The 288358-nt window shown below is 43.7% G+C and overlaps 8 protein-coding genes and 1 long non-coding RNA gene across 17 annotated transcripts in view; 4 read left to right on the forward strand and 5 right to left on the reverse strand.

Moving 5' to 3' along the window:
• Positions 1-899: 899 nt before the first annotated feature.
• On the reverse strand, positions 900-6200 carry LOC121535251 (G2/M phase-specific E3 ubiquitin-protein ligase-like). 2 transcript variants are annotated; one of them, XM_045224551.1, is made up of 12 exons: positions 5826-6200; positions 5344-5550; positions 4911-5149; positions 4708-4808; positions 4409-4584; positions 3857-4051; positions 3460-3546; positions 2540-2793; positions 2335-2460; positions 1965-2105; positions 1690-1798; positions 900-1584 (listed from the first exon to the last, which is right to left on the reverse strand). In XM_045224551.1, the coding sequence occupies exons 1-12, from the start codon at positions 5974-5976 to the stop codon at positions 1373-1375; spliced, it is 1998 nt and encodes a 665-aa protein (XP_045080486.1). In that variant the 5' UTR covers positions 5977-6200; the 3' UTR covers positions 900-1372. The 2 variants fall into 2 exon arrangements, with proteins under 2 accessions (XP_045080486.1, XP_045080487.1); XM_045224552.1 differs by lacking the exons at positions 4911-5149; positions 5826-6200 and having other exon boundaries at positions 5344-5430.
• A 1139-nt stretch (positions 6201-7339) lies between these two features.
• On the forward strand, positions 7340-34812 carry cul5b (cullin 5b). 7 transcript variants are annotated; one of them, XM_045224167.1, is made up of 19 exons: positions 7340-7409; positions 10888-10997; positions 11393-11492; positions 12328-12504; positions 17756-17897; positions 18347-18492; positions 19150-19230; positions 21846-21987; positions 23737-23867; positions 26192-26299; positions 26517-26581; positions 27243-27387; positions 28001-28132; positions 28279-28417; positions 28941-29116; positions 29308-29469; positions 31875-31993; positions 32229-32352; positions 32579-34812. In XM_045224167.1, exons 1-19 carry the CDS (start codon positions 7386-7388, stop codon positions 32771-32773), a joined length of 2418 nt encoding a protein of 805 aa, XP_045080102.1. In that variant the 5' UTR covers positions 7340-7385; the 3' UTR covers positions 32774-34812. The 7 variants fall into 7 exon arrangements, with proteins under 7 accessions (XP_045080102.1, XP_045080103.1, XP_045080107.1 ...); XM_045224168.1 differs by having other exon boundaries at positions 28279-28411; XM_045224172.1 differs by having other exon boundaries at positions 21846-21939.
• Positions 34813-37580: 2768 nt separating this feature from the next.
• On the forward strand, positions 37581-107308 carry capn5b (calpain 5b). The gene is made up of 13 exons (XM_045224177.1): positions 37581-37766; positions 56292-56464; positions 74083-74214; positions 89804-90012; positions 92374-92566; positions 101742-101935; positions 103287-103364; positions 103635-103830; positions 104032-104154; positions 104581-104777; positions 105245-105366; positions 106535-106671; positions 106876-107308. Exons 2-13 carry the CDS (start codon positions 56300-56302, stop codon positions 107056-107058), a joined length of 1929 nt encoding a protein of 642 aa, XP_045080112.1. The 5' UTR covers positions 37581-37766; positions 56292-56299; the 3' UTR covers positions 107059-107308.
• A 9743-nt stretch (positions 107309-117051) lies between these two features.
• LOC123492152 (unconventional myosin-VIIa-like) lies at positions 117052-193070 on the forward strand. The gene is made up of 50 exons (XM_045224174.1): positions 117052-117379; positions 125070-125138; positions 137613-137726; positions 138108-138260; positions 139700-139717; positions 140554-140738; positions 140941-141062; positions 141906-142048; positions 142318-142431; positions 143337-143490; positions 146323-146399; positions 146523-146642; positions 147024-147166; positions 147633-147843; positions 148428-148563; positions 155181-155287; positions 156232-156369; positions 156591-156749; positions 157004-157096; positions 157316-157410; positions 157861-157945; positions 158180-158398; positions 158873-159070; positions 159409-159528; positions 160135-160341; positions 165716-165895; positions 166673-166771; positions 167095-167222; positions 167549-167675; positions 167967-168086; positions 168423-168596; positions 170302-170529; positions 170852-171022; positions 171419-171536; positions 171691-171817; positions 173824-173993; positions 175332-175525; positions 175933-176057; positions 176206-176363; positions 176782-176935; positions 177123-177278; positions 177758-177863; positions 180779-180892; positions 184912-184999; positions 185596-185702; positions 185833-186018; positions 189523-189639; positions 190076-190159; positions 190288-190407; positions 191465-193070. The coding sequence occupies exons 2-50, from the start codon at positions 125121-125123 to the stop codon at positions 191555-191557; spliced, it is 6573 nt and encodes a 2190-aa protein (XP_045080109.1). The 5' UTR covers positions 117052-117379; positions 125070-125120; the 3' UTR covers positions 191558-193070.
• On the reverse strand, positions 120849-132193 carry LOC123492166. The gene is made up of 3 exons (XR_006661648.1): positions 132047-132193; positions 121250-121360; positions 120849-121169 (listed from the first exon to the last, which is right to left on the reverse strand). It is a non-coding gene; the product is annotated as an uncharacterized LOC123492166 (long non-coding RNA).
• Positions 193071-196958: 3888 nt separating the features above from the next.
• On the reverse strand, positions 196959-228965 carry LOC123492232 (glycerophosphodiester phosphodiesterase domain-containing protein 5-like). Its single transcript, XM_045224600.1, has 15 exons — positions 228777-228965; positions 227546-227649; positions 212812-212905; positions 210746-210805; positions 210274-210372; positions 210084-210177; positions 209416-209561; positions 208872-208954; positions 203819-203969; positions 203231-203455; positions 200806-200997; positions 200544-200720; positions 200020-200102; positions 199744-199823; positions 196959-197915 (listed from the first exon to the last, which is right to left on the reverse strand). The coding sequence occupies exons 1-15, from the start codon at positions 228942-228944 to the stop codon at positions 197812-197814; spliced, it is 1860 nt and encodes a 619-aa protein (XP_045080535.1). The 5' UTR covers positions 228945-228965; the 3' UTR covers positions 196959-197811.
• A 28451-nt stretch (positions 228966-257416) lies between these two features.
• On the forward strand, positions 257417-259765 carry LOC123492159 (aquaporin-11-like). Its single transcript, XM_045224184.1, has 3 exons — positions 257417-258163; positions 258516-258632; positions 259402-259765. Exons 1-3 carry the CDS (start codon positions 257476-257478, stop codon positions 259506-259508), a joined length of 912 nt encoding a protein of 303 aa, XP_045080119.1. The 5' UTR covers positions 257417-257475; the 3' UTR covers positions 259509-259765.
• Positions 259766-265342: 5577 nt separating this feature from the next.
• Positions 265343-283535, reverse strand: LOC123492160 (methylosome subunit pICln-like). Of its 2 annotated transcripts, XM_045224186.1 has the most exons (8): positions 283361-283535; positions 283123-283268; positions 282838-282974; positions 273279-273401; positions 272920-273018; positions 272182-272361; positions 266401-266455; positions 265343-265705 (listed from the first exon to the last, which is right to left on the reverse strand). In XM_045224186.1, coding segments are annotated over exons 2-8 (714 nt in total). In that variant the 5' UTR covers positions 283242-283268; positions 283361-283535; the 3' UTR covers positions 265343-265704. The 2 variants fall into 2 exon arrangements, with proteins under 2 accessions (XP_045080121.1, XP_045080120.1); XM_045224185.1 differs by having other exon boundaries at positions 283123-283535.
• A 566-nt stretch (positions 283536-284101) lies between these two features.
• LOC123492153 (remodeling and spacing factor 1-like) overlaps positions 284102-288358 on the reverse strand; it is a 17520-nt gene continuing 13263 nt past the window's right edge. The window contains exon 16 of the mRNA XM_045224175.1: positions 284102-288295. Coding sequence (XP_045080110.1) covers positions 287784-288295 — 512 coding nt within the window. The 3' untranslated portion in view covers positions 284102-287783. The remainder of the gene's footprint in view (positions 288296-288358) is intronic.

The following is a 288358-nucleotide window of genomic DNA, read 5'->3' on the forward strand; positions in this document are numbered from 1 at the left end:
TCAGCTGTGAATGATGAGGAGTTAGACCGTATTGTAAGTGAAATTCACAAAGTCATCCAAACACCGGCTACAAGCTAATGCGTGGTCACCTGAATGCAAGAGGTGTGCATGTTCCAAGTGAGTAGATAATAATATGGGCATTATTTAAATGTATTTTTAATTTGGAGCTCTGCCCCTTTGAAAGGTGAAGGAAGCCCGCTTATGGAAAGACATCAACCTGTGAGCTGTAGTTTCTACAGTGCATACTATGCAAAGCTGTATTATTTTAAAAAACTGAATAAGTAACATTTCATTTCTCACTGCCTTGGTGACCAAAAATAACAATCTTGTGTAAGGACATGTCAAACTAGTTTTAAGTACAAGACTGATTATGCTTGTCATCCATTCAGGTTCCTGAAGAATATGGGATCGATTGGAACGGACCTCACTGCCTTCATCGAGGCACTGTGTCAGTCCCCGAGGTTCAGCTGGTCCGTGAGCTCTCAGATGAAGAGGTTGCAATTTTGCCAGCTCCAGGAGTTTCTGTTACTGATGCACTTAGACTATATGTAGAGACTGTGGAAGTGTTATCAAGAATCTTAGACTGATGTCCAACCCATGTTTTTATTTGTTGTGTTAGAACAAGCAAGGAAAAACTGAACGTTTACTTTCCTTTTAAAAGAAAGGAAAAAAAGCTGTTTCTTTGAAGCTTCCTGTCTCATTATGGTCCACAGAATGACTAACATGAATGCTGTACTGTTAGCACTGAAGGTGCAGAACAGTTTGATTTTAGTAAATGGAAGAAAAAAAGTCAACTACTGCACAGTGTGTTAATGTTTTCAAAGACACTGAACTTGTGTCAATTCATCTGAACTGTGTATGCATTGACATTAGGGCTGGGCAATATGGAGAAAATCAAATATCACATTTTTGACCTAACACCTTGATGTCGATATTGCAACGATATTGTAAGGTTGACAATTGGTGCATTCACAAAATATCTTCCACATTTAGATTTCGGATAAATAACTATCATATTGTGGATATAATGACTAAGTGGTAAAAGGCAAATAATAGAACAGCTAGAACAGTCTGGTAAGTTCAGAAAATGACATCACTTTACTGTAATGCAGCCTTTGAAACCAGGAAAAGACTAAACTTACCATGTAACGATATTACACTTCTTCAAAATCTAATGGTGCTTTTCCATTACATGGTACCTACTCGCCTCGTCCTAAAATCTGCAATGGGAAACGGACGCACAGCGAGTCGAGGCGAGCGAGTCAAGTAGGTACTGGTAATGGAAAAGCACCTTAAGACGATATCTAGTCTTATATCACGATAGATATAATATTAAAATATTGCCCAGCCCTAATTGACGTCTGAAAAAAACTTAAACAAGCCCAAATCCAGTACTTTTTATGGCAGCGACAAGTGCTTTCTCAAAGTCCATGTAGAGTTTGAAATGAGCTGGCAGCTTTAGGGTTTCAAAGCATGTGGAGGACGTAGGAAGGGTTCCCCCAGAAATCTCCACTCTCAGTTCAGGAGGAAGCATCTCCCAGCCAACCCAGAATGTCAGCAGCTGGGCCAGGGTACCTGATGAAGCTAAAAGTCATAAAATGGATTAAAGACATTTAGTTCAACTGTAATTGATCATATCTATCCATGAGACATAGAAGCATTTGTAAAGAGAGAAAATAAGGTTTATACCTGTTTCAATGAACATCCTTAGAAAGCCAGTGATGCGGCAGGTGGTGTCTAAGTCAAAGTCTTCATCATCACTGTCCTCAACTGGCCATGTGATTTTTTCTAGGAGCATCTTAAAGAAAACAAAAATTGTAATTTAAAAAAAAGGGAGAACTTATTTTGGTGAAGGACTATGCAGATCAAATTCTTAGAAAATGGAAAAATATCCATCTCAGTCATTGAAAATACACGTAAATTCATCAAGTTAAGTCACAAATATAACTAAATTACTGACTTACCTGGGGTGTGAACTGCATTTCAGCCATTTTGGGGAAAAGAAGTGGTACAACATCCGGCCTAGATGTCAGCAGGGGCCATACCATCACATCTTTCAGTCCCTTTCTCAACTGTTTAATTTGGCGCATGGTCCTCCCAACGACCTAAGAGACAGACCGACCCATATTACAGCCCAAATCCTTAACCCAAATTTGACAAAAGTTGGCACAGTAGGAAAAATGTTAATAAACACAATAAAGTGCTTTATAAAAATCCATTAAAACTCTAGTACTTAAACTCTCGTGTTAACATAACAAGCCAGGGTTCACAACACATTCTATAATTTCAACAAGTACAGCGATGAATTCTGTCACTTAACCAGCAGGAACTCACTGCATGGAGTAGAAGTTTGTTATGTAGCCATCTCCGATTTGTTTTGGTGACTGCCGGAAGATCCCAAGACATGGAAAGATCTGAAACTGTGTCCTTCTGTTCCGGTGTAAGATCTTCATGTTCAAGCTAGAATTAAGACCATACAAGTTATTATATCTGCCCAAGCAATATTTTTACATGGCAAAGTTTCTTTTAGGTTACATACCAGTTCTATGATGCTCCTGATGTGCAGATCAGGACACTCTTCTGTAACAACAGTAGCCATTTCAGGGTCCCCATTGAACAGTACATGAATTACAGCAGGACTTAGTCCTGTGACATGGGGACCATCATGCAGAAAGGTGTGGCCCAACATCCTTCCTGCAACCCGGAAGAGGTTGCTTTCAATAAGTGCCTCTGATGCTGCTGGAACAAGATGGTCAGGTTCACCCTCAAATAGCAGTGTTCGGCCCATTCCTCCTGTAAAGTACCAAGAGAGCAGGGAATAAAGTCACAACAATTAACCTCTTAAATACATTAAATAAAAATGTATGATAGATAGATAGATAGATAGATAGATAGATATATTACATCATACTAGTGGCGATTACTTGGCCTGTGGTATTGCTGCTTGTAGAATTCACTTAAACCAAATTGTAGCCTACTCCAAAATGACTTACAGAAGGACCCCAAACCACTTCAAATTCAATTCCCCTGTATACCCTACTACAGACTTACCTGACACAAAACATTGCCCACCGGCCCTCCGCTAAACAGCACATATCCGCGTTCATCAACCACCAGAACGTACGTGTACGCGTGTGTGTGTGTGCGCGCGCATAGAGAGAGGCGGTGTAGAGTGAGTCACGACACAAACAGGTGCTCAGTCAGCGTTGCATGCAGTGTGAGAATGGCAAGCAGCAAGAGCGGCAAAAGCCAATGTGTGCTTCTTTTACCTATATATGTAACGCTATCTTTTGCGTTTATCCAAACGTCGTCAAACTTGGCACTGCACTTACTCGTGACCAGAGCAAGACACCTGTCAAGTTTGAAATCCATCGGACTAACTGAGAGACATGCGCTACAGACAGACATTTCTGCAATTTATAGATGGATTAACCTTCAAAAAATTAGTAAGATACTTACCAAGATCTAGACTGAATCCAAACTGGAGTTTGGATATGATTGTTGTCATAAAGTACCGCATCACTCCCTCTCCGATAGCAACATCACCTGAAATAAAATACTGATAATAACACTGGAAAAAAAGTGGCGGCCTAATACAGGTAACTGGATTTGGTAACATTTAACAAGAAAGGGAGAAAAACTTCTATTGGCTGTAATTCTAGAATAGCATCCTTAATATTGATTATTCCAGATAACAAGAGTATATTGTGCACAATATTCACATACATACATATAACATTTTTATCAATTATATAATTTTGTGCATTCCATTCTCCCATTTAACAATTACATATAAGCTACTTGAGTGGTATAAACTGTACTGATGTATTTATATTATAAATGTTATATTACTTACCAACCAGAGTACAATGAAGTGGACATGCCCATTCTTGCTGCTGTTTATAGAATAAGAGAAGCTCCCGTTCCCTGTCCTCTTCAGAGTCCCTTACATCCATCTTCATTCTAAGTGGTTTCCCAGTTGCATGTTCCCTTAGCAGATTCTCTTTGAAAACTTTGGCAGCTTGAGTGGGTTCTTTAATAAGCTTCCATTCTAAACAAACAACAACAATAAAGTTATCTATTACAGAGAGACATATTGTGAGTTGGCATGTTACCTGCATATACAGATATCCTCTCACTCTACAGAACAGGAGGAAAATTCTGTTCATTTCACTGACAAAACGTGAGACCCAACATCTTCAGAACCTGTCACAACGCTGAGTTGACATAAAAACAGCACTACTAAACAACTACAACTAAATATTAGAAAAATAGAAAAACCCAGTTGCATGTTATTAATTGTCTGTAACTGTATTATCTTATCTAATTATATCCTACAGGTGTTATCTTTCTATTAACTTTTCAGTTACACACAATCTTATAGCAACACTATTGTGATGACACAAACCACTGTCTGTTTCTTTGCGATCCAACTCCTCGTTGACAATCACTGCCGGTACTACTGCACTCTCAGCTGATGTTTCAGGCCTCACTGGAACACTGTCACTGACTAGGGCTGTCTCACTATCATTTTCTTCACTTTGGCCTCCCTCTTGTTCTCTTTCTGATTCCTGCATGGGTGTCCTTGAAGTTAACACAATTGAAATGATGGTCATACTCGCTTATTTGTGTGCACAACAATAAGAGAGACATATTCCCAAAGAAAATAAATTATGCTACCCTTGCATTGCTTTAAGAAGTACATACCCATTGCAGCTCAATCTGTGCAGCTTCATCTCTGAAAAGGGAACTTCCTTCTGACAAGTGATGCAGGGGATGACTGGACCAGAGGCAGGACGTGAGCTCTCCTAACAACAACAACAACAAATGGCTTTTAATTAATGATTAAAAGTCACCAGTAATCTTTGTTTTGATTATGTATTAAACTAAGTCTCTGTAAATGTATGTACACAATCTAAGGGTAGATCCTGTTGAAGTGGACGTATGTAGATTGTAGCCTGTCCAATCATCGTCGATGGATCTTTCAGATAGGCAAGGGTGTATCCAGTGCTGGGACACTGAAGCAACGCAAGATTTAGACTGCGAGTAGATCCTACAAGTTTTAGAAATTCAAAGCCTCCCCCTTGTTGGAGCTTCGGAAACACTTCCATCAGTTTATTTGTTATAACCATGGGATCGTGGTCATTCCCTGGAGAAAAAAACAAAACAAAATCATAACTCACCTCACCTTAAATTAAGCAAATAAGCCTGTGATAACTATTATTGACACTATGAACACCAATTAAGTTTGAGTCACTATAAAAAGAAATGCAAATAATTTCAACAAGCCACAGACAGTACAAACTTTTTTTACTTTTGGTAAATGCCTAGTTTCGCACTGACCTGAAAATGTTACTTTTTGCTCTCCAAGTCCTGAAGTAAGAAGTTCAGCTTTAAACAGTACGCTTGGAATTTTATCCGCATTGTGGTCAGCCAAACAACAGACAGTGTGTGTGTAGCTTCTTCGGCTAACTTGGACTTGTGCTGGTCGTCTCGTCATATTCCTTCTGGCTCCAATGTTATATGGCGCAAAGAGCCTTGCTACCTCCGCTGCAACACAGAAAAACGTAACAGCTCAATGGTCACCAGTCAGCTAAAACAGCCTCTACTTCTATCTTGGGATGCTCAAGCCAGCTAACACCATTTAGCCGATTAGCGAACTAGCTAGGTTTATGCTTCCCCCCATTAACAATAAACGTGTCACGCACGAAGCATCATAATACCGCATGCAAATACATGTTCGAGTCGATCTAATTTAACCTACACGTGTGTCCCGAATCATTAAATAGTAGCACACCTGGCTAACATGAAATTACTTAGCTTACCTTGGACAGGTGTACGTGATTGAGCGGCCGGTATCTGCTGTGACTGAGCTGCCGGAGTCACCGGTGCCGCGGGAGCCGTTGGACTTCTGCTCAGAGCTTCCTCAATCAAATTCGCTGCTTCTCTCAGCAGCTCCGGGCAACTTTTAGACATTTTGTCCTGCACCTCACACAGCGTCTCAACATTGGGGCTAGCAGGACCGAGTCTTCTCTTGATTTTTAGCCGTTGCAATGAAAGTACTGTTTAACCGTGTAACTAAACCAACGTAGAGGTGAATAGCGCCACCCAGTGTATTGGAATGTGTTCAGTAGCTCTGCATCAATCCATTATCCGGAATTGATTTGTTTTGGCTTGATGCAGAGGGTAACCAATCAGGCGTTAGGTTCCGCCTACCAACTTTTGATGGGTCAGTTTGACAGTTTTAAGTAATTCATGAATCACTCCAACGCAGGACCATGAAATGTAAATGTAAATAGTGAAATAATTATATATGTATTTTACATAAAATGAATCGGTATTTGAATTAATTAATGATACATTTAATTACACATTTATGTATTTAATTCTAATTTTAATTAATTAATGACACATTTAATTAATTAATGACACATTTAAGTAATTATTTAATGGTGTATTTATTTATTTAATTGTGGCACTTTTAGTCCTCCATATGGAAACGCCTTTATGCGCAAATATTGATATAATAACCTTCATATCGAAGTAAACTTGGGAGTCACGCGATGATATGTTGTGTGGTCCTCGCACTACGACTCGGGAAAGCATGCAGTTTATTAGGCTACAGATTAAATAAATCATGATGGAATTCACAGGGTGGTGAATGTGCATGGTGATGAGCTTGATGCTCTTTTCCAATAAATATCGAGGGTCTTATTCTGGTGACATGATGTTCGATGCTTGCCTGCCAATTGACAAATACAAACAATATCGGTCTTATCCATAATAATCTCATAATGTAGTTAGCCTACCCGTATTGGATCTGTGAGCTGTTGGCTAGAGCGCATGCGCTAAATAACGCAACAGTTTTTGTGACGGTGCACCACCAAACCATCAGTAGAGTTGAAAATGCAATGGAAACCTATTTAACTTATATTTTTCATTTGCTACATCAGAATTTAACAGTATAAGTTATTTTTATGTGCGCTATGTCATCACGCACAGCCTTTTATCTGCAAAAAGTCCGTTTTGGAAACCCATCTCTGGTGGGAAAATGCGTAAATTGTTTCATGCAGATTTTAGAATATTCGCATGAAAATCTGTCACAAGATGGATGGAAACCTAGCTACTGAAAACAATAGTTTATTAATTATTTTCCAGTGTTTCACAGTTTTTCAGTGAGTGACAGATTTTTCATAAGTAGACCTAAACCATGGGTAGGCTATTTCAAAATTAATTTTAATTGCATATGGCTTTTGTTTTGTCTAAATAATACGAAATCAGGAATATGATCATGATAACAGTTTCTCTAGATTTGTTAAAACCCCATTAGCAACTACAACCCCGGAAATCTCGCGAGATTGTTCGAGGGACTAAATTCAGGGAACATGGCGACGTCTAATTTGCTAAAGGTAAGATGCACCTCAATTCAATAATTTTGATTACATTTAATCAGTGTTTGTTGCATAGTCAAGGCTATATTACTGTACATTGTTAAGCGCACATACCTGAAGATGGTCTTGCAATATAGGAAGGTGATATGACGTCCTGTTGTTTGTCTTGCAAGCATTGAAAGGACTGTGCTATTTACTCCTCTCAGTCAATAGCGTTAGCCTGGTGCTAGCTAGCTGTGTCAGGCAGTAGCTAGTACACACAGACATAAGTTAGCTAGTTTAGCCAGTTAGCTAACTAACTAACTGGCTAAGCTAGCACTGTCATTTGACTTGGCATGACTATCGTTGACTGAGTTGCTAGCTAACCTCAAGCACGATCGATTGTCTTTTCCATTAAAACACACGAACTAGCTTGCTAACATTAGTTAGGCAGCCGGTATAACAATAGCTACATAACGTTAGATGGTTGGTTAGAAGATGCCCCAGTATCTGTGCTTTATGCCGCGTTCAAGACAACTGGGAACTCGGAAAAAACGAGCTCCGACTGGGAAAAAGTTATTTGAAAGGTCATCCAACTCAGAATTCCAAGTCAGAAACTCTGAAGATCACTGACGTCTTGATTTGACCTTGTTTTTTCCCTAGTTCCCAGTCTTCTTGAAAACACCACAAGAGATGTCCACGATGAGTACGCCTATGATGTGTCTCCTCTCTAATGCCCAGGAAGCTCAGATTCAAACTCCCATTAGGGAAAGGGGGATACCTAGTCAGTTGCACAACTGAATGTATTCAACCGAAATGTGTCTTCCGCATTTAACCCAAACCCTTTGAATCAGATAGGTGCGAGGGGCTGCCTTAATCCAGGGCTTCCCAAACTTTTTCACTCAGGCTCCTGTTCCAGCATTGGGGAACACTCAAATTTGCAGTTTTAAAGCGGATTTTCTTGCAATTGTATACATTTAGCCTTGTCTAATGTTTATTAATGTGCTATTTGAGTGACTCGAACATTACTACAAAATCTGTGGGCTAAAAAACATTAGCTGACATGGGCTAGTTGACCTGAACATGTTTTTAAAAAGGTGTCTGTATGCAAGTACTGACATGACAAGAGAAAAACTGATGATGCACTGCCCAATTTCGAAATTGCACCTTGTGCATTCTACTATTACAACTTTCAAGAGTAAGTTGAAAGCCGGACAGAGTTCCCTAGGGGGCGCGCCCCACAGTTTGGGAACCACTGCCTTAATCGACGTCTACGTCATAGGCGCCCAGGGAGCAGTTGTTGGTGGAGGTTAACTGCCTTGCTCAAGGGCAGAAAGGCAGATATTTCCCCCTTGCCGGCTCAGGGATTTGAACCAGCGACCTTTTGGTTACTAGTCCAACGCTCTTAACCGCTATGCTACCTGCCACCCCAGACAGCTCTGCAAGCGTTATAATGTCAAAATAAGTTTGTTACTCACCAAATATGGGGTTTCGCTGAGCAACTATCTTCATTTACTCCTGTTACGGATGGTATGTACTTCCAAAAAATGGTCTAAATAAATTGTTTAAAGCAACCGAAAAAATGCTTCTTCGGCACCTCCAATGTATTGAGCTTTTGTAGACTTCCGACCTGTGCGCGGTAGTTAGGTTAGTGCTATTCGGACTCCTTGGAACGTCACTGACATTGGAGGTGCCGAATAGGCATTTTTTCAGTTGCTTGTAAAAAAACATTTATATCTTCTTATTTTTTTTAACATACCAGCCGTAATGTTAGCTCTACTGTCTGATAAAACACAAACTGCCTGGACTGGATTTTTTTTACACTAAAGGTAGGCTAAAGCTAGTAGTTGCCAGCCACATGCAGATAGCCATCTAAGTTATTTAGTTAGTTAGCTAGCTAGCTAAAGTTGGCTATTTATCACAATCAGGACACACTGGTTAAATCTCCTATTTCAGATTACATCCACATGCTCAACACTTTTTATTGGGCTGGCTAGCTATCTATGATGTGTGATACAATATGTTTGCATATAGGGTTGTTCCATTTGATTTACATAACTTTTTGATACACCATCCAAAGTGTAATTAATACCTTCACCATGCTCAAAGGGATATTCCATTTTGTTATTATTACCCATCTACAAATAGGTGATCTTCTTTGCAAGGCATTGGAAAATCTCCCTGGTCTTTGTGGTTGAATCTGTGTTTGAAATTCACCGCTCGACTGAGGGACCTTACAGATCATTAATTGTATGTGTGGGGTACAGCGATGAGGTAGTCATTCAAAAATCATGAGTCCATGCAACTTATTATGTGACTTGTAAAGCACATTTTTACTCCTGAATTTATTTAGGCTTGCCATAACAAAGGGGTTGAATACTTATTGACTCAAGACATTTCAGCTTTTCATTTAAAATTAATTTGTACAAATTTCAAAAACATAAATACACTTTGACATTATGGGGTATTGTGTGTAGGTGACACAATCTCAATTTAATCAATTTTAAACTAAGGCTGTAACATAACAACATTTGAAAGTCAAGGGGTGTGAATACTTTCTGAAGGCACTGTATGTGAAAATAAGAGTTTACGCATTTTAAGATAAAAAACAAAAAAAAACATTGTAAAGTGGTGATCCCACTGGCTATAAGGTGAATGCACCTATTTGTAAGTCGCTCTGGATAAGAGCGTCTGCTAAATGACGTAAATGTAAATTATAATTTACATTAAAGGTAAAAAAAAAATAAAAATATATATATATATAAAATAAGAAATCATAAAATAGTTTGAAGGATTTCAAACTAAACCATTATTATTTTCCAGTGATAAAGATGTGGATGTCTCATGGTATGGTGGAGTATGCAAAATGGGTCAACTTTGAGCACCTCTATCTCCTGAATGTTTTGGCATTCAGGTCCATGGGCAAATATGTATGGAAAGTTTTGTTCAAATCAAAAGGGGTGTGACCAGAAAGTGATTGAAATCAATTGGAAAAACCCTATAGCTAGTCATGTCTGTATACTCACTGCATTGTTATTGTATCACTACACATTACACTCCCTCACAGGTAAGCTAACTGGCTATAGTTATGGGTCTAAAAACAGATGCTACAGAATGGAGCACCTGGGTTGTTGTCATGGTCAGAAACTCTCCAGCATAAGCAAGTCTGTTAGCCACTAATGGGCCTCAAATTAACCACCACCAGGCTTGTTTACTGCTCTTGTGTTCCTGCTAATGTTCAAATAGGCCTACTGCCTAGTTCCTAAACATTCAGCAATCACTGGGATGAATCTCAATTGTATATCCTTGATTTCTCATGTCCTCCCTTCTCGTCTCCTTCTCAAAGCACATTGGAGCAGAAGATCTGAGGTTCCTCCCCTCTCCTAAAATGTGTTTTGAGAAGGCAGCAAAGGAGAGGATGCGAGGAATCAAGTGAATACAATTGAGGTTCACCCCTGGTGTTGTCATAACTGCTATAGCCAGAGGTGACACTTCTACCCTTCCCATTCTCACCCAGAACAAAGGCTCCCTCCAGTTCGAGGACAAGTGGGACTTGATGCGTCCCATCGTCCTGAAGCTGCTCCGCCAAGAGTCAGTCACCAAACAGCAGTGGTTCGACCTCTTCTCGTGAGTATGGCCACTCGTCCATGTGCTCTCAGTCATACCAAGGTTTTATTCATTAGTGCACACAAATTGAAAACAAGTGTTTCTTATTAGACAAGTCAAGGCAGTCCCTCCCTGTTTCGGCCTGTTCCGTTTGGTTCTTAGTGAATACGATCTAAGAGCCTGTTGCAGAACGTTCAGATATAAATGTATGGTGTAGAACAGATTTCCTGACTGTCATATAGATTAGGGAATCATGGTGTCTGCAACATTCAGAACATTTTGCATGACTTGAAAAGGCTGTCATTCTGTTTCACAGACATTTCACATTAACTCCTGTCTGAGCTGTTAAAGACCAACAAATGGATTAATTGATTGATCTCCTCCAATCCCCTCATCTGATGTCTTGGTTTCCATAGAGACGTCCATGCAGTATGCCTATGGGATGACAAGGGGCCGGCCAAGATCCACCAGGCCCTGAAAGAGGACATCCTAGACTTCATCAAGCAAGCACAAGCGGTATGTAGGCCTGCTAAGTCTCGCTAGCATTGAAATGACTGTGCCATTTATTCCCTCACTGAGTACCACTAAAGGCATCCGCACTCTTCCCAGCCGAAACAGTTCGGTAGAGTTCGTACATATATTATGACAACATTTTGTGACGTTTTGGACTTCGGTGAGGGTTTTTTCGGCTGTTCAAGCACGCAACATTTTTCCTGGAGGCAAGCCGAAGTTCGGAGCCGAAGGCTACGCCCCTTCGTCGGTGATTGGTCAACAGTAGGGATTCTTCAATAAAGTCTTTGTCATCGAACAAGAGACGACTCGTTTTCAGGCAAATTTTTTCATTTAAAAATACTGCACCAAACATCTTAGTTAGATGTAAAATTGCGTGACTAAGATCTCCTTGGCGAAAACGTCAAAATTAATGACAGATTTATTGAGTTATCTTAGATTCATTCTATTTTGAGGAAGCATATACTGGCAACGTCGTCTCAAAATGGACAAACGGTACTATTGCGCTTTTTTCTCATTTTTCAAGGGAAGGTCTTTTTAAGGGAGTATGCGAGCACACTTTTTTGGGTTGCCTAGCCAACTTCGGCTAGCCGCCAGCCGAACTGAAGCATGCTGACACCTTAACGTTAGCTTGGAAGCAAGCTAGCTGTGCCAGTAGGCAACTGAGGAACCAAGCACTCTACTAGCCTATCCCTGACAACCAATATTTTCAACACCATAATGTCCATAACACCGCACTCAGCTGTTCTCTCCCCCTGCAACATGTTGAGTAACCAAGCAGACTGTCTATTACCCTCAACCCCATAAAGTCCATGACAGTGCCTTGCTCTCTCCCCCACAGCGGGTGTTGAGCCACCAGGATGACACGGCGCTGCTGAAGGCCTACATCGTGGAGTGGAGGAAGTTCTTCACGCAGTGCGACATCCTGCCCAAACCCTTCTGCCAGCTGGAGATCACACTCATGGGCAAACAGGGCAGCAACAAGAAGTCTAACGTAGAGGACAGCATCGTACGGAAGGTGAGGAGAGAAGAAAGGAGGAGGGGGGGTGTTGAGAGGTGCAGCAGCAGTATTTGTTTGTATTTGCATTGATATAAGAGAATTTCCGGTTGACATGAGGAAATTATGCCGCCTGTAAATTCAGTCTGTCCCTGCTCATGTATCCATGTATCTACTTTCATTGTCCCTTCTGCTACCTTGTGGCTGTGGGCTGGCAAGGGGCATAGAAGGTAGCATCCGGAGGGTTGTCAGTTAAAATCCCGAGATTGAGAGGGACAATATGTCGGGGTGTCAGCTGGCAACCGGAGGGTTGCTGTTGTGAAATCCATGCCATCTCCTGTCGTTGTGCCCTTGTGCAAGGCACTAGATATAGCAAAAATACAAATGGAAACGCAACATGTAAAGTGTTGATCCAATGTTTCATGAGCTGAAATAAAATATCCCAATGTAGAAAATAGTAAAAATAAAGAAAAACCCTTGAATGAGTAGGTGTGTCCAAAGTTTTTGGTACTGTGTGTACATACAGTTGAAGTCAGAAGTTTACATACACTTAGGTTGGGGTCATTAAAACTCGTTTTTCTACCACTCCACAAATGTCTTGTTAACAAACTATAGTTTTGGCAAGTCGGTTAGGACATCTACTTTGTGCATGACACAATTCATTTTTACAATTGTTTACAGACAGATTATTTCACTTATAATTCACTGTATCACAATTCCAGTGGGTCAGAAGTTTACATACACTAAGTTGACTGTGCCTTTAAATAGCTTGGAAAATTCCAGAAAATGTCATGGCTTTAGAAGCTTCTGATAGGCTAATTGACATCATTTGAGTCAATTGGAGGTGTACCTGTGGATGTATTTCAAGGCCTACTTTCAAACTCAGTGCCTCTTTGCTTGACATCATGGGAAAATCAAAATAAATCAGCCAAAACCTCAGAAGAAAAATTGTAGACCTCCACAAGTCTGGTTCATCCTTGAGAGCAATTTCCAAACGCCTGAAGGTACCACGTTCATCTGTACAAACAATAGTACGCAAGTATAAACACCATGGGACCACGCAGCCGTCATACCGCTCAGGAAGGAGACGCATTCTTTCTCCTAGAGATGAACGTACTTTGGTGCGAAAAGTGCAAATCAATCCCAGAACAACAGCAAAGGACCTTGTGAAGATGCTGGAGGAAACAGGTACAAAAGTATCTATATCCACAGTAAAATGAGTCCTATATCGACATAACCTGAAAGGCCGCTCAGCAAGGAAGAAGCCACTGCTCCAAAACAGCCATAAAAAAGCCAGACTACAGTTTGCAACTGCACATGGGGACAAAGATCGTACTTTTTGGAGAAATGTCCTCTGGTCTGATGAAACAAAAATATAACTGTTTGGCCATAATGACCGTGATTATGTTTAGATTATTAAGGGGGTTGCTTGCAAGCCGAAGAACACCATCCCAACCGTGAAGCACGGGGGTGGCAGCATCATGCAGTGGGGGTGCTTTGCTGCAGGAGGGACTGGTGCACTTCACAAAATAGATTGCATCATGAGGAAGGAAAATTATGTGGATATATATATATCTCAAGACATCAGTCAGGAAGTTGAAGCTTGGTCGCAAATGGGTCTTCCAAATGGACAATGACCCCAAGCATACTTCCAAAGTTGTGGCAAAATGGCTTAAGGACAACAAAGTCAAGGTATTGGAGTGGCCATCACAAAGCCCTGAACTCAATCCTATAGAAAATTTGTGGACAGAACTGAAAAAGCATGTGCGAGCAAGGAGGCCTACAAACCTGACTCAGTTACACCAGCTCTGTCAGGAGGAATGGGCCAAAATTCACCCAACTTATTGTGGGAAGCTTGTGGAAGGCTACCCGAAACGTTTGACCCAAGTTAGACAATTTAAAGGCAATGCTACCAAATACTAATTGAGTGTATGTAAACTTCTGACCCACTGGGAATGTGATGAAAGAAATTAAAGCTGAAATAAATAGTTCTCTCTACAATTATTCTGACATTTCACATTCTTAAAATAAAGTGGTGATCCTAACTGACCTAAGACAGGGAATATTTACTTAAATGTCAGGAATTGTGAAAAAACTGAGTTTAAATGTATTTGGCTAAGGTGTATGTAAACTTCCGACTTCAACTGTACATAAACTCAGCAAAAAAAGAAACGTCCTCTCACTGTCAACTGCGTTTATTTTCAGCAAACTTAACATGTGTAAATATTTGTATGAACATAGCAAGATTCAACAACTGAGACATAAACTGAACAAGTTCCACAGACATGTGACTAACAGAAATGGAAAAATGTGTCCCTGAACAAAGGGGGGGGGGGGTCAAAATCAAAAGTAACAGTCAATATCTGGTGTGGCCACCAGCTGCATTAAGTACTGCAGTGCGTCTCCTCCTCATGGACTGCACCAGATTTGCCTGTTCTTGCTGTGAGATGTTACCCCACTTTTCCACCAAGGCACCTGCAAGTTCCCGGACATTTCTAGGGGGAATGGCCCTAGCCCTCACCCTCCGATCCAACAGGTCCCAGACGTGCTCAATGGGATTGAGATCCAGGCTCTTCGCTGGCCATGGCAGAACACTGACATTCCTGTCTTGCAGGAAATCACGCACAGAACGAGCAATATGGCTGGTGGCATTGTCATGCTGGAGGGTCATGTCAGGATGAGCCTGCAGGAAGGGTACCACATGAGGGTGGAGGATGTCTTCCCTGTAACGCATAGCGTTGAGATTGCCTGCGATGACAACAAGCTCAGTCCGATGATGCTGTGACACACCGCACCAGACCATGACAGACCCTCCACCTCCAAATCGATCCCACTCCAGAGTACAGGCTCGGTGTAACGCTCATTCCTTCGACGATAAACGCAAATCCGACCTTCATCCCATGTGAGACAAAACCGCGACTCGTCAGTGAATAGCACTTTTTGCCAGTCCTGTCTGGTCCAGCGACAGTGGGTTTGTGCCCATAGGCGAAGTTGTTGTCGGTGATGTCTGGTGAGAACCTGCCTTACAACAGGCCTACAAGCCCTTAGTCCAGCCTCTCTCAGCCTATTGCGGACAGTCTGAGCACTGGTGGAGGGATTGTGCGTTCCTGGTGTAACTCGGGCAGTTGTTGTAGCCATCCTGTACCTGTCCCGCAGGTGTGATGTTCGGATGTACCGATCCTGTGCAGGTGTTGTTACACGTGGTCTGCCACTGCGAGGACAATCAGCTGTCCATCCTGTCTCTCTGTAGCGCTGACTTAGGCGTCTCACGGTACGGACATTGCAATTTATTGCCCTGGCCACATCCTTGCAGCATGCCTAAGGCACGTTCACGCAGATGAGCAGGGACCCTGGGCATCTTTCTTTTGGAGTCAGTAGAAAGGCCTCTTTTAGTGTCCTAAGTTTTCATAACTGTGACCTTAATTGCCTACCGTCTGTAAGCTCGTTCGTTCCACAGGTGCATGTTCATTAATTGTTTATGGTTCATTGAACAAGCATGGGAAACAGTGTTTAAAGCCTTTACAATGAAGGATTTTTGATTTTTGATGACAATTTGGATTTTTACGAAATGTTATTTTTTTGCTGAGTTTATACATACATACATACATACATACATACATACATACATACATACATACATACATACATACATACATACATACAGTGTATTCAGACCCATTGACTTTTTCCACAAAAAAAATTACATTACAGCCTTATTCTAAAATCGATTAAAATGTTTTTTTCCCCTCAATCTACACACAATACCCCATAATGACAAAGCATAAACAGGTTTTTAGACATTAAAACCCCCCTGAAATAACATTTACACAAGTATTCAGACCCTTTACTCAGTACTTTGTTGAAGCACTTTGGCAGTGATTACAGCCTTGAGTATTCTTGCGTATGACAAGCTTGGCAAACCTGTATTTGGAGTTTCTCCCATTCTTCTCTGCAGACCCTCTTAAGCTCTGTCAGGTTGGATGGGGAGCGTCACTGCACAGCTATTTTCAGATCTCTCCAGAGATGTTCGATCGGGTTCAAGTCCGGGCTCTGGCTGGGCCACTTAAGGACAATTAGAGACTTGTCCCTAAGCCACTCCTGCGTTGTCTTGGCTGTGTGCTTATGGTCGTTGTCCTGTAGGAAGATGAACCTTCACCCCAGTCTTAGGTACTGAGCACTCTGGAGCAGGTTTTCATCAAGGATGTCTCTGTAGTTTGCTCCGTTCATCTTTCCCTCGATCCTGAGTAGTCTCCCAGTCCCTTCCGCTGAAAACATCCCCACAGCATGCTGCCACCACCGTGCTTCACCGTAGGGATGGTGCCAGGTTTCCTCCAGACGTGACGCTTGGTATTCAGGCCAAAGAGTTCAATCTTGGTTTTATCAGACCACAGAATCTTGTTTCTGATGGTCTGAAAGTCCTTTAGGTGCCTTTTGGCAAACTCCAAGCAGGCTGTCATGTGCCTTCTACTGAGGAGTGGCTTCCGTCTGGCCACTCTACCATAGATGCCTGTTTGGTGGAGTGCTTCAGAGATGGTTGTCCTTCTGGAAGGTTCTCCCATCTCCACAGAGGAGCTCTCTGAGTGACCACCAGGTTCTCGGTCACCTCCCTGACCAAGGCCCTTCTCCCCGATTGCTCAGTTTGGCCGGGCGGCTAGCTCTAGGAAGAGTCTTGGTGGTTCCTAACTTCTTCCATTTAAGAATGATGGAGGCCACTGTGTTCTTGTGAACCTTCAATGCAGCAGATATTTTTTGGTACCCTCCCCCAGATCTGTGCCTCGACATAATCCTGTCTCGGAGCTCTACGGACAATTCCTTCGACCTCATAGCCTGGTTTTTGCTTTGACATGCACTGTCAACTGTGGGACCTTATATAGACAGGTGTGTGCCTCTCCAAATCATGTCCAATCGATTGAATTTACCACAGGTGAACCCCAATCAAGTTGTAGAAACATCTCAAGGATGATCAATGGAAACAGGATGCACCAGAGCTCAATTTAGAGTCTCATAAATATCTAAACCTGTTTTCACTGTGTCATTATGGGGTATTTTGTGTAGATTGATGAGGAAATATTTTATTTAATCCATTTTAGAATAAGGCTGTAACAACAACATTTGGAAAAAGTCAAGGGGTCTGAATACTTTCGAATGCACTGTACATGCACACATCTACGCTGAACAAAAATATAAACACAACATACAACTATTTCTACGATTTTATCAGGCAATTGAAATAATAAAGCCATGGTCTAATTGTCATCTTCTGTGTCTTCAGCTCATGCTGGACACGTGGAACGAGTCCATCTTCTCCAACATCAAGAATAGGCTGCAGGACAGCGCCATGAAGCTAGTGCACGCCGAGCGCCTGGGGGAGGCCTTCGACTCTCAGCTGGTCATTGGCGTCAGGGAGTCCTACGGTGAGCAAAACAATACTGTCTCCTTAAGCTGGGAGAGAATGGTGCCTAATGAACACGACTGTGGTGTATGCAGACAATACCATTGGATGATTCACCGAATCGCTGTGCCAAATTGGGAAGATACTTAATGTAGATTTTGGTGTGAAGCCCCCAATGACATTGATGCAGGATGTACGTGAAAATGTTAGCTACTACGAGTTAGGATTTAGCTATGTAGTGTGAACGAGAGAAATTAACTCTTAACCCCACACCACAAAGATGCCTATAATCCTCCTGGGAAGTGTTCATAACACACCAAATGGAAGAAAACGTACTGAAACCGTAAAGGACTAATTGGACTCATCCAATAAGAAATGCACATTTCCGTTTCCTGTTGCAAAACGTTATAAAACGTTGCGTGCTAATATACTTGGCCCCTGGGGACCTCCCTCCCTGTCTTCCCTCTGCAGTGAACCTGTGCTCAAACCCGGACGACAAGTTGCAGATTTACAGAGATAACTTTGAGAAGGCCTACATGGACTCCACCGAGAGGTTCTACAGAACACAGGCCCCCTCCTACCTGCAGCAGAATGGAGTCCAGAACTACATGAAATACGTGAGTAGTACCAGGATTAGGGTTGTACAACTCCTGTAACTTTTCCAACCTTCTCAGATGTTTTTCCAGAAATTCTGGTCCCTAAAAAAGGACCCTCTGTCTCCATGACAGCCACTCTCCTCTGTTATCATACATCACATGACGAGTTATAAGTTGAATTCCAAATGGACGAACCTAGTCCATACCCCTCAGGTGCTCATGCAGATTTGAAATGATTGCATAGGTGTAAGCCATATGGCGCAAATCCCGAACAGCCAATTGGAAGGCAATTTGAAGCAATGACTACACTGCTTAAACCTATCCACTCCTTTCAGATCTACAGGAGTGCCTCAGGTTTGTTTTGGAATTCAGTGATGACAGCGGTCAAAACAAATAAAAAATGATCTGAATGAGACATACTGTTTCTTTGTGATTTCTCAGTATGCTGTAAAATTCTGGTAACATTCCCTAAATCCCAGGTTTTCCAGAAATCCCGGATGGAAAAATAAGCAGGGAATCCTCCTCCTGGGATTTCTGGAAAACCTGAGAATTTGGGGAAAGTTACCAGAATTTTGCAAACCTATTTCTCAGAAACTTGCTCCAGGGCCTAGACTGTGTCTGTCTGTAAGCTAGGCTATCCATCTGAGGTGAAACCAACTTGTGTGTGTGTTCTAACAGGCAGATGCCAAGTTGAGAGAGGAGGAGAAACGGGCGCTGCGCTACTTGGAGACGAGACGGGAATGTAACTCTGTACAAGCAGTGAGTATATTATATCCCCACCACTTCTGTGTGACTACTATGGGCTGTAGTATTGTCTGTATATAAAGTGGGGGAGCCATCGCATTCAGAGCAGGGCCATGTTCATTAGAACACAACACTTTTGAAACGAAGGAGGTGCTACTGTAACAATTTCACTGTTTCTGTTTCAAACGTTTTTACTGATTTTTATAACAAAACAAAAATACCTCAACCACCAAGGCGCACGGTCAGCAAGACACGCTGTCAAATGAAAACGTCAGTAGTCTAAACATTACTATAAGCGCCAAGTGTGCTTCATAAATTGTGAAAATTTGCACAAAAGCAATAATGGCATTAAAATGAATGTGTCGATATGACAGCAGTCCAAAATAGTAAATTATTGTCAGCTCGTGCTTACATGGTGTGTGTCTTCACGCAATGGCATCAGTTGGTCCATGTCACATAAACAACGAAAGCTGGTAAGTGTGTTGCTGCTGATGTTTTTTGCTTGAGATGTAGGGTCTGCTTTCTGTGATGACATTTTGTGCTGATAATCGGCCTGTAGCATTGTCACCGGCTTGTTCTATCCAACGGTGCCTCCTTTCCTGTCTCACCATTTTCATTTGGTGGTGGCGCAGGCACCTGCTCAGGGCGCACATTTCTGTGGGGTTTTGCGCTTAGGCCTCAGAGGTGTAGGTTCAATAATCTACACACAATACCCCATAATGACAAAGTGAAAACAGGTTTTTAGAAATTGTTGCAAATTTATACAAATAAACCTTGAAATATCACATTTATATAAGTATTCAGACCCTTTGCTATGAGACTCGAAATTGAGCTCAGGTGCATTCTGTTTCCATTGATCATCCTTGAGATGTTTCTACAACTTGATTGGAGTCCACCTGTGGTAAATTCAATCGATTGGACATGATTTGGAAAGGCACACACCTGCCTATATAAGGTCCCACAGTTGACAGTGCATGTCAGAACAAAAACCAAGCCATGAGGTCGATGGAATTGTCCGTAGAGCTCTGAGACAGGATTGTGTCGAGGCACAGATCTGGGGAAGGGTACCAAAACATATCTGCAGCATTGAAGGTCCCCAAGAACACAGTGGCCTTCATCATTCTTAAATGGAAGATGTTTGGAACCACCAAGACTCTTCCTAGAGCTGGCCGTCCGGCCAAACTGAGCAATCGGGGGAGAAGGGCCTTGGTCACTCTGACAGAGCTCCAGAGTTCCTCTGTGGAGATGTGTGAATCTTCCAGAAGGACAACCATCTCTGCAGCACTCCACCAATCAGGTCTTTATGGTAGAGGTGCCAGATGGAAGCCACTCCTCAGTAAAAGGCACTTGACAGCCCGCTTGGTGTTTGCTAAAAGGCACCTAAAGGACTCAGACCATGAGAAACAAGATTCTCTGGTCTGAAGAAACCAATATTGAACACTTTGGCCTGAATGGCAAGCATCACGTCTGGAGGAAACATGGCACCATCAATTTTTCAGCGGCAGGGACTGGGAGACTAGTCAGGATCGAGGGAAAGATGAATGGAGCAAACTACAGAGATGTCCTTGATGGAAACCTGCTCCAGAGCGCTCACCTTCCACACAGACAAGACAACGCAAGTGTGGCTTCAAGGCAAGTCTCTGAATGTCCTTGAATGGCCCAGCCAGAGCCCGGACTTGTACCCGATCGAACATCTCTGGAGAGACCTGAAAATAGCTGTTTAGCGATGCTCCCCATCCAACCTGGCAGAGCTTGAGAGGATCTGCAGAGAAGAATGGGAGGACCTCCCCAAATACAGGTGTGCCAAGCTTGTAGCGTCATACCCAAGAAGAATCGAGGCTGTAATCGCTTTTGAAGGTTCTTCAACAAAGTACTGTAAAGGGTCTGAATACTTATGTAAATGTATTATTTTTAATAAATGTGCAAAAATGTCTAAACCTGTTTTTTCTTTTGTCATCATTGGGTATTGTGTGTAGATTGAGATTGTAAAATGTTTTTCATTTTAGAATAAGGCAACAAAATGTTGAAAAAGTCAAGGCGTCTGAATACTTTCCGAATGCACTGTATATCTTCCCCACCACAAGTCGTTTTCATTCAGATTTTGTAGCAACGCTAACGCAGCATGTGCATCCATTCGTCTTAGTCTTCTTGTCATTGTAAATTACGCACTCTCACTATGTACTCCAAGTAGGCTAGAGTAGACTGATAAGACTGCTTGGATTCGGTGGACTGATGAAAGGTACATACCATTTTGAGATTATAATTAGAATATACCAATACAATAGAATGGCCCGCCCTGTTCTTCATTCGAAATTGGCAATTTATATATTCATGCATCGTTCGCTTCCCCTCTCTCATCAACTCACTTTTACACATTGACATTCCTTCCTAAAACTTGTTATAATTCCAGTTCTGTTTGTAATATTAAGATTCTAACAACGACAATGTTATTTAGGAAAAGTCAAGAAGGGAGGAGGGCATGGCTTTAAAAATGGCGGAGTAATTTTTTATTCCTTGTGTTAACCCACTCTGTGACAAATGCTGATATAAAAAGTTAGTTATAATATATTTGATTAGTTTATTTATTATTGGTGATATGAGCGACCCACGGTTTTCTGTTCCCCCCTCAGCTGATGGAGTGTTGCGTGAACGCCCTGGTGACGTCCTTCAAGGAGACCATCTTGGCCGAGTGTCCAGGCATGATCAAGCGAAATGAGACAGAGAGTGAGTACGGACGGAGCGCTCCTGGCACCAAAGGCTCGGCCAGCTCAGGTTTGCAAACCAGGAAATGACCTTGCCGTCCTCCACTCCACTTCCTGTTTAAATTTGTCCACGTCAACCAACCAACCGCTGTCTTTGCCCATTCCGTGTGTGTCAGTCAACATGTTGTCAACAACATTACCCCCCCAAACATCAGTGTCTGACCACAAACCCACCTTGTATTGTGTGTGTCCTTATAGTTTTAACCGGTAGTCTACCTGCGTGTGTGTCAGTATTAACCAATGTGTCTTTGTAGAGCGTCTCAGTTTATGGTGTGTAGCAGTAAGATCTAAAAATTGCTTCCTAACCCTGGCAGTATACCACCACAGTGATGTTTAGAACTTCTAGGGCTGATTTCCAGGACACTGATTTAAGCCTAGTCCTAGACTAAAAAGCATTTTCAATGGAGAATCAATCAATGGAAACCAACCCCTAAAGATGGGGTATTTAAATCCGGGCCCCAAACACTGCTGCATACCCCTTGTTCTATCTATACTATAATCTACAAGTAGAAAATGACACTGAAAAAAAATATAAATGCAACATCAACAATTTCAAAGATTGTACTGAGTTACAGTTCATACAAGGAATTCAGTCAATTGACATAAATCCATTAGGCCCTAATCTATGGATTCCATATGACTGGGAATACAGATATGCAGGGGTGTGGATTAGAAAACCAGTCAGTATCTGGTGTGACCACCATTTGCCTCATGCAGCTCCTTCGCATAGAATTGATCTGGCTGTTGATTGTGGCCTGTGGAATGTTGTCTCCTCTTCAATGGCTGTGCGAAGTTGCTGGATATTGGCGGGAACTGGAACACGCTGTCATTCACGTCGATCCAGAGGATCACAAACATGCTCAATGGGTGACATGTCTGGTGAGTTTGCAGGCCGTGGAAGAACTGGGCCATTTTCAGCTTCCAGGAATTGTGTACAGATCCTTGCGACATGGGGCCGTACATTATCATGCTGAAACGAGGTGATGGCAGCGGATAAATGGTACGACAATGGGCCTCAGGATCTCGTCACCATATCTCTGTGCATTCAAATTGCCATCGGTAAAGTGCAATTGTGTTAATTGTCCGTAGCTTATGCCTGTCCATACCATAACTCCACAGCCACCGTGGGGCACTCTGTTCACAATGTTGACATCAGCAAACCGATCGCCCACACGACGCCATCTGCCCGGTACAGTTGAAACTGGGATTCATCCGTGAAGAGCACACTGCTCTAGCGTGCCAGTGGCCATCGAAGGTGAGCATTTGCCCACTGAAGTCGGTTACAACGCCGAACTGCAGTCCTGTCAAGACCCTAGTGAGGACGACGAGCACGCAGATGAGCTTACCTGAGACGTTTGCTGACAGTTTGTGCAGAAATTCTTCGATTGTGCAAATGCACAGTTTCATCAGCTGTCCGGGTGGCTGGTCCTTTTATTGTCCCCAGCACAAGGTGCACCTGTGTAATGATCATGCTGTTTAATCAGATTATTTATATGCCACACCTCTCAGGTGGATAGATTATCTTGGCAAAGGAGCAATGTTCAGTAACAGGGATGTAAACAAATGTGTGCACAAAATTTGAGAGAAATACGCTTTTTGTGTGGATGGAAAATTTCGGGGATCTTTTCTTTCAGCTCATGAAACATGGGACCAACACTTTACATGTTGCGTTTATATTTTTGTTCAGTGTAGAATCTATAGACTATAGCCTTAGTAACTTACTATGGACAGTGTTTGACTGTGGTTCTCCCCCTCCTAGAGCTCCACCTCATGTTCTCTCTGATGGACAAGGTGCCCAGTGGCATCGAACCCATGCTGAAGGACCTAGAGAACCACATAATGTCTGCTGGGCTGGCCGACATGATGGCCTCCGCCGAGACCATCACCTCGGTGAGTGCTACACAAACACACACACACACACACACACACACATATATACATACATACGTTTCTCACACACGTACACTCATGCTCACACACACATATACTGTCATGCTCACACACACACTTGCAACTTCCCCACATACAGTGCATTCGGAAAGTATTCAGACCCCTTGACTTTTCCACATTTTGTTACGTTACAGCCTTATTCTAAAATGGATGAAATTGTTTTCCCCCCTCATCAATCTACACACAATACCCCATAATGACAAAGCGAAAACAGGTTTTTTGAACTTTTTGCTAATTTATTAAAAATACAAAACTGAAATATCACATTTACATAAGTATTCAGACCCTTTACTCAGTACTTTGTTGAAGAAACTTTGGCAGTGATTACAGCCTCGAGTCTTCTTGGGTATGACGCTACAAGCTTGGCACACCTGTTTTTAGGGAGTTTCTCCCATTCTTCTCTGCAGATCCTGTCAAGCTCTGTCAGGTTGGATGGAGAGCGTCGCTGCACAGCTATTTTCAGGTCTCTCCAGAAATGTTCGATCGGGTTCAAGTCCGGGCTCTGGCTGGGCCACTCAAGGACATTCAGAGACTTGTCCCGAAGCCACTCATGCGTTGTCTTTGCTGTGTGCTTAGGGTCGTTGTCCTGTTGGAAGGTGAACCTTCGCCCCAGTCTGAGGTCCTGAGCGCTCTGGAGCAGGTTTTCATCAATGAATTCTCTGTAGTTTGCTCCGTTCATCTTTCCCTCGATCCTGACTAGTCTCCCAGTCCCTGCCGCTCAAAAACATCCCCACAGCATGATGCTGCCACCACCATGCTTCACTGTAGGGATGGTGCCAGGTTTCATCCAGAAGTGACGCATGGCATTCAGGCCAAATAGTTAAATCTTGGTTTCATCAAACCAGAAAATCTTGTTTCTCATGGTCTTAGAGTCCTTTAGGTGCCTTTTGGCAAGCGACCTGTCATGTGCCTTTTACTGAGGAGTGGCTTCCGTCTGGCCACTCTACCATAAAGCCCTGATTGGTGGAGTGCTGCAGAGATGGTTGTCCTTCTGGAAGGTTCTCCCATCTCCAGAGAGGAACTCTGGAGCTCTGTCAGCTTGACCATCGGGTTCTTGATCACTTCCCTGACCAAGGCCCTTCTCCACCGATTGCTCAGTTTGGCCAGGCGGCCAGCTCTAGAAAGAGTCTTGGTGGTTCCAAACTTCTTCCATTTAAGAATGATGGAGGCAACTGTGTTCTTGGACATTGAATGCTGCAGACATTTTTGCATTTGCAAACATTTCTAAAAACCTGTTTTCGCTTTGTCGTTATGGGGTATTGTGTGTAGATTAAAAAATATATATATATTGAATCCATTTTAGAATAAGGCTGTAACATAACAAAATGAGGAAAAAGTCAAGGGGTCTGAATATTTTCCGAATGCACTGTATGAAGCACACACACACATTTGCACACACACAGACACGTTACACTAACAGAAATGTAAAATACATACATATGACCAGAGATGGGCAGTATTTCTATTGCATGTATTTGAGATACGTTTTTCAATTACCTTTGAGTACTATGTCATTTGTATTTCACTGGCCTGAACTACAGTCCAATATACACTGAGTATACAAAACATTAAGAACACCTGCTCTTTCTGTGACAGACTGACCAGGTGAAAGCTATGATCCCTTATTGATGTCACTTGTTAAATCCACTTCAATCAGTGTTGATGAAGGGGAGGAGACATGTTAAATAAGGATTTTTAAGCCTTGAGATAATTGAGACATTGATTGTGTATGTGTGCTATTCATAGGGTGAATGGACAAGACAAAATATTTAAGTGCCTTTGAACGGATTATGGTAGTAGGTGCCAGGCACACCGGTTTATGTCAAGAACTGCAACACTGCTGGGTTTTTCCCATTCAACAGTTTCCCTTGTGTATCAAGAATGGTCCACCACCCAAAGGACATCCGTGGGGGGGACGCAAGTCAATATTAGGAAGGTGTTATTTTCAACAGTCATTTGCATTTTGGTCATTTAGCGTCCAGAGCGACTTAGTCAGTGCATTCTAACTAAAGTAGATAAACAACCACATATTAAAGTCATAGCAAATAAAACGTTTTTGTTACCAAGAATGTTGTTGAGGTTAAGGGGGTACTTGCAAAAGTATTTAGTATTTTATTTTGATACATTGGTCTTTAGGATATTTTTAATTATATTTTGTCATTTTTGCCCATCTCTGTATATGACGTTTGTATTGTAGTTACTGAAAGAAGGTGAAAGAAAAACATTCCACTGATTTTTATTTTTCTCTGTGTGTGTGAGAGCAGGACTCTGAGAAGTATGTGGAGCAGCTCCTCACCCTGTTCAACCGCTTCAGTAAACTGGTGAAGGATGCCTTTCAGGACGACCCTCGCTTCCTCACAGCTAGGGACAAGGTCAGCACAACGTTTGGAAACATTTGTCCAACATTGCCAATAAGCCCAATGTTCCTTCAATGTTGGTCCAACGTTGGTTCAACATTACCAATGACTATAAGCCCTACGTTCCTTCAACGTTTGTTAAACATTGACACAACATTGTCAATGAATATGTGCACAGTATTTGCACTTGATGGTTGTCACTGCATAACCTAATCAATGTTATTTTTCTCAGGCTTACAAAGCAGTTGTGAACGATGCTACCATTTTTAAATTGGAACTGCCGCTGAAGCAGAAAGGGTAAGAGACGCTCTGTATGCCTTAATTTCTTCACTGAATTAAAGATGGATTCCTGCACACTGTTAAATGCTCCCACAGTTTTATTGACGTTGCACTTGGTAAAACTGCGGGTGGGTGGCCTCCCGAGTGGCGCAGTGGTCTAAGGCACTTCATTGCAGTGCTAGAGGTGTCACTACAGACCTGGGTTCGATCCCGGGCTGTATCACAACCGGCCGTGATCGGGAGTCCGGGTTAGGGGAGGGCGGCGCACAATTGGCCCAGCGTCATCCGAGTTAGGGGAGGGTTTAGCCGTGGGGGCTTTACTTGGCTCTAGCGACTCCTTGTGGCGGGCTGGGCGCCTGCAGGCTGACCTCGGTCGTCAGGTGAACAGTGTTTCCTCCGACACATTGGTGCGGCTGGCTTCCGGGTTAAGCGGGCGGGTGTTAAGAAGCGCGGTTTGGTGGGTCATGTTTCGGAGGATGCGTGACTCGACCTTCGCCTCCCGAGCCCGTTGGGGAGTTGCAGCGATGACTCAAGATTGATATTGGGGAGAAAAAGGGGTGATCTTTTGTTTTTTCACAACTTAAACACATTTCTTTATACTACTTCTGAACTGTTAATTGCTTAATTAGTTAATTGTGAACGTGTGTGTTTACGACACTGCTCTACTTCCTCTGTGCTGTCTGTCTGTCAGGGTGGGTCTGAAGACCCAGCCGGAGTCCAAGTGTCCAGAACTGCTGGCCAACTACTGTGACATGCTGCTGAGGAAAACCCCGCTCAGCAAGAAACTCACCTCTGAGGAGATCGAGGCCAAGCTCAAGGAAGTGGTATGTGGATGGGAGGAGTATGTGAGGGTTGGGGGTGTGTGTGTGTAATGATATGGTGATGACTCCAGCAAGCTTTCCATATGGCTACGGCCACACTCCCATGCATTAACACGGATGAAATTCTATATGACGTACATCATTGTCCGAAAGTACATCTCAAGTAAACTGTTTTTCGGACGAGTTTATCCATGAGAAAACTGATTGTTCAAGTGTGTTTTTTGTCGGACAAACATCATCCCTTATCATTCATCCAGCAACAGATGACTCCCATTAAAAAAGCATTGGCTCCATCACACATTTTCGGACACAAAATCAGAGTGTATAGGTGGCCTTATGTTGAGCAGAGCGTCTACCATGTTACTTCCGCCTATCCAATTATTTTCAGATCTGCAAACACTTAACCGTTTCTTCTTTGGACAGGACAATCTTAGCTGGGTCGTGTTCATTAGACACCAAACAGAAGAAAATGGACTGAAACAGGGAGGGACTACCTGAACTTGTCCAATAAGAAACACTTGTTTTCATTTTCCGTTGCAAAACATTTTGCTACGGTGTGCAGTAAAAAACACCCTGATTGCACAGTGGTGTTCTATGTGTGTGTGTTCTCCTGCAGTTGCTGGTGTTGAAGTACGTGCAGAACAAAGACGTGTTCATGCGCTACCACAAAGCCCATCTGACCCGACGCCTCATCCTGGACATCTCCGCCGACAGCGAAATCGAGGAGAACATGGTGGAGTGGCTCAGGGTATGACCTGTGTGTGTGAGTGACTTGAGAAGAAAAATGGGAGGAGATGGAAAAGACTGTGTGTGTGTGTGTGTGTGTGTGTGCACATCCACCTCACGTAGCCACAATTACACCACTTCTCCAATTACCTCTACCCTTGCTTACAGGAGGTAGGCATGCCTGCAGACTATGTGAATAAGCTGGCCCGGATGTTCCAGGACATCAAGGTGTCTGAGGATCTCAACCAGAACTTCAAAGAGTGTCACAAACACAACAAGCTAGCCCTATCAGGTACACCAGGTAGCTGTATGTACCTAATATAATATATATGATATATGCCATTTAGCAGATACTTTTATCCAAAGCGACTTACAACAGTGAATGCATAAATGTTCGTATTGCTGGCCCTAGCGGGAATCGAACCTGTGTACCTGTACGTTTTGGTGTATAATGCTTGGTGTACTTGGCTGGATGAGACCTAGTGAAAAGTAATACGAATGCTATTGATACAGTCCTTAATGTTTGGGTTTGGGATTTCGCTTTGAGTTTGCACTTTTGGGACTATTCCATTGGCTCCGTTGTACCGTTACCAGAAAAAAGCACAACTCAAGTACTTGAAAGTGTATATTATAGAATGAAATAGAAAACTAGAATGGACTTAGGCATTTTAGCAACTTGCCAAAAAATGAGGGAATCTGTCATTCTAGAAACAAATATATAGTATAAAACAATAAGTAGTTATACTAGTATATTATGCATCTCTATAGTGTATATATTAGACATAATGGATTTGAACTCGGGTGTATTCCTTTCTTCCCCTCTTGTGCAGCGGACTCTGTCAACATCAAGATCCTGAATGCCGGGGCGTGGTCTCGGAGCTCAGAGAAGGTGTTTGTGTCACTGCCCACCGAGCTGGAGGATCTGATCCCAGAGGTGGAGGACTTCTACAAAAAGAACCACAGCGGCAGGAAACTACACTGGCACCACCTCATGTCCAATGGCATTGTGAGTGTAGAGCATGTAGCAGGAAGGCATACAAACACTCACACGTTTATGCATTTATCTACACACCCGCACCCCACACACACTTTCTATTTCATCGCCATTCACCACTAATCTCTCACACCACCCTCCTCTCTGTCCAGACCCTAGAGATCCTATAATTCATTCTATGTTCTCTATGTAATTCTATCCAGATCACCTTTAAGAACGAGGTGGGCCAGTACGACCTGGAGGTGACCACCTTCCAGCTGGCCGTGTTGTTTGCCTGGAACCAGAGGCCCCGGGAGAGGATCAGCTTTGAGAACCTCAAGCTGGCCACGGAGCTGCCTGACGCCGAGCTCCGACGCACACTCTGGGTAAGGCACGGTGTCAAAGGATAGATAGAGATCAAAGGGTTAGTTACCGCAAGAATTAGGGATGCAAGATTCCTATAACATTAACAAAATTACCAGGATTTCCCGAAATTCTAGTTGAAGGAATTCCATATATGTTGCATATTCCTGCAATCTTCCAACTGGGTTTTCTGGAAAACCTTGGAAAGTTACCAGAATTTTGTTTTCCGCTAACCACAGCGTTTTATTGATTTGATATGCAACAAACACTAAAATGAAAAGGAATCTCCGCACACTCAGGATCAATGCACAATTTAAAATGTACACTATATATACAAAAGTATGTGGACACCCCTTCAAATTAGGGCATTTTGCTATTTCAGCCACACCAGTTGCTGACAAGTGTATAAAATTGAGCACACAGCCATGCAATCTCCATAGACAAATATTGGCAGTAGAATGGCCTTACTGTGAAGAGCTCAGTGACTTGCAACGTGGCACCGTCATAGGATGTCACCTTTCCAACAAGTCAGTTTGTAAAATGTCTGCCCTGCCAGAGCTGCCCCGGTCAACTGTAAATGCTGTTATTGTGAAGTGGGAACGCCTAGGAGCAACAATGGCTCAGCCGCGAAGTGGTAGGCCACACAAGCCCACAGAACGGGACCGCCGAGTGCTGAAGCGCATATCGTCTGTCCTCGGTTGCAACACTCACTACTGAGTTCCAAACTGCCTCTGGAAGCAACGTCGGCACAATAACTGTTTGTCGGGAGCTTCATGAAATGGGTTTCCATGGCCGAGCAGCCGCACACAAGCCTAAGATCACCATGCGCAATGCTAAGCATCGGCTGGAGTGGTGTGAAGCTCGCCGCCATTGGACTATGGAGCAGTGAAAACGTGTTCTCTGGCGTGATGAATCACGCTTCACCATCTGGCAGTCCGACGGACTAATCTGTGTTTGGCGGATGCCAGGAGAACACTACTTGCCCCAATGCATAGTGCCTACTGTAAAGTTTGGTGGAGGAGGAATAATGGTCTGGGGCTGTTTTTCATGGTTCGGGCTAGGCCCCTTAGTTCTAGTGAAGGGAAATCTTAATGCTACAGCATACAATTACATTCTAGACGATTCTGGGCTTCCCACTTTGGCAACAGTTTGGGGAAGGCCCTTTCCTGTTTCAGCAGGACAATGCCCCCGTGCACAAAGTGAGGTCCATACAGAAATGGTTTGTCGAGATCGGTGATGAAGAACTTGACTGGCCTGCACAGAGCCCTGATCTCAACCCCATCGAACACCTTTGGGATGAATTGGAACGCCGACTGCGAGCCAGGCCTAATCGCCCGACCTCACTAATACTCTTGTGGCTGAATGGAAGCAAGTCCCAGCAGAAATGTTCGAACATCTAGTGGAAAGCCTTCCCAGAAGAGTGGAGGCTGTTCTAGCAGCAAAGGGGGGACCAACTCCCTATTATTGCCCATGATTTTGGAATGAGATGTTCGACGAGCAGGTGTCCACATACTTTTGGTCATGTAGTGTATTGAGCTTTCGGTCGTCAGACCATCAGCGCAGAAATAAACACAATGACAGAGGCCACATATAGGCAACGTGCGTCAATGCAATCAGACATGATGAGCAACACCTGTGTACAAAAACAAACGCCAGGAGGCATGTAATCAATTATCTCAGAAAAAGTGACTTCATCGAGACAGTTGTTTTAGCATATTTTTTACATTCTTTTTTATTATTTTCTTTTTTTTTTATATAAATGTTGACATAATGCATAAACACTTAAAAAAGAAGCAGGTGTTAAGACCAGGAGAAGCCTCAAACAAAACATATTAAAGCATGACCCTCATGTCTAAATCATCATTAAGGGCTGATGGAGGTAAAGTGCCAAGTGTATAAATCCAAAAGAGTTCCCTTTGGCACAGCTTTTTCTCAGTGTTCCCTCCTCTGGGTGAAGGTTCAACTTTTTCAATAGGCTGAAAACGTAAAGAGACTGTGAACATGTATTAAAGTGGCAGGCAACAGGGTGCTTTTCATCATTATGCCTTATTTATTTGATTAGATTTTTTATTTTACCTTTATTTAACTAGGCAAGTCAGTTAAGAACAAATTCTTATTTACAATGACGGCCTACACCGGCCAAACCCGGACGACGGGTTATGCAAACTAATTCTTTGCTTAAGGCACCTAGAGGTTTTCCCATATGCAACAAACACACCCTAAAGCCCCCCTGCCGATTCTATATGACCATAACGATTAGTACTTTTTAAAAACGTTTTTGATCGACTGTTAACTGTTGTCTCAACCTCTTAACCTATAAATCCTCCTCACCTCTCTTTTTTTCCTGTTTCTCTTGCTTGCGCTTTTCTCTCTTTTCTTCTCTCTTCTTTCTCCCCTTTTCTTCTCTCCCTCTCTCCTTTTCCTCCAGTCCCTGGTAGCGTTCCCCAAGCTAAAGCGGCAGGTGTTGTCCTACGACCCCGTGGTGGGCTCGCCCAAAGACTTTACAGAGGGCACACTTTTCTACGTCAACCAGGAGTTCTCACTAATGTAAGTGTTCTGTAATGTAAGTGTTCTGTATTGTAAGTGTTCTGTAATCTGTGTGTGACTGGCTGGGGTTTGCAACCAGGCTTTCCACTGCCACGCCACGGAGTTAACTCTCTGGGCTGGCTTTATTTATCTTACAGGTTGAATTTGAAGTTGGAGGTTGTAATGTATCTTGTACGTGGCACAAAAATGACGCACTAGTACCACATCTAAATAGTGTGTGTGTTTGTGTGTCCAGAAAAAACTCCAAGGTCCAAAAGAGGGGGAAGATCAACCTGATTGGCCGGCTTCAGCTCACCACAGAGCGAATGAGGGAGGAGGAGAACGAGGGAATTGTCCAGCTCAGGATATTGAGAACACAGGTACTGTACTATATAAGGGCTTCCCATTGACAGGTCATCATTGCAAATAAGAATTTTGGGATTTCTCACGTCCTCCCTCCTCGTCTCTTTATCAAAGCACATTGGGGCAGAAGATCTGAGGTTTCGCCCCTTACTCTTCTCCTCCAATGCATTTAGAGGCGGCAAGGAGGGTGAAATACAATTGAGTCACCCTCTCTCTCTCTTATCCTTGTCACTCCCTTTCCAGGAGGCCATCATCCAGATCATGAAGATGAGGAAGAGGATCACCAATGCCCAGCTGCAGACGGAGCTGGTTGAGATCCTCAAAAACATGTTCCTGCCCCAGAAGAAGATGATCAAGGAGCAGATGGAGTGGCTCATCGAGCACAAGTACATCAAGCGCGACGAGACTGATCTCAACACCTTCCTCTACATGGCGTAGCAGTGTTGACGACGTTTAACAGTGGTGACGACGTGTAACGGTGGTGACTTTGGGAGTTCTTCATCAGGCCTGATGGACAATAGAATGTCTTCGGAGAAAGAAAAAAAATTGGTTCATGGGGGTTCAAGCCTGATGGACAATAGAATATTTCCAGGCTGACCTCCCTTTGATAAACAAATGATCTGTTGCGTGGGGAAATGCAGACTTGATTTATGACAGTGTTACAGAAATGTATAAAAGGAGGAGTTTGTGTGGGGAAATTAAAGGGTAAGAAAGAAAAGGGGTTTGAGCTTCTCAGCGGGAGTCAACCCCCACCGAGTTTTCAGTTGTCGTTTTTGGCTAGAAGGCGTTTCCTCGTCTGTAGACGGGACATGGTTGGTGGTTGTGAAAGGTCTCTGTTGCTAGGCGTCCTCCTCCCTGTCGACCAATCACCACGCAGACCACACCCCCTCTCCCACCCTGTCCATGAACACCCCACCACCATTGGAGTGACAACGGTTGGTGTTGGGTATCTCTAACGACATGGCAAGAAAAAGGAAGAGCGTTAGAAGAAGCTCAGTTTCCCTCCATATCTACAGTCCAAGTTTTGAGCCAGGCCAACACTATTCTCCGGACCTCTTCAACAGAACAAGCTGTGTCCCCAGGCAGCTGTCTGAGCCAAGCTGTCGGCCATGTTTTTTGTGGCCACTGGTGGTGACAAACGAAGAACTAAACACAATGACTCTCTCTGCTGTCACATATGTGTGACGCCGTTCTTGGACATTCATGGCTGGTTTCCCGGACCCAGACTAAGACTAGTCCTGGATTTTTAAAATCATTCTCAATGGAGTATCTCCATTGAAAGTGCACTTTAGTCCAGAACGAGGCTTAACTTGGGTCGAGGAAACCTTCTCAACAGTATGTTATATTTCAGAAACTGTTTTCACAAAAGAGACGGACTGTGGACTATTAGTTCCCAGTTCCAAATCGACCCCAAGCATCCTACCCCTGGGCACTTGTCTTGCATATTTTGACAGGATCTGATAAGTGGACACGATAGGCTTGATGGAGCTCTTTTCCTATCAGAAGACAAGGTGGAGTAATCACCATATTGGTGGTCGCTCATATTCAATCTCTTCAGATCTACAGGAAGGGTTTAAGCATAGGTGTTAGGGGTCGGTTTAGAATTGGGCCAATGTCTCACTTTCCGTATCTTTACCCCTCATCTCTGCAGGCTGCCTGAGCTAAGCCCCTGGGGGAAGAGGGGTCGGGGTGTATTATTATATCGTAAAAACTAGCTCTGGTCCAGAGCATTTAAGTACGGCTTGCTGATGCTGAACTTGCTCGGCATTAGCAAGTCACACGTAAACACCCTGGGCCAGAGCTAGGTAATAGCCAGAACCATATATAAAGATGTGTGTATATATATAACCGTATATCTCTATACATGGCTCTGATGGTAACTACTACAATACAGATCTAAAGGAGTGAAGATGTTAATAATGAGATGAGGAAATAAACAGCACCTTATTATAAAACGTTGTATGAACTTTGTCATTCAACCCTGGGCTACTTCACAAGCAGGATAAACCTTCAGATAACTGTTCATTTTCTGGCATATGCCAATCGCTGTCCATTCTTGCTGTGTGGCACTGACCTTCATAATTCTGATTCCACAGCTGTCCACTTGAGTGGTGCTGAATCTCTGATTTGCGGAGGTTACAGCTGGTTTGTAAAGAAAGCTGATGTTGAGTACTAGCACGGCAGGGTGGGTGAGAGAATCAAGTAAATTGTGCCATGCTCATTTCAAGTTTTTCTATATTTAGGCATTTGGCAAATGGAGTCCTTTGAAAAGATTGAGGAAAGTTATGGGTAACTCATTTACCTTGCTTTTGTGAACTGAAATACCCCCCTACTGCAGGTTCAAATCTTATGTGTGTGCAACATGGTGTACCCTAAACCTGGACAAGAATCCTACAGGTAACATGACTATATATGGTCGGGGATACGTCCTAATAATCACTTTCCTTCTGAAGTGTGCACTAATTCACTACTCCCCACACATTTAAAAGCATTTGATTGGCTCTAGAGCAGTGGCGGCTGGTGAAAAATATTCTCGGTGGGGCTGTGCCATACTTTTTTTTTCCTGTAACCATCGCGATATATTTTATTTGGTTCCTGCATTATTATCAACGTCTGATTGTGTCTTCTCTTTCCTTTTAAAATACTAAAACAAATATAATTGTGACGGCTCTATGATAATCACTCACTTTGATGACCAGACACATTTAGGCTTTTAAACTGTTGTAAGTGAACTATTCATCTTTCTAACAACATCTTTATCAGCCAATAGTAAATATAGTTATTTACCTGATTGTTAGCATGCTGTCTGTGAACCTCTGGACAAGTGCTTTAATGAAGACAGGGTCGATGTTCCTCTTCTGCAGCTGGCTGAAAAGCATGTCCACATTTGGCATGATCTTGTGGAACAGTGCCAGGAAAAAACAGAAAGCCTCGTCTTCGAGCATCCTCACAAAGCCCCCCGCCTCTCTGACAGTCGGGGCATCAAAGTTCCCAGAGTCTCTGATGGTCTGGAAACACGTTAGGTCATCCCTGTACTCGTACACAGTGTTTACAGCGCGACTGTGGAAATTCCACCGTGTTGTAGAGGCTCTGGGGAGTCTATGCGCAACCACTTCGTCAAGCACGGTGGTTCGCTTGGGAGACCTGGAGAAGAAAGCAGAAAATCCTGCAAGGTCGGAAAAGAAAGTGCCGATCCTGGGGATGCGTGAAGTAGCCTGCTGCTTGATGAGGTTCAGCTGATGTGCATAGCAGTGGACGTAGTGCGCATTTTCGTACACATCCACTATTTTACGCTGCACTCCGCCGGTGGCTCCCCTCATCACACTTGCTCCGTCGTAAGCCTGGGCAATAAGTTTGGCCTTTTGTCCATGTGAGAGTATGGTGCTGAGCCTCTCCAGCAGCGCTGTAGCGATGGTGTCGGCGGTTGCGTTCTCGATCAAAATGAACTCGAAAAAACGCTCTTGGACGTTACTTTTAGCATCGATGTAGCGTATCACAAGCACCAACTGGCAGTGGGTGGAAACGTCAGTCGTCTCGTCAGCTTGAATGGCGATAAAATCAGCACTCTTTACTTCCTCCAGGATGTAATCCTTAAGCACTGACAGCATACAGTCCAACAGCTCGTTCTGTATCGTCTTTGACGTGCCCTTAAAAATGGTAGCTGTCTTCAGGTGCTCCTCCAGCACACTGTCGAGGGAGGCAACAAAATCCACTAAGCCCGGAAAATGCCGGGGTTGTCCGAGAGTCAGTCTCCTCGTGCCCACGCAAGGCCAACTCAAAAGCCCCACAGAACTTCACACAATCGATAATTTTGGATAGAATGTGCCTGTTTTTATCCACCTCCTCATTGTGTTTCCTCACCGCAATCCTGTGGCCGTCATCCAGCTGCGTAGCAATGTTCACCCTTCCTAATACAGCTAGCTTTACAGAGTTGTCCATGTGTGCCCTGGTGTTCTCATGTTTCTTTACCTTCTCTGACAGGTGCTTCATATCCCTCACTCCGGTACCTGTCCATGCTGAATCTGACCCCGTCGTTTTAAAAAGCAAGCACGGAAAGCAAAATAAAGCATTAGCATCAGTGCACCCAGCTAGCCAAGCCTTCCTGGTGTACCAGCTACGGGAGAAGCCGCGCATATGCTGCTTCCCTTTCTCGCTAGCCTGCTGTCTGATTGAGAGGTCAGGTTGATCTGGGCCCAGCTCTTTCACCCGAACTTTCTCTGACAAAGTTCTCCTCTCAAACGGATCTTGGAGGAGAGATTTCACCGAGTTAGGGTTGGGTCTTGGAGGAGTAACGTTTGCGCTCGCCATTGTCGTCTAGTAAAAATGGCGCCACTGGAGCCCGGTCCTTATTTTATCAGGGGGCGAGCTTGGGGCGATAAAATAATCGCCCTCCTTGGATTCGATTTAAGATCGCTGATTGGCTACATTTTATGTCATACATTCATATCTTAAATTAGCAATTGGCTTAACTGCTACGTAGACCCGCCTCCTCGGGGCACTTTCTGTATCGCCCAGAGCTGACGAGGCGTTTGACAAGCAGAGGAAAAGTTGCGAATATGATTTTCTATCATATCTTACACATATTACTGTGTGCATTCCATATTTCAAACACACAAATATTGACATACTGATGTTTTTATTATTATTATTATTTTTTTTTTTATTATTATTTTTTTTTAAATTATTTTATTTAAGGGGGCGGCGCCCTAGCGCCCTCTATCGGCCAGCCGCCACTGCTCTAGAGGGAGTTTCCATAGACCAGTAATGTCCTTTCAAATCCATGACGGGAAGTGAACAAGTGCACACTTCGGGAGAAAGGAGCGCTAATTGGGACGCCGCCGTAGTCCCTCGCTCCATTGGTTTATTCCAGTCTATTTCTTCTTATTCATCATTCGTATCTGTTGCACATCGTAGTCACGCGTGTGGGACAGAGTGCAACCAACAATTTTCAATTCAGGGATTTGATTTCTTACCAATTCTCATCCATTGCATATATCCGACATGACCAATACCCTATTGAAGACATTTCCCACATAATGTTTTCAGACTGAGGCCACCTCGTAGGCAAATAAGCCTGCATAATAAGATTTGCACTTGGATGTTGGGTTCAAAGGATCTCAGCTTTGTTTCCCACGGCGAAATTGCATACTCATCGCACGTGAAATAATGTACAGTAGCGTATTTAAGTGTGTGTGGGGGAGACACCGACGCCGCGCATGCTCAGCCTCCTGCTCCTCGTAGGCTCCTCCCTGGCGTGCGCGTGAGGAGAGAGGAGACAGTGAACCGCAAGCGGTTCAGAGGGGGGGTGCGTCGCACAGGCAGGACCGAGGAGGAATCACAACAGCCCCGGCCGGGACTGCCAGACCCGACTCGCTGGATCCCCGGAGGAACGGAGAGAACACGTCGCCCAAGGGAGAGGAGCTCTGTTCAGGTAACAGTGGAAAACAACACAGCCTCAATCGCATTAGGGACCTCAGGTGCCGCTGTTGTAATCCGCGCAATACGCGTTGATGGCTGTGTGGAAAAGTGGGGATGGGGAGACCGCGACTGTGGTTTGAAGGAAAATACAGTATGCTAGGCATGCGAGCTGCTGTCGCGGCTTGTGTTGTCCTCAAAGCACGGGAGATAAGCGAGACATGATCCCAATTATGCCTCGCTGTTCCACATTCCGTGCATGAAGCGTTCAGCTCGAGGGGGTGATTTGACCGGTCGCGTGCTGTGGGCTTCCGCGCGCGATGTGGTTACCAGCCAGGGTTTGCTCTGTCCACAATAGGCGACAGAATAACAACATATTATCCCACCAGAGAATAGCCTACCACTGTAGTTGAAGTAGCCTACTGCAACCGTGATTTCTAGCTACAATTAGCTATTGCTGCTATAAAACCCTATTTTCTTATTTATGCCATCCAGCAGGGCTCGCACCGGAGTGGCGCTTATTTGATAATCGAGTTATTTCAGAAGAATGCATTGCTAGTTTGCTCCTCCTGAGATGCGCTGAGCAAGTTGGGAATTGTCGAGTTTTGAGACCAACACCCACGCGCATCCCGTCGTCTCCCATAGCTACCAGAAGCAGCTACTCCCAAATAATACACTTATTGTTATCATTTTAACGGTCTACACCTAAAATCTTTAACCTGAACAGTTACATACATACTTGAGTAAATGCCCTACTGTTATAGGCAGATTTATATCAATGTCCAGATAGATCTAGTGCAAAACACCAACAGTCCATTGAAGAGTAAGACATATCTACTATAGGCCTGACTGCCTTAAATTGTCAAATGCTAGCCATTTGTCAAACCATATGTTATCTGACAGATGTTGAATAACATACAACTCTTGTTGCTGATTCTTAAATGTAGGTCTATGTGAAACCATATACTGGATGATAATTCTCTAAGTAGCTGATCTTTCCAATAATGCACTCTTTTACTGATGAATCATAGGCAAGCCTTTTAGTTATAGCCAATTATGATGCCTTAGTTACAAGGTAAGCCTATGGCTGGTGGTTTAGGAGTGACTGTTGAGGATGATGAAACAGAATGTTCAGATATACATGTATTGTGTAGAGCAGAAATTATTGTCTTTCAGATAGAAATGGGGAACCATGTCGGCCCGATTCATTCTTTTACTATCTGCAACCTTCAGAACATTTAACATCACTGAATACACCCCTGGTGTCAGATGCATGGATTGGCCAGCTACTGGCTGGCTAAAGGATACTGCAGAGAGGAAGAATGGATGGCATGATGCTGCTGGCTGGGATAGCCCTCCTCATAACACATTCAGGGAGAGGGAGGGGGCGAGGGGGAAGGCCCTGCCTGCCTGTGGTGCACCCCTCCATCAGCCAACCAGTGCAGATATCCTCTTTTTCTGTTTTTTTTTTATTTCTCTCTGCGCTACCACACAGTCAGAGAGATGAAGTGAGGGGAATCGCTCTGTCTTTCTTTCGCTACCACACCAACAAAGAAAGAGGAGGATCTGTCTCTCTCTCTCTCTCTCGCCTTTTTGTCTTTCTCTGCCCTACCACACCAACAAAGAAAGAGGAGGATCTGTCTCTCTCTCTCTCTCTCGCCTTTTTGTCTTTCTCTGCCCTACCACACCAACAAAGAAAGAGGAGGATCTATCTCTCTGTCTCTTCTTATTGTCCTTCTATGCACTACCACATCACCAGACAGATGGAAAGAGAGATGTCCCTCTTTCTATCTCTCTGTACATTACTACACCACCAAAGAGAAAAAGGGGATCTCCGCTCCCATTTCTCTCTCTCTATGTCCCACCCCTCTGTCTCTGTGTGTGTGTGCGTATTACTGTTCCTCCAGATCCATTGGTGTAATCAGTCTGTCATCAAAGCAAACTCAATCAGTCCTCATCCCCCAGACAATCACTCTCTCCTTGTCCTATCAGTATGTGTCCCAAATGGCACCCTATTATGTAGGGAATAGGGTGCCATTTGGGACACAGTCTGCTGCAGCTAGACGTCTGAATTGCGTTAGGATATTATTTGATGTTCTAGTAGTTACTGATTTTGTATTTACATTTTAGTAATCTAGCAGACGCTCTTATCCAGAGCGACTTACAGTTAGTGAGTGCATACATTTTCGTACTAGCCCCCCGTGGGGAACGAACCCACAACCCTGGCGTTGCAAGCGCCATGCTCTACCAACTGAGCTACAGGGGACTAAAGAAGTTTATTGTAAAATCCAGATTTCCAAACTGACATGGAAATGTATTGTATGTCAGTTTATAGTCAGCATTTAATATCAAAATTCTGAATGATTGACTATACAACTAGAAATATCAAGCGCATGGGACTATCTGCAAAAAGATGAATCTGAGATAATTGGCTTTAAAGTTCAGAGCCCTCATGGGTTTAAATGGTGTCAGCAATTGTTTTATTCTTGTATTCTCTTTAATTTAACAACATGATTTGGAGTATTTAGACTACTATGGAAGAGAACATTGAAAAGGACAAGGCTATGTCAATAACTACATTTTGACAAAAATGCAGATAGAACCTTATAGTCCCAAGCACTCGATATGTCATCATCAACATTTCCAAAACTGAGATAGAACTATATGGTTCTTCGTTTGCAAAAACAAGATGTGTTTCTGTATGAAGAGTATTATAGTATAGGCCTAGTCCAGTTTGGAGTGATTATGCTTTTTTTTTTTTCATGTAGTTCTAAATCTGTTCTAAAGTTGTTGAAACTGGTGATGTATATTCTGGTACAGAGAATACGCTTGTGGGCTAGCAGACTAAAGGGGTTCATTGTAGCTCGGCTATGTAAGGGACATCGCTGCATGGTCTGTATCTTTATTACAAGGATATGATTCCATAATATTACTGGGAAACCAGTAACTTACCTCTTATAATCTCATTTCATTCTCATAATAGTCTCACCATGCAGGTGGTCATCACTGAGGGGAGAGGAAGTAGTAGGGATGGCACTCTCTGACCTTAGAGATGTTGACCAGTTCTCCAGTACTGCTGGTATGCATTTGATTTCAGCCAACAGATAAGTGTGATGGATTTGAATAATAATGCATGTAGAGGAGCTTCCAGTCTTGACCAAAATATCACAGATGATATGTTGTGGTGTTGGAGACTATCTTGCTCTTGAAGTAAGCCTAGACGTGGAGAGGGACGAGTGTGAAGGAGAGAGGGATTTGATGTCTCTCGACTCTTTGCACTATAGGTGACTGTGCCAATATTGTCCGATATACAGTACCAGTCAAAAGTTTGGACACACCTACTCATTCAAGGGTTTTCCTTTATTTTTACTATTTTCTACATTGGAGAATAATAGTGAAGACATCAAAACTATGAAAAAACACATATGGAATCATGTAGTAACCAAAAAAGTGTTAAACAAATATATTTTAGATTCTTCAAAGTAGCCACCCTTTGCCTTGATGACAGCTTTGCACACTCTTGGCATTCTCTCAACCAGCTTCATGAGGAATGCTTATCCAACAGTCTTGAAGGAGTTCCCACATATGCTGAGCACTTGTTGGCTGCTTTTCCTTCACTCTGCAGTCCAACTCATCCCAAACCATCTCAATTGGGTTGAGGTCGGGTGATTGTGGAGGCCAGGTCATCTGATGCAGCACTCCATCACTCTCCTTGGTCAAATAGCCCTTACACAGCCTGGAGGTATGTTTTGGGTCATTGTCCTGTTGAAAAACAAATGATAGTCCCACTAAGCGCAAACCAGATGGGATGGCGTATCGCTGCAGAATGCTGTGGTAGCCATGCTGGTTAACTGTGCCTTGAATTCTAAATAAATCACTGACAGTGTCACCAGCAAAGCACCATCACACCTCCTCCTCCGTGCTTCATGGTGGGAACCACACATGCGGAGATCATCCGTTCACCTACTCTGCGTCTCACAAAGACATGGCGGTTGGAACCAAAAATCTCACATTTGGACTCCAAATGTCCATTGCTTGTGTTTCTTGGCCCAAGCAAGTTGGCCCAGTTTCATCATAGCGCTTGATGGTTTTTGCGACTGCACTTGAAGAAACTTTCAAAGTTCTTGACATTTTCCGTATTGACTGACCTTCATGTCTTAAAGTAATGATGGACTGTCATGTCTCTTTGCTTATTTTAGCTGGTCTTGCCATAATATGGACTTGGTCTTTTACCAAATAGGGCTATCTTCTGTATACTTCTGTAAAGTATCATCCAACCCATCAGGTATCTTACTCCACCATGCCATGTCTTGAAATATGCAGACAGACGGATTCAAAGTACATTGACATTGTAATACTTCTGACAGCCAACTTTCTAACTCCACCCATAACTTTTGGACTTTATAACATTCCCAGAAGGCATGGATTATTGAGTCATTGTTAGTTTTACACTTAAGACATGACTCTGCTGTTGTGCTGTAGAATTTGTGAATTTTGTCTCTTGTACAGTTGGGGAAAAAAGTATTTAGTCAGCCACCAATTGTGCAAGTTCTCCCACTTAAAAAGATGAGAGAGGCCTGTAATTTTCATCATAGGTACACGTCAACTATGACAGACAAAATGAGGAAAAAAAATCCAGAAAATCACATTGTAGGGTTTTTAATGAATTTATTTGCAAATTATGGTGGAAAATAAGTATTTGGTCAATAACAAAAGTTTCTCAATACTTTGTTATATACCCTTTGTTGGCAATGACACAGGTCAAATGTTTTCTGTAAGTCTTCACAAGGTTTTCACACACTGTTGCTGGTATTTTGGCCCATTCCTCCATGCAGATCTCCTCTAGAGCAGTGATGTTTTGGGGCTGTCGCTGGGCAACACAGACTTTCAACTCCCTCCAAAGATTTTCTATGGGGTTGAGATCTGGAGACTGGCTAGGCCACTCCAGGACCTTGAAATGCTTCTTACGAAGCCACTCCTTCGTTGCCCGGGCGGTGTGTTTGGGATCATTGTCATGCTGAAAGACCCAGCCACGTTTCATCTTCAATGCCCTTGCTGATGGAAGGAGGTTTTCACTCAAAATCTCACGATACATGGCCCCATTCATTCTTTCCTTTACACGGATCAGTCGTCCTGGTCCCTTTGCAGGAAAAACTGCCCCAAAGCATGATGTTTCCACCCCCATGCTTCACAGTAGGTATGGTGTTCTTTGGATGCAACTCAGCATTCTTTGTCCTCCAAACACGACGAGTTGAGTTTTTACCAAAAAGTTATATTTTGGTTTCATCTGACCATATGACATTAATCCTCTTCTGGATCATCCAAATGCACTCTAGCAAACTTCAGATGGGCCTGGACATGTACTGGCTTAAGCAGGGGGACACGTCTGGCAATGCAGGATTTGAGTCCCTGGCGGCGTAGTGTGTTACTGATGGTAGGCTTTGTTACTTTGGTCCCAGCTCTCTGCAGGTCATTCACTAGGTCCCCCCGTGTGGTTCTGGGATTTTTGCTCACCGTTCTTGTGATCATTTTGACCCCACGGGGTGATATCTTGCGTGGAGCCCCAGATCGAGGGAGATTATCAGTGGTGTTGTATGTCTTCCATTTCCTAATAATTGCTCCCACAGTTGATTTCTTCAAACCAAGCTGCTTACCTATTGCAGATTCAGTCTTCCCAGCCTGGTGCAGGTCTACAATTTTGTTTCTGGTGTCCTTTGACAGCTCTTTGGTCTTGGCCATAGTGGAGTTTGGAGTGTGACTGTTTGAGGTTGTGGACAGGTGTCTTTTATACTGATAACAAGTTCAAACAGGTGCCATTAATACAGGTAACGAGTGGAGGACAGAGGAGCCTCTTAAAGAAGAAGTTACAGGTCTGTGAGAGCCAGAAATCTTGCTTGTTTGTAGTTGACCAAATACTTATTTTCCACCATAATTTGCAAATAAATTCATTAAAAATCCTACAATGTGATTTTCTGGAGAGAAAAAAATCTCAATTTGTCTGTCATAGTTGACATGTACCTATGATGAAAATTACAGGCCTCTCTCATCTTTTTAAGTGGGAGAACTTGCACAATTGGTGGCTGACTAAATACTTTTTCCCCCCACTGTATAATACAATCTATACATTCGTTTATACTGGGTTAAGCGTACATTTTAGTGAACTGTAATTTCATTAGTTATGTTCCAACATTCCCTCCGTCTTGTGCCAATATGCGTTCTTTTTAAGTCTTGGTTCCAATAGTTTATATTTTGTTCAAAGAGGTTGTCAGTTGGATAAGCTCTCTGCAAGGGTTCGTATAGCTTACCTATCATATGAATATCCTTTTCTGACTGAAATAGGATTCTGTCAAGATTGCTCTGATGTCCAAAAGATTTCAAATCAAAATTGTGATATAAAACTTTTCAGTTGCATGTATTTGAAAATAAGATTAAAACCACCCTCAGACATAAGAATATGTAAAACGTTCCTTTTTATTCTAGGAGTTTTGTTTGCCCATATCTGCCCTGTTATGACTGAGTATACTTTTTTTAAAGAATGTCTTCGGTGGGGTAATTGGTCTTACCTAGAATAAGTATTAAAACTTTGGGAGCCATGCCATTCTGAAGAGATTTATTCTACCTGTTAGATTTATGGGAAGATTTGTTCCATCGGTCTGCTGTCATATTGTTGTGTAATGGGATAGTGTTATCTTCATATATTTGTTGTCACTTATTAAGCATCCTAAATATTTGATATTTTTTGTGCTCCACTTAAAGAATTGCTGTAGATCAGGAGTTATTCTGTTTCTTATTCTTATTGCCATTATTTTGTTTTTTTTCCACGTTAATTATATGTCCTGAGATTTTAGAGTATTCTGAAAAATATTTTTAGCAATATTGTTTCAATATTGGTCAGGTATATCAGGAGATTGTCTGCAAATAAGTTTAGTTTATATTCATGTTCACCAATACTGATACCTGTTACGTTTGGGCCCTGTCTAATTCTTTCTGCAAGCGGTTCAATTGCACCTGAACATTTCCAATTATGACATTTATATAAAACCTGTCGATTAATTAATTGATTAAGTTGCAATGTTTAATGCAATTGAAAGGTAAGCTAACTTGAAAATGCTTCAGATGACGGTGTCACTCAGAACGCAGACAGGCAGGTGTCTGGGACATGTTCCTATAGGATCAGAAGAGACTGATCTGAGCATTCATAATAGCAGGATCTAACCCTACTTGAATCATTTTATAGTCTCATTTAAGGAATAAATAAATGTCCACAAGTAATTGGGGATTCAAATATATTTGTTAAGGTGACTAGACCTCTAATTCACACACAGAACTAGAAAATATTTCCTGAAGAAAATGTGTGTGCTTGCTTTAGTTGTCTAAAAGTATTTTATGGTAGTGGAAGAACTAAGCAAATTAATGACCTGCTCCATTAGAAGTGTCTGCCAAGACTTTGTAGGCTATCCAGTAAGACAAACACTTGTTACAATAGTTTACAAAGTAAATATAATGGTAATTATGTTAATATTGTTAAATAGAAACATGTTTCGTATGTCTAACATTAGCCTATAGACCTCTTATTCAGATTCATCAACTTCTCTCCAATCAATTACATTTAGGCATTAGGCCTATTAGCTGTTGATTGCAGCTGAACCATATACATGACCGTGTAAGTTCTTGAACCTTATATCCGAGCTCCAGCCATCTACCCATTTGTGCTCGTGTAGTGTGGGAGAGAGTGGGCGTGTGTGCCAGCATGGTTTTTTTTCCGCTGCAGTCACGATGGAGACTCCTCTGCACCATCTGTGTCACATTACGCCTCCAACTGCAACCTCATCATTTCACCAGGTATTCAGCTGATAAATGTAATCAGTGAGTTTGAATTTAATCAGTTGCCTTATCAATATTTGGGGTAGGCTATTTATTTCATTATGTCAATATCAAATGTCGGGTTTATCCATCAGGTGAATAGGCTGTTGATGGTGATGGTCTCCATGTGAAGTAGATTTTTACCGGATGAGAACACCTCTGAGGAACACCTACGTGAGAATGCTATTCATCGACTACAGCTCAGCATTCAACACCATAGTGCCCTCAAAGCTCATCACTAAGCTAAGGATCCTGGGACTAAACACCTCCCTCTGCAACTGGATCCTGGACTTCCTGACGGGTCGCCCCCAGGTGGTAAGGGTAGGTAACAACACATCTGCCACACTGATCCTCAACACGGGGGCCCCTCAGGGGTGCGTGCTCAGTCCCCTCCTGTACTCCCTGTTCACCCATGACTGCATGGCCAGGCACGACTCCAACACCATCATTAAGTTTGCAGACGACACAACAGTCGTAGGCCTGATCACCGACAACGATGAGACAGCCTATAGGGAGGAGGTCAGAGACCTGGCCGTGTGGTGCCAGGATAACAACCTCTCCCTCAACGTGACCAAGACCAAGGAGATGATTGTGGACTACAGGGAAAAAAAAGAGGACTGAGCACGGGGCTGTAGTGGAACAGGTTGAGAGCTTCAAGTTCCTTGGTGTCCACATCACCAACAAACTATCATGGTCCAAACACACCAAGACAGTCGTGAAGAGGGCACGACAAAGCCTATTCCCCCTCAGGAGACTGAAAAGATTTGGCATGGGTCCTCAGATCCTCAAAGAATTCTACAGCTGCACCATCGAGAGCATCCTGACTCGTTGCATCACCGCCTGGTATGGCAACTGCTCGGCCTCCGACCGCAAGGCACTACAGAGGGTAGTGCATACGGCCCAGTACATCACTGGGGCCAAGCTTCCTGCCATCCAGGACCTCTATACCAGGCGGTGTCAGAGGAAGGCCCTCAAAATTGTCAAAGACTTCAGCCACCCTAGTCATAGACTGTTCTCTCTGCTACCGCACGGCAAGTGGTACCGGAGTGCCAAGTCTAGGTCCAAAATACTTCTCAACAGCTTCTAACCAAGACATAAGACTACTGAACAGCTAATCATGGCTACCCGGACTATTTGCATTTCCATCTTTTTACGCTGCTACTACTCTGTTAATTATCTATGCATAGTCACTTTAACTCTACCCACATGTACATATTACTTCAACTACCTCAACTAGCCGGTGCCCCCGCACATTGACTCTGCACCGGTACCCCCCTGTATATATAGCCTCCCTACTGTTATTTTATTTTACTTCTGCTCTTTTTTTCTCAACACTTTTTTGTTGTTGTTTTATTTAACTTTTTTATTAAAAAATAAATGCACTGTTGGTTAAGGGCTGTAAGTAAGCATTTCACTGTAATGTCTGCACCTGTTGTATTCGGCGCATGTGGCCAATGACATTTGATTTGATTTGTGAAAAAAAGCAAAGTTCATAAAAACATAATTGTGAGTAAGCCTAGACAAGTGTTTTCCAAAGGTCTGTATACTGTAGATCAGGATCCATATTTATCAGGCGTCTCAGAGTAGGAGTGCTGATCTAGGATCAGGTTCCCCCTGTGCATGTGGTCTTAATTATTGTGATATAAAAGCCAAAACTGACCCTGAATCAGCACTCTCACTCTGAGACGCTTGATGAATATGGCTATTAGAAAGGTTCACAGCTCTGAGAGCGTAAGCCCTATGAGTCCGAAGGCTGTGGGTGCATCCCAAATGGCTCCCTGTTCCCTATATAGTGTACTTCTCTTAACCAGAGCCCATAGGGACTCTATAGAGATGCACTCTGTGAGTCCATATCAATAAATGGAGGGAAGCAGAGTGTGGACATGAATCATTCACTGGTTTAACGGTCGGATCTTGGAGTTGGGAGCTTTGATTGACAGCTCAGGTGTTGTGCAGCTTATTCAGCAATGTAGGCCCTATTCCTTTTACTGCCTTCAGTTATTACCTAGGCTGGGTTACTACTACATACACTGCCTTCAGTTATTACCTAGGCTGGGTTACTACTACATAAACTGCCTTCGGTTATTACCTAGGCTGGGTTACTACTACATACTGCCTTCAGTTATTACCTAGGCTGGGTTACTACTACATACACTGCCTTCAGTTATTACCTAGGCTGGGTTACTAGTACATACACTGCCTTCAGTTATTACCTAGGCTGGGTTACTACTACATACACTGCCTTCAGTTATTACCTAGGCTGGGTTACTACTACATACACTGCCTTCAGTTATTACCTAGGCTGGGTTACTACTACATACACTGCCTTCGGTTATTACCTAGGCTGGGTTACTACTACATACACTGCCTTCAGTTATTACCTAGGCTGGGTTACTACTACATACACTGCCTTCAGTTATTACCTAGGCTGGGTTACTACTACATACACTGCCTTCGGTTATTACCTAGGCTGGGTTACTACTACATAAACAGCCTTCAGTTATTACCTAGGCTGGGTTACTAGTACATACACTGCCTTCAGTTATTACCTAGGCTGGGTTACTAGTACATACACTGCCTTCAGTTCTTACCTAGGCTGGGTTACTACTACATACACTGCCTTCGGTTATTACCTAGGCTGGGTTACTACTACATAAACTGCCTTCGGTTATTACCTAGGCTGGGTTACTACTACATAAACAGCCTTCAGTTATTACCTAGGCTGGGTTACTACTACATACACTGCCTTCAGTTATTACCTAGGCTGGGTTACAAGTACATACACTGCCTTCGGTTATTACCTAGGCTGGGTTACTACTACATACACTGCCTTCAAAAATTATTCATTCGCCCTGACTTATTCCACATTTAGAACAGCCTGAATTAAAAATGGATTACATATATTTTTTTTCACCAATATATACACAATACCCCATAATGACAAAGTGAAGACATGATTTTAGTCATTTTTGCAAATGTATTGAAAATGAAATGCATCAATATCTAATTTACGTAAGAATTCACACCCCTGAGTCAATACTTTGTAGAAGCACCTTTGGCAGCGATTACAGCTGTGAGTCTTTCTGGGTAAGTCTCTTAGAGCTTTGCATTTGTATTTATTTAATGACCCCCATTAGCTGCTGCTACATTTCCACATTTTGTTACGTCACATCCTTATTCTAAAATCTACACACAATACCCCATAATGACCAAGCAAAAACAGGTTTTTAGAAAATTCTGCAAAAAAATTAAATGAATAATAACTGAAATATCACATTTACATAAGTATTCAGACCCTTTCCTCAGTACTTTGTTGAAGTACCTTTTGGCAGTGATTACAGCCTCAAGTCTTTTTGGGTCTGACGCTAAAAGCTTGGTACACCTGTATTTGGGGAGTTTCTCCCATTCTTCTCTGCAGATCCTCTCAAGCTCTGTCAGGTTGGATGGGGAGCGTCGCTGCACAGCTATTTTCAGGTCTCTCCAGAGATGTTCGATTGGGTTCAAGTCCAGGCTCTGGCTGGGCCACTCAAGGACATTCAGAAGCCACTCCTGCGTTGTATTGGCTGTGTGCTTAGGGTCGTTGTCCTGTTGGAAGGTGAACCTTCGCCCCAGTCTGAGGTCATGAGCGCTCTGGAGCAGGTTTTAATCAAGGATCTCTGTACTTTGCTCTGTTCATCTTTGCCTCGATCCTGACTAGTCTCCTAGTCCCTGCCGCTGAAAAACATCCTCACAGCATGATGCTGACACCACCATGCTTCACCGTAGGGATGGTGCCAGGTTTCCTCCAGATGTGACGCTTGGTATTCAGGCCAAAGAGTTCAATCCTGGTTTCATCAGACCAGAGAATCTTGATTTTCATTATCTGAGAGATTTGCCTTTTGGCAAACTCCAAGCGGGCTGTCATGTGCCTTTTTACTGAGGAGTGGCTTCCGTCTTGCCACTCTACCATAAAGGCCTGATTGGTGGAGTGCTGCAGAGATGGTTGTCCTTCTGGAAGGTTCTCCCATCTCCACAGGAAATCTGGAGCTCTGTCAGAGTGACCATCGGGTTCTTGGTCACCTCCCTGACCAAGGCCCTTCTCCCCCGATTGCTCAGTTTGGCCGGGCGGCCAGCTCTAGGAAGAGCCTTGGTGGTTCCAAACTTCTTCCATTTAAGAATGATGGAGGCCACTGTGTTCTTGGGGACCTTCAATGTTGCAGAAATTCTTTGGTATCCTTCCCCAGATCAGTACCTCAACACAATCCTTTCTCTGAGCTCTACGGACAATTCCTTCGACCTCATGGCTTGGTTTTTGCTCTGACATGCACTGTCAACTGTATGTACAATTTTAAATATTACATGACATTACATTTCATAACACTTTACCAAATACATTTAGTGCGTTCCCTCAGGCCATTACACCACTATCACATATTTACAATACAACATCCATGTGTACGTGTGTAGAGTGCATGTCTTATCGTGTCTGTGTGTGTGTCTCTACACAGTCCTCGCTGTTCCGTAAGGTGTATTTATATCTGATTCTATTGCTTGCATCAGTTTCCTGATGTGGAATAGAGTTCCATGTAGTCATGGCTCTATGTAGTACTGTGTGCCTCCCATAGTCTGTTCTTGACATGGGGATTGTGAAGATACCTTTTGTGGCATGTCTTTTGGGGTATGCATGGGTGTTTGAGCTGTGTGCTAGTAGTTTAAACAGACACCTCGGTGCATTCAGCATGTCAACACTTCTTACAAAACAAGTAGTGATGAAGTCAATCTCTCCTCCACTTTGAGCCATGAGAGATTTACATGCATATTATTAATGTTAACTCTCCGTGTACATTTAAGGGCCAGCCGTGCTGCCCTGTTCTGAACCAATTGTAATTTTCTCTTTGTGGCACCTGACCACACGACTGAACAGTAGTCCAGGTGCGACAAAACTAGAGCCTGTAGGATCTGAGTTGTTGATAATGTTGTTAAAAAGGCAGAGCAGCACTTTATTATGGACAGACTTCTCCCCATATTAGCTACTGTTGTATCAACATGTTTTGACCATGACAGTTTACAATCCACGGTTACTCCAAGCAGTTTAGTCACGTTATTTATTACAAGATGTAGTTGAGGTTTCGGGTTTAGTGAATGATTTGTCCCAAATACAATGCTTTTAGTTTTTGAAATATTTAGCTTATTCCTTGCCACACATTTTGAAACTAACTGCAGCTCTTTGTTAAGTGTTGCAGTGATTCACTCGCTGTAGTAGCTGACATGTATAGTGTTGAGTCATCTGCATACGTACAGTAGACACACTGGCTTTACTCAAGGCCAGTGGCATGTCATTAGTAAAGATTGAAAAAAGTAAAGGGTCTAGACAGCTGCCCTGGGTAATTCCTGATTCTACCTGGATTATGTTGGATAGGCTTCCATTAAAGAACACCCTCTGTGTTCTGTTAGACAGTTAACTCTTTATCCACAATATAGCAGGTGGTGTAAAGTCATAACACATACGTTTTTCCATCAGCAGACTATGATCGATAATGTCAAAAGCCGCACTGAAGTCTAATAAATCTAAGTCAAAATTGTAACTCAACCATTCAGGAACATTCACTGTCTTCTTGGTAAGCAACTCCAGTATAGATTTGACCTTGTGTTTTAGGTTATTGTCCTGCTGAAAGGGGAATTTATCTCCCAGTGTCTGGTGAAAAGCAGACTGAACCAGGTTTTCCTCTAGGATTTTGCCTGTACTTAGCTCCATTCCGTTTCTTTTTTTATCCTGAAAAATGTCCCTGTCCTTAATGATTACAAGCATAACCATAACATGATGCAGCCACTACCATGCTTGCAAATACGGAGAGTGGTACTCCGTAATATGTTTGAGGCAAATCCAATACAACACAACACTTTGTATTCAGGACAAAAGGTTAATTGCTTTGCCACATTGTTTGCAGTATTACTTTAGTGCATTGCTGCTAACAGGATGCATGTTTTGAAATATTTGTATTCTGTACAGGCTTCCTTCTTTTCACTCTGTCAATTAAGTTAGTATTGTGGAGTAACTACAATGTTGTTGATCCATCCTCAGTTTTCTTCTGTCGTAGCCATTAAACTCTAACTGTTTTAAAGTCGCCGTTGGCCTCATGGTTAAATCCCTGAGCGGTTTCCCTCCTCTCCGGCAACTGAATTAGGAAGGATGCCTGTATCTTTGTAGTGACTTGATGTATCGATACACCATCCAAAATGTAATGAATAACTTCACCATGCTCAAAGGGATATTCAATGTCTGACTTTTTCTTACCCATCTTACAATAGGTGCCTTTCTTTGCGAGGCATTGGAAAACCTCCCTGGTCTTTGTGGTTGAATCTGTGTTTGAAATTCACTGCTCGACTGAGGGATCTTACAGATACTTGTATGTGTGGGGTACAGAGATGAAGTAGTCATTCAAAAATCTAATTTTAAAACTATTATTGCACACCGAGTGAGTCTATGCAATTTATACTGAACAAAAATATAACGCAACATTTAAAGTGTTGGTCCCATGTTTCATGAGCTGAAATAAAAGATCCCAGAAATGTTCCATACTCACAAAAAGCTTATTTCTCTCAAATATTCTGCACAAATTTGTTTACATCCCTGTTAGTGATTATTTCTCCTATGCCAAGATAATCCATCCACCTGACAGGTGTGGCATATGAAGAAGCTGATTAAACAGCATGATCATTAAAAAGGTGCACCTTGTGCTGGGGACAATAAAATGCCACTTTGTCACAACACAAAATGCCACAGATGTCTCAAGTTTTGAGGGAGCATGTCTGCGTGTAACCTCGCCAGCCCAGGACCTCCACATCCGGCTTCTTCACCTGTAGGATTGTCTGAGACCAGCCACCCGGAAAAGCTGATGAAACTCAGGATTATTTCTGTCTGTAAAAAAAGCCCTTTTGTGGGGAAAAACTCATTTTGATTGGCTGGGCCTGGCTCCCCAGTGGGAGGGCCACGCTTCCAAGTGGGTGGGCCTTTGCCCTCCCAGGCCTGCCCATGGCTGCACCCCTGCCCAGTCATGTGAAATCCATAGATTAATTAATTAATTTTAATTTACTGATTTCCTTATATGAACTGTAACTTAGTAAAATCTTTGACATTTTTGCTTGTAGTGTTTATATTTTTGTTCAGTATATGATGTAACTTGTTAAGCACATTTTTACTCCTAAACTTATTTAGGCTTGCCATAACAAAGGGGTTAAATACAGTGAGGGAAAAAAGTATTTGATCCCCTGCTGATTTTGTACGTTTGCCCACTGACATAGACATGATCAGTCTATAATTTTAATGGTAGGTTTATTTGAACAGTGAGAGACAGAATAACAACAAAGAAATCCAGAAAACCGCATGTCAAAAATGTTATAAATTGATTTGCATTTTAATGAGGGAAATAAGTATTTGACCCCTCTGCAAAACATGATTTAGTACTTGGTGGCAAACCCGTTTTTGGCAAACACAGAGGTCAGACGTTTCTTGTAGTTGGCCACCAGGTTTGCACACATTTCAGGAGGAATTTTGTCCCACTCTTTGCAGATATTCTCCAAGTCATTAAGGTTTCGAGGCTGACGTTTGGCAACTCGAACCTTCAGCTCCCTCCACAGATTTTCTATGGGATTAAGGTCTGGAGACTAGCTAGGCCACTCCAGGACCTTAATGTGCTTCTTCTTGAGCCACTCCTTTGTTGCCTTGGCCGTGTGTTTTGGGTCATTGTCATGCTGGAATACCCATCCACGACCCATTTTCAATGCCCTGGCTGAGGGAAGGAGGTTCTCACCCAAGATTTGACGGTACATGGCCCCGTCCATCGTCCCTTTGATGCGGTGAAGTTGTCCTGTCCCCTTAGCAGAAAAACACCCCCAAAGCATAATGTTTCCACCTCCATGTTTGACGGCGGGGATGGTGTTCTTGGGGTCATAGGCAGCATTCCTCCTCCTCCAAACACGGCGAGTTGAGTTGATGCCAAAGAGCTCGATTTTGGTCTCATCTGACCACAACACTTTCACCCAGTTCTCCTCTGAATCATTCAGATGTTCATTGGCAAACTTCAGACGGGCATGTATATGTGCTTTCTTGAGCAGGGGGACCTTGCGGGCGCTGCAGGATTTCAGTCCTTCACGGCGTAGTGTGTTACCAATTGTTTTCTTGGTGACTATGGTCCCAGCTGCCTTGAGATCATTGACAAGATCCTCCCGTGTAGTTCTGGGCTGATTCCTCACCGTTCTCATGATCATTGCAACTCCACGAGGTGAGATCTTGCATGGAGCCCCAGGCCGAGGGAGATTGACAGGTGTTTTGTGTTTCTTCCATTTGCGAATAATCACACCAACTGTTGTCACTTTCTCACCAAGCTGCTTGGCGATGGTCTTGTAGCCCATTCCAGCCTTGTGTAGGTCTACAATCTTGTCCCTGACATCCTTGGAGAGCTCTTTGTTCTTGGCAATGGTGGAGAGTTTGGAATCTGATTGATTGATTGCTTCTGTGGACAGGTGTCTTTTATACAGGTAACAAGCTGAGATTAGGAGCACTCCCTTTAAGAGTGTGTTCCTAATCTCAGCTCGTTACCTGTATAAAAGTCACCTGGGAGCCAGAAATCTTTCTGATTGAGAGGGGGTCAAATACTTATTTCCCTCATTAAAATGCAAATCAATTAATAACATTTTTGACATGTGTTTCTCTGGATATTTTTGTTATTATTCTGTCTCTCACTGTTCAAATAAACCTACCATAAAATTATAGACTGATAATTTCTTTGTCAGTGGGCAAACGTACAAAATCAGCAGGGGATCAAATACCTTTTTCCCTCACTGTACATATTGACTCAAGATATTTCAGCTTTTCATTTTTAATTAATTTGTAAAATGAAATATAAAAACATAATTCCACTTTGACATTTTGGGGGTATTGTGTGTAGGCCAGTGATAAAAATACATGTAATCCATTTTAAATTCAGGCTGTAACACAACAACATATGGAATAAGTCAAGGGGTGTGAATACTTTCTGAAGGCGCTGTAGGCTATAGGCAGACGTCATGTCTGTAGGCTGCTGTAGTTCAAATGTCCAAATGTCTAGCCTAGATCTGCATCAGAAAATAGGGTTGGCAGTAGGTCTAGTGTGCGTGTTACACGTGTATTTACTGTTGTATAATGTCCAGAGATCACTTCAAAATCAACATACCATAAAGCTTCTTTATTATGTAAAATATTTGGTTGATTAAGAATTGACAGTTTAACAGCCTGTATTTCCTTTGATGAAATGTTGTATTTCATTTGATGTTTTTTAATTTTTTATGAAATGTTGACTTTTTCTTAGAGGAGTAGGGTGAAATTGCCCCTAGATGCTGATCTTGGGTAAGTTTAGTATTTTCCCCACTAATGGTAAAGGTTAGGATTGGGGGATGAGAAGCTGATCCTAGATCTGTACCTAGGGTAAACTTCACCCTGGAGCGAGGTTCGAAGCTAAAAACAATAAGGATGGGGAAAAAATATACTGGATGGTCTATGTGCTTCTGTATTCAACTATCATTCTTATCGTGTCTCATTTTATCTTGCTGTTTGTGTTTCTGGATGATTTCTGGCTGATATTGAAGTGTGTGGCGTGTTTGTTCTAAAGTTTGCCTCTAAAAGGCTTCTGCCATCCAGCTTTTTCATGCTCCTGTCTAGAGCGATCTGTCTGCAGTTCAGTTCTGCCAGTGTATTCCTGGCACATTTGAGATTCAGTCGACATCAGACAGACAATGTTACGTGATTTAAAAGAGAAGTAGCCTAACTACCCTCACTTCTCCTCACACACATACACGCTCTCCTCCTCTTCCCATTCTGACCCTCCATAAGATCTCATTACATATCCTGTTCCCAAGGCAAAAGAGTGGTGTGCCTTATTTAACCTAGTTGCCATGCAGAAAATCCTTCCCGTTGATTTATTTCCCAATGGCCTTTAGTTTTTATCTTCGTAGGATTAAGCACGATAAAAAAATATAAAGAAACCAGCTGTGTAGCTAACAGTCAGCTCATTCTATATAAGCCTGTTGGAACTGTGTAGGCAATTTGGTAGTCATTTTGTTTAATCACTGGCCATTAGCAAATCAGAAGTGTCAAATGAACCTTCCTGCTTGGTCTCCAGGGTGATGGAGATTTGTTGAGTCCTTGATCTCCTGTCACATTGTATGGCGAGGTCATCAACAGCTCGTTGCTCTGTGGCTACAAGTAGAATAGCTTGTTTCCTCTATCTATCTATCTATCTATCTCTGTTCTTCTTCTTCTCCATCCCTCCCCCTCTAACTTTAGGTCTCTCGCGTTGCTCTTGCCCTGCAGGGCTCAATGTGTGCTCAAGAGGTTACTCAGTGCTTCATGTTTAAAGATACGTTTTTGTTCCTAATTGTCCATCTCCTCAAGGACTTCCCATTTGTTACTGTTTAGAACCCAACATCGACCTTTTGTAGCTGCACAGACGTTTATTTTCTGCTATTACGGACTCTTGTATCACAGTTGTATCACAACTTCTGATACAGACGTGTGTGTATTTGTCCATAGTGTAGCCTACCCAAAAGATAAAATGTAATAACATTGACACATGCTAATCTTCAAGGATATAATAGACCTGTTGGTAGGAGACTAGTTCCAGGTCACTAACAGAGCCCCGTCTCATGTGTGTGGTCCCTACAGGCTGTAGGATGTTCTCGTCAGTGAAGGCCTTTGAGGGGCAGCAGTACTCCACCCTGAAGAGGCAGTGCCTTGCCAGCGGCCTGCTGTTTGAGGACCAGCGCTTCCCAGCCGTGGATGACACCCTCTTCTACCAGGGCAACAGGATCGGACGTGTGCACTGGAAGAGACCCCGGGTGAGTGAGATTTCTGGCTATCACACTACTACTACTGCTGCTACTACTACTACTACTGCTGCTACTACTACTACTGCTGCTGCTACTACTACTACTGCTGCTGCTACTACTACTACTGCTGCTGCTACTACTACTACTGCTGCTGCTACTACTACTGCTGCTGCTACTACTACTGCTGCTGCTACTACTACTGCTGCTGCTACTACTACTGCTGCTGCTACTACTACTGCTGCTGCTACTACTACCACTGCTGCTGCTACTACTACTGCTGCTGCTGCCACTGCTACTGCTGCTGCTGCTACTACTACTGCTGCTGCTGCCACTGCTGCTGCTGCTGCTGCTGCGCTACCACTGCTGCTGCTACAACACTGCTGCTGCCCGCTACTACTGCTGCTGCTGCTACTACTACTGCTGCTGCTGCTGCTACTGCTGCTGCTGCTGCCACTACTGCTGCTGCTGCTACTACACTGCTGCTGCTGCTGCTACTGCAGCACTGCTGCTGCTGCTGCCACTGCTGCTGCTGCTGCTGCTGCTACTACTGCTGCTGCTACTGCTGCTGCTGCTACTGCTGCCCACTGCCACTGCTGCTGCCTGCTGCTGCTGCTACGCTGCTACTACTACTACTACTACTACTACTACTACTACTACTACTACTACTACTACTACTACTACTACTACTACTACTACTACTACTACTACTACTACTACTACCATAAAAAAAATATTTTTAAGACTGCTGAAGCAAGCACCATTTTTCTTTAGAATATATAATTTTTCTACTTTCATTCATGGTTTATTTGGACAGAGACGTATAAACACCTTTCCAATACGTTGCACCATAGTGTGTATAGCTCACGCTCATTTTCTACACCCGTCCCTAGATTATCTTTTCTCCTCACGTTTACACTTCACATATCCTTTTCAAACTACTGAGGCGGGCTGTATTAGTCTGGCATGGTCAGCAAATGTTGTGCTGTTTAGGTTCATGGTTGGTAGAGGGGAAGAGACAGATAAACTGGAGCGTAAGCTAAACACACACACACACAAACACACCCTCACTTCCTGTGTAAAACTATAGAACTATGAAGAAGGAGAAGATAGTAGGCAAAATATGGAAACCAATATTGTATTTTTTGTGAAGGAGAGTATTTTGGTTTTTATTGATAGATACAGGGTAGAAGTAGACTGAAATGGGGACATAGAGGAGAGGGACACAACATAGAAAATGGCACAATCGTGGATTGAACCCCTGCCTCCAGGGGCAATGTGTAGTCTGGGGACAGCAGCACTACCACTAGACCAGCCCCCGGCACCAATATAGTGTATGCAAGTACCCCTAGTCCCATATTGACCACCTCTGTAGTCCCCAATGGGAGCTGCCTTTTTTACCATATCATTTTCTGAACAGCATCACTCACTCAGAAGAGCAAAGACATCTGGTTTGCCAAGAACACTGTCTGTAGTGTGTGTGCGTGTGTGTGTGGAGATGTCTTTGCAAGCTAAAAAAAAGCTGGTGCCTAGGGCCAGACAAAGTGTTAGGAAGTGTCAAAGTCAATTATCCATCCCTCCCTCTCTTCTCCCTCTCTCCTCCTTCCCAAACCCCTCTCCTCTCTTTCCGCCCAGAGTGCCGCTCATTCCAGAGTCCCGGAGCAGCTAGAAATGAGAAGTGCGGTGCGGCACGGCACACCATCCATTAGACACGACAGTAGCGGTTCCACTCGCAATCCTTCCTTCGTCGTCATCTCGCCGCCACATGCTCCGGCGCCGACCGACAGGCGCTAGGCATGCAGCGTTTATTACCGTGGTAACTGGGTCACACAGATTGTCTGTTTGGGTCTATGCGGCGATGTCAGCCTGTCATTTTACAGCGTTTTGATGGCCGTCATGGGGTCGCTTAGCGACTCGGCATAGAGGCATGGAGAAATGAAAGGTGGAAGGAAGAAGGAAGATAGTTATTTCCACCTCCATCTCTCTATGACACAGGATATTCCTATTTCTTTCTCTCACTTTTTATGATGGTTGTTTGTATGTGAGGACTTGGTGGACTGTGTATTCTTTAGGTTAGGTTTGACTTTGTGTTCCCTCCCGTGTGTTGGTAAGGGCACAGATGACAGACAGGTAGGAGTCAAATTGAGGTGGTTTAATAACGCTGAAGATGCACAGGCACAGAACAGCACCACACAGTGTATGTCATATGGATGGGCTAAGGCACTTACATGCTGACCAGACCGCACGCATGTTGATTTTATTCTATTTTGGCGCCTGGCTAAGCAGACGCTCGTTGACGTGTGCGAGCAGTGTGAGTGCAATGATTGAATAACATGTATGTGTACATTTATTTTGCAACGCTTGCGCATGCGACACGTGCGGTGTGGTCAGCATGTTAGTGGTCTGGCAACTTGCCTCATCCAAAGAAGGTGTGTGTGTGTGTGGTCTGCAAGTAAAGAGAGAAATAAAGATACAATAGTGAATGACAGAATACAATCTCCAATTCACATCTCTTATAAACAAATAATAATAATAATAATATGCCATTTAGCAGACGCTTTTATCCAAAGCGACTTACAGTCATGCGTGCATACATTTTTTTGTGTATGGGTGGTCCCGGGGATCGAACCCACTACCTTGGCGTTACAAGCGCCGTGCTCTACCAGCTGAGCTACAGAGGACCACATAAACAATATGTATGGCTATAACATGACTATGATGACTTAATGCTATACAGGACCATACAGTGCAATACAACGTGACTGTGACTGTACTACTTTGAGATCAAAGGGGTGCCGCCGCACGTGTACTACAAAGCATAGCAACATCATCTTCAGTACAGGGCTACAATTGCACAATGAACTTGAATACCTCTAAACAGTGAAATACGATGTAATACCCATATAATGATGTACCATACATGTATACAATTACAGGGCAAATAAATAACGCACTGGGGGACATAATCCTATACAAATACAGGGTTAAATGTCCGAAATGATATGACAACCAAAACAGAGCCAGCCAGCTCACAATAGCTAGCTCGCAGTAGAAACTACTACTATGACATTATCGTTGCGGAGTGCATCTTCAGACATAAACAGCTGAAAGATATGAAATATGTACCTCCTATCAACAAGGACGCACACTGGCCTTGGCTAACACAATGAAAGCTAACTGGTGGGAAAACACAAGGATGGCTGGAACTTCCTCTCACTTGACTTCTCTCGAGCTGATCAACTTCTCTGAGCTCGAGGTCGCCCAGCATGCTCTGCTCCACTTCCCCGGTGGGCGGAGCTACAGCTGAGATATGATGAACTAACATTACTGATATGATTAATTACAAATGCTGTGCAGGCTTTTGTAGATTGTTTTTATTTGATGGTTTTGATGCTTTTTTGTGTTTCTCGTTCTCCGGGATCAATTTCAGTTGAGGTATTTCAGTATTGAGGTATTTTAGTTGCGTTATTTCAGTATTGAGGTACTTCAGGCAAGATGCTACAGCTCAGCCTTTACACCATAGCACCCACCAAGCTCATCATTAAGCTCGGGGCCCTGGGTTTGAACCCCGCCCTGTGCAACTGTGTCCTGGACTTCCTTACGGGCCGCCCCCAGGTGGTGAAGGTAGGCAACAACACCTCCACTTCTCTGATCCTCAACACAGGCCACCCACAAGGGTGCATGCTCAGTCCCCTCCTGTACTTCCTGTTTACCCATGACTGCATGGCCAAGCACGCCTCCAACTCAATCATCAAGTTTGCAGAGGACACAACAGTGGTAGGCCTAATTACCAACAATGACGAGACAGCCTAGGTGAGGGCCCTGGCGGAGTGGTGCCAGGAAAATAACCACTCCCTCAACGTCAACAAAATGAAGGAGCTGATCGTAGACTTCAGGAGACAGCAGAGGGAGCACGCCCCCATCCACATCGACAGGGCTGCAGTGGAGAAGGTTCCCACGGTGTACACTTCACTGTTAATCTGAAATGGTCCACCCACATAGACAGTGTGGTGAAGAAGGTGCAACAGCGCCTCTTCAACCTCAGGAGGCTGAATAAATTCTGCTTGGCCCCTAAGAACCTCACAAACTTTTACAGATGCACCATTGAGAGCATTCTGTTGGACTGTATCACCGCCTGGTATGGCAACTGCACCGTCCGCAACCGCAGGGCTCTCCAGAGGGTGGTGCGGTCAGCCCAACGCATTACCGGGAGCACCCTGCCTGCCCTTCAGGACATCTACAGCACCCGGTGTCACAGGAAGGCCAAGAAGATCATCAAGGACCTCAGCCGGTCGAGCCACAGCCTGTTCACCACACTATAATCCAGAAGACGAGGTCAGAACAGTTGTATCAAAGCTGGGACCGAGAGACTGAAAAACAGCTTCTATCTCAAGGCCATCAGACTGTTAAATAGCCATCACTAGCCAGGCTACACAGAGTACCCTGCTTGAACATAGTCACGGTCACTAGCCGGCTACCAGCCTGTTACTCATCCCTGCACCTTAGAGGCTGCTGCCCTATGTACATAGACATGGAACACTGGTCACTTTAATAATGGAACACTGGTCACTTTAATAATGTTTACATACTGTTTTACCCATTTCATATGTATATACTGTATTCTAGTCAACTCCATCCTATTCACCTATTGCTGTACATACAGTTGAAGTCGGAAGTTTACATACACTTAGGTTGGAGTCATTAAAACTCGTTTTTCAACCACTCCACAAATTTCTTGTTAACAAACTATAGTTTTGGCAAGTCTGTTAGGACATCTACTTTGTGCATGACACAAGTAAATCTTCCAACAATTGTTTACAGAATGATTATTTCACTTATAATTCACTGTATCACAATTCCAGTGGGTCAGAAGTTTACATACACTAAGTTGACTGAGCCTTTAAACAGCTTGGAAAATTCCAGAAAATGATGTCATGGCTTTAGAAGCCATTTGAGTCATTTGGAGGTGTAACTGTGGATGTATTTCAAGGCCTACCTTCAAACGCAGTGCCTCTTTGCTTGACATCATGGGAAAATCAAAAGAAATCAGCCAAGACCTCAGAAAAAAAATTGTAGACCTCCACAAGTCTGGTTCATCCTTGAGAGCAATTTCCAAAAACCTGAAGGTACCGCGTTCATCTGTACAAACAATATTACGCAAGTATAAACACCATGGGACCACACAGCCATCATACCGCTCAGGAAGGAGACTCATTCTGTCTCCTAGAGATGAACGTACTTTGGTGCGAAAAGTGCAAATCAATCCCAGAACAACAGCAAAGGACCTTGTGAAGATGCTGGAGGAAACAGGTACAAAAGTATCTATATCCACAGTAAAACAAGTCCTATATCCTTGCCGCTCAGCAAGGAAGAAGCCACTGCTCCAAAACCGCCATAAAAAAGCCAGACTACAGTTTGCAACTGCATATGGGGAAAATATCGTACTTTTGTGGCAGCATCATGCTGTGGTGGTGCTTTGGGACGGGTGCACTTCACAAAATAGATGGCATCATGAGGAAGGAAAATTATGTGGATATATTGAAGCAACATCTCAAGACATCAGTCAGGAAGTTAAAGCTTGGTCGCAAATGGGTCTTCCAAATGGACAATGACCCCAAGCATACTTCCAAAGTTGTGGCAAAATGGCTCAAGGACAACAAAGTCAAGGTATTGGAGTGGCCATCACAAAGGCCTGACCTCAAGCCTATAGAAAATGTGTGGGCAGAACTGAAAAAGCGTGTGCGAGCAAGGAGGCCTACAAACCTGACTCAGTTACACCAGCTCTGTCAGGAGGAATGGGCCAAAATTCACCCAACTTATTGTGGAAAGCTTGTAGAAGGCTACCCGAAACGTTTGACCCAAGTTAAACAATTTAAAGGCAATGCTACCAAATACTAATTTAGTGTATGTAAACTTCTGACCCACTGGAAATGTGATGAAAAAAATTAAAGCTGAAATAAATCATTATCTTTACTATTATTCTGACATTTCACATTCTTAAAATGAAGTGGTGATCCTAACTGACCTAAAACAGGGAATTTTTACTATGATTAAATGTCAGGAATTGTGAAAAACTGAGTTTAAATGTATTTGGCTAAGATGTAAACCTCCGACTTCAACTGTATACTATTCTATCCTACGTATTCTTCAGATATACTTATTATATGTTTATTATAGCAAGTACAGTCTGCATGTGTAGACACTTATTGCGTCATGATTGCAAGGTGTCCCGATATCTTTTCCAACTGTTCCGTTATCTGGTTTTAATGTCCATTCTACAGTCCCTTCTAACCAATCAGAAACGGGTATTCAACAATGCTGTGGTATAAATATATTTAATTATATATTTATATACAGTACCGGTCAAAGGTTTGGACACACCTACTCATTCCAGGGTTTTTCTTAATTTTTTACTATTATCTACATTGTAGAATAATAGTGAAGACATCAAAACTATGAAATAACACATATGGAATTGTGTAGTAACCAAAAAAGTGTTAAACAAATCAAAATTCTTTAAAGTAGCCACTCTTTGCCTTTGCATACTCTTGGCATTCTCTCAACCAGCTTCATGAGGTAGTCACCTGGAATGCATTTCAGTTAACAGGTGTACCTTGTTAAAAGTTAAATTTGTGGAATTTCTTTCCTTCTTAATGCGTTTGAGGCAATCAGTTGTGTTGTGACAAGGTAGGGGTTATATACAGAAGATAGCCCTATTTGGTAAAATACCAAGTCCATATTATGGCAAGAACAGCTCAAAAAAGCAAAGAGTAATGACAGTCCATCATTACTTTAAGACATGATGGTCAGTCAATCCGGAAAATGTCAAGAACTTTGTAAGTTTCTTCAAGTGCAGTCACAAAAACCATCAAGCGCTATGATGAAATTGGCTCTCATGAGGACCGCCACAGGAAAGGAAGACCCAGAGTTACCTCTGCTGCCGAGGATAAGTTCATTCTGCAGCAATACGCCATCCCATCTGGTTTGCTCTTAGTGGGACTATAATTTGTTTTTCTACAGGAAAATCACCCAACACACCTCCAGGCTGTGTAAGGGCAATTTGACCAAGAAGGAGAGTGATGGAGTGCTGCATCAGATGACCTGGCCTCCACAATCACCCAACCTCAACCCAATTGAGATGGTTTGGGATGAGTTGGACCTCAGAGTGAAGGAAAAGCAGCCAACAAGTGCTCAGCATATGTGGGAACTCCTTCAATACTGTTGGAAAAACATTCCAGGTTAAGCTGAAGAGAATGCCAAGAGTGTGCAAAGCTGTCATCAAGGCAAAGGGTGGCTACTTTGAAGAATCTCAAATCTAAAATATATTTTGATTTGTTTAACACTTTTTTTGGTTACTACATGATTCCATATGTGTTATTTCATAGTTTTGATGTCTTCACTATTATTCTACAATGTAGCAATAGTAAAAATAAAGAAAAACCATTGAGTGAGTGTGTGTCCAAGCCTTTGACTGGTACTGTATATATAAATATATATTTCTTAATTCCATTCTTTTACTTTTAGATTTGTGTGTATTGTTAGATATTACTGCACTGTTGGGCCTAGGAACACAAGCATTTCGTTACATCAGCAAAAACATCTGCAAAATATGTGTATGTGTATGCGACCAATCAAATTTGACTTTATTTGAATTGTCTGAAATAGGCCTTCCTCAGTATTGAAATAGCTATCAGTATTGAGGAAGGCCTATTTCAGGCAATTGCAGTCATAATTTCACTTGAGGTATTGATGTTTTAATGTGTAACAGACAGAAGAGGTGGGTTCTAACAGTGTGTTAGATATTAGAGTACATACCACGTTTAGTGCTTCGCTTGTTTAAACATGGGTATGTTTACGGCTACAAGTCAAGACAGAGCATGCAGGCATAAATAGGAGGCCTTATAATAATAATAATATGCCATTTAGCAGACGCTTTTATCCAAAGCGACTTACAGTCATGTGTGCATACATTTTTGTGTATGGGTGGTCCCGGGGATCGAACCCACTACCTTGGCGTTACAAGCGCCGTGCTCTACCAGCTGAGCTACAGAGGACCATGCTCCCACCTATCTCCTTTTTCTCTCTCTCTTCCTCTCTCTCTCTCAATTCAATTCAATTTCAATTTAAGGGCTTTATTGGCATGGGAAACGTATGTTAACATTGCCAAAGCAAGTGAAGTAAACAAAAGTGAAATAAACAATAAATATTAACAGTAAACATTACTCAGAAGTTTCAAAAGAATAAAGACATTTCAAATGTCATTATGTGTATATATACAGTGTTGTAACAATGTGCAAATAGTTAAAGTACAAATGGGAAAATAAATAAACAAATATGGGTTGTATTTACAATGGTGTTTGTTCTTCACTGGTTGCCCTTTTCTTGTGGCAACAGGTCACAAATCTTGCAGCTGTGATGGCACACTGTGGTTTTTCACCCGGTAGATAAGGGAGTTTATCAAAATTGGGTTTGTTTTCGAATTCTTTGTGGATCGCTGTAATCTGAGGGAAATATGTGTCTCTAATATGGTCATACATTTGGCAGGAGGTTAGGAAGTGCTCAGTTTCCACCTCATTTTGTGGGCAGTGTGCACATAGCCTGTCTTCTCTTGAGAGCCAGGTCTGCCTACGGCGGCCTTTCTCAATAGCAAGGCTATGCTCACTGAGTCTGTACATAGTCAAAACTCTCTCTCTCTAGCTTTATAGCTCTCCCTCTCTCTCTCTCTAGCTCTGTGCCTTTCCCTCTCTCTCTAGCTCTGTGCCTTTCCCTCTCTCTCTAGCTCTGTGCCTCTCTCTCTCTCTAGCTCTGTGCCCCTCCCCCTCTGTCTAGCTCTGTGCCCCTCCCTCTCTCTCTAGCTCTGTGCCTCTCCCTCTCTCTCTAGCTCTGTGCCTCTCCCTCTCTCTCTAGCTCTGTGCCTCTCCCTCTCTCTCTAGCTCTGTGCCTCTCCCTCTCTCTCTAGCTCTGTGCCTCTCCCTCTCTCTCTAGCTCTGTTCCTCTCCCTCTCTCTCTAGCTCTGTGCCTCTCCCTCTCTCTCTAGCTCTGTGCCTCACCCCCTCTCTCTAGCTCTGTGCCTCGCCTCCTCTCTCTAGCTCTGTGCCTCTCCCTCTCTCTCTAGCTCTGTGCCTCTCCCTCTCTCTCTAGCTCTGTGCCTCTCCCTCTCTCTGTAGCTCTGTGCCTCTCCCTCTCTCTCTAGCTCTGTGCCTCTCCTCCTCTCTCTAGCTCTGTGCCTCTCCCTGTCTCTCTAGCTCTGTGCCTCTCCCTCTCTCTCTAGCTCTGTGCCTCTCTCTCTCTCTAGCTCTGTGCCTCTCTCTCTAGCTCTGTGCCTCTCCCTCTCTCTCTAGCCCTGTGCCTCTCCCTCTCTCTCTAGCCCTGTGCCTCTCCCTCTCTCTCTAGCTCTGTGCCTCTCCCTCTCTCTCTCTAGCTCTGTGCCTCTCTCTCTCTCTCTAGCTCTGTGCCTCTCTCTCTCTCTCTAGCTCTGTGCCTCTCTCTCTAGCTCTGTGCCTCTCCCTCTCTCTCTCTAGCCCTGTGCCTCTCCCTCTCTCTCTAGCTCTGTGCCTCTCCCTCTCTCTCTAGCCCTGTGCCTCTCTCTCTCTCTAGCTCTGTGCCTCTCTCTCTCTCTCTAGCTCTGTGCCTCTCTCTCTAGCTCTGTGCCTCTCCCTCTCTCTCTAGCCCTGTGCCTCTCCCTCTCTCTCTAGCTCTGTGCCTCTCCCTCTCTCTCTAGCCCTGTGCCTCTCTCTCTCTCTAGCCCTGTGCCTCCCTCTCTCTCTAGCCCTGTGCCTCTCTCTCTCTCTAGCCCTGTGCCTCTCCCTCTCTCTCTAGCTCTGTGCCTCTCCCTCTCTCTCTAGCCCTGTGCCTCTCCCTCTCTCTCTAGCTCTGTGCCTCTCCCTCTCTCTCTAGCTCTGTGCCTCTCCCTCTCTCTCTAGCTCTGTGCCTCTCTCTCTCTCTAGCTCTGTGCCTCTCCCTCTCTCTCTAGCCCTGTGCCTCTCTCTCTCTCTCTAGCTCTGTGCCTCTCCCTCTCTCTCTAGCTCTGTGCCTCTCCCTCTCTCTCTAGCTCTGTGTCTTTTACTTTCTCCTGCCGTCCCGCTCAGCCTTCTCTCCTTTCTCCATCCACTCCCTGGCCTCCAGATTAGTTGTGGTTATTTATTACATGTCTGACAAGCAATAACATTTCAGAGCCCATTGACTTTTTCCACATTTTGTTACGTTACAGCCTTATTCTAAAATTGATTAAATTATTTGTTTTTCTCATCAATCTACACAAAATACCCCATAATGACAAAGTGAAAACAGTTTTTCAATTTTTTTGCTGAAATACCTTATTTACATACGTATTCAGACCCTTTGCTATGAGACTCCAAATTGAGCTCAGGTGCATCCTGTTTCCATTTATCATCCTTGATGTTTCTACAACTTGATTGGAGTCCACCTGTGGTAAATTCAATTGATTGGACATGATTTGGAAAGGCACACACCTGTCTATATAAGGTCCCACAGTTGACAGTGCATGTCAAAACAAAAACCGTAGAGCTCCGAGACAGGATTGTGTAGAGGCACAGATCTGGGGGAGGGTACCAAAAAATGTCTGCAGCATTGAAGGTTCACAAGAACACAGTGGCCTCCATCATTCTTAAATGGAAGAAGTTTGGAACCATCAAGACTCTTCCTAGAGCTGGCCGCCCGGCCAAACTGAGAAATCGGGGGAGAAGGGCCTTGGTTAGGGAGGTGACCAAGAACCTGATGGTCACTCAGAGAACTCCAGAGTTCCTCTGTGGAGATGGGAGAACCTTCCAGAAGGACAACCATCTATGCAGCACTCGTTCAATTAGGCCTTTATGGTAGAGTGGCACATGACAGCCCACTTGGAGTTTGCCAAAAGGCACCTAAAGGACTCTCAGAACATGAGAAACAAGATTCTCTGGTCTGATGAAACCAAGATTGAACTATTTGGTCTGAATGCCAAGCGTCACATCTGGAGGAAACCTGGCACCATCCCTACAGTGAAGCATGGTGGTGGCAGCATCATGCTGTGGGGATGTTTTTCAGTGGCAGGGACTGGGAGACTAGAAGGATGAATCTGAGCAAAGTACAGAGAGATCCTTGATGAAAACCTGCTCCAGAGCACTCAGGACCTCAGACTGGGGCAAAGGTTCACCTTCCAACAGGACAATGACCCTAAGCACACAGCCAAGACAACGCAGGAGTGGCTTCGGGACAAGTCTCTGAATGTCCTTGACTGGCCCAGCCAGAGCCCGGACGTCTTCCTTTCAAACATCTCTGGAGAGACCCGAAAATAGCTGTGCAGCGATGCTCCCCATCCAACCTGACAGAGCTTGAGAGGATTTGCAGAGAAGAATGGGAGAAACTCCCCAAATACAGGTGTGCCAAGCTTGTAGCGTCATACCCAAGAAGACTCAAGGCTGTAATCACTGCCAAAGGTGCTTCAACTAAGTACTGAGTAAAGGGTCTAAATACTTATGTAAATGTAATATTTCTGTTTTTTATTTCTAAAAACCTGCTTTTGCGTTGTCATTATGGGGTATAGATTGATGGGGGGGGGACTATTTAATAAATTTTAGGATAAGGCTGTAACGTAACATAATGTGGAAAAAATCAAGGGGTCTGAATACTTTCGAATGCACTGTATCTGTTTATCTGGGTTCACTTCGCTGTCCTCCCAAGCCAAACCCATCTGGGCTAAATGAGCTCCCCGATCGGTGTGGCAGTTTGATTGGTCTTGTCTGACCGTCAGTTGTATCGACTAGCCTGGTGCTAGGACTCTGGCGGCTGGGCGGCGACTGATTTGGTCACAGATGTAGGCCTACTATGAATTTTTGTGGCAGCTCTTCTGTATAAGGTAAATTATTTGGTTGGCTAGCGTTAGCCAGCGTTATCCATGACACCATTATTTATTACCCTGTAGGGAGACAGACGGATCAATAGGCTATTTATTTTACAGCCTAGCCAATCCACCAACAGATATTGGGAGTGAATATTGGAAGTGAACAGTCTCTTCTGTGAAAAGGTTGTGTGTGTGTGTGTGGCTTTGTAAAATGGCCCTGTGCTGTGTGTTAGGCTTTAGACAGATGGGGAAATGGCAGAGCGAGAGGTGGGGTGGACGGAGAGATCAATATGTATGTAGACTGAGAAATGTGATTTGAAATATTCATTCTGCTCACGTAATCTGATTGCACATGCACTCACATGCATGCAAGCAAGCACGGACACACAAACACACACACACTAATTGCACATTGACACTTCCATAGTGGCCTTTGAGTAATAGGAGCGGTGCTGAGGCGCAGGTCAGAGGGATAGTGAAGAGGTCTCCAGGGGACTCTGCAGTGGCAGTGCAGTGGTGGGCTTCTCCTCTCCGCTGATGAAAAGTTGGCTTTTGCAGCAACCTGCTTTCGTCTGCATCAGCAAATGACTGACCTTGGGTGTGGTGTGTGTGTGTGTGTCCTCCTTGGACACAGACACACACACACACATGCACACACTCATGCATCCACTGCGCACACATTTTTTGTATTAAGTGTGTTAAGTATGGGAGTTGAAGAGGCTCCCTAATGGCTCCAGCTGAGTAACGACTAAGCATCTCCATCGACCCTCTCTTAGGTGTGTGTGTGTGGGTGTGTTGTGCCTGTGTGTTTGATTAACACGTCTCCCTAGGCTGGTTTAATTTACAGTACGGGGCCGAGATGGGGCTCATTAAAGCGGCCAGTTCTCTCTCTCTCTCGCTCCCTCTCTCTTTCTCTCGCTATCTTCTCAGTCCATCTCTCCCATCTCTCTCTCACACACACACACACACACACACACACGCCGACACTTCAGAGTAAAAATTGCCTCACGTAAACATTGGGCTGTATTTACGACCTCTTATCTAAACCCATTTCAGTACAGTTGTATTGGACGAGATAGAGACCCGCACACTGTCGAAAAAATAAATAGATCCAAAACTGAGGCTTGAATGCAAAATAAAGATGTTTATTGAAACATCATGGTGCCCAAAGAATATATCATAGTGCAAGAAAGTGCATATATAAAAGGTGAAAATAAAACACAAACGTTTCGGCCTCAGGCCATCATCAGTGTTTATTTTTTTATTTTACCTTTATATAACTAGGCAAGTCAGTTAAGAACAAATTCTTATTTACAATGACGGCCTACACCGGCCAAACCCGGACAACGCTGGGCCAATTGTGTGCCGCCCTATGGGACTCCCAATCACGGCCGGTTGTGATACAGCCTGGAATCGAACCAGGGGGTCTGTAGTGACGCCTCAAGCACTGAGATGCAGTGCCTTAGACCGCTGCGCCACTCGGGAGTGTAAAAGATAGTTGTATTGAAATGACGATTCGCAAGCATATTGAAAGCATGTTGACTTGCAGGCAATGAGGTGTGTGGATAAGAAGACCAATAGACTTTCATATTACAGCAGAATTGTCAGTGAAATATTATTAATATTATATAATATTATGGGGGGGGGGGGATATCTCTTTCGGACACAGCATCAGAGAAAAAAAGAGAACTGAGCACGCCCCCATTCTCATCGACGGGGCTGTAGTGGAACAGGTTGAGAGCTTCAACTTCCTTGGTGTCCACAACACCAACAAACTATCATGGTCCAAACACACCAAGACAGTCGTGAAGAGGGCACGACAAAGCCTATTCCCCCTCAGGAGACTGAAAAGATTTGGCATGGGTCCTCAGATCCTCAAAAAATTCTACAGCTGCACCATCGAGAGCATCCTGACTGGTTGCATCACCGCCTGGTATGGCAACTGCTTGGCCTCCGACCGCAAGGCACTACAGAGGGTAGTGCGTACGGCCCAGTACATCACTGGGGCCAAGCTTCCTGCCATCCAGGACCTCTATACCAGGCGGTGTCAGAGGAAGGACCTCAAAATTGTCAAAAACTCCAGCCACCCTAGTCATAGACTGTTCTCTCTGCTACCGCACGGCAAGCGGTACCGGAGCGCCAAGTCTAGGTCCAAAAGACTTCTCAACAGCTTCTACCTCCAAGCCATAAGACTCCTGAACAGCTAATCATGGCTACCCGGACTATTTGCACTGCCCCCCCACCCCATCTTTTTACGCTGCTGCTACTCTGTTAATTATTTATGCATAGTCACTTTAACTCTACCCACATGTACATATTTGTCACACCCTGACTCAGGGAACTCGTATATGTTGAGTCAGGGTGTGTAGTTTCTATGTTGTGTATTTCTATGTTGTAGTTCTAGTATGTCTAGATCTATGTTGGCCGGTGTGGTTCCCAATCAGAGGCAGCTGTCGCTCGTTGTCTCTGATTGGGGACCATACTTAGGCAGCCTATTGGCACTAGTGGGTTGTGGGATCTTGTTCCGTGAAAGGTATGTTGTTTGTGTCTACCTTGGACTTCACTTGGACTTTCGTTTTGTTTATTGTTTTGTCGTTGTGTTTATTAAGTTTAAATAAACATGTATGCATATCACGCTACGCCTTGGTCTGACCCCTCTATGAACGAACGTGACAGAAGATCCCACCAAACGAGGACCAAGCAGCGTGCCCAGGAAGAGCGAATTGCCATGTCACAGGTGGGCAAATGGTGGTCATGGGAGGAGATATTTGCGGGGAAAGGGCCATGGGCAAAGGTAGATGCCCAGGCAGGAGAGGAGCAACGGCAGCACAGAGGAAGCCGGTCGAGGAAGAAGCCCGAGAGACAGCCCCAAGAAAAAAAATGTTGGGGGCTAAGAGGGTGGTTGGCGGCTCCTCTGTGGCTCCCCCGTACTCACGCGAGAAGGCGTATGACTGGGCAAGCTCCATGTTTTGCGGAGCTATGTACTGTGTCGCCAGTGCGCCGGCACAGTCCTGTACGTCCTGTGCTTGCACCACGCACGGGCCGTGCGAAGATGGGCATCCAGCCAGGACGGGGTGTGCCGGCTCAACGCTCCTGGTCTCCAGTACGCCTCCTCGGTCCCGCCGAGGGGTTGTGCCAGCCCTCCGCTCCAGACCTCCAGTCGGTCTTCGCAGCCCGGTCCGGCCTGTTCCTGCCCCTCACACCAAGCTAGTGGTGCGCGTCGCCAGCCCGGTCCGGCCTGTTGCTGTCCCTCGCACCAAGCCAGTGGTGCGCGTCACCAGCCCGGCCCGGCATGTTCCTGCCCCTCGCACCAAGCCAGTGGTGCGCGTCGCCAGCCCGGCCCGGCCTGTTCCTGCTCCTCGCACCAAGCCAGTGGTGCGCGTCGCCAGCCCGGCCCGGCACGTTCCTGCTCGTTCCTGCTCCTCGCATCAAGCCAGTGGTGCACGTCGCCAGTCCGGCCCGGCCCGGCCTGTTCCTGCTCCTCGCACCAAGCCAGTGGTGCGCGTCGCCAGCCCGGCCCGGCCCGTTCCTGCTCCTCACATCAAGCCAGTGGTACGTGTTCCTAGTCCGGTCCGGCCCGTGCCTGCTCCTCGCACCAGACCAGTGGTGCGGGTGTCCAGTCCGGCACCGGTCAGCTGCTCCACTCCGGACCCAGAACAGTCCGCTCCACCGGTGCCTGATCCAGCTCCGGGTTAGCTGCTCCACTCCGGAGCCAGAGCAATCCGCTCCACCGGGGTCAGTCCAGCTCCGGTCAGCGCATCCACTCCGGAGCCAGAGCAGTCCGCTCCACCAGTGCCCAGTTCAGCTCCGGTCACCTGCTCCACTCCGGAGCCAGAGCAATCCGCTCCACCGGGGTCTAGTCCAGCTCCGGTCAGCGGCTCCACTCCGGAGCCAGAGCAGTCCGCTCCACCGGTGCCTGATCCAGCTCCGGTCAGCGGCTCCACTCCGGAGCCAGAGCAGTTCGCTCCACCGTCGTCGGGTCCAGCTCCAGTCAGCGGTTCCAGTCCAGACCGACGTCAGCCCCTCTCCAGGTTCGGGGTCTCCCACACCAGGGTCCAGACAGGGCTTGGTACTTCGTGGGAGGAAGGAGAGGGCAAGCAGCACGCCGAGGTCCAGACCAGACCAGGGGCGCAACAGGGAGGCGGAGAATCGGTGGTTGCCACGCCCGGAGCCGGATCCGCCTCCGAGGCGGAATGCCCACCCGGCCCCTACCCTGTTATGTTTATGTTGAGCGGTCGGAGTCCGCACCTTTGGGGGGGGGTACTGACACGCCCTGACTCAGGGGACGCTTATATGTTGAGTCAGGGTGTGTGTATTCCTTGTTGTGTTAGTTCTATGTTGTAGAATCTAGTATGTCTATTTCTATGTTGGCCGGTGTGGTTCCCAATCAGAGGCAGCTGTCGCTCGTTGTCTCTGATTGGGGACAATACTTAGGCAGCCTATTGGCACTAGTGGGTTGTGGGATCTTGTTCCGTGTGAGGTTTGTTGTGTGTTACCTTTGGACGTCACGTTTCGTTGGTTTATTGTTTTGTCGTTGTTTATTAAGTTTAAAATAAACATGTATGCATATCAAGCTGCGCCTTGGTCTGACCCGTCTATGAACGAACGTGACAATATTACTTCAACTACCTCAACTAGCTGGTGCCCCCGCACATTGACTCTGTACCGGTACCCCCCTGTATATATAGCCTCCCTACTATTATTTTATTTTACTTCTGCTCTTTTTTTCTCAACACTTTTTTGTTGTTCTACTTTTTTATTAAAAAATAAATGCACTGTTGGTTAAGGGCTGTAAGTAAGCATTTCACTGTAATGTCTGCACCTGTTGTATTCGGCACATGTGGCCAATAAAATTTGATTTGATATCGCACCACGTCATTCCTGCAGTCTCCCATCTATCACTATTGACTGCAGGTCACTGTTAGGATCCTTTAAGGAATTTTAGTAGCCTGCATCTCCATACTCAGGTCTTCTCTGCTTCAGTCACTCCTGCATTTGCCTGGTCTCCAGGACCCAAATTAAGCAAGCTATTTCCTAGTTAATAGTTAGCAGTATGGCTTAAGGGTCTGTTCTTCAACCATGCAACTTTTGTTATCACAGCTAAAGCAGAACCAGTCTGGCACCTTGGGGTAGTTTTAGTGCTGTCTGTCTGTGTTGTAGGGGTTGTTCTTGCTCTATGTGGGGTAGTTGTAGTGCTGTCTGTGTGAAGAGGTTGTTCCAGTGGGGCTCAGGTTAACACGGCCCAGATGAAACCGTGACCCTGTAGATCCTCGTCTTGTTTCACTCATAAATCACCACAACACCTCCCAGACCTGAGACACTTGTCAGGGGCTGGGAGCTCTCTCTTCTCCCTCACTCTCGCTTTCCCTCTCTGTCTGTCTGTCTCTCTCTCTCTCTCTCTCTTTCTCAACGTCATCCGCTCACTCATCCCTCGCACTTTCTCTTTCTCCCTCTCTCTTTCTCTCTCTCTCTCTCTCCTGTCTGTGTCAGTAAAGGCATGTTGTGTGTGATGGATAGAAGTAGAGCGTATTGCAGAGCCTCATCTAAATTCCCATTGATTAGGAGCAGTAATTAAAGAGTCCCGGGCATGCCTGGCCTGGCAACTCACTCCACCCATCTGTCTTCTCTCTTTGTTTCTCTCTTTCCCTCTTTCTCTCTATCTATCCATATTTTTTTTTGTCCTTAGGCCTCATGTAACCTTTCTGTCTCTCCCTCCCTCTCGCTCTCCCTTCCTCATTCCCTCTCTCTCCTTCTCTTTCCCTCTCCCTCCCTCTCTTCTGTGTCTGTGTAGGAGCTCTGTGAGGACCCTCACCTGTTTGTGGATGGGATCAGTGCGCACGACCTGCACCAGGGCCAGCTGGGAAACTGCTGGTTTGTGGCAGCGTGCTCCAGCCTGGCCTCCAGAGAGTCCCTGTGGTCCAAAGTAAGTGTGGGGGTGGAGGGTTGTGCGGGGGTGGGGGGTGGAGGGCGGGTGTGCAGGGGTGGGGGGGGTGGAGGCAGTGGGGGTGGGGGGTGGAGGGCTGTGCGGGGGTGGGGGGTGGAGGGCTGTGCAGGGGTGGGGGTGGAGGGCTGGGTGGGGGTGGAGGGCTTTGTGTGGGGGTGGGGGTGGAGGGCTGGGTGGGGGTGGAGGGCTTTGTGTGGGGGTGGGGGTGGAGGGCTGTGTGGGGGTGGGGGTGGAGGTGGAGGGCTTTGGGGGGGTGGGGGTGACATGACTGTACACACACGTGTGTACCCGTTAGGCCAGATTACCTGGTGATGAAGGGGTAAACAGGGGAAAGCTCATCTCACCAGAGGCATCATTAGGCCACATCAACACCTCTCTATAACACTCTCAGTAGAGTTGGAGTACACTACCACGGTCCTCTGTGGAGGAGGCACCCTTAGCTTAGAACTCCGTCTCTCACTGGGGTTTAGGTAGAGTATCATAATAGACTTTGCTGGTCCACTCAGTTGTGTTAAAGGAATGAATGTGCGGGTATCTAGCATTCTTTCATGATGTCTTTTTTTATACTCTACACCTTCCGGAATGTGTGTACCATAATATAGTTCTAAAGCCCTATTTGCACAGGACTAGTACTATACATCGGTTATGTCATTATTTCCCCAGCATGTCCGTTTTTCCAGTGGACGGGGTAGTTTTACCAAACTACCCTGTTATTCTTTTTTTTCTCATTCAAAATGTAATGTTCTAGGCGTGAAGATATTTCAACTTGTCTAGGGATAGCCTAATATTGGCCTAATGGTCTATAGTTCAGAGAATGTCAAAATAATAATGCATATCAATAAGAACCATGAACTGTAGCCTTTGAAGACATTTAATTAACTGACATATTTGCAGATTAAAAATTACTGACTTGGCAGATTCGGATGGGACAAAAATTACGGATGTGGTGATTGGTACTCGTGCACATAATTGCATTACCTGAGCTCCCCCAGTAAAACTTATCCTGTACAAATAGGGCTTAAGCTTTATTATAAAACATTATGAAGGCTTTTACATGCTTATAACAACTTAAGCCCTAAGCCCTATTCGGAAGGGATACGTTTTACTGGGGGAGCTCAGGTAATGTAATTATGTGCACGAGCACCAATCACCACATCCGTAATTTTTGTCCCGTCCGAATCTGCCATGTCAGTAATTTTTACTTGGCAGGAAGATTATTATCCCAACCCTAAAAACCTAAAGTTTTTCGGCAAACTCCCATGTCCTCTGATAATACTTATCCCGTGCAAATCGTCATCCCTGTGTTATGAGGGATATTACATAGTTTAACAGGTGCTGCACCCAGTTTGGGTAAGAACATGGGAACAAATTGATGCTTAAAACAAAGTGATATGCACGTAGCCTACAGATGAATGATCTGTTTTATCATATATCAACTTTCCTAGTGCCATACTTCTCTTTTAAAAGATGAAGTGGATGATATTGTGCCAATGAATTGATAAATTGCCAAATGCTTCAGGTAATTAAATGTCTGCATAGGTTACAGTTCATGGTTCTTATTGAAATACATTATTATTTTGACTTTCTCCGAACTGAAGTACATTAGGCCAATAGCAGGCTATCCCTAGACATCTGAAATATCTTCACACCTAGAAGCGCCTCCAGGCCTCCATCATAAGGGTCAATTTTGAATGAGGAACAAAATGTATTACAGGGGCAGTTTGGTAAAACTAATCCTGTCCGAATCGTCCACTGGAAAAAACGGACACGCTGGGGTAAAAATTACATAACTGAGGTTCTATAGTAATACTAGTCCTGTGTAAATAGGGCTTTAGAAAGGATTATACCTGGATGCTTTAAGTAAAGTATTACCACTCAGTTATTTGCTTTTGACTGTTGCTCAGGACAGTGTGGCTCAACAGGGGAAGACCGAGGGGAGACCTATTCTGTAGGTGGGATTGCCAGACAAGATTTGTAAGCATGTTGCATCCAGAAGAACTTTGATTTCATGAGTGTGTGTGTGTGTGTGTGTGTGTGTGTGTGTGTGTGAACCATGCGTTTCCATGACAGCCTGAATGTGATGTTAGCAGTGCTGTGATGGTTTAGTGACACGGGGCAGTGGTGCATACAACAACCAAGAGGTAGATCCCCCAGGACGCTGGTATGTGCACAGGCCTAGCTAATTAGTATTGGTGCAGTGTGTGTGTGTGTGTGTGTGTAGTGTCTGTCTGTGTGTGTGTGTGTGAGACAGGCAACTGTAAGTATGAGAGGGAAAAAGTGTGACTGTGAGCTGATATTATTGAATAAGGAAGAGAAGGACAGTGGAGACGCGATCAGATTGATAATTACACACTTAAGACTGCAGGCCATTCGCTTAATTGAGACTCAGGAGACTGTCACTGTACTCTGCTGCTACTGCGTTTCAGTTCCACCTTGTCATTACTGACAAAAGGAATGGAGATGAGAATTATTTTGGAGAAAAGCAGTCAACTGCAAAGAGTGAGACAGTCGATCTAACAGGTGGCTGGTAGTGATTTCAGGCATTCATTTGTGCCTCTGTGATGGGTGGGGGTGTGGATGGGTGGGTGGGTGTGTGGAAGAATGGGTGGGTGGATGAGTGGGGTTGTGGATGAATGGGTGGGTGGATGAGTGTGGGTGTGGATGAATGGGTGGGTGGATGAGTGGGGGTGTGGGTGCTGCCCATCTCTCTCCTCTCTTCTCTTTCTGTCTCTCTCCTACATATTCTCTCTTTCCCTTCCCCTCCATCTCTCGCTCTCCACTACCCGTCTCTGTGGAGGACACCCCCCCCCACCCGTGGCCGTTTGTCATCCGGGCCAGGGCCAGACGGAGATGGATGAGGTAATAGGAAGCCAGTCTGGGTCGTGTTCATTAGGGCACACCATAGCAAAACATTTTGCACCGGAAAACGAAAACAAGCTTCTTGGATGAATTTCGGCTGTTTTCTGTCTGTTTCCTTCTGTTTGTTGTCTAATAAATAGGACCCTGTTGTCCACTAGGGCATTATGTTTCTGCTGCCACACTACAGTACAACATCCCTCTCTGCTGCCTGCAACCTCAGGTGGGAGGAGAACGGCACCACACACACACACAGCCATGACCCCCTCAAGGTCTCAGGTCATCTGTGACGAGCCTGCTCGATTGTCAGACACCAGTAGAGAAAATGGCATTCGTAAGTACACACACACACACGCATGCGGACAGACAGACATGTGCATGGGCGCGCGCACAATTTGTAATAGAATAACATTGTATTGCTAGTCTGTTAGAAATGCCACAGAGAGAATCGTTTTGTCTTTTGTTAAGATTTATTCAGATCAGTAATCCATTTCAACAGCAGTAGTAATTCTCTAATTAGTTGCTTTAGTCATTTTATGGTATCAAACAAACATTACAAGTAATGAATAATCACATCTCTAGACTTGACTGATGCTACAGTATGGCTCTAAACGCTGTATCTTTCATAGTAATTTCAACATCAGACATCAAAATGCTCTGTTGTTTTGATCTGCTACAAGTACCTGAATCCCTACGGAAAACCTACCTGAAGTAGACAGTAGAAAAGGACATATTGTAATCCAAAACAAGGTTCTGTGTTATTGTTTTGAGGCCGGTCGTACCATGTTAAAACGGAAGACAGGAAGAAAAAGAGATGGAAGAGAGTGGAAGGAAGGAAGCGATTGAGACAAGGGAGTGGTGGTGTTGAGGTGTTATCCTTCCTCCACCCCTGAGGACGTGAGGGGTTGTTGTCCCTCTGGACGCTCGGTTTGTGTGTCCTTTCCCCTGTGGTCGCAAGTACAAACTACTGCAGGCCACATTAAATCAGCCATTTGTCTCGCAGGCCGCCAATTTGTGACCCCTGCCCTAACCCGAACTTTACTTCCTAATTAGTTTGAAACTAAAAACGAAGTTGTGCTCCGACAAGGGAGGGTTGTAGCAGAAAAACATGATGAAAAACCAAAAAAGAAAGTACTTGCTTATAAAGCCAGATGATCAAATGAAAGAAAAAATTACCAAAATCCCCGCCTAGTACCTTGCCTTCCTGACGCCATTTCCTCCTGCAGTCTTCACTTCTGGTCCAACTGGAAGCTGATGGTGCATTCAATGACGTCGGGACCAACACCATCCTCAAACGCCAGCAGGAAGTACATCGTCTTCCTCACCTTTGTTCATCAGGTGGGTGAGGTCGGGCGTCCAGAGCTGCGAGGTGGCAATCACGGTGAGGCGGCCCGGGCGTGACAGCCGCACGCCCCAGTGGGTGAAGCGCGAGGCCTGCTGGGAGAAGTCCAGGCAGTAAACGGCCTCGTGGGGTCAGAGGAGGCGCTCAAAGTCCTGCAGCTTCCCGCCGCGCTGCTGCAGAGACTGGACCCGCTGGCGCATCACCTCGGTCAGATGGAGGTCGGGCTGGAAGGGCCGCTCCAGTGTGGCTTGGGCGGCCATGTTGGTTTGGGTTCAAGCGGTCGAGGTACAAGAGGATGATGGTTCGATAGGTGGGTGAATGCTCGATCAAACGGGAAATGCTTTGGCTGTTTGAGTCCTCTTACTCTCTCAGGAATCCCCTCTATCTCTCTCTCTCAGGAATCCCCCTCTCTCTCTCTCTCTCTCTCTCTCTCTCTCTCTCTCTCTCTCAGGAATCCCTCTCTCTCTCTCTCTCTCTCTCTCTCTCTCTCTCTCTCTCTCTCTCTCTCTCTCGTTTCTTTTCTTCCTCTCTCGCCGGGTCAGTGAGTGTGTCAGTTAGTGCAGTTAGTGTGTTAGTTAGTGTGTCAGTGTGTCATTTAGTCAGTTAGTGTGTCAGTTAGTGCAGTTAGTGTGTTAGTTAGTGTGTCAGTGTGTCATTTAGTCAGTTAGTGTGTCAGTTAGTGCAGTTAGTGTGTTAGTTAGTGTGTCAGTGTGTCATTTAGTCAGTTAGTGTGTCAGTTAGTGCAGTTAGTGTGTTAGTTAGTGTGTCAGTGTGTCATTTAGTCAGTTAGTGTGTCAGTTAGTGCAGTTAGTGTGTTAGTTAGTGTGTCAGTGAGTCATTTAGTCAGTTAGTGTGTCAGTTAGTGTGTCAGTGTGTGTGTGGAAGACACTCGCGCATGGCTACAACACCCTTAGATGGGGGGTGGGCCTTGCCATCTTGGTGTTTTTGGTTGGCAAGATGAGCATTACGCAATAGGCAACTGGAGCTAATGACGTCTGCGGTGGCGATGCGGGGATTGCCCTTGGGGGAACCAGGGACAGCTGTGTGGTTGTCACATATTTATCTCACATTTGTACCGTCATTGTGCTTGGCTAGTGGAGGCCTGCCTCTCTTGCTACGTGCTGTATTCTGCTAAGTGTGACCAAAATCTGTGATTTTTGGTCTGTCTGTCAAGTGACAGTTGTCCAACAAGAAGCGCTCATTTTAATTTTCTGTTGCCAAATGTTTGCTACAGTGTGCACTATTAAATATGGACCAGGTGATGGGGTACCTCTGTGTGTCTGGTCCGATGGGCACCACTGCCTGACTATTGTGTTATGGGATGGGAGGAGGGTACTGCAGGGGTGGATGGGGTTGCAGCTGTTTCTGGCCAGAGTCTACTCCCTCTTTCGCAGAGTAGAGTTATTATAGAGCTTTATTGTGTTCTGGATGAAAGCCGAGATGGATATTCCCCCCTCTCTCTCTCTCTCTCTCTCTCTCTCTCTCTCTCCCTTTCTCTATCTCACTCCCCCCGCTCTCTCTCTCTTTCTCTCTCTCTCTCTCCCCCCCTTGCTCTCTCTCTCTCTCTCTCTCTCTGTCTTTCTCTCTGTCTCGCTCTCTCTCTCGCTCTCTCTCTTTCTCTCTCTCACCCCCCTTGCTCTCGCTCTCTCGCTCTCTCTCACCCCCCTTGCTTTCTCTCTTTCTCTCTCTCTCTCACCCCCCTTGCTCTCTCTCTCTATCTCTCTCTCTCTCTCTCTCGCTCTCTTTCTCTGCAGTCCAAAGTCATAGAGAAAAATAAGCCAAAGAGAGGGAGAGAGCGAGAGGGGTGGTGGTGGTGGTGGTGGTGGGGGGGATAGCTCCCAATTGACTCTGGGTTTCCATGGTGCAGTGCTGTTTCTTTTATCTTCTCCTCTCCTCCTCTTAAAGGAGCTGCTACTACACACACACACACACACACACACACACACACACACAGAAAATACCCTCAATCAGCAGAACGAAGGGTCCATCAGAACCGACCCACCGACCAGGGCTCTTACTCCACCACTCCCCAGCATGTATCTCCAAGGGCAGTGGAGCTGATTCACTGATTAATTTCAATCCAATTTAACCCTCTGCGCTCCGCAGGACACTTTTATTATGTGGCGTCTCATTACTATACTTCCTGTATAGCCCTGATGGCTAAAGGCTTCCGTGTGCTTCGGTTCGGCTGGCACCTAGCCGAACTCGGCTAGGCGAACCGAAAGAGTGTGCTCGCATATACTCCCTTATAAGACCTTCGCATGAAAAATGAGAAAAAGCAGCAATAGTACTTTGTGTCCATCTTTAGACGCCTTAGCCAGTATACACTTCCACAAAATAGTCAGAATGAATCTAAGATAACTCAATAACTCTGTCATTCATTTTGATGTTTTTGCAGAGGATATCTTAGTCGCGCAATTTTACATCTAACTAAGATGTTTGGTGCAATATTTCTCAAGTGAAAACGAGTTGCCTATCGTTGAATGACATCAAACACTTAATTGAAGAATCCCTACTGTTGACCAATGTCCGACAAACAGAAGACATAGAAGGCACAGTATGTGGGTATGTGTGGATGAATTGTGATGGAAGGTGTGGTGTGCATTTTTGTGTTTGGAAAAGTGTGGCGTTAAGTGAGTGAGAAAGGAAATGGTTGCATATCCCAGAACCAATGTATGTCTGTGAGCAGGGATTGTGAGAGAGAGCTTTCAATTTTGTGCAGATGAGGGATATACATTTTTAAATAATCTAATTTATTTTTTATTGTCCTATCATGATGGAACGGTCCCCAACCCTATATCCTAGACACCCACCTGAGCGACCCATACACCAAAGAGAAGTCCCCATCTGTTTTATGGACCTGCTGTGAGTTGCCTATATGCAGCCAAAACAGAAAGATAAATGCGGTCAGAGACCTACTAGAGCAGCACCGCCCCCTCAAGATTCTGAGCCTGCCTGGCAGGGTTGGTCCAACAAAGCCAGAGACCCCTGATGGAGAGCGTAATATACAAGGAAATTCTCAAAGCTGCTAATGAGAACCTTGACGACCTTGTACCTAGCCGGTGGGGATTCCGGTGGGGTACCCCCACCCAGGTAGTGGCAGTGCTGGCAACACTGGCTGCAGTAACCCATGGGGAGGGGGTCACACTAGGACAATCCGAGAGAGGGCATATTATTGTGGCCACGGTCACAAAATAATCAAAGGTCTGACTGCACGGAGATGCTTGGGAAAATGGTTACAACGGGGGACCAGTGTGTTTGTGTTTCAGGGGAAGAGGGTGGATCTGACCTCCATCACCTAGGACTTGACATAGGTTAATCAAATCTCAAATTGTTGTCAATTTTTGCTCAGTTTTGCATGCTTTCTCAAACAGCTGTAACTGTATATGCATTCATAAATCAGGTCCTTTCTTGAGTTGGGCTCTGGGATGTAACAACCATTGAGCATCTGAGCTTATGGTTGATTGTGGAGGAAAGGGGTTGAGTGTGTTAGAGTATGTGCGTGTATGTTTATCCCACATCTGTTGCAAGGGGGTAAGGATGTTAGGGAGAATATAGGATGAACCACAATTGTTTGCTAAAATAATAATTGCTTGACAAAAAATGTAATGGCAATCCAGGTTATAGGTAACAATCTTTCGCATGAACTACTGACATTATTACGCATTTTAATTGATAATAATGGAATTTAAGATATGCAAGATATTTGAATAGATATGTATTTTATATATATATATATATATAATACACAGTGAGGGAAAAAAGTATTTGATCCCCTGCTGATTTTGTACGTTTGCCCACTGAAAAAGACATGATCAGTCTATCATTTTAATGGTAGGTTTATTTGAACAGTGAGAGACAGAATAACAACAAATAAATCCAGAAAAACGCATGTCAAAAATGTTATAAATTGATTTGCATTTTAATGAGGGAAATAAGTATTTGACCCCTCTGCAAAACATGACTTAGTACTTGGTGGCAAAACCCTTGTTGGCAATCACAGAGGTCAGACGTTTCTTGTAGTTTGCCACCAGGTTTTCACACATCTCAGGACGGATTTTGTTCCACTCTTCTTTGCAGATCTTCTCCAAGTCATTAAGGTTTCGAGGCTGACGTTTGGCAACTCAAACCTTCAGCTCCCCTCCACAGATTTTCTATGGGATTAAGGTCTGGAGACTGGCTAGCCACTCCAGGACCTTAATGTGCTTCTTCTTGAGCCAATCCTTTGTTGCCTTGGCCGTGTGTTTTGGGTCAATGTCATGCTGGAATACCCATCCACGACCCATTTTCAATGCCCTGGCTGAGGGAAGGAGGTTCTCACCCAAGATTTGACGGTACATGGCCCCGTCCATCGTCCCTTTGATGCGGTGAAGTTGTCCTGTCCCCTTAGCAGAAAAACACCCCCAAAGCATAATGTTTCCACCTCCATGTTTGACGGTGGTGATGGTGTTCTTGGGGTCATAGGCAGCATTCCTCCTCCTCCAAACACGGTTGAGTTGATGCCAAAGAGCTCGATTTTGGTCTCATCTGACCACAACACTTTCACCCAGTTCTCCTCTGAATCATTCAGATGTTCATTGGCAAACTTCAGACGGGCCTGTATATGTGCTTTCTTGAGCAGGGGGACCTTGCGGGCGCTGCAGGATTTCAGTCCTTCACGGCGTAGTGTGTTACCAATTGTTTTCTTGGTGACTATGGTCCCAGCTGCCTTGAGATCATTGACAAGATCCTCCCGTGTAGTTCTGGGCTGATTCCTCACCGTTCTCATGATCATTGCAACTCCACGAGGTGAGGTCTTGCATGGAGCCCCAGGCCGAGGGAGATTGACAGTTATTTTGTGTTTCTTCCATTTGCGAATAATCGCACCAACTGTTGTCACCTTCTCACCAAGCTGCTTGGCGATGGTCTTGTAGCCCATTCCAGCCTTGTGTAGGTCTACAATTTTGTCCCTGACATCATTGGAGAGCTCTTTGGTCTTGGCCATGGTGGAGAGTTTGGAATCTGATTGATTGATTGCTTCTGTGGACAGGTATCTTTTATACAGGTAACAAGCTGAGATTAGGAGCACTCCCTTTAAGAGTGTGTTCCTAATCTCAGCTCGTTACCTGTATAAAAGACACCTGGGAGCCAGAAATCTTTCTGATTGAGAGGGGGTCAAATACTTATTTCCCTCATTAAAATGCAAATCAATTTATAACATTTTTGTTATATTCTGTCTCTCACTGTTCAAATAAACCTACCATTAAAATTATAGACTGATCATTTCTTTGTCAGTGGGCAAACGTACAAAATTAGCAGGGGATCAAATACTTTTTTCCCTCACTGTGTATATATATATATATACAGTTGAAGTCGGAAGTTTACATACACTTAGGTTGGAGTCATTAAAACTTGTTTTTCAACCCCTCCACAAATTTGTTGTTAACAAACTATAGTTTTGGCAAGTCGGTTAGGACATCTACTTTGTGCATGACACAAGTAATTTTTCCAACAATTGTTTACAGACAGATTATTTCACTTATAATTCACTGTATCACAATTCCAGTGGGTCAGAAGTTTACATACACTAAGGTGACGGTGCCTTTAAACAGCTTGGAAAGTTCCAGAAAATGATATCATGGCTTTAGAAGCTTCTGATTAGGCTAATTGACATCATTTGAGTCAATTGGAGGTGTACCTGTGGATGTATTTTAAGGCCTACCTTCAAACTCAGTGCCTCTTTGCTTGACATCATGGAAAAATGAAAAGAAATCAGCCAAGACCTCAGAAAAAAATGTGTAGACCTCCACAAGTCTGGTTCATCCTTGGGAGCAATTTCCAAACACCTGAAGGTACCACGTTCATCTGTACAAACAATAGTATGCAAGTATAAACACCATGAGAGCAGCCGTCATACCGCTCAAGAAGGAGACGCGTTCTGTCTCCTAGAGACGAACGTACTTTGGTGCGAAAAGTGCAAATCAATTACAGGACAACGGTAAAGGACCTTGTGAAGATGCTGGAGGAAACAGGTACAAAAGTATCTATATCCACAGTAAAACGAATCCTATATCGACATAACTTGAAAGGCCGCTCAGCAAGGAAGAAGCCACTGCTCCAAAATCGCCATAAAAAAGCCATACTACGGTTTGCAACTGCACATGGCGACAAAGATCGTACTTATTTGAGAAATGTATTTTATTTTATTTTATTTAACCTTTTATTTAACCAGGTAAGCCAGTTGAGAACAAGTTATCATTTACAACTGCGACCTGGCCAAGATAAAGCAAAGCAGTGCGATAAAAATATCAACAACACAGTTACATATGGAATAAACAAAAACGTACAGTCAATAACACAATAGAAAATATATATATTTACAGTGTGTGCAAATGTAGTAAGTTATGGAGGTAAGGCAATAAATAGGCCATAGTGCAAAATAATTACAATGTAGTATTAACACTGGAATGATAGATGTGCAGAAGATGTGCAAATAGAGATACTGGGGTGCAAATGAGCAAAATAAATAACAATGTAAATAACAATATGGGGAAGAGGTAGTTGGGTGGGCTAATTACAGATGGGCTGTGTACAGGTACAGTGATCGGTAAGCTGCTCTGACAACTGATGCTTAAAGTTAATGAGGGAGATAAGTGTTTCCAGCTTCAGAGATTTTTGTAGTTCGTTCCAGTCATTTGCAGCAGAGAACTGGAAGGAATGGCGGCCAAAGGAGGTGTTGGCTTTGGGGATGACCAGTGAGATATACCTGCTGGAGCGCATACTACGGGTGGGTGTTGCTATGGTGACCAATGAGCTAAGATAAGGCAGGGATTTGCCTAGAAGTGATTTATAGATGACCTGGAGCCAGTGGGTTTGGCAACGAATATGTAGTGAGGTCCAGCCAACGAGAGCGTACAGGTCACAATGGTGGGTAGTATATGGGTCTTTGGTGACAAAACGGATGGCACTGTGATAGACTACATCCAATTTGCTGAGTTGAGTGTTGGAAGCTATTTTGTAAATGACATCGCCAAAGTCAAGGATCGGTAGGATAGTCAGTTTTACGAGGGCATGTTTAGCAGCATGAGTGAAGGAGGCTTTGTTGCGAAACAGGAAGCCGATTATAGATTGAACTTTGGATTGGAGATGCTTAATGTGAGTCTGGAAGCAGAGTTTACAGTCTAACCAGACACCTAGGTATTTGTAGTTGTCCACATATTCTAAATCAGACCCGCCAAGAGTAGTGATTCTAGTCGGGCGGGCGGGTGCAAGCAGCGTTCGATTGAAGAGCATGCATTTAGTTTTACTAGCGTTTAAGAGCAGTTGGAGCCACGGAAGGAGTGTTGTATGGCATTGAAGCTCGTTTGGAGGTTTGTTAACACAGTGTCCAATTAAGGGCCAGATGTATACAAAATAGTGTCGTCTGCGTAGAGGTGGATCTGAGTGTCACCAGCAGCAAGAGCGACATCATTGATATACACAGAGAATAGAGTCGGCCCTTGAATTGAACCCTGTGGCACCCCCATAGAGACTGCCAGAGGTCCAGAAAACAGGCCCTCCGATTTGACACATTGAACTCTTATCTGAAAAGTAGTTGGTGAACCAGGCGAGGAAATCAGTTGAGAAACCAAGGCTATTTAGTCTGCCAATAAGAATGCGGTGATTGACAGAGTCAAAAGCCTTGGCCAGGTCGATGAAGACGGCTGCACAGTACTGTCTTTTATCAAATGTCCTCTGGTCTGATGAAACAAAAATAGAACTGTTTGGCCATAATGACCATCGTTATGTTTGGAGGAAAGAGGGGAGTGCTTGCATGCTGTGGGGGTGCTTTGCTGCAGGAGGGACTGGTGCACTTCACAAAATAGATGGCATCATGAGGAAGGAAAATTATGTGGATATATTGAAGCAACATCTCAAGACATCAGTCAGGAAGTTAAAGCTTGGTCGCAAATGGGTCTTCCAAATGGACAATGACCCCAAGCATACTTCCAAAGTTTTGGCAAAATGGCTTAAGGACAACAAAGTCAAGGTATTGGAGTGGCCATCACAAAGGCCTGACCTCAATCCTATAGAAAATGTGTGGGCAGAACTGAAAAGGCGTGTGCGAGCAAGGAGGCCTACAAACCTGATTCAGTTACACCAGCTCTGTCAGGAGGAATGGGACAAAATTCACCCAACTTATTGTGGGAAGCTTGTGGAAGGCTACCCGAAACGTTTGACCCAAGTTAAACAATTTAAAGGCAATGCTACCAAATACTAATTGAGTGTATGTAAACTTCTGACCCACTGGGAATGTGATGAAAGAAATAAAAGCTGAAATAAATCATTCTCTCTACTATTATTCTGACATTTCACATTCTTAAAATAAATTGGTGATCCTAACTGACCTAAGACAGGGAATTTTTACTAGGATTATAAGTCAGGAATTGTGAAAAACTGAGTTTAAATGTATTTGGCTAAGGTGTATGTAAACTTCCGACTTCAACTGTATGTATATATATATATATATATATATATATATATATATATATACAGTGGGGGAAAAAAGTATTTAGTCAGCCACCAATTGTGCAAGTTCTCCCACTTAAAAAGATGAGAGAGGCCTGTAATTTTCATCATAGGTACACGTCAACTATGACAGACAAATTCAGAAAATAAAATCCAGAAAATCACATTGTAGGATTTTTTATGAATTTATTTGCAAATTATGGTGGAAAATAAGTATTTGGTCACCTACAAACAAGCAAGATTTCTGGCTCTCACAGACCTGTAACTTCTTCTTTAAGAGGCTCCTCTGTCCTCCACTCGTTACCTGTATTAATGGCACCTGTTTGAACTTGTTATCAGTATAAAAGACACCTGTCCACAACCTCAAACAGTCACACTCCAAACTCCACTATGGCCAAGACCAAAGAGCTGTCAAAGGACACCAGAAACAAAATTGTAGACCTGCACCAGGCTGGGAAGACTGAATCTGCAATAGGTAAGCAGCTTGGTTTGAAGAAATCAACTGTGGGAGCAATTATTAGGAAATGGAAGACATACAAGACCACTGATAATCTCCCTCGATCTGGGGCTCCACGCAAGATCTCACCCCGTGGGGTCAAAATGATCACAAGTGAGCAAAAATCCCAGAACCACACGGGTGGACCTAGTGAATGACCTGCAGAGAGCTAGGACCAAAGTAACAAAGCCTACCATCAGTAACACACTACGCCGCCAGGGACTCAAATCCTGCAGTGCCAGACGTGTCCCCCTGCTTAAGCCAGTACATGTCCAGGCCCGTCTGAAGTTTGCTAGAGTGCATTTGGATGATCCAGAAGAGGATTGGGAGAATGTCATATGGTCAGATGAAACCAAAATAGAACTTTTTGGTAAAAACTCAACTCGTCGTGTTTGGAGGACAAAGAATGCTGAGTTGCATCCAAAGAACACCATACCTACTGTGAATCATGGGGGTGGAGACATCATGCTTTGTGGCTGTTTTTCTGCAAAGGGACCAGGACGACTGATCCGTGTAAAGGAAAGAATGAATGGGGCCATGTATCGTGAGATTTTGAGTGAAAACCTCCTTCCATCAGCAAGGGCATTGAAGATGAAATGTGGCTGGGTCTTTCAGCATGACAATGATCCCAAACACACCGCCTGGGCAACGAAGGAGTGGCTTCGTAAGAAGCATTTCAAGGTCCTGGAGTGGCCTAGCCAGTCTCCAGATCTCAACCCCATAGAAAATCTTTGGAGGGAGTTGAAAGTCTGTGTTGCCCAGCGACAGCTCCAAAACATCACTGCTCTAGAGGAGATCTGCATGGAGGAATGGGCCAAAATACCAGCAACAGTGTGTGAAAACCTTGTGAAGACTTACAGAAAACGTTTGACCTGTGTCATTGCCAACAAAGGGTATATAACAAAGTATTGACAAACTTTTGTTATTGACCAAATACTTATTTTCCACCATAATTTGCAAATAAATTCATAAAAAATCCTACAATGTGATTTTCTGGAGAATTTTCTTTCTCATTTTGTCTATCATAGTTGATGTGAAAATTACAGGCCTCTCTCAACTTTTTAAGTGGGAGAACTTGCACAATTGGTGGCTGACTAAATAGTTTTTTTCCCCACTGTATATATTTGAGGGACAAAAAACATATGGGGGATTGGAAGTGATGCAGACAATTACATTGATGGAAGTTACAATCTATCTGCAATATTAAAGCTGATCTACCCCCTAAAAAATATATTAAACAAATACAAACGTTTAAAGAGAAAGACAAATATTTTAAGAAATGATGTGTTCCAAGTGAAAACGATTCGCCTATCGTTGAATGACATCAAACACTTAATTGAAGAATCCCTGCTGTTGACCAATGTCCGTCGAAGGGGCGTAGACTACGGCTCCGAACTTCGGCTTGCCTCCAGAAAATGTTTTGTGTGCACTAACAGCCGAAAAAACCCTTGCCAAAGACCAAAAATAACAAAAACGTCACCAAATGTCATCATGATATATGCACAAACTTTTCTGAACTGTTTCGGATGGGAAGCATGCGGACGCCTTAAGTGTGACCTTGTTTGTTCCCCACACCCCACCGCAGTCCGAGGGGGAGCCACCGGGAAGGGGATGACTGGCAGGTAATTCCATGCAGCTCGAATCATTCCCCATCCCTGTGTCCTGTTCCGCCTGTTCTCCCTCTGGAATTATGCTAGCCGGAGCCCAGGTGATAAATTACATTAAATGTTCCCCTAATCCTCCGGAACGCATTGGCTGGCCAGGAGGGGACAAGGTGGGGGCAAGAGGTATGCTGCAGCAGGGATGACAGCCTCACTCACAAGAGGGTGTGGAATTTACGAGTTCGGCCAACACACAACTTGTTTGTTCGGCTTGCATACTATTCCCAACACTCTCTTTTTCCGCCCTTTCCTCCCTCTACTCGTCCTGCATTTCCACACCCTCTACCCCTCTCCTCCCTCTCCTACCTTCCCACACCCTCCACCCCTCTCCTCCCTCTCCTACCTTCCCACACCCTCCACCCCTCTCCTCCCTCTCCTACCTTCCCACACCCTTCACCTCTCTCCTCCTTCTCCCTCTCCCCCTCCCCCCTTCACCCCTCTCCTCCCTCTCCCACTCCCCCCTTCACCCCTCTCCTCCCTCTCCCACTCCCCCTTCACCCCTCTCCTCCCTCTCCCACTCCCCCTTCACCCCTCTCCTCCCTCTCCCACTCCCCCTTCACCCCCCTCTCCTCCCTCTCCCACTCCCCCTTCCACCCGTCTTTTCCCTCTCCTACCTTCCCACACCCTCTAATCCTCTCCACCCACTCCTCCCTTTGCCCACCCTTTCCCTCCCTCTTTCCCAACCTCCTATTCCTCCGACCTCCTCCACTCCCACCCTCCCTTCAGGTCATCCCAGACTGGAAGGAGCAGGAGTGGGACACAGAGACGCCCGAGTCATATGCCGGGATCTTCCACTTCCGCTTCTGGCGCTTTGGCGAGTGGGTGGACGTGGTGATCGACGACCGGCTGCCCACGGTGGACAACCAGCTGGTCTACTGCCACTCAGACGACAGTAACGAGTTCTGGAGCGCACTGGTGGAGAAGGCCTATGCCAAGTTAGTCAATTAATCAATCAATCAGTAAATGGCTTTATTGTCAAAATTAGAAAATGTGTAGTACAGTATTGGTGAAAAATGTATTATTCAATCCATCCGTCCATCAATCTATTTATTGTCCCAATTGGGGAATGTGTAGTAAAGTCAGGGTTAAAAACAACAACATTAAAATCAAATGAACACCTACGGGACCGGGATAAAGAGAGAGTAGTGTAGCAGTCCTGGGGGAATGTCATCTAATAAAATATCTAATGCTATGTTTAAGTCTCCCAATATTTGAGGAATGCTGAAAAGATCTTTAGAACGAAGACGCACTCACTCACTCTAATAAATATTTCCAATTGGTAACACTTTACTTAAAGCCTGTAGGTATGATGCTTTATAACATGTTATAAGCATGTATGAACATTTGTAATGTCTTATAATAAGACTTAATAATATATGATGTACTTCTATCAATATTTTGACTGAGATTTTGGTGTCACATATTAAGATTTGAAGTCAACTAAGGCTGCATTTACACTGGCAGCCCAATTCTGATCTTTTTCCACTAATTGGTCTATTGCCCAATCAGAGCAGCTCTTTTGCCAATAATTGGGCAGAAGATCAGAATGGGACTGCCTGTGTAAGAATATGGCTCTGTAGTCATCCAGATGTCAACTGTGCATTGTAGACAGCATTGATAGAAGGATATTTGACTTCAGATGAAGAGCATGGCCCTTGCAACGCTAGGATTGTGGGTTTCGATTGTGGGTTCGATTCCCAGGGCCACCCATACGTAAAATGTATGCAAGCATGACTGTAAGTCGCTTTGGATAAAAGCTTCTGCTAAATGGCGTATATTGTTATTATTATACTGAACAAAAATATAAACGCAACATGTAAAGTGTTGGTCCCAAGTTTCATGAGCAGAAATGAAAGATCCCAGAAATGTTCCATATGCACAGAAACGTATTTCTCTAAAATGTTGTGCACAAATTTGTTTACATCCCTGTTAGTGAGCATTTCTCCTTTGCCTTGATAATCCATCCACCTGACAGGTGTGGCATATCAAGAAGCTGATTAAATAGCATGATCATTACACAGGTGCACCTTGTGCTGGAGACAATAAAAGGCCACTTTAAAATGTGCAGTTTTGAGACACAACACAATGCCACAGATGTCTCAAGTTTTGAGGGAGTGTGCAATTAGCATCCTGACTGTAGGAATATCCACCAGAGCTGTTGCCAGATAATTTAATATTAATTACTCTACCATAAACCGCCTCCATTTGTCGTTTTAGAGAATATGGCAGTATGTCCAACCGCAGACCACGTGTAACCATGCCACCCCAGGATCTCCATATCCGGCTTCTTCACCTGCGGGATCGTCTGAGACCAGCCACCCGGACAGCTGATGAAACTGTGGGTTTGCACAACCTAAGAATTTCTGCACAAACTGTCAGAAACCGTCTCAGGGAAGCTCATCTGCGTGCTCGTCGTCCTCACCAGGGTCTTGACCTGACTGCAATTTGGCATCGTAACCAACTTCAGTGGGCAAATGCTCACCTTCGATGGCCACTGGCACGCTGGAGAAGTGTGCTCTTCACGGATGAATCCCGGTTTCAACTGTACCGGGCAGATGGCAGACAGCGTGTATGGCGTCATGTGGGCAAGCGGTTTGCTGATGTCAATGTTGTGAACAGAGTGCCCCATGGTGGCGGTGGGGTTATGGTATGGGCAGGCATAAGCTATGGACAACGAACACAATTGCATTTTATCTATGGCAATTTGAATGCACAGAGATACTGTGACGAAATCCTGAGGCCCATTGTTGTTCCATTCATCCGCCGCCATCACCTCATGTTTCAGCATGATAAAATGGCCCCATGTCGCAAGGATCTGTACACAATTCCTGGAAGCTGAAAATGTCCCAGTTCTTCCATGGCCTGAATACTCACCAGACATGTCACCCATTGAACTTGTTTGGGATGCTCTGGATCGACAGCGTGTTCCAGTTCCCGCCAATATCCAGCAACCTTGCACAGCCATTGAAGATGAGTGGGACAACATTCCACAGGCCATAATCAACAGCCTGATCAACTATGCAAAGGAGATGTCACGCTGCATGAGGCAAATGGTGCTCACACCAGATACTGACTGTTTTTCTGATCCACGCCCCTACTTTTTTTTTTTAAGGTATCTGTGATCAACAGATGCATATCTGTATTCTCAGTCATGTGAAATCCATAGATTAGGTCCTAATGAATTTATTTAAATTGACTGATTTCCTTATATGAACTGTAACTTTGTTGCATTTATATTTTTGTTCAGTGTATTTTAATTCATGAAATCCCTCCTCTCCCTCCTCCTGTCCCTGCAGAGTGTACGGCTGCTACGAGGCCCTGGACGGCGGGAACACGGCGGATGCCCTGGTGGACTTCACAGGGGGTGTGTCGGAGCCCATGGACCTGCTGGAGGGCCAGATGGCCACGGACGAGGTGGCCCGCAACCAGCTGTTTGAGAGGGTGCTGAAGGTCCACAACCGGGATGGCCTCATCAGCTGCTCCATCCGCGTGAGTCAGTCGGGGAAGATCTGGTTGTCACTAGCTTTGATACCCACAAAGTCATAAACCCTGCCCATTTCTAAAATGTATCTTCTTAAAATTTGATTTCAAACCTAACCTTAACCCTAACCTTAACCATACTGCTAACCTTCTTAAATTAAGACCAAAAAGCAAAACAATTTTATGCCAATATTGATTTTGTGGCTGTGGAATCTGACTTTGTGGCAATAGAAGCTAGTGGAAACCGGAAGATCAGGACTAGGCAGCCATTTTGGATCATGGTGAGGGGGAGTTAGGAGATCTCGGTCATGTTCAGTACAAAACGTTAAGAAAATGCTTTGAAACAGGGAGGTACTACAGTACCTGTACTTTTTGTTTTCCGTTGCAAAACGGGTTGCTGCGTTGTGGCTTAATAAGGCCCTGCAATTTTGAACACATTTTTTTTTTTGCATTTGCAGTGTTTGGCAATCGTCATTATAATGTGCCATCCCGTCTATTTAAAAAGTTACGGTTAGTGTATCTTTGCAAGAGGAAAATGATCCATCTATCTATCCATCTAAACATCCAATACTTCCTCTTTGCTGATGAGACTTTAATTTGTATTTACATTTACATTTTAGTCATTTAGTAGACGCTCTTATCCAGAGCGACTTACAGTTAGTGAGTGCATACATTTTCCATACTGGCCTCCCGTGGGAATCGAACCCACAACCCTGGCGTTGCAAGCGCCATGCTCTACCAACTGAGCTACAGGAGTATGAGTGCGTATACTCTTTATTGTCCCAATCGGGAAATGTGTAGAAAAGAACAACCTTAAAATCTAATGAACACCTAGGGGTAGGGTTAAAGTCCGAATTATGGATTAACATGAGTATTCGGGATCCCGGGACTGTCCCGGGAACATTCTTGAAATTTCCAGAAAAAATAAAATGACAACACTTGGGAAATTACAAACAATTTCCACAATGTCGAACTAATACAATTCCACAAAATAAACAACATGCGCAGCATCAAATAAGCAAACAATTCAATAGCTAATTATCCAAACAGAGAATGTGTGATCAACAAACGGTATGAGAGTAGATATGGATATTTTTAAAACAGAGTTAGTCCCCATTAAGATACCTTGATATTTAAACTATTTCCACAAATTCCGCTCTTCATCTCCCCGTTATTCATGAGCTGATCTGCTATCTGTATAATGATCAACTTAATGTTGCCAAATATAGGAAATACAGTGGCTTGCGAAAGTATTCACCCACCTTGGCATTTTTCCTATTTTGTTGCCTTACAACCTGGAATTAAAATTGATTTTTGGGGGCTTGTATCATTTGATTTACACAACATGCCTACCACTTTGAAGATGCAAAATAGTTTTTCTTGTGAACAAACAAGAAATAAGACAAAAAAAAACAGAACTTGAGCGTGCATAACTATTCACCCCCCCCAAAGTCAATACTTTGTAGAGACACCTTTTGGAGCAATTACAGCTGCAAGTCTCTTGGGGTATGTCTCTATAAGCTTGGCACATCTAGCCACTGGGATTTTTGCCCATTCTTCAAGGCAAAACTGCTCCAGCTCCTTCAAGTTGGATGGGTTCCGCTGGTGTACAGCAGTCTTTAAGTCATACCACATATTCTCAATTGGATTGAGGTCTAGGCTTTGACTAGGCCATTCCAAGACATTTAAATGTTTCCCCTTAAACCACTCGAGAGTTGCTTTAGTAGTATGCTTAGGGTCATTGTCCTGCTGGAAGGTGAACCTCCGTCCCAGTCTCAAATCTCTGGAAGACTGAAACAGGTTTCCCTCAAGAATGTCCCTGTATTTAGCGCCATCCATCATTCCTTCAATTCTGACCAGTTTCCCAGTCCCTGCCAATGAAAAACATGGTGTTCTCGGGGTGATGAGAGGTGTTGGGTTTGCGCCAGACATAGTGTTTTCCTTGATGGCTGAAAAGCTCAATTTTAGTCTCATCTGTCCAGAGTACCTTCTTCCATATGTTTGGGGAGTCTCCCACATGGCTTTTGGTGAACACCAAACGTGTTTGCTTATTTTTTTCTTTAAGCAATGGCTTTTTTCTGGCCACTCTTCCGTAAAGCCCAGCTCTGTGGAGTGTACGGCTTAAAGTGGTCCAATGGACAGATACTCCAATCTCCGCTGTGGAGCTTTGCAGCTCCATCAGGGTTATCTTTGGTCTCTTTGTTGCCTCTCTGATTAATGCCCTCCTTGCCTTGTCCGTGAGTTTTGGTGGGCGGCCCTCTCTTGGCAGGTTTGTTGTGGTGCCATATTCTTTCCATTTTTTAATAATGGATTTAAATGGTGCTCCATGGGATGTTCAAAGTATTTTTTTATAACCCAAGCCTGATCTGTACTTCTCCAACTTTGTCCCTGACCTGTTTGGAGAGCTCCTTGGTCTTCATGGTGCCGCTAGCTTGGTGGTGACCCTTGCTTAGTGGTGTTGCAGACTCTGGGCCCTTTCAGAACAGGTGTATATATACTGAGATCATGTGACAGATCATGTGACACTTAGGTTGCACACAGGTGGACTTTATTTAACTAATTATGTGACTTCTGAAGGTAACTGGTTGCACCAGATCTTATTTAGGGGCTTCATAGCAAAGGGGGTGAATAGATATGCACGCACCACTTTTCCGTTATTTATTTTGTACAAGTTTCTGAAACAAGTTATTTTTTTCATTCCACATCACCAATTTGAACTGTTTTGTGTATGTCCATTACATGAAATCCAAATAAAAATCCATTTAAATTACAGGTTGTAATGCAACAAAATAGGAAAAACGCCAAGGCGGATGAATACCTTTGCAAGGCACTGTATTATGTAATTAGTTGGAGGTGATCTAGGAAGCTTAGCAACTTTTGTCAGTTGACTTTTGTTTGAATGCCATTACAAAGTTTGTATGATTCGACAACGCTATACTCATGGTGCGCTCTGTGAGTCCAGAGCGTGCTCTGTGTTGATATAGCTTACTGCTGAAATGCGCTGAATTGATTGAAGAACATGATAACGCTCAGAATTTATGAACAGCCTGTTTCACAATTCACAACAATGTCATTGGCCATCAAAGATAGTTACTGTATCATTACTCCCGAGTGTGGGCTCTCGAGTGGCGCAGCGGTCTAAGGCACTGCATCTCAGTGCTTGAAGCGTCACTACAGATCCCCTGGTTCGATTCCAGGCTGTATCACAACCGGCCGTGATTGGGAGTCCCATAGGGCGGCGCACAATTGGCCCAGCATCGTCCGGGTTTGGCCGGTGTAGGCTGTCATTGTAAATAAGAATTTGTTCTTAACTGACTTGCCTAGTTAAATAAAGGTAAAATAAATAAATAAATAAAAGTTACTACATATCAGTTTCATTTGCTCTGAAATCTTTACATACAGTGAGGGAAAAAAGTATTTGATCCCCTGCTGATTTTGTACGTTTGCCCAATGACAAAGACATGATCAGTCTATAATTTTAATGGTAGGTTTATTTGAACAGTGAGAGACAGAATAACAACAACAAAATCCAGAAAAACGCATGTCAAAAATGTTATAAATTGATTTGCATTTTAATGAGGAAAATAAGTATTTGACCCCTCTGCAAAACATGACTTAGTACTTGATGGCAAAACCCTTGTTGGCAATCAGAGGTCAGACGTTTCTAAATAGGAATTATTACCGGTATTGAAACTTGGTAAATTTTCAGGAAAATATTCATTCCTAGTCAGAATGAGCATTTTGACTCAGATTTGAGTTGTATCAGCTTAACATTTTTGAGTAACAGCCCCACTAAGCCACGCCTCCAATATAATTTCCCAGTGTGCCTTGCCTTTTCGGGTGAATTGTAGAGTTACCACCCATAACTGTATTTGTTAGTGACAGAGACATATGTTGAATGCCATTCATTTTCAGTCCTGTGCCCTTCACCAAGTGAGTTCTTAGGTATATGTTATCATTATAATTAAACTCTTTACGACAATACAATACATATCTCATAAGGCCTTATTTTGAGGCCTAGCTTTACCCTAATACAGTGGCCTGAAACTCATGGTTTACAGATCAGGCTTGCAGGTAGGTTTTCAAAATTCTGTTAACTTTCCCCCAAATTCCCAGATTTTCAAAAAATCCTGGTTGAAGGATTTCCAGGAATCTTCCAAATGGGATTTCTGGAAAACCTGGGAAATATACCAGAATTCTGCAACCCTATCTATTGTGTGTAGATTGATGAGGAAACACATTGATTTAATCAATTTTAGAACAAGGCTGTAATTGACAAAATGTGGAAAAAGTGAAGGGGTCTGAAAACTTTCCGAATGCACTGTACATACAAAAACACATACATTACCAGTCAAAAGTTTGGACACACCTACTCATTCAAAGGTTTTTCTTTATTTGTACTATTTTCTACATTGTAGAATAATTGTGAAGACATCAAAACTAGGAAATAACAGATGTGGAATCATGTAGTAACCAAAAAAGTGTTAAACAAATCAAAATATTTTTTATATTTGAGATTCTTCAAATAGCCACCCTTTGCCTTTATGACAGCTTTGCACACTCTTGGCATTCTGTCAACCAGCTTTACCTGGAATGCTTTTCCAACAGTCTTGAAGGAGTTCCCACATATGCTGATCACTTATTGGCTGCTTTTCTTTCACTCTGCGGTCCGACTCATCCCAAACCATCTCAATTGGGTTGAGGTCGGGGGATAATAGTCCCACTAAGCCCAAACCAGATGGGATGGCGTATCGCTGCAGAATGCTGTGGTAGCCATGCTGGTTAAGTGTAAATAAATCACAGACCGTGTCACCAGCAAAGCACCCCCACACCATAACACATTTACATTTAAATTTTTACAATTTAGTCATTTAGCAGACGCTCTTATCCAGAGCGACTTAGTTAGTGCATACATTTTCATACTGGCCCCCCGTGGGAAACAAACCCACAACCCTGGCGTTGCAAGTGCCATGCTCTACCAACTGAGCTACACCTCCTCCTTCATGGAACTACACATGCAGAGATCATCCGTTCACCCACACCGCATCTCACAAAGACACGGTGGCTGCAACCAAAAATCTCCTATTTGGACTCTAGACCAAAGGACACATTTCCACCGGTCTAATGTCGATTGTTCGTGTTTCTTGGCCCAAGCAAGTCTCTTCTTCTTATTGGTGTCCTTCAGTAGTGGTTTCTTTGCAGCAATTCGACCATGAAGGCCTGATTCACGCAGTCCCCTCTGAACAGTTGATGTTGAGATGTGTCTGTGACTTGAACTCTGTGAAGCATTTATCTGTGCTGCAATTTCTGAGGCTGGTAACTCTAATGAACTTGTCTTCTGCAGCAGAGGTAACTCTGGGCCTTCCATTCCTGTGGCGGTCCTCATGAGAGCCAGTTTCATCATAGCGCTTGATGGTTTTTGCGACTGCACTTGAAGAAACGTTCAAAGTTCTTGAAATGTTCCGTATTGACTGACCTTTATGTCTCAAAGTAATGATGGACTGTCGTTTCTCTTTGCTTTTTTGAGCTGTTCTTGCTATAATATGGACTTGGTCTTTTATCAAATAGGGCTATCTTCTTTATACCTTGTCACAACACAACTGATTGGCTCAAACGCATTAGGAAGGAAATAAATCCCACAAGTGAACTTTTAACAAGTCACACCTGTTAATTGAAATGCATTCCATGTGACTGCCTCATGAAGCTGGTTGAGAGAATGCCAAGAGTGTGCAAAGCTGTCATAAAGGCAAAGGGTGGCTATTTGAAGAATCTCAAATATAAAATATATTTTGATTTGTTTAACACTTTTTAGGTTACTACATGATTCCACATCTGTTATTTCCTAGTTTTGATGTCTTCACAATTATTCTACAATGTAGAAAATAGTACAAATAAAGAAAAACCTTTGAATTTTACTGGTGGTGTATTTAAAACAATTCCAAAAAATGCTGGGGAAAAAGTTAATAACTTTAAAAATAGATTTGGTGTGAGTTCTCATTTAGTTTTGAGTCAGTACCACAAAGTAATAATGCCTTTTCATTGACTTTGAGTTCAATTTACTATAAGTATTTTAAGTAAAATTGCCTTGGGGTTTACAGTGCATCTACCGGTCATCCTCAATCTGCTTGTTGTTTATCTCTCCGTTTGTATGAGTTCTACTCCCCCAGGCAGCAGTGGCTGCGTCCCATATGGCACCATATAGGTCCACCCCTGCACTATAACTAATTTACAGTCCAGCATTGTGTGATTCCGAGTCAAGTATACTAGCTCTACTGGGAGAGATAAGCGTTTTATATTCATTAGTTTTCTTGAGGATCCATTTCGGAACAACAACAACAATAACAACAGAACAGACATGGACACACAAAAAACGTCTAAACAAACACGTCAGCTAGACGAATGGCCCGAAAGCCGATGTCATTAATTCCTCAGACGTTATCTGTCTGGTGGTTGTTGTTTGGTTATTGTTGTAATGTCCTGGCAACATTACAAAAATGCTAGACTCTATTCACAGGCTTTATGTTGTGAGGAGGTCTGATTTAGGAATACAACAAAGGCATCTTAAAAGCCACCCACATGCATCTCTCTCCCCAGACTACAAGCCTAATTGCGTTTTGCGTTCTTCCCCCCTCCGTTGTTTTCTGTAAGCAGGGTTTGAAAAGTGATGTGTGTGGTAGGCATTTTCCACACATCCAATGGCCTAGGCAGAATAGGTCTATCACACCTGGGTTCAAATATTATTTGTATTCTGGAATAGTCCCAAAATTGTAAACCCCCGTCAATTGTCATCGGCAAGCTAAAGAAAGATCTCAAATACTGTTTGAAACCAGGTACTCAGGCCTTCTGATTGCATTTTTTCCCCGATCCGATATCGATATCATATCGGTGTTTATAAAATACATTGATTGCAACTGTGTGAATGTTCACTTTTCTGTTCACTTCCATGGCTCTGTGAAGTCCAGACAACTGCTTGCAGATTGCCCATTGGGCCATGTATGTATGTTCTGGCAACCTACAATGGGAAGGTTGCCAGACCATACATACCTACAGTTGATGGCCCATCAGCAGGCAATTAAGTATGCTTAAAGTGGCACTCCAGTCTCATTTCCACCTTCTTTAACACCTGACCTCATTTAACACCTTTACTTAATAAAAGGCACATCTCAAAAGGTATTCCAGGTAAGTCATGACATGGCACAAGTGTGGGGGTGGGCCTTTCCTCTTTTGTTCTCTATTATTCCTCTATTGTTCCTAAAGCAAGGGAGGAGGCCGATGACATCACGGATTCCCATCAGACCAACTCCTTGAATGCCCTACTCCTTGAAGTTTGCAGTTGTGAATAAAAAACACTATTTTGATCCCAAAAATATTTTTTACCCTTTAGTGTACTTCACTGTATTTATACTTGGGATATCGCTTTCAACAGTAAATGTAGTAAAAATCGCTAGAGGACGTCTTTAAGTTGAGAACTGGTGAAAAAGTCTGTGAGAGGGTTTTGTGCCTGCATGAACAGTCATGTATATTTTTTTACATAATAGTGTAGGTTAACAGGAAGAATAAACCAAAGTCAAAATATGCCTTGCTTATAGAGATATGAAACAATATCAATATCATATCAAATTATCAATATTGGTGCCCAATAAAATAATTTACTACCTAGATTTGTAAAATACTAATTTGACATGCATTTCAATGGAAGAACTATGCCGTTCCAAACAAATGTGTTTCAGTTGCTTTTCTTAGTGCAGCTTACGAGTCCCCAGGGTCGTATTCATTAGGCACCAAATGGAAGAAAATGTACTTAAATGGAGAGGGACTACCAGACCAGACCTCGTCCAATAAGAAACGTTAGTTTTTTTTGTTTTCCGTTGCAAAATGTTTTGCTACGGTGTGCACTTATGAATACGACCCTGCTTTCCCTAATTTCCTTCCTGTCTTCTCTCTCTCCTCTCTTTTTCCTTCTCCCTCCTTAGTAGTTGTTCCCTCGCTGTCGTTGCGTCACACTGTTTGTGAAACAGGCTCATTACTCAGGGCCTTTTGCTCAATTATACTTTGATGATCTTTGAGCTGCGTTCTGTGTATGAAAAATGTATGCACTCACTAACTGTAAGTCGCTCTGGATAAGAGCGTCTGCTAAATGACTAAAAATGTAATGATCAAATAGCACAGGGACAGCACCGGCCGACTACGGTGCAAGTTCAATTCAAACAAACCAACCCTCAGTTCAACTTCACCGGGCTTTATTCATTAGGCATAAAACAGTCCCCCTCAGGAGACTGAAAATATTTGGCATGGGTCCTCAGATCCTCAAAAGGTTCTACAGCCACACCATCGAGAGCATCCTGACTGGTTGCATCAACGCCTGGTATGGCAACTGCTCTGCCTCCGACCGCAAGGCACTACAGAGGGTAGTGCGTACGGCCCAGTACATCACAGGGGCCAAGCTTCCTGCCATCCAGGACCTCCTATACCAGGCGGTGTCAGAGGAAGGCCCTTAAAATTACCAAGGACTCCAGCCACCCTAGTCATAGACTGTTCTCTCTGCTACCGCACGGCAAGCAGTACAGGAGCGCCAAGTCTAGGTCCAAAATACTTCTTAACAGCTTCTACCCCGAAGCCATAAGACTCCTGAACAGCTAATCATGGCTACCCGGACTATTTGCATTGCCCCCAACCCCCTCTTTTACGCTGCTGCTACTCTGTTTATTATTTATGCATAGTCACTTTAACTCTACCCACATGTACATATTACCTCGACTAACCGGTGCCCCCGCACATTAACTCTGTACCGGTACCCCCTGTATATAACCTCCCTACTGTTATTTTATTTTACTGCTGCTCTTTAATTATTTGCTTCTTTTTTTTTTTTCTTAAACTGCATTGTTGGTTATGGGCTTGTAAGTAAGCATTTCACTGTAATGTCTACACCTGTTGTATTCGGCGCATGTGGCAAATACGATTTGATTTGAACAGAAAAACTGTCTGAAACAGCTGGACTTGTCCAATAATGCACATTTTCATTTTCTGTCGGAAGACATTTGAAAATGTTTTTCTGTCGCACGCCCTAATAAACACAACCCTTGTCACAACCCAAGCACTTTGAGCTGCGTTCTGTGTATGAAATGTGATAAACAAATAAATAAATAATGATTCATTAATGAATTGACTATTAATGGTCTCATAGGCGACCACGGTGGAGGACATGGAGGCGCGGCTAGACTGCGGCCTGGTCAAAGGCCACGCCTACGCGGTGACGGACGTGAAGAAGGTGCGTCTGGGCCAGGGCCTGCTGGCCTTCTTCAAGTCAGAGAAGCTCAACATGATCCGCATGAGGAACCCCTGGGGAGAGAAGGAGTGGAGCGGGCCCTGGAGCGACAGGTAAATACACAAGACTGCCCCCTCAGGCCTGAAGGTAGTACTACACAACCATAGAATTAGCATGAGTAGAATGGGTATCCCAATTCATTCCAATTTTCATTCTAATTCTATGTACACAACATTCGTTCATTTTGGTACAGCGCATCACCTCATCTGATTATCAGCTGTTGTCAAACACACCTGGGTCTGGAAAGACGATTCTCTTCAATGGTGTGCAGCGAATTCTACTAGACGAAAAGCCCACATTTTTATGACATCCTGACATTTAAAGCATGCTCAATATTTGAAATTTCACATACTATATAAAACATTATATTTTCGCATTCCCAAAATGCCTACTATTTAGAGCACTAGTACGGGTATTCGGACACGGACAGAGAATAGGCAATCTGCAAGACATTTCAAGTGTAATGCACTATCCCCCTCTACAGAGTCAGACAGTCTGGCTGTGCAGTCAGTGTGCGTAATGGAAGCTTCTCTTCAGAGAGCCTTTACTGCCTCAAAAAGACTAGACCATGAAGGAGTATTGAGGTGGAAAGAGAGGTGTTCTCCCTCTACTGAAATGGGGAATGCTTTGTGTGTGTGTGTGTCAGTGTGTGCATGCATGCGTGTTTGCATGCATGTGGATGACGTATTTGAGTGTGTGTTTCCGTCCATGCGCGTGCAGGCATGCATGTGTCTGACTGACTGTGTGTGTGTACTTCTTGCTTCTTGTGTCACACACACACATGCACACTCAAACATGTAAGCCTCACGCACACACACACTGACACACACCCTAACCCTCCCTGGAGGAGAATGGAGGAGATTGAAATGAGCGTGATGTAATAGGATGGGAAGAAGATGAGCATCTCTTTCTCCTTCTGTTATATCCTATTGTTTGTCGCTAGGTTGTGTGACACAGCAGAGATTGTAGGGCTCGCTCATGAAGGCAGCTGAATTATTGACTAGGTAAAGGAGAGAGATGTTAGTTCTTAAAGGGGAAGTGACTGAGTGGTGTTATTAAAGGTATCGTCTCCCTTCATTCATACAGTCATGAGAATTAATGAATAATTTATCTGGGGTTTGATCAAAACTGGAGTTTAAGATTCCATTTCACTGTTTGATGTGGAAGTTTGTCACAGAAGTTGTGGCACTGGCAGGGATTTGAAACAAAATATATGTTTATTTTTACATGCACACACACACACACACACACGTGGTGCTGAATTTAGTAATTGAGATTATGTCGCTGTCTGTCTCAGTGGTGCTCAATCTCCAATCAAATGTTTTTCCCAGTGTTATGTTTGCTCTGTAATTTCCTTTGTGTTGTGCTGTCTAACATGAGGTCATTTCCTGTCTGTGCCCCCAGCTCAGATGAGTGGAAGAAGGTGAGCAAGAGTGAGAGAGAGAAGCTGGGCGTCACTGTGCAGGACGACGGAGAGTTTTGGTGAGGGGGAACACTGCGCACACACACACACACACACACACACACACACACACACACACACACACACACACACACACACACACACACACACACACACCATTGGAACATTAGGGGCCATTTTCCCACACACAGATTAAGCCTAGTCCTGGACTAAAAAGCATGCTCAGGACTATGCTTAATCTGTATCCTGGAAATTGGCCCTAGATCCTAAATATATCCCCCGCCCCCCCTCCATCCATCCATCACTGCCTCCCTCTCTCTCCATCCCAGGATGACGTTTGATGACTTCTGCCAGTACTTCACAGACCTGATCCTGTGCCGCCTCATCAACACCTCCTACCTGAGCATCCACAAGACCTGGGAGGAGGAGGTGATGAGGGGCTCCTGGGTCCCCCGCCAGGACCCCCTGAGGAACCGCTCTGGGGGCTGCATCAACCACAAGGCCACCTTCCTCCAGAACCCACAGGTGGGGTGCATGGGGGTGGATGGAAGTGGGGAGAGTGTTGGTGGATGGTGAGAGGTTGGGTGGGACGGTGTGTGTGTGTGTGTGTGTGTGTACTGTGTAGGTTTGTATGTGTTTTTCTGTTGATGTCTCTGCATGCACTGTATTTGATTGGAAGAGTGTTCGGATCAGTGTGTTGATGTGTTTGTTTGTCTCTCTCTGCAGTATGTGTTTGATGTGAAGAAGGTAGAGGACGAGGTGTTGATCGCCCTGCAGCAGAAGGAGAGGAGAGCCACCACCAAGGAGGGCAAAGGAGATAACCTGGCCATAGGCTTTGACATTCACCGGGTACACACGCACACATACACACACACAAACAATGAAGACATACACACACCCAGATGGACACAAACAGATGGATACACAGGAAGATGAACACTCCGTCGCTCCACATGAATGTTTCCTTTTATGTTTTGCCTTTCATCCTAACCTCTTAACTCTTTACTTCCTGGTATTGCCGTATAGCAACCATTTCTCTTCACTTCCTTTCTACTCATAACGTAAAATAAAATAGATAAGACATAAGGATCCTGGTTCAATCCCCGCATGAGCCCTATTTCCACTTCCTACATCTGTCTCCCTGCTTCTGCCTCTATCCTTCAAATAATTATAAAAAGTAGGAAGTTGTCCGTCTCTGCATGAAGATGTCATATCTACCTTTAAAGTCTACCTTTAAAATGTTTTCCTGACGTCATGTCCCCTCCCATCCTCTAGGTGGAGCTGAACAGAAAGTACCGCATGCACACTGCCCAGCAGAAGGTGGCGGGCTCCATCTACATCAACTCGCGCTGCGTCTTCCTCAGGAAGGAGCTCAAGGAGGGTCGCTATGTCATCATCCCCACGACTTTTGACCCCAGGCAGCAGGGCGACTTCCTGTTGCGGGTCTTCACCGACGTGCCTTCAGACTGCAAGTAAACCAGCCGGCCGACATGCAGCCCCACCCCCACTCCCCTGACCTCCTGACCATTACAAATGGATAGCCAACATTAAAGGGATAGTTCAATGGGATTGTTGAATTAAATAGAACAGTATTTTTTCTTCTTCTCTATGATAGCTTAATTTAAATCAGTTCAAACTGATAAAAAAGAAAACATAATTTTATAGAAACCTATCAAATGTAACTGGTGTGCATGTTAAAGGGATAGTTCATTTTTTAAACTTTTTTACATATTTTAAGACTTCAAAAAAGTTAACTATCCTTTTAAGATGCACTCCAGTTGAATTTTATGGTTTCTGTAAAATAATGTTATCTTTTTTATCAATTTAAACTGATTCTCTAAGTGGACCCAGAACTTTTTTCAAGTAATTTGTCATCCACTGCCATTGCCCTCATCTAAATTAATAACACCCATATTCACTTTCTTTCCTTCCCCCACAGAGAGTTGAACCTAGACGAGCCCCCCCAGACGTGTTGGACGGGCATGTGTGGTTACCCCCAGCTGGTCACCCAGGTCCACATTCTGAGTGCAGAGGGACTCCAGGGCCAGGACTCTAATGGGGGTAAGCTAGTAAGGCTACAGTAGGAAATAGAGGGAATGGCCGGCAGGGATGTAGCTCAGTTGGTAGAGCATGGCGTTTGCAACGCCAGGGTTGTGGGTTTGATTCCCAAGGGGGGCCAGTATGAAAAATAAACTAACTGTAAGTCGCTCTGGATAAGAGCGTCTGCTAAATGACTAAAATGTAAATGTAAATGTAGTAGGCCTACAGTAAAGTAAGAGACAGTATGCACCCATGTGGAAGGGAGGCTTTGGGAGCTGACATGCATATACCCTTTTCACACTACTGGGCCGAGCTATATTAGGGGTAACAAAATGTTTTTGTGAGTGTGTATGGGTTTATGTGTGTGTGCCACAGATTGCATTGCAAGATAAACTTTTCTGGTCATACACAGAGCTGCACTGTCTCATTCCCAACAAGAAGAGGCACCTGGCCAAAACAGGAGGTACTTCAGCACCACCTAGTGGCTAGCGGCTTAGATACAACTAGACATACTACACAGTTAGTCCAATAGGCTTTGGCTCAGCCCAGAAACAACCCCTAACCCCTAGCTTCATGTAGATCTGAGAGGATTGGATAGGTATAAGCAATAGGGTAGTAGTTCTTCCTAGCGCTCTGATAGGTCTAGGAATACTTTTTGTCATATGGCTGAAACCTATCCCCTCCCTTTCAGATCTATGCAAGTACCTATAGTCTTCAATAGTTCCCCCTCCCTGTATCCTCTACCTACCTACTAGCACAAGCAACTAAAACCCTTCTCCACCTACCTGTCAGAGACTGGTCTGATTGCTGGTTGGTCTGATGGCCAGAGAAGGGTGGCACATAGCCTAGCGGTTAGAACGTTGGGCCAGTAATCGAATGGTCACTGGTTTGAATACCCGAGCTGACAAGGTGAAACATCTGTTGATGTGCCCTTCAGCAAGGCACTTAACCCTAATTCTCTCCAGGGGTGGCATACTACTATGGCTGACCTTGTAAAACAACACATTTCACTGCACCTATCCGGTGTAAGGGACAATACAACATATTATTATTATTATTATTTATTTATTTATTTATTTATTAGACTAGGCCTAGAGTTGGTTTTGGCCTGCATAGTTGAGTACATGTCAACCCAGTGATTGACAGCTGTCCCGCTTCCCTCCCTCCCTGTCCTCCCCGTCCTTCCTAGCCTCTGACCCGTACGTCATCATCACCTGTGAGGGGGAGCGGGTGCGCTCACCGGTGCACAAGGACACACGGAGCCCCAACTTCGACGTCAAAGGCCTGTTCTACCGCAAGAAGCCAAAGGAAGGCATCCACATTGAGGTGAGCACAGACGGAGGGAAGGAACTTTTACTTATCTGTCTTTGTGTTCATATGTATCCCTCTATCTCTTGAATATGTTTTCTTCTGTTTTGTTAATCACTGTTTTCCTATGTTCTCTCTCTCTTTTTCTTTCTTCTCTTTCAAATCCCCCCTCTCTTTCCCCTCTGCTCTGCTCTGCTCTGACCTTGGGCCATACCATAATAGATCTACAATAAGAACGTGATTGTGGATACCTTCCTGGGTCAGGTGACCCTGTCCAGTGACCCTAATGACCGGCAGGAGCAGCACACACTCCACCTGCGTGACAAAGGCAATCGCCAAGACAACGACCTCCCAGGCACAGTCACCGTGCGCCTCATCACCTGCACCACGCTCATCAACATATGACATCACTTCCGTCGCCGCTCTCGCCATGTCGGAGCTTTACCTTTGATCTTTGTCATCATGACAACCCTTTGCCTCACACCCCCGCCCTAAACCGAGCATGGCAGTTAACCTGTTAATCCCACCCCGGGATCTAGCTCCACCCGACCCGACACCCCTGTAAACATATACATACACAGCTTGGTGTCTTTCTTTCTGACTCTTTCTCTGACTCTCTCGTGCTCTCTCTCTATTTATCTCTCTCTCTCTCTCTCTCTCTCTCTCTCTCTCTCTCTCTCTCTCTCTCTCTCTCTCTCTCTCTCTCTCTCTCTCTCTCTCTCTCTCTCTCTCTCTCTCTCTCTCTCTCTCTCTCTCTCTCTCTCTCTCTCTCTCTCTCTCTCTCTTCTCTTTTCACACACACACACACACACACACACACACACACACACACACACACACACACACAGGCTGTCTGAATACCTGTAGTTGCGTTCTAAATAGTAGGCTGAGTATGCGATTGAAAGTTTCATAGTATGCTTTAATTGCCAGGATGCCATACTGATTTAATTTTTTCATCTAGTAGAATTCACTGCACACTATTGAGAAAGATAAGCATAATTTCAGACCCACGTGTGATTGACAACAGCTGATAATAAGCTAATAATCAGAGAAGAGGACGGGCTGTACCAAAATGAACAAATGGTGGGAACTAACTGATTAGATTACGCATTCTCACTATGGGTGAGTCTATTATGCTGATATGTTGCTTACTGTATACATATACTAAACACTACGTTCTACATAGTATGTAGCATGATTAGTACACAGTATTTAGTTTTAGTAAGTAGTAGGCAAGACAGATTTCGGAAACGAGCACACACTCCTATCTCTCTACTCTCCCACACACACATACCTTTTAACATGCGCCTGCACTCCTCATACATCTCCCAGTGTCACTAAGGGCTATGCATCGCCTTAAGGCTGAGTGGGTCTCTTTAGGACCCTGTGTCCTTTTAGGACCAGCCATATGTCGGGTGGGAGGGGGGTCATGGTATTGGGTGGTATACTGGGACCACCTCTATCCATCCTATTCGCTGAGTGTTTTTTACTCCGTCACTTGACTGATGTCGCAGCCCCATTTAGTCCCAGAAAGGCTATATTATCAGCCTTTACTGTTTCTCCCATCAATGACTGGGTGTCATTTGGGATACAACTTCTGTCTATCATCCACTTTCTATAGTCCCCACAAAACAAGCCAACTCCCAAGAAAGTGAAGCCAACAGCACCCATGCCCTCCCGTGGGAGGCTGCTGGTGTTAATGTGAGTGTAGCCTTGCCTCCTCCCTCCTCCATCCCATCCATCCCCCTTTCCTCTTCCTCTTCCCACTCCTGTCCCCTCGGACTATGCTTCTACCGGTTGCAATGGACGACATCGAGTTTAGCATGGCTAAAAAAGACTGCCTGCATTGCGCATCCCACTTTCCCCTTTATGCACACACACACACACTCGTAGCTTAGCAACCAGCGCTTTTGATATGCCCCAATTGAGTGACTGTGGAGCTCCGCCTGCCATAATCAAGTGCTTTACGGGACCAAAGACAGATCTGGCTTTCCCTTCTCTCTCTCTCTCTTGCCGGCACCAGTCGCCACAATGCCACGTCAATCGGTCTTCTCTAAGGTAACGCCACTGCCTGACGCTTCTTGATTCCTGGGACTCCTTTCATGTGACCTGGGCCTTCGACTTGTGGGCCTTTCAATCATGTGACCCAAGAGACAGTAGCTGGTGTCCCTCTGTCTGCGTAAATCAGTTGTGTGTGTGTCTGTGTGTGTGTGTGTCTGTGTGTGGGTTGGGTGTGTGTGCATATTTGCGTACATACATTTGTGCGTGTGTTATGTCTGTGCCTTTGGACACACCATGCACCTCGCCCTGTTCTGACAGGCTCACGGGCTTGGCTGGATATAGGGATGACTGGAAGAAGAGAGAGAGTGACGGATGGAGAGAAGAGCGGGAGGAAATCAGTCTGTCGACTCCTGCCAAAAACAACCCGTCCATAGCCTCTGACTCTGTTGTGACTCTATACTGTTCCAGACATAAACACAGACATTTTGGATTAGCATCACTGTAAACAGTGCTATTTGAAATGGTGGTGGGAAAGTGTGGCTTTTTGTCTTGCCAAGACAGAGAGAGACTATGACATCATACAGAACCATCACTGGTACAAACTGTTAGCATATCTTCTCACGTAGCTCATGTCGTGCTCTTTTGACCTGCTTTCCACAGGATAATTATCTTGATCTTTGACAGTGGCAAGCGTTGGAGATAGAAGAGATACAAGCCCCATACGCTATGTCATCATGTTGAGTATCTTTTCAAAAGTGGAATATGATTGCAGAGACTTTTGTAGAGCAGGATCTGATAGTATGTCTGTCTACGTCTTTTTTTAGTAATATGTTGTTGACAGCATCGTCGAGAGGATCAGTTGAGAAACAATGACAGATCCTACGTCAGTTGTGAACCATTCCCAATACATCTCTTTTTTGAATGTAATGCGGAGAGCTTTGACCAATCTCTCTGTCTATCAAACATTAAGCCCTTTTACTCGTTTACTTGTGTTTTTTCCAGCACCTTTTTTTTCATTACTTGAACAACAATGGCATTTGTCAATTTTTCAAAACTTGTATTGTCACATTTGTTTGTGTATTTATGAATGTATTTAATTATACTGAACAAAAATATAAATGCAACATGCAATAATTTCAACGATTTTACTGAGTTACTGTTCATATATGGAGATCAGTCAATTTAAATCAGTGGAGGCTGGTGGGAGGAGCTATAGGAGGACGGGCTGAAATGGAATAATGGAACGGAGTCAAACGTGGTTTCCAGATGTTTGATGTGTTTGATACCATTCCATTTATTCAATTTCAACCATTACAATGAGCCTGTCCTCCTATAGCTCCTCCCACTTACAATGAGCCTGGAAGGGCAAAGGCCCAACCACTTGGGAGCCAGGCCCACCCACTGGGGAGCCCACAAAAGCGCATTATTACAGACAGAAATACTCCTCAGTTTCAACAGCTGTCCGGGTGACTGGTCTCAGACAATCCCACAGGTGAAGAAGTCGGATGTGGAGGTCCTGGGCTGGTGTAGTTACACGTGGTCTGCGGTTGTGAGGCAGGTTGGACATACTGCCAAATTCTCTAAAACAACATTGGAGGCGGCTTATGGTACAGAAATTAACATTACATTCTCTGGCAACATCTCTGGTGGACATTCCCACAGTCAACATGCCAATTGCATGCTCCCTTAAAACTTGAGACATCTGTGACATTGTGTTGTGTGACAAAACTGCACATTTTAGAGTGGCCTTTTATTGTCCCCAGCACAAGGTGCACCTGTGTAATGATCATGCTGTTTAATCAGCTTCTTGATATGCCACACCTGTCAGGTGGATGGATTATCTTGGCAAAGGAGAAATGATCACTAACAGGGATGTAAACAGAGAGAGAAATAAGCTTTTTGTGCGTATGGAACATTTCTGGGATATTTTATTTCAACTCATGAAACATGGGACCAACACTTTACATGTTGCGTTTATATTTTTGTTCAGTATAATTAATGTGTCTTAGATCTTTTTAAATTATATGTCCATGGCCTTGTATTGTTTTTCTATTGTTACTATTCTATAGTTCTTTATTCTTTCTTTCTTCAGTGTGGGAAACAAACGGTAGTGTTTAAGAATCAGCATGTTTACACTATTGCACATCACATCAGAATCATATCAAGAGGTTTGAAATGGTCACTTTACAGGTACTGATGAGTGACACCCACTATTCATGACAATATGCTTTTAGTATTGACGATCATTTGTAGGATCAAATGACGAAAGCGCCATTTAAATGATGTGTGACATATGTCCTTCTATTGTGTTGTGTTGCAGGCTAAGGCTGAAATAGTAGTTGTATGATAGATGGTTTTCGCTAATGGTTTACTTAACGTTGACAGGTATAATGATTTATTACTTGCTATAAACACTATGAACCTTTTAGTTTCTAATTTATTGTTATAAGGCTTAAAATAGGTTATGTCTCTATGAAGGACATTTTCAAGTTACTCATAATGACTGTAATTTATTCAGGATCATTTTGAGATGATAATAACAAGACATTATACATGATTATGACAAGTCTTACAATGCATTATAACCATGTTATAAAGCATGAAGAGGCTGTATGGAAGTTTAATTTCTTATTGTTTACCTCAAAGTTTGGCGTTAGTGTTAGCAATCAATAGATAATCAATTATAATGATATCACAATAAATTTCTTAACTCATGAAACCACACACCCTTTAGTTTTAGGCTGACAATATGCTTTCCCTCATGGGTGTGGGGAGGTGTGCTCCTTTCTGTCTGATGAGGTCATTTCTGGGCAATATTTTTGTCCATTTAGGGGATGCCTTTTGACTCAGGATCACCCCCAGAGGTCAACGTTCTGTACAGCCTCTTTAAGTAAAGTGTTACAGAGAGTCTAATGCTATGGACAGTAGGTCATGGTAGAGGTAACAGTGATAGAGTAGCAATAAGCGGATGCAGGTGTGTCAGGGTTAAAAGACGGTGTGCCAAGCCAAGTAGATTAGTCTTTCACGCTAGGGGAAGGAGAGGTCCTCGTGCCAAAAGGGGAATGGTTGGTTGGCTGTTGCCACGATGTGGCAACGTGTACCCATTCAGCCAGACTGGCGCTCGGCTCTACTCTGATCAGGGGCACCAGTGGTGGGCAAGTTGGCAGCAGCAGCGATTTTGGTTATTTATAAAACTCAGTTTCACAACATTGTTGTGCCACCCACATACAAACAATGTCTTAAGTTGGCTAATTAGACCTACTTCCTATCATCAGATAATGCTGGTGGTATATTAGCTGTTGGCTGTATTGCAAGTTCTGTTCTGACCATATCTGAACCACTATAGGCCCCAGGACCAAGGGGTTGTATCACATGGGTTAGACCATCGCTGGTCTTTTTAACTCAAGAGAAGTATGTGCCACATATGTGCCAAAATAGACGTGAGAAAGACTGTTGTACTGTAGAGATGTGTTTTGTTGGTTAGAGTTCTACTGTAAATTAACTTTGTTTGCCACACGCGTGGACGTACATGTAGCTAGTTAAACATTGTGGGAATTTTCAAACCTTTTACGTTCCAATATGCTTTCTTTTGTGTCTTTGGCAAAAACGTATGATGGTTGTGATCTCATTGCATTCTTATCATTTGCCAAAAGCAACACTTACTCAAGGTACAATTGGTTTATCCTGGGTGAGCGGAGTGTCAATTCACTGATCTGGTTACCTGGTTAGCATCGTTGTATGGGTTTTCTTGCTCTGTATATATTTTCTGATGGCCCATGCCAAATGTTTTAAGGACAAAAAAACACATCAGAACTTTGGCCAGTTTTATATCAAGCCAATAACAACATCATGTAGCAAACGACTTCAAATCAGCTCGCACAGTTTGATTTTCAAATATATTATATTTTTTATTCAAAGTGTTGTAAACATTGTTACTACTTTCATACAGCTTATGTTGCATACTTGCATGTATTTGACAGATTCTGAACATTTTAATTCAGCATTCTAAACAGTATGTACTGCATATGAAAGTGGCAGAACCAAAGTGTTTGTCCACTACTGTGACAGATGTAGATATATTGCGACGAACACGGATGCCATATCCCCGATCCCAATAAGAATATCCCTACTGGAAGAGATTGTTAGGTACATGTTAAGGATACTCCTTCCATTTCAGAAAACATGTCCCCGCGCTGCACTATCACAAGTTCTGCATCTTACAGGACACACTTTCGAAGGCCACGAGCACTATCCCACTTCTGACACCAGTTTGATAAATGTGGAAGTAGTGCTAAGTCAATGGCGGGCTGTAAACTCTGGTTGCTTAGCCTAAAGTCAAACGCCCTATCCACAATCCCAATAGGGATATCCCAGTTGGGAGGGATTGTACAATGCTTATCAAGTCCAGGGTCGTTACAATATATTCCAGACATTTATTTCAGAGGTAAGAGCATAATAGTTGAGATACATTTGAGGCAATATTCCGTGAGAATACTTGGAAGATGGATACTAATCTAGTTACATTTTAAAACAAACAACGTTTCATCATTGTTGGACATGGACATGAAAAATGTGAGGAATACCGAAAACGTATGATTGCAGAGAGTCTTTGTGTGTTAACGATTTATTTGGAATTTGTGTTTTTATTAAAGCCTGTGTAATGGGAAGACAGTACTTTATATGTTTCAATTGAACTCATACATCAACATTGTGCAATGATTTACGTAGGTTAGCTCGTTTAGCTAGCCTTGTAGCTACCTTGAGCTCGTTTGCCTGCATACTGCTGCATGTTAAGGACATTGGTCATGAAACTTCATTAACGGTTATGCCAGGTGTTACATCATCTTTACGATAGCATAATGTATACTGTATGACAATGCTGACTCAAATTTACCAAGACAAGTGACACCTGTGTTCTTATCATTGGCGGCCATGTTTTCCAAAATGGAGCCTGATGCATTCGATGAATGAGCTTGTAATTCTCTTGTACTTTTCTGCCGATGTTTATTAACTTGAGACTAGAATATACTGCATGGTGACACTTATAGAAGATACTATGGTCTTTATAACAAGTATCTTTTATTATCAATATTTTATACTCTTGCTAATTTTATATATCCACTTAACCTTGTGTTCTCTACGCTTATATGTTTACTGATAGTTAGACATCGAAAGGCTGTATCTTATGTACTGTATGCTTGTCTGTGTGTCTTTTTTTGTTCCCGTATGCGTTTGTTCGATTTGATTCTCAGTTACACTGTTGTTATTTTATAGGAATGATCTGGAAATTATTTATTTTCATTTTGTATTTTATGTCAACTTGTGGCATGACTTTCAAATAAAAGATGAAACCTTATTGCTTTTCAATTTGATCTGTCAGAAATGTCTGTCAATGTGTGGTCCAGGTTTGAGGTCAATTCCATTTCAATTCAGTCAATTCAGGAAGTAAAAGTAATTCAGTTTACTTCCTGAATGGAAATGGAATTGACCCCAACTTTGGTGTAGTCACATGTCTGTCTCCTTATACAGTTATACGCCCCTCTGTATTTATTTGAACAGTGAAGCTATCCAAAAGTTTTTTGGGAGGTATGAACTTTGTTCTTCTAACTTTCTCACTCATCGTTATTCACAATTAATTCATGATTATCCATAATCATGGTAGCATCCAAGTTAATTTAGAAGTGTTCAGAAACACCTTGTATTCTTATTTACAATAAAAGTGACACATTTTACATTTAGCAGACGCTCTTATCCAGAGCGACTTACAGTTAAGTGAGTGCATACATTTTTCATACTGGCCCCCTGTAAGAATCGAACCCACAACCCTGGCATTGCAAGCGCCATGCTGTACCAACTGAGCTACACAGGCCTCAATACATTATTCACCATTTAGTTCCTATTGGGCAAAACATTATCCAAAACACAACCAAAACAACCTGCAAATACATCCAACAAGTTTGTAGAGTCACAAACTTTATGTATTCATTGTGTGCTAGGAATATGGAACCAAATACTAAACTTTTGACTACTTTTAATACTATACGTGAATTTGTCCAAATACATATGAAGAAAAAAACCGTATTCAAATGGGTGTACTATAATATAATAATAATATTATACTGAATTAGATACATAAAGTGCTTTTATTTCTAAACGGCAAAACAGATACAGTGCCTTGCAAAATTATTCATCCCCCTTGGCGTTTTTCCTATTTTGTTGCATTACAACCTGTAATTTATATTGATTTTTATTTGGATTTCATGTAATGGACATACACAAAATAGTCCAAATTGGTGAAGTGAAATTAAAAAAATTACTTGTTTCAAATAATTCTAAAAAATAAATAACGGAAAAGTGGTGTGTGCATATGTATTCACCCCCTTTGCTATGAAGCCCCTAAATAAGATCTGGTGCAACCAATTACCTTCAGAAGTCACATAATTAGTTAAATAAAGTCCACCTGTGTGCAATCTAAGTGTCACATGATCTGTCACATGATCTCAGTATATATACACCTGTTCTGAATGGCCCCAGAGTCTGCAACACCACTAAGTAAGGTGCACCACCAAGAAAGCGGCACCATGAAGACAATTGGAACTCTCCAAACAGGTCAGGGACAAAGCTGTGGAGATGTACAGATCAGGGTTGGGTTATAAAAAAATATCAGAAACTTTGAACATCCCATGGAGCACCATTTAAATCCATTATTAAAAAATTGAAAGAATATGGCACCACAACAAACCTGCCAAGAGAGGGCCGCCCACCAAAACTCACGGACCAGGCAAGGAGGGCATTAATCAGAGAGGCAACAAAGAGACCAAAGATAACCCTGAAGGAGCTGCAAAGCTCCACAGCGGAGATTGGAGTATCTGTCCATTGGACCACTTTAAGCCATACACTCCACAGAGCTGGGCTTTACGGAAGAGTGGCCAGAAAAAAGACATTTCTTAAAGAAAAAAATAAGCAAACACGTTTGGTGTTCGCCAAAAGACATGTGGGAGACTCCCCAAACATATGGAAGAAGGTACTCTGGTCAGATGAGACTAAAATTGAGCTTTTCGGCCATCAAGGAAAACACTATGTCTGGCGCAAACCCAACACCTCTCATCATCCCGAGAACATCATCCCCACAGTGAAGCATGGTGGTGGCAGCATCATGCTGTGGGGATGTTTTTCATCGGCAGGGACTGGGAAACTGGTCAGAATTGAAGGAATGATGGATGGCGCTAAATACAGGGAAATTCTTGAGGGAAACCTGTTTCAGTCTTCCAGAGATTTGAGACTGGGACGGAGGTTCACCTTCCAGCAGGACAATGACCCTAAGCATACTGCTAAAGCAACACTTGAGTGGTTTAAGGGGAAACATTTAAATGTCTTGGAATGGCCTAGTCAAAGCCCAGACCTCAATCCAATTGAGAATTACTTAAAGATTGCTGTACACCAGCAGAACCCATCCAACTTGAAGGAGCTGGAGCAGTTTTGCCTTGAAGAATGGGCAAAAATCCCAGTGGCTAGATGTGCCAAGCTTATAGAGACATACCCCAAGAGACTTGCAGCTGTAATTGCTGCAAAAAGTGGCCCTACAAAGTATTGACTTTGGGGAGGTGAATAGTTATGCACGCTCAAGTTCTGTTTTTTTGTCTTATTTCTTGTTTGTATCACAAAAAAAAAAAATGTGCATCTTCAAAGTGGTAGACATGTTGCGTAAATCAAATGATACAAACCCCGCAAAAATCAATTTTAATTCCAGGTTGTAAGGCAACAAAATAGGAAAAATGCCAAGAGGGGTGAATACTTTCGCAAGCCACTGTATGTATGAAAATACCCTTCAATAAAAGCTGACATTCTGTACTGGCGCCTCATTTGATCTCAAATCCAAAATGCTGGAGTATAGAGCCAAATGTACAAATGTTAGGTTCACTGTCCAAATAAATACAGAGGGGAGTGTAGTACTTACATAAACATTTAGCTGCACCTGCTATACCATCTGCTGAACTGTGTATACGACCAATTTTGATCTGATTTTAGTTAAGTTGTCGTTTTAGAACAAAACCTTCAGTCTTAACATGGCATTATCACCTGGCACATACACATAATCCCCAAACCCAGCCTATTCATAAACCTGGTGGAATTACACAACTGTGTTAACCCTCTTCCTCCTCCTCCTCATACATAAATATTACAGTACAAAGTTTTTTTTTTTTGTGGGACAATAGGTGCAGGCCCTGACCAGTCCGTCACCACCCGCCACCCCATGACCTCTCAGCCCCCCTCCTCCTCCTCCTCCCCCTTCCTCTCTCCCCCTCCAAGTGGCTGGTCACTGTGTCTGTGTGGCGCACTTAGCCTGCCTCTCTGCTAATCGGGATCAGCGGGCTGACTGAATGATGAATGAGAGATTGAGCGAGAGAGAGAGGCTGTAGTCACTCCTCTACTGGACACCAGGCAGCAACAGGTATCTTGGAGAGAGAGAGAGAAGAGGAAAGGCAGAGCATGTGAGAGAGAGAGGACAAAAAGGGACAGAGAGTGGAAAGAGTGTGTGTGAGAGAGAGAGAGAGAGAGAGAGAGAGAGAGATTTTATTTTGGTCACCCTGCTTCTTTACACCTTTCCGTCGATTCACCTGCTACCTGGCTGTTACCAGTTACCTGGACTTACCAGAGTGGAAGAGAGAGGGACAAGGAAAGAGGGACGAAACGAGGAGACAGGAGAAACCGAGTGTCTTGAGTGGTAAGTAAGGAAGTAAATAAAGTAAAGTAAAGCGGTTGGTTGGTCGGTCAGGGCTGAGGGCTTAGCTGTCCCAGGGCACAGTGTTGCTGCCTCTCCTCAGGCATTAGTTACCCAAAGCCTCTTATGGCTCGCTCAGCGCTCACAGCCAGCTCACCCCCACTGCATGCTCCCTTCGTGCCAGGCCTCAAAGGGGACCATTTATACTCACTTAAAGAAACAGAACGTGACTCTTTCTGTGCGTGTGTACCTCCAGGTTTGTGTGTGTGTGTGTATTGCCAGAACGTGTGTTTAAGTCGATCTTTACCTTTTTTGATTAAACCAAGTTGGTAAAATATGATTAAATGAACTTAGTAAAGTACAACCTGATATGATTGTGAGTGAGAATGGGAAAGTGAAAAGGTGTATGAAGTTGGCGCTTAAAGTATCAGAGTTCTAGATTTCCATGTGCGTGTCGTTTTTAAGGAGGACATCTGGCATTGATAAGAGAACATTGGTGTTCACAGGGTGCTTGGAAGTCTTTTATGGCCTAGTCTTGATATTGTCATCAAAGAAGCTGGTTTTGGATTGGTTATTAGTCGGCCTACATGACTCCTCAAAGCCTCCCAGGTCACCTTCTGTCTGTGTGTTGACTTCCTGGCCTGGGTCAATGGAGGCCATGCTCGGGCTATTCTCCCCTTCCTACCTGGGTCGTATTCACTAGGAACCAAACCGAAGCAAACAGGCCTAAATTATTGTTTTCGCTTTCCGTTGCAAACGTTTTGATGCGGTGTGCACTAATGAATATGACCCTGCACTGGCCTCCACTGTTCCTGGGTCACAGTGACTCTAATTGGGTAGAATATTCTTCCCAGATCAGAGAACTGAAAGACTACTTACCAAACTGAAGTGTAGTTCAGATCCAGTTGAAATGGCTGAATGATAATGCGTGGAATATTTGTATTTTAGTGCCTTCATTGAATTAGCCCACATTGTTCAGTGAAACTGCTGGATCTGTATGGTCATAATAACTAGCTAGCCATTTAAAGAGTTGTTTCAAAGTCACAGTCACGTACTACCTTGGTCCTAAACCTGTTGAGGAAGGATCATGTTAACAATCATAAGAATTACATTTTGAATCATTATGAGCTTCTGAACATTTGACAAAACTACCCTGGTCACAAACAAACTATGACGTCTTTCCCAGGGCTCTTGATGTTCATTAAAAAATATGGCCAATTTGATCAAATCAAATGTTATCTGTCACATACACGTGTTTAGCAGATGTTATAGCGGGTGTAGCGAAATGCTTGTAAATTGGCGCTTAATCTACCTGCTGGGTAGGGGTTTGAGGTTAACCTGAAACATCTGCTCCTCTACTTCATATAGCTGTACATACTGTACATATATTTGACACACACACACACAGAGAGAGATCCATACAGTACATACTGTAGGGCTAAAGTGTGGACTCAATGCCAAAAGGCTCAACAGCTAATCTGAGTACAGTATGTTGTGTTTATATCCTATAATGCTGCTCTGAGGCCACCCAGTATATACAGTATGTCAATAATGAGTCACAGCTATTATAAACAGCTATTTTGAAACAGGGGTTGCCGTAAGTTTGAAACAGGTAGTTTGTTCTTAGGTCCATAAAGATTCAGCAGTTTCACTGAACAATGTGGGCTAAACCAACAAAGCCACATTTGTTCCACTTAGTCATAATCATTCAGCTATTTCAACTGGATCCCAGTTTGGTTTGTTTTCCTGTCCTCTGATATGGGAAGGACATTCTGCCTAACTAGAGTCACTGGGTGTGTCCAAAATGAGTTTTTGTGTTAGAACAAAAGCCTGCATAACCATATACAATACACCCATATAGTTCTCCAGAACCAGGGTTGGTGTCCACTGGGGTAATAAATATGTCAGAAAGACTATCCAGCCTCCAAGAGAAATAGATTAAGCTCCTACCATATTGCTGATGGCTATTGAATACTTTCAGATCGGCAAAGATAGAGGCTAGGCCACTATCGGTGCATTGACTGAGATTTTATTTCATATAACTGGCACGACCAAAACAAATTGGGAATATTGTCGATTTGTGCAAAAAGAGGTTTGTAAACAAATGCTGCTACAATTGTGACTGACTATACAGTAGTTTTGTTAACATTTCTGCTTTTAACACAGACAAAATTATGCTGTAAGTATCAGGGACTGTATTCACAAAGCATCTCTGAGTAGGTGTTTAGGTAATAATGAATAAGATTGTATGGACAGATCCTAGATCAACACTCCTATTCTGAGGTGCTTTGTGGATACGGGCCCAAAGAGGAAAGGAAGTGCCTTTTGACACCCATCAGCTGTCTTTCTGCCTGACCCTGTAGTTGGGAAGGGTGAGAGCCTTACATTTGGGCCCCGTGCTGGAATGGGTTGCCAGATTGGCCCCCCGTGGTGCTAGATAAGAGGCTCTGTCTTGGCATGAGTGTGGTGTGAGGAGCAGTACTTCCATCCAGATGGACTATAAAGCTGTTGATACAGAGTCAAAGGGCCGCTATACAGTCGCCTCCTTATATATTTGGACAATGAAGCATAAAAAAGGGCTCTATACTCTAGCATTTTAGATAGAATGTGTCATATTAGGCGATACTACAGAATGTCACCTTCTATTTTAGGGTATTTTCATACATATCTGTTTTACCATTTAGAAATGAAAGCACTTTATATATCTCGTCCCACCATTTGAAGAAGTCATAAATATTTGGACAAATTCACTTATAGTGTATTAAAGTAGTCAAAAGTTAAGTATTTGGTCCCATGTTCCTTGCATGCAATGACTACATCAAGCTTGTGACTCTTAAAAAAAAGATTCATGATTTTTGTTAATCATGGCATTATCAAGATTAATTTGGAAGTGTTCAGAAACATCGTATCTACTCCAGTCATCATTAACCATTCAGTTACTATTGGGCAAAATAGGGGGCTAGATACATAGTGCTTTCATTGCTAAACAGTAAAACAGATATGTATGAAAAATAAAAAATGACATTCTGTACTGTCACCTCATATGAAACATTTGATCTCAAATCCAAAATGCTGGAGTATAGACAATAAATTAGTGTTAGCTTCACTGTCCAAATACATATAGAGGGGAGTGTATGTAATCCTTTATATGGATCTGCTATTTTGAAATCCTCTCGAACAAATCAAACAAATCAACCCCCAGACTTCTTACCTCCTCCTCTCTTCTTTCCCTCCTCCCCTCTTTTCCTCCTGCCTTCTTTTCCTCCTGCCCTGACTCACCTGACTACATGACCAGCTGAGCCACATGGCTAAGGGATGACGCCGCACTTAACCCAGCTGTGACTCTAGTCTGTAAACTAATATCAAGTGAAAAGATGTCCAATGAAATGGTGCCACATATGAGGATAAATATTTATTGATTTACTATTGGGCAAAACATAACCCAAAATACAATTTAAAATGTTAGCTTTACTGTCCAAATACATATAGATGGGAGTGTATGTAATCCTTTATATGGATCTGCTACTTTTAAATCCTCTGAAACAAATCATCAGCGCTCTTCATAGGTGGAATGTTTTGCAATTAAAGATTTTAGTTGCATTCAATTTAGCTGTATTCAATGCACAGCAGATCCGTACAGTATCATTAAACCCAATGTTAATCTACTTATTGGGCAGCAAATGGGAGGAGTCGCTGGTAAACTGTACCATATGTTCTTCATGTGACAACCCTCTCCGGTCACATGTAGGGAGGGTGTTTCTGTTCTCCCGGTTCACCCGGTTGGCTCCGAGATCTGAGGGAAACAGATAGTTAGCAATATGTTGATGGGCTAGCCTTCAGAGTAGGCTATAGAGTTTTGCCATATTGCTTTACCCTATCTAGTCCTTCACGATCAGTAGACATGAAAAAGGGTAGGACCTAGGGGAAGGAGCTAGGTACAGAAATGGATCCAGGCCATGCCCCCTGTGTCCTGCTGTAGGTAGCCTATGGAGACAAAATGGCTACTGTTATTATGGATGTAAACAAAGGCTTTGATCCCGAGGCAGCCCAATGAGGTCTGCCATGAGGCAGGAAATGATTCAGCAGCCAATAATAAATTATGGTTTGTATAAGCACAGAGATTAACCCCAGGAATCTAAATAAGCCCTTAAAGGGACATTTCACAATTTTTCTACTTTGTATTCATCATCTCCAGCACCAGCCCAACATCAACATATGTGAAACTGGCGCGTTTCTATGTTTTGTAGTAATAAAGATAGAGAAAGATAAGTGTTTCCAATGACATCATCAACCAATTAGTAGGCAATTAGTATGCAATGCCTACTCACAATTGGTCAAAATCACATGACGCACACTGATGATGTCATTGGAAAAACTCATCTTCCTCTATCTTTATTACTACAAAACATAGAAACTCACCATTTTCACATATGTTGATTTTAGGGTGGTGCTGAATGTAATGAATATGAAGTAAAAAAATTGTGAAGTTTCCCTTTAAGAGCCTGAGCCTCCCCCAACCCCCAGACTTCTTACCTCCTCCTCTCTTCCTCCCCTCCTCCGCTCTTTCCTCCTGCCCTCACTCACCTGACTACATGACCAGCTGAGCCACATGGCTAAGGCATGATGCCGCACTTAACCCAGCTGTAAAGATGTCCAATGAAATGGTGCCCCGTATGAGGATAAGTATTTAGCCTACAAATGGTGCCCTGTGTGAGGGTGATTATAAGTACCTGTACAGGTCATGGTAATTACAAGTAAATTAATTGTTCCTTATAGCACAGTTGCTTCAATGCAATTTTAGACACACATACTTTATGTATCTTTAATGTATATGTTTTGTGTAACCTATTCATTTTTAAGGGGTTTCATTATGAGTTGCATAGATAGACGACCCCCCAGCTGGCTATGATGCATTGGGAGCAAGTTATTTTGTTGTGGTCTCCCTAGCAGCAGCTGACACTGGGAATGACATACCCAGAATGCCCATGGTCCAAAGTCAAAGCGTCTTAGAGTATGAGTGCTCATCTAGGATCAGGGCCTGTATCCACAAAGCGTCTCAGAGTAGGAGCGGCGATCTAGGATCAGGGCCAGTATCCACAAAGCGTCTCAGAGTATGAGTGCTCATCTAGGATCAGGGCCTGTATCCACAAAGCGTCTCAGAGTAGGAGCGCTGATCTAGGATCAGGGCCTGTATCCACAAAGCGTCTCAGAGTAGGAGCGCTGATCTAGGATCAGGGCCTGTATCCACAAAGCGTCTCAGAGTAGGAGCGCTGATCTAGGATCAGTTTAGCCTTTTAGATAATGATTAATCATATTTGTTCCGATTCTCTCCCATTCTCCATGACGTGCACTTGGTCACTCACCCTCGTGGATTTAAAGTTCACAGGTGTAAGATACATATCCCTCTAGCCCATGGAGGCAACAATACAATGCTTTTAAATCCATTATTAGGAGTGAACGAGTGCACATTTAAGAGAAGGGAAGTGAATTGGGCCAGAGCACAGGTCAAAAAGCCCCTGTGCAATGGATGATCAGTCCAGAAGACATCTGCAAAAGTTATAGTCTGAAATGGCACCCTTTTCTCTATATAGTGCACTACCTCTGGCCAAAAGTAATGCACTATATAGGGAATAAGGTGCCATGCCATTTTGGATATAGCCACACTACGCATTAAATCCAATGACAACTGCTTTGGGGGACATTTTGATTTACAGTAATGTACAGTAATGCCTTTAATCTTGGAGAGTCTGACAACAAGCATATGTGTGCATCCTCGCTCTCCGGGGGTAGAAAGGTTTATCATTTTATACACATTAATTCCAATTGATTAAAGTGGGATTCCTCTAGGCTCAGACAGTGTGGGGTCTGGTCCACCAGTCACCACAGGACAATAGACTCAGCTTCAAGCCATCTGTCCAGTGAGAACCACGGTATAGAGAGAACCCCTGTGGTGAATCTTTACGATTATTAAATCTGTACCGGATGTTGGTCTTGTGGTCAACACAGCCGTTGCATATGCCCCCCAGCAGTGGTAGTTTGAATCCCCACTGTGCCAGTTTATGAGTGTGCAAATATGTATGTTTGATATGTACTGTACAGTGCATTCGGAAAGAATCAGACCCCTTGACTTTTTCCACATTTTGTTACGTTACAGCCTTATTTTAAAATTGATTAAATAGTTTTTTTCCCTCATCAATCTACACACAATACCCCATAATGACAAAGCAAAAACAGGTTTGTATAGATTTTTGCTAATTTATAAAAATAAACAAACTGAAATATCACATTTATATAAGTATTCAGACCCTTTACTCAGGACTTTGTTGAAGCACCTTTGGCAGTGATTACAGCCTCGAATCTTCTTGGGTATGACGCTACAAGCTTGGCACACCTGTATTTGGGGAGTTTCTCCCATTCTTCTCTGCAGATCCTCTCAAGCTCTGTCATGTTGGAGGGGGAGCGTCGCTGCACAGCTATTTTCAGGTCTCTCCAGAGATGTTCAAGTCGGGGCTCTGGCTGGGCCTCTCAAGGACATTCAGAGACTTGTCCCGAAGCCACTCCTGCGTTGTTTTGGCTGTGTGCTTAGGGTCGTTGTCCTGTTGGAAGGTGAACCTTCGCCCCAGTCTGAGGTCCTGAGCGCTCTGGAGCAGGTTTTCATCAAGGATCTCTCTGTACTTTGCGCCGTTCATCTTTCACTCGATGCTGACTAGTCTCCCAGTCCCTGCCACTGAAAAACATTCCCACAGCATGATGCTGCCACCACGCTTCACCGTAGGGATGGTGCCAGGTTTCCTCCAGATGTAATGCTTGGCATTCAGGCCAAAGAGTTAAATCTTGGTTTCATCAGACCAGAGAATCTTGTCTTTAGGTGCCTTTTGGCTAACTCCAAGCGGGCTGTCATGTACATTTTACTGAGGAGTGGCTTCCATCTGGCCACTCTACAATAAAGGCCAGAGATGGTTGTCCTTCTGGAAGGTTCTCCCATCTCCACAGAGGAACTCTAGAGCTCTGTCAGAGTGACAATCAGGTTCTTGGTCACCACCCTGACCAAGGCCCTTCTCCCCTGATTGCTCAGTTTGGCCGGGCGGCCAGCTCTAGGAAGAGTCTTGGTAGTTCCAAACTTCTTCCATTTAAGAATGATGGAGGCCACTGTGTTCTTGGGGACCTTCAATGCTGCAGAAATTGTTTGGTACCCTTCCCCAGATATGTGCCTCGACACAATCCTGTCTCTGAGCTCAACGGACAATTCCCTCGACCTCATGGCTTGGTTTTTGCTCTGACATGCACTGTCAACTGTGGTACCTTGTATAGGTGGACAGGTGTGTGCCTTTCCAAATCATGTCCAATCAATTGAATTTACCACAGGTGGACTCCAATCAAGTTGTAGAAACTTTTCAAGGATGATGAATGGAACAGGATGTACCTGAGCTCAATATTGATTCTCATAGCAAAGGGTCTGAATACTTATGTAAATAAGGTATTTCCGTTTTTTATATTTAACACATTTGCAAACATTTCTAAAAACCTGTTTTTGCTTTGTCATTATGGGTATTGTGTGTAAATTGCTGAGGATTATTTTATTTCTAAACCATTTTAGAATAAGGCTGTAGCGTAGCAAAATGTGGGATAAGTCAAGGGGTCTGAATACTTTCCGAAGGCACTGTATGTCTAATAGGACTTTTCTCTATTCCAGGAGCCTCACATGGTGACTTCTAATGTTCTGGAATAAACCGGAAGCTGAACCATGGTCATTCTGCAACAGGTACAGAGTAGAATACCTTATTTCTCACTCGTTCTCAAACATACACACCTGACCTGCCACAAGGAATCGCTAGAGCGCGATGAGCCAAGTAAAACCCCCCCAACCAAACCCTCCCCTAACCCGGACGACGCTGGGCCAATTGTGTGCTGCCCTATGGGACTCCCGATCACGTCCGGTTGTGATACAGCCCGGAATCGAACCCGGGTCTGTAGTGACGCCTCTAGCACTGCGATACAGTGCCTTAGACCGCTGTGCCACTCGGGAGGCCCTATCAATATATTTTCATCTAGGCCCATGGTCCTGGAGAGGGTTAGTCAGACAGGCTGTGTGGGACTTTAAAGGTCACTTCATCTGGATTTTTAAAGGGATAGTTCATCGATTTTATTTTGTGTTTGGAGTGGGTAGTTTAACAAAAATAAAGTGTAAATTGCAGTCACTTCTTGTCCATAGACTGATTTCATGGTAAGGAAACAAATATTGAAATATGTAAAATCTCTAAACTATCCCTTTAAGGAGTACCTCAATGTCAAGAGACTAGTCATGAATCATGCATCTCATTCCCTCAGCAAGACATCTGTGTTGTCATACTGGTAAAGCCTCTGTAATGCCAGAGTCTAGACATGGAGGGATAGTGACATGGACGTTTCACCTCAACCTGGTTTTGCAATGTATATTTTTTCTTGCTGATGTTTTTGAGTGCTAACTGCGTCCTTTTCTAGCAAAGCTGGTACCCGGGTTTTGGGTTATCAAAATCATTCTTATAGCACTGCAATGCACATTTGTTTTCATTTACTCAATGAAACAATGTTTACAATGTTCGAAAATAAACTCGTCTCCATACGAACATAAACGTGTTTTTGTGTAGAGCAAAACTAATATTTTTGACTTATTCTGGAAAATAAATGGTGCTTTTTTGATTGGTTCAGTCCTAAATGTGTTGTTGTTGTCCGGTTTATTGGGTATACATGTGGTTGGGTGGTTTGTGAGAGATGGAATAACAGCACGGTCAAAGTGTGTCCAGCGTGTTACAACAAAACAAAACCAACATGGCAGCTTAACACTGGGAAGTGACAAAGCCCATTCTCTGGCTGGGCTGACTTCCTGAATCTCATCTTGATTGACAGCAAGGATTTCCAATAGGCTCCTCACCCTAGCCCTCTTATAAGGTTATGTTTATCTGTTTACTTTGACTCCCCAACATTGGAGTAATCACTGATTTTGGCAAGGCAGGTTTATAAAGTGGCTTGGCCTTGCTTTCACCGGTCATCATTTAGAGTAGTGATAACAAGGACAGAAGAATGAAATTATGCATTTTCTAAATATTCAAACCTTCTTGAATCAGCACCACCTCCTCCTAGCAACAAGTGACAAGTTACATCACTTCCTATAAAGTCCGGAGTTGGATGAGGCTAAGCCTACATCAACCTAATTCCCCTTATTGGACAGACTGGCAGCCTTCAAAGTAGCCAACTTATTTCATGCTTAACAATATGTGACTTTTTTATATTGATTGAACCTCTAATTTTTACAGGTTGTTTTAGGAAGTACACAGAAAATAGTTTTTATGTAATAAAAATACTATTGCGTCAGGAGGAATTATGAAGTGTATTAAGTGTGAATTTTGCTCCTCTAGTGAAATTAACGTGACCTTAGACCAGACTGTAGAGTCTGTAGGAAGAGTGAAATGTTACTAGTGGATTTTATTGTATTACTATTGTGTTAGAGAAAGAGTACGTTGCAATAAACTTTAGTGAACTATTAACAGAATATATTTACCATATTTACTATATTTACAAAACAATACATATAGGAGCAGTCAGCATAGTACCCCAGGACGCACAACTGCAACGCGTTTCGACTACTAGTGTCTTACTCAGGCAGCTGCCATTTAGGGGCCTATCTTCCCACTGCCCTCATTACTATTGTTGCAATGTAATTTAAACACATTCTTGCCAAGTCTGTTCTTCAGCAAACACGAATAAAGCTGGTTTGAAATGCATTTTCAATTTGCAAGTATATTGATGGCAGGTCCAGGGTGTAACGTGAGTCTTAATAAAAGAAGCACATCACGTCCTGGACCTAATTGGCAATATATTGAAATCATGTTCTTAACACATTGGAATGGCAAATGTATTGTATTCAACTAGTGAGAAAATGGTAACACTTCATTTTAAGGGGTCCTTATTACAGTGTAATAACATGTGTAATTACACTAACAAGCATTGTTGTTAATTGTAATAACTAATTGTTAGACTGTAATAACATGTAACTGGTGGTAATTGCAGTCTATAATTACAGAGGTGTAACAACAAACGTTTGTTACCATGCTTCTTACAAACGGGCAAGTACACCACAAGTACACCACAGAGTACATGTGATATCTGCATAAGTACAATGTAATTACTAGGTGTTACACAGGATTGAGCTAGTTAAAATGAAGTGTATCTTGAGGGGTACTTACTTGTAATTATTGTGTACCTATAAAGTATGTTACCCATCCTGACAATCTGATCGTCAGCTAATAAAAGTGCCATCTATGTGAGAAAATAAACACACTAATACACCACAGAGTACATATCTGTAATATCAGCATATGTACAAGGTCGTCGCTAGTTGTAACACAGGATTTAGCTATTTCAAGTTACGTGTAATTTTGGGGGAGTTCTTGCATTGAAATTATATTGAATTCTGCTTATATCAAGCAGTACCAAAATAAACATAAAGTTAAAATGCAGACTCTGAGATCATTGAATGCTTTTGAAGTGACAGATTGGCGCTAAACCTGTAGCCTATCTCCACTGAGGTAAGGACAAAGATTCAGCAGGATGCAGGCAGGTAGAGGTGCAAATTAGTGTTGGATTCATTTACACAGCGCTGGTGTTTCAAAGATGATGGTGATATTTACAAATATAAATACAAAGTTCTGACTTCAGAATGTCAGCATTCAAAAGAAAAAGCCTCTCATCAGGAAAAACCTGTCTTAACCAATAAAGCACAGGTGGAGTCTACCAGGCTCAGATCAGTGGCGGTTGGTGCCGTTTAAGATTAGGGAGGATTTTTTTTATGAGAATGGCCTTATTTCTATTACCGCATATTGGATGACTGTCATTCCTATTTCATTCACCGAGCTCGATAGGTTTAGGCTACTACATGATGCTCCAATTTTCCCTATACCCATCATGAGGTTGCTACAACCTACGAATGAAAGTTTACAACGTAGGTGCACAGGTTCGAGATAAATGTTTTAGTAATCAAGGTGACAGACAGTGACACATTCAATACCACCTTGCACACTCTTGCCTGCATCTAGCTAATCATTAGTCCAAACCGTTGCAAACGAGAGTTTCTATTGTACAAATTCAGGTATGTTTATCCCTGTTTCAGTGCACAACACAACAGCTGGCTTTGACTAGGTGAAAAAACCTTTCCAGGTCAAACCTTCATACCATAACCGCTAACCGCTACACACAGCCTACATCACTGTCACCATATTAGCTAACGTCATAGTCAACATAGCTACTAGAACTAACGCGTTAGTAAACCCACTCAATAATAAAATACAGAGTACAGCAAGCAGTTTAGCAGTTACACCGGCGGTCCCCGGTGGCAATAAATTAATAAAACCGAAAGCTTACTTTGACTTGGAAGAGTTCCAGTGTTGGATAGCTTTAGCCAGCTAGCTAACATAACATACCTCTCAGCTTGAGCCAGGTGTTTGAGCTGCATTAGCTAGCTAAGTAAGTGAAAGTGAAAGTTTTAAAAAATGCAACGGAATATTGCTTGCTCTCTCTCGCTTCTCCTTAATTTTTAAATAAATGTATTTGTTCAGAACTGTTCAACTATTGTCTTTCTCTGTCTTTGAGTCAATTACTCACCACATTTTATGCACTGCAGTGTTAGCTAGCTGTAGCTTATGCTTTCAGTACTTTATTAATTCTCTGATCCTTTGATTGGGTGGGCAACATGTCAATTCATGCTGCAAGAGCTCTGATAGGTTGGAGGACGTCCTCCGGAAGTCGTCATAATTACTGTGTAAGTCTATGGAAGGGGGTGAGAACCATGATCCTCCTAGGTTTTGTATTGATGTCAATGTACACAGAGAAGGACGGAAACTAGCTATCCATTGGCTACACCATGGTGCTACCCCAGAGAGTGCTGCTGAGGCTACTGTAGACCACTGCAAAACAGTGTGTTTTAATCAATTATTTGGTGAATATATCTAGTATAGTTTTATCTAAAAATTGTAACTTTCTTAATGTTTCACAATTTACATTTTTTCTGAAATTCACTGAGGAGGATGGTCCTCCCCTTCCTCCACTGAGAAGCCTCCACTGGCTCAGATACAGCCTCCCTTGAGTTACTCAAAAGTGAACTAACTGCAACATCCCCAAACGGACACTTAAATACATTTGGCCACACCCATTCTTGGCGTGCAGTGCCTTCAGAAGGTACTCACACCCCTTGATTTACTACACATTTGGTGTGTTACAAGGTGGGATTAAAATTGATTTAATTGTACACAAAAAAGAGAATTCCACTTTGACATTATTGGGTATTGTGGTAGGCCAGTGACACAAAATCTCAATTTAATCAATTTTAAATTTAGGCTGTAAAATTTGGAAAAAGTCAAGGGGTGTGAATACTTTCTGAAGGCACTGTATGCATGCTAAAGTGCATAACATTTTCACACGACATTAAACATGGCGAAGAAACCGGACACATGCTCTCCAAACAAAGACAATTAAGAAATTGACAGTAAACTGGTAAATGCAATGAAAGTGGAACTGACAGCATTTAAGCAACATGCTATCTTATTAAAATCTGTTCATATACACGTTTTCATACATTCATAGAATGTTTGGGAATGACGTACAGTAAGGCATTTGTGAAAATTCTATAGCAATATAGAGTGGGAAAGCGGCCATACTTTTGGACAATTAATAGACAATAAAACCTAATAAAAACATCTGTCTTGTCCATGACCGGAGTCTACACAGACCGTGCGCCATAGCCAATCAGAGCTACAGCAGACCTATATACACATTTGCCACACGGGCCTGCCATCATTCACTTTGAACTGGACTGTGTTTACAGGCAGTTGCAACAGCATGACTTTAGATCATTAGAAAGCATTCGCCAAAAGCCACAAAATACACCTCAATGGATTTCTGCAAATACCACAGGAGTCCTCTTACATTTGGGAACTTTACAGTCCTATTGATCAAACAACCATGTTTTTTTTTATTTGTTCAATGTTTGCAACCTAGTAGCAGCCTAAGCAGAGAGCTCCTGTATCTTCTGGTGGTTTTGACCCACAGATTTGCAGATGGACTGGCAGGTCAACTCTTTTTGTCTTGGCTAGCTAGCAAGCTAGCTGGCTAATTGTTTTTGTTTGAATGATACATTTTGCATTTTAGTCATTTAGCAGACGCTCTTATCCAGAGCGACTTACAGTTAGTGAATGCATACATGTTTTTTTTTTTTTTTTTTTTTTTTTCATACTGGCCCCCCGTGGGAAACGAACCCACATCCCTGCCGGCCAAACTTTTTTTTTTTTCATACTGGCCCCCCGTGGTAAACGAACCCACATCCCTGCCGGCCAAACTCTCCCCTACCTTGGACGACGCTGGACCAATTGTGCGCCGCCCATGGGTCTCCCGGTCGCGGCCGGCTGCAACAGAACCTGGACTCGAACCAGGATCTCTAGTGGCACAGCTAGCACTGCGATGCAGTGCCTTAGACCACTGCGCCACACGAGAGCTGGTACATCTGGACACTGTACCAGCTTTTTTGTTTCAACTGGCTGCTAGTTCCTGATCTTTTGAAACCATCAATTGAGGAGTCACCTGAAGCTTGAGAGGAATGTGAGATGCAGTAAAGGAATGCAGTGCTGAGGCAGAGGGCTCGTAGTGAGGATGACTGGCTACTACTCTGAACTGTGTGTGGTGAGCTTTCTGGCGCCCAGAGCTGCTGATGCATCACCCAAGTTAGTGCTACACATTGTGAAGGAGGAGATGTCCAGTAGTTACACGACTCAGGCTGGTTCCCAGAGTAGCCCTCTACATGATCGTCACTAGAATCTTCATCAATCATCTCCCTGACCACCTTCCTCTGATCAAGCCATGAACTGTCCCTCTCCATCTATGGAGGATGCACTCAAAGACTTGGCCTCTATTGGTTGACCTAACTATAGTCATAATGATGTATTACTTGTTTGTTTTTTGCTTTTGAAGCACTTTGAGATTCTTATTAAAAGCGCTATATACATGTAATACATTATTATTATTATGATTAACCATGTTGCCTATGCACATCAACAACAACAAGATCAACAACTAATGTTAGCCAGAGCGAGATGAGCTAAAATCTAACGAGGGAACAGTAGATAAACCCTCTCAAACTTTTTCATCTAGTTGCCGTCAAAATTGCACTGATAAACGATGGGGAATAGTAGCCTGCTCGCCATTCTGCAGCTTGCCTGCTATTGCATGCTTTTCCTAACCCACATTTTGACAACTGAATGTAAACTTGCCTGCCTGCCCGCCCACCCATTTGATCGATGCCAAAATACATTTGATTGACAACTAAGAGATATGCTAACTGTGGATAACAGTCGTTCAAGTTCAGCATACATCAAGTTCAGCATACATAGCTAGCAATATGATTCACATGGCTTACTAGCTAACCAAATGACACCTGCCTCTCTAGCTGTAGCCACAGAAAAACAATATGGGGGGAAAAGTCGTCCACTCACCCTCTCATACAATGCCAACATCCTCCCAGCAGCTAGCTAGCTAACGTTAGGCTCCGTGTTTTTGTCTTGCTAAATAAATAGCTACATAAATAAATAAACTAATCTATTAGCCATGTTATGAATGACTTGTGTGACAGAAAAATTACGTATTTACCTCATTTGTTGAATCCTGAGCATAAGGACCCAGATGTAGAGCTCATGTTCCACACTGTGTGTACCAAATGCCCAGAGAGGGTCTCTGTCACTGGTATAGGAAGGGTTCTAAACGAGATCGACATTTTCATCATGCTGACCCCTACCATTGTGCATGGTGCCAGCGTGGTGACTGTCCTATTTTCTGTAATGAAGCTTGTGTGTGATTTTATTTATTTTATGTTTCATTTTCTGTTCCAGATTGACTGTGTTTTGATAAGAAAGGTCTAAAAACTCAACAACCCAAAGGAAGGTTGATTACCATTGATGAAATGTCAGGCACCAGAAATATGTATTTTGTTTGTTTAATTGTATGTTTAACAGTAATTATGTCATGCTTGTACCCTTACATTTTTCTAGAAGAAACAGAGTTTCTTGAGAGGGTAATGTTACAGGAAAAATACGTATTTACCTAATTTGTTGGATATTTAACAATTATTTACTTAACAAACAGTAAGACATTTCTGTTCTACTAATGCTGTGTTTCATGGTCTCCACTCCAGCACCCTGCAGCTAATCTGGGCGTATGGTCACTAGAGATAGCTTGAGCTGTCAATTGATTTACAGCCTGCATTCCATAGACAAGATGTGGTGTATGTTTAACCAGATAGAGAGATCCTGGAGGAGCAGAACAAAGCCTTCAGTATTCCTAATTATCCTGGCATCTGGGAAACTAAGACGAGGTGGGGTTAAAAATAACACCAGAGGCAGATGACCAGGAGATGAACCCAAAGTGGCTTATGGTACACCCAATCTGCATGGGAGGGGTGGAACCAGCCTTGACTAAGAATTTTTAGGTCTCCTATGTAAGATCTCTGTTTTTTTATTATTAGTTAAGCTCTCGGCAACACACACTTCAGATTGTGCGTTCGACGGCTTCATTATTGCAATAATTAATCGATGTTAAATAAACATTGATTGTTTGAATAGCTGTCCAAGTCTCTCTCAGTACTGACATTTCCACGACACTTGTGATCATAGCCCTTGCTAGTTTGGTTGTATTGACATTCCCAGCCTTGGTTACATTCATCTGTTTATTTCCAAAATATTGAGTAAAAACTGAAACAGTGCATCCAGAATGGCTGGAAGAAGCAAATGTATCAGGCCAGCTGTGATGTACAACCTGATAGCAATATTTGTTGGACTACCAATTCATTTATTTTTTATTTTATTTATTTCACCTTTATTTAACCAGGTAAGCCAGTTGAGAACAAGTTCTCATTTACAACTGCGACCTGGCCAAGATAAAGCAAAGCAGTGCGATAAAAACAACAACACAGAGTTACATATGGGGTAAACAAAACATAAAGTCAAAAAATACTAACAGAAAATATATATACAGTGTGTGCGAATGTAGTAAGTTATGGAGGTAAGGCAATAAATAGGCCATAGTGCAAAATAGTTACAATTTCGTATTAACACTGGAATGATAGATGTGCAAAAGATGATGTGCAAATAGAGATACTGGGGTGCAAATTAGCAAAATAAATAACAATATGGGGATGAGGTAGTTGGGTGGGCTAATTTCAGAATGGCTGTGTACAGGTGCAGTGATCGGTAAGCTGCTCTGACAACTGACGCTTAAAGTTAGTGAGGGAGATAAGAGTCTCCAGCTTCAGAGACTTATTGACTTGTATTGGTGAATTATATGAATCATGCATTGAACTGCATCCATCTTATTCTGCCAACAATGTCATCCTTCCAAATATAACCTATTTTTAAAACCTCTTATAAAGTTGCTTTTGCAGCATAAACTGAGAATTTGATACGTTTTACTGATATTATGTTTGTCTGTTTATTTCATATCTGAAAAGTAGTTCAAATGCTGTCAGTTCCACTTTAAATAAACCACAAGTGTTGCTCGGTTTGTGAGTTCTCCAAACAACATTTCCACTGGGAAAATGGGAATAGTATAAATGTATATTATATTTTATGAAGTATAACATTTTCTGTAACCAAACATTCTAAATTAATGGGGGAATATGTTGTAATTACAGTAACTTCACTGATAAACATTGACAAACATTGACACAATGAAACAAATCGTGTGCACGAATTGGCTGGAGTCAGTGGAAGTAGTGGAGAGATATAATAAAGGAACATCCAGTGGAGGCTCCTCAGAGGAGGAAGGGGAGGACCATCCTCAGTGAATTTCAGAAAAATTTAAATTGTGAAACATTAAAAAAGTTATCATTTTTAGATCAAACTATACTAAATATATTCACGTCACCAAATAATTGATTAAAACACTGTTTTGCAGTGGTCTACAGTAGCCTCAGCAGCACTCTCTGGGGTAGCACCATGGTGTAGCCAATGGATAGCTAGTTTCCATCCTCCTCAGTGTACATTGACTTCGATACAAAACCTAGGAGGCTCATGGTTCTCACTCCCTTCCACAGACTTCCACATTAGTTATGACGACTTCTGGAGGATGTCAGTGCATAAAATGTGGTGAGTAATTGACTCAAAGAGAGAGAAAGACAATAGTTGAACAGTTTTGAACAAATTAATTTCTTAAAAGATTAAGGAGAAGCGAGAGAGCGAGAGAGTACGAGAGCGAGAGAGAGCTAGCTATATTTCATTGTATTTTTTAAAACTTGACATTCGCTAATATGGTGACAGCGATGTAGGCTGTGTGTAGCGGTTAGCAGTTATGGTTTGAAGGTTTGGCTTGGAATTTTTTTTCACCTGGTCACAGCCAGCTGTTGTGTTGTGCACTGAAGTCCACAAGGAAAGGGAAAAGGAGGAGAGTGTGTAGATGTGAGTATGAACTATACAACGAGGAAAGTGATCATGCTGTTTGTATGTGGCTGCTATGAAAGTGAACTGTGTGTGCGTGTGATCAGGGGTGTATTTATTCTGTCGATTATGTTGAAAAACGTTTCTTAAACGGAAACAAATGAAACAGGGATAAAGATACCTGCATTTGTACAACAGAAACTCTCTTTTGCAACGGTTTGGACAATTGATTACACCCTAGATCAACTAAATGCAGGCAAGAGTGTGCAAGGTGGTATTGAATGTTTTACTGTCTGTCAACTTGATTACTAAAACATTTCTCTCGACCTATGCACCTATGTTGTAAACTTTCATTCGAAGGCTAGGTTGTAGCAACCTCATGATGGGTATAGGGAAAATTGGAGCATCATGTAGTAGCCTAAACCTATCAAGCTCGGTGAATGAAATAGGAATGACAGTCATCCAATATGCTGTAATAGAAATAAGGCCATGATTTTTAAAAAATCCTCCCTAATCTTAAACGGCACCGACCGCCACTGAGAACAACATAGCAGTTTCCTCAAGGCAGATGGACACTTTGCCCAGGCCCTAAACACTGTCCACTAACCTTTTGGCGAGGCGAGGGCACAAACTTCCCTGCATGGGCCTTTGTTGAAGCAGGTAAGGGAGCATTCTCTCCCGGACAATGCACAGTGGACACCAGGGTTGTTTCCAGACCCTCCAGCAGTGACACAACTTCCGTACCACACCCAGGAACATTTTGCGGTGCAGTCATTTTCTCTCCAAGCCTGCGGAAAGGGTCAGAGCACATGTTCTCCTCTCTAGACTCCGGAGAGAGCTCAGTCATAATCAATTTAGTGTCAGTCAATATCAGGATGAAAACCTCTCACACCCCATCATAGGGAAGACACTCCTGCAGAGCCCACCATAGGAACAGCAGAGGAGCAGGAAGGAGACAGTTCGGCCACCAACACGCCGTCCTCAGCAGGGCCCGACTGGAAACTTGACCCCGCACTTATAAATCAAAATGAAATATTACAGGCGGAGGTTTATCATTACATTTTACATTTTAGTCATTTAGCAGACGCTCCTATCCAGAGCGACTTACAGTTAGTGAGTGCATACATTTTTCATACTGCCCCCATGGGAATTGAACCCACAACCCTGGCGTTGCAAGCGCCATGCTCTACAACTGAGCTACAGGAGGCCTATCATGTTATTCACTTAGCCTACCACAGAGATGAGAAGCGTTTTTTCCTGCTTTTTATCTAAACCCAAAGGAGTCATACCTAACCGTCCCAGTGGCTTTCCATGGCTACCCTACACACACCACAGTGTGCTCTGTCTATTGTGCTGACACAGTGCAGTTGAGATTTTTTTTGGGGTCATAAAGCTAAAACTAAGGTGGCACAAGTTTCAGCTGATGGAGCCCCTCATGGAGCCGGGTACATCCTGGAGTCTGAGACATTGTGGGAATCTGTGTTAGAGAAGAAGTATGTAGCTATGACAATTTTCATTACCCTATACTAGTTATCATCATGATTTCTATAGCTTAGGCCTGCTACCTAGCTAGTTGTTGTGTTGTCCAGCTAACAATAATAGTGCTTGATAACACTCATAATTTAGCTAGTGTTTAGCTACATTGAAAAGGATCTAACATTCCTCATAGTGTGTTGACACAAGTGGCTAGCTAGCAAGCTAGATAACTTTAACATGCTGGATGTTTCTCATGTAATACCCTTGGGGTACGGATACCTTGAGAACAAGGTTCAGGGAAGATAAGCCCAGCTAACGTTAGCTAGCATGGAAAACTTACTTTCTATCTCCTGTGATGTTTTTGTCTTGTCCACAACACTTTGTATCTTTCATGGCAATCTCTCATGTCTGGAGTTTGCAAACTGACCTTCTTCTCGACCCGTTCTTTGCGCACTGTCACATGATGTCAGTGTCAACAAACCCATCTGAGTGTATTGTGCAGATGGGTAGATGTTGACATTATGCCTTAATTCCTGGGATAAATAAATAATTTCACCAATCCAAAAGTGAGAATGTTCCTCAACAGTGAAACCCTTGCAAGGATACATGATGGAATAAGAGTTTGTCTTATGAACATTTTAAGCGCATTTATAAACCATTATTTAACCAAGATTAATAGGCTTACAATTTGTCAAGCACGAATGACTATCTCACAATTTTAACCATAAATGTTTATTAATGTGTCTAAAAAAAATTCATTGATGGTTAAGTAATTGACCCATTGTGAAATGCACAGTTAATTTATTTAACAATTTAAAGTATTTTTTTAGGTTAACCATTTGTGAACTTGTTCATGCCATCAGGCCTGGGCATCAGACTCCAGAGCCCTTTATTGCAGAATTTTGTCAATGAGGTGGTCGGTTTTATTAAATTAGCTAACACTTTTCGCATGGTTTGTGCAGGCTCAAATGTGCAGGCTGAAATATGGTGCGTTGGGATATATGGTTGGGATGCTATTGGAAACTTTAACATTTGTAACAAGCATGGTAACAAGCATTCGTTGTTACACCTCTGTAATTAGACTGTAATTACCACCAGTTAAATGTTGTTATTACAGTGTAACTATGTATTATTACAATTAATTACAATACTTGATACAGTGTCATTACATATGTAATTACACTGTAATAAGGCCCCTTAAAATGAAGCATTACATAAAGTACATAAACTTTATGTAACGTACATAAACTTGCTGATGGAGTTTCCTGAGAATTCCTTCCTGATTGCTGATTGTGTTTGTGTTTGCTTTCTAGGGGGACTATGTCTGGTTGGACCTTAAGACGGGCCGGGAGTTCGATGTCCCGGTGGGAGCCGTGCTCAAGCTCTGTGACTCGGGACAGATCCAGGTGCTGGACGACGAGGGGAGGGTAAGTCCACACGAGATGAGACGCTGACGAAACGTTGAAAATACTTTGACAAGATAACAAGACGTTAACGAGATTTTGACGAACAAGACTTTGGCCCTGTTCAAATGCATCCCTCCTTCCTCCCTTCCTTGAAGTAATCATGACATGTATTGGTAAAAGCAATGGAAAGCTTGCTTACACCTATCCACTCATGTTTTATCAGTGATTACTTCATGGAAGGAAGGAAGGAAGGAAGGAAGGAAGGAAGGAAGGAAGGAAGGAAAGGAGGATGCATTCAAACAGGATCTTTAGCTGACTCTAACAAGCCGACATGGACACAGTAGCCTATGACACCATAGTTCCTCAATGGCTGTGACTGTACTGTAACTGTTCTCCCATCAGGAGCACTGGATCTCGCCCCAGAATGCCACCAACATTAAGCCCATGCACCCCACCTCCATCCACGGTGTGGAGGACATGATCCGCCTGGGGGACCTCAATGAGGCCGGCATCCTGCGGAACTTGCTTATCCGCTACAACGAGCATGTCATCTATGTGAGTCCCCCCTGCAACACTGGCTGCTCGCCTTTGGTACCACTACCGGACCATCATTTTCAGTGGTGTAAAGTACTTACGTAGAAATATTTAAAGTACTACTTAAGTCGTTTTTTTGAGTATATTCACTTTACTTTACTATTGATATTTTTTACAACTTTTACTTTTACTCCACTACATTCCTAAAGAAAATATATACATTTTACTCCATACATTTTCCCTGACACCCAAAAGTTCTCGTTACATTTTGAATGCTTAACAAGACAGGAAAATGGTCCAATTCACAAATTTATCAAGAGAACATCTCTGGTCATCCCTACTGCCTCTTATCTGGCGGACTCACTAAACACAAATGCTTCATTTGTAAATTATGTCTGAGTGTTGAGTGTGCCCCTGACTGTCCGTACATTTTAAAAAAACTAGAAAATCGTGCTGTCTGGTTTGCCTAATATAAGGAATATGAAATTATTTATACTTTTACTTTTACTTTTGATATTTAAGTATATTTTTTCAATTACATTTACTTTTGATAATTAAGTATATTTAAAACCAAATACTTTTAGACTTTTACTGAAGTAGTGTTTTACTGGGTGACTTTTAATTTTACTTGAGTCATTTTATATTAAGGTATCTTTACTTTTACTCATGTATGACAATTGGGTACTTTTTCCACCATTGATCATTTTACATTGTATGAGTCCTTCAAATAACAAGGAAGTACGGTTTAGAACGTATTCTATGAAACACAGTGACCTTGTTTAGTGACATGTAGCTCATATTGTTGATGTATGATGGACTGTTATGGGGTTTTCCTTGTCTGTGTGGTTATTTGACTTACTTTCTCGGTTATGCTGGCATGTTGGTTCCCCTGGCCTCCACAACCCCCCAACCCCACTGGTTCCTTATCTTACCTGCCTGGCTGTGGCTCAATGGTTTGAACCAGCTTCCTCTCCTCATATCCTTTCCTCAGTATCACTGCTCTGGCAGGACACATGATGGAAACGTGTTCAGTCCATTTGATATACAGTACCAGTCAAAAGTTTGGACACACCTACTCATTCAAGGGGTTTTCTTTATTTTTACTAAATTATTTTCTACATTGTAGAATAATAATGAAGACATCAAAACTATGAAATAACACATATTGAATCATGTTGTAACCAAAAAAGTGTTAAACAAATGAAAATATATTTGAGATTTGAGATTCTTCAAAGTAGCCACGTTTTGCCTTGATGACAGCTTTGCACACTCTGTGTCCAAACCTTTGACTGTGGTACTGGTGGTTAAGGAAGCTGTTACAGAGTATTGAGACCCAGCCCCTGTATTGAGACCCCCCCCCCCTCCCAAATCGGTCCCTCATCAACTTGTGCCTGTTTTGTGCTTTTTCCTTATACCTCTTTCCTCTCCCTCTTCATCCCCCTCCCTATCTCTCCATATAGACAAATTGTGGGGGAAGGGTGAGTACAAACTACAGAGACAAGCATGCTCTTTCCTATTTATTTATTTTAAGCTATAAAGGAACATGCTAACAAGCTAGCCCATGACATTAATCCTTTTCTTCGCTGTCACTGAATGAATGGCTATATATAATCTCTGCTAGGCTGAAGGCAGAGCTCTGCTTCGTGATTAACCTTTGATCCAGCTTGTTAAGTGTGCTTTGACCATTGAAGCGTAAATGTTCAACACACGTGAGCCTTTAGAACACACCACAGCTTTGGCCTGCAGGCTTGGAGGTGCAACAAATCATGGGTTATTATGACTGATTATTATGTCTAGATTATGCACATTAAGGTGATTTTCAGCCTGAACTTCCAATGGTTTTGGAGCTCTAAATTTAAATGATCAGTCTTCATCAGGCTCACAATACATTATCTTAGTGATCACAAGCCTAGTGACTAGCCTAATCACAATCACAGTGAAAGAAAGTGTCAAATTGTGCTATCACTAGCAACAAATCATGCTATCACTAGCGACAAATCAAGTTATCGCTATATCCACGACGCCAGGACAGCGGAGTCACTGACCACCTTCCGGAGACACTTGAAACCATACCTCTTTAAGGAATACCTGGAATGGTATAACAGTAATCCTTCTACCCCCCCCCCACCCCTCCCCACACACCCATAAATAAAATGTAAAAAAGGGTGGTTGTCCCACTGGCTATCCTAAGTTGAATGCACCAATTTGTAAGTCGCTCTGGATAACAGCGTCTGCTATATGACTTAAATGTAAATGTAAAATCTTGGCATGACCCTCAACCATTTCACCTTTTGACTTTGACCTCTACCTGCAGACTTACACAGGGTCGATTCTGGTGGCGGTAAACCCTTACCAGCTGCTGCCCATCTACACTCCAGACCAGATCCGTCTGTACACCAATAAGAAGATTGGGGAGATGCCACCTCACATCTTTGCCATAGCAGACAACTGCTACTTCAACATGCAGAGGAACAACAAGGACCAGTGCTGCATCATCAGGTTAGTGTATTTGTGTGTGTGTGTGCGCGCGCATGCATTTGGGTTTCTCTATTTAAGTGTGCATGTGTTTGAGTTTCTGTATTTACATGTGTGTGGTGTGTGTGCGTGTATGCCTGTCTGTCTGCCTGCCTGTCTGTCTGTCTGCCTGCCTGCCTGTCTGCTTCTGTACATAAAATATTGTATCTCCTCCTGTGTTCCTCAGTGGTGAGTCTGGGGCAGGTAAGACAGAGAGCACCAAGTTGATCCTGCAGTTCCTGGCAGCCATCAGTGGACAACACTCCTGGATAGAGCAACAGGTCCTGGAGGCCAACCCCATACTGGAAGGTCAGACTCAACATAGAGATGAGACACTAGAATGGGCTATTAATGGCAGCCATCTTGGTCAAATTCCAAACCAGTCTAATTGAAAAAATACCCTGACCAAGATGGCCATCTTGTAGTTATGTTTCCATGGATGCCAATGTCCATACCAGTGTTCTATTGAATTTTGTGAGACTAACTACATTACATCCACTCAGCAGCACTGATACAATTTAATAGCTAGGGTGCTTGCTGTCTGTCTCTGCCTTAGCCAACTTGTCCTTGTGTTATTTGGCAAGGCAAATGTGGTCTTGTGTAGAATGCAGAAATACACTCGCCCCAAGCTACCTCAGGGGCAGGTTTGGGGTTTATTTATGATTTGTAGGCTAGAATCACAGAAGCTGTGTAAGAAATGCTGAACTTGGGATACATTCTTCAAAGAGTCCTTGAAAGAGAAATAGACAGATGCATGAGTTCCCTGGAACTAGTACAGGGGTGAAGTAAACACGTTCCAGGCCATGAGTAGTGATCTGACAGTTTGGTGTACAGCTTAAGTCAGGCTGGGCATTCATTCACCTTTCTATGCCAAGCTGGCATTAACACCTGGTGTGACCCGGAATTAACAGAACAACTGGGCCTCCTATCCATGTCTAAAGCCCCCCGTTTCCATCTGTGTACTCTACGTGTGGACTGTATTAGCTATGTCTCTCTTAGCTAATATGACTATCTGACCAGGGTTGGAAACCCAGGTATACTGAATGCCATAATACTCCTCAGGTCTCAGGCAAGGTGATTCTTCATGCGAGCATTGTTCACTGAACTGCATCTGTTACACTAAGTCTGGGCTTTAATCTTTCGTCCATGCAGCGTTCGGGAACGCTAAGACCATCCGGAATGACAACTCCAGTCGCTTTGGGAAGTACATCGACATCCACTTTAACAAGAGAGGTGCCATCGAGGGGGCAAAGATAGAACAGTACCTTCTGGAGAAGTCCCGAGTCTGCAGACAGGTAAGGACCCAGGGGGGAGGGGCTATAGGGTCTGCAGACTGGTAAGGGTCCAGGGGGGAGGGGCTGTAGGGTCTATAGACAGGTAAGGGTCCAGGGGGGAGGGGCTATAGAGGGGAATAGAACAGTACGTACTGGAGAAGTCTCGAGTTTGCAGACAGTTTCCTGTTTTGACAGTTTTCTTAAGTTTTCACAGTTTTCTTCAGTTTTCACAGTTTTCTTCCGTTTTGTACCCAATGAACACGACCCTGGTGTGTTATTCTCCCCTCCAGGCTGCGGATGAGAGGAATTACCACATCTTCTACTGTATGCTGCGGGGCATGGCCCCAGAGCTGAAGACCAAGCTGGGCCTGGGCCTCGCCAATGACTACTCCTACCTCACCATGGTGAGTAGTGGGTGTGGGCAGGGTGTGGGTGTGTGTACATGTGTGCAGCTCCTACTGTATATGTGTATGCCTGTGTGTGTGTGTGTGTGTGAGCATGTGTGTGCGTGTGTGCATGTGTGTGTGTGTATAACTCGCAGTGTATATCAAATCCAATTTTATTTGTCCCGTACACAGCTTAGAGCAGGTATAAAAGGTGCAGCTAAATTCTTGTGTGCTAGCTCCCTCAACATTGCAGTACAATAATCAACATCAATAATAAGGAGTTGAATAAAAAATAACCAGTAATAGAAGAGGTAGTATGCCTATTAATAGCCTGATGTGTACACAATACGATATACAGTATAGATAATGAATGTGCTATGTTAAGTATGACTTTATTCACAGATATAAAGTGGGCAGTGTCTTGTTCGCACAGTTTAATAAATGGCATATACTAGAAAAGCAGTGTTGACTGTGTGTGTGTGTGTGTGTCTGTGCATGTGTGTGTGTGCTTTTGTGTGTGTGTTTATGGGTAGTTGTGTGTGTGTGTGTGTGTGTGTGTGTGCTTGTGTGTAAGGGTTGGATGTGTAGAGAGATTTCTGATAGTTTTCAAAACCTCTGAAGATGTCCAGTGAAAGCATATATTCAATTTGTTGACACCACAATACAGACTTGGATACATATTATCCCAAATGCTAATAAATAAAAATGTATGTTAAATTCGCTGCTCTCTTTTGCTTGTTTACAGCAGGGCATTTCATAGAATTATCGAAGGCACTCGTATTGTTACATCACCAACATTTCGAGAATAAATACGCTAACATGCCATCCGTTCTAAAACCTGGCCGAACTCTCTATATATATATGGATTTGTGTATACCTATGTACCTATGCTTATGTATGTGTATGTGTGTGTCCCTCTCCAGGGGAACTGTACGAAATGTGATGGACGTGATGACCTAAAGGATTACTCCAGCATCCTGTCAGCCATGAAGGTGCTGATGTTCACAGAGACAGAGAACTGGGAGATCTCCAAACTACTGGCGGCCATCCTGCACATGGGCAACCTGCGCTATGAGGGTGAGCAGAGGTGGCCATTTTGGAAACAGAGTGTTGACGCACAATACAATGACTTCCAACTTGGCACAGGAGCTGGGCAGAAAAGACCATCTATATATATATATATAAAAGGCTTATGTTCATGCACTGTTTGCTGCTCCCAAAAGTGATATTTTAAAGATTGAAAGTGTGCAAAAGTGAGGGGATATTACCCTTGAGGAAGTTGTTAATCCCTGTCTTGTTTTCACTTGCATTTTGTTACAGGTTTACAGAGAAATAGTCTTCCTAAACTGACACGTCACTACAAGTTAGCTATTGAGTTAGAAGTTATAAATGCACTTGGATAATTGACTTAGCTAATTGACTTGAAGAGTTTCATTCCAAAACGCTATATATCCATTTTCAGAAATGTTGATCAATTAGATTGTTTAAAGAAATTGGTGTGTTTTTTCACTACCTTATCATGGCATGGGGTTGTTCAATGACAGACATTTACATTTGACATTTTAGTCATTTAGCAGACGCTCTTATCCAGAGCGACTTACAGTTAGTGAGTGCATACATTTTCCATACTGGCCCCCCGAGGTAAACGAACCCACAACCCTGGCGTTGCAAGCGCCATGCTCTATCAACTGAGCTACATGAGGCCATGTATTTGTTTAAAATCTATCACTTGATGGCTTCAATTCAGAGAGACAAATAATCATGTTTTGTTGCAAAACGCTATACAGTGAGGGAAAAAAGTATTTGATCCCCTGCTGATTTTGTACGTTTGCCCACTGACAAAGACATGATCAGTCTATAATTTTAATGGTAGGTTTATTTGAACAATGAGAGACAGAATAACAATACAAAAATCCAGCATGTCAAAAATGTTATAAATTGATTTGCATTTTAATGAGGGAAATAAGTATTTGACCCCTCTACAAAACATGACTTAGTACTTGGTGGCAAAACCCTTGTTGGCAATCACAGAGGTCAGACGTTTCTTGTAGTTGGCCACCAGGTTTGCATACATCTCAGGAGGGATTTTGTTCCACTCCTCTTTGCAGATCTTCTCCAAGTCATTAAGGTTTCAAGGCTGACGTTTGGCAACTCGAACCTTCACCTCCCTCCACAGATTTTCTATGGGATTAAGGTCTGGAGACTGGCTAGGCCACTCCAGGACCTTAATGTGCCTCTTCTTGAGCCACTCCTTTGTTGCCTTGGCCGTGTGTTTTGGGTCATTGTCATGCTGGAATACCCATCCACGACACATTTCCAATGCCCTGGCTGAGGGAAGGAGGTTCTCACCCAAGATTTGACGGTACATGGCCCCGTCCATCGTCCCTTTGATGCGGTGAAGTTGTCCTGTCCCCTTAGCAGAAAAACACCCCCAAAGCATAATGTTTCCACCTCCATGTTTGACGGTGGGGATGGTGTTCTTGGGGTCATAGGCAGCATTCCTCCTCCTCCAAACACGGCGAGTTGAGTTGATGCCAAAGAGCTCGATTTTGGTCTCATCTGACCACAACACTTTTACCCAGTTCTCCTCTGAATCATTCAGATGTTCATTGGTAAACTTCAGACGGCCCTGTATATGTGCTCTCTTGAGCAGGGGGACCTTGCGGGCGCTGCAGGATTTCAGTCCTTCACGGCGTAGTGTGTTACCAATTGTTTTCTTGGTGACTATGGTCCCAGCTGCCTTGAGATCATTGACAAGATCCTCCCGTATAGTTCTGGGCTGATTCCTCACCGTTCTCATGATCATTGCAACTCCACGAGGTGAGATCTTGCATGGAGCCCCAGGCCGAGGGAGATTGACAGTTATTTTGTGTTTCTTCCATTTGCGAATAATTGCACCAACTGTTGTCACCTTCTCACCAAGCTGCTTGGCGATGGTCTTGTAGCCCATTCCAGCCTTGTGTATGTCTATAATCTTGTCCCTGACATCCTAGGAGAGCTCTTTGGTCTTGGCCATGGTGGAGAGTTTGGAATCTGATTGATTGATTGCTTCTGTGGACAGGTGTCTTTTATACAGGTAACAAACTGAGATTAGGAGCACTCCCTTTAAGAGTGTGCTCCTAATCTCAGCTCGTTACCTGTATAAAAGACACCTGGGAGCCAGAAATCTTTCTGAATGAGAGGGGGTCAAATACTTATTTCCCTCATTAAAATGCAAATCAATTTATAACATTTTTGACATGCGTTTTTCTGGATTTTTTTGTTGTTATTCTGTCTCTCACTGTTCAAATAAACCTACCATTAAAATGATAGACTGATCATTTCTTTGTCAGTGGGCAAACGTACAAAATCAGCAGGGGATCAAATACTTTATTCCCTCACTGTATATCCGCCTCACTCACAGAGGAATAAGTAGTACTGCTAGGTTTTATATAGTTAAATGTGATAAATAACTACATTTGTAATAAATAACTGTACAAATGATACATTTGTGACATCAATTAAATGTTTTATGAATCAATACAGTAATATGAGATCTGTATGTAATATATTTACATTTGACATTTTAGTCATTTAGCAGATGCTCTTGTTCAGAGCGACTTACAGTTAGTGCATTCATCTTAAGATAGCTAGGTGAGACAATTACAGTCAAATATACAGAATACAAACATTCCATTCCAGCTAAACAATTGATATATAGCGTTTTACAACAAACCCAATTTTAATAAACATCTAAAATGTATGAATAAGAAATCTGAGAACAGTAATATTTTACACAAAGATGAAGGTACCCATAAGAAATCATTTCGGATGAAAAAACACAGATGTGGTGGATATAATGTTTTGGAACTAAACTCTTCACTTGCTTTCTCCCTTTCCTCCCCCTTGCAAACGCATACATTCCAACAGCCCATACCTATGACAACCTGGATGCCTGTGTGGTGGTGCGATCTCCAGACCTGTCCACTGCTGCATCTCTGATGGAGGTGGGTAATAGTGACTTACCGGTACACCATCTCTGTGTTGGGCTTGTACTGTAGAGTGCATCACAGTGTTTGTATATTGTGTTGTTGTACTCTACTACAGTATGTTGTTGTGTTGTTGTGTAGGTGGACCCTAAGGACGTGATGTCATGTCTGACCACTCGTACCCTGATCACCCGGGGCGAGAGTGTGTCCACCCCCCTCAGCATGGAACAGGGCCTGGACGTCAGGGACGCCTTCGTCAAGGTCAGGACCCTCACAAACACGCATGCACTGGAACATGCACACATTTTAGTATCAAAGTGAGGACATACACACACACACACACACACACACACACACACACTCCTAAATCAGATCCTTCACAAAAGGTAAACGTTCTCTCCTGTCTAATGAAAGCTGTCTCTCCCAGAGTATCTACGGGAGTTTGTTTGTGTAGACACACACATAGTAAACGAACATCGTCCCTCCTGTCCCAGGGTATCTATGGGAGGCTGTTTGTGTAGACACACACACACACACATTGTAAACGAACATCGTCCCTCCTGTCCCAGGGTATCTATGGGAGGCTGTTTGTGTAGACACACACACACACATTGTAAACGAACATCGTCCCTCCTGTCCCAGGGTATCTATGGGAGGCTGTTTGTGTGGATCGTGGACAAGATCAACGCGGCCATCTTTAGACCTCCGTCCTGTGAGAGTAAGATCGTAAGGAGGTCCATCGGCCTGCTCGATATCTTCGGCTTCGAGAACTTTACTGTCAACAGGTGGGTCCTCTAACTGACCCCAGCTTTGGGGATGTTGTAGTCTAAAAGCTTTGTTGTCCATTTAGGGTACATTGGAACTGAACATGACATGACATACCATGACATAATAATTGTTATGAATACTATTCTCTGTTGAAAAATTTGATGACAATAGTATGTACCCGACTAAAGTGAGATGATAGCGACAGCCTCTTTCTTTGATTTGGTGGTTGACATGCTCACTGCATGGTTTTATATCTGAACTCGATTGGCTGTCCAGTGACCGGCTCTTGCTACATTCCTTCCCTGTAGCTTTGAGGAGCTGTGCATCAATTTTGCCAACGAGAATCATACACAACCGCACACACACTTGAACCACACACACACTGACACGTTTTACTATCAAAGTGAGGACACACACACACACCCCCCTAAATTCATTGGCTGCAGAGTGACCCGCTCTCGCTATGTTCCTTCTTCCCTGAAGCTTTGAGCAGCTGTGCATCAACTTTGCCAATGAGAACCTGCAGCAGTTCTTTGTGAGGCATGTGTTCAAGCTGGAGCAGGAGGAGTACAACCTAGAGGACATCAACTGGCAACATATCGAGTTCACCGACAACCAGGATGCCCTGGACATGATCGCCAATAAACCCATGAACATCATATCTCTCATAGACGAGGAGAGCAAGTTCCCCAAGGTACAGTACCAATATGGCATCTTACCATTGTAGGTAAATTCATATGCATATTGTGTTTAGGTATTGTAAGAGGGGGTGGACAGTTACATGCACTATAAAGTTAGTTTTTTAAAACCCTGTAACAAGGTACCGTTTTTTGTTATCGCTAGGAGACGTGGAGAGTATTGCCGTATTGCACACCAAGACCACGGTGCAACTAAAGATTTTAATTGTAACCTGACTATGACTTTGCCCTTGAGTGGTTTAATAAAGTGCTATTGAATTATATTTGTTTGTGTTCACAAACTTTAAGGGTGCGTCTGAGATAGCACCCTAATCCTTAGAGGGCATGACTTTAGACCAGAGCCCCATATATTGAATTATGATAATAATATAATATATGCCATTTACCAATCACTTTTATCCAAAGCAACTTACAGTCATGCATGCATACATTTTACGTATGGGTGGTCCCGGGAATCGAACCCACCATCCAGATGTTTCAAGCGCCATGCTCTACCAACTGAGCTACAGAGGACCATGTAGAGAAGAGGTTATTATTTCAGACGCAGCCTAAATGTTTTTTCTCTGTTTGTGTCTCTCAGGGAACAGACGCCACCATGCTGTATAAACTCAACTCCCAGCACAAACTCAACACCAACTACCACCCCCCTAAGAACACTTACATGACACAGTTTGGCATCCAGCACTTTGCTGGGGTGGTCCACTACGAGACCAAAGGTAGGCCTATTCTAAGGCGTTGGCTTCACACTCAACCCAATGCTTACATGAATAGCTCTAAGTCATTGCAATCTCATAAGAAAGTCACCAATGCTCCATTTACTAGGACTTGGTTGGTTCATGGTCAGAAGATAAAGTATTTAACAAATACATTAGTTGTTCATATGCTCAATATCAAATCAAGCCCTAGCCCCCACACCATAGAAAGGATCTGCCAGTTGTTTACCCTTAGACCCTACACCATAGAAAGTATATGCCAGGTGTAACCCCAACCCCTACACCATAGAAAGAAGCCAGGTGTAACCCCTAGCTCCTACACCATAGAAAGTATATGCCAGGTGTATCCCCTAGCCCCTACACCATAGAAAGGATATGCCAGGTGTAGCCCCTAGCCCGTACACCATAGAAAGGATATGCCAGGTGTAACCCCTAGCCCGTACACCATAGAAAGGATATGCCAGGTGTAACCCCTAGCCCGTACACCATAGAAAGGATATGCCAGGTGTAACCCCTAGCTCCTACACCATAGAAAGGATATGCCAGGTGTAAACCCTAGCCCGTACACCATAGAAAGGATATGCCAGGTGTAACCCTTGCACCTACAACATAGAAAGTATATGCCAGGTGTAACCCCTAGCCCATACACCATAGAAGGGATATGCCAGGTGTAACCCTTATCCCCTACACCATAAAAATAATATGGCAGGTGTAACCCCTAGCCACTCCACCATTGAAAGGATATGGCAGGTGTAACCCCTAACCCCTACACCATAGAAAAGTTATGCCAGGCGTAACTCCTAGCCCCTACACCATAGAAAGTATATGCAAGGTGTAACCCCTAGCCCTACACCATAGAAAGGATATGCCAGGTGTAACCCTTATCCCCTACACCATATAAAGTATATGCCAGGTGTAACCCCAGCACCTACAACATAGAAAGTATATGCCAGGTGTAACCCCTAGCCCCTACACCATAGAAAGGTTATGCCAGGTGTGACCCCTAGCCCTACACCATAGAAATGATTTTCCAGGTGTAACCCCTATCCCCTACACCGTAGAAAGGATATGCCAGGTGTAACCCCTTGACCGTATACCATAGAAAGAAGCCAGGTGTAACCCCTAGCTCTGTCAAGGCTGAGGTGTATGTGGTGTGGGAGTCAGGCGCAGGACACCGAAGCTTAGTCCAACAAAGTTTACTGGTGAAACTACAAGGCAAAGATACAGTAAACGGCCTCAAGAAAACCAGAGGCGAGCTATACGCAAACTATGCGTAAAACAATAAACAACGAAACAGATACAAAACACGCAGCAGTACGGACAGGCGAAAAACAACACACAACCTAACCAATACAACACAGGCAACTTATAGAACACGTAATCAGACACAAACGGACACAGGTGTGACAGACAGACAAAAGCAATCACACATAGAAACATTCAACGGTGGCAGCTAGTACTCCGGGGACGACGAACGACGAAGCCTGCCCGAACTAGGAGGAGGAGCAGCCTCGGCAGAATCCGTGACACCGCCGACCCAGCTTCCGGCAGGGCAGGCGGAGGGGCAGGTTTCGAGTCGAGAGCCAGACTCGATCTCCCGGTGCGTACACCGGTCCCTCACTGCGGTGGCGATCGGCGCTCGCCTTTTGTCGACGGATGGCCCGCTGCAGATGGACATGGGCAGCGTCCCACGTCTCCTCCGAGCGCCGAATCCACTCATCCACCGCAGGGGCCTCGATCTGGCTCTCGTGCCAAGGTGCCAGGACCGGCTGATACCCTAAAACACACTGGAAAGGTGTTAAATTGGTGGAGGAGTGGCGGAGAGAGTTCTGGGCCATCTCTGCCCAGGGGATATACCTAGACCACTCCTCCGGCCGGCCCTGGCAATAGGACCTCAAAACCTACCCACATCCTGGTTGACTCGTTCAACCTGCCCATTGCTCTCTGGGTGGTACCCCGGGTAAGGCTCACCGAGACCCCCAAGCGTTCCATGAACGCCCCCCAGACTCTGGAGGTGAACTGGGGACCTCGGTCAGACACAATATCCTCGGGGACCCCATAGTGCCGGAACACGTGGGTAAATAGGGCCTCAGCGGTCTGTAGGGAGACCCGGCATTGGGAGGAGACGACAGGCCTTAGAAAACCGATCCACAACGACCAAAATGGTGGTATTCCCCTGGGAGGGGGGTAGGTCGGTCACAAAATCCACCGAGAGGTGGGACCATGGTCGTTGTGGAACGGGCAGGGGATGTAACTTTCCCCTGGGCAAATGTCTAGGTGCCTTACACTGGGCGCACACCGAGCAGGAGGAGACATAAACCATCACATCCTTAGCTAACGTTGGCCAACAGTATTTCACGCTAAGGCAGTGCACTGTCCGGCCAATACCTGGATGTCCAGAGGAGGGTGATGTATGAGCCCAATAGATAAGGCGATCATGAACCTCGAGCGGAACGTACGTCCGCCCCACAGGACACTCGGGGGGAGTAGGGTCGGTACGCAGTGCCCGCTCGATCTCCGCATCGACCTCCCACACCACCGGAGCCACCAGACAAGACTCCGGCAGTATGGGAGTAGGTTCAATGGACCTCTCCTCTGTGTCATACCGCCGGGACAGGGCGTCTGCCTTACCGTTCTGGGACCCTGGGATGTATGTGATCTTAAAAACAAACCGGGTCAGGAACATGTTCCACCTAGCCTGACGAGGGTTCAATCTCCCTAGCTGCCCGGATGTACTCCAGGTTACGGTGGTCAGTCAGAATGAGGAAAGGGTGTTGAGCCCCCTCAAGCCAATGCCTCCACACCTTTAGGGCCTGGACTACAGCTAACAGCTCCCTGTCCTCTACGTCATAATTACTCTCCGCCGAGCTGAGCTTCTTAGAATAGAACGCACAGGGGCGGAGCTTAGGTGGCGTGCCGGACCGTTGCGACAGGACTGCCCCAATACCGGCCTCGGACGCGTCTACCTCTACTTGGAATGGTAAAGAGGGATCCGGATGCGCCAGCACCGAGCCGAGGTGAACAGGTTTTTCAGTTTGACAAATGCCCTGTCCGCCTCAGCCGACCACTGCAAGCGAACCGGACCCCCTTTAACAGGGGACGTAATGGGAGCTGCAACCTGTCCAAAGCCCCGGATAAACCTCCGGTAGTAATTAGCAAAACCCAAAAAACTGCTGCACCTCTTTTACAGTGGTTGGAGTTTGCCAATTACGCACACGGCCGACACACGGTCAACCTCTATCTTCACAGCAGACGCGGACAACCGATAACCCAAAAAAGGAGACGGACTCCTGGAAGAACAAGCATTTCTCTGCCTTGGCATACAAGTCATGCTCCAACAGTCTTCTCAACACTCGGCGCACCAGGGCTACATGCTCGGCTCATGTAGAAGAGTACACTAGGATGTCGTCGATGTATACTACCACACCCTGCCCATGCATGTCCCGGAAAATCTCGTCAACAAAGGATTGGAAGACTGAAGGAGCATTCATTAACCCGTATGGCATGACGAGATACTCGTAATGACCCGAGGTGGTGCTAAATGCTGTTTTCCATTCATCCCCCTCCCTAATGCGCACCAGATTGTACGCGCTCCTGAGATCCAACTTTGTGAAGAACCGCTCCGCGTAATGATTCCGTCATAGTCGCAATCAGTGGAAGAGGGTAACTGTACTTAACCGTGATCTGATTGAGACTACGGTAATCAATACACGGGCGCAAACCCCCGTCCTTCTTCTTCACAAAAAAAGAAACTCAGGAAACCGGGGAAGTGGAGGACCGTATGTATCCCTGTGCCAAGGACTCGGCTATGTAAGTCTCCATAGCCGCTGTCTCCTCTTGAGACAGGGGATACACACGGCTCCCGCGGAAGGGCCGCTCCTGTTTGGAGATCTATCGCACAATCCCCCTGTCTATGAGGTGGTAGCCGTGTTGCCCTCGTTTTGCTGAACACAAGTGCTAAATCCTCATATTCAGGGGGAATGCGCATTGCGGGCACTTTGGTTCGGACTCTCTACCGAGGTCGCCCCTAAGGAAACACCTAGACATCTCCCCTACACACTGGGCAGACCACTCCATAAGAGCCCTCTGTTGCCACGCAATGGTAGGATCATGGGCGCTTAACCAGGGAAGCCCCAGCACCACGGGATATGCATGAGAGTCAATCAGATAAAACTGAATGATCTCCTCATGACCCCCCTGTGTCGTCATCTTAAGTGGTGCTGTGACTTCCCTGATCAACCCCGACCCCAACGGCCGGCTGTCTAGGGCATGAACAGGAAAGGGGGCTTCTACCGGCCGAAGGGGAATTCCTAACCTATAACAAAATGCACGATCAACAAAATTCCCAGCTGCACCTGAATCTACTAGCGCCTTATGCTGGGAATGAGGTGCCACCTGTGGAAATCTCACAGGTATACACATGTGACCAACAGAGAGCTCTGGGTAAGTGGGGCGCCTACTCACCTGGCTCCCCAGTGCGTGAACTGTTGTCCCCTCTCCCAGGAGACCCTCCCCAGCACCTGGCCGCGGTGTGTCCTCCACGGCCACAGTTGGTGCAGGGGATGGCCCCCCTCGGGCTCTCTCTCCTCCTCTCTCTAGCGCCAGCACCTCCGAGCTCCATGGGAATCGGCTCGGAGGTGCTGGAGGGTGGAATGGACGACCCCCACTCGGGACGTCCGCGGGTAGCCAGCAGGGTGTCGAGACGGATGGAGATGTCCACCAACTGGTTGAAGGATAGGTTGGTGTCCCTGCAGGCCAGCTCACGACGAACGTCCTCTCGTAGGCTACACCGGTAATGGTCGATGAGGGGCCCTCTCATTCCACCCCGCATCCGCCGCTAGAGTCCGGAACTCCAGGGCGAACTCCTGTGCGCTCCTCTTCCCCCTGTCGGAGGTGGAACAGACGCTCCCCCGCCGCCTTCCCCTCAGGTGGATGATCGAAGACAGTCCTGAAGCGGCGGGAGAACTCCGCGTAGGTGATGGTAGCGGCGTCTATTCCCCTCCATTCGGCGTTGGCCCACTCCAACGCCTTGCCGGATAGACAGGAGATGAGGGCGGAAACGCTCTCGTATCCCGAGGGTGCTGGGTGTATGGTGGCCAGGTAGAGTTCCACCTGCAGGAGGAACCCCTGACACCCGGCTGCAGAACCATCATATGCCCTCGGGAGCGAGAGCCGAATGCCACTGGGTCCTGGTGCTGAGAGGAGGAGGGAGGGAAGGTCTCCCGTAACCAACCGGCGCAGAGTGTTGGACACCTCGTTCATGGCGGCCCCAAGTTGCCGGATCATGGTGTCTTGGTCGCTGATCCGATCCTCCAGCGACTTGGGTACTGCCACTGCTCCTGCTGACTCCATACTGGTGTGTTGTTCTGTCAAGGCTGAGGTGTATGTGGTGTGGGAGTCAGGCGCAGGACACCGAAGCTTAGTCCAACAAAGTTTACTGGTGAAACTACAAGGCAAAGATACAGTAAACGGCCTCAAGAAAACCAGAGGCGAGCTATACGCAAACTATGCGTAAAACAATAAACAACGAAACAGATACAAAACATGCAGCACTACGGACAGGCGAAAAACAACACACAACCTAACCAATACAACACAGGCAACTTATAGAACACGTAATCAGACACAAACGGACACAGGTGTGACAGACAGACAAAAGCAATCACACATAGAAACATTCAACGGTGGCAGCTAGTACTCCGGGGACGACGAACGCCGAAGCCTGCCCGAACTAGGAGGAGGAGCAGCCTCGGCAGAATCCGTGACAAGCTCCTACACCATAGAAAGTATATGCCAGGTGTAGCCCCTAGCCCATACACCATAGAAAGGATATGCCAGGTGTAACCCCTAGCCCGTACACCATAGAAAGGATATGCCCGGTGTAACCCCTAGCTCCTACACCATAGAAAGGATATGCCAGGTGTAACCCCTAGCCCGTACACCATAGAAAGGATATGCCAGGTGTAACCCCTAGCTCCTACACCATTGAAAGGATATGCCAGGTGTAACCCCTAGCTCCTACACCATTGAAAGGATATGCCAGGTGTAACCCCTAGCCCGTACACAATTGAACATATATGCCAGGTGTAATCCCTATCCCCTACACCATTGAAAGTGTATACCAGGTGTAACCCCTAGCCCCTACACCATAGAACGGATATGCCAGGCGTAACCTTTAGCCCCTACACCATAGAAAGTATATGCCAGGTGTAACCCCTAGCCCCTACATCATAGAAAGGATATGCCAGATGTAACCCTTAGCCCCTACACCATAGAAAGTATATGCCAGGTGTATTCCCTAGCACCTACAACATAGAAAGGATATGCCAGGTGTAACCCCTAGCCCCTACACCATTGGAAGGATATACCAGGTGTAACCCCTAGCCCCTCCACCATTGAAAGGATATGCCAGGTGTAACCCCTAGCCCTACACCATATAAAGTATATGCCAGGTGTAACCCCTAGCTCCTACACCATTGAAAGGATATGCCAGGTGTAACCCCTAGCCCCTACACCATAGAAATAGACTCTGTGTAAAGTTTCCCCACAAGTGCATAGGTAAGGGGTCGGGCTAGGGGTTATTTTGGGATTGGGCATTACTGACTACCGTGTTGTTTCAGGCTTCCTGGAGAAGAATCGTGACAGCCTCCATACTGACATCATCCAGCTGGTCCACTCCTCCAAAAACAAGTTTATCAAGCAGATCTTCCAGGCTGACGTCGCCATGGTGAGAGATAACGTGTCTGGTGGTCGCATAGTGATGATGTTATGATGACACCTTGAATGTATTTTCCCCACTTAGTCCACCAGGCTGTGTCCACTAAGCAACAGGGAGAACGGCTTAGAAAAGGCCATGAAAGCAAATGGTGGCATTTCAGAGAAGGCTTCGACCATAGAAATACAATAACTAAAATGTGCCTCCCCATTCAAGTCAATGGGTCTGTAGTGGGTGGACCGGTGGCCATTTTATAAGTCTACCCACTTCTTTCTCTGTGGTTATGACATCTTTTGTGACACATAGTCAGGGGCTTCCTGTTTCCCAGTGATTATGTCATCAAGCGATCACTCTCGATTCTTACTCTTCTTTGCTATTCTTCTTTCACATACTGTAGCATTAGTTATGGCTAATACCACCACTCCCCTCTCTTCGTCTCTCAATCTTCCTCTGTCGTTCTCTCCATTTCTCTCTTTGTGGTTGTGTTCTATGGTTCTGTCTGGCCTCAGTTTCTTTGTGGCTATCTGCCGCCCACCACTCCTCCTCCGAAGGTAAACAACGGCCATTCCTACTGTGGTAAAACCCAGATCCCACTGCTGCCACCAATGTCAAACCTTGTGTATCTTGTGCTTACCCCAAAACCCCCTCCATCCATTCATCCATCCATCCTCTGTGGAACTCAAACCTTTCTGTCCCTCTTTCTTTTCAGTCTTCACCCCAGTGGTACTAACATTAAAACAGTGATTCTCAAATATTTTATTCTGTGACTACATAATTTGTCACTGCGACCAAGCATGAACTGGCCGCAACCCGCCAGGGTGTCCCGACGACTATTTGAGAAACACTGTGATTTAGAGTGGTGTTTAAAGTTTACACATACATTTAAACAATCTGTAGGATTCCCTGCTGTAAAATGTTCATTTAAATGTATGGTATATAAATGTGTGTGTTGGCAGGGTGTGGAGACCAGGAAGCGCTCCCCTACTCTGAGCAGCCAGTTCAAGCGTTCTCTGGAGCTGCTGATGAGAACCCTCAATGTGTGTCAGCCTTTCTTCGTACGCTGCATCAAACCCAACGAGCTCAAGAAACCCATGGTGAGTCCAACCTAAGGAAAATACTAGCATTAAATATTGTATGTGTTTGTGCGTGTGTGCGTGCGCGCGCATGTGTACCTGCCTGTGTGTGTGCATGCCTGTGTGTATACGTGTGTTTGTGTGTGTGTTTGCATGCGTGCCTGTATGTGTCACAATGTTCGTTTACCATTCCCTTATAGCTGTTGACTTTGTTAACTCTGTCCGTCTGTCTGTCCATCTAGCTGTTTGACAGGGAGCTGTGTGTGCGTCAGCTGAGGTACTCTGGGATGATGGAGACCATTCGTATCAGGCGCGCCGGTTACCCCATCAGATACACCTTCGGAGAGTTCGTAGACCGCTACCGCGTTCTCATGCCCGGAGTCAAACCTGCAAACAGACAGGTGAGCAGAGCTGGACCCTGTTCATTAGGCACCAAACGAAAGAAAGCAGACTTAAACAGGGAGGGCCTCCTGGACTTTTCCAATAAGAAACGCTCTTTTTCTGTTCCAAAATGTTTTAGAACATCTTCTGTTTTCTGTCCTAATAAACACAACCCTGCTGTCACTTTCAATTATATTACTATGTTCTGTTACTCTACTTCAGGATGGCTATTGGTTGAGAAAGGTGTCATTCATCCCCTGCTGTTTTCTCATAGGAGGACCTGAGAGGGACATGTCAGAAGATAGTGGAGGCGGTTCTTGGACGAGATGATGACTGGCAGATTGGGAAGACCAAGATCTTTCTCAAGGTGACTGGATTTTATAGATTGCAAATCGACGTGCTTATCTGGTTGATAAACAACATATTTTCATATTTTCACCTACATTATTACACAAATGACATATTACGATAAAACAATGCTCTCTCTCTCGCCTCTCTCGCGCTCCCTCACTCCCCCCCTCTCTCTCTCTCTCTCTCTCTCTCTCTCTCTCTGTCGCTCCCCCCTCTCTCTCCCTCTCCATTTCAGGACCACCATGACATGCAGCTGGAGATAGAGAGGGACAAAGCCATCACCGACAAGGTCATCCTTATCCAAAAGGCTGTAAGAGGAATGAAGGAGAGGTGAGGAAGAAGGGAAGAGAGGGGAGGGTGGAGGGTATAGAGAGACAGGGGGCGAGGAGGGAGGGGAAGGAGGAGGGAGGGGAGAGATGGAGGAGGGGAGGAGGGGAGGGGAGGGGGAGAAGGGGGAAAGGACAGAGGAGGGGAGTGAGGGAGGAGGAGAAGAAGAGGGGAGCAATGGAGGAAGGGAGGGTGAGAAGGGGGAGAGGGGACAGGCGGTGGGGATGGAGAGCAGAGGCAGTGCAGTGAAGGAAAGGATCCTCTTCAAGTTGATATCTTTGTTTTGTTTATCCATATTTTAGGGAATTTGTTTTTCTAATTCAGATACTGCCGTTGAATTGACTGGACATGTCAATGCACATATGTTGTGGTTGAGAGCTACATAATGCTATCATATGTTTTTATATACACCTCTCCCTCTCTCCCCCCTCCCTACCCCTGTGTGTTTTCCAGGACTAACTTCCTGAGGTTGAGGAGGTCAGTGACACTCATTCAGAAGACATGGCGTGGCTATCGGTGCAGGAAGGACTACAGTGCAGTGAGTTCCTCTATCTCCATGGTTACTGACATTTCACAATCATCCATTTCCTGGACGGTTCACTTGGACATATCGCTGGCCAGGAATTATATTTATTCCCTCAATGGATGTTCCTTAAAAGAATGTCCCCTAGTTACTGAGTTATGGGTTGTAGTTATGTTGCTATAACGTTATTGTTGTGTTATATTGGTGTAGTTATGTTGTTAGAACGTTATATTGGTGTCTCCTATCCAGATGAGGGTGGGCTTCCTGCGCCTCCAAGCCCTCTATAGGTCGAGGAAACTCTTTGTCACCTACCGATTGGCCAAATCGCGAATCACCCAAATACAGGCCCGTTGCCGTGGTTTCATGGTGAGGCGGTCCTTTTGGCGGCAGCTGCATGCGGTGATCACCATCCAGGCGTATGCCAGGGGCATGATCGCGCGGAGGGTTACCCAGAGACTCAGGGCAGAGGTAAGATATTACACTACTCACACGCAGATGCATATATACAGAGATAGACACACACACACACACTCACACACACACACACACACACACACACACACACACACACACACAGAAAAGCAACAGGGCTGAAGTAAAGCAGGAGGGGCAAAATATAAGACTCATACTGTATGTAAATAAGAATTTCTTCTTTAACTGACTTGCCTAGTTAAATAAAGGTTAAATAAAATAAAAAATAAAAAAATGTGCTGTAGTGTAACAGAGCAGAAACTCAGTGACTGAAAACCCACAGATATCTTTAGGTTATTGTACTTTCATGGACTCAGAAGGCTACGCTCCTTTGCTACTGCTTCTTTTTCCATTTACTGAATATTTTGTAACCTGTTTACTTCCTGTTACAGTACTTTGACATCTAGGAACATTTAAAAACATTTAAGAGATTTTGTAAGTAATTAAACAACTCTCTCGCCCCTTTCTCAGCACCGGCGGCGTCAAGAGGCGGAGGGCCAGCGTCTGGCTGAGGAGGAGCGCCTGATGAACCAGATGACGGCGCGGCGGGCGCGAGCTGAGGCTGAGAGGAGTCACCAGGAGCGCCTGGCCGAGCTGACCCGTCAGGAGGAACAGCGGGAGAAGGAGGCGCGGGAGGAGGCACGACGGAAGAAGGAGAAGGTGGAACAGGTACCTAAAGCAGCTAATTGGTTACTTAGGGGTGAATCTTAACTTCTACTTTAGGCAAATGTTCACTTATTCATGCATTGGTGTCAATGGGAGACTAAGTGAAAATTAAACTTAAATGTAAGCTAGGATTGGTCCCATAAAGAGGCTATGTGGAGGTTGTGTAGAACTTCAACCAGAAGTAGCACTCACAAGCCAAAATGGTCTGTAATATGACAATGACCATAGATGTGGCAAGACAGCACAAACAGGTCGATCTGGGAACAGGCGACACATACTGGAGCTACCCTGTGTTATATGTTTGACATTGTCCATTGTGTTACTCAACCTCAACCCAACAGGTGGAGCGGGAGAGGCAGCAGCCGGTGGACCACTCAGACATGGTGGACCAGATGTTTGGCTTCCTGGGGAACACAGGGGCACTGCCCAACCTGGAGGGACAGGGGCCGGCCGGCTTCGAGGTGAGATGGGGGATAGGAGCGGTGGGGGTGTAGATACTGTAGCTGGTGGTCCTCTGTAGCTCAGCTGGTAGAGCACGGCGCTTGTAATGCCAAGGTAGTGGGTTCGATCCCCGGGACCACCCATACACAAATGTATGCACGCATGACTGTAAGTCGCTTTGGATAAAAGCGTCTGCTAAATGGCATATTATATTATATTATTATACTGTCTGTATACATACAGTGGTGTATATGCAAAGGGGTGTAGATGTAAGGTGTGTGTGTGTGTGTGCCTTGGTGTATATGCTATGTCTGTGTGTGTGCGTAGATCGGTGCACCTGCCTGTCTGCCTGCCTCCATGTGTGCATACGTGTGTGTGTGTGTGCAGATGTGCCTCCGTGCGTGCCTGCTTCCCTCCCTCCATGGATACCTCTGTGCCTGCTTCCCTCCCTCCATGCATGTCTCTGCCTGCTTCCCTCCCTCCATGGATACCTCTGTGCCTGCTTCCCTCCCTCCATGCATGTCTCTGTGCCTGCTTCCCTCCCTCCATGGATACCTCTGTGCCTGCTTCCCTCCCTCCATGCATGTCTCTGTGTCTCTGTGCCTGCTTACATGGTTGTGTTATAGGACCTGGAGGCAGCTCCGCGGGCCGAGAGGGAGGAGGAGGACTTGGACGAGGCTCTCCCTCTGCCTGACGACGAGGAAGAAGACCTATCGGAGTACAAGTTCTCTAAGTTCGCCGCCACCTACTTCCAGGGCACCACCACGCACACGTATGTGCGGCGCCCGCTCAAACAGCCGCTGCTCTTCCACGAGGACGAGGGCGACCAGCTGGTGAGTTGACCTGACTTTTGACCCCTGACCCATCGTGTGTGTGTTCGCCGTTGTGGTCCTACAGCTTTTCACATGAGCCCTGAGTCATGAGTTTCTCATTCAACATTACCTCAACCCCATAAAAGCTACCCCCCTACAAATTAATTATTAATATCCCCCAGAATTAGCATGTTTTACATTTCCTGCACAAATCTTCATGGAGTTACACAATCAATTTCAGATAGTTTTAGATGAGTGATAACTTTCTGAGTCAAAATGCAAGCCGAGATCTACCGCTCAGATTTTTTTTTTAACATAAGCCTATGCAACATTAACCAATAAAAACTGTTCTGTAGCAATGAGGTTTGTGCAGTAGGTTATAGGCCAAATACATTATTGGCTATGCTTGAATTGCCCTGCCAATGTTGTTCTTCCAGAACATTTTGAAATTATATTGTTGGTATATGGTTGTTGGTATATGATCACACTGGTAATAGATAATTTGTTGTATTACTTGTGAGGCACAGCTGAGTGAGCATAATAGTTCGCTTTTTTTTTTTTACTGGACTGATGGCCTGCATCTGATGGTCAGTCTGAGGGGAGGGAGGGAGGGAGGGAGGGAGGAGGGAGCAGCGTGAGGCCGCCTCTAACCTGACTCGCCTTTCCTCCTCTCTTACCTCCCTCCGCTGAGAAAAGGGGACACAGTCTTCCAGCTGATGGCGAAACTTAAGTTGCACTGCATTATTTCTGCCTCATGCACCAATTCATGTTGTTACTCCTATGACCAGATAAAGTGAAATATTCTTTGATATAAAAAAAAACACAAGCCGCTAATAATAACAATGTAAGCTTATTGAAACACTTTGCTATACTCATTCATTGCAGCTGCAGTGCTGGTTGTTGCAGCCTGGCAGCCAGTGTGAGTGGAAGTAGGGAGAATGTGCATTTTATGGCTTACAAAAGTGTTGAACAAGGTGTTGACAGTGCTGAATAACAACTTAAACATGAACTTACTAATAAAAACTAAGCTGTATTCGTTTAGTTTCTCTCGTCATGGTTTTGAAATCTTAAATTATCACTTTGTTGTGCATTCAAGGCTTATTTTTACAGTCTATGGTAGGGGCGTCAAACTCATTCCATGGAGGGCCTAGTGTCTGCAGGTTTTAGTTTTTTCCTTTCAATTAAGCCCTAGACAACCAGATGTGGGGAGTTCCTTACTAATTAGTGACTTTAATTCATCAATCAAGTGCAAGGGAGGCCCTCCGTGGAATTAGTTTGACACGTGGTCTATGGTGCTAGAAAACTGTGCAGACACAGTGATCTGAGCTAACTTATTGTCCAACGGTAGGCCTATAAGTGCACTAGATTTGCTCTCTGGGTCTGCCGGATAGGCGGAATTTTACCTTCAGACATATGAAATGGTTCAAAATGGGAACACTTTGCATTCCCGGCGCTAGGGCTACTGAATCAAGTGCACCTACCGCCAACAGCGCAAAACACATTTAAAAAATAGGGACGCAAGACTTTATCGTTGGGTTTTTTACAGAAATGTTTGGTGATCGACTAGGAATGCCTTAGAGATCGATCGACCGGTTGGTGACCACTGTTTTAGATGATTTGGGCGGGAAAGAAGTGGAGGGCGCTCAACCAATGTGAGTCGAGGTGCGACCAAATAATTAGATTATCATTGAAAAGGCGTAGCGCTCGCTTACCTTTAAAAACTCATTGTTTTATTTAAAGTGGAACTGACAGCGTTTTAGCAACATTAAATCTTATTAAAATATGTTCATATACACCACCAGGAAGAATACCTTGTTTTACATTTTCTGACAAGCGAGCACTTAGATGTGGTCATTTTCACGTTTTCATAAATTCAAAGAATATTTGGGAATGACGTACAGTAAGGCATTTGTGAACATTCTGTAGCAATATAGAGTGGGAAACCTGCCTGCTTTTGGACAATTAATAGACACTGCAGTAAATAAAACCTAATAAAAACATTTGTCTTGTCCAGGACCGGAGTCTATGCAGACCGGCGCCATAGCCAATCAGAGCTACAGTAGGCCTATATGCTAATAAGCCATTTGCCACACAGGCCTGCCATCATTCACTTTGAACTGGACTTTGTGTTTACAGGAAGTAGCAACAGCGCAACTTTAGAATGCATTCACCAAAAGCTACAAAATACACCTGAATAGATTTCTGCAAATATGTAAATATCAGTCCTCGTACATTTGGGAACTTCACAGTCCTATTGTTCAAACAACCATGAAAAGGTAAGCTCTCTCTCCCTCAGTTGCCTATGCACATCAAAAAGATCAACAACTAAGGCTATCCAGAGCGAGATTAGCTCAAATCTAACAAGGGAACATTTGATAAACCCTCTCAAATTTTTTCCGCTAGTTGGCCGTCAAAACTGCACTGATAAACGATGGGGAATAGTAGCCTGCTCATCCTTCTGCAGCTTGCCTGCCAATGCATGCTTGTACCAACCCACGTTTTGAGAACTGAATGAGAACTTGCCTGCCCGCCCATTTGCTCGATGCCAAATACATTTGATTGACAACTAAGAGATATGCTAACTGTGGATAAGTCGTTCAAGTTAAGCATAGCTAGCTAGCTAGGAAAGAGATTCACATTTTTTGCTAGCAAACCAAATAACACCTACATCTCCAGCTGTAGCCACCGAAAAACGATATGAGGGGAAAAAGTCGGTCACTCACCCACTCCTCCAATGACATCATGACATCCTCCCAGCAGCTAGCTAGCTAACATTAGGCTCAGTGTTTTTAGCATGCTAAATAAATAGCTAGCTACATAAATAGATACACTAGCCCAGGGGTGTCAAACTCAAATTCGCAGCTGGGGCCTCCCGAGTGGCGCAGCGGTCCAAGGCACTACATCGCAGTGCTTGAGGCGTCACTACAGACCCGGGTTCGATCCCGTGCTGTGTCGCAGCCGGCCGCGACCGGGAGACCCATGAGGCGGCGCACAATTGGCCCAGTTTCGTCCGGGTTAGGGGAGAGTTTGGCCGGCTGGGATGTCCTTGTCCCATCGCGCTTTAGCGACTCCTGTGGCGGGCCAGACGCATGCACGCTGACACGGTCGCCAGTTGTACGGTGTTTCCTCCGACACATTGGTGCGGCTGGCTTCTGGGTTAAGCGAGCAGTGTGTCAAGAAGTAGTGCTGCTTGGCAGGGTCGTGTTTCGGAGGACGCATGGCTCTCGACCTTCGCCTCTCCCGAGTCCGTACGGGAGTTGCAGTGATGGGACAAAACTGTAACTACCAGTTGGATATCACGGAATTGGGGAGAAAAAGGCGTAAAAAGAAAAAAATACATGCAACTGCAACGCAAACTGGCCATTGTTCTATTAGAAAAAATATGGCCCTTTATAATGTCCACCCACATAGGATGCTGTGTATAGCATTTTAACATACAGTACCAGTCAAAAGTTTGGACACACATACTCATTCAAGGGATTTTCTTTATTTTACTATTTTCTACATTGTAGAATAATAGTGAAGACATCAAAACTATGAAATAACACATATGTTTGATTTTATTTGTTGAGATGTGTCTGTTACTTGAACTCTGTGAAGCATTTATCTGGGCTGCAATTTCTGAGGCTGGTAACTCTAATGAACTTATCTTCTGCAGCAGAGGTAACTCTGGGTCTTCCTTTCCTGTGGCAGTCCTCATGAGCCAGTTTCATCATAGCGCTTGATGGTTTTTGCGACTGCACTTGAGGAAACTTTAAAAGTTCTTGAAATGTTACAACTTGACTGACCTTCATGTCTTAAAGTAATGATGGACTGTCGTTTCTCTTTGCTTTTTTTAGCTGTTCTTGCCATAATATGGACTTGGTATTTTACCAAAATAAGGGCTATCTTCTGTATACCACCCCTACCTTGTCACAACACAACTGATTGGCTCAAATGCATTAAGAAGGAATTAAATTCCACAAATTAACTTTTAAGAAGGCACACCTGTCAATTGAAATGCATTCCTGGTGACTACCTTATGAAGCTGGTTGAGAGAATGCCAAGAGTGTGCAAAGCTGTCATCAAGGCAAAGGGTGGCTACTTTGAAGAATCTCAAATATAAAATATATTTTGATTTGTTTAACACTTTTTTGGTTACTACATGATTCCATATGTGTTATTTCATAGTTTTGATGTCTTCACTATTATTCTGGAATGAGTAGGTGTGTCCAAACGTTTGACTGGTACTGTATTAAAACAAAAGGTAAATAATATTTGTCCAGCTATGCTGCTATGTTTGTATTGTAGCCGACTTAGACTACTGCTCAAATGTTGCTGTAATAGTCCTATATATTTCTACTTTGCATGTTGTTTTGTTGCAAATTTTGTTTTTTGGTTATTCATTGTCAAGCTTTAAAAACCGAAGCCAGACTGCAACATTTTAGTAGCCTAGCTAGGATTGTGGCATGTGTCTGTACACTTTCTCTCCACTGCGTGCTGTAAACCGGACACACAAAAGCAGCGCAATTGAAGTTGAATTCACCGATGCGAGCTCAAATGTTGACTAATTTATACTCGCTTGTGTGTCCTATTCGGCCGGCAAGCCTTGTGTTTGACACATGTGCGCTAGTTTATTAGCCGCGTTATGACTGACTTATGATCATTGCCCTTGCTAGCTTGATTGTATTGACATTCCCAGCCTTAGTTACAGTCGTCCGTTTTTGTTCAAAATATTGAGTCATTGAAATTGAGTGCATTCCGAATGGGTGCAGGCAGCAAACAATGTAATTGGCCAGCTGGATTTACAACCTGATAGCAATATTTTTTGGACTACCAAGAAATGTATTGGTGAATTATATTAATCATGCATTGAACTGTGTCCATCTATTCTGCCAAGAATGCCTTACTGTACGTCATGGTATTTTGAGTCAAATATAACCTATTTTTAAACCTCTTATGAAGTTGGTTTTGAAGCATAAACTGGGAATTTTATATTTTTGACTGATGTTATCTGTCTGTTTTTTTCTTATCTGCAATGTAGTTAAAACGCTGTCAGTTCCACTTCAAGCAAAGTTAATAAAGCTTCACATTTCGTCCCTCAATGGCCTTCATCTGGTTCTGATGAAGGCCATTGATGGCCGAAACGTAAAGCTTTTTTAAAACTTTGCTTAAATAAAACAATTAGTTTTTAATGGCCAGCGAGCGTTGTGCCTTTTCCTTTTCAAAGATGATTGGGAATAAATTTAATTTGGGGGATATCAAATTGGTTTTTGGACAAGCATACTAATGTTAGCATGTGACCGCAGCCAGGTAAACAAAACAAAAGATTGCTATCTGTCCTAGTCCAAAGACTGCTTACTTGGTAAGGAAATCAATATGTAATTTAGCAACTTGTGCGAACAATCCCCCCCAGGCGGCGCTGGCGGTGTGGATCACAGTGCTGAGGTTCATGGGGGACCTGCCCGAGCCCAAGTACCACATCGCCATCAGTGACGGCTCGGAGAAGATCCCCGTCATGACCAAGATCTATGAGACGCTGGGCAAGAGGACCTACAAGAGAGAACTACAGGAGCTCCAGACTGTGGAGGGAGAGGTGAGAGAAGGGAGAGAGAGAGGGAGGGGCAGGGGGGAAGCAAGAGGTCCTACAAGAGAGAGCTGCAGGAGCTCCAGACTGTGGAGGGACAGGTAAGGGGGGAGCCCCGGAGTGGGGCTTCCCCTAGGTACAGATCTAGGATCAGCTTCCCCTCCCGCAAACCTAGGTGAGAGAGGGAAAGGGATAGAATGTAGGTGGGAAGAGCAGGGGAGAAAGGGAAGACCTGAGAGGATGTGGAGTTGAGTCAGGGGAGGAGTGGTAAAGTGTGCTTGTGATATATTCAGAGTAAAATCAGACAGGAGAGGATGTGACTTGGAGGGAGAACGTAATAGGAAGGGTTTAAAGCCTAATTTATAAAATAACACAAATACGCAACATAAGAACGCAATTAGCTACGTAAAATGGCGTAGTTGCGTTGCTAATTGCATTCTTGTGTTGTGTACTTGCGTAAGCTAAAATTAGGCCAAAGGCAGTGTTTCTCAATCCTGGTCCTGGGGACCTAAAAGGGTGTCCATTTTTGTTTTTGCCCTAGCACTCAGACACCTGATTCAACTAATCAACTTATCAAGCCTTTGATTATTGGAGTCAGGTACGTTAGTGCAGGACCAGGATTGCGAAACACTGACCTAAGGGAGCGGTTAAGGAGATGAGAAGGAGGGCGTTAGTAGAATGGGTGGACTTTTTGTGTATGCCATCCAGGACACAGACGGGACAGACCAGACAGACAGACAGACAGACAACATACAGCTCATCTACACCACTCTCTCCCTCATATAGAACAGCTCTATTGAAGGTGGTGGTGGGCAGAAGAAGAACAGTGTGAGACACAAGCTGGTCTCTCTCACCCTGAAGAGGAAGTCCAAGATCACTGAGGAGGTTTGTGTTTCATTATAGCTATCATCATAATATACAGTATATTATAATAATATTATAATAATATATGCCAGTTAGCAGAGCCATGCTACCACCAACTGAGCCACACAATCCCAAGAATAGTGGGTTGGACCAACATTCTTGTTACTGCTTATGGACAGATTATATGGGTCCTCTGATTTGTTATGGGAGTGTTCAGAATCTCTGGGCACCCCTGTAATTCGAACCCCGATGCCAACTCAGCATTTACCAATACCAATAACTTACTGAATGGAAGGAATCACCAATGACATGACTGTTCCCTGTTGGCCCCGCCACCCCTATAGGTGACCCGGCGTTTGACTGATGGCGATTACAGCCTACAGGGGAACAGCATGCTGGAGGACCGGCCCACATCCAACCTGGAGAAGCTGCACTTCATCATCGGCAACGGCATCCTAAGGCCCGCCCTCAGGTGACCTACGACCCTTTGACTTATTCTACCAATTATTCAGAAAGACTCTTTCTCAACTTTCTCAATCTGTCCTCTCCGTGCTCCCCTCCTTCATTTATGATCTGAGCTTCCACCATTTTGTTTTCACCTGTCACAAAAAATAATTAAGTAAATTATTGGACTTGTATTCTGAGTGGTATGCTAGTTTGGATATGGGGACACTAAACATCATAAGTATGTGTCCTGGTTCTGACTTACTACTTACGGTCCGTGTGATTGGCTTGTGTTTTTCGCTGCTCGTGATCTGACGGTGGCTGTGATTGGCTGGCTGTTGTGTCCATCACCAGGGATGAGATCTACTGTCAGATCTGCAAGCAGCTGACCCAGAACCCGTCTAAGAGTAGCCATGCCCGTGGTTGGATCCTGCTCTCTCTCTGCGCTGGCTGCTTCGCTCCCTCTGAGAAGTTTGTCAAAGTAAGATCCTCATCTTTTTGATAACACATACACACACACAGCATATACACACGTGTTCATACACACGTGTGCGAACACGCACACGTACACACAAACATACACACACACGCGAACACACACACACACATATACCCACCACTCAAAACTGTCTAGGCCTAGTTCTGTTGAATTTGAAGTGGATCTACTGAATGTGCCCCAGAATGTCTCATTGATGTTAACTTTACCCCCTGACACTCTCTCTCTCTCCTCTCTTTCTCTCTCCCCCATCCACCCTTCCTCTCTTTCCTTCAGTATTTGCGTACGTTCATGATCAGTGGTCCGCCGGGCTACGCTCCATACTGCGAGGAGAGGTTGAGGAGGACCTTTGTGAATCGCACCAGGACCCAGCCGCCATCTTGGCTCGAGCTGCAGGTACGCACAGATCTAGGATCATTGAACCATGGGTGCAGTTCTAAACCTGATTATTAAGGGCAAAACTGACCTTAAATCAGTGTCTAGGCCTCTAGAGGCATCTTCTTCGTACTCGCGGGTCTGCCATTATTCCTCTACCGCCATACTCTGCTTCGACTGCTATAATGATGAGTAACCTGAGACCTGAAGACAGTTCATCAAAATCAATTTGCATGCCAGAAAAAGTGCAGTTATTACCAGATAAGCAGTATAGGTAATTTCTACGTACTTTTCTATCTGGTATCTTCTATATTAGACGTTCAACTGTAGCCTGGAGTTGTTTTTTAATCCTCTCAGGCCACTAAGTCGAAGAAGCCCATCATGTTGCCGGTGACCTTCATGGATGGTACCACTAAGACCCTGCTGACCGACTCAGCCACCACGGCCAGCGAGCTGTGTAATGCCCTGGCAGACAAGATCAGCCTCCAAGACCGCTTCGGTTTCTCCCTCTACATCGCCCTGTTTGACAAGGTACTAGAGTGGACCTCACACACATGTATGCATGCAGCCACGCACTCACTCACTCACTCACTCTCACTCATTCACACATACAATGGGGAGAACAAGTATTTGATACACTGCCGATTTTGCAGGTTTTCCTACTTACAAAGCATGTAGAGGTCTGTAATTTTTATCATAGGTACACTTCAACTGTGAGAGACGGAATCTAAAACAAAAATCCAGAAAATCACATTGTATGATTTTTAAGTAATTCATTTGCATTTTATTGCATGACATAAGTATTTGATACATCAGAAAAGCAGAACTTAATATTTGGTACAGAAACCTTTGTTTGCAATTACAGAGATCATACGTTTCCTGTAGGTCTTGACCAGGTTTGCACACACTGCAGCAGGGATTTTGGCCCACTCCTCCATACAGACGGGCTGTCGCTGGGCAATACGGACTTTCAGCTCCCTCCAAAGATTTTCTATTGGGTTCAGGTCTGGAGGCTGGCTAGGCCACTCCAGGACCTTGAGATGCTTCTTACGGAGCAACTCCTTAGTTGCCCTGGCTGTGTGTTTCGGGTCGTTGTCATGCTGGAAGACCCAGCCACGACCCATCTTCAATGCTCTTACTGAGGGAAGGAGGTTGTTGGCCAAGATCTCACGATACATGGCCCCATCCATCCTCCCCTCAATACGGTGCAGTCGTCCTGTCCCCTTTGCAGAAAAGCATCCCCAAAGAATGATGTTTCCACCTCCATGCTTCACGGTTGGGATGGTGTTCTTGGGGTTGTACTCATCCTTCTTCTTCCTCCAAACACGGCGAGTGGAGTTTAGACCAAAAAGCTCTATTTTTGTCACATCAGACCACATGACCTTCTCCCATTCCTCCTCTGGATCATCCAGATGGTCATTGGCAAACTTCAGAAGGGCCTGGACATGCGCTGGCTTGAGCAGGGGGACCTTGCGTGCGCTGCAGGATTTTAATCCATGACGGCGTAGTGTGTTACTAATGCTTTTCTTTGAGACTGTGGTCCCAGCTCTCTTCAGGTCATTGACCAGGTCCTGCCGTGTAGTTCTGGACTGATCCCTCACCTTCCTCATGATCATTGATGCCCCACGAGGTGAGATCTTGCATGGAGCCCCAGACCGAGGGTGATTGACCGTCATCTTGAACTTCTTCCATTTTCTAATAATTGCGCCAACAGTTGTTGCCTTCTCACCAAGCTGCTTGCCTATTGTCCTGTAGCCCATCCCAGCCTTGTGCAGGTCTACAATTTTATCCCTGATGTCCTTACACAGCTCTCTGGTCTTGGCCATTGTGGAGAGGTTGGAGTCTGTTTGATTGAGTGTGTGGACAGGTGTCTTTTATACAGGTAACGAGTTCAAACAGGTGCAGTTAATACAGGTAATGAGTGGAGAACAGGAGGGCTTCTTAAAGAAAAACTAACAGGTCTGTGAGAGCTGGAATTCTGACTGGTTGGTAGGTGATCAAATACTTATGTCATGCAATAAAATGCAAATTAATTACTTAAAAATCATACAATGTGATTTTCTGGATTTTTGTTTTAGATTCCGTCTCTCACAGTTGAAGTGTACCTATGATAAAAAATTACAGACCTCTACATGCTTTGTAAGTAGGAAAACCTGCAAAATCGGCAGTGTATCAAATACTTGTTCTCCCCACTGTATACACACGGTCTCACAAACTTGTCCATCCATCCCCCCAGGTATCCTCACTGGGCAGCGGCAGTGACCATGTGATGGACGCCGTGTCGCAGTGCGAGCAGTACGCCAAGGAGCAGGGTGCCCAGGAGAGGAATGCCCCCTGGCGCCTGTTCTTCAGGAAGGAGATCTTCACTCCTTGGCACAATCCTGGCGAAGACAGCGTGGCCACCAACCTCATCTACCAACAGACAGTCCGCGGGGTCAAGTTCGGCGAGTACCGCTGCGAGAGGGTTAGTGGGGCATGAGGACAGAGGGATGAAGGCCTGTATGAGGAGGGAGGTTAGCGGTGGGGCAGATGTAGGGAACTTCAGAACTTAGTCTCTTTGTGTATTTTCCACTCATCCTCTCTCTGTGCTAGGTTGATGAATGATATGAGATGGCGTTTTTATGTAATATTAATTTCATGCTGATGTACAGTATATGTGAAAGTACATTCATGCCTGTTTTTTGTAAAATATGAAAGTGTTAAAGCTCCTTCCCCTTCTCTCTCACTCCATCTACCCACTCTCCTTCTCTCAATTTCCCTCTCTCCCACCCCTCTCTCTCGCTCAGGATGAGGATCTGGCGGAGCTGGCGTCTCAGCAGTACTACATAGACTATGGCTCGGAGATTCTCCAGGAGCGCCTCCTCAACCTCATCCCCTCCTACATCCCTGACCGCGAAATCAGCTCCACCAAGACCAATGACAAGTGGGCCCAGCTAGTTGTCGCCACCCACAAAAAGGTAGGTGTCATCCAAGGATCAGTTTCAGCGCCATTCACTTTCGGACCCAAAATCTGTTTCAGTGCCTCTCTCGTGCTCTTTGTCCTATTAACTATTTATCGCTATATTCAGGGATGTAGTGGAGGGTAAACACACGAATGCTGTTTCCACAGCTTTTTCTTTAGTGAATAGCACAAACGAACGCTGTTTCCACAGCTTTTTCTTTAGTGAATAGCATTTAAGCATCTACTGAGCCAAATTATCGTTTCTGAATTAGCTTTTATGTTAATCGCCACCCGTTCAACGTTTACCCACGTTTGTTTTTAACCACTACAACTTGACTATATTGTCCTATGAACAGTACACACCCTCACACACACAGTTCTCAAATAGTCTCTAACCTCTCCACTCCCTCAGGGAGTCTACACCCAGAAGAGGTTGGACCCTCAGAGGGTGAAGGAAGACGTGGTTGACTTTGCTCGTTTCAAGTGGCCTTTACTCTTCTCACGCTTCTACGAGGCCTTCAAATTTTCAGGTAAGTCTACTGTTGATATTTATGGGAGTTCAGGGCAATGTACTACAATGGATGTAACACTAATGATATTTCTGAGAAAGACCTGTATCGTATCCATAATATCATGGCTAAATGTAGGTTGAAATTACCTCTAAGTCATTTTGTAACCCGTCAGGGCCCAGCCTGCCTAAGAATGACGTAATTGTGGCGGTGAACTGGACCGGGGTCTACTTTGTGGATGAGCAGGAGCAGGTCCTTTTGGAACTCTCTTTCCCAGAGATCACTAATGTGTCCAGCAGCAGGTATTGCTGCTACGATTCCTCTCTCCCAATGGACTGTAGTCATTATTTGTCAATGATAATTAGATATTTTTTCATTCATTTGGTTGTTACTACTATTCATTGATATCATGTAATTATAATGATATCATTGTAATTATTTAAAAAAGTATAATTCAATACTTTGTATAGTTTTTCCACAGTTGTACACAGCAACTGAATTAGAATAAACATGTGATTTTATACAACAAATTATAATATGTAAAGATTACAAATATATATATACAGTCGTATGAAAAAGTTTGGGCACCCCTCTGAGGCTGCATAATAATTTACTCTGTCATCACAGAAAATGATCACAGTGGCATGCCATTCATTTTCTAATAAAAGCTGAGTACTGGGGTATTGTCCAGACAAAGATTTTTAGTGTAGCAATATTAAGTTGTATGAAATTAAATCAGATGTGGAAAATAGGCTATGCAAACATTTGGGCACCCTTGTCATTCTGTTGATTTGAATACCTGTAACTACTTAGCACTGATTAATGGAACATACAATTGGTTTGGTGAGCTCATTAAGCCTTGAACTTCATAGACAAGTGCATCCAATCATGAGAAAAGTTATTTAAGGTGGCCAATTGCAAGTTGTTGTTCTCTTTGACTCTCCTCTGAAGAGTGGCAACATGGGGGCCTCAAAACAACTCTCAAATGACCTGAAAACAAAGATTGTTCAACATTATGGTTTAGGGGAAGGCTACAAAAAGCTATTGCAGAGATGTAAGCTGTCAGTGTCCACTGTGAGGAACATAGTGAGGAAATGGAAGACCACAGGCACAGTTCTTGTTAAGGCCAGAAGTGGCAGGCCAAGTAAAATATCGGAGAGGTAAAGGCGAAGGATGGTGAGAACGGTCAAAAACAGCCCACAGACCACCTCCAAAGACCTACAACATAATCTTGCTGCAGATGGTGTCACTGTGCATCGTTCAACAATTCAGCGCACTTTGCACAAGGAGAAGCTGTACGGGAGAGTGATGCGGAAGAAGCCTTCTCTGCACACATGCCACAAACAGAGTCGCTTGAGGTATGCAAACGCACATTTGGACAAGCCAGCTTCATTTTGGAATAAGGTGCTGTGGACTGATGAAACAAAGATTGAGTTATTTGGTCATAACAAGGGCCGTTATGCATGGCGGCAAAATAACACATCGTTCCAAGAAAAACACTTGCTACCCACAGTAAAATTTGGTGGGGGTTCCATCATGCTGTGGGGCTGTGTGGGCAGTGCCAGTACTGGGAATCTTGTTAAAGTTGAGGGTCGCATGGATTCCAGTCAATATCAGCAGATTCTTTGGAATAATGTTGAAGAATCAGTCACAAAGTTGAAGTTACGCCGGGGCTGGATATTTGAACAAGACAACGACCCAAAACACTGCTCAAAATCTACCCGGGCATTTATGCAGAGGAACAAGTACAATGTTCTGGAATGGCCATCCCAGTCCCCAGACCTGAATATCATTGAGAATCTGTGGGATGATTTGAAGCGGGCTGTCCATGCTCGGCAACCATCAAACCTAACTGAAGTGGATATGTTTTGTAAGGAGGAATGGTCCAAAATACCTTCATCCAGAATCCAGACACTCATCAGAGGCTATAGGAAGCGTCTAGAGGATGTTATTTTAGCAAAAGGAGGCTCTACTAAATATTGATGTGATTTTTCTGTTGGGGTGCCCAAATTTATGCACCTGTCTAATTTCGTTTTGATGCATATTGCACATTTTCTGTTAATCCAATAAACCTAATTTCACTACTGAAATATTACTGTGTCCATCAGTTATTTGATAGATCAAAATTAAATTGCTGATTCAAACACCCAATTATTTATAAATGGAAATCCTGGAAATTGTCAGGGGTGCCCAAACTTTTTCATATGACTGTATATATTCACATGTAAGATAAGATATCAAATATAAATAAAATAATATTTTAATTGTAACATTGTTTTGATATTGTAAGAATAATTTCCCTTGACAGAGGTGGTAAGCTCCAGGGCCAGAGCTTCTCGCTGGCCACCATCAAAGGAGACGAGTACACGTTCACCTCCAATAATGCTGAGGACATACGCGACCTGGTCGTGACTTTCCTGGAGGGCCTCAGGAAGAGGTCAAAGTTTGTGGTGGCGCTACTGGACTGCCCCAACCCCGGTAAGTAACCTACTAGCTCTTATTTACTTTATCTTATTACCGTAGGTTTATTAAACGGGGCAATGCACATTGGTCAACACTTTTCAATTAAGAACAGGTCATGTCTTCCAAAGCCAACAAGGAAAAGTATGGTAAATGACTGTGATCTTGTAGGTGTTTTCCTGTACAGATTACAATATGAGAAGCAACTCTGTGTTATTTTTTATAATGCATGTCTCTTTTTCAAAGAAGGAATGGCTCCATTTCATGTTTTCATACCTTATCTTCTAAACCACAGCATTGAAAGACGGTATATTAATTGTGTTGATGTTTTAGGGTAGAATCTGCTCTAACCTGCTATGTTTTTCTCTATATATATATATTTAATTATTATTTTATTATTACTTTTTCTCCCCAATTTCGATCTTGTCTCATCGCTGCAACTCCCCAACGGGCTCGGGAGGCGAAGGTCGAGTCATGCGTCCTCCGAAACATGACCCCCCAAACTGCGCTTCCTAACACCCGCCCGCTTAACCCGGAAGCCAGCCGCACCAATGTGTCGGAGGAAACACTGTTCACCTGACGACCGAGGTCAGCCTGCAGGCGCCCGGCCTGCCACAAGGAGTCGCTAGAGCGCGATGAGCCAAGTAAAGCCCCCCCCCCCCCGGCCAAACCCTCCCCTAAACCGGACAACGCTGGGCCAATTGTGCACCGCCCTATGGGACTCCTGATCACGGCCGGTTGTGATACAGCCCGGGATCGAACCCGGGTCTGTAGTGACACCTCTAGCACTGCGATGCAGTGCCTTAGATCACTGCGCCACTCAGGAGGCCCTAACCTGCTATGTTTTATCATTTAATGGACTGCTTTTAACTTTGTTATTGTCTTATTGACCATTTATACAACGGGTGGGTCTAATCCTGAATGCTGATTGGTTAAAACCGCATTCCAGCCGGTGTCTATTCCACAAGTTACCACTGGCTAAATCTATGACGTTAAAATGCCTATTTGCTCTGGTCCATCTGACTGCGCAATCCACTGTCTCATCAGCCCAGCTAGGCAATTTATAAACTTGATCTCCACTATAAAAAGCATCTAGACATTATCTCACATTTCTTTTAGACTAACATTTAGTTTTCAACAGCGGAGATTTGTATAAACCTTGCTGTCTGTCTCTCTGACTTTTGCAACATTGTTTCAATATTCAAATTGTAGATCAAATATAACTCTTATAACTCCCGCACACACGATAACTCCTTACGTTGTATTTACCAACCACCACACATGACGTTCCCTCACAGGAGACAATAAGGTTATTTGAATGGAATTTCCATTTAATTGAATGTTGTGTTCCTGTAGCGGGTGGCGAGGACTCCACCTTCCTCAGTTTTTCCAAGGGCGACCTGATCCTATTGGACGAGCACTGCGGTGAGCAGGTCATGACTTCGGGTTGGGCCCACGGGGTAAACGACAGGACCAAGCAACAGGGGGACTTCCCGGCCGACTGCGTCTACGTCCTGCCCACCGTCACCCGGCCGCAGTATGACATCGTGGTGAGTGACCTCATAGGGTTGCAAAATTCCTTGTACATTTCCAAAGTTCCAGGAACTTTTAGGAATGATGCTCATTAATGGGTAATTTTGGAAATCTATGGATACTTGCAGAATTTATACCACAATATGACGTTGTGGTGATGATGTCGTCAGGCATTCATGCTCCATACTGTAGTTTACTGAAGTTATTTTTTGTGTCTGTATGTCTTTCTTTCTTTCCCCCTTCTCTCAACTTGTCTCTTTCATCCTCTCTACTCCCTTCCCTCTCCATCTCCCCTACTTTTTCCTCTCCATCTCACTCTCTCTCTTTTTCTCCCTTCCCTCCCTCCCTCTCTCTCATTCTCCTGCTTCCTTCCCTCTACATCTCTCTTCTCCCTCCCTCCATCCCCCCTCTCTCTCTCTGCTAGGCTCTGGTGACTATGACTCCAGACCAGAGAAGAGAGTCCATCAACCTGTCCCAGCTGGCCCTGACTGAGAGTGAGGACAAGGTCAAGCCCTACACCCTAGAGGAGTTCTCCTACGATTACTTCAGGTAGCCACACACACACAAACACACACTCACTCACACACGCACACATACACACACACACACTCTGCTCCACTCATCCCTCTCTGTTCCCTTCATCCATCTTTCCCCACTCCCTTCTTCCTCTCCACCCCCCACCCCCTCCCCCATCCAGACCCCCTCCTAAGAGCACTCTGAGCAGGGTAATGATCACTAAGGGCCGCGGGAAGGAGCGTCTGTGGTGCTGCACCAGGGAGCCCCTCAAACAGCCCCTACTGAAGAAGGTGCTGGCCCATGAGGAGCTCTCCCAGGAGGCCCAACTGGCCTTCATCGATATCCTTACTGCCCTGAAGCCATTGTGTATAAATTGCCTTTTCACGCTTCATGTCCAAATCATCTTAAAGCAACTATATTTTTAAAATGAAATGCGAAATCTGCTAAAATCAGGGATATTAACTTGCATAGATTTTTGGACAAAAATGCTAAACAGTTAGCATTTGGAGACAGTGGCCAGGTAAACTAAACCAAAGCATGGATTGCTGTCTTACTTTGCCCATAGACTGCTTACTGGTAAGGATCAATTGTGTAATTTCTGTAATTTGGGTAAACTATCCCTTTAAATGTGATGCAAACTTCAACATGTCATATCTAGTATAATGTTTATTATGTAGTACTGCATCATAGTATTATGTCTGTGTTTAGCATGCGTAGTCTTGTGGTCTGGTCATGGTCCTTGACCGCTCCCGTGCACCCTTGTTGAAGTATATGGGTGACTACCCGTCCAAGCGAGCGCGTTTGGTCAACGAGCTGACCGACCAGATCTTTGAGGGAGCGCTGAAGGCAGAGCCACTCAAAGACGAGATCTACTGTCAGATCCTCAAACAGCTCACTGAGAACCACATCAAGTATGTCTGAGACTGCAGTCACCAAACACGTACTCTCTCAGGGAAGTTGTGGTCATATGGGGATTGACCATGTTGTGCTGTGTGTTTGCGATTGTGTGTGCCTGCCTGCGTGCCTTCGCGCATATGTACGTGTGTGTGCGTGTGTGTGTGTGTGTGTGTGTGTGTGTGTGTGTGTGTGTGTGTGTAGGTACAGCGAGGAGAAGGGCTGGGAACTGCTGTGGCTGTGTACAGGTCTGTTCCCCCCCAGTAACATTCTGCTACCCCACATCCAGAAGTTCCTCCAGGCTAAGAAGCATCACCCCCTCGCCCCTGATTGCATGCAGAGACTCCAGAAGGCATTACGGTAGGATAACCCACTTGTACAGTGTATTTACTTTGTGTTCCAACATTACACACATTACGGGTTTAACCATTTGGGCAAAAGTATTTTTACAATTTCTTAAGAGTTTCTCAGCCATGTAAACAGAGAAGAAAAATGCTGACATATTTAGGCAATAGGGCCGAATTCTCATTTGAGATCCAATTTCTTAGAGTTTCTCAGCCATGTAAACAGAGAAGAAAAATGCTGACATATTTAGGCAATAGGGCCGAATCCTCATTTGAGATCCATGCCAGATTTAGGCAAACATTTGAGTTACGTGTGTGGATTCGGCTCCTAACTAGAGATCCACTCAAGATCCATGCCTCCTTACTCATATTCCATCCTTTGTCTATCTCTTGTCTTCCCCTGAGTGAACTAACAGTCCAACAGTAATTGTAGCATGATGTACTACAGTACCCATAATGTTCTGTACCCATAATGCTCTCTCCTCACCAATACAGTAATGGATCCAGGAAGTACCCGCCTCACCTGGTGGAGGTGGAGGCCATCCAGCACAAGACCACGCAGATCTTTCACAAAGTGTACTTCCCCGATGACACAGACGAGGTGAGAGGTCGTTACAAAGTAGCAATGGCACGTTGAGGCCCAAAATGTGGAGTCAACGTTGAGACAACGTTGTGTGTTTGCTGGGTCACAGGGACAAAAACAGCACACACGCTGACTTATTGAAACCTCAAATCAAATCAAATCAAATTTTATTGGTCACATGCGCCGAATACAACAAGTGCAGACATTACAGTGAAATGCTTACTTACAGCCCTTAACCAACAGTGCGTTTATTTTAAACAAAAAAAGTAAGAATAAAACAACAACAAAAAAAAAAAAAAAAAAAAAAAGTGTTGAGAAAAACAAAGAGCAGAAGTAAAATAAAGTGACAGTAGGGGAGGCTATATATACAGGGGGGTAACGGTGCAGAGTCAATGTGGGGGCACCGGCTAGTTGAGGTAGTTGAGGTAATATGTACATGTGGGTAGAGTTAAAGTGACTATGCATAAATACTTAACAGAGTAGCAGCAGCGTAAAAAGGATGGGGTGGGGGGCAGTGCAAATAGTCCGGGTAGCCATGATTAGCTGTTCAGGAGTCTTATGGCTTGTGGGTAGAAGCTGTTGAGAAGTCTTTTGGACCTAGACTTGGCACTCCGGTACCGCTTGCCGTGCGGTAGCAGAGAGAACAGTCTATGACTAGGGTGGCTGGAGTCTTTGACAATTTTGAGGGCCTTCCTCTGACACCGCCTGGTATAGAGGTCTTGGATGGCAGGGAGCTTTGCCACAGTGATGTACTGGGCCGTACGCACTACCCTCTGTAGTGCCTTGCGGTCAGAGGCCAAGCAGTTGCCATACCAGGCGGTGATGCAACCAGTCAGGATGCTCTCGATGGTGCAGCTGTAGAATTTTTTGAGGATCTGAGGACCCATGCCAAATCTTTTTAGTCTCCTGAGGGGGAATAGGCTTTGTCGTGCCCTCTTCACGACTGTCTTGGTGTGCTTGGACCATGATAGTTCGTTGGTGATGTGGACACCAAGGAACTTGAAGCTCTCAACCTGTTCCACTACAGCCCCGTCGATGAGAATGGGGGCGTGCTCAGTCCTCTTTTTTTTCCTGTAGTCCACAATCATCTCCTTTGTCTTGGTCACGTTGAGGGAGAGGTTGTTGTCCTGGCACCACACGGCCAGATCTCTGACCTCCTCCCCTATAGGCTGTCTCATCGTTGTCGGTGATCAGGCCTACCACTGTTGTGTCGTCGGCAAACTTAATGATGGTGTTGGAGTCGTGCCTGGCCATGCAGTCATGGGTGAACAGAGAGTACAGGAGGGGACTGAGCACGCACCCCTGAGGGGCCCCGTGTTGAGGATCAGTGTGGCAGATGTGTTGTTACCTACCCTTACCACCTGGGGGCGGCCCGTCAGGAAGTCCAGGATCCAGTTGCAGAGGGAGGTGTTTAGTCCCAGGATCCTTAGCTTAGTGATGAGCTTAGAGGGCACTATGGTGTTGAATGCTGAGCTGTAGTCAATGAATAGCATTCTCACGTAGGTGTTCCTCTTGTCCAGGTGGGAAAGGGCAGTGTGGAGTGCGATAGAGATTGCATCATCTGTGGATCTGTTGGGGCGGTATGCAAATTGGAGTGGGTCTAGGGTTTCTGGGATTATGCTGTTGATGTGAGCCATGACCAGTCTTTCAAAGCACTTCATGGCTACAGACGTCAGTGCCACGGGTCGGTAGTCATTTAGGCAGGTTATCTTAGAGTTCTTGGGCACGGGGACTATGGTGGTCTGCTTGAAACATGTTGGTATTACAGACTCGGTCAGGGACATGTTGAAAATGTCAGTGAAGACACTTGCCAGTTGGTCAGCACATGCTCGGAGTACACGCCCTGGTAATCCGTCTGGCCCAGCGGCCTTGTGAATGTTGACTTGCTTAAAAGTCTTACTCACATCGGCTACGGAGAGCGTGATCACATAGTCGTCCGGAACAGCTGGTGCTCTCATGCATGCTTCAGTGTTGCTTGCCTCGAAGCGAGCATAGAAGTGGTTTAGCTCGTCTGGTAGGCTTGTGTCACTGGGCAGCTCGCGGCTGTGCTTCCCTTTGTAGTCTGTAATAGTTTTCAAGCCCTGCCACATCCGACGAGCGTCAGAGCCAGTGTAGTATGATTCAATCTTAGACCTGTATTGACTCTTTGCCTGTTTGATGGTTCGTCGGAGGTCATAGCGGGATTTCTTATAAGCTTCCGGGTTAGAGTCCCGTTCCTTGAAAGCGGCAGCTCTACCCTTTAGCTCAGTGCGGATGTTGCCTGTAATCCATGGCTTCTGGTTGGGGTATGTACGTACGGTCACTGTGGGGACGACATCATCGATGCACTTATTGATGAAGCCAGTGACTGATGTGGTGTACTCCTCAATGCTGTCTGAAGAATCCCGGAACATGTTCCAGTCTGTGCTAGCAAAACAGTCCTGTAGCTTGGCATCTGCGTCATCTGACCACTTTTTTATTAACCGAATCACTGGTGCTTCCTGCTTCAGTTTTTGCTTATAAGCAGGAATCAGGAGGATAGAGTTATGGTCAGATTTGCCAAATGGAGGGCGAGGGAGAGCTTTGTATGCGTCTCTGTGTGTGGAGTAAAGGTGGTCTAGAGTTTTTTTCCTCTGGTTGCACATTTGACATGCTGGTAGAAATTAGGTAGAACGGATTTAAGTTTCCCTGCATTAAAGTCCCCGGCCACTAGGAGCGCTGCATCTGGATGAGCGTTTTCCTGTTGATTAATGGCCTTGTACAACTCATTCAGTGCAATCTTAATGCCAGCATTGGTTTGTGGTGGTAAATAGACAGCTATGAAAAATATAGCTGAAAACTCTCTTGGTAAATAGTGTGGTCTACAGCTTATCATAAGATACTCTACCTCTGGAACATTTTGTGTGGTCATTTTTATAGCAAATTGTGTAAATGTGAATTTTTTTCCCCCACAGGCTTTCGAGGTGGAGTCGAGTACCAAGGCCAAAGATTTCTGTCTGAACATCTCAGGCAGACTACTCCTCAAGTCCTCAGAGGGCTTCAGCCTGTTTGTCAAGATCACTGACAAGGTACACTACTAGGATATGGTTGCAATCAGGTCATTAGGACGTGCTTTGTGACATCATGGTCAGGTTGTATACTGGTTGTAAAAGGATGTATTTTAAACATGACGTATTTAACTGGTTGTAATCTGCTTATATGACCAGATAACAACCAAAATATGACCTATTTCCCTGACTTTTTTATGACTTCATGAAAAAATACTTCACCTGGTTGTAATCCGATCGTATCTGGTTGTATGATGTCTTTGAGAACAGTCATATTTTACACACAAATAGAGGTAACCATTAGCAATCATTTCTGATAAAAAAAACACAAATGTTAAAAATTGGTTGATATACAGATGTACGATCTTAATTTCAGCCAATTTGCTACAGCAGAAAAATAATCCTGCAGCAACAGGAAATGTACATTATTATGTCTGAAGTCTGACATTTCAAAGTGGAAATTACAAACTTCAGAAGCCTTTTTAAACCTCATACACTACAGGAAAGTTTTGCAGGACAGCATTTTGCAGCATTGAAGGAAAGTTCTGCAATAGGGAGATCCAATTAATATGTAGCGTTTTGGAACTAAACTCTTCATATATATATTTTAATAAAATTGAATTGAATAATATTTATCCAAATAATATATAATATATTGCAGTGTGAGATGCATATCTTAATAGTTTAAAGATACCTCTCTACTCTATCCCTCCTCCTCTATAACTCCTACACTAGGAATTTACACCAATTTATGTTCTTTTAGTAAGATTTCACTACTGTCACAGAATATAATCTGAATGTGAGGATGATTCAACTGATTCTAGATTACAGTGCATTCGGAAAGTATTTAGACCCCTTGACTTTTTCAAAAAATTTCTACGTAACAGCCTTATTCTAAAATCGATTAAATTGTTTTTTTTCCGCATCAATCTACACACAATACCCCATAATGACAAAGTAAAAACAGGTTTTTAGAAATTCTTTGCAAACGTATAAAGAAATAAAACTGAAATATCACACTTACATAAGTATTCAGACCCTTTGCTATGAGACTCAAAATTGAGCTCAGGTCCATCCTGTTTCCATTGATCATCCTTGAGATGTTTCTACAACTTGATTGGAGTCCACCTGTGGTAAATTCAATTGATTGGACATGATTTGGAAAGGCACACACCTGTCTATATACAGTGGGGGGGAAAAGTATTTAGTCAGCCACCAATTGTGCAAGTTCTCCCACTTAAAAAGATGAGAGAGGCCTGTAATTTTCATCATAGGTACACGTCAACTATGACAGACAAAATGAGAAAAGAAATCCAGAGAATCACATTGTAGGATTTTTTATGAATTTATTTGCAAATTATGGTGGAAAATAAGTATTTGGTCAATAACAAAAGTTTCTCAATACTTTGTTATATACCCTTTGTTGGCAATGACACAGGTCAAACGTTTTCTGTAAGTCTTCACAAGGTTTTCACACACTGTTGCTGGTATTTTGGCCCATTCCTCCATGCAGATCTCCTCTAGAGCAGTGATGTTTTGGGGCTGTCGCTGGGCAACACAGACTTTCAACCCCCTCCAAAGATTTTCTATGGGGTTGAGATCTGGAGACTGGCTAGGCCACACCAGGACCTTGAAATGCTTCTTACGAAGCCACTCCTTCGTTGCCCGGGCGGTGTGTTTGGGATCATTGTCATGCTGAAAGACCCAGCCACGTTTCATCTTCAATGCCCTTGCTGATGGAAGGAGGTTTTCACTCAAAATCTCACGATACATGGCCCCATTCATTCTTTCCTTTACACGGATCAGTCGTCCTGGTCCCTTTGCAGAAAAACAGCCCCAAAGCATGATGTTTCCACCCCCATGCTTCACAGTAGGTATGGTGTTATTTTGATGCATTCTTTGTCCTCCAAACACGACGAGTTGAGTTTTTACCAAAAAGTTCTATTTTGGTTTCATCTGACCATATGACATTCTCCCAATCCTCTTCTGGATCATCCAAATGCACTCTAGAAAACTTCAGACGGGCCTGGACATGTACTGGCTTAAGCAGGGGGACACTGCAGGATTTGAGTCCCTGGCGGCGTAGTGTGTTACTGATGGTAGGCTTTGTTACTTTGGTCCCAGCTCTCTGCAGGTCATTCACTAGGTCCCCCGTGTGGTTCTGGGATTTTTGCTCACCGTTCTTGTGATCATTTTGACCCCACGGGGTGAGATCTTGCGTGGAGCCCCAGATCGAGGGAGATTATCAGTGGTCTTGTATGTCTTCCATTTCCTAATAATTGCTCCCACAGTTGATTTCTTCAAACCAAGCTGCTTACCTATTGCAGATTCAGTCTTCCCAGCCTGGTGCAGGTCTACAATTTTGTTTCTGGTGTCCTTTGACAGCTCTTTGGTCTTGGCCATAGTGGAGTTTGGAGTGTGACTGTTTGAGGTTGTGGACAGGTGTCTTTTATACTGATAACAAGTTCAAACAGGTGCCATTAATACAGGTAACGCAGTGGAGGACAGAGGAGCCTATTAAAGAAGAAGTTACAGGTCTGTGAGAGCCAGAAATCTTGCTTGTTTGTAGGTGACCAAATACTTATTTTCCACCATAATTTGCAAATAAATTCATTACAAATCCTACAATGTGATTTTCTGGATTTTTTTTCTCAATTTGTCTGTCATAGTTGACGTGTACCTATGATGAAAATTACAGGCCTCTCTCATCTTTTTAAGTGGGAGAACTTGCACAATTGGTGGCTGACTAAATACTTTTTTCCCCCATTGTAAGGCCCCACAGTTGACAGTGCATGTCAGAGCAAAAACCAAGCCACGAGGTCGAATAAATTGTCCGTAGAGCTCCGAGACAGAATTGTGTCGAGGCACAGATCTGGGGAAGGGTACCAAAAAACTTGCTGCAGCATTGAAGGTCCCCAAGAACACAGTGGCCTTCATCATTCTTAAATGGAAGAAGTTTGGAACCACCAAGACTCTTCCTAGAGCTCGCCGCCCGGCCAAACTGAGCAATCGGGGGAGAAGGGCCTTGGTCAGAGAGGTGACTAAGAACCCGATGGTCACTCTGACAGAGCTCCAGAGTTCCTCTGTGGAGATGGGAGAACCTTCCAGAAGGACAGCCATCTCTGCAGCACTCCACCAATCAGGCCTTTATGGTAGAGTGGCCAGACGGAAGCCACTCCTCAGTAAAAGGCACATGACAGGTCGCTTGGAGTTTGCCAAAAGCACCTAAAGGACTCTAAGACCATGAGAAACAAGATTCTCTGGTCTGATGAAACCAAGATTTAACTATTTGGCCTGAATGCCAAGCGTCACTTCTGGATGAAACCTGACAAAATCATGCTGTGGGGATGTTTTTCAGCGGCAGGAACTGGGAGACTAGTCAGGATCGAGGGAAAGATGAACGGAGCAAAGTACAGAGAGATCCTTGTTGAAAACCTGCTCCAGAGCACTCAGGACCTGGGGCAAAGGTTCACCTTCCAACAGGACAACGACCCTAAGCACACAGCCAAGACAACGCAGGAGTGGCTTCGGGACAAGTCTCTGAATGTCCTTGAGTGGCCCAGCCAGAGCCCGGACTTGAACCCAATCGAACATCTCTGGAGAGACCTGAAAATAGCTGTGCAGCGACGTTCCCCATCCAACCTGACAGAGCTTGAGAGGATCTGCAGAGAAGAATGGGAAAAACTCCTCAAATACAGGTGTGCCAAGCTTGTAGCATCATACCCAAGAAGATTCGAGGCTGTAATCGCTGGCAAAGGTGCTTCAACAAAGTACAGAGTAAAGGGTCTGAATACTTATGTAAATGTGATATTTCAGTGTTTTATTTTGAATACATTTGCAACTATTTCTAAAAATCGGTTTTTGCTTTGTCATTATGGGGTATTGTGTGTAGATTGATGAGGGGGAAAAAACAATTTAATCCATTTTAGAATAAGGCTGTAACATAACAAAATGTGGAAAAAGTCAAGGGGTCTGAATACTTTCCGAATGCACTGTAACTGTATTGATATTTGTGTTTGACCTTTGCTGGTTGTTTCCAGGTCATCAGTGTGCCTGAGGGGGATTTCTTCTTTGACTTTGTGAGGCATCTGACCGACTGGATCAAAAAAGCCAGACCCGCAAAGGACGGTAAAGACATTTGTTGACTGTAGAGGGCCCTAGATTCAGTAGAAAGGTTACCGATAGTTAAGGAAAATCCAAGATGAGATCTCTTCTTTATCACCTTTAATTCTCCAAGACAAAGATTAGCTTTATTCAACACTGAAAGAATATTGCGTATTTTCTCATACTTCTCTTCTCAAATTTTGCTCCAGAGAAACAACCATATATAATCTCATATCTTTCTCACTCTGATCAAAATATGAGTTTTATAAAGTCTTTAAAATTGAAAGAATTGAATAAACCACCTTAATCCAAAATGACCCCAGTCGGTAGTTTGAGGGTTAAATAAGTCTCTTTTCAACTTTCCTGTAGGCATCCAACATTTGTTTGGTAAGAAAGAAAGAAAGGATTTATTGATGACCCAACTTTCAGCACCTAGTGTAGCCTTCAGGATTGGGGCACATAAATATTTGATCAAACATGGTGTTTCATGTTATAGATCCGTCAACATGTTGTGGTTAATGCTAGGTGAAGGTTAAGTTTGGGTTGGGGAACTTGCCATCTATGTTGATGTATTAATATGAGAAGTATGTCCTGAATCTCTATGTATCGTCCGTCTGCAGGTGTAGTGCCTTCACTGACCTATCAGGTGTTCTTCATGAAAAAATTGTGGACCAATACCATGCCAGGGAAAGACTCCATGGCTGACTACATCTTTCACTACTACCAGGTGTGTGTGTGTGCGTGCGTGCGTGTGTGTTTGCATGTGTGCTTATGTTCGTGCGTGTACGCTTGTGTGTGTGTGTACGCTCATGTGTGTTTGAGGAGGGTATTGACCCTCCTCACTGCTCTTTCTTCAGGAGCTTCCCAAGTATCTCCGTGGTTACCACCAGTGTTCCCGGGAAGAGGTTTTCCAGCTGGGAGCGCTGATCTACAGGGTGAAGTTTGAGGAGGACAAATCCCAGTTTCCCAACATTCCCAAGATGTTGAAGGAGCTGATCCCTCAGGACCAGATCAGACACCTCTCGCCTGACGACTGGAAACGGGTGAGTCGGAAAATTGGAATTAGTTTAGTTTATCTGGACTGTGTGACCTGACCGAGGAAAACTCTAGGAGTGCTGATCTAGGATTAGTTTAGTTTATCTGGACTGTGTGACCTGACCGAGGAAAACTCTAGGAGTGCTGATCTAGGATTAGTTTAGTTTATCTGGACTGTGTGACCTGACCGAGGAAAACTCTAGGAGTGCTGATCTAGGATCAGTTTAGCCTTTTAGATCATAAAGAATAAGAGCAGGAACCTGAATCTAGATTCAATTATGGGCTATGGTCCTAGTTATTTTGTCATCGCAAGTCTATAAACAACATGCTAATTAAATTGGCTGAGCAAGGTTTTTGTACTAACGTAGCAGAGGTATAGTGCCTTCAGAAAGTATTCACACCCCTTGACTTTTTCCACATTTTGTTGTTACAGCCTGAATTAAAAATTGATTAAATGTAGATTTAGTGTCACTGGCCTACACACAATACCAACATAATGTAAAAGTGTAATTATGTTTTTAGAAAAAACATCTAATTAGTTAAAAATGAAAAGCTGAAATGTCTTGAGTCAATAAGTATTCAACCCCTTTGTTATGGCAGGCCTAAATAAGTTCAGAAGTAAACATTTGCTTAACAAGTCACATAATAAATTGCATGAACTCTGTGTGCAATAATAGTGTTTAACATGATTTTTGAATGACTACCTAATCTCTGTACCCCACACATACAATTATATGTAAGGTCCCTCAGTCGAGCAGTGAATTTCAAACAGATTCAACCACAAAGACCAGGTAGGTTTTCCAATGCCTCGCAAAGAAGGGCACATATTGGTAGATGGGTAAAAAATTTAATAAAAGACATTGGAAATCCCTTTGAGCATGGTGAAGTTATTAATTACACTTTGGATGGTGTATCAATACACCCAGTCACTACAAAGATACAGGCGTCCTTCCTAACTCAGTTGCTGGAGAGGAAGAAACCGCGTAGTGATTTCACCATGAGGCCAATGGTGATTTTAAAACAGTTACAGAGTTTAATGGCTGTGATAGGAGAAAACTGAGGATGGATCAATAACATTGTAGTTACTCCGCAATACTAACCTAAATGACAGATTGAAAAGGAGGAAGCCTGTTATGGGTATGCTTGTCAATCGGCAAGGAATAGGGAGTTTTTTAGGATAAAAAGAAACGGAATATAGCTAAGCACAGGCAAAATCCTAGAGGAAAATCTGGTTCAGTATGCTTTCCAACAGACACTGGGAGACAAATTCACCTTTCAGCAGGAAAATAACCTAAATAACCCAAAACACAAGGCCAAATATACACTGAAGACGACATTGAATGTTCCTGAGTGGCTAGTTACAGTTTTGACTTAAATCGGCTTGAAAATCTATGGCAAGACTTGAAAATGGCTGTCTAGCAATGATCACCAAGAACTTAACAGAACTTGAAGAATTTTAAAAAGCATAATGTGCAAATATTGTACAATCCAGGTGTACAAAGCTCTTAGAGTCTTACCCAGAAAGACTCACAGCTGTAATTGCTGCCAAAGATGTATCGACTCATTTTTCAATAAATTAGCAAAAATGTCTAAAAGCATTGTTTTCATTATATGGGGTATTGTGTGTAGATGGGTGAGAAATGTAATCCATTTTGAATTCAGGCTGTAACACAACAAAATGTGAAATAAGTCATGAGGTATGAATACTTTCCGATGGCACTGTAGTTCAGAGAACCACGCTTGCGTGATGAGTAACCTTGCCTGAGACCTGAAGACTTGCGTTAGCTCCCAGAGCGAATGTCTAGGCTTTAGCTCAGTGGGCTAACACAGGCTTGTAGCATATACAGTGAGGAAAAAAAGTATTTAGTCAGCCACCAATTGTGCAAGTTCTCCCACTTAAAAAGATGAGAGAGGCCTGTAATTTTCATCATAGGTACACGTCACCTATGACAGACAAAATAAGAAAAAAAAATCCAGAAAATCACATTGTAGGATTTTTAATGAATTTATTTGCAAATTATGGTGGAAAATAAGTATTTGGTCAATAACAAAAGTTTCTCAATACTTTGTTATATACCCTTTGTTGGCAATGACACAGGTCAAACGTTTTCTGTAAGTCTTCACAAGGTTTTCACACACTGTTGCTGGTATTTTGGCCCATTCCTCCATGCAGATCTCCTCTAGAGCAGTGATGTTTTGGGGCTGTCGCTGGGCAACACGGACTTTCAACTCCCCTCCAAAGATTTTCTATGGGGGTTGAGATCTGGAGACTGGCTAGGCCACTCCAGGACCTTGAAATGCTTCTACGAAGCCACTCCTTCATTGCCCGGGCGGTGTGTTTGGGATCATTGTCATGCTGAAAGACCCAGCCACGTTTCATCTTCAATGCCCTTGCTGATGGAAGGAGGTTTTCACTCAAAATCTCATGATACCTGGCCCCATTCATTCTTTCCTTTACACGGATCAGTCGTCCTGGTCCCTTTGCAGAAAAACAGCCCCAAAGCATGATTTTTCCACCCCCATGCTTCTCAGTAGGTATGGTGTTCTTTGGATGCAACTCAGCATTCTTTGTCCTCCAAACACGACGAGTTGAGTTTTTACCAAAAAGTTATATTTTGGTTTCATCTGACAATATGACATTCTCCCCAATCCTCTTCTGGATCATCCAAATGCACTCTAGCAAACTTCAGACGGGCCTGGACATTGCTGGCTTAAGCAGGGGGACACGTCTGGCACTGCAGGATTTGAGTCCCTGGTGGCGTAGTGTGTTACTGATGGTAGGCTTTGTTACTTCGGTCCCAGCTCTCTGCAGGTCATTCACTAGGTCCCCCGTGTGGTTCTGGGATTTTTGCTCACCGTTCTTGTGATCATTTTGACCCCACGGGGTGAGATCTTGCGTGGAGCCCCAGATCGAGGGGAGATTATCAGTGGTCTTGTATGTCTTCCATTTCCTAATAATTGCTCCCACAGTTGATTTCTTCAAACCAAGCTGCTTACCTATTGCAGATTCAGTCTTCCCCAGCCTGGTGCAGGTCTACAATTTTGTTTCTGGTGTCCTTTGACAGCTCTTTGGTCTTGGCCATAGTGGAGTTTGGAGTGTGACTGTTTGAGGTTGTGGACAGGTGTCTTTTATACTGATAACAAGTTCAAACAGGTGCCATTAATACAGGTAACGAGTGGAAGACAGAGGAGCCTCTTAAAGAAGAAGCTACAGGTCTGTGAGAGCCAGAAATCTTGCTTGTTTGTAGGTGACCAAATACTTATTTTCCACCATAATTTGCAAATAAATTCATTAAAAATCCTACAATGTGATTTTCTGGATTTTTTTCCCTCAATTTGTCTGTCATAGTTGACGTGTACCTATGATGAAAATTACAGGCCTCTCTCATCTTTTTAAGTGGGAGAACTTGCACAATTGGTGGCTGACTAAATACTTTTTTTCCCCACTGTAGGAAACCGGGAGATTCAATAATATTTGGTCACACTCTGCGGCTTGTTTTTCTGTCTCACAGTCTATAGTGGCGTTGTTCAACAAGCAGTCGGGGAAGACTCGAGAGGAGGCCAAGCTCTCATTCCTCAAAGTAATCTTCAAGTGGCCTACGTTTGGTTCGGCCTTCTTTGAAGTCAAGGTAAAGATTTCTATTTGAATGCTGTATTGATTTCTATATGAATTCATGTTCTTGTGCAAACGGTACAGAATGATCATTGTTTGTGTTTTTATTGTTTGAGTAACCGTGTGTATTTGAGTGCTGATTAGTACTTTGGGAGGTTTTTGTTCCAATGATCAAATGAATGTTCTTGATCAATGGTGTTAATTTCAGAACAGTCAATACAATCTCAGTCGTGGACTATTATTATTGTCCTGGTCAGAGTTGTTGTGCATTCCTTGCTACTTTTTTAAAACTTGCTTTATTTTATTATTATCTCTGTCAGTGTATACATCTGTGTAAGGGCCTATTGTCTGCCTCAATCCCAGAATCTATTTATTTATTTTTTAAATCACAAACTCAAGTTGTTTGTTATAGATACCAATTGCAACTAAACTGATGTTTTCCTATTCAACAGCAAACCACTGATCCAAACTTCCCAGAGATCCTCTTGATAGCAATCAACAAACATGGTGTCAGCCTGATCGACCCCAAGTCAAAGGTGAGTGTATGCCTGCATGCGTGCGTGTGTTCGGGTGTGTGTGTGCACATTTTCTTGCGCGCACATGTGTGTTATGGAAGTTGTATACGTGTGTTTACTGTGTAATTCTCCAATTCCCACCTCAACAGGACATCTTGACGACACACCCGTTCACTAAGATCTCCAACTGGAGCAGTGGCAACACCTACTTCCACATCACCATCGGAAACCTGGTCCGAGGCACCAAGCTGCTGTGTGAGACCTCACTGGTGAGCTACTGGACATTTCAACACTCACAATATGACATGACATGACATAACATATGACATAAAATTACATGATACATACTGTATCAACTAAAGTATTCTAAAGATGCATACAAAAAAAAGCACTTGTCTTTTCCTACAAGCATTGACTTTGCTGATAATTACTTAATTGAGGAAAAATGTACTTACTATAACCACGTTTCCATCCACAGTGTTTATGCAAGTAACGTCATACCGTATAAAAAAAAAAATCACAACTGTGATGGGAATAGGACGTTTCGGTACAATATAAATGCAGACAGATAATTTGTTCGTTCAACATGGTGGGATATTTTTGTGTCTGTAAAATGTATTATTCGAGAAATGGCGGTGGAAATGCCTTTATGCGCAAATATTGATATAATAACCATCATACTGAAGTAAACTTGGAGTCACGCAATGATATGGTGTGTGGTCCTCCCACTACGACTTGGGAAAACATGCAGTTTATTAGGCTACAGATGAAATAAGTTATGATGAACTTCACAGGGTGGTGAAAGTGCACAGTGATCTTGATGCTACTTTCCAATAAATATTGAGGGTCTAAAATGTAATGTAAATGTAGGTGAAATATCGGCTTTTATAAATGAAGGGTTTATTGTTTAATTTGTTCATTTCATCTTGTAGGCTACACATTCCTTCTCAACGGAGTGTGCCTGCTCATGGAGGAGACTGGTGCTTCTGGCAACCAACTGCAGATAGACTAGATGATTTGATGATGGTGATGCCAGACTTGATAAGAGCGCAGGTGTCATGTGGTCAAAAATCTCAGTCATTGTCTTAGCCTGAAATTAGCCTGTATGTAGATGGCCTGTTTGGAGTGACAGTTGGGCAGATTTGCACTTTTGGGACTACTCCGTTGGCTCCATTGCACCAGGCAAGCTCAATCAAGCGCATGCTGAAGTATTTGACAGAAAACAAATACTACTATTTGAACACAGGTCTGATTCATATGCTGCCATGAAATATTGCAAAGCATTAATGTACCTTTGAACTGGTTTGTTTGTCTGTGTGACCACAGGGCTACAAGATGGACGACCTCTTGACCTCTTACATCAGCCAGATGCTGACCACCATGACCAAACAGCGCGGTTCCCGTGGCAACATCAAGTGATCTGGAAAGTCATTGATCCCGCTGTGGAGTGTAGTAGTGTAGGCCTCGAGGGCTTTCAGATCTATCACACGGTTTCATTAAAACATAGAGGGATAAATACAACCCTTCTTCCATAACATGCTAAATCAATTACATGCATACATACACACACTCGCACCGCATGCATACATACATGTGCACGTACGCATGCACACACACAATCAATGACATGTATACATACGTACACGCATGCATGCACACGCACTTGACAGATTTTCTCCCTAAAATGTGTATGAATGAGAGTGGGAAGGACAGCAGCTTGAGAACCTCTGGTCTAATAGTCTATTGTACAGAAACTGTTCATCTCAGCACTACAGACACAACGTTGCTGCAACATCTCGCTGCAACGTCTCAGAGACAATGGATATCATGCATCTCCACACACTATTGTGTTACAGAAATGTACATAGATCGTTGGTTATAGGGATGGAGGCACGATAGCAGCATTGCGACTAGAATACTATTTTTGCATTGTCGGTAAAAATGGTGATGATTTAAATTGTTGATTTATGTTTTGGCCATGACAATGTTTTGACTTATCGTCAGATATTGGTTTATATCTTGGGTCCTGTCTTAACAATCACCAATTGCCTTTACTTGACCCAAATGCACAACCAACGATTGCAACTTTTTACATGGCAACTAATCAAGAGCTTTGTTTAGAAAATGTTTTTATGCAAAGCATTTGATCGTAAAATGTCTAAGTCCAATTATGTGATTTATAAACGTTGGGCCTAAACAAATACAACTTTGGCTTGTCCATGCTATAGATATCATGTGTAATCACTGCATTATATTTTGTTTTAGAGTTTAATTCAAAATTGTTCCTTATCATTGTCACAGGCAGGCTAAATACCTTTTTTGAATATCTGTTCATACCCGATCAGTGTTATTAGTACATTTGATGTATTAATGAAGTATATTTGAAGTACATTTGATGAGAACAGTCAGATTGATCTCTGGACATTAGCTGGCTCTAGGACTTTGCATACAGTGTGTATACCACATCACTGTAAAAACCTTTAGTGGAAAGTTGACAATATTTAATAATATGATATTTCTAACAAGCACAGATTTAGCTGTTCTCCTAATGAATGAATCATTTAAGAAAATGTGTTCTGTAAATAAAGACTCCCAGTCCATATGACTTGTCTTTTTAAAAATTGTGGATCAATCAAGGATTTTTAAGTATTAAAGGTCAACTCCGTTATATGACATCATCATAGACAAAATATCTACATACAGAAAACAAAAATGTGTCAGGACCGCCATTTTTGTTGATTCTGTAAACAGGAAGTCACCCCACTGTGTATGGTGATGTCAAATTGCTTAGTCTACCTTTAAAAGTAATCTCAGTGACATTGTTGTGCACCGTTCTGTATAGTTGATATTCATTTAGGTCAAACTGTTCCTGGTTTTTAAATGTTGGTCCATGTAACCAAATATTTTGGTATCAATAAAGAAATTACAAATATTTCCTTTCATGCCTAATGTTCATCACCCCAAAAGATGAATGAGCCTATTTCACTATCACATAATTTCATAATGACAAAACATTTGTGTGCATTTTACAATCAAAGCAGCAAAAATATAACAAAACAGTTCAGTTCATTTCTGATAGTTTATGCAAAAAATATCCCATCGTTTACAATGATGTCATAGTGAAATAGGCTCATACAAAATACAATGGCTATCACCACCAACTGAGTGTTTTCCTTTCAGCTCTACTTTAAGACATTTATTTTAATATGATATGTCATTGTGTTACAATCGGAAGAGAAACTGTAAACAACAAAAGATAGTTCTACTTCTAAGACAATCTTACAACCAAGAGAACACTACAGGTGTCGTACGTAGATGACAAATCAGACTGGTATCTATACTGTGATTCTTTGGCTAAACATCCTTTTTTTGTAGGTATTCCTAAGGCTTTGTACGGTGTTTTAAAGGCCGCCCCTTAGGGCCACCGTAGCTTTGTGATGAGTTACTCATCAATATGTTGTCAGTCATAAAGAAATCTTAACAGGTTTCATAATCATTACTAGAAAAACTCTCTCTCAGCTACCAGAGCTGAAGTTGGTATTATTCACATTGATTTGACAACAATGCACAGTAAAGCTGAGGCAGAATCAACTGTAGAGAGATGTAAGAGTTCTGCTATAATTTGGCTAAAAGCACTAAATATTGTACAACATTTGCTTTTTTTTTTTTTTTTTTTATCCTTGCCAGAAGGATTTTCATTTGTGTTGAAAAGTCTAAACAAATTGGTTAAAAACAATTACCTCAATATGAACCATATAAAATATATAGATATATGGACCATGGAAATACAAACAGTGTAATTGTTCTCTGTAGGTCACTGTTATGTAATTGCAGTGATTATATGTTGCAAAGTTCTATGGATGTCACCTCTTTACAATGCCTTATGCTAATAAAGTGATGATAAGTGCTTATAAACGTTGACTACACTCAAACACATTCATTTATCACCAGACAACAGAGGATCATCATGTCATATCCAAACCTGGGTTCTAATAGTATTCATTTTTCTTTGCAATACTTTAGCGCTGTTTATACCTGCTTCCAACATGCGTCCTTTGTCCTGATCTTCTCCATATTCTGATTGTGTCCACATTTTTAAACAGATGTAGACAATCAAAATACATTGTGATCAGATGTTCCTCCCCACCTCCGTAGGTAGTCAGGTCGTGTCTACACTTGACACTTACATGCGACTTCTGCTATCAGAATATGAAGATCGCATTGAAAAGATGTGTCTAGAAGCACAAATGTCGCTTTGTGGTATGTTTGTGTTCAGATTTGTCTGACCACTTCAGTAGGTGGTCAGGGATGCATTGTGTGCGGATTTCTCCTCAGTCTGGACACATCAGGCTGCCGAAAACACATACAGTGGGCGATGTCATCAGCACTCCTCCCACAAGTCTCCCGAAAACGTGTGTTTTGGGACCGAGAGGCACCTTTTCATTATAACGTTGGAGGAAATACGTTCCTAGCGTGTGAGATTATTTAAAAAAATTTGGCTAGAGTTATGCTAACCCGTTTGCAATTCCTTTTGCGTTGCTTGCTGGCTAGCTACAGAGGTTAGCTGGCTAGTTAGCTACATTAGTTAGCTACTGCCATCAGTTGTTGTTGTGTTATTATCATATTATCCCTATTCCACCGTTTGTAGAATGCATACTGCCATTTGAATATAGCGCGGGAAAAGGGAATCCGGACACGGTAGACAAATTTCAATGTAGGTGTAGACACATGACGCGTTCGGAATTCCATGATCAGAACTCTATGATCAGAATACTAAAGCTGCATGAACTGTCAAGTCTAGGCACGGCCTTAGGCACGCAGGTTGCATTTACACAGGTGGCCCAATTCTGATATTTTGCCCAATTATAGGCAAAATAGCTGATCTGATTGGTCGAAAGACCAATTATTTTTTTCCACTATCAGAATTGGGCTTCCTGTCTAAACGCAGCCTTACCAGTGTAGACGGATCTGGACAGTGAAATCATTTAAATCATCATTATCCCACCCTTTAAAACCACTCACAGGTGGCACCATTGACTTATGGCATCAATATGTGAATAAAAATGAATAAATAAACATTATTTTGAAAGAATATCTGTCAAATAATTTGCTTACAGGGAATGACCAGGAAATCTGGTCACAATACGGACACGGGAGGGATAAGATTTAATACCATGTGTAGACTGAAAATGTGGGCGCAATCTGAATGTGGACAAGATCAGGACACAGGACGCCTGTAAGTGCCAGGTATACAGTGAGGGAAAAAAGTATTTGATCCCCTGCTGATTTTGTAAGTTTGCCCACTGACAAAGAAATGATCAGTCTATAATTTTAATGGTAGGTTTATTTGAACAGTGAGAGACAGAATAACAACAAAAAATCCAGAAAAACGCATGTCAAAAATGTTATAAATTGATTTGCATTTTAATGAGGGAAAAAAGTATTTGACCCCCTCTCAATCAGAAAGATTTCTGGCTCCCAGGTGTCTTTTATACAGGTAACGAGCTGAGATTAGGAGCACACTCTTAAAGGGAGTGCTCCTAATCTCAGCTTGTTACCTGTATAAAAGACACCTGTCCACAGAAGCAATCAATCAATCAGATTCCAAACTCTCCACCATGGCCAAGACCAAAGTGCTCTCCAAGGATGTCAGGGACAAGATTGTAGACCTACACAAGGCTGGAATGGGCTACAAGACCATCGCTAAGCAGCTTGGTGAGAAGGTGACAACAGTTAGTGCGATTATTCGCAAATGGAAGAAAACACAAAGACCTGTCAATCTCCCTCGGCCTGGGGCTCCATGCAAGATCTCACCTCGTGGAGTTGCAATGATCATGAGAACGGTGAGGAATCAGCCCAGAACTACACGGGAGGATGTTGTCAATGATCTCAAGGCAGCTGGGACCATAGTCACCAAGAAAACAATTGGTAACACACTACGCCGTGAAGGACTGAAATCCTACAGCGCCCGCAAGGTCCTCCTGCTCAAGAAGCACATATACAGGCCCGTCTAAAGTTTGCCAATGAACATCTGAATGATTCAGAGGAGAACTGGGTGAAAGTGTTGTGGTCAGATGAGACCAAAATCGAGCTCTTTGGCATCAACTCAACTCGCCGTGTTTGGAGGAGGAGGAATGCTGCCTATGACCCCAAGAACATCATCCCCACCGTCAAACATGGAGGTGGAAACATTATGCTTTGGGGGTGTTTTTCTGCTAAGGGGACAGGACAACTTCACCGCATCAAAGGGACGATGGACGGGGCCATGTACCGTCAAATCTTGGGTGAGAACCTCCTTCCCTCAGCCAGGGCATTGAAAATGGGTCGTGGATGGGTATTCCAGCATGACAATGACCAAAAAACACACAGCCAAGGCAACAAAGGAGTGGCTCAAGAAGAAGCACATTAAGGTCCTGGAGTGGCCTAGCCAGTCTCCAGACCTTAATCCCATAGAAAATCTGTGGAGGGAGCTGAAGGTTCGAGTTGCCAAACTTCAGCCTCGAAACCTTAATGACTTGGAGAAGATCTGCAAAGAGGAGTGGGACAAAATCCCTCCTGAGATGTGTGTGCAAACCTGGTGGCCAACTACAAGAAAGCGTCTGACCTCTGTGATTGCCAACAAGGGGTTTTGCCACCAAGTACTAAGTCATGTTTTGCAGAGGGGTCAAATACTTATTTCCCTCATTAAAATGCAAATCAATTCATAACATTTTTGACATGTGTTTTTCTGGATTTTTTGGTTGTTATTCTGTCTCTCACTGTTCAATTAAACCTACCATTAAAATTATAGACTGATCATGTCTTTGTCAGTGGGCAAACGTACAAAATCAGCAGGGGATCAAATACTTTTTTCCCCTCACTGTAAATGAGGCTTGAGACAGTTTGATTGGAGTGCCAGATCCCAGATGGGCGGAGTGCACTTTTGGAACTACTTCATTGGTTCCCTTATGCCAGGAAAGGGCAATCAAGCACAGCTAAAGTATTTCAAAAGAAAACAAACACATACTAATTGAACCCCGGTCTGGTCATATTCACACATCTTATCCACCATACTCTCACACACTAACAAAATGGTCAAGCATTTGTGGTTCACGTAACTCAACACTGAACTTCTGAAATGGAATGGAACCTATGGACAATGGAGGGTAATACAAGTTGAGAATATCTACAGCGGATGGTCACTTTTCTTCTTCTATTAATGCAGTGAGTAAGTAATCAATCTCAATGGACCTGGTTCAATAGTGTAGTATTCTCTTCTCACCACCAGATGGTGTCTGTAGTATGAACGATGAGTTGGTTATGGTCCTTGAGGTTGTCTGGGCTGTTCTTCAGTCACATTTGATTTACGGATTAATTTCTATCCAATGAAATACCTTCTGCAAGAAACACATCAGCACCACTTACAGCTCAGATAGGCCTCACTCATATCATTGAACTATTTCGCATTCTCTCTGTGTTTCATTCTCTCACCAAAATCTACAGGGGGTTGCCAGGTTGGTCTCTGGGTTGCCAGGTTGGACTCACGGTTCCAGTAGGGTCCCGGATTTCCAGGTTGGGTCGATCCTGGTGAGTTGCCAGTTTGGGGTCCGGGAAGTTGCCAGGTTGAGGGGGAGAGTGAGGAGTGGTTTGTTTCAACTGAGCCTAACAGGGGAGGTTGGTTGGTTGATTGGTTATCAGTGTTCTGAGACGGTTGCCAAGTTGGACTCAGTGGCCAGCGGGCTTTGAGCGGGCTCTCCCAGGATGTTGGCACTGGAGACGGACCACACATCACTCATCTCTGTCAGGGGGGTGAGGTTATCGGTCAGGGGTTAGTGGTTGACAAAGGTAATTATCATTAATATGTACAGTGGGGAAAAAAAGTATTTAGTCAGCCACCAATTGTGCAAGTTCTCCCACTTAAAAAGATGAGAGGCCTGTAATTTTCATCATAGGTACACGTCAACTATGACAGACAAATTGAGGAAAAAAAATCCAGAAAATCACATTGTAGGATTTTTTATGAATTTATTTGCAAATTATGGTGGAAAATAAGTATTTGGTCACCTACAAACAAGCAAGATTTCTGGCTCTCACAGACCTGTAACTTCTTCTTTAAGAGGCTCCTCTGTCCTCCACTCATTACTTGTATTAATGGCACCTGTTTGAACTTGTTATCAATATAAAAGACACCTGTCCACAACCTCAAACAGTCACACTCCAAACTCCACTATGGCCAAGACCAAAGAGCTGTCAAAGGACACCAGAAACAAAATTGTAGACCTGCACCAGGCTGGGAAGACTGAATCTGCAATAGATAAGCAGCTTGGTTTGAAGAAATCAACTGTGGGAGCAATTATTAGGAAATGGAAGACATACAAGACCACTGATAATCTCCCTCGATCTGGGGCTCCACGCAAGATCTCACCCCGTGGGGTCAAAATGATCACAAGAACGGTGAGCAAAAATCCCAGAACCACACAGGGGGGACCCTAGTGAATGACCTGCAGAGAGCTGGGACCAAAGTAACAAAGCCTACCATCAGTAACACACTACGCCGCCAGGGACTCAAATCCTGCAGTGCCAGACATGTCCCCCTGCTTAAGCCAGTACATGTCCAGGCCCGTCTGAAGTTTGCTAGAGTGCATTTGGATGATCCAGAAGAGGATTGGGAGAATGTGGTCAGATGAAACCAAAATATAACTTTTTGGTAAAAACTCAACTCGTCGTGTTTGGAGGACAAAGAATGCTGAGTTGCATCCAAAGAACACCATACCTACTGTGAAGCATGGGGTGGAAACATCATGCTTTGGGGCTGTTTTTCTGCAAAGGGACCAGGGCGACTGATCCGTGTAAAGGAAAGAATGAATGGGGGCCATGTATCGTGAGATTTTGAGTGAAAACCTCCTTCCATCAGCAAGGGCATTAAAGATGAAACGTGGCTGGGTCTTTCAGCATGACAATGATCCCAAACACACCACCCGGGCAACGAAGGAGTGGCTTCGTAAGAAGCATTTCAAGGTCCTGGAGTGGCCTAGCCAGTCTCCAGATCTCAACCCCATAGAAAATCTTTGGAGGGAGTTGAAAGTCCGTGTTGCCCAGCGACAGCCCCAAAACATCACTGCTCTAGAGGAGATCTGCATGGAGGAATGGGCCAAAATACCAGCAACAGTGTGTGAAAACCTTGTGAAGACTTACAGAAAACGTTTGACCTGTGTCATTGCCAACAAAGGGTATATAACAAAGTATTGAGAAACTTTTGTTATTGACCAAATACTTATTTTCCACCATAATTTGCAAATAAATTCATTAAAAATCCTACAATGTGATTTTCTGGATTTTTTTCTCATTTGTCTGTCATAGTTGACGTGTACCTATGATAAAAATTACAGGCCTCTCTCATCTTTTTAAGTTGGAGAACTTGCACAATTGGTGGCTGACTAAATACTTTTTTTCCCCACTGTATATATGTCATAATGACTCATCAAATGTAATACATTCTCTTTTTCATTTAAACCAATCTCTGTTTTAAGCCTATATAGGGTGTGGGTGTGCGTGCATGTATCATGTTATCAAAGCTGGCCATGGGGAAGAAACAGGGTAACTCCTACAGACAACTTCTAACTCACCTGTCCTGAACTTGCTGTAAGTTCCATGTTCTAGTGTGGGTTTGCTGCCCAAACAGAAAGCCAGGCTTTGTTCTCGCCACCTGTCATCGACACAGTTACAGTCATCGCTACAGGAAGTGACACCACAGGAAGTGACATCACCATTAAATACAAAACAGACCGACGTTCATCCGAAGCTTCAATTTGACTCACATAATCAATCTAAGTTTTTTACGTAGACATATCAAAATGCACCTTACGACGACCCTCGCACTGCATTCTAGTGGGCTCACTCACCAGTGGAAGATGAAGATGATGAAGATGAGGGTGAAGGACACCACATCGGTAAGGACCCACATCAGATTGTACTCATCTGGAGTCTGATAGAGAAAGACAGACAACCATTGTGTCTAGGAGTATTACTTTCACCAATCCAATCAATTTCGGCGTCGCAATAATCGGTTATTTCTCCCAAAGTGTGCACTTGTTCACTTCCCTTCATGGATTTAAAAGAAAATGACTGGAAAAAGAAATGCCAGTATTGTGGAAACTCCCTGTAGCTCATGCAAACATCAAGCCAATGCTTTTACATTTGTGGAGAGTAGTGAACTAGTGCACACTTCCAGAGGAAGGAAATATTATTGGAATGAAGTAGTATTGGTCCTAGGTTGTTGTTCTCACCATAAGGAAGAGGGGTCTGGTGAGGTTGTTCTCACCATAAGGAAGAGGGGTCTGGTGAGGTTGTTCTCACCATAAGGAAGAGGGGTCTGGTGAGGTTGATCTCACCATAAGGAAGAGGGGTCTGGTGAGGTTATTCTCACCATAAGGAAGAGGGGTCTGCTGAGATTGTTGAGGAGCTGTAGAGCATTGGTGGTGACAGACTGAGCCGCAGAGCACCAGGCAAGAGAGTAGAGCCACGACTGGCTGATAACATACAGATTGATGCTGATGTTGGCCGCCGCATACTCACTGAGGGAGGAATACAACTCAGACAGACAGACACAGACAACCAGTTAATGAACACACACACAGCCAATTGACACACCTACAGCCAGTTAACACGCAAATACACACACACATTTAATGCAAAGACACACACTTACACACAACCACACACCTTATCATCTCTGTGGACATGGAGCTATAGTGCAGGTTGAGTTGGACGATGTGATTCTGCTGCAGCTCCTCAACTGGAGCCCGGGACCCCAAGGTATGCTGGAGGTCAGGGTCCATCTGCTGGACCAGGCTACGCAGGTCTGGGGGCAGCCACAACACCTGACACACACACACACAATACACCCATTAACCCTAAACACTAACTCTAACCTCAGCAGTACAACCTTTTGTATGTACAGTATTACCAATGCAATCACAATATCCCATAAACAGCTTCATTCCCAAGTCCAAAAAATAAAAACTGAACCTATGACATATAGGATAGATAATCCCATAGAGATACAGTGGGGAGAACAAGTATTTGATGCACTGCCAGTTTTCCTACTTACAAAGCATGTAGAGGTCTGTAATTTTTATCATAGGTACACTTCAACTGTGAGAGACAGAATCTAAAACAAAAATCACATTGTATGATTTTTAAGTAATACATTTGCATTTTATTGCATGACATAAGTATTTGATACATCAGAAAAGCAGAACTTAATATTTGGTACAGAAACCTTTGTTTGCAATTACAGAGATCATACGTTTCCTATAGGTCTTGACCAGGTTTGCACACACTGCAGCAGGGATTTTGGCCCACTCCTCCATACAGGCCTTCTCCAGATCCTTCAGGTTTCGGGGCTGTCGCTGGGCAATACGGACTTTCAGCTCCCTCCAAAGATTTTCTATTGGGTTCAGGTCTGGAGACTGGCTAGGCCACTCCAGGACCTTGAGATGCTTCTTACGGAGCCACTCCTTAGTTGCCCTGGCTGTGTGTTTCGGGTCGTTGTCATGCTGGAAGACCCAGCCACCACCCATCTTCAATGCTCTTACTGAGGGAAGGAGGTTGTTGGCCAAGATCTCGCGATACATGGTCCCATCCATCCTCCCCTCAATACGGTGCAGTCGTCCTGTCCCCTTTGCAGAAAAGCATCCCCAAAGAATGATGTTTCCACCTCCATGCTTCACGGTTGGGATGGTGTTCTTGGGGTTGTACTCATCCTTCTTCTTCCTCCAAACATGGCGAGTGGAGTTTAGACCAAAAAGCTCTATTTTTGTCTCATCAGACCACATGACCTTCTCCCATTCCTCCTCTGGATCATCCGGATGGTCATTGGCAAACTTCAGACGGGCCTGGACATGCGCTGGCTTGAGCAGGGGGACCTTGCGTGCGCTGCAGAATTTTAATCCATGACGGTGTAGTGTGTTACTAATGGTTTTCTTTGAGGCTGTGGTCCCAGCTCTCTTCAGGTCATTGACCAGGTCCTGCCGTGTAGTTCTGGGCTGATCCCTCACCTTCCTCATGATCATTAATGCCCCACGAGGTGAGATCTTGCATGGAGCCCCAGACCGAGGGTGATTGACCGTCATCTTGAACTTCTTCCATTTTCTAATAATTGCGCCAACAGTTGTTGCCTTCTCACCAAGCTGCTTGCCTATTGTCCTGTAGCCCATCCCAGCCTTGTGCAGGTCTACAATTTTATCCCTGATGTCCTTACACAGCTCTCTGGTCTTGGCCATTGTGGAGAGGTTGGAGTCTGTTTGATTGAGTGTGTGGACAGGTGTCTTTTATACAGATAACGAGTTCAAACAGGTGCAGTTAATACAGGTAATGAGTGGAGAACAGGAGGGCTTCTTAAAGAAAAACTAACAGGTCTGCGAGAGCCGGAATTCTTACTGGTTGGTAGGTGATCAAATACTTATGTCATGCAATAAAATGCAAATTAATTACTTAAAAATCATACAATGTGATTTTCTGGATTTTTGTTTTAGATTCCATCTCTCACAGTTGAAGTGTACCTATGATAAAAAATTACAGACCTATACATGCTTTGTAAGTAGGAAAACCTGCAAAATCGGCAGAGTATCAAATACTTGTTCTCCCCACTGTATATACCGTTTTTGTTTTAACTCTATGGATAATCTGTACAAGCTCCGGGGGACGTTTCCCCTAGGTGCAGATCTAGGATCAGCTTCCCCTCCCCCAAGCCTAACCTTAACCATTAGTAGAGAAAATGCAAAACTGACCCAAGATCAGTGTCTAGGGGCAGCTTCACCCTACTCCTATTTATGAGGATGAAGATGAAGGACACCACGTCAGTGAGGACCCACATCAGGGCTGCAGGTAACCTAGCAGTTAAGAGCTTAATAGCATTGGGCCAGTAACCAAAAGGTTGCTGGTTCAAATCCCAGAGCTAACTAGGTGAAAAATCTGTTGATGTGCCCTTGAGCAAGACACTTAACCCTAATTGCTCCTCTAAATCGCTCTGGATAAGAGCGTCTGCTAAATAACTAAAATGTAAAACGTTATAACATCCCCCCACAGCATCCCCCCCCACAGCGCCCTCACCTGGTGTGAGTGGATGGAAGACTCGTTCTGGATGACCTCCAGGGTGCGTGTGATCCAGGTGTCCCTGTAGGGGTGTCCCTGAGGGGGCCGGTAGAGGTCAAAGATCACCTGTTTGCCCCTCTGGGAAGCCAGCTCCAGAAACTCCCTGAAGGTGCAAATGGACTGGTTCTGCGCCTGCGCCCGGTCCTTGTTGCCCAGAGACCAAGCCGTGCCAAAGGGGTCACGCTGCAGAACCACCAGGGGCAGAGAGACAGTCAGTATACGGAATGCTTTGGCATAATGACAAATCATATTGACAATGTAATATCACATTGTATTCAATAAAGCAGGTGGTTGTGCAATTGATAACCTCCCACCCCCCATCGATACAATAACTACCCCAACCATCATCTTATTATGTTGTCCTAGCTACTGCCATTGGACACAAACATGCCCTGGTTTCCCATCATACCATGTCCATGAAGCTAAATGATCATGATCTTTATTAAAAAAGCAGTTCAAGACTTGGCTTATTTTACGTGTCCCTTTAGCGCCCCCCCCCCCAACTCTTCCTGAGGCACTATAGTGCGGTGGCGGTTGGTGACTCACATGGAGGAACCAGGCCCCGGCGTTGAGGGTCTCCAGCTCCCCCCAGGTGAACATCGCCGCAGGGGCATCCGTCCGGTTGGGGAACACCTCTTGCACATTGGTGGTCCTCCTCAGGGTGTGGTCGTGCATTAGGAAGGGCACCCCGTCATAACTATTGCAACGAGAGAAGGCTATGGCAGTTACGGACTTGACGGTTACGGAGTTGACAGTTAAGGAGTTGACAATTAAGGAGTTGACGGAAGTGCATTAAGATGACTCACAATCAAAGAGAGCCAGGTACTTCATCATTTATTTATTTACTTAGCCCCCAAAGTTCTCTGAGCAATATATATACAGTGCCTTCGGAAAGTATTCAGACCCCTTGACTTTTTCCACAATTTGTTACGTTACAGCCTTTTTCTATGATTGATTAAATAAATAAAAATCCTCAGCAATCTACACACAATACCCCATAATGACAAAGCAAAAACTGTTTTTTCAGCATTTTTGCAAATGTTTTAAAAATAAAAATAAACTGAAATACCTTATTTACATAAGTATTCAGACCCTTTGCTATGAGACTCGAAATTGAGCTCAGGTGCATCCTGTTTCCATTGATCATCCTTGAGATGTTTCTACAACTTGATTGGAGTCCACCTGTGGTAAATTCAATTCATTGGACATGATTTGGAAAGAAACACACCGGTCTATATAAAGGTCCCAAAGTTGGCAGTGCATGTCAGAACAAAAACCAAGCCATGGAGTCAAAGGAATTGTCTGTAGAGCTCTGAGACAGGATTGTGTCGAGGCACAGATCTGGGGAAGGGTACCCAAAAAATTCTGCATCATTGAAGGTCCCCAAGAACACAGTGGAACCACCAAGACTCTTCCTAAAGCTGGCCACCCGGCCAAACTGAGCAACTGGGGGAGAGGGGACTTGGTCAGGGAGGTGACCAAGAACCCGATGGTCACTTTGACAGATCTCTAGAGTTCCTCTGTGGAGATGGGAGAAACTTCCAGAAGGACAACGATCTCTGCAGCACTCCACCAATCAGGACTTTATGGTAGAGTGGCCAGACAGAAGCCACTCTTCAGTAAAAAGCACATGACAGCCCGTTTCGAGTTTGCCAAAAGGCACCTAAAGACTCGCAGACCATGAGAAACAAGATTCTCTGGTCTGATGAAACCAAGATTGAACTCTTTGCCCTCAATGCCAAGCGTCACGTCTGGAGGAAACCTGGCACCATCCCTATGGTGAAGCATGGTGGTGGCAGCATCATGCTGTGGGGATGTATTTCAGCGGCAAAGATGAACGGAGCAAAGTACAGAGAGATCCTTGATGAAAACCTGCTCTAAAGAGCTCAGGACCTCAGACTGGGGCGAAGGTTCACCTTCCAACAGGACAACACTCTAAGCACAAAGCAAAGCAACGCAGGAGTGGCTTCGGGACAAGGCTCTGAATGTCCTTGAGTGGCCCAGCCAGAGCCTGGACTTGAACCCAATCGAACAGCTCTGGAGAGACCTGAAAATAGCTGTGCAGCAACGCTCCCCATCCAACCTGACAGAGCTTCAGAGGATCTACAGAGAGGAATGGAAGAAACTCCCCAAAGACAGGTGTGCTAAGCTTGTAGCGTCATACCCAAGAAGACTCGATGCTGTAATCGCTGCCAAACGTGCTTCAACAAAGTACTGAGTAAAGGGTCTGAGAACTTATGTAAATGTGATATTTCAGTTCATTTTTTTATAAGTAATATTTTCAAAAAAAACTATTTTTGCTTTGTCATTATGGGGTATTGTGTGTAGATTGATGAGTGAAAAAAACGATTTAATCAATTTTAGAATAAGGCTGTAATGTAACAAAATGTGGAAAAAGTAAATGGGTCTGACTACTTTCCGAAGGCACTACCTCATGACTACCTCATGAAGCTGATTGAGAGAATACCAAGAGTGTGCAAAGCTGTCATCAAGGCAAAGGGTGTCTACTTTGAAGAATCTAAAATCAAAAACGTATTTTGATTTGTTTAACACTTTTTGGGTTACTACATGATTCCATATGTGTTATTTCATAGTTTTGATGTCTTCACTATTATTCTACAATGTAGAAAATATTACAAATAAAGAAAAACCCTTGAATGAGTAGGTGTCCAAACTTTTGACTGTATTTGTATGTACGTACAGTGGGGAAAAAAAGTATTTAGTCAGCCACCAATTGTGCAAGTTCTCCCACTTAAAAAGATGAGAGAGGCCTGTAATTTTCATCATAGGTACACGTCAACTATGACAGACAAATTGAGAGAAAGAATTCCAGAAAATCACATTGTAGGATTTGTAATGAATTTATTTGCAAATTATGGTGGAAAATAAGTATTTGGTCACCTACAAACAAGCAAGATTTCTGGCTCTCACAGACCTGTAACTTCTTCTTTAAGAGGCTCCTCTGTCCTCCACTCGTTACCTGTATTAATGGCACCTGTTTGAACTTGTTATCAGTATAAAAGACACCTGTCCACAACCTCAAACAGTCACACTCCAAACTCCACTATGGCCAAGACCAAAGAGCTGTCAAAGGACACCAGAAACAAAATTGTAGACCTGCACCAGGCTGGGAAGACTGAATCTGCAATAGATAAGCAGCTTGGTTTGAAGAAATCAACTGTGGGAGCAATTATTAGGAAATGGAAGACATACAAGACCACTGATAATCTCCCTCGATCTGGGGCTCCACGCAAGATCTCACCCCGTGGGGTCAAAATGATCACAAGAATGGTGAGCAAAAATCCCAGAACCACACGGGGGGACCTAGTGAATGACCTGCAGAGAGCTGGGACCAAAGTAACAAAGCCTACCATCAGTAACACACTACGCCGCCAGGGACTCAAATCCTGCAGTACGAGACGTGTCCTCCTGCTTAAGCCAGTACATGTCCAGGCCCATCTGAAGTTTGCTAGAGTGCATTTGGATGATCCAGAAGAGGATTGGGAGAATGTCATATGGTCAGATGAAACCAAAATATAACTTTTTGGTAAAAACTCAACTCGTCGTGTTTGGAGGACAAAGAATGCTGAGTTGCATCCAAAGAACACCATACCTACTGTGAAGCATGGGGGTGGAAACATCATGCTTTGGAGCTGTTTTTCTGCAAAGGGACCAGGACGACTGATCCGTGTAAAGGAAAGAATGAATGGGGCCATGTATCGTGAGATTTTGAGTGAAAACCTCCTTCCATCAGCAAGGGCATTGAAGATGAAACGTGGCTGGGTCTTTCAGCATGACAATGATCCCAAACACACCGCCCGGGCAACGAAGGAGTGGCTTCGTAAGAAGCATTTCAAGGTCCTGGAGTGGCCTAGCCAGTCTCCAGATCTCAACCCCATAGAAAATCTTTGGAGGGAGTTGAAAGTCCGTGTTGCCCAGCGACAGCCCCAAAACATCACTGCTCTAGAGGAGATCTGCATGGAGGAATGGGCCAAAATACCAGCAACAGTGTGTGAAAACCTTGTGAAGACTTACAGAAAACGTTTGACCTGTGTCATTTCCAACAAAGGGTATATAACAAAGTATTGAGAAACTTTTGTTATTGACCAAATACTTATTTTCCACCATAATTTGCAAATAAATTCATTAAAAATCCTACAATGTGATTTTCTGGATTTTTTTCTCTCATTTTGTCTGTCATAGTTGACGTGTACCTATGATGAAAATTACAGGCCTCTATCATCTTTTTAAGTGGGAGAACTTGCACAATTGGTGGCTGACTAAATACTTTTTTCCCCCACTATATATATATATATATATATATATATACTACCAAAAGTTTGGGGTCACTTAGAAATGTCCTTGTTTTCGAAAGAAAAGCAATTTTTTTGTCCATTAAAATAACAGCAAATTGATCAGAAATACAGTGTAGACATTGTTAATGTTGTAAATGGCTATTGTAGCTGGAAACGGCTGATTTTCAATGGAATATCTACGTAGGCGTACAGAGGCCCATTATCAGCAACCATCAGTCCTGTGTTCCAATGGCACGTTGTGTTTGCTAATCCAAGTTTATCATTTTAAAAGGCTAATTGATCATTAGAAAACCCTTTTGCAATTATGTTAGCACAGCTTAAAACTGGCCTTCTTGAGACTAGTTGAGTATCTGGAGCATCAGCAATTGTAGGTTTGATTACAGGCTCAAAATGGCCAGAAACAAAAAACTTTCTTCTGAAACTCGTCAGTCTATTCTTGTTCTGAGAAATGAAGGCTATTCCATGCGAGAAATTGCCAAGAAACTGAAGATCTCGTACAACGCTGTGTACTACTCCCTTCACAGAACAGCGCAAACTGGCTCTAACCAGAAGGGAGTAGTACACAGCGCTGTACGAGATCTTCAGTTTCTTGGCAATTTCTCGCATGGATTAGCCTTCATTTCTCAGAACAAGAATAGACTGACGAGTTTCAGAAGAAAGTTTTTTAAAAGTAAAGTTAATTTCTTTACCACATTATTTTCAGTATTACTTTAGTGCCTTATTGCAAACAGGATGCATATTTTGGAATACTTTTATTCTGTACAGGCGTTCTGCTTTTCACTCTGTCATTTAGGTTAGTATTGTGGAGTAACTACAATGTTGTTGATCCATCCTCAGTTTTCTCCTATTACAGCCATTAAACTATGTAACTGTTTTAAAGTCACAATTTGCCTCATTGTGATTCAAAAATCACGTTAAACACTATTGTTGCACACAAAGTGAGTCGATTCAATTCATTATGTGACTTGTTAAGCAAATGTTTTACTCCTGAACTTATATAAGCTTGCCGTAACAAAAGGGTTGAATACTTATTGACTCGAGGCATTTATGCTTTTCATTTTTAACTAACATAGTTCCACTTTGACATTATGGGCTAGTGTGTAGGCTAGTGACACAAAATCTCAATTTAATCCATTTTAAATTCAGGCTGTCATACAACCAAATGTGAAAAAAGCACTGTATGTTCCAGCCCCTGGCCATCCGCTCAAGAAAAAGGCGATTATCCCCAAACTAGATGGACACGGAGCATTCAGGTGTGAGGAGGGTGTACAACCACCACTGACCTGATGGTGACGTCAGTCTCTAGACCTTGCCCTCCAGCCTCCACCGCCTTCTCAAAGGACATGAGAGTGTTCTCTGGCGCAAGCTGGGGTATAACACACATACAAATGATTTGAACATACAGTTACCCTAAACAGAGGTACTACTGGTACAGATTATAAATACAAACATCAGTTCAGCAAACTAGCACATCTCACGATAGCTAATAACACAGCCCAAAACGTTTTACTAATACTGGCAACGGTAATAAATTATCAAACTACCACACTTCTTCTACTACTACTACAATGTCACATGTTGTTCACAGGGTTAGCCTTAGTAGTACGGCCTTGCTCAAGTGCAAATCGTCACATTTTTCACCTTGTCGGTTTGGGTATTCAAACCAGCGACCTTTCGGTTACTGGAACAACACTCTAACCACTAGGCTACCTGCAGTCAGTATTGAAAAGAGTTGAGAGAGAATGGGTTAGTGTTGATGAGAATGGGTTTGTAGCTAAGGATAAGAATGGGTTGGCATTAATGGCGTTGCTGATGAGGCCTACCCACCATGGGTGCCCCTCTGTGCCCGATGAGGGCTGGTGCGGGGCCCAGAGTGCCCTCTTCTTTAAGGCAGGGCGAGTATATGCCCAGGGGAACCAGGTAGAGGGCACACAGCACCGCCAGGTACAGCCCCATGATGAGCGCCCGCCCAACTGGAACACACAGACACACAGTTTACTAAGGGATACAGTTATTTATTTGTGGTTGATATATGGAATCTGCTGGGAATTTCCTCAAGACTAAAGAAATTACACCAGAATATAAATGTTAAGTAAAACAAATAATTCTAATTAAACAGAAAAAAACATGAATATCTACAGATGTATTCTTGACTATATGCAGAGACGTCACTATTGAGATAGAAAACCTCCCTGAAGTTTCACACATTTTTAATTTTTTTATTTTACCTTTATTTAACTTGGCAAGTCAGTTAAGAACAAATTCTTATTTACAATGACGGCCTACACCGGCCAAACCCGGACGACGCTGGGCCAATTGTGCGCCGCCCTATGTTCATTGTTCAGATCTGTTCATTGTTGAAATAGAAAACCTCCGTGAAGTTTCCTTCCTTGCCCTAGTTTTGACGTCAGTATTTGCCTTATTCTACTCTGTAATTAGCATATTATATATAGAGCTGCTCAAACAAGCCCCACCTACTCAATCACATGTCTCACCTTTCCTATTGATGTGGAAAAAATGCAAGGCTATTGGCCAGGACAGGAGTGTCATCAGCAAGACTCCTCCCACGTGTAAATATGGCGCTGTCACCTATTAAAAACAAATTGCAGGAGGTGAGGTAATGACAGAGAATAAAGAGAGAGGGATGACTTTATAGAAGAAATAAGGAAAGAAGGGAAGCCCCACCTGGAAAGAGAGGAGAAGAGTGGTCCACTCTTTGCTCCATAGGTCAGACAGCACTGCTGTGGCCAGAATGGAGAAGGCTAGACTCACCAGGACCCCAATCTGGCAACACATCCGGAGAAGCAGTACAGTTAGGACAACAGACAACCATTGGCACCTTACCCATTTCACACTAATGAGCACTTAATGTTGCACTGAGCACAATTAATTTTCACTTAATTTTTTCAGGATCTATCCATAAAACTGCAGCATTCAGCATTTCTTCAGTCTTTTCTTCTACCAGGCAATCAGCAATTTCGTCTTGCTAAAGTTATTAATTTAATCTAGACATGGAAAAATGGATGGGATGATTATAACGCTTATAAGAGCAAAGAGGATGTCTAGGAGAGACAGGGAGGCGGATAGGACACACGAGGAGATAGAGAAGTAGGCAGAGGAAGTTGAAATTGGACAGGGGAAGACGTACGGACGTTACCTTGTGGCCCCAGTGCAGGTACAGCTTCTGTCCCTCTGACAGCAGACACACAGCCAACAGCTACAAATTAAAACACACACACACACACACCTCATATCAGACAGATCATCAGAGAGCTAAGTACAGTATAGTACAGTATATCCCTGGTACAGTATAGTATAGCCCTGGTACAGTATAGTACAGCACTGGTATAGTATATCCCTGGTACAGTCTAGTACAGTATAGCCCTGGTACAGTCTAGTACAGTATAGCTCTGGTTCAGTATAGTACAGTATAGCTCTGGTTCAGTATAGTACAGTATAGCTCTGGTTCAGTACAGTATACAGTGGGGGAAAAAAGTATTTAGTCAGCCACCAATTGTGCAAGTTCTCCCACTTAAAAAGATGAGAGAGGCCTGTAATTTTCATCATAGGTTCACGTCAACTATGACAGACAAAATGAGAAAAGAAAATCCAGAAAATCACATTGTAGGATTTTTAATGAATTTATTTGCAAATTATGGTGGAAAATAAGTATTTGGTCAATAACAAAAGTTTCTCAATACTTTGTTATATACCCTTTGTTGGCAATGACACAGGTCAAACATTTTCTGTAAGTCTTCACAAGGTCTTCACACACTGTTGCTGGTATTTTGGCCCATTCCTCCATGCAGATCTCCTCTAGAGCAGTGATGTTTTGGGGCTGTCGCTGGGCAACACAGACTTAACTCCCTCCAAATATTTTCTATGGGGTTGAGATCTGGAGACTGGCTAGGCCACTCCAGGACCTTGAAATGCTTCTTACGAAGCCACTCCTTCGTTGCCCGGGCGGTGTGTTTGGGATCATTGTCATGCTGAAAGACCCAGCCACGTTTCATCTTCAATGCCCTTGCTGATGGAAGGAGGTTTTCACTCAAAATCTCACGATACATGGCCCCATTCATTCTTTCCTTTACACGGATCAGTCGTCCTGGTCCCTTTGCAGAAAAACAGCCCCAAAGCATGATGTTTCCACCCCCATGCTTCACAGTAGGTATGGTGTTCTTTGGATGCAACTCAACATTCTTTGTCCTCCAAACACGACGAGTTGAGTTTTTACCAAAAAGTTCTATTTTGGTTTCATCTGACATTCTCCCAATCCTCTTCTGGATCATCCAAATGCACTCTAGCAAACTTCAGACGGGCCTGGACATGTACTGGCTTAAGCAGGGGGACACGTCTGGCACTGCAGGATTTGAGTCCCTGGCGGCGTAGTGTGTTACTGATGGTAGGCTTTGTTACTTTGGTCCCGTCTCTCTGCAGGTCATTCACTAGGTCCCCCCGTGTGGTTCTGGGATTTTTGCTCACCGTTCTTGTGATCATTTTGACCCCACGGGGTGAGATCTTGCGTGGAGCCCCAGATCGAGGGAGATTATCAGTGGTCTTGTATGTCTTCCATTTCCTAATAATTGCTCCCACAGTTGATTTCTTCAAACCAAGCTGCTTACCTATTGCAGATTCAGTCTTCCCAGCCTGGTGCAGGTCTACAATTTTGTTTCTGGTGTCCTTTGACAGCTCTTTGGTCTTGGCCATAGTGGAGTTTGGAGTGTGACTGTTTGAGGTTGTGGACAGGTGTCTTTTATACTGATAACAAGTTCAAACAGGTGCCATTAATACAGGTAACGAGTGGAGGACAGAGGAGCCTCTTAAAGAAGAAGTTACAGGTCTGTGAGAGCCAGAAATCTTGCTTGTTTGTAGGTGACCAAATACTTATTTTCCACCATAATTTGCAAATAAATTCATAAAAAATCCTACAATGTGATTTTCTGGATTTTTTTTCCTCAATTTGTCTGTCATAGTTGACATGTACCTATGATGAAAATTACAGGCCTCTCTCATCTTTTTAAGTGGGAGAACTTGCACAATTGGTGGCTGACTAAATACTTTTTTCCCCCACTGTATCCCTGAGGGGATCCCCAGATTGATCTGTGACTGATTTCTGCATACCCTCCAACCCCCCTAGTGGAGCCCCACAAACAAACAAACACACACACACACACACACACACACACACACACACACACACACACACACACACACACCCCTCACCAGCAGCAGAGTGATGTAGCTGAAGAAGGCAGCAGCAATGGCCAGCAACACCACAGACCAGGGGAACCAGAAACCCAGGTTCCCAAAGTTAAACCTGGAGAAAGAGAGAGAAAAGCGGAAGAGAGAGAGAGAGGATGGCGATGAGAGTTGAGAGAGAGGGTGTGTGTGCGTGGTACTCAGTGCTCTATTGTCCCTCTAAACACTCTGACATCAATGCAAATGTAATCGAAAATCATATTAAAACACTTATCAACAGTATCATGCTTTTAAAATTCACTGTTAGGCTAAATTTTTTGACCTCACTGTGATTATCAATTTGAAGAAAGAAGTTCAACAACAGGTTGAAACTGAGTGGAAAACATGGTCACTGTGGATGTTGTTTCAAAGCCTAACAACGAAATGGACAGCGCTTCCTAAGGTGATGATTAATTCAAAGCATTTAAGACGTTGCATGTAGATCACTCATACACATTTTAGAGCTTATGCATACGCCTATACAGTGCCTTCAGAAAGTATTCATACCCCTTGACTTATTCCACATTTTGTTGTGTTACAGCCTGAATTCAAAATGGATTAAACATTTTAAAAAATCTACACACACACACACACAATACCCCATAATGTCAAAGTGAAAACATGTTTTTAGACATTTTTGCACATTTATTGAAAATGAAATACAGAAATATATAATTTACGTAAGTATTCACACCCCTGAGTCAATACTTTGTAGAAGCACCTTTGGCAGCGATTACAGCTGTGAGTCTTTCTGGGTAAGTCTCTAAGAGCTTTCCACACCTGGATTGTGCAACATTTGCCCATTATTTTAAAAATTCTTCAAGCTCTGTCAAATTGGTTGTTGGTCATTGCTAGACAATCATTTTCAGGTCTTGCCATAGATTTTCAAGTAGATTTAAGTCAAAACTGTAACTTGGTCACTCAGGAACTTTCACTGTCTTCTTGGTAAGCAACTCCAGTGTTGATTTGGCCTTGTATTTTAGGTTAATGTCCTGCTGAAAGGTGAATTAATCTCCCAGTGTCTGGTGGAAAGCAGACTGAACCAGATTTTCCCCTAGGATTTTGCCTGTGCTTAGCTCTATTCCATTTATTTTTATCCTAAAAAAAAACTCCCTAGTCCTTAACGATTACAAGCATACACATAACATGATGCAGCCACCACTACGCTTGAAAATATAGAGGGTGGTACTCAGTAATGTGTTGTATTGGATTTGCCCCAAACATACCTATTGCAGATTCAGTCTTCTCAGCCTGGTGCAGGTCTACAATTTTGTTTCTGGTGTCCTTTGACAGCTCTTTGGTCTTGGCCATAGTTGAGTTTGGAGTGTGACTGTTTGAGGTTGTGGACAGGTGTCTTTTATACTGATAACAAGTTCAAACAGGTGCCATTAATACAGGTAACGAGTGGAGGACAGAGGAGCCTCTTAAAGAAGAAGTTACAGGTCTGTGAGAGCCAGAAATCTTGCTTGTTTGTAGGTGACCAAATACTTATTTTCCACCATAATTTGCAAATAAATTCATTAAAAATCCTACAATGTGATTTTCTGGATTTTATTTTCTCAATTTGTCTGTCATAGTTGACGTGTACCTATGATGAAAATTACAGGCCTCTCTCATCTTTTTAAGTGGGAGAACTTGCACAATTGGTGGCTGACTAAATACTTTTTTCCCCCACTGTAGATTTAAGATGTCGTTGGTATATAATTGGTGTAGCCTATACTCCAAAACTAAACAAATTCTAGTAATTGCCTTTGAGTGTGGACTGCATTATTATGCATACTGGATGGACTTGTTAACTTGTGCTATGCTCCAAACTTTTTATCCATGAGTCTGGGAGAGAACATATAGGCCTAGGCAATGCTGTTGGTTCATTGATTGTGCAGTGCAGCTTCCAGAGTTAGCCTACAATTATAGTGAATTTGTATTTGATTTTGAATAGCCTAGTAATAGGGAATTTTTTATATTTTCATAATTAATATGCTGACATTACCTTTAGCTACAGAATATCTCCTCCTCTCTCTCCTTATTTATTTCTGAAGCGTGCAGAGATGGGGGCTGTCAACAGTTTAATTAAATATGTTTCGTTGTGAAAACATGTTAATATCGATGTTCCTGAACATATTTCACTTGGTTTTCTCCCAAATTAAGCACTGGGTAGCTGTAGGAACATGGTTGGAGAGCCCATGGCATACAGAGTTTGGGTGGAATATCAACTGTCGCACAGCGAGAGCCTGCATGCTCCTCAAACAGTGGTTGATGTGTGAAAAGAAAGAAGTGTTCTAATAAGCCCAGACATTTCCACAATCCTTCCGTAGCCTCCAACTGCTCTTAAACGCTAGTAAAACTAAATGCATGCTCTTCAATCGAACGCTGCTTGCACCCGCCCGCCCGACTAGAATCACTACTCTTGGCAGGTCTGACTTAGAATATGTGGACAACTACAAATACCTAAGTGTCTGGTTAGGCCGTAAACTCTCCTTCCAGACTCACATTAAGCATCTCCAATCCAAAGTGAAATCTAGAATCGGCTTCCTATTTCGCAACAAAACCTCCTTCACTCATGCTGCCAAACATGCCCTCGTAAAACTGACTATCCTACCGATCCTTGACTTCGGCGATGTCATTTACAAAATAGCCTCCAACACTCTACTCAGCAAATTGGATATAGTCTATCACCAAAGACCCATATACTACCCACCATTGTGACCTGTACGCTCTCGTTGGCTGGCCCTCACTACATATTCGTCGCCAAACCCACTGGCTCCAGGCCATCTATAAATCTCTGCTAGGCAAATCCCCGCCTTATCTTAGCTCATTGGTCACCATAGCAACACCCACCCGTAGTATGCGCTCCAGCAGGTATATCTCACTGGTCATCCCCAAAGCCAACACCTCCTTTGGCCGCCATTCCTTCCAGTTCTCTGCTGCTAATGACTGGAACGAACTGCAAAAATCTCTGAAGCTGGAGACTCTTATCTCCCTCACTAACTTTAAGCATCAGTTGTCAGAGCAACTTACCGATCACTGCACCTGTACACAGCCCATCTGTAATTAGCCCACCCAATTACCTCATCCTCCCCATATTGTTATTTATTTTGCTAATTTGCACCCCAGTATCTCTATCACTCCAGTGTTAATACTACATTGTAATTATTTTGCACTATGGCCTATTTATTGCCTTACCTCCATAACTTACTACATTTGCACACACTGTATATAGATTTTATATTGTGTTATTGACTGTATGTTTTGTTTATCCCATGTGTAACTCTGTGTTGTTTTTATCACACTGCTTTTGCTTTATCTTGGCCAGGTCGCAGTTGTAAATGAGAACTTGTTCTCAACATATTTTTAAAAATCATCGAATATAAAATAGTGTCACGGGACTTATAAGCATATCTTGTCAGCTAAATGAACTAGCCTACAGCCTATGGCACGGCGCATAGCCAGATAACATACAGTAGGCCGACTCATTCGCTTCTTCTGAAATACATTTTCTTCATATCATATTTCTTTATTCCTGTCTAAAATAAATAATGGATTTATTGTGATCATGTATATTAAATTGATTTATTATACTTTTTTTAAATATAGATGTCCCTAAGGCGTGCATCAGAGGCTTGTTTGCGTGGAGGCCTGGAGATACTAAACATGTTTATATTAAATAAAGGACAATTACCGTGAGACCGGCACTCATTTGCATAACAATAACCGGCTGACAAAATTTCATGACTGCCACAGCCCTAGTGTAGACGCATGTCTGAAAATGTGAGCACAATTTGAATGTGGACAAGATCAGGACACACACCAGGTATAAACAAGGCTAGTGAGAGAGAAGGAGTTCCAGAGTGAGCACCAGAGAGACAATAGGTGTGGCTATTCAGTAGGAGGTAATGTTGTTAATGTGATGCAGGAGATTCTCCTGACAGGAACACACCTGAATCTCAATGAGATACTCCTGCTGCTACCTGCCACAGAGCTGTGGTCTGGCCTTGCACGTGTGTGAGTCCTTATATATTTGCATGCTTGTTCATACTTAGATGTGTGTTTACATTACATTGTGGATACAGTGAGGGAAAAAAGTATTTGATCCCCTGTTGATTTTGTACGTTTGCCCACTGACAAATACAGGATCAGTCTATAATTTTAATGGTAGGTTTATTTGAACAGTCATAGACAGAATAACAACAACAAAATCCAGAAAAACGCATGTCAAAAATGTTATCAATTGATTTGCATTTTAATGAGGGAAATAAGTATTTGACCCCTCTGCAAAACATGATTTAGTACTTGGTGGCAAAACCCTTGTTGGCAATCACAGAGGTCAGACGTTTCTTGTAGTTGGCCACCAGGTTTGCATCCATCTCAGGAGGGATTTTGTCCCACTCCTCTTTGCAGATCTTCTCCAAGTCATTAAGGTTTCGAGGCTGAAGTTTGGGAACTCTAACCTTCAGCTCCCTCCACAGATTTTCTATGTGATTAAGGTCTGGAGACTGGCTAGGCCACTCCAGGACCTTAATGTGCTTCTTCTTGAGCCACTCCTTTGTTGCCTTGGCCGTGTGTTTTGGGTCATTGTCATGCTGGAATACCCATCCACGACCCATTTTCAATGCCCTGGCTGAGGGAAGGAGGTTCTCACCCAAGATTTGACGGTACATGGCCCCGTCCATCGTCCCTTTGATGCGGTGAAGTTGTCCTGTCCCCTTAGCAGAAAAACACCTCCAAAGCATAATGTTTCCACCTCCATGTTTGACGGTGGGGATGATGTTCTTGGGGTCATAGGCAGCATTCCTCCTCCTCCAAAAACGGCGAGTTGAGTTGATGCCAAAGAGCTCGATTTTGGTCTCATCTGACCACAACACTTTCACCCAGTTCTCCTCTGAATCATTCAGATGTTCATTGGAAACTTCAGACTGGCCTGTATATGTGCTTTCTTGAGCAGAGGGACCTTGCGGGCGCTGCAGGATTTCAGTCCTTCACGGCGTAGTGTGTTACCAATTGTTTTCTTTGTGACTATGGTCCCAGCTGCCTTGAGATCATTGACAAGATCCTCCCGTGTAGTTCTGGGCTGATTCCTCACCGTTCTCATGATCATTGCAACTCCACGAGGTGAGATTTTGCATGGAGCCCAAGGCCGAGGGAGATTGACAGTGTTTTGTGTTTCTTCCATTTGCGAATAATCGCACCAACTGTTGTCACCTTCTCACCAAGCTGCTTGGCGATGGTCTTGTAGCCCATTCCAGCCTTGTGTAGGTCTACAATCTTGTCCCTGACATCCTTGGAGAGCTCTTTGGTCTTGGCCATGGTGGAGAGTTTGGAATCTGATTGATTGATTGCTTCTGTGGACAGGTGTCTTTTATACAGGTAACAAACTGAGATTAGGAGCACTCCCTTTAAGAGTGTGTCGTGGGTAGTTGTTGTATGTAGTTATTGTAGGTTAGGATTGTATTCGGCGGTGCCGGGTGTAGCACGAAGCTAGCTAGCTAACTCACCTCCTGGACTAGCTGGCGAGTAGCTATTAGCAACGGTAGCAACTAAATACAATATCCTTTTAGCCAGCTACATTCGTTCGCAGCGACGCCGTTTTTCAAACTAAGTTAACACAGCAGCCATTGCTAGCTAGCCAACACTACCAGCTAGCTGTACTGTAGCAGCTAAATACAATATCTTTGTGCTAGCTAGCCAACGTTTAATTATTGCTGCGTTATGAAAGGAACTAGACACGGACACGAATTATCTGTTTAGTGTGTTAACACACTATTGGTAGTTTGTTGTAACCAAGTATTGGTGCTAAACTGTGTGTTATTGGATGCTAGCATGCTAGTTAGCTATGGCGTCATAGTTAGCTAGCTGAATAAAGTAAGTTGAGTCTATTCCTTGAAACATTGAACCGCTGTAGTTTACAACAATTCTAATTTCTAAAGTGGAAGTTGGGAGAGTTTTATTTGGGTGGTTCAGTGAAACAATTATAGTTTCTGAGGTGGAAGTTGGGAGAGTTATATTTGGGAGTTTTTTGGTGAGGGAGGCCCTGCTCTCTCCTTTCCCAGATGTTTAGTTCATTTCATTCCGATCTCCTCTGCATTATTGTAGCCATCTGCTACAGCCTGTCAACTATGCCTCTGCCTATCCCTGTTCTCTCCTCTCCGCACAGGCTACACAAACGCCTCACACCGCGTGGCTGCTGCCTCTCTAACCTGGTGGTCCCTGCACGCACCACACACCTGGAGTTCCAGGTCTCAGGCAGCCTCTGGAACTGCCGTTCTGCTGCCAACAAGGCTGACTTCATCCCAGCCTATGCTACCCTCCAGTCCCTCGACTTCCTGGCGCTGACGGAAACATGGATTACCACTGAAAACACTGCTACTCCTACTGCTCTCTCCTCGTCTGACCATGTGTTCTCGCATACCCCGAGAGCATCTGGTCAGAGGGGTGGTGGCACAGGAATCCTCATCTCTCCCAAGTGGTCATTCTCAATTTTTCCCCTAACCCATCTGTCTATCTCCTCATTTGAATTCCATGCTGTCACAGTCACTAGCCCATTTAAGCTTAATATCCTTGTCATCTATCGCCCTCCAGGTTCCCTTGGAGAGTTCATCAATGAGCTTGACGCCTTGATAAGTTCCTTTCCTGAGGATGGCTCACCCCTCACAGTTTTGGGGGATTTCAACCTCCCTACGTCTAGATTTGACTCATTTCTCTCTGCCTCCTTCTTTCCACTCCTCTCCTCTTTTGACCTCACCCTCTCACCGTCCCCCTACTCACAAGGCAGGCAATACGCTTGACCTCATCTTTACTAGATGCTGCTCTTCTACTAATCTCACTGCAACTCCCCTCCATGTCTCCGACCACTACTTTGTATCCTTTTCTCTCTCGCTCTCCTCCAACACTACTCACTCTGCCCCTACACAGATGGTAATGCGCCGCCGCAACCTTCGCTCTCTCTCTCCCACTACTCTCTCCTCTTCCATCCTATCATCTCTTCCCTCTGCTCAATCCTTCTCCCTCCAATCTCCTGATTCTGCCTCCTCAACCCTCCTCTCCTCCCTTTCTGCATCCTTTGACTCCCTGTGTCCTCTATCCTCCCGGCCGGCTCGGTCCTCCCCTCCAGCTCCGTGGCTTGATGACTCATTGCGAGCTCACAGAACAGAGCTCCGGGCAGCTGAGCGGAAATGGAAGAAAACTAAACTCCCTGCCGACCTGGCATCTTTTCACTCCCTCCTCTCTACATTTTCTTCATCTGTTTCTGCTGCTAAGGCCACTTTCTACCACTCTAAATTCCAAGCATCTGCCTCTAACCCTAGGAAGCTCTTTGCCACATTCTCCTCACTGCTGAATCCTCCCCCCCCCCCCCCCCCTCCTCCCTCTCTGTGGATGACTTTGTCAACCACTTTGAAAAGAAGGTTGACGACATCCGATCCTCGTTTGTTAAGTCTAATGACACTGCTGGTCCTGCTCACACTGCCCTACCCTATGCTTTGACTTCTTTCTCCCCTCTCTCTCCAGATAAAATATTGCGACTTGTGACTGCAGGCCGCCCAACAACCTGCCCGCTTGACCCCATCCCCTCCTCTCTTCTCCAGACCATCTCCGGTGACCTTCTCCCCTACCTCACCTCGCTGATCAACTCATCCTTGACCGCTGGCTATGTCCCTTCCGTCTTCAAGAGAGCGAGAGTTGCACCCCTTCTCAAAAAACCAACACTCGATCCCACTGATGTCAACAACTACAGACCAGTATCCCTTCTTTCTTTTCTTTCCAAAACTATTGAGCGTGCCGTCTTTAGCCAACTCTCTTGCTATCTCTCTCAGAATGACCTTCTTGATCCAAACCAGTCAGGTTTCAGGACTGGTCATTCAACTGAGACTGCTCTTCTCTGTGTCACGGAGGCTCTCCGCACTGCTAAAGCTAACTCTCTCTCCTCTGCTCTTGTCCTTCTAGACCTGTCTGCTGCCTTTGATACTGTGAACCATCAGATCCTCCTCTCCACCCTCTCCGAGCTGGGCATCTCCGGCGCGGCTCACTCCTGGATTGCGTCCTACCTGACCGGTCGCTCCTACCAAGTGGCGTGGCGAGAAGCTGTCTCCGCACCACGTGCTCTCACCACTGGTGTCCCCCAGGGCTCAGTTCTAGGCCCTCTCCTATTCTCCCTATACACCAAGTCACTTGGCTCTGTCATATCCTCACATGGCCTCTCCTATCATTGCTACGCTGACGATACACAACTAATCTTCTCCTTTCCCCCTTCTGATAACTAGGTGGCGAATCGCATCTCTGCATGTCTGGCAGACAAATCAGTATGTATGACGGATCACCACCTCAAGCTGAACCCTGGCAAGACGGAGCTGCTCTTCCTCCCGGGGAAGGACTGCCCGTTCCATGATCTCGCCATCACGGTTGACAACTCCATTGTGTCCTCCTCCCAGAGTGCGAAGAGCCTTGGCGTGACCCTGGACAACACCCTGTCGTTCTCCGCTAACATCAAGGCGGTGACCCGATCCTGCAGGTTCATGCTCTACAACATTCGGAGAGTACGACCCTGCCTTACACAGGAAGCGGCACACGTCCTAATCCAGGCACTTGTCATCTCCCGTCTGGATTACTGCAACTCGCTGTTGGCTGGGCTCCCTGCCTGTGCCATTAAACCCCTACAACTCATCCAGAATGCCGCAGCCCGTCTGGTGTTCAACCTTCCCAAGTTCTCTCACGTCACCCCGCTCCTCCGCACACTCCACTGGCTTCCAGTTGAAGCTCGCATCTGTTACAAGACCATGGTGCTTGCCTATGGAGCTGTGAGGGGAACGGCACCTCCGTACCTTCAGGCTCTGATCAGTCCCTACACCCAAACGAGGGCATTGCGTTCATCCACCTCTGGCCTGCTGGCTCCCCTTCCTCTGCGGAAGCATAGTTCCCGCTCAGCCCAGTCAAAACTGTTCGCTGCTCTGGCACCCCAATGGTGGAACAAGCTCCCTCATGACGCCAGGACAGCGGAGTCACTCACCACCTTCCGGAGACATTTGAAACCCCACCTCTTTAAGGAATACCTGGGATAGGATAAAGTAATCCTTCTACCCCCCCCCCCCAAAAAAAATAAATAAATAAAATAAAATAAAATAACAATTGTAAAGTGGTTATCCCACTGGCTATAGGGTGAATGCACCAATTTGTAAGTCGCTCTGGATAAGAGCGTCTGCTAAATGACGTAAATGTAAATGTAAATGTCTGTATAAAAGACACCTGGGAGCCAGAAATCTTTCTGATTGCGAGGGGGTCAAATACTTATTTCCCTCATTAAAATGTAAATCAATTGATAACATTTTTGACATGCGTTTTTCTGGATGTTTTTGTTGTTATTCTGTCTCTCACTGTTCAAATAAACCTACCATTAAAATTATTGTAACGATCCCGGCAGTCTGAGTCGGGTCCTGTCTGGTGACTAGTTTTTCTGTTCGTGATCTCCAGTTTCCCGAGGGTTCGGGAACGCTCCGGGGAGCTCTTTTGATTTCCGCACCTGTATCCCATCAGCAATCTGCACACCTGGTCCTGATCATCACCCTTCTTAGGCTCTGGCCTAACATCCAGTTCCTGCCGGATCGTTAGCCATGAACAGTAGGTTTACCAGAGTATCAGTCTTAGAGCCTAGCGTTAGTTTTGTTGTTTTTGCACCTTGTTGGTTTGTTGCTTACTCACCCCCGTTTTGTTCCATCTGCAGTCACCCGTCCGGAACCTTCATCCAACCTCTGCCTGGTGGTCGGCGGCTGCCGACCCAGGATGGGATCAACCACTGCACCCCCAACAACTAATCAACGCCGCCCGCTCTGTTCCCTGGATTATTCAGCATCACTATTGAACTTGTAAATAAACACTCACCTTCGTTTCACTTACCTTGTCCTGGTCTGCTTCTGGGTTCTGGCTTAGCAACTCGTGACAGAACGATCCGGCCAGAAATGAACCCAGCGGACCTGGACTCTGTTCGCCATGCCATTACCCAGCAGGAGAAGATGTTGGGCCATCATAGCACGGTACTACAGGAGATCGCGTTGTCAGTTCGGAACCTTTCTACCGGTCTGACGGAGGTCCAGAACCAACGCAAGTGTCCGGTGGAAGATCCACTACCGGTTTCACCCATCTCGCCTGCCGCTTCTGAAGCTGTGTCCTTCCGTGAGCCCAAGGTTCCGACACCGGAGAAATATGAGGGGGAGCTGGGAAGATGCCGTTCCTTCCTTATGCAGTGTGGATTAGTGTTCGATCTACAGCCCTACTCTTATGCCACAGACAAGGCTAGGATAGCCTTTGTGATTGAGTTGCTGCGTGGTCGAGCGCTGGAGTGGGCTTCAGCCGTTTGGGAACGACAGGATCCCTGCATGGCTTCATACCAGGGGTTCACGGCCGAGATGAGGAAGCTCTTCGACCATTCCGTCCGAGGGAGGGACGCAGCTAGGCGCCTGTTTTCGCTTCGCCAAGGAACTCGCAGCGTGGCCGACTTCGTGATCGAGTTCAAGACGTTGGCTGTGGAGAGTGGGTGGAATGAGGAGGCTCTGCAAGCGGCCTTTTACCAGGGTCTGTCGGAGCAGCTCAAGGATGAGTTGATCTCCTATCCGGAGTCTAGTGACCTGGACAGCTTGGTAGCCTTGTCTATTCGGGTGGATAATCGAGTCCGAGAGCGAAGGAGGGAGAAGCAATGGGCTCCGTCCAACCGATCAGCTTCTCAGGTTCCAGTCGGGTCGTCAAACTGCGCGGCTCGCTAAAGTTGGGAGGACTTTTAGCGAGCCAGTTTCGACCTCTCAATACCTCTGTCAGACCCCGTTTCCCGGCTACCCTTATGAACAGGAATCAGAGCTTAGCGATTAACGCTTTGCTCGATTCAGGTGCCGATGGAAGCTTTCTAGATGCCGAGTTGGTGGAACAGCTGGGGCTTTCCAAGGAGCAATTGCCGGAAGCCATTGAAGCTACCACTCTGGACGGCAGTAGTCTGGCACGTATCACGATGAGGACTGAACCGGTTAAGATGCGGTTGTCGGGGAATCATTCTGAGATGATTTCATTCTTCATTCTGCCGTCTTCCCAGGTTCCTCTGGTCCTTGGATACCCCTGGCTGAAGGAACACAATCCCACGTTCGATTGGGTGACGGGCAAGGTAACGAGTTGGAGCCTTGATTGTCATGCTAACTGTCTCAAGACTGCCTGCCCCCATTCGGTTCCCAGTCAGGTGATTGAGGCTAAACCCCCAGATTTGTCCCTGGTTCCCGAGACATATCACGATTTGGGGGAAGTTTTCAGTAAGCAGAAGGCTCTGTCACTCCCTCCCCACCGACCACATGATTGTGCCATCAACCTGTTCCCTGGAGCTGTCTACCCCAAGGGAAGGTTATACAGTATCTCCCGACCTGAACGTGAGGCTTTGGAGACCTACATCAAGGAGTCCCTAGCTGCTGGTCTCGTTCGTCCCTCGTCATCACCCCTGGGGGCAGGATTCTTCTTTGTGGGTAAGAAGGATGGCTCTCTTCGACCGTGTATTGATTATCGGGGGGTTGAATGACATCACGGTCAAGAACAAGTATCCCCTGCCCTTGATGAGTTCTGCCTTCGACTCCTTACAGGGTGCTACGGTGTTCACCAAGCTAGACCTACGCAATGCGTATCACATGGTCCGGATCAGAGAGGGGGACGAGTGGTTGACGGGTTTCAATACACCGATGGGTCACTTCGAGTATCAGGTGATGCCGTTTGGACTGACCAATGCTCCAGCGGTATTCCAGAGTATGGTGAACGACGTCCTGAGAGATATGATCGGTCTCTTTGTGTTTGTTTACCTGGATGACATTCTGATCTTCTCGAAGGAACCTTCCGACCACGTCCAGCATGTCCGGCAGGTTCTGCAGCGATTGTTGGAGAATCGCCTGTTCGTGAAGGCCGAGAAGTGCGAGTTTCACGCCCACACGACATCCTTTCTCGGGTACATCATCTCCAGGGGAGAGATTAGGATGGACCAGGAGAAGGTTAGAGCGGTTCTGGAATGGGCCCAGCCCGGTACGAGATTGCAGCTCCAGAGATTTTTGGGGTTTGCGAATTTCTACCGCAGATTCATCCGGGATTACAGCCGTGTGGCCGCTCCGTTAACTGCCTTGACTTCCAGTATCAGGACCTTCAAGTGGAATCCGGAGGCGGATCGAGCGTTTCTGGATTTGAAGAGGCGATTCACCAACGCACCGATTCTCTCTCAACCGGACACGGCCCGTCAGTTCGTCGTTGAAGTGGACGCGTCTGATGTGGGAGTTGGCGCCATCCTGTCGCAGCGATGCTCCACGGACAGTAAACTCCATCCCTGCGCCTACTACTCTCGTCGCCTTTCGCCTGCGGAGAGGAATTACGATGTGGGTAACCTTGAGCTTCTCGCGGTGAAACTTGCCTTGGAGGAGTGGCGCCACTGGTTGGAGGGGGCGGAGCAACCGTTTATTGTCTGGACTGACCACAAGAATCTTGCTTACGTGCAATCGGCTAAACGTCTCAACTCCCGTCAGGCCAGGTGGGCGTTGTTTTTCGGACGATTCAAGTTTTCCCTGACGTTCCGACCTGGATCTAAGAACGGCAAGGCGGACGCCTTGTCCCGGATGTTCTCCAAGACGGAGGAGAGTGGGTCCAAGACCGAGACAATTCTCCCCCGGAACTGCGTCGTGGGAGCAGTTACGTGGAAGATTGAGGAGGAGGTGCTGGCGGCCCTTCGGACTCAGCCCGGTCCCGGTAACGGTCCACCCGGTCGGTTGTTTGTGCCTGAGTCGGTTCGTCCTGCTGTCCTCAAATGGTCCCACGCCAGCAAGATGGCTTGTCACCCTGGCGTGGCTCGGACAATGGCGTTTCTTCGCAGACGTTTTTGGTGGCCTGCCATGGCCGAGGATACTCGGGGTTATGTTGCGGCCTGTCCAGTGTGTGCGCAGAATAAGAGTACCAATCGGCCCAGCTCTGGACTACTTCACCCCCTTCCTATTCCCCGGCGACCATGGTCGCATCTGGCCCTGGACTTTGTCACTGGGTTGCCCGCTTCTGAGGGGAACACGGTCGTTCTGACTATCGTGGACAGATTCAGCAAGTTCGCCCACTTTGTGCCTATTGCCAAGCTTCCCTCTGCCTCGGAGACGTCCGAGATCCTGGTTAGGGAGGTTTTCAGGGTCCACGGGTTGCCCAGTGATATCGTTTCCGACCGTGGCCCTCAGTTTACCTCTGCTGTCTGGAAGTCCTTCTGTTTGGCCATTGGAGCTACAGTCAGTCTCACATCTGGTTTTCACCCCCAATCTAATGGTCAGGCGGAGAGAGCCAACCAGAAGATGGAATCCACGCTACGCTGTCTGGCCTCTTCCAACCCCACCTCCTGGGTCTCTCAGTTGCCTTGGGTTGAGTATGCCCACAATACTCTCCCTACATCTGCCACTGGGATGTCTCCTTCCAGTGCCTGTATGGCTACCAACCTCCCTTGTTCCCTTCTCAGGAGAAGGAGCTCTCAGTGCCTTCTGTTCAGGTCCATATTCGTCGTTGCCACCGGACCTGGCATCGGGCCAGAAAAAGCACTCCTTAGAGTTTCGGACCGGTATCAGCTCCAGGCGAATCGTCGCCGGATCCCCGCTCCCACCTACACCATCGGAGATAGGGTCTGGTTGGCCACACGGGATCTTCCTTTACGGACTGAGTCTAGGAAGTTGTTACCGAAGTTCATTGGTCCGTTTGTGGTGGAGAAGGTGATCAATCCGGTGGCAGTTCGACTCAAACTCCCGAGGACGCTCAGAGTCCATCCCACCTTTCATGTCTCCTGCCTCAAGCCTGTTTTCCTCAGTCCTCTGTTGCCTCCTCCGCCTCCTCCTCCTCCTCCTCGGATGATCGGAGGTGGTCCTGCCTACACGGTGCGTCGCATCATGGATTCCAGACGGCGGGGCCGGGGTTTCCAGTATCTCGTGGACTGGGAGGGGTATGGTCCTGAAGAGAGGAGTTGGATTCCGCGGCGACAGGTCCTAGATGCTGACCTCATCAGTGACTTCTACCGCCTCCATCCTGGCGCTCCGGGGAGTCCGCCCGGTGGCGTTCGTCGGAGGGGGGTACTGTAACGATCCCGGCAGTCTGAGTCGGGTCCTGTCTGGTGACTAGTTTTTCTGTTCGTGATCTCCAGTTTCCCGAGGGTTCGGGAACGCTCCGGGGAGCTCTCTTTGATTTCCGCACCTGTATCCCATCAGCAATCTGCACACCTGGTCCTGATCATCACCCTTCTTAGGCTCTGGCCTAACATCCAGTTCCTGCCGGATCGTTAGCCATGAACAGTAGGTTTACCAGAGTATCAGTCTTAGAGCCTAGCGTTAGTTTTGTTGTTTTTGCACCTTGTTGGTTTGTTGCTTACTCACCCCCGTTTTGTTCCATCTGCAGTCACCCGTCCGGAACCTTCATCCAACCTCTGCCTGGTGGTCGGCGGCTGCCGACCCAGGATGGGATCAACCACTGCACCCCCAACAACTAATCAACGCCGCCCGCTCTGTTCCCTGGATTATTCAGCATCACTATTGAACTTGTAAATAAACACTCACCTTCGTTTCACTTACCTTGTCCTGGTCTGCTTCTGGGTTCTGGCTTAGCAACTCGTGACAATTATAGACTGATCATTTCTTTGTCATTGGGCAAACGTACAAAATCAGCAGGGGATCAAATACTTTTTTCCCTCACTGTATGTAATAGTCAGACCTACCAGTCAAAATCATTGTAGTCATTCTGAGCTTCACTCCAGAAGTAGAGGAAGACCAGCGTGAGACAGAACGTCACGATGAGGAGCGCAAAGCTGGCACACTCCAACTGCAGGGGAGAGAAACACAATAAGTCCCACATAGTGACTACATAACAAATTCATAACCCATATACTGTAGGCATGGAAATGTACAGTAACAAGTAATTACCAGTGATGAGGATTGAACCCACAACATCTTGGTGGCAAGGCAGGGATTCACGGCCAGAACCACTACTTTCGCCAAACCATTTTCACTTCTATTTGTGTTTGCCCCCGACATATGAGGTAAATAACTCAAGCCTGGGCTAACATTACTCAATGGACTGTCACACAGCAAGTTGTTGTTTTGCAGCATTAAAAGGAAAACTTCACCCAGAAACTATCTTTTGGTATTTGTTTCATTAGCCCATTGTTTTTTTTTTTCTCTCTCATTAGCCCATTGTTGCTATAGTCCCAAAATGTTTTCCATGTCAGCAATCAAGTTTTCAAGATGTATAACTTTCAAAATATAGAAATACAGGCGGTATGACGCATTTTTCATCATATGATGTTGCGTTTTGCATCATATGATGCAAAATGCGTCATACCGGCTGTATTTCTGTATTTTGAAAGTTATATATCTTGAAAACTTGATTGCTGACATGCAAAACATTTTGGTACTATATCAACAATGGAACAATGAAACAAATACCAAAAGATAGTTTTGGGGTGGAATTGTCCTTTAAATGCTCTTACAAAACATAAGAGAGTGCTATTCTTTGACAGGGCTGGGAAATTCGAAACGTGTGAATGTTTGTGTTTATTGCCTAGAATGCTTTCCATACAATTGAGGGAGTGCACTTTGAACTCTGAGGAGAGGGAGGAATGCAGGAAAAGCTCCTTACTGGCTAAACAGTGATTGTAAAACTGTGACAGTAAAAATGATGTAAGCCATGAAAGAAAGAGATATTGACAGAGTGAGGGAGAGAAAGAGAACGTGTGTGTGGGCACGCATGCATGTGTGCGTGTGAGAGAGAGAGTACAGTGTAGTAGTAGTAGTAGTAGTGTGTGTGTGTGTATAGTCTCTGTCAGGAGTGTAAAACAATCCTGTGAAATGACCAGATTTTCAACAAACAAAAACAACTTTTCACATCAAATGATCTCACTTTGGGAACTCAATCCCCCCAGTCCCTGTTTGACCCCTGACCTCCCTGACCTTGCTGCAGCAGCAGTCTCCTGGCGTGGCGCGGGTCCTCTGGTAGCGTCTCCATTGACAGCCATAGAGGCCGGCCAGGCACGAGACAAAGGGCTGGTGCTCGTAGCGCTGCAGCAGCCGACAGCGCACCACAGGTAGCTTCCCCAGGGTGGTCGGAGAGGCGGCCATGGCTCACACACACAGCGCCATCACCGATCACACGAGAGAGAGAGAGAGAGAGAGAGAGAGAGAGAGAGAGAGAGAGAGAGAGAGAGAGAGAGAGAGAGAGAGAGAGAGAGAGAATGTGGAAGAAGTGGATGATGAGAGGAGCTGGGAATGGAAAGAGTAAAGGGAGAAATAGTGTTAATATTGTAGCGACCCAAACCCAACCCTACCTAGCGATCTTATCAAGGGGTTTCAGATTTCACAAGGTCCCGTGTTCAAGCCCGCTCGGGGCTATAGCCTACTTCATCACAAAGGTAGAGATGGTGGAGAAGGACAATGAATAAAAGGAAGTCAAGTCTAACCTTAACCCTGGCTCCCAAACATTTAACAACTACTGTAGGCCTAGATTATGAATCAATCAAACCATACTAGGTAGGTGATTACAGGCTAGGTGAAGGACAAGTCCCATTCTGACACACATCGTAATTTTCACAATGCTTCAGTTTGGGATGGTGACAGTCTCTCAATTTGGGGGCGGGTGGATGGGGACTGAGGGGGGAATAGATTGGGGTTAATTTTTTATGCATTTCTTTGATTGTTTTTGTACCTGTAACCCCCCTCTGTAAATTGACAAAATTAAATAAAAAGTTGTTCACAAAAAAAGAAACATAGTATTTATTTTTCCTTTTTTTCTTGATATATATTATGTTGTTGATTACTAGGCTACATAACGTGATCGTTTTCTGACAACCAATGGCATTATGCAAACATGCACTATGCTGAAAATTACAGTCATGTTTCTCTGCTCTTGGAAAAAATGTTTGCATATTAATTGTAGCCCATAGGCTGCAGCAGTTAACGCCTTAATGTAGCTTGTATAACCTATGTAGGCCTATTGTAGCTGCCATATGGCGTGGATATTTGCTCCGGGAACAACAGTTTTTACCTGATACAATAGGTTAGCCTACGTGGACGGCTGATCAAGTCCCAGTGAAAAGCACCTATGATACAGAGTCGTCGTGCAGGAAATCGGAAATCCCTTAACCTATTTACGAATTGGACACATTGTCTGTTCGGGGAACTAGTCAGAGATAACAGCGTTTATCCTATACGATTGAAGTTATTCATATGCTATGAATGTGTGTGGTCCTCTGTAGCTCAATTGGTAGAGCATGGCGCTTGTAACGCCAGGGTAGTGGGTTCGATCCCCGGGACCACCCATACGTAAAAATGTATGCACGCATGACTGTAAGTCGCTTTGGATAAAAGCGTCTGCTAAATGGCATATTATTAATGTCTATATGTTATATTCAATGGTCATAAATGGCACACATGCAGGTTATTCCATATCTAAATCCTTTATCGGATACTTTACTCCTTTAAATAGCCTACCTCAAAAAATTGTTCCGTTTGATTCCCCGAACTTCCGTAGTCCTTGATGGTCACTCCAGGGGAAGCCGCAGTGCTTATAGTCCCTCTTCTCGGTAATGCACGCGCACGCCGGCCAGGTAAAGGATACCCTGCTATGTCTAATTGTCATTGACTGCCACCTGTTGCCAATGGAGATATGCTTTCGTGTACAGTATTGCTATTTCTTTCTTCCAGACCTTCCCCCCTCTACTACACTGTCCTTTGATGTTGACGATGCTGGATACAATGTTACAATTTCCCAACTCTGTAGGCTACTCTTATCACATGACAGTGTGTGGAGTAGGCTATAGACTATTTTAGTTACGGAATAATTGTAATGCGAGTCTCAATATCAGTTGACTATATTTCGTATGAAAAAACGTGTGTTATGCAGGGTGGAAAGCCCTAGGACAAATATGTGCTGTTCATTTGAGTGAGTGCCTGCGAGCGTGTATTGGGGAGGCGGGGGTTAGGGAATGAAATTGTAATGGAATTTTTCAGTCTTACGTAACGTAAGTGCTACAGCTGCAAAGTTACAGCTTTACCAAATATTTGTATAACTAACCCAAGAGAGACCACAGCCTGTCGTTTCCAATGGGTGCAAATTAATCATAGTGGGCAGAATAAGCAAGGAGGTGGGCAGACCCAAGCACGACCTAGCGAGATCCTATTGGCGCATTCTATCATATATTTGCATATTACCGTTAGGGAACGCCTAATTTGAATTGCGTGTGTGCAATTACGCATCTCCTAGCAGGCAGACCTGCTAACCACTGCTCAAACAACTGGTTAACCCTTTTGGGGGGGATTGTAACAGGCCTACTAAGGCAAGGTTCGTTACACTATCCCCTCTGTTATGATTATAAAGAAGGAGGAACGAGGGTTAGGGAGAGCGTGTCCCCATGCTTCTCAATACCAAGTACCTCACGCTTTACTATACCAAGTCCCTCACGTGTGCAGGCCTCTCCGATGGCCCCCAAGTCAGCATCCCACCGCTGCCACCAATGTAGCAATTTTTGCTAACGGCAACAGTGTAACCCCATTTGCGGGTCTCGAACCCAGTAATTAGTTCTATAGGCTTGCTGCTTTGAATTTCTATTTTATTGACAGGACACCTCTTGAACAAAAAGTCCTGCATATTCTCATGAATATACATGTCAGGTACATATTGTAAATCAAATGAAAGACACATAAAAATAGAAAGAGATCCATGTTTTGAAAGATGCCATTTACTGGGCGGATTACCTAGATAATCCAATATTATAGTCCATAATCTCATAACAGACCTCTCCATTGCAAAGCAGATGCTGGGCGTGTGTAAGACTCTAACCATGAAAAAAGGGGTAGAACAAAGGACATATTTTATGTTAGACAGCGCCATAGGAGTCTACTGCCATCTCAGGGAAAGCCCTGTTGGAAATCTGTCTGTTCTCTGCTGGTGTTTGAAGTATATGAGGTGCATTTTAAGTTGTTTGAAGCTGTAACACCAGCAGGTACCTGTTCCTTGTACAGCTTTCCCTCCCTCAATCTTAACCTTAACCATTAGTGGGGAAAATGCTAAACTGACCCAAGATCAGCATCTAGGGTCAATTTAACCCTACTCTGTTTGATCCACAACAGCAAACTACACCCACACCTGGATGCAGAGAATCAGTAGAATTAACAATGGTATATCTGATAGAAGTTCCATAATACAAGTCATAACCAACCTACAAATCACAGCAACTCCAAAGTGTGATATAAAACAGGTTATACAACTGGTGGGTCTAATCCTGGACACTGATTGGTTAAAATCGCATTCCAGCCGGTGTCTATTCCACAAGTTACCACCGGCTAAAGCTATGATGTTGAAATGCCTATTTACTCTGTTCCATCTCACTGCGCAATCTACTGTCTCGTCAGCCCAGCAAGACAATTTACAAACTTGTTCTCCACTGTAAAAAGCATCTAGACATTATCTCCCATTTCTTTTAGACTAGCAATTGGTTTTCAATAGCGGAGATTTGTATAAGCCTTGCTGTCTGTCTCGCTGACATTTGCAACATTGTTTCAATATTGAAATTCGATCTCCAGCTGTCCCATGGTAATGAACGCGTTCTCAGCCAGTCGAAATCATGAATCTGCATAATTTTTATGGATGTATACAAGGAAATGTAAATAGAAAACAGATCAAATAAAACGAAATGCAGCTAGTTTGCAGTCTTTCCAGCTTCAGTTTGAAGTGATTGTGTTAGCTGTGTTGTTGGCTAGCTCCTCTGAACAACATTGTCCTGACGAGAGAGAAATTTTTTTATGCCAAGTGAAATCGCGCATCATTAACTCATTGTTATGGATGTATCCAAATACATTTCATTAGAAAACAGCTTAAACAAATGAAAATGCAGCTACTTTGCTGTTATTCTTGCTGCACTGTTTGACGTGACTGTATGTTAGCCGTAGTTGGCTAGCTAGCAAGCAAGGGATAAGAACGTTGCCAACCAGTATGGCAATAGAACATTTAGAAGGAACGACTGGGTTGCGTCCATAGATACAGAACAAAAATACTTAACGACTGGGTGGCGTCTATGGCAACCGAACCGATAGAACGAACGATCAGCCGGCTTGGGTAGTAACCCTAGATTTGTGTTGGGACTATATCTTGTGGGAGGATGAAATAGTATGAATAAATTCATCAAAATAACATCTTTAATGAAAATACGTAAATCATTATTTGAATATGTTGGTAACCCGTTGTATACAGTGGGGAAAAGTATTTAGTCAGCCACCAATTGTGCAAATTCTCCCACTTAAAAAGATGAGAGAGGCCTGTAATTTTCATCATAGGTACACGTCAACTATGACAGACAAAATGAGAAAAAAAATCCAGAAAATCACATTGTAGGATTTTTTATTAATTTATTTGCAGATTATGGTGGAAAATAAGTATTTGGTCAATAACAAAAGTTTCTCAATACTTTGTTATATACCCTTTGTGTCACGCCCTGGCTCTGGGGACTCTTAATTGTTGAGCCAGTGTGTGGATTTTCTATGTTTAGTTTTCATTGGTTTTTGTTCTAGATCGTTTAGTTTCTATGTTGGCCAGGGTGGTTCCCAATCAGAGACAGCTGTAGCTCGTTGTCTCTGATTGGGGACCATACTTAGGCAGCCTTTTGGCATGTTAGGTTGTGGGATCTTGTTCCGTTAAGGTTTTGTGTTAACCCAGGACTTCACGTTTCGTTTGTTGTTTTGTTCGTGTTGAATACTGAATAAAGTATGTACGTTTATCACGCTGCGCCTTGGTCCGCTTCATCAGTCAACGATCGTGACACTTTGTTGGCAATGACACAGGTCAAACGTTTTCTGTAAGTCTTCACAAGGTTTTCACACACTGTTGCTGGTATTTTGGCCCATTCCTCCATGCAGATCTCCTCTAGAGCAGTGATGTTTTGGGGCTGTCGCTGGGCAACACAGACTTTCAACTGCCTCCAAAGATTTTCTATGGGGTTGAGATCTGGAGACTGGCTAGGCCACTCCAGGACCTTGAAATGCTTCTTACGAAGCCACTCCTTCGTTGCCCGGGCGGTGTTTTTGGGATCATTGTCATGCTGAAAGACCCAGCCACGTTTCATCTTCAATGCCCTTGCTGATGGAAGGAGGTTTTCACTCAAAATCTCACGATACATGGCCCCATTCATTTTTTCCTTTACACGGATCAGTCGTCCTGGTCCCTTTGCAGAAAAACAGCCCCAAAGCATGATGTTTCCACCCCCATGCTTCACAGTAGGTATGGTGTTCTTTGGATGCAACTCAGCATTCTTTGTCCTCCAAACACGACGAGTTGAGTTTTTACCAAAAAGTTCTATTTTGGTTTCATCTGACATTCTCCCAATCCTCTTCTGGATCATCCAAATGCACTCTAGCAAACTTCAGACGGGCCTGGACATGTACTGGCTTAAGCAGGGGGGACACGTCTGGCACTGCAGGATTTGAGTCCCTGGCGGCGTAGTGTGTTACTGATGGTAGGCTTTGTTACTTTGGTCCCAGCTCTCTGCAGGTCATTCACTAGGTCCCCCAGTGTGGTTCTGGGATTTTTGCTCACCGTTCTTGTGATCATTTTGACCCCACGGGGTGAGATCTTGCGTGGAGCCCCAGATCGAGGGAGATTATCAGTGGTCTTGTATGTCTTCCATTTCCTAATAATTGCTCCCGCAGTTGATTTCTTCAAACCAAGCTGCTTACCTATTGCAGATTCAGTCTTCCCAGCCTGGTGCAGGTCTACAATTTTGTTTCTGGTGTCCTTTGATAGCTCTTTGGTCTTGGCCATAGTGGAGTTTGGAGTGTGACTGTTTGAGGTTGTGGACAGGTGTCTTTTATACTGATAACAAGTTCAAACAGGTGCCATTAATACAGGTAACGAGTGGAGGACAGAGGAGCCTGTCACTATTCCGTCGTGGATGTGGTGGAGGAGTCAAGCGCAGGAAACAGAGGTTTTGTCCAACAAGACTTTTAATAGTCTCAATAACACGAGAACAAAACCCCGACCTCGAAAACACGAAGTGGCGAGGGAAAATTACGCACACGCGTAAAACACTAAACATGAAAAAATGACACGGAAAACAAACACGTATCATAGACACAGTGGCAACAGAATAACAACACACAAATACCCTAGATCACAACACGGAACTTATAAGACACGTAATCAACTCCCAAACAGACACAGGTGTGACAGACAGACAAAAGCAATCAAACACAGAAACATACAGCGGTGGCAGCTAGTACTCCGGGGACGGCGAACGCCGAAGCCTGCCCGAACCAGGAGGAGGAGCAGCCTCGGCCGAAACCGTGACAGAGCCTCTTAAAGAAGAAATTACAGGTCTGTGAGAGCCAGAAATCTTGCTTGTTTGTAGGTGACCAAATACTTATTTTCCACCATAATTTGCAAATAAATTCATAAAAAATCCTACAATGTGATTTTCTGGATTTTTTTTCTCAATTTGTCTGTCATAGTTGACGTGTACCTATGATGAAAATTACAGGCCTCTCTCATCTTTTTAAGTGGGAGAACTTGCACAATTGGTGGCTGACTAAATACTTTTTTTCCCCACTGTAAAAGTGATAAAGCCCTCGAAGCCAGTGTTTGGAGGATATATTGGCACGGTTTGCCAACCCTCAACTTCGTCTCGGGCCTAACAACACCCGTGCCAATATATCCTCCAAACACCAGCTTCTCGGGCATTATCACTTAATTATAATGAAATACTGTCTTTATTCTTGTGATAGAAGGCAATGCCATGCCCAATTACAGAAGCCAACTGGCCACTATGTTTCAGCCAATAACTGAGCACAATGCTAGTTTCATAACAGAGGCTATGTTACCTAGCCTGCACTTGTTTCATACAATCAGCAGAAAGTGTCTTAGCACAAACTCACAGGCTGTGGCCACCCAATTGAAAGGCAAAATCATCACAAAGTAATCCTCCGAAACACAACAATTCAAAGCTGTGATTGTCCCTAATTGCCCTAACGAGGCCATGACCTCACACAATAACGCCAATGTACTGCCCAGTGCACACCCATGCTCTCTCTGAAGAGAAAAACAAAACTAACCATGCAGTCAGTTTAGATGTCATTAACTTCCAAATGGTTTATTTAATAGATTCACACACTTATACTGTATGTTGGTCTATGTATGGGCACTCAAAAGTACTGTCATAAGTTGCCGGTACTGTGTTACCAATGATTCCAAGGAGCATCGGTATCAATTGTGCCTACTGTTTGTCATACTAAACTTACTTCATTTGAGAAAGTTTAACTCCTAAATAATAAATAAGGAATGTTAGCGTTTTTATGAGCTACATTAAGACATTTTAACTATTTTCCTCCTAAACAGTTTGTTTCAGTTTGTTGTTCGCTTCGAGTTGGTTTCAGTAGGATTTTGTTTCAATTTGTTGTTTGTCTCGAGTTTGCTACAGTATCTGTATATGTCATGGGGGTCAGTAAAGTGCAGTGTAGGTCAAAGGTCTCTGTACCTTTAGGATAATGAGCTCTCTTTGTTGTAACCACAAGCTCATTAACAAACATTGGATCATAATATCCTTTTGACAAACACCGCTGTGCAGAAACGGTTGTGTAACCAAATGTTGTTACGTCCCAAATGGCACCCTATTCACTATATAGTGCACTACTTTTGACCACAGACCTATGGGCCATAGTGCACTATTTTTGACCAGGACCCATACCTAGAGCCCTATGGGCCCTGGTCAAAGTAGTGCAGACTATAGGTAATAGGGTGCCATTTGGGAAGCAAACTTGTTTTCAATACAGCAACGTTACTGAGAAAACAGTAAGGGGAGATGTCACAAGATTAGGTATTTGTGTTTATGCACACAGTAGATTAGGGGCAACACTGGAAAAAAAGAATCATAATAACAATACTGTCAAATTCCTACATAATCTGCAGCGAGATCTCATTTGAAACGTTTCTTCAACAACGTGTGTTATTTGGAGGCGCTTATTTAACAAGAGTTTATTACACTGAGCAATTGTGAGTTACAGTATTTGGAATTCGAATTGGATAATATCCCTTCATGGCTATTTAAAATGTTACGATTATTTTGCTCACTGCTCACTGGCATTTGCTAGTAAAAAATGTCAACCTATGTGTGAGTTTGTGTGCTTCCAAGTTTTCCTCTTTGGTAATAATAAGGTTGTAAATTCAGTTGTAAATTGAGCTACTGTGCCCCTCAGCAAGACAAATGGAGACATACTGTATGGCGCCAAAGGAGATGGCTGCCGTTTTACGGGCTCCTAACCAATTGTGCTATTGTGCATGTTTTTTCACGTTATTTGTAACTTATTTTGTACATAATGTTTCTGCCACCGTCTCTTATGACCGAAAATAGCTTCTGGATATCAGGACAGCGATTACTCACCTCGTACTGGACAAAGATTTTTTCTTTAACGAGTCGGATGCAAAGGATTTTCTTCAGACACCCAACAAGGCCCAAATCCCCGTCATTCGCATGAGAAAGAGACGCTGATATTGGGGACGTAGGTCGGGGTGCCTTGTAAGGATCCAACGGCGAGTGCGTAATCTGCCTCTACCATCAGTACTATTAGCCAACGTACAATCATTGGATAACAAAATAGACAAACTAAGATCACAGATATCCTACCAATGGGACATTAAAAACTGTAAATCTTATGTTTCACAGAGTCGTGGCTGAACAACGACATGGATAACATACAGCTGGCAGGATATACGCTGCATTGGCAAGATAGAACAGCTGCCTCTGGTAAGACAAGGGGTGGTGGTCTGTGTATATTTGTAAACAACAGCTGGTGCATGAAATCTAATATTAAGGAAGTCTCAAGGTTTTGCTCGCCTGAGGTAGAGTATCTCATGATAAGCTATTTACCAAGAGAGTTTTCATCTATATTTTTCGTAGCTGTCTATTTACCACCACAAACCGATGCTGGCACTAAGACCACACTCAATGAGCTGTATAAGGCCATAAGCAAACAGGAAAATGCTCATCCAGAGGCGGCGCTCCTAGTGGCCGGGGACTTTAATGCAGGGAAACTTAAATCCGTTTTACCTCATTTCTACCAGCATGTTAAATGTGCAACCAGAGGGAAAAAAAACTCTAGACCATCTTTACTACACACAAAAAGATGCGTACAAAGCTCTCCCTCACCCTCTATTTGGCAAATCTGACCGTAACTCTATCCTCCTGATTCCTGCTTACAAGCAAAAACTAAAGCAGGAAGCACCAGTGACTCGGTCAATAAAGAAGTGGTCAGATGACGCAGATACTAAGCTACAGGACTGTTTTGCAAGCACAGACTGGAAAATGTTCCGTGATTCTTCCGATAGCATTGCAGAGTACACCACATCAGTCACTGGCTTCATCAATAAGTGCATCGATGACGTTGTCCACACAGTGACCGTACGTACATACACCAACCAGAAGCCATGGATTACAGGCAACATCTGCACTGAGCTAAAGGGTAGAGCTACCGCTTTCAAGGAGCGGGACTCTAACCCGGACGCTTATAAGAAATCCTGCTATGCTTCGAGGCAAGCAACACTGAAGCATGCATGAGAGCATCAGCTGTTCCGGATGACTGTGTGATCATGTCTCCGTAGCCGATGTGAGTAAGACCTTTAAACAGGTCAACATTCACAAGGCCACAGGGCCAGACAGATTACCAGGACGTGTACTCCGAGCATGCGCTGACCAACTGGCAAGTGTCTTCACTGACATTTTCAACCTGTCCCTGACTGAGTCTGTAATACCGACATGTTTCAAGCAGACCACCATAGTCCCTGTGCCCAAGAACACTAAGATAACCTGCCTAAATGACTACCAACCCATAGCACTCACGTCTGTAGCCATGAATTGCTTTGAAAGGCTGGTCATGGCTCACATCAACACCATTACCTCAGAAACCCTAGACCCACTCCAATTTGCATACCGCCCCAACAGATCCACAGATGATGCAATCTCTATTGCACTCCACACTGCCCACCTGGACAAAAGGAACACCTACGTGTCTCACAAAGACACGTGCCAAGATGGCGTATTGAACGCAGAGCGGTGCAAATCACCTCAAGATAAAAACATAATATTCAATATCAGTAAGTTAGACTAAATATTAGCACTTCATATACTCATGAATAATAACATTCAATCTGGATAATAACACAAAACAAATCATAAGGCTAAAGAAATGTATCGACAAATATTACAACAAGCAACACTCAAACATGACGGAGGGTAAACGAGGAGAATCAATCTTCAAGAGAAAACGCAACTCCTCGACTGATACAGATTATTTATGCTTTTCACCACTGGGACTGGTAAGTGTGGAAAGAGATCTGTTGAAGTCGATAAATGACAAACTGGGCATACTAGAGTTGGTCAGTATGGATGTAAAAGAGTTGAAGGCGAGTCTTGAAATGAGTGACGAAAAAGCTGCGATAATGGAGAAAGATACAAAAAAGCTAAAAGGGACGGTCACTAAGATAGAAATGGACGTTAAGGACCTTAAAAGGGAGAACAACTGTCTGAGAGAAGCCTTACTAGACATACAGACTAGATCGATGAGAGAATATCTAGTACTTACGGGTATCCAAGAAAAAGAAGGAGAGGTTACTGAAAAATTGTGAAGGACTTCTTTCATACAGCGCTTCAAATCCCACTCGAGGCTGTCGATAAAATCCAACTCGAATGTGTACACCGTTTCGGACAAAGAGGACAGAGATATGAGCGTCCAATCGTTGCCAAATTTGCTTTCTTTAAGGATAAAGTAATGGTTAAAAGCCTAGGTAAAAGACTTGCTGGCACGGAAATAGGCATGAATGATCAGTTCCTGAGGGAAATTGCAGAACGGCGCAAAGTTCTGTACCCAATCATCAAGGAAAATAGATTAAAAGGGAAGCGTGTTGCTCTTGTAGTTGATAAACTGTATATTGACAACCAAATGTTCTGCAACACAAAGACTACTCCATGGCTATTCTGAAAGTTCTAATAGAGGAGTCGAATAATGGAACACCCTAGCCATGATAGGGATTGTAATAATAAAACACATTTATAGTATGAAAAATGTATGCACTCACTAACTGTAAGTCGCTCTGGATAAGAGCGTCTGCTAAATGACTAAAATGTAAAATGTAATAGTATTTATAGTATTTTATAAAGGGATAAGATGGTATTACAAGAAAGGATAACAAGCATCTTCAAATATAACTAATTGCAACACAAGAACTCAATCAACATAGTGGAGATAGAAACAGAGCAAACAGAAGACATAGAAGGCACAGTATTTGGGTATGTGTGGATGTATTGTGATGGAAGGTGTGGTGTGCATTTTTGTGTTTGGAAAAGTGTGGCGTTAAGTGAGTGAGAAAGGAAATGGTTGCATATCCCAGAACCAACGTGTGTCTGTGAGCAGGGGTTTATTGTCCTATAACGATGGAACGGTCCCCAACCCTATATCCTAGACACCCACCTGAGCAACCCATACACCAAAGAGAAGTCCCCATCTGTTTTATGGCCCTGCTGTAAGTTACCTATATGCAGCCAAAACAGAAAGATAAATGCGGTCAGAGATCTACTAGAGCAGCACCGCCCCCTCAAGATTCTGGGCCTGCCTGGCAGGGTTGGTCCAACAAAGCCAGAGCCCCCTGATGGAAGAGCATAATATACAAGGATATTCTCAAAACTGCTAACGTGAACCTTGACGACCTTGTACCTAGCCGGTGGGGAGTCCGGTGGGGTACCCCCACCCAGGTAGTGGCAGTGCTGGCAACACTGGCTGCAGTAACCCATGGGGAGGGGGTCACACTCGGACAATCAGAGAGGGGGCATATTATTGTGGCCCTGGTGGCACAAAATAATCAAAGGTCTGACTGCTTGGAGATGCTTGGGAAAAATGTTTATAACAGGGGACAAGAGTGTTTGTGTCTCAGGGGAAGAGGGTGGATCTGATCTCCATCACCTAGGACTTGACATAGGTTAATCAAATCTCACATTTGTGTAAATTTTTGCTCAATCTTGCATGATTTCTCAAACAGCTGCAACTGTGTATGCATTCGTAAATCAGATCCTTTCTTGAGTTGGGCTCTGGGATGTAACAACCGTTGAGCATCTGAGCTTATGGTTGATTGTGGAGGAAAGGGGTTGAGTGTTTTAGAGTATGTGCGTGTGTGTGTGTATCCCACATCTGTTGCAAGGGGGTAAGGATGTTAGGGAGAATATAGGATGAACCACAATAATTGTTTGCTAAAATAGAATTGCTTGACAAAAATGTAATGTAATACAATGGCGATCCGGGTTATAGGTAACAATCCTTCGCATGAACTGCCAACATTATTACGCATATTAATTGATAATGATGGAAATTAAGATATGCAAGAAATTTGAATAGATATGTATTTTTAATAGCTATATATACACAGTTGAAGTTGGAAGTTTACATACACCTTAGCCAAATACATCTCAGTTTTTCACAATTCCTGACATTTAATCCTAGTAAGAATTCCCTGTCTTAGGTCAGTTAGGATCACCACTTTATTTTAAGAATGTCAAATGTCAGAATAATGGTAGAGAGAATGTTTTATTTCAGCTTTTATTTATTTCATCACACTCCCAGTGGGTCAGAAGTTTACATACACTCAATTAGTATTTGGTAACATTGCCTTTAAATTGTTTAACATGGGTCAAACGTTTCAGGTAGCCTTCCACAAGCTTCCCGCAATAAGTTGGGTGAATTTTGGCCCATTCCTCCTGACAGAGCTGGTGTAACTGAGTAAGGTTTGTAGGCCTCCTTGCTCGCACACCCTTTTTCAGTTCTGCCCACAAATATTCTATAGGATTGAGGTCAGGGCTTTGTGATGGCCACTCCAATACCTTGACTTTGTTGTCCTTAAGCCATTTTGCCACAACCTTGGAAGTATGCTTGGGGTCATTTTCCATTTGGAAGACCCATTTGCGACCAAGCTTTAAGTTCCTGACTAATGTCTTGAGATGTTGCTTCAATATATCCACATAATTTTCCTTCCTCATGATGCCATCTATTTTGTGAAGTGCACCAGTCCCTCCTGCAGCAAAGCACCCCCACAGCATGATGCTGCCACCCCCGTGCTTCACGGTTGGGATGGTGTTCTTCGGCTTGCCAGCCACACCCTTTTTCTTCCAAACATAACGATGGTCATTATGGCCAAACAGTTATATTTTTGTTTCATCAGACCAGAGGACATTTCTCCAAACAGTACGATCTTTGTCCCCATGTGCAGTTGCAAACCATAGTCTGTTTTTTATGGCGGTTTTGGAGCAGTTGCTTCTTCCTTGCTGAGCAGCCATTCAGGTTATGTCGATATAGGACTTGTTTTGCTGTGGATATAGATACTTTTGTACCTGTTTCCTCCAGCATCTTCACAAGGTCCTTTGCTGTTATTCTGGGATTGATTTGCACTTTTCGCACAAAAGTACGTTCATCTCTAGGAGACAGAACGCATCTCCTTCCTGAGTGTATGACGGCTGCGACCTAGTGAGATATACATGGCAGAGACTCAATCAAGCTAGTCGTCTTGACTTCTTTCTTATGTCATTCTCGTTGGCACCAAAAGTTTAAAAAGTGTTGATAGGGGACAGAATGCGGTCAGACCATCATATAATTGGCATATACATTACTCTTACTGAATTTCCAGGATATTGGAAATTTAATCAAAGCCTATTGGACGTTAACTTGTTTTTAACTAGGACAGAGGAATTTAAAACTGTTTTTTTCCAACATAACATAGGTACAGCAAATCCCCTTATTGTATGGGACACTTTTAAATGTGCCTTTAGAGGCCATGCAATTCAGTACTCATCTCGAAAACAAAAGCAATTTAGGTCAAAAGAGTCCATACTAACAAAGGAAATAGAAGGTCTAACAGATAGATAGCAATAAACACTGTAACATAGAGGCTCAGAATAAATTAGAGGAAAAACTAAAAGAAATGGAGAAACTAATTCAAGAAAGATCAAGTGTAATATACACTGCTCAAAAAAATTAAGGGAACACTTAAACAACACAATGTAACTCCAAGTCAATCACACTTCTGTGAAATCAAACTGTCCACTTAGGAAGCAACACTGATTGACAATAAATTTAACATGCTGTTGTGCAAATGGAATAGACAACAGGTGGAAATTATAGGCAATTAGCAAGACATCCCCAATAAAGATGTGGTTCTGCAGGTGGTGACCACAGACCACTTCTCAGTTCCTATGCTTCCTGGCTGATATTTTGGTCACTTTTGAATGCTGGCGGTGCTTTCACTCTAGTGGTAGCATGAGACGGAGTCTACAACCCACACAAGTGGCTCAGGTAGTGCAGCTCATCCAGGATGGCACATCAATGCGAGCTGTGGCAAGAAGGTTTGCTGTGTCTGTCAGCGTAGTGTCCAGAGCATGGAGGCGCTACCAGGAGACAGGTCAGTACATCAGGAGACGTGGAGGAGGCCGTAGGAGGGCAACAACCCAGCAGCAGGATCGCTACCTCCGCCTTTGTGCAAGGAGGAGCAGGAGGAGCACTGCCAGAGCCCTGCAAAATGACCTCCAGCAGGCCACAAATGTGCATGTGTCTGCTCAAACGGTCAGAAACAGACTCCATGAGGGTGGTATGAGGGCCCGACGTCCACAGGTGGGGGTTGTGCTTACAGTCCAACACCGTGCAGGACGTTTGGCATTTGCCAGAGAACACCAAGCCTGGCAAATTCGCCACTGTCGCCCTGTGCTCTTCACAGATGAAAGCAGGTTCACACTGAGCACATGTGACAGACGTGACAGAGTCTGGAGACGCCGTGGAGAACGTTCTGCTGCCTGCAACATCTTCCAGCATGACCGGTTTGGCGGTGGGTCAGTCATGGTGTGGGGTGGCATTTCTTTGGGAGCCCTCCATGTGCTCGCCAGAGGTAGCCTGACTGCCATTAGGTACCGAGATGAGATCCTCAGACCCCTTGTGAGACCATATGCTGGTGCGGTTGGCCCTGGGTTCCTCCTAATGCAAGACAATGCTAGACCTCATGTGGCTGGAGTGTGTCAGCAGTTTCTGCAAGAGGAAGGCATTGATGCTATGGACTGGCCCGCCCATTCCCCAGACCTGAATCCAATTGAGCACATCTGGGACATCATGTCTCGCTCAATCCACCAACGCCACATTGCACCACAGACTGTCCAGGAGTTGGCGGATGCTTTAGTCCAGGTCTGGGAGGAGATCCCTCAGGAGACCATCAGCCACCTCATCTGGAGCATACCCAGGCGTTGTAGGGAGGTCATACAGGCACGTGGAGGCCACACACACTACTGAGCCTAATTTTGACTTGTTTTAAGGACATTACATCAAAGTTGGATCAGCCTGTAGTGTGGTTTTCCACTTTAATTTTGAGGGTGACTCCAAATCCAGACCTCCATGGGTTGATACATTTGATTTCCATTGATAATTTTTGTGTGATTTTGTTGTCAGCACATTCAACTATGTAAAGAAAAAAGTATTTAATAAGATTATTTCATTCATTCAGATCTAGGATGTGTTGTTTAAGTGTTCCCTTTATTTTTTTGAGCAGTGTATTATAAAATAAAGCAAACTGGATGGAATATGGGGAAAAATGCACCAAATTATTTTTTTATCTTCAACATAGAAATGCTACCAAAAATAATTTACTGAAACTGGTTACAACCAAATTATATTTTGAAGGAGGAAGCGAAGTACTTTAAGCATATGTTTTCGTTTCAGTCGCCTCCATCTCCTCTAACTGAAGCTAATTGTAGGGATTATTTTTCTATTGATAATGTAAAATTAACAGCCATACAGAAAGACTCATGTGAAGGTGAAATTACAGAGGAGGAACTTCTGGATGCAATTAAAGACTTTAAGTCCAGGAAAACTCCAGGGTTGGATGGCATACCAGTCGAGGTATACCAAACCTTTTTTGATATACTCAGAGGACCGTTATTAGCATGTTTTAACCACTCCTATGTAAGTGGTAGATTATCAGACACTCAAGAAGAAGGTCTGATTTCATTATTACTGAAACAGGATACAAGTGGGAAATATAAAGATCCAGTCTATTTAAATAATTGGAGGCCCCTTACACTTCAGTGTTGTGATGCAACAAATTCGAGCAAAATGTATAGCGCATAGAATTAAAAAGGTATTGTCAGACATGATTCATTCTAATCAGACAGGTTTTTTACATGGGCGATACATTGGAGATTATATAAGTCAAGTACTGGAAACAATAGAACACTATGAAAAATCTGGGAAACCAGGCCTGCTATTCATAGCAGACTTTGAAAAGGCATTTGATAAAGTACGACTGGAGTTTATATATAAACGCCTGGAGCATTTCCATTTTGGAGAATCTGTTATAAAATGGGTTAAAATCATGTATAGTAACCCTAGGTGTAAAATAGTAAATAATGGCTACTTCTCAGAAAGTTCTAAACTGTCAAGAGAAGTAAAACAAGGTTGTCCACTATTGGCATAACTGTTTATTATGGCCATCGAAATGTTAGCTATTAAAATCAGATCCAACAATAATATCAAGGGATTAGAAATCCAGGGCTTAAAAACTTTCATGTTTTCTTTTAAATCCACAACTTGAATCCCTCTACAGCCTCATAGAGGATGTAGATACATTTTCTAACCTCTCTGGATTACAACCAAATTATGATAAATGAACTACAGTGGGGAGAACAAGTATTTGATACACTGCCGATTTTGCAGGTTTTCCTACTTACAAAGAATGTAGAGGTCTGTAATTTTTATCATAGGTACACTTCAACTGTGAGAGACGGAATCTAAAACAAAAATCCAGAAAATCACATTGTATGATTTTTAAGTAATTAATTTGCATTTTATTGCATGACATAAATATTTGATACATCAGAAAAGCAGAACTTAATATTTGGTACAGAAACCTTTGTTTGCAATTACAGAGATCATACGTTTCCTGTAGGTCTTGACCAGGTTTGCACACACTGCAGCAGGGATTTTGGCCCACTCCTCCATACAGACCTTCTCCAGATCCTTCAGGTTTCGGGGCTGTCGCTGGGCAATATGGACTTTCAGCTCCCTCCAAAGATTTTCTATTGGGTTCAGGTCTGGAGACTGGCTAGGCCACTCCAGGACCTTGAGATGCTTCTTACGGAGACACTCCTTAGTTGCCCTGGCTGTGTGTTTCGGGTCGTTGTCATGCTGGAAGACCCAGCCACGACCCATCTTCAATGCTCTTACTGAGGGAAGGAGGTTGTTGGCCAAGATCTCGCGATACATGGCCCCGTCCATCCTCCCCTCAATACGGTGCAGTCGTCCTGTCCCCTTTTCAGAAATGCATCCCCAAAGAATTATGTTTCCACTTCCATGCTTCACGGTTGGGATGGTGTTCTTGGGGTTGTACTCATCCTTCTTCTTCCTCCAAACACGGCGAGTGGAGTTTAGACCAAAAAGCTCTATTTTTGTCTCATCAGACCACATGACCTTCTCCCATTCCTCCTCTGGATCATCCAGATGGTCATTGGCAAACTTCAGACGGGCCTGGACATGCGCTGGCTTGAGCAGGGGGACCTTGCGTGCGCTGCAGGATTTTAATCCATGACGGCGTAGTGTGTTACTAATGGTTTTCTTTAAGACTGTGGTCCCAGCTCTCTTCAGGTCATTGACCAGGTCCTGCCGTGTAGTTCTGGGCTGATCCCTCACCTTCCTCATGATCATTGATGCCCCACGAGGTGAGATCTTGCATGGAGCCCCAGACCAAGGGTGATTGACCATCATCTTGAACTTCTTCCATTTTCTAATAATTGCGCCAACAGTTGTTGCCTTCTCACCAAGCTGCTTGCCTATTGTCCTGTAGCCCATCCCAGCCTTGTGCAGGTCTACAATTTTATCCCTGATGTCCTTACACAGCTCTCTGGTCTTGGCCATTGTGGAGAGGTTGGAGTCTGTTTGATTGAGTGTGTGGACAGGTGTCTTTTATACAGGTAACGAGTTCAAACAGGTGCAGTTAATACAGGTAATGAGTGGAGAACAGGAGGGCTTCTTAAAGAAAAACTAACAGGTCTGTGAGAGACGGAATTCTTACTGGTTGGTAGGTGATCAAATACTTATGTCATGCAACAAAATGCAAATTAATTACTTAAAAATCATACAATGTGATTTTCTGGATTTTTGTTTTAGATTCCGTCTCTCACAGTTGAAGTGTACCTATGATAAAAATTACAGACCTCTACATGCTTTGTAAGTAGGAAAACCTGCAAAATCGGCAGTGTATCAAATACTTGTTCTCCCCACTGTATATTACGTATTGGATCACTAAAAAACTATTTTTTTCATTACCATGTAGTTTACCAATAAAATGGTCTGATGGTGATGTGAATATACTCGGAATACATATCCCAAATGAAATAGATTATCTCACTCCAATACATTTTAATAGAAAGTTAGCAAAAATAGATAAGATCTTGCTACCATGGAAAGGTAAATATATGTCTATTTGTGGAAAAATCACCCTCTTTAGTATTATCCCAGTTTACCTATTTGCTTATGGTCTTGCCTACGCCTAGCAAACAGTTTTTTTTTTTTAAATTATATGAATATGACAGAAATTATTAAATATTAAAGCATTAGACCTATCACTAAAAGCTTCAGTCATACAAAAGTTATACTTAAATCCGAACTGGTTTTCTAGCAAATTAGTAAGATTGTCTCACCCTGTAATGAATACTCAGGGAGAAAAAGGTGTAGATTCACACTCAGAGCGCGGCAGGTGTTTATTACGCCTTCGCAGAAGGCAGGAATCATGGTCACAGGTAGGCAATGGTCATACACAGGTAGGCAAACAGGCAGGTGAAACAAAATTAAGACTGAAGGCTAAAACTGGTTCTCACAAACGAGCTAGGAAAAGGCTTAGTAGAGTCAAAACGAACAATACCTCACAAGGCACAAACAGAAAGAACTGAACTAAATAAGGAGCTGATGAGACCAGGTGAGTAACTAACACAGGTGAAATCAATGAACAAAAATGAAAGACAGGGCTACGTTCAAGAACACAAAGAAACAGGGCTACGTTCAAGAACACAAGGTGAACTAAGAAAATAAATACAGAACCTTACAGTACGGACGCCTACCTCGGGGGCGAGGTCCGGCAGGCTAGTTCGACGCGGTCGTGGACTGACCCGACGTTCTGCGTCGAGGCTGATGTCCAGTGGGTCTGTTCGGGGGTCGACCCCGAGGTCGGGGAGCGGGACGATCCGAACAGTTACGGTGGAATGCCTGAATCATCTCTGGGTTGAGGATGTCCTGGTCGGGGACCCAGGACCGGTCTTCAGGCCCATAACCTTCCCAGTTCACTAGATAGTGGATGTGACCTCTCAGGCGTTTGGAATCAAGATTGGCCTGAATGGCGTAGGCAGGTTCCCCTTCGACGTCCAACGGTGGGGGCGCAGTTGAGACTGGAGGGTGAAGAGGACTGTAGGTGACCGGTTTTAACAGAGACATGGAAGGACGAAGAGATTTTATACTGACGGGGTAACTGGAGGCGGTACGTGACAGGGTTGATGCGATGGGTTATCTTGAAGGGACCAATGAAGCGAGGACAGAATTTTCTTTAGGGGAGGCGGAGCTGGATGTCTCTGGTAGAGTGCCACACGCTGTCCGGGGTGAAAGAGTGGCGTAGGTCGGCGGCGTCTGTCGGCAAAGCGTTTCTGGGTATTAGAGGCTTCCTGCAGATGCCGGTGAGCGGTCTCCCATACCCGCACACTATGCCGAAACCAGTCGTCGACAGCTGGGACAGTATCAGGCTCCGCCTCCCAGGGAAACATGGGGGGTTGGTAAACATGGACACACTGAAACGGAGTAAGGCGGAGGGATGAATGCATGAGTGAGTTCTGAGCGTATTCGGCCCAGGCCATATACCGACTCCAGTCGTGTGGATAGGCAGAACATTGTTGGCGGAGGTACTTCCCTATTTCTTGGTTCAGGCGTTCCGTCTGCCCGTTGGTCTGGGGATGGTACCCGGAGGAGAGGCTGAGGGCGACCCCCAGAACCTTACACACCCCATGTTCAAGAATAGCCTTTTTCCCTTTATTCAGATTACAACCTCTCACTTTCAGTTATTTGAAAAGGAAATAATCTCCCAAATATCACTATTTCTAAAACAAGCCATAGAAAGTTGGTTGCAATTTCAATTTAATCCACCGGGAACGACAAAACAAATAATGCAACAAATATTATGGTTAAACTCAAATATACTAATTTATTTTAAAAAACATTCATTTTTTAAAATATGTTTAAAAAATATATAATCTTCGTAAATGATATCATAGGTAGGACTGGTGGAGTTATGTCGCACATGCATCTGCTCTACCCAAAATTACAACCAAATAATTGAAGAAAGTGGAAGGGGGATATGGCTTTTTCTTTGCAACTCTGCCTAGAAGGTCAGCATCCCGGAGTCGCCTCTTCACTGTTGACGTTGAGACTGGTGTTTTGCGGGTACCATTTAATGAAGCTGCCAGTTGAAGACCTGTGAGGCGCCTGTTTCTCAAACTAGACACTCTAATGTATTTGTCCTCTTGCTCAGTTGTGCACCGGGGCCTCCCACTCCTCTTTCTATTCTGGTTAGAACCAGTTTGCACTGTTCTGTGAAGGGAGTAGTACACAGCGCTGTACAAGATCTTCCGTTTCTCAGAACAAGAATAGACTGACGAGTTTCAGAAGAATGTTATATGTTATTTTGAGGCTGTAATCGAACCCACAATTGCTGATGCTCCAGATACTCAACTAGTATCTAGAAGGCCAGTTTTATTGCTTCTTTAATCAGCACAACAGTTTTCAGCTGTGCTAACATAATTGCAAAAGGGTTTTCAAATGATCAATTAGCCTTTTAAAATGATAAACTTGGATTAGCAAACACAACGTGCCATTGGAACACATGACTGATGGTTGCTGATAATGGGCCTCTGTACGCCTGTGTAGATATTCCATTAAAAATCAGCTGTTTCCAGCTACAATAGCCATTTACAACATTAACAATGTCTACACTGTATTTCTGATCAATTTGATGTTATTTTAATGGACAAACAAATTGCTTTTCTTTCGAAAACAAGGAAATGTCTAAGTGACCCCAAACTTTTGAACAGTAGTGTATATATATATTTGCGAGATTAAAAAACATATGGGGGATTGGAAGTGATGCAGACAATTACATTGATGGAAGTTACAATCTATCTGCAATATTAAAGCTGATCTACCCCCCTTGCTATCTGCAAGCCAAATACAGTGCGGTCCAAAAGGTATTTGGACAGTGACACATTTTTTGTTGTTTTGGCTCTGTACTCCAGCACTTTGGATTTGAAATGATACAATGACTGAGGTTAAATTGCAGACTTTCATCTTTAATTTGAGGGTATTTTCATCCATATCGGGTGAACCGTTTAGAAATTACTTGATGTATGATATTTATGCATCTGTAACTTTCTCACTCATCATTATTCACGATTCATTCATGATTATCCATAATCATGGTACCATCCACATTCATGTAGAAGTGTTTAGAAACATATTCTATTCTTATTTACAATAAAAGTGACTCCAAAATGACACAATACATTATTTACCATTCATTTCCATTGAGCACAAAATAACCTGAAACACAACCAAAACAAACTGCAAATGCATCCAGCAAGTTTGTAGAGTCACAAGCTTTATGTATTCATTGTGTGCTAGGAATATGGGACCAAATACTAAACTTTTGACTACCTTAATACACATAACTGAATTTGTCCAAATACTTTTGGTTCCCTAAAATGAGCAAAAAGTGCTGTAATTTCTAAACTGACAGTCTGCACCTTAAGCTCATAGTCATTGTATCATTTCAAATCCAAGGTGCTGGAGTACAGAGCCAAAACAAACACAGTCCAAATACTTTTGGACCTCACTGTAAGTCATGATGAGGTATTGAGTTTGCAATCAAATGGCATTTGTTTGCTTCTATTACATTCCTAGTAAATACAACCCTTTATGTATGAACTCCTCAGCAAGGTGATGTGATTGACTAGAGTCTAGTGCTGAGTGATTAACCAACATTTCTGTTATTGTTCAGTTTTTAAACAACTAATTGACTGAAATTGGTTCAATTATTTGAATTCCATTAATTTTTTTATTTTTTGTGAGCTCAATACATACATTGTGTAGTTTCTATAGAGACAAATCAGATCAAGCCCGAACTGTGTTATGTACAGTGCAGTCAGAAAATATTAACATCCTTGACTTTTCCACATTTTGTTGTGTTACAGCCTGAATTTAAAATGGATTCAATTATGATGTTGTGTCACTGATCTACACACAACACCCCATAATGTCAAAGTGGAATTATGTTTCTAGATATGTTTACAAATTCATAAAAAATGAAAAGCTGAAATGTCTTGAGTTAATACAGTGGGGGAAAAAAAGTATTTAGTCAGCCACCAATTGTGCAAGTTCTCCCACTTAAAAAGATGAGAGAGGCCTGTAATTTTCATCATAGGTACACGTCAACTATGACAGACAAATTGAGAAAATAAAATCCAGAAAATCACATTGTAGGATTTTTAATGAATTTATTTGCAAATTATGGTGGAAAATAAGTATTTGGTCACCTACAAACAAGCAGGATTTCTGGCTCTCACAGACCTGTAACTTCTTCTTTAAGAGGCTCCTCTGTCCTCCACTCGTTACCTGTATTAATGGCACCTGTTTGAACTTGTTATCAGTATAAAAGACACCTGTCCACAACCTCAAACAGTCACACTCCAAACTCCACTATGGCCAAGACCAAAGAGCTGTCAAAGGACACCAGAAACAAAATTGTAGACCTGCACCAGGCTGGGAAGACTGAATCTGCAATAGGTAAGCAGCTTAGTTTGAAGAAATCAACTGTGGGAGCAATTATTAAGAAATGGAAGACATACAAGACCACTGATAATCTCCCTCGATCTGGGGCTCCACGCAAGATCTCACCCCGTGGGGTCAAAATGATCACAAGAAAGGTGAGCAAAAATCCCAGAACCACATGGGGGGGACCTAGTGAATGACCTGCAGAGAGCTGGGACCAAAGTAACAAAGCCTACCATCAGTAACACACTACGCCGCCAGGGACTCAAATCCTGCAGTGCCAGACGTGTCCCCCTGCTTAAGCCAGTACATGTCCAGGCCCGTCTGAAGTTTGCTAGAGTGCATTTGGATGATCCAGAAGAGTATTGGGAGAATGTCATATGGTCAGATGAAACCAAAATAGAACTTTTTGGTAAAAACTCAACTCGTCGTGTTTGGAGGACAAAGAATGCTGAGTTGAAGAAAAAAAAAATAATAATAATAAACATTGTAAAGTGGTTATCCCACTGGCTATAAGGTGAATGCACCTATTTGTAAGTCGCTCTGGATAAGAGCGTCTGCTAAATGACGTAAATGTAAATGTAAATCATGCTTTGGGGCTGTTTTTCTGCAAAGGGACCAGGACTACTGATCCGTGTAAAGGAAAGAATGAATGGGGCCATGTATCGTGAGATTTTGAGTGAAAACCTCCTTCCATCAGCAAGGGCATTGAAGATGAAACGTGGCTGGGTCTTTCAGCATGACAATGATCCCAAACACACCGCCCGGGCAACGAAGGAGTGGCTTCGTAATAAGCATTTCAAGGTCCTGGAGTGGCCTAGCCAGTCTGAAGATCTCAACCCCATAGAAAATCTTTGGAGGGAGTTGAAAGTCCGTGTTGCCCAGCGACAGCCCCAAAACATCACTGCTCTAGAGGAGATCTGCATGGAGGAATGGGCCAAAATACCAGCAACAGTGTGTGAAAACCTTGTGAAGTCTTAAAGAAGAAGTTACAGGTCTGTGAGAGCCAGAAATCTTGCTTGTTTGTTGTTGACCAAATACTTATTTTCCACCATAATTTGCAAATAAATTCATTAAAAATCCTACAATGTGATTTTCTGGATTTTATTTTCTCAATTTGTCTGTCATAGTTGATGTGTACCTATGATGAAAATTACAGGCCTCTCTCATCTTTTTAAGTGGGAGAACTTGCACAATTGGTGGCTGACTAAATACTTTTTTCCCCCACTGTAAGTATTCAACCCTTTTGTTATGGCAAGCCTAAATAAGTTCAGGAGTTAAAATGTGCTGAAGAATTGCAACATTTACCTGGAGCTAACTCTGCAAGTAGCACTGCTGGGTGATTAGAAAAGTCATAGTCAATCGATCAATAATATAATAATACTTTTAGCAAAAAAACGTATCTTTAATTTACAGTCTGTAGAAACTTTGAGAATAGAAAGGTTCAGAACTTTTGTGAAACATCACAGCACAGGTGAAAAATATACTGTTTGGCAAATATAAATAAAAAATGGATGGTGTTAAGAGAGAGATGGGAGGGGTTGAGTGGAGCTGAAGGATGGGATGAAAAACAAACAAAATATACTATTGTAAAATACATTGTGTCCGTACAATGTATATAGTATGTATAAGCTGGAGGTAGAAGCTTAAGTGTTGCTGTCCATTAGTTTACTCCAATTAGGGGAGGGGTGGTAGGGTTAGGGGAAAATAAATATATAGATATATTTACCAAAAAATATATGGGGGATTGGAAATGATGCAGACAATTACATATATGGAAGCTATAATCTATTTGCAATATTAAAGCTGATTTACCCGCCCCCCCAAAAAAGTAATAAATAAATAAAGGTGGTCAACAAGTCACATAATAAGTTGCATGGACTCACTCTGTGTGCAATAATAGTGTTTAACATGATTTTTTAAATGACTACACATCTCTGTACCCCACACATATAATTATCTGTAAGGTCCCTAAATTGAGCAGTGGATTTCAAGCACAGATTCAACCACAAACACCAGGGAGGTTTTTCTATGGTTCACAAAGGGCACCTATTGGTAGATGGGTAAAAAAAAATGACATTGAATATCCCTTTCAGCATGGTGCAGTTATTACTTTTACACTTTGGATGGTGTATCAATACACCCAATCACTACAAAGATACACGCGCCCTTCCTAAATCAGTTGCCGGAGAGGAAGGGAACCACTCAGGGATATCACCATTGGCCTCATGGTGAAATCCCATGAGGCAAATTCCTAGAGGAAACCTGGTTCAGTCTCCTTTCCAACAGACACTTTGAGACAAATTCACCTTTCAGCAGGACAATAACCTAAAACACAAGGCCAAATATACAGTGGAGTTGCTTACCAAGACGACATTGAATGTGCCTGAGTGGCCTTGTTACAGTTTACTTAAATCGGCTTGAAAATCTATGGCAAGACTTGAAAATGGCTGTCTAGCAATGCTCAACAACCAACTTGACAGAGCTTGACGCATTTTTTAAAGAATAATGGGCAAGTATTGTGCAATCCAGGTGTGTAAAGCTCTTAGAGACTTACCCAGAAAGACTAACAGCTGTAATCGCTGCCAAAGGTGATTCTAACATGTATTGACTCAGGGGGTTGAATACTTATCTAATCAAGATTTTAGTGTTTTATTTTGCATGGAATAAAAAAATCCATTACATTTTTATTACACTTTGACATCAGAGGGTATTTTGTGTAGATTGTTGACAAAAAAATGACAATTAAATCCATTTGAATCCCACTTTGTAACAACAAAATGTGGAAAAAGTCAAGGGGTGTGAATACTTTCTGAAGGCACTGTAGTAAGGCGTAGTAGTTTCCAACAGGCCAATATTCTACATAGTTTACCGCAGAAAACGTGGTAATTAACTACAATGACCATAATCCATAGCGTGCCTAATTGTCTGGTCTGTTTCTTTTACGCCTGCTACATAAGAGACAGAAGAATGCGTGGTTGAGAGGGAAAGACAGCAATTGCTTCATGAGGTATCTATACCTGAAAATACATGATCTAAGTCAGTGGTTCCCAAACTTTTTCGGTTACTATACCAGCAAGTACGTTTTGCTCTGCCCAGAGTATCCTTGAAATACCCCCTTGTGCATTTTACCAGAAAACCTATGGTCTCATGAGCCTTTTCTAGTACCCCCTGTGGTCCTAGTATCCCTGGTTGGGAAACACTGATCTAAGTGATTGATAATTGGTATTCAGCAGTCATAAAAGTACTGTATGCCCTACCAAAATAGTGGTTTTGTTAGACAGCGTAGGGAAGCAGCTCTATAGAGATGAGATGATGACTTGGAATGAAATAATAAAGTAAACAAATGTAATATACACAACAAATATTTTATTAAAGTATAGTAATGTGAATTAATTATGGTTAATAAATGATTAGCAGTAATGGGCAGTCACTACCATCATGGGACTTTTATTGTTTTATTCTGTGTTGTTACAGCATTCAACCCACATAATGCATAGTGCATTTAATGTAAAAAATAATAATTGCGAAAACCGAAATCCGTGATAATTTTTTAAATAATCGAAATGAAACCAAAACGATCCGACCTCAAAAAGCAATAATCACTCAGCACTACTAAAGTCACTGATGCACAGAGCAGAAGGGATTTTCCTGAGGTAAATGATTGTCCTGATAGCACGGCAGAGGAACGAAGCATTTTAATGGTGGTCCTCTGTAGCTCAGCTGGTAGAGCACGGCGCTTGTAACGCTAAGGTAGTGGGTTCGATCCCCGGGACCACCCATACACAAAAAATAAAAATTATGCACGCATGACTGTAAGTCGCTTTGGATAAAAGCGTCTGCTAGATGGCATATTATTATTATTATTAATAGTCTCCAGTTGGCTAAATGCCCAGAGGCCACAATGTCTTCAAGAAGACCATAACACACACAATTTTTTTTTTACTCTTGCCATATATTTTGTGCATTTTCCACAGTTGCATCCTGTCAGAGCTAATAGTGGTGGTGTCCATGCGATAAATTGCTCCACAGGGTGGTTAAGGCCCTGTCTTTTCAGAGTGTGTCTGACTGGGACACAACGGTTGCTTGCTCACAGCTCAGCCTGATACAGTGACAGCAGGAACATCAAGTCCCTCACCGATGCTTTTCTCTCCTTTGTGTATTAAGCCTCTTGGTCAATGATGTTCATGACGTTCTTCTGAAAGTGAGGAATAATTTGTGAAGGAGAGTGTGTTCTGGGAGATTGTGTGTGTGTGTGCGTGTGCGATATGAAACAGAGTGCTTAGAATGAACTAATCTGAAACTCTTGAACCTGTAGTAAGGCCTTCATAGCGCTGTAGTAAAACCTAATAATGAACTTAAACTATGAATGACTTAGCATGAACTAATCATTAATTTAACACTGTCACGACACAAACGTAGTTGGTAGGCATGTTTGCAGGTCTGATTTGCCAATATTGACTTAAACAATGGTTTGCGTCATCATGAGTATAGTGTAGGCTATTTACTCAGTGGTAAAACTGTTTGCTAATCCACACGGCATCACATGATAGTGTGGGCTGTCAATGGTGTTACACAATTTGTTACACAACTAACACCACTGCCTTCATTAGGCCCTGACCAAATACCTAGGAATGAATGGTGTATTTCATCCAGTATGGGGCAAATCCTAACTTCCACTTAGATTTTAATTTAGGGCTCTATTCAATCTGTATCGCAGATTGCGGTATAGAAATGTAAAGGTACATTTCAGATTGAGCCAACATATGCAGCATTTACTGTGAACGCAGTCTCCGCCAACGCGGGAACATTGCCTTTAAATTTCAATTGAACTTCTGTGATACGGATTGAATAGAGCCCATAGGCTGTGTTCACACATGCAGCCCAATTCTGATATTTCCCCCCCCAAAAAATGTAAAAGCTGATCTGATTGGTCAAAAGACCAATTATTGAAAAAATTATCAGAATTGGGCTACTGTCTAAACACAGCCTTTGTCTCCAATTGACATCAATGCATGACTAAGTTAAATGTTGTCTTAAATGGAAGTTAGGATTTGCCCCTTTATCAGAAGATTTCATCAAGAAGACATGAGTAGGGCCAACTATCATTAGTTAGTGAGGGGAAGGAATGAGAATCTTCATAGTTCTTCATACTTAAAACAGGAGGGGACACTCTTGTTCAAGCAACAGACCTTTACAGCTCATCACCCAGCTCATATGAAACAGAAAAGTTAAAGTAGATTGTAAAGGATACTTTCTAACCATATGGAATGTATTCCTATTTCGGAACGTTGAACAGATATTTGTAGCCGTAACATATTCTCTGATAGCAAGTAGGCTATCATTATCTTTTGCAACTCCAGAGCATAGTCATTTGAAATGACAACAAAAAACGAAACATTAAGTAATACAACCTTATAGCCTAAGGCATCTATAAGTTATTTTCTTAAAGAATCAATAGGTATATCATTAATTGAAATTCCATTTAACAGCAGAAAATATCTCAGATTGTGCCTTTTAATAATGTGCTAAATCTGAAAAACAGGCAGAAAAACCACTGGAATGAATGCACTTAGCCTAATAAATAAATCAGTGTTGAATTGTGATATGTGGCATGGCTACTTTAACTGTGTGTGTAGTGCGCCCTCTGCTGTTCTTCCGGACACAAACAGTGAAAACAACTTCCGTGTGTCCAGCTGACCATTCGGTTCGCGACGGAGACGTCGGTGGACTTTGATACATGTTGCCACCGACTACACAGAGAGGTGCATTAAGTTACCCAAATTCACGGTTGTTGAGAGAAGCGGCAGAAGATACCCTAATTTCTGCGAAAATGACAGACTTGGGGATTTCACTGGCACTATTGGCGACAACAGTACTTCTCTGCGAGGCGATGCGCAGACTGATCTCGCGCCTCTTCTCTGGCAAGGATTATGGGATTTACCTAGTGGAAATTGTCTCGACCTACCAGCTCTGTGCATGTACGCACGAACTCAAAGTCCTGGGCGAAGTGGGCCGAATCGAACAGCACATAGGGCTCACACTGACTTTCATAATCACGGTGGTCCACGTAATAACTTTTCACGGGGCGTTCGCCAACCCAAATGGTGCTCTCGAGAACGTTTACCGCAAGAATATCACAGGGAAAAGCGCTGTGGCGCGCATAACTTGTATGTTTATAGGTGGGAAAGCAGCGCAGCTCCTTGCGCCCCACATTTGGTCCTTGGGTCTATCCGACCACCACCTCAGGCACGCAAGGTTCGGATTTAAATGCTTCAGTCCCATCAATGGGTCCCTGTTGGAGGCCGCTGGTGTGGAGCTGGCTTGTACTTTCACTGTCCAAGCCGCAGTCCTCCACATTCATAAACTAGACGAGAGATTCCACGCCCCTGTCATCGCTGCTGTCATTACATCACTGGTTTACTCAGGTTTGTCAAGTTGATTTTCATTATGATCATCACCAAACTGTTTAATAAGTCAGAAATATAATAGCCTAGTTGTTTTTATAGGCTATGCTGCTTATCATTTGCAACAGTTATCTGCTTGTGCCCTCATGTCATTCATACTTCAATTGAACTAATTGAATTTCGGTTTGCAATTACTGGACTTGGGACTGGGAAATAAATGGAGACTAGGAGTGTGTGTGCAAGCAGGCAAGGAGAGAAAGGGGGGCGTGGGTGTATGTATTTACACTAACCTATATGAATGTGAGAGGAACTATCCTAGTGATACTTCAACTGACCTTCACCCTTTGCTGTCCCCCCCCCCCCCCCATCTCAGGGGGTCATATTTCAGGGGCTGTTTTCAACCCAATCATGGCTTTCTCCGTCCAGTTCCCCTGCAGTGGACACACCTTCCTGGAATATGCTTTTGTCTACTGGCTGGGACCAGTCATAGGTAAAGTACTAGTGCTATTTTGCCTACTGGCTGTAAAGGAAATGGTAGCCTGGTCAAGCAGACTGACAACAGCGCTCACACTTCGTCATACTTGTGATACGTGAATTGAAACAGAATGTGAGCTGTCGTGATATCTGTCGGGTTCCACTAAGATAGAAAAATGATAGCCTGGTCCCAGATCGGTTTGTGCTGTACAGCCCATTTTTATTTATTTTTATCCGGTAAGTTGACTGAGAACACATTCTCATTTACAGCAACGACCTGTGGATTAGTTACAGGGGAGAGGGTTGATGAATGAGCCAATTGGAAGCTGGGGATGATTAGGTGGCCATGATTTTATGAGGGCCAGATTGGGAATTTAGCCTGAATACCCCTACTCTTACAATAAGTGCCATGGGCCACAGAGAGTCAGGACACCCGTTTAAAGTCCCATCCGAAAGACGACACCCTACACAGGGCAATGTCCCCAATCACTGCCCAGGGGCATTGGGATTTATTTTAGACCAGAGGAAAGAGTGCCTCCTAGTGGCCCTCCAACACCACTTCCAGCAGCATCTGTTCTCCCATCCAGGGACCAACCCTGCTTAGTTTCAGAGGCAAGCCAGCAGTGGGATGCAGGGTGGTATGCTGCTGGCATGACAATTTGGGACCAGACTAGAAAAATTGGTTGTTGTGTAAGACACTTGAGTTTCACCCTGCCCTGGGGTTTGGGACAGGGCTGGACTACTTGCTCCTAAGTGTAACCTGTATAATCTATCTGTATTCACAGGCATGGCAATGTGCATCCTGCTCTTTGACAAAGTCATCCAACTCCTATCTGGGAAAAGCACAATGGGCCTGGGCATCCCTGTTGTCCAGAAGAAGAAGATACAGTAACACACAACTGAGATTGTGGCTTTGGTCCTCTGTGTAGGCTCTTTTCTATAAGATGGTGCAGGGTCGGCCATTAGTATTTGGTCATTATGGTCACCTTAACATTACTAGATCTAAGGGCGCTCACACATACAAAGTCTTAACTTTGTGATCATTTTACCCCCCAAAAAACTAGTAGTGGGCACAAATCTATATGTAATCTATTGAATTATCGATATTGGTGCCTGCCACAGACAATAAAAAACAGTATTCGGTCTATGCTCAGGGCTAAGTGCTCATCCATGCAACAAACAGTTGCTACTCATTTTCTATTTTTGCTGCCCTAAAAAGGGCTATATTTAACTAATTCTAACAGCGGTTATTCAGTAAAAAATAAGATTTTTATATGGGAAAATGTGCTGAGAAAAAGCTCCCTGGACTTCGTCATTACGCAATATACATTTTAGTCATTAGTGCAGGGTTACCTCTAATGGCATAACATGTTCCCGTATGAACCTATCCCGACACTGTCATGACTGCATGAACTGAAATGAACCTTCTACTCTGGATGACTACAGCAATGGCACAGTATTCAGTTCCCTTGACCTTTTCCACATTGTTACGTTACAGCCTTATTCTAAAATTGTTTAAATAGTTTTTTCCCCCTCAATCGATACACAACACCCCATTATGACAAAGCAAACACAGGTCTTTAGACATTTTTGCAAATTTATAAAATAAAAATAAATAATGAAATATCACATTCAGACCCTTTACTCAGTACTTTGTTGAAGCACCTTGGGCAGCAATTACAGCCTCGAGTCTTCTTGGATATTCTTCTCTACAGATACTCTCAAGCTCTGTCAGGTTGTATGGGGAATGTCGCTGCACAGCTATTTTCAGGTCTCTCCAGAGATGTTCGATCAGGTTCAAGTCGGGGCTCTGGCTGGGCCACTCAAGGACATTCAGAGACTTGTCCCGAAGCCACTCCTGCGTTGTCTTGGTGTTGTGCTTAGGGTCATTCTCCTGTTGGAAGGTGAACCTTCGCCCCCAGTCTGAGATCCTGAGCGCTCTGGAGCAGGTTTTCATCAAGGATCTCTCTGTACCTTGCTCCGTTCATCTTTCCCTCGATCCTGACTAGTCTCCCAGTCCCTGCCGCTGAAAAACATCCCCACAGCATGATGCTGCCACCACCATGCTTCACCGTAGGGACGTGACGCTTGGCATTCAGGCCAGAGAGTTCAATCTTGGTTTCATCAGACCAGAGAATCTTGTTTCTCATGGTCTGAGAGTCATTTAGGTGCCTTTTGGCAAACTCCAAGCGGGCTGTCATGTGCCTATTACTGACGAGTGGCTTCCGTCTGGCCACTCTACCATAAAGGCCTGATTGGTGGAGTGCTGCAGAGATGGTTGTCCTTCTGGAAGGTTCTTCCATCTCCACAGAAGAACTCTGGAGCTTTGTCAGAGTGACCATCGGGTTCTTGATCACCTCCCTGACAAAGGCCCTTCTCCCCTGATTGCTCAGTTTGGTCGGGCGGCCAGCTCTAGGAAGAACCTTGGTGGTTCCAAACTTCTTCCATTTAAGAATGATGAGGCCACTGTGTTCTTGGGGACCCTTCAATGCTACAGAAAATGTTTTGGTACCCTTCCCCAGATCTGTGCCGACACAATCCTGTCTCGGAGCTCTACGGACAATTCCTTCGACCTCATGGCTTGGTTTTTGCTCTGACATGCATTGTCAACTGTGGGACCTTATAGAGACAGGTGTGTGCCTTTCCAAATCATGACCAATTAATTTAAATTTACCACAGGTGGACTCCAATCAAGTTGTAGAAACATCAAGGATGATCAATGGAAACAGGATGCACCTGAGCTCAACTGCGTCGCATAGCAAAAGGTCTGAATACTTATGTAAATAAGGTATCTGTTTTACATTTGTAATAAATTTGCAAACATTTCAAAAATCGTGTTTTTGCTTTGTCATTATGGGGTATTGTGAGTAGATTGAGTAATTTTTTATTTAATCCATTTTAGAATAAGGCTGTAACGTAACAAAATGTGGAAAAAGTGAAGGGGTCTGAATACTTTCCGAATGCACTGTACCACGTTGTTGCTGTATGAACCTTATACCCGGGATGACTACACCAGTACAACATACTCAAGATGAGCAGAATGGAAAGGAAAGGAATACTAGACATGTTCCTAAGGGAGAGGCTATACAGACACGCTTGGTGCCCAAATTGATGACGCGCAACGAGAGTTGAGTGGAGACAAATATTTGGTTCAGTCAGCAACCTGGTCTCAGACTAGACGTAACAGTGAAAATCCGAGACACTCAAATTAGTATGATATGTTACATTTGGTATGGTTACATAAGACAGATGGTTACTTAAGGCAAAAACAAAAGTATGGTGGTTGGTTGGGGTGGATGGGTGATCGTATGTCGAACGTCTATCAATCCAAAGGTTGCGAGTTCGAATCTCATCACAGACAACTTTAGCAATTTAGCAACTATTTACTACTGTTTAGCTACTTTGCATGTTAGCTAACCCTTCCCCTAACCCTTTAACCTAACGCCTAAACTTAACCCTAATGTTAGCCAGCTAGTTAACGTTAGCCACCTAGCTAGAATTTGTAACATATCATACATTTTGCAAATTCGTAACATATTGTACGTTTTAGCAAATTCTCAACATTTAAGAATTGAAATTGGTAACATAGACGAAATGGGTGATGGACATCCACAAACGTAACATATACTAAATGGAGTCTCGGATTTACATACAGAATAATAAGAAATGCTCAGACCACAGCTCAGCTGCAGCCAGTCATCCTGATGAGCCGTTCACAGCTAGCTAGTTTAATGATTGTGGCTAGAAAGTTGAGCTAGAATTTGAAACTTGTCTGACTAAATTGGGACTTGGGAGTGTTCAGAAGCATTCAGCTTTTAATCGGAGTAATAGTTTTACTTTTTTACAAAAATGTAACGTTAGATGCTAATGCCATAGTTGTACGGTGAAAATCACTACAATAAAATGTGCTTTAGCGGTCACCCTGGCCTGATATTGGCTACACTATCTAGCTACTTCCCTCTCCTTACTGGCCTGATATTGGCTGCACTATCTAGCTACTTCCCTCTCCTTACTGGCCTGATATTGGCTACACTATCTAGCTACTTCCCTCTCCTTACTGCAGTAAGCGGGAGCGAAGGACATGGTGCCCCGTGTTGTCGGCTTGCAGCGCAAACTCTCCCCATTGAGCAGTGAAGGTAGACTGTTTCACGGTGACATCCAGATGGTTACTAAGAATATTTCAAGTTATTTCACATGTAGGCTGCTATCCTACTCAAAATAAAATCAAGTGGGATGAAACAAATTGGAGATGGTGACCAATACTACAAGTTATTCCTCCCTCGCCCCATTGACAAACATCACTTTAGTTTACAAGGGCTTATCAGGACGACTGACTGAACCGAACCCATTCGTCTCCACACTCGACTCTCAGCTGCGTGACATACATCCAGTTGGGCACCAGGCCCCTCCCAGTTCCTAATATCGTCAGTCATTGTGACATACCTATCTATAGAAGGCAGAGTGACATACCTCAGTGAAAAACATTCTGCAATGCAAATGGAGCCAGGCGTTTGCAGCCCCTCAAATGTTTAAAGTTCTGTTCCAACCGATGGAGTACCTTAGTCTTTGCATGTGTGCTGGTGTTTGACCACGCTTCAACTGTCCCATTTTAGTTGCCATAGGTAAAAGCACCTGAGTCATGGTACCACTCCCAGTATAAATATGTATGAGCCTTTGTCTAAAAACAAGGGTTATAATATGTTATGAATAGTCTGGATTATTATGATTAGACATTTAAGGGGTTATGAAGGGGTCAAATGCTCATGTCAAGTCTTACAATGCATTATAACTGCAAGTCACTTTGCTTTCTCTTTCTGCCAAAGAGTAAACTCAGAATGTATAGGCAAACCCTGGCATTACCTCACTGCAGTTACATAACAGTGAGCGTCTTTGAAATGGCATCCTATTCCCTATATATAGTGCACTACTTTTGATCACAGCCCTATAGGCCCTGGTCAAAAGTAGTGTACTATATCCACACACACACACACACACTAGTGAATAGGGTGCAGTTTCAGACAAAGCCATAGAAAACACAAAATGCCTCGACTCAATCACTACTCCACTTCTATCTCGTGCATAACGGTTCTATAATGCCATCTTCATAATGGTTCTATAAATGTTGATTCTAGAAGGAATTCTACAATGTTGTTTGTCCAGCAGTACCTCAGTAGCGTCTCAGGCCAAAGAAGAGTATTCAATTTGTTAAATGATGCATGGAGATTGTTTTGTTCTTTAAGATAGAGCTCTTATTGCAGTCAGTGGTGATTCTGTTACTTAATTCAAAAATATGTACTTTTTTTTTTTTTTACGGACATGAGGACCTGCATATAATTTGCATTTCTGTTTGAATTTCTCAGTTTGTCTGTAGATTTTTACCCTAGTGTTCTGTGTACTAGCTGCCTCCATTTTCAGAGTTCTGCTGCAATTCAGATGGGCAAATAGTACATCGAATTTATCTACAAAAGATACACTTCTGCTTGTAGGTATAGTTCTGAGACAGACACCGTTTTTGCTTTAGCTGAACAGAAGCTTGTTTAGTTAAAGAATTGCTAAAAAGGAAAAAAGTTAATGTTCAAAATAAAATAAATGTTTTGCGATTTAATAAAATCTAAAATATGGGGATTATCTCAGAATACACCATCACAATATTCCCACATATCCCAAATTCCCAACAGCCATAAGGAGTAATGCTAAAGGAAATTGCTTATTATATTGGGTAATTTTACCACTAGAAAACATTGAACTGTTTGTATCATCATGTTATCAAGTCAGTATTTTAAGCTCTGGGGAAGGCGGTAAACTGGGTGGAGTGTCCGTCCTGTACAGTTGGCTTTAGAGATTCCATCTCCATAATTGAGCATTACAAACTAAAACAGTAAACACAGCACAACTTCCTTCACTGTAGAACTTGTTAGCTCAGAATTTGATCCTGAAGATTACTCAAAAGTATTTAAAGTGATGTTATTTTCAACTTTTTGTTTCCTCCAAACAGTTTAAATGGTTAGCTGGTTATTCAGCAACATCCACATTCTCCTGCATTTTTGGAACTAGTGGAAACAGATTATCAGTTAGCAGTATATTCCAAAGCAGGATCAAAAAATAATTGGGATCCAGTAGCCTACTGCAATTTTTCATTACAGATTTTATATATATTAAAAAAATTCAACAATGCTTTCCCTCTGATTAAAATGCACACGGTGTGCAGAAAGACTTCCCAACACTATTTCCCTTTTAAATGGAGAAGGAACGATCAAAAGAGAAAAGGGGACTGGGATGGTGTTTGGGCTCTGAGCGGTCACTGTATTTCAGCATAAATCCTCTGAATCCATTCTTTCTCTGCGTGGCAGTAGAGCCAGACCCCCCCACGCCCCACACACAAAGCTTTCTTTCAACAAGGGGGGGGGTAGAGTGGCAGTCCTACAGAAAAACACAATGCCACTCAACCAGGGTGCCAGTTGGCAAACAAAAAGTATTTTCAGCAAACAATGTTGTTACGGCCCTAGAGCTGGCCTGTGGCAGCCAACTGAACATCCCACCAGCATTACATCTCAAATCCTTATCCTGCAACTTATCACTTGTTAAAACACAGGTTGATAAGAATTACAGTAGAAGGTTGATTGGATTTACAAGTTGCTGTTTGAAAGTCCTTGTGCTCACTTCAGATGAATCAGATTATGTTTGACTACATTTCAACTACCAATTAATCCATTCTCACACACACACTTTGCTTTATACAAAACCAAGTTTTATTATTTAGTATTTGAACATACAAAGCTCAAAATAAATCTGCTGGTCTTTTCTCTCAGTAACAAAAATGGAAACTCCACATAAAAAAAAGTGAGTTGTTATTTGTGTTAGTCTTCCAGACTTAGAGGCCTATGGTGACCCGCCAGTAGAGATTAGCTGGGTGAGACTTTCAAAATTATTTCTCTGTACTCATTCAGAGGAGACCCAGTGCCTTGGCCCTCCCTGCATCTGTGTTACGCAATCAGACCTTTAGGCCTCCCTCCTCGATTCCACCCTAATGCCCCCGTTTTCAAAAAGCTTTCAGTCAGGGGGGTGCGAACAAGGGCCTCTCTGTTCCATCTGCAACACAAGATCACATTTCACACGGCTGATTAGTGGCCAGGAAATGGACCTGATCACGGTGACATCATGGCCATGTTATCATGACTCTTCATTAGTCCAAAAAGTGCTAAAATAAAATGACTGCTTGAACACGCTATAGGTGGCCTTGGGGTAAGGGACTGGAGCGTGAGTCAATGATTAAAATCACACTGTGTAAAGTCTAGGGGGAACTTGTGCCACGGGTGAATGGAAGGTGGAATTTATCAGTTGCAGGCCAAGCTAGGCAGTCTCTGCCAACGAGAGTATTAGAACTACCCAGCTTGATTACAGTACAGGGATCGTTAAAACTACGCACGGGAACAGAGCCATTCATAGTCACACAATCATTTAAAACCCAACAATACAATTAGCAACAGCACAGGAGGAGAGAGCCAATCATGAGCCCTAATAATTATTTGAGGCATAATAGCAGCGTTTCCCTAACCTCTGTTCGAGTACCCCCAGCCGTTCCCCTTATTTAGTCTATTCCAGTACTAGCACACCTGACACAGCTAATAAAAGGGCTTTGACTAGTTGAATCAGGTGTGCTAGTGATGGAATCACTGAATTATATAAAATCAACCACCTGGAGAAGCCTATGTACTTTTAATTATCCAATAAAAATCTAAATCAATCAATTGAACCCATTCCCAGGAGGAAGGTGACAGTCTTACCAATGATCAACGTCGGCGTCTTCAAACTGTCCTGAGACCCCTACTGCACCAGACTCTGGAGGTGGAGAGGAAGGGTAGGAGTCAGATAAGTATTTCATTAAACAACTTGTCCTTCTGGACACCTGAGTGCAAACTGTAGCAAAATGTTTTGCAATGGAAAATGTGTTCATTGGATAAGGCAGTACCTCCCCGTTTCACTCCATTTAAAAATATTTTCCTACTGAACATGACACTTGCACTGAGTATACCAAACATTTGGAACACCTTCCTACTACCAGACCCCATTCAAAGGCACTAAAATCTTTTGTCTTCCCATTCACCCTCTGAATGGCACACATACACAATCCAGTGACATCAATAAGGGATCATAGCTTTCACCTGGTCAGTCTCATGGAAAGAGCAGGTGTTCTTAATGTTTGTATACTCAGTGTTTGAGGTACTGCAGGTGAAGAGGAGAGAATAGTGTGGCTCAGTTGGTAGAGTATGGCACTTGCAACGCCAGGGTTGTAGGTTCGATTCCCACGGGGGATCATTACGAACAAATATGAAAATGCATGCACTCACTACTGTAAGTCGCTCTGGATAAGAGCGTCTACTAAATGACAAAAATTTAAATGTAATAGGAACAATGAAATATCCCTGGAACAATTGGAAAAGATCCCATATTGAATAGGATATAATTACTGTAATTTTCCCCTGAGGAAACTTCAGTTATATCACTCTATACCCTAAGTCAGTGTTTCCCAAACTTGAGTATCGGTACCCCCAACAAGTTGCACTTATTTGATCTTATTCCAGCACGAGAACTGGTCAACAAGTTCAACATCACTAAGGTGGTCTGAATGGCTTGCTTCTTTAACTTCATCAGTAAGCAAATACACTACCGTTAAAAAGTTTGGGGTCACCTAGAAATGTCCTTGTTTTCGAAAGAAAAGCAATTTTTTTGTCCATTGAAATAACATCAAATCGATCAGAAATACAGTGTAGACATTGTTAATGTTGTAAATGGCTATTGTAGCTGGAAACGGCTGATTTTTAATGGAATATCTACATAGGCGTACAGAGGCCCATTATCAGCAACCATCAGTCCTGTGTTCCAATGGCACGTTGTGTTTGCTAATCCAGGTTTATAATTTTAAAAAGGCTAATTGATCATTAGAAAACCCTTTTGCAATTATGTTAGCAAAGCTGAAAGCTGTTGTGCTGATTAAAGAAGCAATAAAACTGGCCTTCTTGAGACTAGTTGAGTATCTGGAGCATCAGCAATTGTGGGTTTGATTACAGGCTCAAAATGGCCAGAAACAAATAACTTTCTTCTGGAACTCGTCAGTCTATTCTTGTTCTGAGAAATGAAGGCTATTCCATGCGAGAAATTGCCAAGAAACTGAAGATCTCGTACAACACTGTGTACTACTCCCTTCACAGAACAGCGCAAACTGGCTCTAACCAGAATAGAAAGAGGAGTGGGAGGCCCCGGTGCACAAATGAGCAAGAGGACAAATACATTAGTGTGTCTAGTTTGAGAAACAGGCGCCTCAACTGGCAGCTTCATTAAATAGTACCCGCAAAACACCAGTCTCAACGTCAACAGTGAAGAGGCGACTCCGGGATGCTGACCTTCTAGGCAGAGTTGCAAAGAAAAAGTCCAGTGTTATTTTGCCCATCTTAATCTTTTCTTATTATTGGCCAGTCTGAGATATAGCTTTTTCTTTGCAACCTTTAAATCAGCACAACAGTTTCCAGCTTCGCTAACATCATTGCAAAAGGGTTTTCTAATGATCAATTAGCCTTTTAAAATGATAAACTTGGATTAGCAAACAACGTGCCATTGGAACACAGGACTGATGGTTGCTGATAATGCGCCTCTGTACGCCTATGTAGATATTCCATTAAAAATCAGCCGTTTCCAGCTACAATAGCCATTTACAATAATGTCTACGCTGTATTTCTGATCAATTTGATGTTATTTCAAGGGACCATTTTTTTTGCTTTTCTTTAGAAAACATGAGGACATTTCTAAGTGACCCCAAACTTCTGAACGGTAGTGTATATTCACATTGCTTCCTCTATGATCATAGTGGGAATATATTAGTGTTTACAAACTATCAAAGCTTCATATCTACTCCTTTCTATTTGCCACGTGCGGAATGTCATACACCTATTTCCCTTATAGCCTATGAGCATGGCACAATAATACACATTCCTCACGCTTGCTGTTTATCCTATGGGCTAACGCTTGCAATTATCACCTTCCTCTCAACCAATGGGCGTAAATCGCAGGATGCATTTATGTCAACTTACCCTTTGTTCTCTCACTTGCTGTTTTTTTGTAACAGTTTGACAACCATCCACCTCCCCACCACCAGTTTAAGACCCATCAAACTCCTTTCTCCCAGCAGGGGGTCTCGATGCCAGTTTCCCCCATAGGGCTGGCTACCTGAAATCAGAATTTCGGCTCCAAGGATAATTCCTGAGACGAGGCTATGCCGAAAACTATTTTCATAAAATGTTAATATTCCTCTATGTCGCTGTTCATTCAGTTGACCAGTTCAGTTGAGGAAAGGCTAACTAATCAAAGGCTTGACGATTAATTGACCAATTCATGGTATCAGATCAGCCATGCTAGAACTGGAATAGTTCAAATAAGTGGAATATAATCAAGAATAGGTTGGGGATCCACTAGCTACCCTAAGGTCACAGACCAAAAAGGTTAGTGTCGGGTGTCAATTGGACTCTGTGACGCAGCAACGACAGGCAGCAGCGTTGCAAAGCAAAGCTTTGTGCATCTGGCAGCGTTGCCCTATAGAATGTATGGAACGCATGCATGCAACACGAGTGCGCTCCACCATCCTGTTTCAAACGCCTCAGTCACTTAAGGTGACAACTCATAAACCTATATATTACAGTATGGAGGACATTCGCTGTAGCATATACATGACACTACACCCCGCCCGAAATGGAATGGAATGTGCTATGCTATACTGGCACTTAAGTGTCAACATATCTAACGTGGTGAAAGGGGGTAGGGTGAAGTTGCCCATACATGATGATCCGTTTTGCATTTCCTTCACTAACGGATAAGATTAGGATTGGGGAAGCTGATTTTACATCTGTACCTAGGGGAAACTTCACCCCAAAGGTGGTGTAGGTCTCTGGTCACATGGTGTTTGAACGTTGGAAGACTGCTTAATTGCTTCACTTGGGCCATCTGCTGGTGGTGTGCCACTCAATCTGAGCTTAATCTCCTCAAAGCAGACCCGTGGGTAGCGTCCATTCAGCACCAAACGGAAGAAAACTGACAAACAGGGAGGGACTACTTGGACTTAAACACTAATTTCCATTTTCCGTTGCAAAACATTTTAAAAAGCTTTCTGCTGCGTGCCCTAATGAAGAACACCCTCGAATAGTTTTTTTTTCTTTTTATGTCCCTTGACCTAAAAGGATTTTGGGCGGTAATAATCAAGTGAGAGTTAAAAGGAAAACAAGACTATGCTTCCCAAAACTCTGCATTTCCTCCTCTAACGTCATCATACAGTGCATTCGGAAAGTATTCAGACCCCTTGACTTTTTCCACATTTGTTACGTTACAGCCTTATTCTAAAATTGATTAAATAAATACAAAATCACAACCTACACACACACAAACCCCATAATGACAAAAGGTTTAGACAATTTTGCAAATGTATTACAAATAAAAAAAACAGAAAACCTTTTTTTTTACATAAGTATTCATACCCTTTGCTAGGAGACTCGAAATTGAGCTCCGGTGCATCAGGCTTCCATTGATCATCCTTGAGATGTTTCTACAACTTGATTAGAGTCCACCTGTGGTAAATTCAATTGATTGGACATGACTTGGAAAGGCACACATCTGTCTATATAAAGGTCCCACAGTTGACAGTGCATGTCAGAGCAAAAACCGAGCCATGAGATCGAAGGAATTGTCCCTAGAGTTCCGAGACAGGATTGTGTCGAGGCACAGATCTGGGGAAGGGTACCAAAAAATGTCTGCAGCATTGAAGGTCCTCAAGAACACAGTGGCCTCCATCATTCTTAAAATTGAAGAATTTTGGAACCACCAAAGACTCTTCCTAGAGCTGGCCGCCCGGCCAAACTGAGCAATCGAGGGAGAAGGGCCTTGGTCAGAGAGGTGACCAAGAACCCGATGGTCACTGACAGAGCTCCAGAGTTCCTCTGTGGAGATGGGAGAACCTTCCAGAAGGACAACCATCTCTGCAGTACTCCACCAATCAGGCCTTTATGGTAGAGTGGCCCGATGGAAGCCACGCCTCAGTAAAAAAAAGCACACAACAGCCTGCTTGGAGCTTGCCAAAAGGCACCTAAAGGATTCTCAGACCATGAAAACAAGATTCTCTGGTCTGATGAAACCAAGATTGAACTCTTTGGCCTGAATGCAAAGCGTCACGTCTGGAGGAAACCTGGCACTATCCCTACGGTGAAGCATGGTGGTGGCAGTATCATGCTGTGGGGGTGTTTTTCAGCGGCAGGGACTGGGAGACTAGTCAGGATCGAGGGAAAGATGAACGGAGCACAGAGCGCTCAGGACCTCAGAGAGATGAAAACCTGCTCCAGAGCGCTCAGGACCTCAGACTGGGTCGAAGGTTCACCTTCCAACAGGACAACAAACCTAAGCACACAGCCGAGACAACGCAGGAGTGGCTTCGGGACAAGTCTCTGAATGTCCTTGAGTGGCCCAGCCAGAGCCCGGACTTGAACCTGATCGAACATCTCTGGGAGACCTGAAAATAGCTGTGCAGCGACGCTCCCCATCCAACCTGACAGAGCTTGAGAGGATCTGCAGAGAAGAATGAGAGAAACTCCCCAAATACAGGTGTGCCAAGCTTGTAGCGTCATACCCGAGAAGACTTGAGACTAATCGCTGCCAAAGGTGCTTCAACAAAGTACTGAGTAAAGGGTCTGAATACTTATGTAAATGTAATATTTCAGTTTCTTCTTTTTAATAAATGCGCTAACATTTCTAAAACCTGTTTTTGCTTTGTCATTATGGGGTATTAGATTTTATTTTTACTGGACTGCTGAAGGGGAAGCCTTGAAAACAGGGCTGAATTATGCTGCGTTTCTTAAACCTTTACACTCATGGGAATTGGCCTATATCACGGACAACACTAAATTAAAATGTTTCTTACAGATGAAATATGAAATGCATAACCATGGTAGCAATTGAAAAGGAACAGTCTGGAGATTATGGGGAAATGAATGGATCAAAAAGGTGAGGACAAAGCCGTCCAGCTTACTAGACTGAATCCAAACGCTATTGTTAATTTTATGTGCATTTTACACATCTGTACTTTTTGCAGCATTTGTTGATAACGAAATATGAATACATTCAGTAACATAAGGGCTACTTGAAACAATAGTGAAACCTAGTGTTATTCAGTTTGGAATTTGAGGCTAGACTACTGATGGGGTGCTTAATACTGTTAAACTAAAATGCTGGCAGGAGGTTCAGGACGGCAAATTGATTCCCTTCAATAATCAAATGCTGACACGTGTCGCTGATGCTTCATGTATCTTCATCAGAGCATCTTGCATTTTTCCCGGTACTACCACAAAATGTCCACCCCTAGGACCTACTGTTACCCAAATCAGGGGTGTTCATTAGGCACCAAACAGAAAGACTGAAACGGGGAGGGACAACTTGGACTCATTTTCTTTTTCCATTGCATGCCCTAATGAAGGCGACCCAGGTGCATATACAAAGCAATGCAGACCACATTCCAATTTGTTTCAAGCCCATACCATTGCAGCATCCCGTTGGGGTGTCCTCGGGCATGGCCCCGGCCACACAGTGGTGTTTCTGGGATGCAGAGTTGGCCAGCATCCCCTCCAGTTTTTCCAGGGTGGCCTGGCCCTCCAGGGTGAGCTGGGACAGACCATCCTCAAAATTGTAAAATGCGGTCAGGTCTATCTGACCCTGTTCTGTGGGTGGGTGAGACAGGAGACCGCAGGGTTAGTAAAATATCCACATATAGTTGACACTGGGCGCCCCAATGAAATTATTCTGTGGGACTAAAGTATGTTGTGGTCTTTAAATAAAAAATCAAATTTAAAAAAAGTATGTTTATTCTGGATTTACAGTCACTATGCGTTTAGGCATGGCATCATAAACCGAATGAACACTTTCGTTAAAGTTAGCCAACATCAATTATTATTTTAGCACTGACCTAGTCCAACACGACCTGAATGAGACAAATTAATGTGCATCCTTATACTGATCGCAGAACAGTTGTCAAGGTGTCGAGGAGGTGCATGGAGGACATTTAGCCATGAAACATCCAAGTCTAGAGGTCAAGAGAAGTTCATTTGTTGGCAAGAAAGACAGGTTGTGTTCATTAGGCACCAAACGGCAGAAGACTAAAGCAGGGAGGGACTACCTGGACTTGTTCAATGGGAAAGGTTCATTTTCGTTTCCCGTTGCAAAACATTCTGCTGTGTGCCCTAATGAATACTGAACATGGCCATGGAGTGCTCACTCACCAGCTTCTTCAACGTCGTACTCATCTCCCTCAGAGTCTGAGTCTTCAGGGTCAGGGTGCAGGGCCTGGCATTCAGAGATGGCTGAGAACATGGGCTCCACTGGAGGGTGGAAAACACACACACAAATTCAGGAAGTATTTGGGAAAGTTGTTCAAACCAACACTTTCCCCGAACCATAGATCTAAGTTGTTACCTCTTCAGCTGTAAAAGGGACCATCAATTTGGTCCGATCTAAGTAACATTCCTTTGGGGTTCATTTTCAAATTTAGCTCAGGCCTGAATATCTATTACAGAGTCCAATACTGTGCTGATATAGCTCACAATAGGGTGAAGTATGTTATTCCACAGTTACCACTTACAGGAAGCCGTGTCACTGGGCACAAAACGGATCTCTGTAACAGGACTTATGGAATCAGCATCGCAGTCATCATCAGTACTCTCATCTTCATCATCCTCTTCCTCCACATCCTTCTCACAGTTATCTGTGTGTGGGGGGGTAACTTGTTAATCTGCGTTTACACAGGCAGCCCAATTCAGATATTTTGCTACAAAAAAATTGGGCAAAAGATCAGAATTGGGCTGCCCGGATAAACGCAGCCATAGAGTCAATAACAAATATGATGGAACATTTTGTGTTTGTGCTTTTCTAATTACCAATTCGACTGGGTTCATGCAAGTGACTGCTAGATCGTGCCTGGGAGGAATCCTCATTATCAGTATCTGCAATTTGGCAGTACGCCCAGAACATTGTTTTGAGAACGAAAGGGATCTCTCAGCTTGGAGAGAAGCCGCCTCATGAGGTATTGGTCAGTCACATGCATGAACCAAACGTTAATGAATTAATTATGAATGATGAATAAGCTAAATCATGCAAATATAACTTGTCTGTTTAAGCAGTATATAAGAGAACTAACCAAACTGCCCCGGTAGAGCTCACTTCAGACCGGTACTTTACGCATCTAAGTTTGACTGTGACCTCTCCAGCTTGCTGTTAATAAACAATGATTAATTTAAGATTGACTTCAAGTGTCCCTGGTGGTAATTTCCACGACATAAGGTAGATCAAAAATACACACTAAATAAAAAGAAAAGGAGAGTGTAAGAAGCTACATACAGGGTCAGTTCCAATACCATATTTACAATGTGCAGGGATACTGGAGTGATAGCTAGATCTATACACAAACTCAGCAAAAAAAGAAAAACGTCCTCACTGTCAACTGCGTTTATTTTCAGCAAACTTAACATGTGTAAATATTTGTATAAACATAAGATTCAACAACTGAGACAAAATGAACAAGTTCCACTGACATGTGACTAACAGAAATTGAATAATGTGTCCTTGTCAGTGACTCGTCAGTGAAGAGCACTTTTTGCAAGACCAGTCTGGTCCAGCGATGGTGGGTTTGTGCCCATAGGCGATGTTGTTGCCGGTGAGGACCTGCCTTACAACAGGCCTACAAGCCCTCAGTCCAGCCTCTCTCAGCCTATTGCAGACAGTCTGAGCACTGATGGAGGGATTGTGCGTTCCTGGTGTAACTCGGGCAGTTGTTGTTGCCATCCTGTACCTGTCCCGCAGGTGTGATGTTCGGATGTACCGATCCTGTGCAGGTGTTGTTACACATGGTCTGCCACTGCGAGGACAATCACCTGTCCGTCCTGTCTCCCTGTAGCTCTGTCTTAGGCGTCTCACAGTACAGACATTGCAATTTATTGCCCTGGCCACATCTGCAGTCGTCATTTCTCCTTGCAGCATGCCTAAGGCACGTTCACGCAGCTGAGCAGGGACCCTGGGCATCTTTCTTTTGGTGTTTTTCAGAGTCAGTAGAAAGGCCTCTTTAGTGTCCTAAGTTTTCATAACTGTGACCTTAATTGCCTACCGTCTGTAAGCTGTTAGTGTCTTAAAACCGTTCCACAGGTGCATGTTCATTCATTGTTTATGGTTCTTTGAACAAGCATGGGAAACAGTGTTTAAACCCTTTACAATGAAGATCTGTGAAGTTATTTGGATTTTTACAAATTATCTTTGAAAGACAGGGTCCTGAAGAAGGGACGTTTCTTTTTTTTCTGAATTTACACACAAAAGTATGTGCATACCCCTTCAAATTAGTGGATTTGGCTATTTCAGCCACACCCGTTGCTGACAGGTATAAAACCGAGCACACCGCCATGCAATCTCCATAAACAAACATTGGCAGTAGAATGGCCTTACTGAAGAGCTCAGTGTCTTTCAACGTGGCACCGGCATAGGATGCCACCTTTCCAACAAGTCAGTTCATCAAATTTCTGCCCTGCTAGAGCTTCCCTGGTCAACTGTAAGTGCGGTTATTGTGAAGTGGAAACATCTAGGAGTAACAATGGCTCAGCCGTGAACTGGTAGGCCACACAAGCGCACAGAACGGGACCGCTGAGTGCTGAAGCGAGTAGCGTGTAAAAATCGTCTGTCCTCGGTTGCAACACTCACTACCGGGTTCCAAGCTGCCTCTGGAAGCAGCGTCAGCACAATAACTGTTTGTCGGGAGCTTCATGAAATGGCTTTCCATGGCCGAGCAGCCGCACACAAGCCTAAGATCACCATGCGCAATGCCAAGCGTCAGCTGGAGTGGTGTAAAGCTTGCCGCCATTGGACTCTGGAGCAGTGGAAACGAGTCTCTGGAGTGATGAATCACGCTTCACCATCGTCTGACGGACGAATCTGGGTTTGGCGGATGCCAGGAGAACACTACCTGCCCCAATGTATAGTTCCAACAAAAGTTTGGTTGAGAGGAATAAATGTTCTGGGGCTGTTTTTCATGGTTCACGCTAGGCCCCTTACTTCCAGTGATGGGAAATCTTAACGCTACAGCATACAATGTCATTCTAGACGATTCTGTGCTTCTAACTTTGTGGCAACAGTTTGGGGAAGGCCCTTTCCTGTTTCAGCATGACAATGCCCCAGTGCACAAAGTGAGGTCCATACAGAAATGGTTTGTTGAGATCGGTGTGGAATTACTTGACTGGCCTGCACAGAGCCCTGACCTCAACCCCATCGAACACCTTTAGGATGAATTGGAACGCCGACTGCGAGCCAGGCTTAATCGCAGAACATCAGTGCCTGACCTCACTAATGCTTGTGGCTGAATAGAAGCAAGTCCTTGCAGCAAAGTTCAAACATCTAGTGGAAAGCCTTCCCAGAAGAGCGCAGGCTGTTATAGCAGCAAAGGGGGGACCAACTCCATATTAATGCCCATGATTTTGGAATGAGATGTTCGATGAGCAGGTGTCCACATACTTTTGGTCACGTAGTGTATGTATATGGGTAAGGTGACTAGGCATCAGGATATGATAAACAGAGTAGCAGCAACGTAAATGATGATTTTAGGCAAGTGTGTGTGGGTAGTCAGTATACAGTGGGGAGAACAAGTATTTGATACACTGCCGATTTTGCAGGTTTTCCTACTTACAAAGCATGTAGAGGTCTGTAATTTTTATCATAGGTACACTTCAACTGTGAGAGACGGAATCTAAAACAAAAATCCAGAAAATCACATTATGATTTTTAAGTAATTCATTTGCATTTTATTACCGTGAATATGCCTGCCAGCTGATCGGCACATGCTCTGAGAACGCTCCCTGGAATACCGTCCGGCCCCGTGAGTTTTAACCTGATTTAAAAGACCTTACCTCACCTTGGCCTCGGAGAGCGAGATCACCCAGTCCTGAGTCAGTGGGGCCCCTCACGCACGGTGTGATTGTCGAAGCGTGCATAAAATGTATTGAGTTCGTCTGGAAGAGTGGCATCGTTGGGCAGATCACAGCTGGGTCTTCCTTTGTAATCCACATGCGGCGTAAATTAGAGCTTGTGTAGTATGATTCCACTTTATTCCTATATTGACCTTTTGCTCGTTTGATGACGCTTAGCTTAGCGCCAGATAATGGCGCCGGAGAAGATACCTGCCGTTTTACAGCCCTCTAACCAATTGTACTATTATCAGTGTTTTTTCGCGTTATTTGTAATTTATTCTGTACATAATGTTTCTGCCACCTTCTCTTATGACCAAAAAGAGCTTCTGGATATCAGGACAGTGATTACTCACCTCGTATTGGACAAAGATCTTTATATCAATGAGTCGGATGCAAATAATATTCTACAGACACCCGACAAGGCCCAAATCCCCGTCATTCGCATGAGACGGATATATCGTGGACGTAGGTCGGGGTGCCTTGTAAGGATCCGACGGCGAGCGAGTAAAGTGCCTCTTCCATCAATCCCATTAGCCAATGTACAATCATTTGAAAATAAATTGGACGACCTAAGATCAAGGTTATCCTACCAATGGGACATTAAAAACTGTAATCTTATGTTTCACCGAGTCGTGGCTGAACGACGACATGGATAACATACAGCTGGCGGGATATACGCTACATCGGCAGGATAGAACGGCTGACTCTGGTAAGACAAAGGGTGGCGGTCTGTGTATATTTGTAAACAACAGCTGGTGCATAAAATCTAATACTAAGGAAGTCTCGAGGTTTTGCTTACTTGAGGTAGAGTATCTCATGATAAGCTGTAGACCACACTATTTACCAAGAGAGATTTCATCTATATTTTTCGTAGCTGTCTATTTACCACCACAAACCGATGCTGGCACTAAGATTGCACTCAATGAGCTGTATAAGGTCATAAGTAAACAGGAAAACGCTCATCCAGAGGCAGCGCTCCTAGTGGCAGGGGACTTTAATGCAGGGAAACTTAAATCCGTTCTACCTAACTTCTACCAGCATGTTAAATGTGCAACCAGAGGAAAAAACACTAGACCATCTTTACTCGACCCACAGAGACACGTACAAAGCTCTCCCTCGCCCTCCATTTGGCAAATCTGACCATAACTCCATCCTCCTGATTCCTGCTTATAAGCAGAAACTAAAAGCAGGAAGCACCAGTGACTCGGTTAATAAGGAAGTGGTCAGATGAGGCAGATGCTAAGCTACAGGACTGTTTTGCTAGCACAGACTGGAATATGTTCCGGGATTCTTCCGATAGCATTGAGGAGTACACCACATCAGTCACTGGCTTCATCAATAAGTGCATCGATAACGTCGTCCCCACAGTGACCATACGTACATACCCCAACCAACAGCCATGGATTACAGGCAACATCCGCACTGAGCTAAAGGGTAGAGCTGCCGCTTTCAAGGAGCGGAACTCTAACCCGGACGCTTATAAGAAATCCCGCTATGCCCTCCGACGAACCATCAAACAGGCGAAGAGTCAATACAGGACTAAGATTGAATCATACTACACCGGCTCCGACGCTCGTCGGATGTGGCATGGCTTGAAAGCTATTACAGACTACAAAGGGAAGCACAGCCGCGAGCTGCCCAGTGACACAAGCCTACCAGATGAGCTAAATCACTTCTATGCTCGCTTCGTGGCAAGCAACACTGAAGCATGCATGAGAGCATCAGCTGTTCCGGAGGACTATGTGATCACGTTTTCCGTAGCCGATGTGAGTATGACTTTTAAGCAGGTCAACATTCACAAGGCCGAAGGCCAGATAGATCATCAGGACGTGTACTCCGAGCATGCACTGACCAACTGGCAAGTGTCTTCAATTAACATTTTCAACATGTCCCTGACTGAGTCTGTAATACCAACATGTTTCAAGCAGACCACCATAGTCCTTGTGCCCAAGAACACTAAGGTAACCTGTCTAAATGACTACCGACCCGTAGCACTCACATCTGTAGCCATGAAAAGGCTGGTCGTGGCTCACATCAACACCATTATCCCAGAAACCCTAGACCCACTCCAATTTGCATACCACCCCAACAGATCCAATCTCTATTGCACTCCACACTGCCCTTTCCAACCTGGACAAGAGGAACACCTACGTGAGAATGCTATTCATTGACTGCAGCTCAGCGTTCAACACCATAGTGCCCTGAAAGCTCATCACTAAGCTAAGGACCCTGGGACTAAACACCTCCCTCTGCAACTGGATCCTGGACTTCCTGACGGGCCGCCCCCAGGTGGTAAGGGTAGGTAACAACACATCTGCCACGCTGATCCTAAACACGGGGGCCCCTCAAGGGTGTGTGCTCAGTCCCCTCCTGTACTCCCTGATCACCCATGACTGTATGGCCAGGCACGACTCCAACACCATCATTAAGTTTGCCGACGACAACAGTGGTAGGCCTGATCACAGACAACGATGAGACAGCCTATAGGGAGGTGGTCAGAGACCTGGCCGAGTGGTGCCAGGATAACAACCTCTCCCTCAACGTGATCAAGATAAAGGAGATGATTGTGGACTACAGGAAATGGAGGGCCGAGCACGCCCCCATTCTCATCGACGGGGCTGTAGTGGACCAGGTTGAGAGCTTCAAGTTCCTTGGTGTCCACATCACCAACAAACTATCATGGTCCAAACACACCAAGACAGTCGTGAAGAGGGCACGACAAAGCCTATTCCCCTCAGGAGACTGAAAAGATTTGGCATGGGTCCTCAAAAGGTTCTACAGCTGCACCATCGAGAGCATCCTGACTGGTTGCATCACCGCCTGGTATGGCAACTGCTCGGCCTCCGACCGCAAGGCACTACAGAGGGTAGTGTGTATGGCCCAGTACATCACTGGGGCCAAGCTTCCTGCCATCCAGGACCTCTATACCAGGCAGTGTCAAAGGAAGGCCCTAAAAATGGTCATAGACTGTTCTCTCTGCTACCGCATGGCAAGCGGTACCGGAGCGCCAAATCTAGGTCCAAAAGGCTTCGTAACAGCTTCTACCCAAGCCATAAGACTCCTGAACAGCTAATCATAGCTACCCAGACTTTTTGCATTGCCCCCCCACCCCACCTTCTCTTTTACGCTGCTGCTACTCTGTTTATTATCTATGCATAGTCACTTTAACTCTACCCACATGTACATATTACCTCAATTACCTCGACTAACCGGTGCCCCCGCACAATGACACTGTACCGGTACCCCCTGTATAGCCTCTCTACTGTTATTTTATTTTACTGCTGCTCTTTAATATTTGCTATTTTTATGTTTTACTTAACACTTTTATTTTCTTAAAACTGCATTGTTGGTTAAGGGCTTGTAAGTAAGCATTTCACTGTAAGGTCTAGACCTGCTGTATTCGGCCCATGTGGCAAATAAATTTTGATTTGATCCTCCGTGTTAATCCAGGACTTTTGATTGGGGAAGCAGCGAACCGTCACTGTAGGGACAACGTCGCCCACACATTTCCTTATGAAGCCGGTGACGGTGCTACAACCTAGCCTACAAATGAAAGTTTAACATGTGCACAGGTCGAGAGACACATTTGAGTAATCAAGGTGACATATTCGATACCGCCTTGCACACTCTTGCCTGCATCTAGCTGATCTTGGGTGCAATCATTATTCCAAACAGTTATAAAAGTGTGTGCAAAGCTCTCAAGGCAAAGGGTGGCTATTTGAAGAATCTCAAATATATTTTGATTTGTTTAACACTTTTTGGGTTACTACATGATTCCATATGTGTTATTTCATAGTTTTGATGTCTTCACTATTATTCTACAATGTAGAAAATAGTAAAAATAAAGAAAAACCCTTGAATGAGTAGGTGTTCTAAAACTTTTGACCGGTAGTGTATATTAATTCTCTGATCCTTTGATTGGATGGACAACATGTCAGTTCATACTGCAAGAGCGGAGGTTGGGCAACATCCTTCGGAAGTCGTCATTATTACTGTATAAGTCTATGGAAGGGGTTGAGAAACATGAGCCTCCAAGGTTTTGTATTGAAGTCAATGTACCCAGCGGAAGACAGAAAATAGCTGTCCTCCGGCTACACCATGGTGCTACCCAAGAGGGTGCTGCTGAGGCTACTGTAGACCACTGCAAAACAGTGTTTAAATCAGTTATTTGGTGACAAGTGAATATATTTAGTATAGTTTTATCTAAAAAGGATAACTTTGTTTAACTATTTACATTTTTCTGAAATTTACTGAGTAGGATGGTCCTCCCCTTCCTCTGAGGAGCCTCCACTGACACAGTACAGCAGAAAAACACTCAGATGTCAGACAAGTCTTGCCTACTCGGCAATGCACAGGACGCCTTTTTCAATCAGAACTGTATACAGATTACGGATATACCTTCGGACTTGGGAAAAGTGTCCCCAAACAGGAACGGTCACAGGTCGGGAAGTAACTCGCAAGGTGGGTATATGTAATACAACTAGACCCGAGTTCCACTTGGTCTAGAACCTGGGCTAAGGAAAACCCTCCTCTCCCAAAGGATGTCAGCTCTTTCCTTTCCATAAAAGGAATGAAAGCCCCACAAAGCTTAACTCAAAGAAAAATGGACAGAAAGTTGACTTTCATTTTGATTTTTCACTACCTATACAACCAAGTGTCCAATGTGCAAATGGAACAATATTTTATTTAACATTTTAAACCACCTTTCCTACCAAAAAAGTGTGAAGGTGAATCTAAGAGCACTACAATAACTGTTAACTGGCATTAATAAAATGACAAAGTACAATTTCAAGTTTGCCATTTTATTAGTCGTATGTACAGGATACACAATCCAACTAAATGCTTAATTGCAGGTTCCTTCGACAATGCAACAATTGGCAAAACGAATAGGCATAAGCGAGCAAGTTAAGTCTAATGACCTTGGCATGACCTAAGACATGCTTATTGGTTAGTCTCTGCAGCAACTCAGCTGTAAACAAGCTCTCGAGAGAATTGGATGTCCGAGCAACCGTGACTGGCAGCTCGCCCATCCGCAATACGACAATGAGCCTCTCTAGGGGGTAAAAACGGCCATTCAGCAGCGGGTGAGTATGTGTGGGATGAATGGTGGCTGTTCCTGACAGGACAACCTGTCTCAGAGTTTTCTGTATTATTCTTTACGTAAATCCGAGGGACTCCATTTAGTATGATATGATAAATTTCGTATGGTATGTATTCATTTGTGGTTGTTCATCTGCCATTTCGTATGATATGTTACGAATTACAATCCGTATTATATGTTATGAATTTGTTAAATGTAAAATATTTTACAAATTTTCTAAATGTTTGATATGTTACGAATTCTAGCTAGCTGGATAACGTTAGCTAGGCATTATTATTAAGGTTAGGGTTAAGTTTAGGAGTTAGGTTAAGGTTAGGGGAAGGGTTCGCTAAAAGGGTTAAGGTTAGCTAACATGCTAAGTAGTTGCAAAGTAGCAAGTAGTTAAGTTGCTAATTAGCTAAAATTCTAAAGCTGTCCATGTTAAGATTCGAATTCGCAACCTTTGGGTTGCTAGGCATTTGCATTATACGCCCACCCATCCAAACACCCTACTTTTCGTTTCTGCATTAAGTAACCAATCTGTCTTATGTAACCATACCAAACCTAACATACCATACTAATTTCAGTATCCCGGATTTACGTTTACTATGTTACGTCTAGTCTATGAGACCAGGCTGGACAGGAGGCATGCCAAGGATGCATTAGCCAGATTGCAAAACGTTGTCTGTTGCAAAATCTTTTGCTATGGAAACCGGTTACATTTTACTTTAGGAACCAAACAGAAAGAAACTGAGGGCCCTTCCTGAATTTGTCCGATAGAAACTCTTTCATTGCTAAACTTTTTTGGAGTAAAGGGTTTGTTGCAAAACATTTTGAAACGGAATCCGAATAATGAATACACCCTTACTTTGTTAGTACAAAATGTAACGTTAGGCTACAATGCGGTCTTTGGGTTGGCATGCTGTGAGAAACCGCTTATGTCGAAGCAACCTTTTCGTGCATAATATTAGACAATAATTAGGTCTATGTACAGGCTCAACTTTTTATAACTTTCCGCTCGCTTCAAAATGATATGGTCTCATTGCACTTCGGAAAGTGAGACTATTCTGAATACACTGGCCTTGAGAGAAAGACAAAGAATCTTTGAGAAACCTCACCTTTGAGTTTGGTGTTGACCATGACGTACAGGTGCTCTTTCGGGTACGCGGTAAGGTCCCGCGAGATTGCGTGGAGGCTGATTGACCGGTATTCCAAAGAAAAGCCCATTCCAGACCCATCGAACCATGATACACATCTGAGAGAGATGAATGCCAAAAATAGTTAATGAAAAATAAATGTTACGCACGTGAGTTTGGCAAGATGAGGAAAGGCCTTTGTCAAACACATACTAGTCGATTTCAATCAAATCTCGCAGTTTCTTGATAAAATTTTAAAAATCTCACGTTTCTGCAATGTACAGAGTCCCTGGTCCAAGCCCCTCGCCATTCCAAATAGCGGTGATTTCACCTTGCTCGTGCCGTATTCCTTCACTTGGAGGATATACGTTTTTCAGAGACACCATCGTGCCTTCTCTATCCCCCCAACCCGCCTGAAGTGAATTAAACATACTGATAGGATAATTTCCACCTGGCTGCAGACATAAACGAAAGATGTATGATGTCTGGAGAATTTGGAAGTTACCTGGACAATTCGATTACGAGAATGACACTGCGCTCCTTTGTTTGCCTTACTGTGTTTTGAAAGTCTTTTTCAGCCTCCTTTCCGAGGGTTGTTTTACTCCAAACTAACTGCTTTCCACACCAGTTTCTGCAGTTGGCGGAGCGTAGTCTAATTGAGATTTGGGCGGGGCAGTAGATTTATCCTCTGAGTGCTGTAATTTCGTTGGTTATAACGTGGGCGAGTTCGTTTAAAAAGGCGCGGTGCTCCGGGTGTGCGTAGTTTGCTTCTTGTAGACCATTCCATTGGGACGTAAATGAAATATCCATCCAACCGGGGTACCGGGCCATGCAAAACAAATTCGCAAAGAAGCTATACGGAACTTTAACAACTAGGGGTGCTCTTGAGCCAGAAGGCCACCTAAAATAAAGTATTTTCCAGAAATTACCTAATGAAAGGGGCACACCTCTCCACACCCATTAGCCCAAAAAAAAAACGCCCTAAAATATTGTCTTCATGAGTTAAGACATTGTGTAAATAAACCATACAACAAACATGCAAGTAAACATTTCTGAAAAAAACTATAGCAACTAAACTTCCATGAATGCATCTTTAAGGAAACATGCCCCCTAGACACTTTCTCCAGATGTTCTCAAGTGGATATGCCTGCATTAATTAGTCAGAAAGCTGATTTGATCAATATTTCACACCATCATGCTGTCCTCTCCCCTTTTCAAGAGACAGAAAACAAGTAGGCCTACCATACCCTGTTTAAAAAGCTTTTTATTATGACAAATGTACAAGATTGTATTATTATGAAAGAAAATAGTAAAATTAAATAATAAAAAGGTATTGAAGAGGAACAGACAAAACATAGACAACCAATCTACAAGCTAGTGTTCATACACCAGACCTACAGTATAGTTGTCTCCCCAGTCTTCCAATTTTACCTGTAATAAACGATATTAATGAACAAACACTTTTGAATCATTTGCACCAACTTCCCCCTGGCAGAGGACTGCCTGTGTGTCTGACTGAAACTGCCCCTCCCAACTAGTGTACTCCTACCTTTTTAGGATAATTTGCTACAACAGATTTGTCATTTAAAATGAAGTAGGCCCACCATGTCATACTCATGAAATACAGCTGTAAACGTAATCTCTTGAGAACATTACATCAGAAATCATACATTTCTTCATCCCAAAACGATGGTAAACTAACCCTAGTCATTTGCATCGGATTCCCACAATGGAACTGCCAGTAGAAGCTTTGGGGCAGTCAAACTAATGGTGCGGTAACTGTAGTCAATATTACCATGTTAGTTGAGTGCATTGCAGGCAGCTCAGAAATGATTTGTAATTTGCCTTGGAAATCTTCCTTCATAGTTTGAAGTATTAAACACATTGTGTGATTAACCAAGAATAATAAGATACGTTTACCATCGGTGATGAACACATGCCAACACTATTTCACAAAAGACAAATTTACAAACAGGCTTCATTTCTTAATTTGAGCGCATTTATCTTGAACCTTTCCCATGATTCTGACGATGGCCACCTTTGTTTGTGTCCAGGGTCATGTACATTGGGGCACAACTGAAAATGAAAACAAGCTTTTCATATTGGACAAGTTCAGTTAGTATCTCCCCATTTCACTCTGTTTTCTACAATTGTATGCCTACGGAACACAACTCATCAGTCCTGCCAGGTATAGTCTGTGCCTCCAGTGGTTGGTTCATGCTCTCCTGTTCAGTAGCAGGACACAAGGAACACTGCTGAGCAAAGGAGTTTAGAGGTCTGTGGTTATTGAACCTGGCAAATCCTTAAGGTGGCCAACACATCTGCACATAACAAAATAACATCCAACAAACATGCCAGATATCCAATGAATTCATTACAAAACAGTTGTGCCAATATCACGACCCCTCTACAAGGAAAACTATTATAAACAGACGCAATCAAATATATTTATTTCCATGATAAAAGAAAGATGCCTCTAAATATATATTACAGCAAAAACTACAGATATATACATTAGAGGTCAATTTATGGTCTGGACCATTTCCCCAAACAAGTTGCATTCTGGTATATCATTCCCTAATATAAAGATGAATCCAGTGCGCCGTTTATTCATAATATTATTTTGATTCGAGGCCAGGGCCTGTATTCACAGTCTCAGAGTAGGAGTGCTGATATAGGATCTGTTTTGCCTTTTAGATCATAATGAATAATATTATATGGACAGCACTCCTACTCTGAGACACTTTTTGAAAATGGGCCCAGAAAGGCAGTGATTTAACCTGACCTCAAAATGGAACCCTAAAACCAAAATGAACTCATATGAGAACAGACAAAGGATAGGCCTTTGAGATCGGAGACGTTTATTTAGTCTCCAGTTGATGCAGTAAAATGTAGAGGGGAGACTAGCGCAAGAGTAGTGTTCTCTACAATAAACACTGGTGGTGGCAGAGAGTTACAAAAAGACCAGGGGCCATAAAAATATATATATACTTCTAAATAATAGTCTTGATGAACAACGGCAGGTAGTTAGGTGTACTCAGTAAGTACCTTTACTTCAAGGTTTTGAACCTACACACAGTATTGACAAGAAGGTACATAGGAAACAGTATGCCACTTGATGGTTTGCTAGGGAGGAAAACGATAATAGAGGAGGAGGATTTAATATACAAAGAAATACATTATAAAAACACAACGTACGTAAAATAATGGTTAAAATGCTGACATGGTTATTGGGAGGGACAGAGAAAGTTGGCAGAATTTTCTGTAAATACTCAGTGATTCCACACAACAATATTACAAAATTAGTCTAAAACATGGGCATTTAATCCATTGATAGTGTTGACAGCACACACTAAAATTATATTTATATGTGTGTACAGTATACAAAAACTAAACTAGGGTTTTTAGAAACAGGTTCATGTGCACACAGAGGTGAGAAGATCAGGGTTGGTCTACTCCAGTCGGTGACATCAAATCTCCATTTAAAGGAAAGTCTTGTCAATGTGGTGGTAGTTAACAGATTTTAATGTTGATTAAATGACACCTGTAATTTGGCGTGATGCACTGAGGAGCTAGTTGCCTTGATAGTGTTTCGTATCAATAATTAATTAAAAACAGTCAAAATACCACATGATGGGAACGATTGATCAAAAAAAAAAAAGAACTGGATATAGGTGCCAGTACAACGTTTCAATACTTTGGGTAAAAACAATTGACCAAATCCATGAGAAATACTCTTTGGAGATTGTATTTTCTAGAAAGTATGGGATCGGTTGTGGGTCTGGTCTCCCAGTCTGTCAGTTAAAAAAAGCTGTTTCTAGCATGATAATGATGATGGTTCTGTGTCCCGTTTTCCCATGGGAATTCTGACTTAAACTCTGTTGTGCTCATGCTTTTTCATTCAGTGCTTGTTGTAAATGGACCAAAAAAGAAAGTGGGAAACCTGTGTAATGGTTTAGCTTATCAAACTACTGACTAATAGAATTGAACACATCAAAACAAAGAATAAATAGTTTGATCGATGTAGGAGGATTAAAATATGGAATTCAAATATCAAAAAGTGAAAGACGTTCATATTAAAAGTTTGGGGTAAAGAGCAGGGGGATCAAAACAACGATTGGTTTCCAGCAGTTGATCCACAAAACTATGTTAATTTAAGTCGTTAATGGAATGCAGTTTGACCCCTGACCTCTGCCATCTTCTATTCTCATAACAATGTTGAACTCATACGAGTGGCAATGGTATATAGACAAAACCAAACACATCTACATCCTACAAAGACCAACTAACAAGGAATTAATATCATACAATACAACCTCCTCTTTCCCAGGCAGGAACACTATGAGAGGTGCCTCTCAGGAGAACAGAGGTCATGGGTCATGTTCATTAGGTCACACAACGGAAAATTAGCGTTTCTTATTGGACAAGGCAAGGTAGTTCCTCTCTGTTTCTGTCTGTTTTCTTCCTTTTGGGGCCTAATGAACACAACCATGAAGTTGGGGGATGGACTCTTTGTATGGGGGATTGCATGGGGTAGTGGATGGACCCCTGAGTAGACAACCCTGGAAGTTGGCTGGAGAAACAGGTAGGTTCATTTGTGTGTCATTTACGGTCAAGTATCTGACCCGCATGTCCATCGGTGACCGAGTACAGAGGATAAGACAATGCAATGCAATGCAAAGTCACATGCCACTTAACAACCTGTGGGTTAGTGCTCTCAATGACTGTACAATCCCACTGCGAGAGGTGCTAAGAGTGAAGACAATGAACTTTCCCCACGTAAGGCATCCAGTTCATACAGATGGATGTGGTCATACTGATGAGGGGACGAGGAGGATGAATACAAATAAAATAAAAAAAGGACAGAAGAAAAACAACATATCAAAAAATACAATACTACAGAAAATAACAAACATACAGCTTGGGTTTTACAACATATCACTGTTGCAGACAAAGTCCACCAGGTCTGTGACCCCCAGCAGGTCATCCTCATCATCATCCTGTGGTGCCAACTCCAGTCCGTTGGGCGCTATGGCGACAGCTGTGGCCCCAGGCTTTTGGGGCCCAATGTGAGCCAGGCCCTCCAGGGCCTTGATGGGACTCTGTCCGTTGGTGGGGGGGTGCAGCTCCACCAGGCTGTAGTCCAACGGGCTGGCTCCCTTCCCCAGCACCCCCCCTTCCTCCTCTTCCTTGGTTTCTTTCTTCTCCTTCTCCTCCTCCTTGTCAGAGTCATCCGAGTCGATGCGGTTCACACGCTTGCGGACCGGACGTTCTCCCTCCGATGATTCATCGGAATCGTGGTCGTCATCGTCCTCCTCGGAGGCTCGCCGCCGTTTCAGCGAGAGCCGTCTGCGGTGCTGCTGGGACTCTTTCTCGGATGAGTCGGCCCTCCTCTTCAACCTAGTCCTCTCGCTGTCGTCTGAGCCTCTGGAGGAGCTCGCTGAAAGAACCAGGCACATGGAAACAGAGGACGTTAGCTAAAACCATATTGTTAATATCAGTT

This window comes from Coregonus clupeaformis, chromosome 13 (genome assembly GCF_020615455.1).
Source record: "Coregonus clupeaformis isolate EN_2021a chromosome 13, ASM2061545v1, whole genome shotgun sequence".
Lineage (NCBI taxonomy): Eukaryota > Metazoa > Chordata > Actinopteri > Salmoniformes > Salmonidae > Coregonus > Coregonus clupeaformis.

Bases quoted from the DNA above. Each gene is read 5' to 3' on its own strand.
- LOC121535251 (XM_045224551.1), bottom strand. From the start codon at position 5,976: ATGTCTAAAAGTTGCCCGGAGCTGCTGAGAGAAGCAGCGAATTTGATT. The intron at 4,052-4,408 runs GTTTGTGTCATC...TTGTTTGTTTAG, and splicing joins TCGCAAAGAAACAGACAGTG to AATGGAAGCTTATTAAAGAA. The intron at 2,461-2,539 runs GTATGTAACCTA...TCTTAATTCTAG, and splicing joins TCAGGAGCATCATAGAACTG to CTTGAACATGAAGATCTTAC.
- cul5b (XM_045224167.1), top strand. From the start codon at position 7,386: ATGGCGACGTCTAATTTGCTAAAG. The intron at 11,493-12,327 runs GTATGTAGGCCT...TCTCCCCCACAG, and splicing joins TCATCAAGCAAGCACAAGCG to CGGGTGTTGAGCCACCAGGA. The intron at 12,505-17,755 runs GTGAGGAGAGAA...CTGTGTCTTCAG, and splicing joins AGGACAGCATCGTACGGAAG to CTCATGCTGGACACGTGGAA.
- capn5b (XM_045224177.1), top strand. From the start codon at position 56,300: ATGTTCTCGTCAGTGAAGGCCTTTGAGGGGCAGCAGTACTCCACCCTG. The intron at 104,778-105,244 runs GTAAACCAGCCG...CTTCCCCCACAG, and splicing joins GACGTGCCTTCAGACTGCAA to AGAGTTGAACCTAGACGAGC. The intron at 106,672-106,875 runs GTGAGCACAGAC...ATACCATAATAG, and splicing joins AGGAAGGCATCCACATTGAG to ATCTACAATAAGAACGTGAT.
- LOC123492152 (XM_045224174.1), top strand. The intron at 147,844-148,427 runs GTACAGTACCAA...TGTGTCTCTCAG, and splicing joins AGGAGAGCAAGTTCCCCAAG to GGAACAGACGCCACCATGCT. The intron at 165,896-166,672 runs GTGAGAGAAGGG...TCCCTCATATAG, and splicing joins TCCAGACTGTGGAGGGAGAG to AACAGCTCTATTGAAGGTGG.
- LOC123492232 (XM_045224600.1), bottom strand. From the start codon at position 228,944: ATGGCCGCCTCTCCGACCACCCTGGGGAAGCTACCTGTGGTGCGCTGT. The intron at 227,650-228,776 runs GTCAGGGAGGTC...TCTCCCCTGCAG, and splicing joins GAGACTGCTGCTGCAGCAAG to TTGGAGTGTGCCAGCTTTGC. The intron at 210,373-210,745 runs GTAACGTCCGTA...ATGTGTTGCCAG, and splicing joins ACCTGCACTGGGGCCACAAG to ATTGGGGTCCTGGTGAGTCT.
- LOC123492159 (XM_045224184.1), top strand. From the start codon at position 257,476: ATGTTGCCACCGACTACACAGAGAGGTGCATTAAGTTACCCAAATTCA. The intron at 258,164-258,515 runs GTTTGTCAAGTT...CCCCCATCTCAG, and splicing joins TACATCACTGGTTTACTCAG to GGGGTCATATTTCAGGGGCT. The intron at 258,633-259,401 runs GTAAAGTACTAG...CTGTATTCACAG, and splicing joins CTGGCTGGGACCAGTCATAG to GCATGGCAATGTGCATCCTG.
- LOC123492160 (XM_045224185.1), bottom strand. From the start codon at position 283,286: ATGTTTAATTCACTTCAGGCGGGTTGGGGGGATAGAGAAGGCACGATG. The intron at 273,019-273,278 runs GTAAGTGGTAAC...TCCACCCTCCAG, and splicing joins GCCCAGTGACACGGCTTCCT to TGGAGCCCATGTTCTCAGCC. The intron at 272,362-272,919 runs GTGAGTGAGCAC...ACCCACCCACAG, and splicing joins GTACGACGTTGAAGAAGCTG to AACAGGGTCAGATAGACCTG.